Genomic DNA, 288,358 nt, shown 5'->3' on the forward strand with positions numbered 1-288,358 from the left:
GTTAAAGCGATATTTTTGTTAAACACCTTGAATTAAAAGTGAAATTCTACACTTCTATCAGATCCTGATTGCTTCATTTCAAATCTATCGTGATGGGGTGCAGAGGCAAAAATACTGAAATTGTCTCACTGTCCAAATATTTATGAAACTCACAGAGCAGGAGAGCTAAGTGCAAGTGCAACCTATCCTCAGTTATATCATTTACTACAGACTTCCAAACTGCCTCTGGAAGCAACATTAGCATAAGAACTGTGCACCATGAAACGAGTTTCCATGGCCGAGCAGATGCAAACAACCCTAAGATCACTATGCATGTCAGCTTGCGGGGCAACTCCAAATTAATACTTCGGGTTTTGGAATGGGATGTCCAAAAAGCTCATGTAGGTGTGATGGTCAGGTGTTCCCATACTTTTGGCCTAATAATGTATAGCTGTTTTGACAACGGGGCGGCACGGTGGTGTAGTGGTTAGCGCTGTCACCTCACAGCAAGAAGGTCCTGGGTTCGAGCCCAGTGGCCGGTAAGGGCCTTTCTATGTGGAGTTTGCATGTTTCCCCTGTGTCTGTGTGGGTTTCCTCTGGGTGCTCCGGTTTCCCCCACAGTCCAAAGACATGCAGGTTAGGCTAATTGGTGGCTCTACATTGACCGTGGGTATGAATGGTTGTCTATGTGTCAGCCCTGCGATGACCTGGCGACTTGTCCAGGGTGTACCCCACTTCTCGCCCATAGTCAGCTGGGATAGGCTCCAGCTTGCCTGCGACCCTGTAGAACAGGATAAGTGGCTACAGATAATGGATGGATGTCTTGACAACACCATGATATTAAAGATGCAGTAAAATGTATAGATTTATGTCTACACTTTGCATATTGGATTTTCAAATACACAGCAGCTAATATGAAAAAAAAGATTCATATACAGTAATTTAATTGTCAATAATTTTGTACTTTGAGGTAAATCAAGCACTTGGAGTTAAACGGTTCTATCAGCCGTTGTTTTAGCAATCTTTACTTAATGTTATTCATTGTTTACACCTAAATACTGCTTCAAAGTATTAAAAAACGGCTTTTAAGTAACATTTTAAAGAGTACTAAATATTTTTACATACATCTTAAGTCCTCCATCTCCAGCACCTTAAATAGAAACCGTTTTTTCAAACTAGTAACATGTAACAGTGTTGTTTAGCAGGTTTTCATGTCAATATTACAACCAAGTGGATATTCAGGGCACTTGTCAATGTATTTTGTTAACCTCCTTTATGTGGCTGTCATATCAAGTTCAATGTAGTAAAAAAAGTTATTACTTAACAGTTGTTCCATAAAATCGGGTCATACATGAGCGACTAAAGCGGCTATAAATGACGTATGATGAGATTGAGTGGAATAACTGTTTTATTCTATCCACATTCACTGGATTTTGAGAAACAGAGCATTTTTATTTTAATAGTTTTGCAAATTCGATAAATAAAAACTTTATACAAAACGCCCAACAACATCATTTCCGCTGAGAATGTAAACAAACCGGCGAAATGACAGGAGCAATTTGTGGAAAATGCTGTAATAACATCTCATCTCATCTCATTATCTCTAGCCGCTTTATCCTGTTCTACAGGGTCGCAGGCAAGCTGGAGCCTATCCCAGCTGACTACGGGCAAAAGGCGGGGTACACCCTGGACAAGTCGCCAGGTCATCACAGGGCTGACACATAGACACAGACAATCATTCACACTCACATTCACACCTACGGTCAATTTAGAGTCACCAGTTAACCTAACCTGCATGTCTTTGGACTGTGGGGGAAACCGGAGCACCCGGAGGAAACCCACGCAGACACGGGGAGAACATGCAAACTCCACACAGAAAGGCCCTCGCCGGCCATGGGGCTCAAACCCGGACCTTCTTGCTGTGAGGCGACAGCGCTAACCACTACACCACCATGCCGCCGCTGTAATAACAATTCTTGAAAAATAAAAAAAGATACGTTCTTAACATCAAATGCTTTTCTTCCATATTTTGTTGCTTTTTTTGTATTTTGAGGGGTTTTGTTTTCGAGTAGAGTTTTTATTTCGTCTTTGGTTGGTTCAGCAACACACTCCGCCATTTTGTCTTTCTCTGATAGCCTAGTAATAGAGTAGCCAACCAAAGCACGCAATGGCTCATATCCAGTGAATGTGGATAGAATCAAACTGAATAGTCATGACTAATATCCGTTCGGAGAGTGTCGTAACACAACTGAATCCTGACAAAAGTCGATGTAAATTAATAAAATTGATAAAAGTCGCCTTGTATTTGACAGCTGTCACCTACTGGAATAAATTGTCTTTATTATTTAAATAAGTGTCTATCAGTTGTCTTAAAGGGCTTATGTTTCATCCAAGGCAGTGTAAACACAAACAGTCAGTGTCCAGTGGGTTCTGTGACTAAATTTCTTAATGAGAAGATACTGTAGTGCCTCACACATGCCCAAACACACAGCCTTCTGCTTTCTGATCATCACACACACATATATCCACTGTCATCTTTTAGTTCCGCAGGGTTTATTTCAAGGCTGCAGAATTGGCTCGGGATAAAAGATATGCTCCTGCTGCCAAGTTCCAAATCCTCCTACTTAGTCTCTGTTTTTTCTCTCAGTCTCTTGTTTCTCACTGGAATACAGACAAGAAGGAAGAAAAGGAAAGGATCCTCTTTATCTCTTTCTTCCTCTCGCTGAGTCAGTTCAGCATGGGGAGTTAAAGATTACAGCACAGAGCTTCAGAAAGCAGGGCAGGTTAAAGGAAGAGGTGGCATCTTCGGCATTTATGAGACATGCATAAACTAAACGGACAGGCCTGCTTGTTGTGTACGTCAAAATTTGACTGTAGTCATCTACTCGGTGTAAGATATGTCTGTTACTGCTGGTTCCTTTTATAAACAATGGGGGTAACACTTTATAGGTCTTCATAAAAGATTCATAACAGGTATTCCATGATTCGTTTCTATGGTAACAACTCACAATTCACAGGGACTCATATGGCAAATGTTCCTCATCGTCTTGGCCAAATAATAAATCTGGAAGAAACATCTGTCATTTATTCAACAAAGAAAAAGTATAATCATTAATTATTGGTTGAAGCATTCTGTAAGGAGAAAGTTTATTTATTTAACATTTATAGAAGGAGTCTCCAGTAACAGTTCTAGCTGTTAGAATGTAACAGGGACTAAATTGTTTTGTAGCAAATCCAAATTGTACAAATTGTAATCGTTGGTTAATTGCTGTGGTATAAAAGGAATAAAATACTTCAATATATTCGGTCATTGAAAAATCATTGAGTGAATGATTGGGGGAAGCCATGGCCTAATGGTTAGAGAAGCAGCTTTGGGACCAAAAGGTCATTGGTTCGATTCACTAGACCACCTGGACCGGCTGAAATGCCCTTGAGCAAGGCAACTAACCCCCAACTGCTCCCCAGGCCACTGCTCTGGGTATGTTGTACATCACTCTGGATAAGAGCATCTGCTAAATGCCTGGAATGGAATTGAATGTAAATAAATAACCATGTTCGTAACAATGCTTTGCTTTGGTTATCTTCCTATAACAGCATGCCCCATCCTGTTTTATTTCATACATACAGCCCATCTCATCTCACCTCATCTCATCTCATTATCTCTAGCCACTTTATCCTGTTCTACAGGGTCGCAGGCAAGCTGGAGCCTATCCCAGCTGACTACGGGCGAAAGGCAGGGTACACCCTGGACAAGTCGCCAGGTCATCACAGGGCTGACACATAGACACAGACAACCATTCACACTCACATTCACACCTACGGTCAATTTAGAGTCACCAGTTAACCTAACCTGCATGTCTTTGGACTGTGGGGGAAACCGGAGCACCCGGAGGAAACCCACGCGGACACGGGGAGAACATGCAAACTCCGCACAGAAAGGCCCTCGCCGGCCACGGGGCTCGAACCCGGACCTTCTTGCTGTGAGGCGACAGCGCTAACCACTACACCACCGTGCTGCCCGCCATTGATAATTATTATTGAAAAAAAAAATCTGTTACTGTGTGCTGTTTTAGTCATCTACACTAGTTCCTTGAGAAGATCCTTGTAATCTGTGTGTGTTGCAGAGATGGAGATGAAGTCATGTCCAGGTACAGTCCCAGAGTGGTGAATTATGCACTCGGCACAGAGAAACAGCAAAGGCCAGACAGCATTGAGTGGAAAACACCGTCTAGCAGGTCAGTGTTACACAAACACTGAATAACTATTAAACTACTACCAAGAGCTGCAGTCATGTATATTATAACCATGATTACATCACTGATCATGGATTGCTTCGGGACACTGCCTATTTAAGTCAAATATCTGCACTTTGTGAAACCAGACAAAGACCCCGTTTACACGTAGCCGGGTATCTATAAAAACGGATATTTATTTATGCGGTTGCACCCATCATTTACATGTAAACGGAGGTTTCAGTCACTGAAAACGGCTGCTTTCGAAAACTCCGGGCAAAGTGGAGATTTGTGAAAACTCCGTTTTCATGCCTGCGTGTAAATAGTGGAAAACAGAGTTTTCTCCGTGTTATGGGGAAAACGGAGTTTTAGCATTGTGATCTGACGGTCCCTCCTCCTTGGCTTTCAGATCTCTGGTTGGCTTTCTATTTCTTTGACATGTTTTTGACAGCCTTCCCTGGCTGTTTTTGAGCATTGTGTAAACGGAATTATTTTCTAGTTTGGGGAGGAGAGGATACCCGTTTTCATAAATACCCGGCTACGTGTAAACGAAGTAAGAGTTTGTGTCAGAGTAATGTGTTTATTTATATTTGACCATCACAAAGGTCTCCACTAGTGCAGCAAAGCATAAAAAGAGTGTGGAAAGTGTGTCAAAGGTGTGTCACAGCATCTCAGGCACAGATTCATGCTGGGTGAATCCAAATCCGCACAGTCCAATAATGGCACGTCACAAGTTTAATAGGGGGCGGCACGGTGGTGTAGTGGTTAGCGCTGTCGTCTCACAGCAAGAAGGTCCGGGTTCAAGCCCCGTGGCCGACGAGGGCCTTTCTGTGCGGAGTTTGCATGTTCTCCCCGTGTCCGCGTGGGTTTCCTCCGGGTGCTCCGGTTTCCCCCACAGTCCAAAGACATGCAGGTTAGGTTAACTGGTGACTCTAAATTGACCGTAGGTGTGAATGTGAGTGTGAATGGTTGTCTGTGTCTATGTGTCAGCCCTGTGATGACCTGGCGACTTGTCCAGGGTGTACCCCGCCTTTCGCCCGTAGTCAGCTGGGATAGGCTCCAGCTTGCCTGCGACCCTGTAGAACAGGATAAAGCGGCGAGAGATAATGAGATGAGGGGAGATGAGACAAGTTTAATAGGAACTGTAACGGTTTACTCGGTTAGTTAACAATGAAATAACTTTAAAATAATAAATAAAAAATAACTACTAATTAAGCAAGCAGCATGCATAAGAGAGTGTTAGTACAGTACAAAAATGATCTGTCTCTGGCAAAACGATATATTTTTTAGTTTGTTGAACATCACTTTTGATAGCCCTTTGAACTATATTATGTTCAACTACAACCCCAAATCAGAAAAAGTTGGGACGGTATGCTGAAATTGAAATTAATACAGAAAACAATGATTTGTAAATAATCTTTGACCTGTGCCGTCAAAACAATACAACAGCACATTATTTGATGTTTTACCTCATGAATTTGAATTTGAATTTTTGCAACACATGAAAAAACCCCAGCTGGAACAGTAGAGTATTTACAACTTAATAATGTTTTCATTCCTTCTCACAACACTTAAAATATGTTTGGGGACTGAAGACACCAAGTGATGAAGAATGGGACATTATTTTGTCCCATTCTTCCTGCAAACAGGTGTGAAACAGTATGGGGTTGACGTTATGCTTTTTGTTTCAAAATTCTCCACATGTTCTCTATTAGGGACAGAGGGGACAGGCACCCTCTTCTTCCACAGCCATGCCTTTGTAATGTGTGCAGAATGTCTCATCTCATCTCATTATCTCTAGCCGCTTTATCCTGTTCTACAGGGTCGCAGGCAAGCTGGAGCCTATCCCAGCTGACTACGGGCGAAAGGCGGGGTACACCCTGGACAAGTCGTCAGGTCATCACAGAGCTTTACAGAAAATTAAAGACTTTAAACGTGAGTTAATCTTATCCCCAATTTATCCCTGATGAGCAAGCCTGTAGTGATGGTGGCAAGGAAAAACTCTCTCAGACAACATGAGGAAGAATCCTCGAGAGGAACCAGACTCAAAAGGGAACCCATCCTCATTTGGGTGATAACAGGTAGCATGATTATAAATAACTCGCTTCTATAACTGTATCCAATATAGTAACAAAGTACAACTGTGTAACCAGGAAAATCATTATAGTTTTAACATGAAGTCTGTTTGGTGAAGTTATAAACTGTTCATTGATGGAAACTTGAGTGCAAAATTGTTCATGACAACTGCAGTCCTAACATTAACAAGTCAACTGTAGTCGTCAAGCATAAATGTATGACTGTAAGTGTCCAGAGCATCTTCCAAGTGCGACTTTCAACTGTCCATATGAGGCCGTCCTCCACAGGAGCGAGGAGATGAGACTCCAGCCACATGGAGGGCATTAGGATAGATCAGGCGAGTCCATGGAGCAGAAGAGGTCAGCACCACTGGTGTCTCAGGATCGACATGTAACTCAGAGAAGGACAGAGGGGGAAGAGACGGGGGAGAAGACGGGGGAGGGAGAAAGAGAGAAAGAAAACACAGGTTGTTAGGTATGCCCAATGTCACCTAAAAAGTAAGAACAGGATACATTTTGCACTGAGTGCAAACAGAGACTCCAGTAAGACTACAGTGATGCTTGAAAGTTTGTGAACCCTTTAGAATTTTCTATATTTCTGCATAAATATGACCTAAAACATCATCAGATTTTCACACAAGTCCTAAAAGTAGATAAAGAGAACCCAGTTAAACAAATGAGACAAAAATATTATACCTGGTCATTTATTTATTGAGGAAAATGATCCAATATTACATATCTGTGAGTGGCAAAAGTATGTGAACTTTTGCTTCCAGTATCTGGTGTGACCCCCTTGTGCAGCAATAACTGCAATTAAACATTTCCGGTAAATGTTGATCAATCCTGCACACCGGCTTGGAGGAATTTTAGCCCATTCCTCCATACAGAACAGCTTCAACTCTGGGATGTTGGTGGGTTTCCTCACATGAACTGCTCGCTTCAGGTCCTTCCACAACATTTCGGTTGGATTAAGGTCAGGACTTTGACTTGGCCATTCCAAAAGATTAACTTTATTCTTCTTTAACCATTCTTTGGTAGAATGACTTGTGTGCTTAGGGTCGTTGTCTTGCTGCATGACCCACCTTCTCTTAAGACTCAGTTCATGGACAGATGTCCTGACATTTTCCTTTAGAATTTGCTGGTATCATTCAGAATTCATTGTTCCATCAATGATGGCAAGCCGTCCTGGCCCAGATGCAGCAAAACAGGCCCAAACATGATACTACCACCACCATGTTTCACAGATGGGATAAGGCTCTTATGGTGGAATGCAGTGTTTTCCTTTCTCCAAACATAACACTTCTCATTTAAACCAAAAAGTTCTCTTTTGGTCTCATCCAGCCACAAAACATTTTTCCAATAGTCTTCTGGCTTGTCCACGTGAGCTTTAGCAAACTGCAGACGAGCAGCAATGTTCTTTTTGGAGAGCAGTGGCTTTCTCCTTGCAACCCTGCCAAGCACACCATTGTTGTTCAGTGTTCTCCTGATGGTGGACTCATGAACATTAACATTAACCAATGTGAGAGAGGCCTTCAGTTGCTTAGAAGTTACCCTGGGGTCCTTTGTGACCTCGCCGGCTATTACACGCCTTGCTCTTGGAGTGATCTTTGTTGGTCGACCACTCCTGGGGAGGGTAACAATGGTCTTGAATTTCCTCAATTTGTACACAGTTTGTCTGACTGTGGATTGGTGGAGTCCAAACTCTTTAGAGATGGTTTTGTAACCTTTTCTAGCCTGATGAGCATCAACAACGCTTTTTCTGAGGTCCTCAGAAATCTCCTTTGTTTGTGCCTTGATACACTTCCACAAACATGTAATGTGAAGATCAGACTTTGATAGATCCCTGCTCCTTAAATAAAACAGGGCGCCCACTCACACCTGATTGTCATCCCATTGACTGAAAACACCTGACTCTAATTTCACCTTCAAATTAACTGCTAATCCTAGAGGTTCACATACTTTTGCCACTCACAGATATGTAATATTGGATCATTTTTCTCAATAAATAAATGACCAAGTATAATATTTTTGTCTCATTTGTTTAACTGGGTTCTCTTTATCTACTTTTAGGACTTGTGTGAAAATCTGATGATGTTTTAAGTCATATTTATGCAGAAATGTAGAAAATTCTAAAGAGCTCACAAACTTTCAAGCACCACTGTAATTATGACAGCATAACTAAAAGGGGAGAGCCAGAAAGTAACACAGACATGAGGGTGCCCTGGGACATAAAACAGCAGCCACTACACTGTCAAAAAACGTGAGCGAGCGAGCGACCGACCCACCCACCCACTCCATACGTCCCAGTTTACCAAAACACTCTATGCCTTAGGACCCTTTACTTCATAAACACTATTAACAAAAAGCTTGGCTAAAAAGATATGTTTTCAGCCTAGACTTAAACACTGAGTCTGTGTCTGATTCCCGAACACTACTTGGAAGGCTGTTCCATAACTGTGGGGCTTTGTAAGAAAAGGCTCTGCCCCCTGATGTTTCCTTCACTATATGAGGTACCAGCAGATAGCCTGCACCTTTTGATCTAAGTAGGCATGGAAGAACATAAAGCAAAAGCATAAAGGACCAGAAGTTCACTCAGGTACTGTGGTGCAAGACAGTCAGTGCTTCAAAGGTCAATAGTAATATTTTATAATCAATATGAAATTTGATTGGGAGCCAATGCAGCGTGGATAAGACAGGGGTGATGTGGTCATGTCTTCTAGTTCTAGTAAGGACTCTTGCTGCTGCATTTTGAACTAACTGGAGCTTGTTTATGCACTTATTGGAACATCCAGACAGTAAGGCATTACAATAATCCAACCTAGAGGTAACAAAAACATGAACTAGTTTTTCTGCATCATGGAGTGACATTATATTTCTTATCTTAGCAATATTTCTGAGATGAAAGAAAGCTATCCGGATAATGTTATAGATAAGAGTTTCAAATGAAAGACTGGAGTCAATGATCACACCGAGGTCTTTTACTGCTGCACGTGAAGAAAAAGAAAGGCCATTCAGAGTAACTGTGTAATCAGAAAACCTACATCTAGCTGCATGTGGTCCTAGTACAAATACTTCTGTCTTGTCAGAGTTCAGCAGAAGGAAGTTTATAAGCATCCAGTGTCTAATGTCCTTTACACATTCCTCAATTTTATTAAGCTGGTGTCTCTCATCTGGGTTTGCAGAAACATACAACTGTGTGTCATCAGCATAACAGTGTAAACTAATACCATGTTTATGGATAATATCACCCAGAGGTGACATATATAAAGAAAAAAAGCAGTGTGCCTAAGACAGAACCTTGTGGAACACCAAACTTTACCTCAGTATGTCTAGAAAAATCACCATTTACATCAACAAACTGATAGCAGTCGGTTAAATAAGACCTGAGCCAGGAAAGGGCCGTTCCCGTAACTCCCAAAACATTTTCTAGTCTATCCAGGAGAATGGAATGATCAATAGTGTCAAAGGCTGAACTAAGGTCAAGCAACACAAACAGCGAGACACAGCCCTGATCAGATGCCAGCAGTAGGTTGTTTACTACTTTAACCAGTGCTGTCTCTGTGCTATGATGAGGTCTAAATCCTGACTGATACATTTCATGGATGTTATTCCTATGTAGATATGAGCATAACTGCTGTGCCACAGCTTTTTCTAGGATCTTGGAGATAAAGGGGAGGTTTGATATCGGCCCATAATTGGACAGCTGTCAGGGATCGAGCTCAGGTTTTTTAATCAGGGATTTGATAACTGCTAGTTTAAAGGATTTGGGTACATAGCAGAGACTCAGATCGTTTTGCAGGTCAAGGGGCCCACAGGGCCCCTCCTGGGAAAAAACAGGGGCCCATTTCTACAATGGGGGGCCCAGTGATTATCCTTCAGTTGAAGCGAACCTAGTGAGCGAAGCGAGCCCAATGAACAGCTGGGGCAGCCCAGGGGCTGTTTTCTTCTCAATTCTGTGGGGGTTTTTTTTGGTATTAGAAGCCATATGAAGCAATGTACACTACCGTTCAAAAGTTTGGGGTCACCCAGACAATTTTGTGTTTTCCATGAAAAGTAACACTTTTTATTTAAGTTGTAAAATGAATAGAAAATATAGTCAAGACATTTTTCTGGCCATTTTGAGCATTTAATCGACCCCACAAATGTGATGCTCCAGAAACTCAATCTGCTCAAAGGAAGGTCAGTTTTATAGCTTCTCTAAAGAGCTCAACTGTTTTCAGCTGTGCTAACATGATTGTACAAGGGTTTTCTAATCATCCATTAGCCTTCTGAGGCAATGAGCAAACACATTGTACCATTAGAACACTGGAGTGAGAGTTGCTGGAAATGGGCCTCTATACACCTATGGAGATATTGCACCAAAAACCAGACATTTAGTAGAATTTAGCTAGAATAGTCATTTACCACATTAGCAATGTATAGAGTGGATTTCTGATTAGTTTAAAGTGATCTTCATTGAAAAGAACAGTGCTTTTCTTTCAAAAATAAGGAAATTTCAAAGTGACCCCAAACTTTTGAACGGTAGTGTAGATGACAAAAATCAATGCTTCAACCAAATATATTGAGATATTGTTTAATCAGTGGCAATATTTTGGAATTCAACCACAGGCCACTATATATCACATCTACTGTATATTATCTCCTCCTTGTAAATTATAGCACAAGAATGGGTTTGTTTTTTGCATGCTGTGACGGTCTAATTCTGCTTGTCTCTAATCATCTCTACTTCTAATTTCAGAGAATCAGATGGGATGCTGAATCTTCAATCTTGGGTTCAAATTCAGGCTATGAAGTTTGAAAATTAATAATGTCTGACACTAATGATACAACAGTTGTAAATCTAGTATGACTAATTACCTTGGGTATAAGGGGTATCAGTTTTTTCAGGTGAATGTACTCTCTTTCTGCTGAAGAATGACAAAATAGATGTATTTTTCTTTTTTTTCTTATCCATGTTTTCTTGTCTCTTTCGAATATTCGTACATAGACTGTAAGACGCCACCTAGCGAAAGACTTGGATCAGGTTTTACTCGCTTGGGACGCTACAAACGGGGTGGCATAAATCCACGAACGGGTCCGACATATATTCAATATGGCGGCGGTCAAAACAAATTCATCCGATGCTGAAATCTGTTGAATATCCAGATAATTATGTTGGAAGTTGCATATTTGTGCAAGATTTTCAATATTGAGACCATGAAGTCAAGTATACGCCACGAAACGTTCCAAATAGGGTATAAAATGCTCGCGTCCATATTGGCCCCTGCCCCTCTCGACAATGCGTTCATTATTCGAAATAGTGCGTCTTAGATGCGGGCGCGCCAACAATCTGAGTCTCTGACATAGCCAGTTCTAAGGGAAGAATTTATTATTTTCAGAAGCATTGTCTTGTTGAAATATCCCTGGAAAAGATGTCGTGTTGAAGGCAGCATATGCTGCTCCAAAATCTCAATGTACTTTTCTGCATTAATGCTGCCATCACAGAAGTGTAAGTTACCTTTGCCCAGGGCACTGACACAAACTCATACCATGACAGACACTGACTTTTGGAATTGTTCCTGGTAACAGTTTGGATGATCTTTGGTCTGGAGCACATAGTGTCCATTTCTTACAAAAAAGACCTTGAATACTGATTTGTCTGACCATAATACACATTTCCAATGTATGATGGTCCATCCCCAGATGCCTCCAAGCCCAGAGAAGTCGACAGCTCTTCTGGACACAGTTAACAATTTTTGCACAGTAAAGTTTAACTGGCATTTGTGGATGTAACTTTGTATTGTTGTGCTTAACAAAGGTTTCCCAAAGTAATCCCGAGCCCACGTGGTTATATCAGCTATAGATGAATGATGGTTCTTGATGCAGTGCCGTCTGAGGGATCAGAGATCAAAGGTGTTCAGCTTAGGCTTGAGCCCTTGACCTTTATGCACTGAAATTCCTCCAGATTCCTTGAAATCTTTAATGATATTATGTACCGTAGATGATGAAATATCCAAATCCCTTCCTATCTTTTTTGATGAGTGTTGTTTATAAACATTTCAATAATTTTCTCACACATTTTTTGACATCCCTGAAGATCCTCAGCCCATCTTTGTTCCTCAAAGACTAGGCCTTTCTTGGATACTGATTTTGTACAAAATCATGATTTCAGTCACCTGTTGACATCACCTGTTTCAAGTCACATCATTATTTAATTGTTTTACCTCATTACTGGCCATAAATTGGCCCTGTACCAATTTTTTTTTGGAATTTATTGCAGGCCTGAAATGCAGGAATGGATGTATTTTAACACATGAAATGAAGTTGACCAGACAAAACATGAAATATCTTGGGTTCATACTGTCTGCAATGAAATACAAGTCAAAATAAATTTAGAAATCACTGCTCTCTTTTATTTTTATTTACATTTTCCATACTGTCCCAACTTTTTTTCTGATTTGCGGATGTATATGTGTTTTAGTGGCAGCTGAATTATTGCATTTATATTTTAGGTTCAGCAATAAACAGTACTGTATGTGTATTTTATCAGGTCAAGCTCAAGGCTCTCGTCTCACTCCAGCGTCGAAGATGAAATTGAAGCTCTGCGGCACAAACTGAACATCACCCATATAGACGAAGTTGTGTCCCATCTAAAGTGAGTGAAATCGATCAAAATAATTTAACAAATTGCAGAAAGACAGGCATTGTTTTATGCATTTCTTTATTCAGACATTCAACTCCACATTCACAACTCCATACATTTTAAATTCCACTGAAATACTCATTGCCGGCGGCACGGTGGTGTAGTGGTTAGCGCTGTCGCCTCACAGCAAGAAGGTCCTGGGTTTGAGCCCCGGGGCCGGCGAGGGCCTTTCTGTGTGGAGTTTGCATGTTCTCCCCGTGTCCGCGTGGGTTTCCTCCGGGTGCTCCGGTTTCCCCCACAGTCCAAAGACATGCAGGTTAGGTTAACTGCTGACTCTAAATTGACCGTAGGTGTGAGTGTGAGTGTGAATGGTTGTCTGTGTCTATGTGTCAGCCCTGTGATGACCTGGCGACTTGTCCAGGGTGTACCCCGCCTTTCGCCCGTAGTCAGCTGGGATAGGCTCCAGCTTGCCTGCGACCCTGTAGAAGGATAAAGCGGCTAGAGATAATGAGATGAAATACTCATTGCCTCTTTTGAGTGACCAGTGATTAAAAAAGTTGCTATTTGTCAGATAAGCCCATGCTTATCTGCATTTGCTTTTGATTACAAAAAGCATGTTGATTAATCATGAGACTACTTATTCACCGCCTCATTTCACTCCATTATGTAGTTATTATTGCACCCAGTGGTCAAAAATGAGAACTGCAGCAAGTGCAAATAAATAAAAGGATTTTCTCTGCCTCATGGTTGGGGGAGGAACAGGAGATAGGACAGTTAAGAATAAGTATGTCAAATTTGAGTTTAAAATAGTCCTTGGCTACCAAGATCTTGTTTTGTAGCAAATAATCAGAATGAAATCAAATTAATTTCTGCAAACAGAAGCAAAGTGCAAGCACAGACAGTGCATCTCTCATGTACAGAAGCATTTTTATGGCAAGATACACTCACTAGCCACTTCATTAAGTACACCCAACCCCCTGCTGTTTTATGCAGTTATCTAATCAGATAACTTGACAGGAGCACAATACATAAAATCATGCAGATATAAATCAAGAGCTTCAGTTAATGTTCACTTCAACATTAACTGAATGGGAAAAACGGTGATCTCTGTGGTATCAATGTTGGTGCCAGATGGACTGGCTTGAGTATTTCAGAAACTGTTGATCTCCTGGGGTTTTCACACACAGCAGTCTCTAGGGTTTACACAGAATGGTACAAAAAACATTGAGTGAGCAATAGTTCTGTGGCTGAAAACAAATGCCTTGTTGGTAAGAGAGGTCAGAGGAAAATGGCGAGCTCGGTTTGAGCTGCCAGGAAGGATATAGTAACTCATAGCAACTCTTTACAGCCGTGGTGAGCAGAAAAGCATTTCAGCAGAAGACCACATTGGGTTCTACTATTGCCAGACAGGAACAGGAACCTTAGAATCAAGAACAAGTTCCTATTAAAGTGGCCAGTGAGTGTATATTGCAAAATTTGGAAGAGGGAAAGGGGTATTATAGAGGGGATAATGTCTGTATAATTAGAAATGTGTGCACACCACGGTGAACTTTTTTCCCACTCAAAGGCTGAGTAAAATGAAAAAAAAACGTCTCCCATTTCCAATTCCCTTTTTTTTTCAAAGTTAGCTGTTAGAATGTGTGGTGGATGACTTCATGTTGTTGTTTTTCATTTGACTATTTTAGAGTAACTTTTGAATTTCACTCGACGTTAGAATATAGCATAAGTCAAGTGCAAGCCTCATTTCCCTTTCTCTACCCAGAAAGCATGGCAGATGCAAACCTTTACATTTTACACTCGTTCTTTGTAACATCAGTGTAATATGTAATGCATGATTGTATTGCATGTAAAACTTCCATCTGTGGCTCAAAAAAACAAAACAAAACACAAAGCTCGGATTTGGTTTACAGCCACATTGTTGTCCAAGTTCAGGCTCAGAGTGGTTGTGTTATACACTCTAATGGCAGTAAATAGGAGTGATTTATAGCTTGAGGCTTTATGAAAATCCTTAACCATGCATTAACTCGTATGAAATACAGTATGATTAAAAAAAAAAAAAACTTCAGCCAAATTTGTATTTAGGAGCACAGAAATCCCACTTTATTGTGGCCTCCCACTTTATTCTATTTTGATCCAGTGAGGTAAATGTTGTGGAATGAACGTCCCTCCACAGAGATTTCTTCAGCTGCCCTCCCTGTCTATGAACACAGAGCAGACGTGTGTGCAGACATGCTATTTAAAGACTAAGCACTCCCCTCCGTTTCTCCATCTCCTCTGTTTCCCCTTCAGCGGCACTCCCTGTCTAGACTCCTGACCGTCTACACAACCTTCACACCCTTTAAGACATCAGATAGCCCTACTGGACTTTACCTCAGAGAGGTCTTGTTAGCAATTAGTAATAATTAGCAATTATCAGCTTTTTCATCAGAAGTATGGATGGTGTTTGCTTGATATCAGCGGAAAGAACTGTCACGCATATAACTTTAGCAAATGATATCCTGCACTAGGGCAATTCTTGGTAGTGTAGAGTGGAGAGGAAGTGAGCCAGTTCAGTCCACCAGAACAGAAACCCCCTTTGTGAGTAAATGAATAGCAGACCCAGGCATATGTAAGATTCCTGAATCTTAAAAAAAAAGGAAGCAAATTAACAGCCTACAGTGTTTATGTAACAGGGAAAGAGTAACCCATTCTTTCACTTCTTCCTGCTTCTTTTACAAAAGGCTTTGAGTCTTTAGAGTTTGGCTTTGCATTCAGGTGTTCAAATAGTCTAAACTAGACATCAAGTTAATGCATCTTGAAGTAAAGGAATATTGGAATAAAGAATGTACAAGAATGAGACTGGAGCATGAGAAAAAATTGATAAAGCAAACAAGAGGAATGTTAACTATTGGTTTAAACTCAATGGCTCTGAAAATACTTATATTATTTACCAGCTGGGAGGTCCGTATTGTGAAATACCGTGACCGAGGTCTTGAAAGTACTGACTGAGGCCCTCTGGGCCGAGGTCAGTATTCAAGGCCGAGGTTACGGTATTTCATGATACGGACCGACCTTAAGCTGGTAAATAATATATATATTTTTTTTTCTTTACCAAATTCTAACAGAAAATGAGAGCGCCCGAAAGGGAAAACCGAGCTGAGCAGCCATTTTGAATCCTCATTCACGGCTGTAATGCAAATGGCTTCCTCCTCGGTATACAAGTGCACTTCCATGGCAGGGAAACAACTACATTTTGCCGCCTATGTAGTCCCCTATTTATACAAAATTGAGTCATTCAGGATTCAGCCATGTTTTGGCTTGGCATTAGCAACAGTTACAGGTTTTTAGCTTTCTCCTGAAATGTTTTCTTTTATTTCTTCTTCCTCAGGGTAGTAAAACTTGCTTTCTCTGTGAACACTGTCATTATCGCTATCCATGCTGTAAAATTAATGCTATTCTCCTGAGAAATGCGAAAATAAATGTTGACAAAAATTGCCACTATGTTTGTTGTTGTTGTGAACAAGCAAGCCGCCAGAGGTCCATAACTGGGGTCTGTACCGTAGGATACGGACCCGCTCGCCAGCCAATCAAAGTGCAGGATTTGATAGAAACCGGGCCGCAAAAAAAAAAAAGTTATTTACCAGCTGGGAGGTCTGTATTGTGAAATATCGTGACTGAGGTCTTGAAAGTACTGAGCGAGGCCCTCTGGGCCGAAGTCAGTATTCAGTGCCGAGGTCACGGTATTTCACGATACGGACCGACCTTAAGCTGGTAAATAATATATTTATTTTTTTCTTTACCAAATTCTAACAGAAAACGAGAGCGCCTGAAAGGGAAAACTGAGGCGAGGCGAGCCGCCATTTTGAATCCTCATTCACGGCTGTAATGCAAATTGCTTCCTCCTCGGTATACAAGTGCACTTCCATGGCAGGAAAAAAACTACATTTTGCTGCCTATGTAGTCCCCTATTTATACAAATAGGAGTCATTCAGGATTCAGCCATGTTTTTGCTCGGCGTTAGCAAGTTAGAGGTTTTTAGCTTTCTCCTGAAATGTTTTATTTTATTTCTTCTTCCTCAGGGTAGTAAAACTCGCTTTCGCTGTGAACACTGTTGTTATCGCTATCCATGCTGTAAAATTAATGCTATTCTCCTGAGAAATGCTGGCAAAAATGTATCAGATTTTTGATAATATTATAAATAAATCTTATAAAAAAAGTTAAATGTTGACAAAAAATGCTACTATGTTTGTTGTTGTTGTGAATGAGCGAGTCGCCAGAGGTCCGTAACTGGGGTCCGTATCATAGGATACGGCCCTGCTCGCCAGCCAATCAGAGCGCAGGATTTGATGGAAATCGGACCGCGAAAAAAATAATGTATGTTAATCCTTTAATCATGTTCCTGTCACTCTTAACATAAAATAAAGTTTAAATTTTTATCCTTATATAATCCAAGTGAATCCTTGGACATTTTTTGTCATGACTGTGATGCTTCTGTGACTTCTGATTGTTTGCTTGTATTGGTTGACAGATCAGTTCTTATTGAGGAGTGTGAAGTTCTGCAAAATGATATTTGGTTGCTGCAGGTAAGATTCCCCTTTGTTGTATTAATCATATTTTTGTAAATATCCATATTGATGAAACTGGTCTTTGTTAGACCTGGAACTTTATATTAGAAGAAGGTTGGAAGAATGTATCGTGAATTGATGCCACAGTAGCTGAAGATATATGGTTTCGTTAATGTGGATGTCTGAGTAAAGGTCAGCACTCTGTCATTATCAGTTTTGACTGTACAAGCTTGTTGTGTTCATCTAAGATGAGCACCGGCTATTTCCAAAACCACAGAATATGTTTAAATCCAGGTCAGACTGTATTGTTCAGTAGTTCACTCTACCTACAGTGGTGCTTGAAAGTTTGTGAACCTTTTAGAATTTTCTATATTTCTGAATAAATATGACCTAAAACATCATCAGATTTTCACACAAGTCCTAAAAGTAGATAAAGAAAATGTAGATAAACAAATGAGACAAAAATATTATACTTGGTCATTTATTTATTGAGGAATATGATCCAATATTACATATCTGTGAGTGGCAAAAGTATGTGAACCTTTGCTTTCAGTATCTGGTGTGACCCCCTTGTGCAGCAATAACTGCAACTAAATGTTTGCGGTAACTGTTGATCAGTCCTGCACACCGGCTTGGAGGAATTTTAGCCCATTCCTCCGTACAGAACAGCTTCAACTCTGGGATGTTGGTGGGTTTCCTCACATGAACTGCTTGCTTCAGGTCCTTCCACAACATTTCGATTGGATTAAGGTCAGGACTTTGACTTGGCCATTCCAAAACATTAACTTTATTCTCCTTTAACCATTCTTTGGTAGAATGACTTGTGTGCTTAGGGTCGTTGTCTTGCTGCATGACCCACCTTCTCTTGAGATTCAGTTCATGGACAGATGTCCTGACATTTTCCTTTAGAATTCGCTGGTATAATTCAGAATTCATTGTTCCATCAATGATGGCAAGCCGTCCCGGCCCAGATGCAGCAAAACAGGCCCAAACCATGATGCGATCACCACCATGTTTCACAGATGGGATAAGGTTCTTATGCTGGAATGCAGTGTTTTCCTTTCTCCAAACATAATGCTTCTCATTGAAACCAAAAAGTTCTATTTTGGTGTCATCCGTTCACAAAACATTTTTCCAATAGCCTTCACAATGTTCATGTGATCTTTAGCAAACTGCAGACGAGCAGCAATTTCATTTTGGAGAGCAGTGGCTTTCTCCTTGCAACCCTACCATGCACATCATTGCTGTTCAGTGTTCTCCTGGTGGTGGACTCATGAACATTAACATTAGCCAGTGTGAGAGAGGCCTTTAGTTGCTTAGAAGTTACCCTGGGGTCCTTTGTGACCTCGCCGACTATTACACGCCTTGCTCTTGGAGTGATCTTTGTTGGTCGACCACTCCTGGGGAGGGTAACAATGGTCTTGAATTTCCTCCATTTGTTCACAATCTGTCTGACTGTGGATTGGTGGAGTCCAGACTCTTTAGAGATGGTTTTGTAACCTTTTCCAGCCTGATGAACATCAACAACGCTTTTTCTGAGGTCCTCAGAAATCTCCTTTGTTCGTGCCATGATACACTTCCACAAACATGTGTTGTGAAGATCAGACTTTGATAGATCCCTGTTCTTTAAATAAAACAGGGTGCCCACTCACACCTGATTGTCATCCCACTGATTGAAAACACCTGACTCTAATTTCACCTTCAACTTAACTGCTAATCCTAGAGGTTCACATACTTTTGCCACTCACAGATATGTAATATTGGATCATTTTCCTCAATAAATAAGTGACCGAGTATAATATTTTTGTCTCATTTGTTTAACTGGGTTCTCTTTATCTACTTTTAGGACTTGTGTGAAAATCTGATGATGTTTTAGGTCCTATTTATGCAGAAATATAGAAAATTCTAAAGGGTTCACAAACTTTCAAACACCACTGTAAGAACACAGCATCACTGACCATGAAATTTTAATGGACTGTCTTGAGAAGAAGGTCAGGTTTGCCTGGTTTAGCTCTAACTTGACAGACCGTTACCAGTTTGTGAGCATTAAATGAGAGTCTTCAGAGCCTAAAAAGCAGTATGGTGTCCCACAAGGTTCTATTCTAGACTCATTCATCTTTTATATTCACCGATCAGCCATAACATGAAAACCACGGACTGGTGAAGTGAATAAGATTGATTATGTCATTACAATGGCACCTGTCAAGGGGTGGGATATATTAGGCAGCAAGAGACCAGTCAGTTCTTGACGTTGATGTGTTGGAAGCAGGAAAAATGAGCAAGCGTAAGGATCTGAGCGACTTTAACAAGGGCCAAATTGTGATGGCTAGATGACTGGGTCAGAGCATCTCCAAAAAGGCACATCTTGTGGGGTGTTCTTGGTATGCAATGGTTAGTACCTACCAAAGTAGTCTGAAGCGCTGTTGGACAACCGGTGAACCAGTGAAAGGGTCATGGGTGTCGAAGGCTCACTGATTCGCATGGGGCATGAAGGCTAGCCCATATGGTCCAATCCCACAGAAGAGCTACTGTAGCACAAACTGCTGAAAATGTTAATGCTGGCTAAAACAGAAAGGTGTCAGCATTAACTTTTTCAGCAGTTTGTGCTCCAGTTTCTCATTTTGTACTACACAAAATGAGAGACCATGTTAAAGACATAAATGTCCAGTACTGTAAGAAATTCATTTTCCTAAGCTTGAATAAACAGAAATGCTGATGCTGGATATTAATCAAAACTTCATCTCTTGAGTTTGATGGCTGTTCTTTGAAAGCTGTCAGTTTGGAATCCCACAAGTGTCTGTTCTTCTGTCTTTATTATTCATCTTTTATTCAGTGGGTTATCTATCCATCCATCCATCCATCCATCCATCCATCCATCCATCCATTATCTGAAGCCACTTATCCTGTCCTACAGGGTCACAGGCAAGCTGGAGCCTATCCCAGCTAACTATGGGCAAGAGGCGGGGTACACCCTGGACAAGTCGCCAGGTCATCACAGGGCTGACACATAGACACAAACAACCATTCACACTCACATTCACACTTTAACGTCAATTTAGAGCCATGAATTAGCCTAACCTGCATGTCTTTGGACTGTGGGGGAAACCGGAGCACCTGGAGGAAACCCACGTGGACACGGGGAGAACATGCAAACTCCGCACAGAAAGGCCCTCGTCGGCTGCTGGGCTCGAACCCGGACCTTCTTGTTGTGATGCAACAGTGCTAACCACTACACCACCGTGCCGCCGGGTTATGTATTATATGTATTATTATGAATTATAGTAACAAATATATTGTTGGCTTTCACTTTGATGATGATGATGATGATATAAATCAAATCAAATCAAGTTTATTTGTACAGCGCTTTTAACAATAAACATTGTCGCAAAGCAGCTTTACAGAATTTGAACGACTTAAAACATGAGCTAATTTTATCCCTAATCTATCCCCAATGAGCAAGCCTGTGGTGACGGTGGCAAGGAAAAACTCCCTCAGACGACATGAGGAAGAAACCTCGAGAGGAACCAGACTCAAAAGGGAACCCATCCTCATTTGGGCAACAACAGACAGCCTGACTATAATATTAACAGTTTTAACAGGTATAACCCTCAACTGTCCTCATGGGGCCGTCCTTCACAGGAGTGGGGCGATAAAACTCCGACCAGACACAGGGCACCAGGATGGATCAAGCAGGTCCGAGGGGCAGAAGAGGCCAGCATCTCAATCCCAGGATCAACATGTAACTCAGAGGGACAGATGGGGGGGGGAAGAGAGAGAGAGAAAGAAAACACGTTGTTAGGTATGCCCTAAAAATGACAAGTATTAAATCTGTGTGGTAGGCTCGCAGAGACGAGAGTCTTTACATCAGGCATAACACACAATGGCATGTTAATATGGTAAAAAATATATCATGACCTGCTCTGGCTGGATGCTTGATTGGGTGATGGGAGCACACTCCTCAGCAATGATGAGATGCAGATGGGACCCTTAGGCCTGGCCAAGACAATTCAGTTACATTTCACCGGGTCTGGGACATGCGACAGAATGTCTGACGGAATGTCTATACACTTGTGAGTTTGGCCAGATACAACAACACAGCTACACCAACTAAAAGAATATAGAACATGTAATAAAATGAAATGTTGATACTAAAACAGCCCATCAAGCTTGATGGCTACTCTTTAAAAGAAAAAAACTACAAGCAAAAACATTAGAGGTGATATGACATAGCCAAAATAAGACATATTCCAATCCTTCCTAACACACTACTTGTATTTTTAACCCCTATTTCAGCATGTTGCTAGCTGACAGCCCGCTGCCACTTCAGAACGACTGGAACATCATTACCAGGAACATATCTGGGGCTGTTCAGTGAGGCACTGCATGTCTGCCTTAGCCATCATCCATTTACTGAACAAGATCAACATCTTGCTAGTTCAGTGTAACATACAGTAACCGTCTATAACTAGGAGCTGGAGCACTTTGAAGTATAAAAAGTAGCTGGAGGATGGGACAAATAACCAAGAGCTTAAGATCTGAGGAAGCTCTGAAGAAACTTTTTTGAGAGTACAGCAAGAAAGATGAAGGAGCTTAAAATGAAAATGTTTTAACAGAGTCGTATTATCCAACCAGAGCACTGTTGAATTCTCAAATCCTGAAATTCTCAAATGAGAAGGTGTTTACTAAGTAAGGGTTAATATACCTTGACAACATGATGAAGGAATCCTGAATGTTTATTTCACAACAATAACCAGATTGATGTACATTATCCCACTTATTGCACAGCTACTTACAAAAGAAATCAACAATTTGACACAAAATATTGATTTGAAAATGATTTTATTGCTTCTGCTAATGACGTGATCCATAGCAATGGTCTGTTATACAGAAATAACACCTGTAAGTATTTGACAAATCAGTGGAATAATTGTCTATAATAACGGCTCTGAAAATGGTGCCGGTTGAAATTTTTTCTTCTTGTTCTTTAACAAAGAAAATCATATCGCTTTGGGCATGGTAAAGCTTTCTGTCAGGAAATGTTTATTTAACATTTATAGAATCTGCCGGGGGGCGGCACGGTGGTGTAGTGGTTAGCGCTGTCACCTCACAGCAAGGAGGTCCGGGTTCGAGCCCCGTGGCTGGCGAGGGCCTTTCTGTGCGGAGTTTGCATGTTCTCCCCGTGTCCGCGTGGGTTTCCTCTGGGTGCTCCGGTTTCCCCCACAGTCCAAAGACATGCAGGTTAGGTTAACTGGTGACTCTAAATTGACGGTAGGTGTGAATGTGAGTGTGAATGGTTGTCTGTGTCTATGTGTCAGCCCTGTGATGACCTGGCGACTTGTCCAGGGTGTACCCCGCCTTTCGCCCGTAGTCAGCTGGGATAGGCTCCAGCTTGCCTGCGACCCTGTAGAAGGATAAAGCGGCTAGAGATAATGAGATGAAATGAGATGAGAATCTGCCTGGGGGGCGGCACGGTGGTGTAGTGGTTAGCGCTGTCACCTCACAGCAAGAAGGTCCGGGTTCGAGCCCCGTGGCTGGCGAGGGCCTTTCTGTGCGGAGTTTGCATGTTCTCCCCGTGTCCGCGTGGGTTTCCTCTGGGTGCTCCGGTTTCCCCCACAGTCCAAAGACATGCAGGTTAGGTTAACTGGTGACTCTAAATTGACGGTAGGTGTGAATGTGAGTGTGAATGGTTGTCTGTGTCTATGTGTCGGCCCTGTGATGACCTGGCGACTTGTCCAGGGTGTACCCCGCCTTTCGCCCATAGTCAGCTGGGATAGGCTCCAGCTTGCCTGCGACCCTGTAGGACAGGATAAAGCGGCTAGAGATGATGAGATGAGATGAGAATCTGCCGGTGTCTGTGCTTTCAGTAAGTAGGCTTTCTACATGATTAACCTCCAGAGAGAGAAGGAGACTCGTGAGAAAACAACTGGTTATTGCGATAATGCAAGTGATAACAGGAACTAACTTGTCTCATGGACGTTCCATGACATTAAACTTTTCTATCAGGGTTGTGTTGTTAATTAATAAATTAAAAATTGTAGTCATTGGCAAATTTCTGTAGTGTGTGAGAAATAAAGGACTTTGCTACCATATACATATGCTGTAACAGGAAAATACTGCACTTTGGGTGTCATTATTTTCTAACTAAACTCCCTGTAGTGTTTGATTTCTTCTACTTATCACTCAGACGCTGCAAAATATATCTTTTCATGATTTGTGATAATTGTCATTGATGTTAATAGTTAAGTTATAGCGGACCTCCACACATGCAAAGTGCATAGAGCAAAGCTCCATATTTAAGAGAACAGGCATTGAGCTGATTTCTGATGGCTTTTTGAGACCATACAACATCCGTACAAACGATGTATCATCACAGAGAACCTGATCGTAAATGCAAAGCAGTGTATCTCATAAATACTTGACCACCAGACAACAAAATTTGTACCTTTATTTGCAGAAGATAGAGGGGCTTTTATCTGGGTCGGCACGGTGGTGCAGTGGTTAACACTGTTGCGTCACAGCAAGAAGGTCCGGGTTCAAGCCCAGTGGCTGACGGGGGCCTTTCTGTGTGGAGTTTGCATGTTCTCCCCGTGTCCGCGTGGGTTTCCTCCGGGTGCTCCGGTTTCCCCCACAGTCCAAAGACATGCAGGTTAGGTTAACTGGCTACTCTAAATTGTCCATTGGTGTGAATAGTTGATTCCCAAGCCTGGAAATGGGAGAGTTGAGGCAGGAAGTGCATCCAGCATAAAACTATGCTCCAATTAATATGAGATGTGGATCAATAGGATCCACATGGCAGCGACCCCACATACATAAGTAGGACAAGCTGGAAGAAGTGAGATGGGTTTTTATCCAGTGCTTATTTTTAATTTGCTTTTTAAAAAATAACATAAGATTATTTACTAACACGTTTTATGGAAAATATTCACGACACTTTCATATAAAACTAGTTAAAACAGTTTTAATAATCCACTAGCTTGTTGAACAATTGACAGTTTCTGTCATGTAAGGGCAGTAAATGGATGTAAGTGTAGGAAGAGTTTTATTGAAAACACACTAGCAAACAGATCCAAAATGGAGACAAAGGCAGCATCGCAAAACAGGCAGTGGTGAAGTGAGGCACAGACAGGGTATCAGAGGTAATACAATACTCACAGTCCAAAAACACAAACAGGGTCAAAAGGAGAAAAGCGATACAAAATACAAGGCTTTTGCAAAGTCTGTGTGTTACTGAGAGTCCTTATATGTACGCGCTGTGATTGAGCTCCAATCAGGAACAGGTGCATGGTAACTAGTCCTAATGGCACTGTGTGCGGATGTGACAGATGTAACCAGACAACTGTTTGACAAATCAAGTTTGATATTCGATGGTAACTATATAGTAATGATGTAAAGTGAAAGCGCTGGTTCACTGCTGTCCACCAGGCACCCAGCAGAGTCACACCATAATAAATGTCATGGTGTTGTTTCTGGTGCATAGCATACGGTGTCAAAGAAAGGAATAAATAAGTATTCGTAACTGCTGTGTGTATTAGGGTGGTCCCCCAATTTTTTTTTTTTAGGATTTTGTTACGGGGGCGGCACGGTGGTGTAGTGGTTAGCGCTGTCGCCTCACAGCAAGAAGGTCCGGGTTCAAGCCCCGGGGCCGGCGAGGGCCTTTCTGTGTGGAGTTTGCATGTTCTCCCCGTGTCCGCGTGGGTTTCCTCCGGGTGCTCCGGTTTCCCCCACAGTCCAAAGACATGCAGGTTAGGTTAACTGGTGACTCTAAATTGACCGTAGGTGTGAATGTGAGTGTGAATGGTTGTCTGTGTCTATGTGTCAGCCCTGTGATGACCTGGCGACTTGTCCAGGGTGTACCCCGCCTTTCGCCCGTAGTCAGCTGGGATAGGCTCCAGCTTGCCTGCGACCCTGTAGAACAGGATAAAGCGGCTAGAGATGATGAGATGAGATGAGATTTTGTTACGACCACCTTACCTTTTTTTTACATTGCCTAAAAGAAGTTATTGTGCGAAATTTGGTTAAGATTGAACAATGTTTAGAGGTGCCACAAAGCCATTAAAGTTTTCACTCAACACAATATAAAATAATGTGGCTTATTATCTGTTTCATATTAATACAAACAATACAGTAATATAACTTCCTGTGTTCAAAGTAACAATAGCTATTACTTTTCTGTGATTTTCTAAACCCTTCGGTATTCTGGTATCTTGTGGAGATAAAAGAACACACTAAGGACTTCCCTAGCAGAAGGAAGCTTTCTCCCAGACAGTTCCTTGGAAGTGGGACCAATTAACCAAACATAATTGTCCTTTCTGGTTTTGTGCTTTGCACCACCAGTACTACTTGTATTACTGTTGCTAGCCATCTGAAAAACATAGAAAGAAAAACATTCACAACTTCATCAGCATATTACGATCAGTGCTCATTGTTTAAGAACCCCTTAGTGCATGAAAGTTAACCTTCTATCAGTCTATAAACTCTTCCTGCCTCTTCTTTTTCATATAAGTGGCATATTCCCTCTAGAACTGTGACTTTTTGGGGGTTTGAGATCTTCTCTGCAACAGTCTACGCACCAACTAATGTTAATGGCTTAACCCGATTTGCAACCTCGTGTGGCACCTCTAAATATTAACCAATTTTTCTGAAATTTTGCTTGCTGACTTCTTTTAGCCTATGTAAAAAAAAATGGTAGGGTGGTCGGAATGTTTTGGTAAAAAAAAAAAAATTTCCCATACATTTTGGGACCACCCTAATGTGTATCTCATTATTGGTATCAGTGTTACAAGACAATGCGGCAATTTATTAATGCAAAATACACTACACTGCACACTCTGATGGTTCACATGCTCTAATGTTATTATTCTATTCAGGTTGATTTTGTACCCTTGCAAATATTTTGCTCATACACTCATCAGGAGCTCCACTTTTAGGCACTGCTTATATACACTCACACACACATTACCAGTCTTTCTGTTTCTTTCCCTCGCTTCTCAACACACACTTTGTCCACTTTGTGTTGGCACAGCAATGAACGCAGTTCCAGATGTGGCACTTCTTCTTCTTCTTACTGTTCACAAATGGGAAAACCATCTAGCCCACATTTCCAGACATACAGTACATACTGTACTCCCAACATAGCACTCAGTGTCTCCATCCTTACTAATATGTGATATACAGCTTTTAATGAAGTATACTCACTAGTACTGAGCTGTTTGGAAAGTATGTACATTTACTATTTCACTGTCATATCAACACCCAAAGTGCACACTTATTTTATAACATTTTCCTCATTGCCCATCTTGAGGTTGTGTTTCAGGAGGCTTTTCTTCACACTGCGCACACTGACACAGCCATCTGCTTCAGCCACAGTGTGGGGGGAAATTAGCACCCACTTAATACAAACATCATAACAGCTGTGTCCTGCCCACTAGGATACTTAGCTGTTGAATCCATGTCAGAATAATAAGCTCAGAGGGTTTGATGGGCCTCAAAGTGCTCCTTCACTGCCAGCTGCCAGATATCGCATGTGCTAATGAGGGACTACATCCTGTGTCAGCTAAAGCAGTGTTGTAATAGGGCTGCTTGAAGTTCTGTTACAACAGTTAGCACTTTGGACTGACCAACATCTGATTTATAACCAACAACACCTTAGCCGTACGTTTGATTTTGCAATGTGCTGTTTCATCATTTATTGGTTTCTGTAAAATATTAAGAAAGGGTCGTACAGTTTGCTGAGTCTTTCTGTTTCTTTCCCTCCCTCGCATATGTTTCTATGGTAGTGTAGCTTCACCTGTGTGTGTGTGTGTGTGTGTGTGTGTGTGTGTGTGTGTGTGTGTGTGTGTGTGTGTGTGTGTGTTTTAGGAGAGTGTGGAATTGGAATATCTAAAGCAGAGAAGCTACATGGAGCCCACTCTAACAGGTCAGTAGTCAGCTGACACTATAATCACACCTCACTTATCTTATTTTGATTGTATTCAGTCATTCATTTTCAGTAGCCATGTTGTCCTAGTGAGGATCTTGGTGGGTCCATCTCGGGAACGCCGAGTGTGAAGCAAGAATACACACTGGATAGAATGCCAGTCCATAGCATGGCCTCACACACACACACACACACACACACACACACACACACACACACACACACACACACACACACATCTAGGCCAATTTAGAATAGCCCATTCATTTACAGGCATGTTTTTGGGAAGTGGAAGGAAACCAGAGAACCCTGAGGAAACCCACAGTGATACAGAGAGAACATTAAATTGTTTATGCTCATTTGGCTAATGCTTTTATCCAAAGCAACTTACAATCTAGACAGGATATAAGAGATGAAGGTTATGGAGCTTGTATAAGGACTCAGCAATGGTAACTTGATGGTGCAGGGATTTGAACTCACAACTACAATCAGCTACTGATGCCGCTATGTGGACTGGCTATTCTTAATTAGCCCTAGGATGGAAGGAATGAGTGTGCCGGGATAGACTCTGGATCTACTGGGACCCTGATCAGGTTAAAGCGGTTACTCAAAAGGAAGGAATGAACGAATGACATATTTAGCTGCTCATGTTGTCTGTAATTTTGCTTTCACTTAGACTCACAGCAGACATAAAACCACAATAAAAGGACATTGCATGGGAGACGTTGGGTATCTTTAGGAATTTAATAATGATCAGAAGGAGACATTGATTTAGTTTCTTGACAAACTTTACAGTATGCAATAAAACATTGTTTCCCTCCAAAATATTTGTATAGAAAATGAAGGAAAAAAGAAATAAGGACTTCAAACACAGCTCAGATTAAAGTGCTCTGATTTATGTCTTAGTCACCAGCCTTTTATTGAAAAAGATTTTGATTTTTTTTTCCCCTCTCTGGGCTAACACACATGAAATGATCCCGGTAACAGCATACACAGATGAAATAAATATCCAGAGGAGCTGAATATGATTAAGAAGCACTCTGAAGTAAAGAAGTGGCTGGATGAAACTGAACAGTAGCCTTCAAACAAACAGATAGATAGACAGAGAGATAAAAAGGAAGAATAGTTATTCTGGGTTTTTTAAACTGGAGAAATCTAATATATTGAAGAGAACATCTCATTCTCATCTCATTATCTCTAGCCGCTTTATCCTTCTACAGGGTCGCAGGCAAGCTGGAGCCTATCCCAGCTGACTACGGGCGAAAGGCGGGGTACACCCTGGACAAGTCGCCAGGTCATCACAGGGCTGACACATAGACACAGACAACCATTCACACTCACATTCACACCTACGGTCAATTTAGAGTCACCAGTTAACCTAACCTGCATGTCTTTGGACTGTGGGGGAAACCGGAGCACCTGGAGGAAACCCACGCGGACACGGGGAGAACATGCAAACTCCACACAGAAAGGTCCTCGCCGGCCACGGGGCTCGAACCCGGACCTTCTTGCTGTGAGGCGACAGCGCTAACCACTACACCACCGTGCCGCCTGAAGAGAACATGTGTATTATTAATCTGGAAAGTCACCAAGAAAGAACTTGTATATGAACCAGAAGTATCTGTGGTCAATCTGTGGTGTTTTTGCAATTAGGTAGCAATAAAAAAGAAATGCAAAAGTGTCTGGGGGTAACTGGTAACTGGTGTCTGGTAACTGTTAGCAAGTACTACAACTTAAAATACAATTTAAAATAAAACATACAGTGCCTTGAAAAAGTATTCATACCCCTTGAACTTTTTCACATTTTTCCACCTTACAGCCACGAACTTAAAATTTTTTTATTGAGATTTTATGTGATAGACCAATACAAAGTAGCACATAATTGTGAAGTGAAACGAAAATGATAAATGGTCTTCAAATTTTTAAACAAATAAAAATCTGAAAAATGTGGTGTGCATTAGTATTCAGCCCCCTGTACTCTGATACCTCTAAATACAATCCAGTGCAATCAATTGCCTTCAGAAGTCATCTAATTAGTTAATAGAGTCCTACTGTGTGTAATTTACTCTCAGCATAAATACACTTGTTCTGTGAAGGCCTCAGTGGTTTGTTAGAGAACACTGAAGAACAAACAGCATCATGAAGACCAAAGAACTCACCAGACAGGTCAGGGATAAAGTTCTGGAGAAGTTTAAAGCAGGGTTAGGTTATAAAAAATATCCCAAGCTCTGAACATCTCAAGAAGCACTGTTCAATCCATCATTCAAAAATGGAAAAAGTATGGCACAACTGCAAACCTACCAAGACATGGCCGTCCACCTAAACTGACAGCGAGCAAGGAGAGCACTGGTCAGAGAAGCAGCCAAGAGGCCCATGATCACTCTGGAGGAGCTGCAGAAATCCACAGCTCAGGTGGGAGAATCTGTGCACAGGACAACTATAAGTCGTACACTCCACAAATCTGGCCTTTTTGGAAGAGTGGCAAGAAGAAAGCCATTGTTGAAAGACAGGCATAAGAAGCCATGTAGGGGACACAGCAAACATGTGGAAGAAGGTGCTTTGGTCAGATGAGACCAAAGTTGAACTTTTTGGCCTAAATGCAAAGCGCTATGTGCGGTGGAAAACTAACACTGCTCATCACCCTGCACACACCATCCCCACTGTGAAACATGGTGGTGGCAGCATCATGCTATGGGGATGCTTTTCTTCAGCAGGGACAGGGAAGCTAGTCACAGTTGATGGGAAGAGGGATGGAGCTAAATACAGGGCAATCCTGGAAGAAAACCTGTTGGAGGCTGCAAAAGACTTGAGACTGGGAAGGAGATTCACCTTCCAGCAAGACAATGACCCTAAACATACAGCCAGAGCTACAATGGAATGGTTTAGATCAAAGAATATTCATGTGTTAGAATGGTCCAGTCAAAGTCCAGACCTAAATCCCATTGAGCATCTGTGGCAAGACTTGAAAATTGCTGTTCACAGACACTCTCCATCCAATCTGGCTGAGCTTGAGCTATTTTGCAAAGAAGAATGGGCAAAAATTTCAGTATCTAGATGTGCAAAGCTGGTAGAGACATACTGTACCACAAAAGACTTGCAGCTGTAATTGCAGCAAAAGGTGGCTCTACAAAGTATTGACGCAGGGGGGCTGAATACTAATGCACACCACATTTTTCAGATTTTTATTTGTTTAAAATTTTGAAGACCATTTATCATTTTCATTTCACTTCACAATTATGTGCTACTCTGTATTGGTCTATCACATAGAATCTCAATAAAAAACTTTTAAGTTCGTGGTTATAAGGTGGAAAAATGTGAAAAAGTTCAAGGGGTATGAATACTTTTTCAAGGCACTGTATATTGAGAAATGTTGTCCTTAAAGATTCTGTGTTGGGACCCCCAATTGTATTTAATTTAAATAAACCCTTTGTTAAATGAATGTGTAGACTTTAAGAAGGTACAGTGGATATAAAAAGTGTACACGCCGTTAAAATGATAGGTTTTTCTGATGTAAAAAAAATGAGACCATGATAAATAATTTCAAAACTTTTCCCACCTTTAATGTGACCTATTACCTGTACAATTCAATTGAAAAGCAAACAAATCTGTTAGGGGGAAAAACATAAATAAAAAAAAAAAAACGTACAGTAAGCTGGTTGCATAAGTATGCACACCCTTAAACTAATACTTTGTTGAAGCACCTTTTGATTTAATTACAGCATTCAGTCTTTTTGGGTACACACTGCCATCAATTAAAATGACTCTGATTAACCCCAAATAAAGTTCAGACATTTACTCAGTTGCATCCTCCAGCAAAAGCCAGGGTTCACAGAGAGCTAACAAAGCGTCAGAGGGATCTCACTGTTGAAAGGTATCAGCCAGGAGAAGGGTACAAAAATATTTCCACGGCATTAGATATACCATGGAGCACAGTGAAGACAGTCATCAAGAAGTGGAGAAAATATGGGACAACAGTGACATTACTGAGAACTGGACGTCCCTCCAAAATTGATGAAAAGACAAGACGAAAACTGGTCAGGGAGGCTGCCAAGAGGCCGACAGCAACACTGAAGGAGCTGCAGGAATTTCTGGCAAGTACTGGTTGTGTACTACATGTGACAACAATCTCCCGTATTCTCCATATGTCTGGACTATTGGGTAGGGTCAAAGAAAAACATCAAGGCCCAGATAAATTTTGCAAAAAATACATCAACTCTCCCAAAAGCATGTGGGAAAATGTGATATGGTCTGATGAAACCAAGGTTGAACTTTTTGGCCACGATTCCAAAAGGTATGTCTGACGCAAAAACAACACTGTGCATCACCAAAAGAACCCCATCCCCACAGTGAAGCATGGTGGTGGCAGCATCATGTTTTGAGGTTGTTTTTCTTCAGCTGCAACAGGGGCTTTAGTCAAGGTGGAGGGAATTATGACCAGTTCTAAATACCAGTCAATTTTGGCCCAAAACTTTCAGGTGTCTGCTAGAAAGCTGAAGATGAAAAGGAATTTCATCTTTCAGCACAATGACCCCAAAAAAGTTTTAGAACGGCCCAGCCAGAGCCCAGACCTAAATCCAGTTGAAAATCTGTGGGATGACCTGAAGAGGGCTGTGCACAAGAGATGCCCTCGCAATCTGACAGATTTGGAGCGCTTTTGCAAGGAAGAGTGGGCAAATATCGGCAAGTCTAGATGTGGCAGGCTGATCGACTCCGACCCAAAAAGACTGAATGCTGTAATTAAATCAAAAGGTGCTTCAACAAAGTATTAGTTTAAGGGTGTGCATACTTACACAGCCAACTTATTGTATGTTTTTTTTCCCCCCCTAACAGATTTGTTTGTTTTTCACTTGAATTGTACAGGTTATAGGTCACATTTAAAAGTGGGAAAAGTTTTGAAATTATTTATCGTGGTCTCATTTTTTTTTACATCAGAAAAACCTATCATTTTAATGGGGTGTGTACACTTTTTATATCCACTGTAATTAACTAATACAACAAGACTGAACTGTGGTTAACCAGATACGAGAGTACCAGTCAGAAGTTTGGCACACCTAATTCAATGTTTTTTCTTTATTTTTATTAATTAAAGTCACTCCATGTCTTAAAGTAATGATGGATGTCGTTTCTCTTTACTTAGTTGAGCGGTTCTTGACATAATATGGATTACTACAGTTGTGGAATAGGGCTATTTACTGTATTTTTATTATTTACTATTTGATCTCAAACTCATTAAGAAGGCAAGAAATTGCACTAATTATTAACTTTTGACAAGGCACGCCTGTTAATTGAAAAGCATTCCAGGTGACTACCTCATGAAGCTGGTTAAGATAATGCCAATAGTGTGCAAAGTGTCATCAAGGTAAACAGTGGACACTTTGAAAAATCTAAAATATCAAACATTTTGGTTTTTTAACACTTTTTTTTCTCATCTCATCTCATTATTTGTAGCCACTTTATCCTGTTCTACAGGGTCACAGGCAAGCTGGAGCCTATCCCAGCTGACTACGGGCGAAAGGCGGGGTTCACCCTGGACAAGTCGCCAGGTCATCACAGGGCTGACACATAGACACAGACAACCATTCACACTCACGGTCAATTTAGAGCCATGACTTAGCCTAACCTGCATGTCTTTGGACTGTGAGAAACTGGAGAATCCGGTCGAAACCCACGCAGACATGGGGAGAACATGCAAACTCCACACAGAAAGGCCCTTGCCGGCCACTGGGCTCGAACCCGGACCTTCTTGCTGTGAGGCGACAGTGCTAACCAATAATACACCACTGTGCCGCCACTACATAATTCCATATAGTCAAAATACAGGAGAACCTATGAATGAGTAGGTGTGTCCAAACTTTTGCCTGATACTGTATATAAAGAATACGGATGATGGATTTATTCATTAAAATAATCTGCATATGTCACATGTTTCAATGTGACTGGTCAGAAATCAACACTAAATATATTGTGTGAGAACACACTGTACATTTTAAGTACATTTGAAACCAAGTTCTTAACCATATCCAGATGTGCAAGAACAATCCGTTGAACTGGGTTTCACTACCATCTAGTGGTTGAGTGATTAATTTATATCCAGTTTTGCTGTCTCATTCTCTGAATGAGCAGAGCACAGACTTGATTTACACTATACTTGATTTGATTGAGGGGGGGAAAAAAAAGCCTCCCCCAGCACCTCCACTTTACATCCTTTAAAACAGAGACATTTTCCAGGACTGTTTAGCTGCTTCAAACTGATAATTACAGTATAACAATATACAGTATGTTGGCTCTTAATATTTGCTTTGCTATAAGAGCACTAAAATAGACATATGCTTTTTAACTGATGTTTTCATGTGGTTTGAAGTGAGACATACAGTATTTCTGAGTCTTTCATGTTACTTTTCTGAGGCTTATTTCTTCACAGAGTTGAAAAAGGAACGCAGACTTATCCAGCGAGACTTGGAAGCCCTGAATTTGATGAACGAGTCAGCATGCACAGATAAGCTGAATGGTTATCAGATTCCCAGCAGGTCTGATTGAAAATCCTGATTTTTTTTTTCTTTTTCTGACCATTATTTTACTCAAACCACTTTATCCTAATTCTGTCTAGATTTAGATATTGACTGTCAATATTTCCAATAATACTGCATTATTTTTCAGGGAAATGAAGTTGACTGGTTTGGCAAGTGACACCAAGAAGAAGCAGTCAGTCTCACCAGTCTTACCCAGAACAGATTTTCTTCAACCAAAGCCTCCTCCAGGTGTAGCTGTAGCTCCACATGCTAAGAGACCTGCTCTCCTGGGCAAAACCAAGCACAGACTTTCTCTTCAGGCTACACAACTTTCACTGTCGTCCCCAAATCCTCTACAGCGTCAGGAACTGGATTTAGAGAACTCGCAAATCTACCCAGTGCTACAAAATAGCTCTGCTTCTTCAGCCACTGTACAGAGTTCTCCAAGTGAGTCGGAATTTGAATTTGTAGGATCTGCAACCTGTAGACTTAAGGCTGGGGCACCGACTGGGCATTTCGGAGTTGCCCCGACACCACTGATACCCATGCCACCTGCAGAGCAGACAGCCAGCAGCAGGGGGCAGCGGGTGAACAGACACCTGACACTTCATCAGACAGAAAACCTGCTCAGCGCTACCTGAACGCACCAACATCTGGCAGCTGGGTAGATATGTTATTTAGATTTTAACCCCTTCGGACATAACGTGTACAATTGTACACATGACGTTCCATAGCATTTTTCCTTGTATCTGAAGGGGATAAACTACAGAGTAGAGGTTTAATAAAAGACACCACATGTTTACACATTTCTTTCATACATGCAATGAAATTGAACAGCGCAATTATTCCAGAAAAGGCACACAGACAGTTGATCTTTAAAATAAACTTTATTTTACCATTTGAAATTGAACCATTTAAGATACACAGCTGGCGCGACTAAGACAACGTTTGATGCAATTTGGCCCTAAGATTCCAAAGACATGGTTAGATATGTTTGATAGAAAGTTCTGAGCTCATTTTCATTGTGCCCTCACAGGAATTTCACCAGGATGTGACAGTAGTGGACACGGACCTTCTTTTTATTTTTTTCTCCGTAACTTTTGAGCAGTAGAGAGTGGGTAGGGTTGTAATATACAGTACTGTGCAAAAGTCTGAGCAAAGAAGTGCTGTAGAGAAAAGATGCCTTCAAAAATAATGAAATTAAATGTTTCTACATTAAAAAAAATACTATACAAAGAGCTTTAAACAGTAATAAATGAAACAAAGTCAATATTTGGTGTGAGATGACCCTTTGCTTAAAAAAAAAGTGCTATTAGGTATAGTTTGTGCAGTTTTATCAGGGAATGAGCTGTAGGTTTTACTGAGCATCTTCCAGAACCAGCCACAGTTTTTCTGGACACTTTGTCACATACAAACATTTTTCTGTAACAATTAATTTTGTGCTGGGAAACTAATGTATGGAAATCCAAAATGTTTTGTACTGTCTCAATAATGTAGAAGGCTATAAACAAAGTTTGGACTAAAAAAAAAAAAAAGGGATGCCTAAGACTTTTGCATAGTACTGTATGTTGCATTAAATATCATAACAGTCACATTGTAAAGTGCTGGAATAACATGAAAATGCAAGGTGATGCATTCTGTTAAAAAAAAAAAAGGTTTCTTTATAACAGCAAGCAACCAGATTAAAAAAATAAAAATAAAAAATCACAGTTTTAGTTATGTTATACTGTCATTGTCCAAATACGATATAGTGTGCATTAATACTTGACAAACCTACAAAAAAGAATAAAAGGGGGAAAAAAATCTATATTCATAGTGGAAATGAATAACACACAGATGAGCGGCTCAGATATTCAAACCAGGAGTACAACATGTCACAGTATGTTACAATATCTCTATTAGGAGATTTTGCAGTCAACTTTAGGGCTTGCGACATTTCGGTTAAATCAGCAACACAAAACAACTGGATCTGATCTTATGTATTAAAAGGACTGATAATTACACAGCTACAGGTTAGTATGAGTCGATCATCCACTTTTAAACGTCAGTGGACCCTTTGGAAAGTTTACAGAAACATCGCAGTTTCCAGTCTAACTAATAATTCATTTGTCACTAGTTAACATGTTCTAGTACTATACGGTTTGTTGAAGCCAATCTAGTATACACATTTTACTTCAGGTTTAAACATGCCTGATGAATATTGGGAATACACACACACACACACACACACACACACACACACACACACACACACACAAAAATCCATCCTACAAAAAAAAGGTGGATATATACATGTATAGTGGGTGGGGAAAACTCATCAGATGCCACTGTGGCTAAATTATGGCAAAAATTGAGTTTTTTTCTGCCTATAATATACTTTAAAAGAATAGTTATTTCACCAAAACAATGTAGGAAAAATTTTATTTCCATTTTAATCTTGCCTTCCTGTAAATAACACATTGGCTAAGGAGTCAGTTTAATAAACGTGGTGGTAAAAACAGTCAGTCTACCGAAAAATGTTTCAAGTGTGCTTCCTCATACAGTGAAGGTTAGTTACATGCTATAGCACAATGGATCCAAGCCTCATGAGCCTCATTCAGTCTGGAATCAGATATTATCTCTAGCCGCTTTATCCTGTTCTACAGGGTCGCAGGCAAGCTGGAGCCTATCCCAGCTGATTACGAGCGAAAGGCGGGGTACACCCTGGACAAGTCGCCAGGTCATCACAGGGCTGACACATAGACACAGACAACCATTCACACTCACATTCACACCTACGGTCAATTTAGAGTCACCAGTTAACCTAACCTGCATGTCTTTGGACTGTGGGGGAGACCAGAGCACCCGGAGGAAACCCACGCGGACATGGGGAGAACATGCAAACTCCACACAGAAAGGCCCTCGCCGGCCACGGGGCTCGAACCCGGACCTTCTTGCTGTGAGGCGACAGCGCTAACCACTACACCACCGTGCCGCCGGAATCAGATATGGGCTTTCAAATTAGCCTGCACGCAGTCAGAATGAAATCTTTAAATGCAGGGTTACCCCCCATCTTCACTTTTGGGGGGTAACCAGACTTTGAAACCTTTACACAGTATACTACACAACTCTGGAAAAAGTTAAGAGACCACTTCAATTTTTTCTAAAAATCAGCATCTCTATGTATGGCACCCATTTCATTCCAGTGTCTGTGCTAGAATTCCAACACAAGTACCTTTCTTTTTCTCACTCAAAACTTTTCTTTTTAACTCTTTTGGCATGATGAACACAGTTTTTTGCTATCCAAACTGGTCCTATTGCAAGAAGATAGTGATGACCACAGCTGTGGATTTTATACTTTTCTTCATTAAATAAGAGTTGGTTCAGGTGATCACCTAATCAGTTCTGGCTTTACTGGCAGAGGGATACAGTGAGTGTCAGGTTGCTTCCATCCTCAAAATTTCAAAGATAGCAGTTCATAAGAACAAGGTCAAGCAGTAGACACTGGAGACAACAAAGTTACAGACAGGCTGAGGGTGAAAATGACTCTCCATTGACTGGGATGATCATCAGCTCCTCCGAATGTCATTCAACAACCATAGGATGACCTCAAGTGACCTACAGAAAGAATGGCAAATGGCAGCTGGGGTTAAGTGCATGGCAAGGATGGTTCAAAACAGGCTCCTCTGGGTGAGGTTGAAGTCATGCAAAGCTAGGAAAAAAAGCCCTTCATCAATGAGAAGCAAAGAAGAGCCAGGCTGAGGTTTGCTAAAGTCCATAAGGACTGGACCACAGAGGACTGGAGTAAGGTCATCTACTCTGATGAGTCCAATTTTTCAGCTTTTCCCATTACCTGATAGTCTAATGGTTAGAGACCTGGAGAGGCCGACAAGCCACAGTGTCTCGCACCCATTGTGAAATTTAGTGGACGATCAATGATGATCTGTGGATGCTTCAACAAGGCTGGAATGGGACAGATCTTTGTTTGTGAAGGACACATGAATCAAGCCATATACAAGGTTATTCTGGAAGAAAACTTGCTTTCTTCTGCTCTGACCATGTTCCCTAACTCTGAGGATTGGGTTTTCCAGCAGGACAACACTCCATGCCACAGAGCCAGGTCAATCAGTGTGTGGATGGAGGACCACAAGATCAAAATCCCATCATTCAGACCTGAACCACACTGAAAACCATCACAAGCCATCAAACAAAGCTGAGCTGATTGAATTTTTGCACCAGGAGTGGCATAAAGTCACCCAAGAGCAATGTGAAAGACTGGTGGAGAGCATGCTAAGACACATGAAAGCTGTGATTAAATGTCAGGGTTATTCCACTAAATATTGATTTCTGAAGTCATCCCAAGTTCAAACACTAGTATTGTGTTGTTTAAAATTGAATATGATCTTGATTTCTATGCATTACTCAAAGTCTGAAAACATTTCATCTTTATTTTGACAAGTTGTCATTTTCTGCAACTGAATACTCTAAGTGACAATATTTTTATGTGGAATTTGGGGAAAATGTTCAGTAGTTTATGGAATAAAACAAAAATGTACATGTTCCTCAAACACATACCTATAAATAGTAAAACCAGAGAAATGGATAATTTTGCAGTGGTCTCTTAATTTTTTCCAGAGCTGTATATAGGTAGACAGTAGTCTAGTCTACTGTGTGTGTGTATACATGAGCATCAACTTTTTCAGCAGTTTGTGCTACAGTAGCTCTTCTGTGGGATTGGACCATATGAGCTAGCCTTTGTGCCCCATGCGAATCAGTGAGCCTTTGACACCCATGATCCTGTTGCCATTTCACCGGTTGTCCTTCCTTGGATCACTTTTGGTAGGTATTAACCACTACATCCCAGGAACACCCCACAGGATGTGCCATTTTGGAGATGCTCAGACCCAGTCATCTAGCCATCACAATTTGGCCCTTGTCAAAGTCACTTAGAGCCTTACGCTTGCCCATTTTTCCTGCTTCCAACACATCAACTTCAAGAACTGACTATTCTCTTGCTGCCTAATACAGTTGTGTTCAAAATAATAGCAGTGTGTTTAAAAACGTGAGTAAAGCTCAAAATCCTTATAATAGTTTTTATTTCCATGCATTGGGAACACTGCACATTATATTCTACATCAAAACATGAAGAAAAATGTATGAATATTTTAATTACTTTACAGAAAATGAAGAAAAATGAACATTGGGCTGTTCAAAAAATAGCAGTGTCTGCATTTTTCATTACAAACTCCAAATATTTACTGTATAAACTGAAAAAAATCTTAAGGATTTAGCATTCCTGTGAATCACTAAACTAATATTTAGTTGTATAACCACGGTTTCTGAGAACTTTTGGCACCTGTGAACAGATATTCCAGCCCAGGATGATTTGACAACATTCCACAATTCCTCTGCATTTCTTGGTTTTGCCTCAGAAACAGCATTTTTGATGTCACCCCACAAGTTTTCTATCGGATTAAGGTCCGGGGATTGGGCTGGCCACTCCAGAACTTTCATTTTGTTGGTCTTGAACCCTGATGCTGCTCGCTTACTGGTGTGTTTGGGGTCGTTGTCTTGTTGAAACACCCATTTCAAGGGCATTTCCTCTTCAGCATAAGGCAACATGACCTCTTCAAGTATTTTGATATATGCAAACTGATCCATGATCCCTGGTATGCGATAAATGGGCCCAACACCACAGTAAGAGAAACATTCCCATATCATGATGCTTGCACCACCATGCTTCACTGTCTTCAGAGTGTACTGTGGCTTGAATTCAGTGTTTGGGGGTCGTCTGAAAAACTGTCTGCGGCCCTTGGACCCAAAAAGAACAATTGTGGACTTTCATCAGTCCACAAAATGTTTTTCCATTTCTCTTTAGGCCAGTCGATGTGTTCTTTGGTAAATTGTATCCTCTTCAGCACGTCTTTTTTTTAACAGTGGAACTTTGCGGGAGCTTCTTGCCGATAGATTAGCCTCACACAGGCATCTTCTAATTGTCACAGTACTCACAGGTAACTTCAGACCGTCTTTGATCACCCTGGAGCTGATCATTGGCTGAGTCTTTGCCATTCTGGCTATTCTTCGATCCATTCGAATGGTAGTCTTCTGTTTTCTTCCACGTCTCTCTGGCTTTGCTGTCCATTTTAAAGCACTGGAGATCATTTTAGCCGAGCAGCCCATAATTTTCTGCACTTCTTTACAGTATACGTTTTACCTCTCCAATCAACGTTTTAATCAAAGCACGCTGTTCTTCTGAACAATGTCTGGAACGACCCATGTTTCTCAGGTTTTCAGAGAGAAATGGATGTACAACATGTGCCGGCTTCATCCTTAAATTAGGGCCACCTGATTGACATCTGTTTTTTCACAGAATGAATGACCTCACTAATTAAACTCCACACTGCTATTATTTTGAACACATCCCTTTCACTTAATTATTCGATTACACAGACTCAGGAGCATGCATATCATGAATGTTGGGTCTATTGGTTTTCTATGACTCTACTACACCTACTGGTAAATTATTTGCCATGTAGTAATATAATTTCCACCAAAAACAGTGACTGATCTGGTTAGTCGTGTTGGACTGCTATTATTTTGAACACAAGTGTATATCCTACACATTATAGTGGCACCTGTCAAGGGGATAAGCAATGCTATTCACTTCACCTGTCAGTGGTTTTCATGTTATGGCTGATTGGTGTATATACTGTATATAGTAGACAAAATTTCATCAGATGAAGGGTTTTCACAGATGGCCCCACATATTTAGTGTCTCCATGTCCCGTCAATAGACAGCTATTTATTTATTGTAGACTACCATCTTGCCAAACAAGAGCTACATGTTTAAATGTTAAAGTGATGTTAAAATGAAATCTAACAGCAACTACTCTTCTCATCTCATTATCTCTAGCCGCTTTATCCTTCTACAGGGTCGCAGGCAAGCTGGAGCCTATCCCAGCTGACTATGGGCGAAAGGCGGGGTACACCCTGGACAAGTCGCCAGGTCATCACAGGGCTGACACATAGACACAGACAACCATTCACACATTCGGTCAATTTAGAGTCACCAGTTAACCTAACCTGCATGTCTTTGGACTGTGGGGGAAACCGGAGCACCCGGAGGAAACCCACGCGGACACGGGGAGAACATGCAAACTCCACACAGAAAGGCCCTCGCCGGCCACAGGGCTCGAACCCGGACCTTCTTGCTGTGAGGCAACAGCGCTAACCACTACACCACCGTGCCGCCCCAACTACTCTTCTATCAAATGAAATGTTATACCCTTTCAGTTAGACAAGGGTGCATATAGAGTCATATCTTCCTAAAGGACACTACAGCATGCTTTAGGGAATGCACTGTAGTTCAGGTAGAATGTATTACACTGCGGTGGAGGAATAACCAGTGCAATCACTGTAAAAGAGGTGAATATTCTTTCTTAGTTGAGCACTGTGAAAATCATTCCTCTGTGCTTCAAGTTTCATTCCAGAGTGTTAGTTTGGCAATATTTTTGAGAAGGAGCTTGAGATAAAATCAAAACAGTGTCACTGCATATAGATACAAAAAAATACAACTTTAAGACAACATACAGTTTTAGTACTATAAAAATAAAACAAAAGTGACTCTCTTAAAAAGGTAAACTCTTTGTTAAATGACCACATAGCTAGTTACATATGGATTTAAAATGACATCAATACTGATGTTATTCTGTAAGACGTGAAGACTCACTGGTGAAAGATTTTCACTACACAGAAACCCTGGCTAATAAAAAGAAAACTAAACCAAAATGAGCACAACTACAAAATGTCCCCCAATCTGATAACATTTAAAATAATCGTTTAAAAATACACACACACAAGTCCAGTTAATCAATTATTAATTTTGACATCACTGTAAAATAATACAGTACAGGACCATGGTGCAGTTATATTAGACCAAGTCTCGTCATCGCTAGCATAGACAGGAATGAACAGAACTCTACACACTAAAAAAATATTCATTTTAGAAGAAGGGGTTCAGAACATCAAATGCTATTTTAGCACAAAAATGCTAAAACAGACCCAGTTTGTAGGCTACGATTCACCGTCATGCATCAAGACTATGCGTTCATATTACGCAATCTAAAAAATTATTACTGTCATGGGAAATCTTGGACATGCTCATACAGTTACTTTTTCAAATGATGATATTTGTACAGTTTAGTCATTGTCAGCTGCCAGACATCTCTCTTCTCTCGCATGAGAGCTACCAAAATCAGCCTCAGATGCCCTGCTCACAGCTTGTCCGAGTGTCTGACTCCATTTCAGAATCATGAACGTTACAAGCTGACTGGCCCCCACAATTCCATGCACTGGTTTCCAATGGGAAACAGTGACACAAGATTTTCAAAGCAAAATATAATGGTCATGCCATTTAAGTTAGCAGAGTAGTGAGTAAACATAGATGGCCATTCACAATGTCATTTACAGGGCTAGTGACAAGAAAAAAAAAAGTACCTGACTGTTCCTAACATGGAGTTGTTGTGATTTTGAAACTTGACGATGCTACAGACGGTGGCCAAGAGGTCCAGGAGAGCAAAACTGACTGTGCTGTCAGGGTGGGAGGGATAGTATTACTCTCTCCACTGTCAATCAGAGTGACACTAACTTGGATGTGGAAGAGCTAGTACTTCCAACCATAGACATATAAACATAGACGCCGCCTTCTGCGTAGAATCATACGTCATCCTCGCCGCCATATTGGATGTGGCAAAGTGGAGATTCTTCAACCGTCTCTGGTATCGCGTCTAGACAGTAGCTGAGAATAAAGATGCCTCATTCATGTGCTGCGTTTAACTGTACCAACAGGTTTACCATCCAAACGAGATCACATGGGATTACCTTTCACAGGTGAGACTGGAAAAATACTTTTCATTGTATTTGGTCATTATAACGTAATTTTACGAACAGATTTTTCTGACTTTGTGGCTAATATGAAGTCTCGCGCATAATAGCCACTCAGTGAAACCTGTCTCCAAACAACAAAGTATTTCCTTCATAACTACGCTGATTGTTGTTAGTTGCTTAGCTAACTTTTCACATACTATGTAGGTTTCCCAAAAATAAAGAGATGAAAAAGCAGTGGGAGACAGCTGTGCGACGGGAAGGGTTTTCTGCTACAGTGAACACTTCAGAACGGAGGATTTTGACAGAACAGGTCAGACAGTCAGGATCAGAGAGGGAGCTGTTCCTTCAGTCTTCAGTTTCCCAGCTCATCTCCACCGGGTAGGTGTAGAGTTACAAGCAGTGAGAATTAGATAATACAGTGCCACACTATGATGAACGTTTTTGAACGTATGATGAATGTTCTTAACCTTTCTGAATGTGAAGGAATCAGTGATGTATTTTGTTTTGGTATGACGTTAGAACCTGGCCGAACTCAGTTTGGCGGTCATTCAGCTCACTTTATTCAACGAGAGTAGGTCTGTGTGGTGACTCAATAAATAAAACAGTACATTTTTATTTTCATTCACTATTTCCAGTTTTTCCACTATTTCCATCATTTATCATATTCAGTCTTGTAGGTTGGTTATTGTGGCCTCAGGTTTTGGTAGCTTGCTACGGTATGCTGACTGATTAGCTTACCTGAGCTATCTATCGCGTATCTGTCGCTAGTTTGCAGTGTACAGGGTATTTCGCACACTATTTATAACCATCACATTAAAAGTTATATGTGTTGTTTTGATGCCTGTTTGTTTCCCAAATATATACGTGTGTGTCTTAATGGGTGAATAAAAGGCATCGAGTTAAATATTATTGTAGAAAGGGGCTTTATGAAGTTCAGTCCATTTACTTGCATTGGTTTACGGGGAAGATTTGCCACATCCAATATGGCGAACACTCTGACGTATCCCAGCAACGGGGCCACCAGCTCAATGCGGCGTCTATGTTTATATGTCTATGCTTCCAACTTCCAAGCTAGATGTGATGGTAGAGCAGCATGTCTCAGTTACTGGTGTGTGAGAGAGAAAACTGGTGGGAAATGGAAATTTTTTTCCAAGCTGAGAAAAAAATCGGATACAAGAGGACATTAATCTCCTTTGTAAAAAATAAACCTCAGGCATAAGTATTTGTAAGTTTGGATCAAACAGCTGATTTTCTATAAATGGCTTGATTCTTCTTAGGGAAGTAATATTTGCGAATATAGGGCTAGTGCATGTTCTTCTAAACTTTGTCGGACCTTGACATGGCATTTTAATGATTACAAGATGTGGGTTATTGCAGTATTTCACGTTAATGACTGTGGATACAAGCATCACCAAGCTGGCTAATGTGTGCAGCATGCATGATGGTGCTGTGCTCTTTTCACTATAAAGTCAAGTAAATGTAAAATCATTGCACTGACCACGTTTAAGCTTGTGCTTTATGTATTATTTCCTTCAATGACTTGCATCAAGGATTTGCACTGTGCTGTGCCCAACTGAACGTCCGATACCTCTGCCTCCCACCTCTTACTTTTTTTTTTCCTACTGCTGTTTGTTATTGTTGTTGCTGTGTGTACCTTTTTCTACACTTTCTAGGGGAATGTAACTTTCATCAAGAGGTTAATCAACAAAAACGGAAAATTACAAAGACGACTTGAATGACAAATAGGACACAGTGATGCACTGTTAAGAGATTAAAAAGAGAAGAAATACAACCCAGGAGTTTCATCAATTGCATCATGAAATGCACTTACAGTGGTGCTTGAAAGTTTGTGAACCCTTTAGAATTTTCTACATTTCTGCATAAATATGACCTAAAACATCATCAGATTTTCACACAAGTCCTAAAAGTAGATAAACAGAACCCAGTTAAACAAATGAGACAAAAATATTATACTTGGTCATTTATTTATTGAGGAAAATGATCCGATATTACATATCTGTGAGTGGCAAAAGTATGTGAACCTTTGGTTTCAGTATCTGGTGTGACCCCCTTGTGCAGCAATAACTGCAACTAAACGTTTGCGGTAACTGTTGATCAGTCCTGCACACTGGCTTGGAGGAATTTTAGCCCATTCCTCCATACAGAACAGCTTCAACTCTGGGATGTTGGTGGGTTTCCTCACATGAACTGCTCGCTTCAGGTCCTTCCACAACATTTCCATTGGATTAAGGTCAGGATTTTGACTTGGCCATTCCAAAACATTAACTTTATTCTTCTTTAACCATTCTTTGGTAGAACGACTTGTGTGCTTAGGGTCGTTGTCTTGCTGCATGACCCACCTTCTCTTGAGATTCAGTTCATGGACAGATGTCCTGACATTTTCCTTTAGAATTTGCTGGTATAATTCAGAATTCATTGTTCCATCAATGATGGCAAGCCGTCCTGGCCCAGATGCAGCAAAACAGGCCCAAACCATGATATTACCACCACCATGTTTCACAGATGGGATAAGGTTCTTATGCTGGAATGCAGTGTTTTCCTTTCTCCAAACATAACGCTTCTCATTTAAACCAAAAGTTCTATTTTGGTCTCCTCCGTCCACAAAACATTTTTCCAATAGCCCTCTGGCTTGTCCATGTGCTCTTTAGCAAACTGCAGATGAGCAGCAATGTTCTTTTTGGAGAGCAGTGGCTTTCTCCTTGCAACTCTGTCATGCACACCATTGTTGTTCAGTGTTCTCCTGGTGGTGGACTCATGAACATGAACATTAGTCAATGTGAGAGAGGCCTTCAGTTGTTTAGAAGTTACCCCGGGGTCCTTTGTGACCTCACCGACTATTACACGCCTTACTCTTGGAGTGATCTTTGTTGGTCGACCACTCCTGGGGAGGGTTACAATGGACTTGAATTTTCTCCATTTGTACACAATCTGTCTGACTGTGGATTGGTGGAGTCCAAACTCTTTAGAGATGGTTTTGTAACCTTTTCCAGCCTGATGAGCATCAACAATGCTTTTTCTGAGGTCCTCAGAAATCTCCTTTGTTTGTGCCATGATACACTTCCACAAACGTGTTGTGAAGATCAGACTTTGATAGATCCCTGTTCTTTAAATAAAACAGGCTGCCCACTCACACCTGATTGTCATCCCATTGATTGAAAACACCTGACTCTAATTTCACTTTCAAATTAACTGCTAACCCTAGAGGTTCACATACTTTTGCCACTGACAGATATGTAATATCGGATCATTTTCCTCAATAAATAAATGACCAAGTATAATATTTTTGTCTCATTTGTTTAACTGGGTTCTGTTTATCTACTTTTAGGACTTGTGTGAAAATCTGATGATGTTTTAGGTCATATTTATGCAGAAATATAGAAAATTCTAAAGGGTTCACAAACTTTCAAGCACCACTGTATAGCAGCTACATTGCTAGATCACTGCCTTCCTCTGGTGCTGTCTGGCAATATCCCTAACATATTTATACAAGCGTCCAATATCCTGCTAAAACTGAGAATGTGGGTCACTGTGACACTAAAAGACAGGCCTTGGTGACTTTGTGTGAATGGAATGACTGTAAAATGACAATTCCAGCGAACGGCTCAAGACCCAAAACACTGCGTCTCTTTCGGGGGAAAAATTAATGAAACACAAAAATCAATTCACGGATGAGGAATGGTAAACATTAAAACATCATTACATGTGATCCTCTAGCATCTTTACAAAATAAACGTACGATGATTTAGGACCATATTATACAATGAAGAATGTCAGTAAAGCTCTATTCTATGTATTACACACGCTACGCAATTCAGTGAGGTCAGTAATGACATTTCTTTTCCTTAACCAGAAGAAGTTTATCTCCAGCATTAACTCTCTGTCTCCACCTTACTGCATGACAGATTTTAAAACGATACTAAACACAAATATAATATATAAAACACACCACACAGACACACACATATGTATATATATATATATATATATATATATATATATATATATATATATATATATATATGTAGGAGGTTTGTGCATATCATACCTTTTTGTTTGCTTTTACTTTTTTTTTTTTTCCCATTTTTGGAGGCAGCATGCCTCTAGCCCCATGCCAATCCTTGTGTGTGCTCGCACACTACAGTACTAAGTCTCTCAAACGATCTGTTCGCTCACCGTGTATACTTTATGTTCAAAATGGAAGACGAGTCAGAGCCAAAGAGATGTCTCTTAAGTTAAAATGTTAGCATGATCACAAGCTGTTGGAAAAAGTTATTGAAAAAAACAAAAGCAAATAGTGTACAACCCTGAGAATGGGGTTGGGAACTTAATGTGCTTATTGAGGGAGTTTCCTTCAGTAGCTGTTCTAAAAGCTGAAGGCAAAATATCCTTTGTGCTTTGTCTTGTGCATCTCTTTACCCGAATAAAAATTGTAGGTTCGGTTAAAAATGCAGGGGCAGTGGGTTAAGAAAAAAGAAGAAAAAAAAAAAAACAGAAATCCCAAAATGAAAATTTCATGTGGCTGGGATGTGATTATAGATGGTATGTTCACTATAATCAAAGAACATTTGGTCTTCAGCTTTTAACCCGACCACCGCTGTACACACAACAAGCCGAAACCTATAGCTGCAGCAACAGTAGTCACATTTCCAGATAAATTTTACATGGAAGGAGAAAAGAAACCAATATATCCCATGCTGCACTATATATACACATGGTAGGGATGCATAAAAGACTTCCTGTGTATGCACATGAACATATTTTTTGTACTTACAAAAACAGCAGTATTAAATTAAAAAGGAAAAAAGAGGAGTTGGGATGAGAACTGATTCTCTCTAGAGGTTAAGAGTAATAAAGCCCTTACAATATGTAAAGGTTCAGCAGGTGTGGCCTCACGTCTATACACTGGGTGTCGGGTTGAATGTGGAGCCATTGCTGCCCTTTATGGTGAGCCCGATCTCTTCCTTCTTCTCTTTATCCTGATCTTTCTCTTTCTCCTCATCTTTAAGAGAACGCACCTCCACTGATTCGGGTCCGGCCATTGCGTAGCGGCCCTTGCGGTGCTCTTGCAGCGCCGGACCCCAGCTGGAATGTGGCTTCATGGAGTTCTTCAACCGCTGCAGCAAAGTGGAGAGATCGAAAATGGATTAAGAATTCATCGACATGACAGACATATCTTTTCTTCTTCATGGTATACGCTTATCGTGCTTCCAAGGCAGGTAGAATTCTTCAGAGAAAGCTGAGTAAGCCAAAACGATAGAGCAATTTGAAATGAGCAGTATGCTGATGTAGATAACTAATAGAAGACTTGCTCATTTTAAAGGATTTTCTTGATTAACTGCATTCATGCGACTCTTTTATCCAAAGCATATACAGTGGTATGCAAAAGTTTGGGCACCCCTAGTCAAATTTGCTGTTACTGTGAACAGTTAAGCAAGTTGAAGATGAAATGATCTCCAAAAGGCATAAAGTTAAAGATGACTCATTCCCTTTATATTTTAAGCAAAAACAAATTTTTATTTTCATCTTTTACATTTTCAAAATGACAAAAAAGGAAAAGGGCCTGAAGCAAAAGTTTGGGCACCCTGCATGGTTATTAGCTAGTAACACCCCCCCTTTGGCAAGTATCACAGCTTGTAAACACTTTTTGTAGCCAGCTAATAATCTTTCAGTTCTTACCTGGGGGATTTTCACACATTCGTCCTTGCAAAAGGCTTCCAGTTCTACAAGTTTCCTCGGCTGTCTTGCACGCACTGCTCTTTTGAGATCTATCCACAGATTTTCAATGATGTTTAGGTCAGGGGACTGTGAGAGCCATGGCAAAACCTTCAGCTTGTGCCTCTTGAGGTATTCCATTGTAGATTTTGAGGTGTGTTTTGGATCATCGTCCTTATTATAGGACCCATCCTCTTTTTAACTTCAACTTTTTTACAGTTGGTGTGATGTTTGCTTCCAGAATTTGCTGATGTTTATTTGAATCCATGCTTCCCTCGACCAATGAAATGTGCCACTGGCTACAACACAACCCCAAAGCATGATTGATCCACACCCATGCTTCAGAGTTGGAGAGGTGTTCTTTTCCTGGAATTTGGCACCCTTTTTTCTCCAAACATACCGTTGCACATTGTGGCCAAAAAGTTCTATTTTGATTTCATCAGTCCACAGGACTTGTTTCCAAAATGCATCAGGCTTATTTAGATGTTCATTTGCAAACTTCAGATGCTGAATTTTTTTGGCTAGGACGCAGGAACGGTTTTCTTCTGATGACTCTCCCATGAAGGTCATTGTGGCAGCGGGGGCGTGGCCAAGCGCCGGTCTGTGACAGGAGGGCAGAGTCAGGGAAGGTAAGTGGCAGAATCACTACACCTGTTGTCAATTAACCTGTGTTTGTGTGTGTCTTCCCAGTGACCGTGCCCTATTTAAAGAGGGAGAGCAGAGAGCTCATCCCGGAACCAGACGCCGGTTGTGTGTTGGTGTGTGTCTGAGTTCGAATTGGTTCACTGGAAAGTGTGGCAATAAAAATCGTATTTTCGAACCTGATCTCTGTCCTGCCGTCCTCTGTGCTCCACCCCTTCGTTAGAACCGTTACAGTCATATTTGTTCAGGTGTTGCTGCATAGTAGAACAGTGCACCACCACTCCAGGGTCTGCTAAATCTTTCTGAAGGTCTTTTGCAGTCAAACAGGGGTTTTTATTTGCCTTTCTAGCAATCCAACGAGCAGTTCTTTCAGAAAGTTTTCTTCATCTTCCAGACCTCACCTTGATCTCCACTGTTTCTGTTAACTGCCATTTCTTAATAACATTACAATCTGAGGAAACAGCTACCTGAAACACTTTGCTACATTCTTGTAGCCTTCTCCTGTTTTGTGAGCATCATTTTATTATTCAGAATGCGAGGGAGTTGCTTAGAGGAGCCCATGGCTGTTGATTTGAGGGACAAGTTTGAGGAGTCAGAGAATTTATACAGCTTTGAAATCTGCATCATCTGACCTTTCCTAATGAAGTATTTGAACAAGCCACAGCTCAATAAGCTAATTAAGGTCTGGAACCTTGGTAAAAGTTACCTGAGAACTCAAATGTATTGGGATGCCCAAACTTTTGCATGGTGTTCCTTTTCTTTTTTCACTCTCCAATTGTACAAAACAAAAATAAGACACAAATCTTGCAGAAAATGCTGAAAAGAAATGTCATCTTTACCTTTATGCCTTTGGTGGGTTTTACAAAGCTTTTGGTGATCAGTTCATCTTCTGCTCACTTAACTATTCACAGTAACAAACATTTTCAGCAAAGGTGCCCAAACTTTTGCATGCCACTGTAGCTCAGGGTTTTTTTTTCCCAAAACCTTGTTTTTACAGATTTTCTTTTTTTTTACTTCACCGACTTTCTATGCTAGGTTTTGTTGGTAAGTTTAAATGTCATTAACTACATCATGATTTCTCAGAATGTGATGAAATGCATTATGGAGGTTGCATATGAGAATGGCTCAAGACAACAGCTTTTTAACCTTAGAGTCTCAAGTCTATTTGGACAACAAACAGATTGTCTGAATTTCCATACTTTTACAGGTCTGCACAGGAACTCTACACTCACCAGCCACTTTATTAGGAAAACCCATCCACCTGCTGTTTTTTGCAGTTATCTAACCAGCCGATCCCTTGACAGCAGCACAATGCATAAAATCATGCAGATACAAATCAAGAGCTTCAGTTAATGTTCACTTCAAACATCAGAATGGGAAAAATTGTGATCTCTGTGACTTTCACTGTGGCATGGGTGTTGGTGCCAGATGGACTGGTTTGAGTATTTAAGAATCTGCTGATCTCCTGGGGTTTCACATACAACGACCTCTAGAGTTTACACAGAATGGTGCGGAAAAACAAAAAAACATTGAGTGAGCGGCAGTTCTGTGGGTGGAAATGTCTTGTTGATATGAGAGGTCAGAGGAAAATGGCCAGGTTGGTTCGAGCTGCCAGGAAGGATATAGTAACTCATATAAATCACTCTTTACAACCGTGGTGAGTAGAAAAGCATCTCAGCATGCAACAGCAGAAGACCACATTGGGTTCTACTCCTGCCAGCCAAGAACAGGAATCTTAGAATCAAGAACAAGTTCCTATTAAAGTGGCCGGTAAGTGTATATACAGTATGTGAGCAGATGAGGGTTTAGAGCCTTTCTCTCTAGCACTCATAACCTTCTGGTTACTAGCAAAGTCATGATGTTCTAGTGGTGGATTTGTGATGCCTAGGAACACTGGACACCAGTATGGATGGGATTCTACTGGATGGGATTCCAGACCACTGCAGGGCATCATGCCCATATGTTCACTGGCAATTTACCACAGCCAATCTACCTATTGGCTTGTTTTAGGACGCTGGAGGACTTGGAGGAAACCACGGATGCAGGAAGAACGGTTTTAATCAGCAGAAATATGCTACAACCCATAATACCGCTAAAATTGTACCATTCTGCAGGTAGTGATGACCCAAGGTCCTCGTCCTTGCTTAAATGAACACTTCCAGTTCCAACCATAGAATCTAGGGGGGCCCTAGGCAGGGATGCTGGCAAGTTTAACACTGCTCTGGCTGGTAAACTTGCCATCATTTAGTTTTTTTTTTATTTAAATTACAAATTCATTGTAATTTTGTTTTATTTTTATATATAGTAGTTTTGCTAAGTTAAATAGTTGTATATAATCAATTATGTTTGTTAGTTTTGGGGTTTATTTTCGTTTTTGCATGTTTTGCCTGGACTCTTGTGTCATTGCAGTGTGCTGATTGACCTGCGTCTGTGGTGGATGCCAGTGAAGTTTGGCCGAAACAGCCCACTACTAGTTTATAGACATTTCTGCTGGACTAGGAATGAGAGAATATTTAGCAAGCGAACTTTGCCAGCTGTGGGGAAACTATGAGCCTCCCGTAGTGCTCCTGTCCCTACATGACATTCTCCGATGTCCAAAGTACATCCACCGAGGATCTCGTCGCAATAAAATCTACATCAAGAAGGACGGCAAGGCAACTCCCTTTCTCTGGGCTGTAAACCATTGTCTCCCCAAGTCATCCGATTGATGAGTTGATCACAGTGTGCTAACCTCTTTGCCTAGGTCAGATGTGCACACTCCCTTGAACCGACTGAAAGTTGGATTATACAACATTCAATCTCTCAGCAACAAAGCTTCTCTGATCAGTGACTTTATTGTGCACCATAAACTGGACTTGCTATGTCTTATGGAAACTTGGCAGCAAAACAATGATTTTTTGCATCTCAATCAAGCAGTCCCACTGGGATTTGTTTACATCTGTAAATCCCGTTCTTCTGGGAGAGGCGGCGGTCTCGTACTGCTCTATCATGAGAACATCAAGCTGACACCACTTGCTGTGCCAAATCAATCCTCTTTTGAACTGCTGGCTGTCAAACTCTGTGGACCTGCACCCAACCTTTGGTGTGGTAATGTACAGATCACCTAAACCATCAAGTGTGTTTATTTCTGAACTTTCAACTGTTCTTACTGCTTTGAGTGCAGTGTCTTCTAATGTCATCTTGATGGGTGATTTTAATATACACTTGGATAATTCTTCTAATGTATATACAAAAGACTTTATGGACATGCTTGATTGCTTTGGCATCACCCAATATGTTGAATTTCCCACCCACAACAAAGGGCATGTTTTAGATCTAGTCTGTTGCTCTGGTATTACACCTGGCAATTTCAGTACTGCTGAACTACCCATCTTACAGTAGATCACAAAGTTGTGCTATTTGACACCTACTTGCCCATCATAAAATTAAAATTTCAGCACGTCATGTCATATCAAAATATCAAAAAGGAGAAGCCAGAGGAATTCACTTCTATAATTGCCTCCTGTCCTTGCCTTGCTCCTAATGCTTCATTGGTAAATCTAGCAGTCTATTACAACAACTGTATGTCTACTGTGCTTAACAGTCTTGCTCCCTTGAAGACATAGACTGTTTCATTTGTACACTGCACCTTGGTTTACACCTGAACTCCGTCAGATGAAATCCATGAGTTGGCACCTGGAGCAGCTATCAAAAAAGACTGGTCTTGCTGTACATAAAGGGATGTACACTGAACACATTCTTTAGTACAAAAATGCCCTTTCTGGTGCAAAAACATCATACTATGCAAAGATCATCAGTGAAGGAGAAGGAAACACCAGGGCTCTCTTTTCCACTGTTAATGGATTACTTAAACCACCTGATAACATCAGAATCTCTCTGACAAACGCTGTTCTGCCTTCCTGAATTTTTTCAACACTAAAATTGAGGCAATTCACCAACAATTGAGTGTTCATTTACTGAGCTAAAAGAACAATGCTCCATGAATACTCTGGGCCCACCACAGCTCAATGCATTTTGTGAATTCAGTCTCCCAACTGAAAGTTGTATTTCTGGTCTCATCACAAAGTGCAATAACTCTATGTGTCAGCTGGACCCTGCTCCAACAAGTTTGGTTAAGACATGCCTGCCATCTATTGCCCCGATGATAACCTCAATAATCAACACCTCTCTTATCACTGGTATGATCCCCTCTTCATAAAAAAACACTATTATCAGACCAACTCTGAAGAAACCTGGGCTGAATCCTGATGACTATCGACCCATCTCAAATCTGCCATTTATATCTAAAGTTCTTGAGGAAGATAGTGGCATCTCAACTCCAGGACCACTTGAAGGACAATGGCATCTTTGAGCCATTTCAATCTGGTTTTCGTCCTAAACACAGCACAAAAACTGCCTTGGTCAAGATAACCAATGACTTCCTCTGCGCGGCTGATGCTGGATTTCTTTCCATGCTTATCCTCCTGGACCTCAGTGCAGCCTTGGACACCATCTCTTATCGGCTTCTTCTGCAGCGTCTAGCCAACATTGGAGTCCATGGCAGTGTTCATCAGTGGTTCATTTCCTACCTCTCTGACAGGACACAGTTCATACAAATAATGAGCTACAAGTCAGAGAGCTCTCCTGTTACAAAGGGGGTTCCTCAGGGCTCCGTTCTGGGGCCTCTGCTATTTATCATCTACCTCCTTCCACTTGGCAGTATCCTTAGACAACATGGTGTTCAGTTTCACTGCTATGCTGACACCGCCCAGCTTTACATGTCCACCAAACCCACAGCCTCTCTTCCTCCTGCTGCAATCATCATCTGTCTCCATGACATCAATTTGTGGATGACAATGAACTACTTCAAGCTAAATAGCAATAAGACTGAACTGATTTTGAGTTGTTGGCTCAACATCAGCTCTTACAAAAATGGACACATTCACCGTCTCCATAGATGGCTGCACCATACCTTGCTCCACTCAGGTCAAGAGCCTGGGTGTAATATTAGACAGTACGCTGTCCATCAATGTGCACATTAACAGCGTGTCTCGCAGTGCCTTTTTTCATCTATGGAACATCGCAAGACTATGCCCAGCCCTCACTCTGCAGAGTACAGAAGTCCTGCTCAGTGCTTATGTTACATCTTGCATTGGTTACTGCAACTCCATCTTGTCTGGCATTCCAAATAAGCTACTCCGCCGGCTCCAATTAATCCCAAACTCTGCAGCCAGGATTATAACATGCTCAAAATCCACAAGCCATGTAACACCTTTACTCATGCAGCTTCACTGGCTCCTAGTTGCATATCGAGCACAATTTAAAGTCCTGCTCCTAGCTTATAAGGCCCTACATAACCATGCTCCCACTTATCTCAGTGACCTCCTTGAGAATTACACTCCTGCCCGTTCATTGCAATCGTCTTCAGCAGATTTACTAAGAACAGCAAGCACGAACCTCAGCACTGTGAGAGAAACAGCATTCAGTCACATTGCCCCTAAGCTCTGGAATTAACTTTGCCTTTACATCAGACACTGTGAATCCATTGCAGACTTTAAACGCCACCTAAAAATTCATCTCTTTAAGCTGGCATATTCACTGTGATTTGGTTTTACTACAACCCCGATTCCAAAAAAGTTGGGACAAAGTACAAATTGTAAATAAAAATGGAATGCAATGATGTGGAAGTTTCAAAATTCCATATTTTATTCAGAATAGAACGTAGATGACATATCAAATGTTTAAACTGAGAAAATGCATCATTTAAAGAGAAAAATTAGTTGATTTTAAATTTCATGACAACAACACATCTCAAAAAAGTTGGGACAAGGCCATGTTGACCACTGTGAGACATCCCCTTTTCTCTTTACAACAGTCTGTAAACGTCTGGGGACTGAGGAGACAAGTTGCTCAAGTTTAGGGATAGGAACGTTAACCCATTCTTGTCTAATGTAGGATTCTAGTTGCTCAACTGTCTTAGGTCTTTTTTGTCGTATCTTCCGTTTTATGATGCGCCAAATGTTTTCTGTGGGTGAAAGATCTGGACTGCAGGCTGGCCAGTTCAGTACCCGGACCCTTCTTCTACACAGCCATGATGCTGTAATTGATGCAGTATGTGGTTTGGCATTGTCATGTTGGAAAATGCAAGGTCTTCCCTGAAAGAGACGTCATCTGGATGGGAGCATATGTTGCTCTAGAACCTGGATATACCTTTCAGCATTGATGGTGTCTTTCCAGATGTGTAAGCTGCCCATGCCACACGCACTAATGCAACCCCATACCATCAGAGATGCAGGCTTCTGAACTGAGCACTGATAACAGCTTGGGTCGTCCTTCTCCTCTTTAGTCTGAATGACACGGCGTCCCTGATTTCCATAAAGAACTTCAAATTTTGATTCGTCTGACCACAGAACAGTTTTCCACTTTGCCACAGTCCACTTTAAATGAGCCTTGGCCCAGAGAAGACATCTGCGCTTCTGGATCATGTTTAGATATGGCTTCTTCTTTGAACTACAGTATAGAGTTTTAGCTGGCAACGGCGGATGGCACGGTGAATTGTGTTCACAGATAATGTTCTCTGGAAATATTCCTGAGCCCATTTTGTGATTTCCAATACAGAAGCATGCCTGTATGTGATGCAGTGCCATCTAAGGGCCCAAAGATCACGGGCACCCAGTATGGTTTTCCGGCCTTGACCCTTACGCACAGAGATTCTTCCAGATTCTCTGAATCTTTTGATGATATTATGCACTGTAGATGATGATATGTTCAAACTCTTTGCAATTTTACACTGTCAAACTCCTTTCTGATATTGCTCCACTATTTGTCGGCGCAGAATTAGGGGGATTGGTGATCCTCTTCCCATCTTTACTTCTGAGAGCCGCTGCCACTCCAAGATGCTCTTTTTATACCCAGTCATGTTAATGACCTATTGCCAATTGACCTAATGAGTTGCAATTTGGTCCTCCAGCTGTTCCTTTTTTGTACCTTTAACTTTTCCAGCCTCTTATTGCCCCTGTCCCAACTTTTTTGAGATGTGCTGCTGTCATGAAATTTCAAATGAGCCAATATTTGGCATGAAATTTCAAAATGTCTCACTTTCAACATTTGATATGTTGTCTATGTTCTATTCTGAATACAATATCAGTTTTTGAGATTTGTAAATTATTGCATTCCGTTTTTATTTACAATTTGTACTTTGTCCCAACTTTTTTGGAATCGGGGTTGTACTTTGTAAACTTGAGATTTCTGTTTATTTAATAATTTATTGATTGCATTGCATGTTTTTATTTGTGAAGTGACCTTGGGTGTCTTGAAAGGCGCTTTTAAATAAAATTTTTATTATTGTTATTATTATTATTATTATTATTATTATTATTACAACTTCAGTTGAACAAAACATCTCACCTCCAAAATTGTGGTTCCATCAGACATGGCAATCTTGAAAAGAGCGTAGATGGGAATACAGATTACTGAGGACAGGGCCATGCAGAAACCAATGACCAGAGACCAGTCTGGGTACACGTAATCATTGTAAGTGATGGGTTTGTACTGGATCACAGTGAAGATCAGGATGAACTGGACACACAGGGACAGAGGGAGTATTTATGCTGGCTGAGAACTGAGTTTCACTACAAAGCTAATCTGCAATTTTCCTTAATTAGTTGACACAATACACAGACACGTGCACACACACACATATACAGTGGTGCTTGAAAGTTTGTGAACCCTTTAGAATTTTAAATATTAAAAATATCATCAGATTTTCACACAAGTCCTAAAAGTAGATAAAGAGAAACCGGTTAAACCAACGAGACAAAAATATTATACTTGGTCATTTATTTATTGAGGAAAATGATCCAATATTACATATCTGTGAGTGGCAAAAGTATGTGAACCTTTGCTTTCAGTATCTGGTGTGACCCCCTTGTGCAGCAATAACTGCAACTAAACGTTTCCTGTAACTGTTGCTCAGTCCTGCACACCGGCTTGGAGGAATTTTAGCCCATTCCTCCGTACAGAACAGCTTCAACTCTGGGATGTTGGTGGGCTTCCTCACATGAACTGCTCGCTTCAGGTCCTTCCACAACATTTCGACTGGATTAAGGTCAGGACTTTGACTTGGCCATTCCAAAACATTAACTTTATTCTTCTTTAACCATTCTTTGGTAGAACGACTTGTGTGCTTAGGGTCGTTGTCTTGCTGCATGACCCACCTTCTCTTGAGATTCAGTTCATGGACAGATGTCCTGACAGTTTCCTTTAGAATTCGCTGGTATAAGTCAGAATTCATTATTCCATCAATGATGGCAAGCTGTCCTGGCCCAGATGCAGCAAAACAGGCCCAAACCATGATACTACTACCACCACCATGTTTCACAGATGGGTGAAGTTTCTTATGCTGGAATGCAGTGTTTTCCTTTCTCCAAACATAACGCTTCCCATTTAAACCAAAAAGTTGTATTTTGGTCTCATCCATCCACAAAACATTTTTCCTATAGCCTTCTGGCTTGTCCATGTGATCTTTAGCAAACTGCAGACGAGCAGCAACATTCTTTTTGGAGAGCAGTGGCTTTCTCCTTGCAATCCTGCCATGCACACCATTGTTGTTCAGTGTTCTCCTGATGGTGGACTCATGAACATTAACATTAGCTAATGTGAGAGAGGCCTTCAGTTGCTTAGAAGTTACCCTGGGATCCTTTGTGACCTTGCTGACTATTACATGCCTTGCTCTTGGAGTGATCTTTGTTAGTCGACCACTCCTGGGGAGGGTAACAATGGTCTTGAATTTCCTCCTTTTGTACACAATCTGTCTGACTGTGGATTGGTGGAGTCCAAACTCTTTAGAGATGGTTTTGTAACCTTTTCCAGCCTGATGAGCATCAACAATGCTTTTTCTGAGGTCCTCAGAAATGTCCTTTGTTCGTGTCATGATACACTTCCACAAACATGTGTTGTGAAGATCAGACTTTGATAGATCCCTGTTCTTTAAATAAAACAGGGTGCCCACTCACACTTGATTGTCATCCCATTGATTGAAAACACCTGACTCTAATTTCACCTTCAAATTAACTGCTAATCCTAGAGGTTCACATACTTTTGCCACTCACAGATGTGTAATATTGGATCATTTTCCTCAATAAATAAATGACCAAGTGTAATATTTTTGTCTCATTTGTTTAACTGGGTTCTCTTTATCTACTTTTAGGACTTGTGTGAAAATCTGATGATGCTTTAGGTCCTATTTATGCAGAAATATAGAAAATTCTAAAGGGTTCACAAACTTTCAAGCACCACTGTATTTACATATCCAACACTTTCTATTTTCCAATTTACTACACAATCCCATAATGCATGGTGGCTACCAATCTGGCAAACACTCACCGAGATAATAAGCGGAGAGATGAACCTCCAACAGACCCTGAAGAAGACTGGTGGAGGGAAACCCAGCATCATCTCCACATCCTTAAAGTAGTTTCTGTGGCCTGCAAGAGAAAAACACACTGAACACTACAGTCCTATCCACACACCAACAGATAAACAGCAGTAAAGGCAGGATATTGAGGTGACTGACTTACCATAAACATACATAATGCAGATGCACATGATGCAGGAGATGATGACTAGCGAGAAGCTGGCAGCGTAGTTATCCATTAGCAGCAGCCAGTATATTCCCGCCTGCAACCACAAGAGGGCAACATAGCATGAGGCACTGCATTGGTCATTGATTTTTATTCTCAGGCATATGCTCAACTCACCCGTGTGGTCAATGGCACTCCCAAGAGAAAGCCGAGGATGGCCACTCCAAGCGTGATGAAGGTTTTGTTTCGGATGATCCAGTCCGTGCCGATCTCATCCACTATCGCGGTCACCAATGTCTCCAAAAGACAGAACTGTCCAAACACACATATACACACTGAAGTGAGGGAATACTGCACTCTTCAAACATTCCCTGTTGAAGAATGGGCTATAAATTCCATTTTGATGGGAATCTTTGAATTTTCTGACCTGAGGCAGTAAAGACGGGCTGAGTTTACCTGTGTGCCGAGACCCAGCAGGATGAGCATGAAGAAAAAAAGCAGCGACCAGAGTGGCGAGATGGGTAGCAGCGTCAGAGCTTCTGGGTAGGCAACAAAGGCCAGGCCTGGCCCGTGGTCAGCCACCTCGGACACGTCCACGCCCAGGTGCTGTGCCATGAAGCCCAGGATGGAGAAGATGACAAAGCCGGCATACACACTCGTTGCACAGTTTGTCACACTGATAATGATGCTGTCTCTGTTCAGCAAAATCAAAATAAAGTGTCAGAAAACCAACTATGGTTGTCACAGTACTCAATGTTCATGTACACTGAAATTTTAGTGTGAATTCTATCTGAATATTCACACACCAACCCAAGGTAAAGGCATAAAGTGAGTTTTTATTCATTATGTAGCCATTGATGATATTTGATTCAATGTTTTAAAATTGTTATTATTCTTGTTGGTCATGTTTTGATGTTTTCACATACTGTAAATCACATTATGTCAGATTAGGCAGTATAATGCTATAAATTCTTGCCGTGTCTTGGTCGGGAGACTGACAACAGTATAATTTTGATGCCGACCAATGATTCTTCATGTCCTTGTGTGTCATTGGGGAGGAAGGTCAAGAAATTGCCAGTCATGGCTATTGGAGCTGTCAAACTAGCTGAGAAAATACAGAAAATTCTGACATGCTAGAGTTTTCACTGGGGTGTCATGGAGTGTCCCAGATGTCACATCACTGCTTCTTTGATTACGTCACATTACAAAGTCCCATTAGTCATTCCTGACATTCATATTAGGGCCTGACAAGATCGTGTCAGATTCAGGCTGAATTTGTGTAACCTGATCTCGGCATTAATCCTTTGGGGTCTGAGGGTATTTTCTGGCACTCTAATCATTTTGGCATGCTCTGATTTTGTTGTCAATTTCAACAAATCTAAGCAGTAAAGTCATATGACTTTTTTTGTATTCAGCACAAGTTCAGCTCCAATAATATCTATGTAGTATGTATGTCATGATTGTACTTTTTTTAAAAATAACCGATAAATGAAGATGTTGTAAAAAGCAGTTTTAGAAGTATGTTGGAATGTGTGGAAAAAAAACATGACCTTACCCATTGTGATGAACCGTTTTGATCACTTGAGGTGATTCTGTTCAATCTTAGGAATGTAACAAGCACAAAAACTTAAATCTGCTCCACTGATTTGGACAATTAACCTGCTATTAAAAAAAATTATGTCCTATTGTTTTGGGATAAAGGGTTGGCAGTGGGAGGGGTGTTCAATGAGAAGAGTAAAACATTCCATTCCATTCAATGAGAAGAGTGAAAACCCCTCCCAATGCCAACTCTTAATCCCATCAGGTCAAGTGATCAAAACAGTTCAGCACAATGGGTAAGGTAATGTTTTTTCACACAGTTCAAAAACTGCTTTTTAAAACAGCTTCATTTATCTGGCATTTGAGTCTATTCAATCAGTGTAGGAAATGGGTGCCCGCCCCACCACCCGTCGCGGTCAGTTTGCAGCAAGGGCAGAATGAATTTATAAGTTGCCAGCCCCACGGGTGGTCCCCCTTTGAGGGGGTTCATCATTCTCTCGATATTTCATCATATTGAAGGACTTTTCAAGACATTTTCACTAGATTCTGTTGGTTTGTTTACCGACACGGGCGCGGCCATATTGTTTTCGCTTAGAGAAACGAGCGCTCTGATTGGCTGTTGCTTCGGAGGTTCAGCCAATCAGAGAGCTCGATACATACAGCTCAGTGAAATCCACCCCAAGTCTCCCCAAGTCACATCTATGTCTGTGACTTTGAAAACCAGCGAGCCAGCTAGCATACTACAGAGAGTGGGTTAGGGGTTGAAGGGTACATAGTGTGCAGGATAGGGTACAAAGATAGGAGTGCTAACACCACATTATTTTTTGTTAGATAGGAACTCAATCAAACATAGGTCACATATACATTTATATACATGAACACCAGTAATAAATCATAAAACTAAATTGAATATATGAAATTACATGCATGATACAACATTACATGCATTGCCTCTTTTACAATTTTTCGAAAATTATGCGATATTACGGCAGATTATAGTTGAAATTGGGGCAGGCAACTTTTGAGCAGGGCAGGCAACTTTTCAGAGTTGCCTGCCCTGTGGTCTGGCTGATATTTTCCATGAATTTCCTACACTGATTCAATGTGTCTTGAAATTAACTCTTGTACTATTTTACTCGGTTCAGAGCCACAACCAACTCTGTTACACAATTACACTGTAATTCTGCGCCCATTCCAACTCCAAATTTTACTCTCTAAACTCAAAATAGAGCAAAATTAACTATTTTGAGGAAAATGCTTTTAACTCTGGAAAAATCGATCAGTCATTTTTCCTGTATATGTACTACACCACACGCATATCAACCGATATGCTCATAATAAATAGAAGAAATATTTACACTTAGTTGAGCTGATCTTTGGCTGGATCGAGTCAAAGTAAAAAAATATATTATAATAATAATAATAATAATAATAAATGTAAAAAATAAATAAAAATTTTAAAAGGCACTGCTCATCATCAGTGTTGCAGTTCTCAAGATTGAATTGAATCACTGTCCTGAAATGTAATCACTGTCTTGATTTGCTGTCCTGAATCATGAATTGAATCATGAGTTGAATCGCTGTCCTGAATCATCCAAAGTGCATAAAACCACGTGCCATCTCGCAACAAGTTTTACCTCCAAATAGGCTAAACTTTGGCTGACAGATTTTATCTTGTTCATGGTGGGTGTTCCCACAGCAAAAGAGAAGCCAATCAAAAGTGAAAGAGTGAAAGTAATTATCATGCCATTACCGTGTGAATAGTTTTTTTTTATGAATGCGAAAGTGGGCGCTCAGCGCCCCGACTCCGGTGTGACTGAGTAAGGTGACAAGTTTTATGTTTCATCTAATTTAGGTAATTAAAAAAATATAATATTATTTGGCAGTGGGAATATAGGAAAGTGTAAAGTATAAAGTTTGTCAATATGTTTATCATGCTTGTATGATAAAAAACAACCTGCGAATATATTTATATAACCTACTCATTCTAAACCTGCCAAGCTTCACCGGCGAAGCTCTCAACCCCAGAGAGTTAAGCTGCTTTGTAGAATGTTTATTATACAGGACCAGTCAAAAGTTTGTACACACCTACTCATTCATACACTGTAAAACATTTCAAATTGGTTTAACTTGGAAATGCAAGTTCACCTGCTGCCTTGGAAATGCAAGTTAACTCAATTTGGCAATTATCTTTATTTCAACTCAGAAAAAGTCTCAGTTAGTCAAGACAATTAAGTAATTCAAGTCGAACCTTTGAAAACTTGCACAGATTACTTCAAATTAAAACACTTTTCAGAGTTCATTGAGTTAAAGCGAAAAAGTAAGCGGACATAACTAAACAAGGCTGAAATGTTTTACAGTGTAGGTTTTTCTGTATTTTGCCCATTTTCTACCTTGTAGAACAATACTGAAGACATCAAAACTGACATAAAAATATGGAAATATGTGATAAACAAAAAAATGTTATAAAACCCCCCAAAATGTATCATATTTTAGATTCTTCAAAGTACTCTGTGTTTACCTTGTTGACGCATTGCACACTATTGGCATTACCTTAACCAGCTTCATGAGGTAGTCACCTGGAATGCTTTTCAATTAAGAGGTGTGCCTTGTCAAAAGTTAATTAGTGCAATTTCTTGCCTTCTTAATGTGTTTGAGATCAAACACTAAATAATAAAAATACAGTAAATATCCCAATTCCACAACTGTAGTAATCCATACTATGTCAAGAACCACTCAACTAAGCAAGCAACTAAGTAAGTTTGCAGGGGTCAGTTTGGTCAACATTTTCAATTACATTATGAATAATTATTTGTAAAACTTCTTACTGTGCTAAAGTAAAATTTGAAACCAGGTAATATTCAATACTACACAAGACATTTAATTCATCAAATATGTAAAAAGAATCATTTTACTGTGCTGTATTTGAATGGCTATAAAGACCCCCCAATTAGCCAACCCAGCCTGCCATTATACATAAACAAAATGGTATTAAGATGTCATGTAAACTCTTGAAGACAGTCTGAGTGAATAATGGCATGTCCAGTACCTGAAACAGTTGTTGTGAAATTTGTTATAGGAAGCCATGGTGATGAGCCCACCCCAGGCACAGCCCAGGGAGTAGAAAATCTGAGAAGCAGCATCACCCCACACCTACAGGACACAAACTTTATTATCCTAGTTCTGATTAACATGGTTTCAGCACACATCCCACTTCTTATTGGTAACTTCATTCCATGTCAGTGGTGTGCTGACCTTGGCATTCAGGATTTTCTCCCACTGTGGAGTGAGGTAGTATTGGATTCCACTGACAGCACCATCTAACGTGATGCCTCGAATGAAGAGAATGGTTAGCACCACGTAGGGAAAGGTCGCTGTGAAGTACACCACCTGAGAAACATCCAATATAGAAAAAGCATTTTTTTTAATGCATTATTCTGTTCTCTAGATGAACACTGGGAAAGCAGTCAGACCAGATGGTATCCCAACAGAGGCTTGGAGATGTTTGGGTGAGACGGCTGTGGAGTTCCTAACGAGATTGTTTAATAAGATCCTAGAGAATGAGAAAATGCCGAATGAATGGAGAAAGTGTGCTAGCCCCAGTATACAAGAATAAGGGAGATGTACAGAGCTGCAGTAATTACAGAGGGATAAAATTGATGAGCCACACCATGAAGCTATGGGAAAGGGTATTGGAGGTGAGATTGAGAAGAGAGGTAGCAATCTGTGAACAGCAGTACGGGTTTATGCCAAGGAAGAGCACGTCGGATGCAATTTTTGCTTCAAGAATGTTAATGGAGAAGTACAGGGAAGGCCAGAGAAAGCTACATTGTGTGTTTGCAGACCTGGAGAAGGTGTACGATAGAGTGCCGAGAGATGAGTTATGGTATTGTATGAGAAAGGGTGGAGTGAATGAGAAGTATGTCAGAGTGGTGCAAGACATGTACAGTATGAGAACAGTGAAACAGCAGTGAGGTGTGCAGTTGGAATGACTGAATGGTTCAAGGTGAAGGTGGGACTTCGTCAAGGATCTGCTTTGAGTCCTTTCTTGTTTGCCATAGTGATGGATAGCTTGACGGACGAAGTGAGGGAAGAGTCATCATGGAACATGATGTTTGTGGATGATATTGTGAAATGTGGTGAAAGTAGAAAGGAGGTTGACGGGTTTGGAGAGATGGAGGTATGCATTGGAACGAAGAGGAATGAAGGTGAGCTGTAGCAAAACAGAATACATGTGCATCAATGAGAATGGGGATGAGAGTGTAGTGAAGATGCAAGGAGTAGACGTAAAGAAAGTTGGTGAATTCAAGTACCTGGGGTTCACTGTGCAGGAAAATGGGGGCTGCGATAGTGAGGTGAGAGAGAGTGCAGGCAGGGTGGAGCAGTTGGAGAAGGATTTCGGGAGTCATTTGTGATAGGAAAGTCCCAGCAAAAGTGAAAGGTAAGATGTATAAGACAGTAGTGAGACCAGCTATGATGTATGGATTGGAGACAGTTAACGAAGAGATAGGAGGCAAAGTTGGAGGTGGCGGAGTTGAGGATGTTAAGGTTTGTGAGGGAAGTGACAAGGTTGGACAGGATAAGGAACGAGCACATCAGAAGGACAGCACATGTGGAGAGCTTGGGAATTAAGCTAAGAGACATGAGACTGAGATGGTATGGGCGCATCCTCAGAAGAGATGCAGAGCATGTTGGAAGGAGAATGTTGAGGATGGAGCTGCCAGGCACATGAAAACGAGGAAGGCCAAAGAGGAGATACATGGATGTGGTGAGAGAGGACATGAAAGTGGCAGGTGTGGTAGAGAAGGATGCAGAGGACAGGGAGCAATGGAGACGAAAGATCCGCTGTGGTGACCTCTAATTGGGAGCAGCCAAAAGAAGAAGAAAAAATAAGATTCTATTCTCTAGATCAGTTCATCAACTGCTGGACCATTGCCTGGATAAAGACGCAGCAAAGAATTTCAGCAGATGAAACTGAGTACTTGTTAAATACACACACACACACACATACATATATATATATATACACACACACAGTGCTCAGTGTAAATGAGTACACCCCCTTTGAAAAGTAACATTTTAAACAATATCTCAATGAACACAAACAATTTCCAAAATGTCGACAAGACAAAGTTTAAAAGAACATCTGTTTAACTTATAACGTGAAAGTAAGGTTAATAATATAACTTAGATTATACATTTTTGAGTTTTACTCAAATTAGGGTGGTGCAAAAATGAGTACACCCCACAACAAAAACTACTATATCTAGTACTTTGTATGGCCTCAATGATTTTTAATGACAGCACCAAGTCTTCTAGGCATGGAATGAACAAGTTGGCGACATTTTGCAACATCAATCATTTTCCATTCTTCAACAATGACCTCTTTTAGTGACTGGATGCTGGATGGAGAGTGATGCTCAACTTGTCTCTTCAGAATTCAGGTTAATTTTCACATCTTTTTCATTTATTTACCCTCTCTGGTCTCTTATTAGTGAACTGACAATGTTTGTTTAAAGAAAGAAAGAAAGAAAGATAGATAGATAGATAGATAGATAGATAGACAGACAGACAGACAGACAGACAGACAGACAGACAGATAGATAGATAGATAGATAGATAATATGCATTTATACTTCCTGCCTTAAATTCAAGACAGATGCATCTCATCTGTTCAGAGTCCATGCTGCTAGCCAAAACTGGCAACATGATGTAATGCGGCTGTAACAAACCAGACGCTCGCGGATATTGAGTGAACTCAAGGTTTTAATGGGCATAATGGAAAAAGACAATGTACAACAGCCAGGCCAGGTCAATACCGAAAGATCCAAAACAGTAACGAGAGCTAGACAAATCTTGGTCGGAAAACAGGCGAGGATTGAGAAACCGGGAAGCAAGAGAAACGAGCAAACAAACACAAGAGCTAGGCAAGATGGGGCAAAACCGGAAGGCAAAAAGGGTCATACACAGGAATACAATCAGAATAGTAACACTCAGTAGGCTCATGAAATGTGGAGGCAATACTGTGCGAGGAACAAAACAAACAAAGGGGTATAAATACAAACGGAAACAAAAAGGTACAGGTGATGGTAATTAGAACTCGAGGGAGCCACTCCAAGGAAGTGGCTCTGGGTTGGCTGATGGAGTGCACATGATAGTGACTGGTGTGTGAGAGGAATTGTGGGAAGTGGAGTCCTGAGTGTTAGGTGAGCCCGGGAGCGTGACAGTAACACCACCACCCCCCGGAGGCCGAGGGACGAGGGCGACCACGATGACTGCCACCCACGCTGCCGGGAACACTCCTGAGCAAGCCATCAGAACTGCCACAGTGCTGGACAGAGGGTCATTGCCACGGACGACCTCTGGGACCACTGCTGGGCAGACTGCTGGGAGAGCTGGACCCATGGCGCCTGGGACGGCCCCTATGCCGAGGCACGGGCTTCTCTGGATGACGCTGATGGAACTCCTCCACCAACCCCAGATCCAGGATATTTTGTGCGGGAACCCAGCTACGCTCCTCGGGCCCATAGCCCTCGCAGTCCATAAGGTACTGCAGAGTCCCTCCTCTCCTTCTGGAGTGCAGCAACCGGCGGACAGCATACACCAGGGAACCTTCTACGTACACCGGAGGTGGGGGCGCGACATCGGGTGTGCCCTCGTCCAACAGACCTGAGACAACAGGTTTCAAGAGAGATACATGAAATGAGTTAGAAACATGGTAATGCATAGGCAGATCTAATTTGGAAGTAACTTCATTAATTCACTGGAGAATTTTAAAAGGACCTATGTATTTGGGTAATAATTTTCTACCTCCCTCAGGAAACCTGAAGTCCTGAGTCAACAGCCAGGCTCAGTCCCCAGGGAGGTAGATACAGTGGTGCTTGAAAGTTTGTGAACCCTTTAGAATTTTCTATATTTCTGCATAAATAGGACCTAAAACAACAGATTTTCACACAAGTCCTAAAAGTAGATAAAGAGAACTCAGTTAAACAAATGAGACAAAAATATTATACTTGGTCATTTGTTTATTGAGGAACATGATCCAATATTACATATCTGTGAGTGGCAAAAGTATGTGAACCTCTAGGATTAGCAGTTAATTTGAAGGTGAAATTAGAGTCTGTTTTCAATCAATGGGATGACAATGAGGTGTGAGTGGGCACCCTGTTTTATTTAAAGAACAGGGATCTATCAAAGTCTGATCTTCACAATACGTTTGTGGAAGTGTATCATGGCACAAACAAAGGAGATTTCTGAGGACCTCAGATAAAGCGTTGTTGATGCTCATCAGGCTGGAAAAGGTTACAAAACCATCTCTAAAGAGTTTGGACTCCACCAATCCACAGGCAGACAGATTGTGTACAAATGGAGAAAATTCAAGACCATTATTACCCTCCCCAGGAGTGATCAACCAACAAAGATCACTCCAAGAGCAAGGCATGTAATAGTCGGCGAGGTCACAAAGGACCCCAGGGTAACTTCTAAGCAACTGAAGGCCTCCCTCACATTGGCTAATGTTAATGTTCATGAGTCCACCATCAGGAGAACACTGAACAACAATGGTGTGCATGGCAGGATTGCAAGGAGAAAGCCACTGCTCTCCAAAAAGAGCATTGCTGCTCATCTGCAGTTTGCTAAAGATCACGTGGACAAGCCAGAAGGCTACTGGAAAAATGTTTTGTGAATGGATGAGACCAAAATAGAACTTCTTGGTTTAAGTGAGAAGCATCATGTTTGGAGAAATGCTGCATTTGTTCCATATATGCTGCATTCCAGCATAAGAACCTTATCCCATCTGTGAAACATGGTGGTAGTAGTATCATGGCCTGGGTCTGTTTTGCTGCATCTGGGCCAGGACGGCTTGCCATCATTGATGGAACAATGAATTCTGAATTATCCCAGCGAATTCTAAAGGAAAATGTCAGGACATCTGTCCATGAACTGAATCTCAAGAGAAGACGGGTCATGCAGCAAGACAACAACCCTAAGCACACAAGTCGTTCTACCAAAGAATGGTTAAAGGAGAATAAAGTTAATGTTTTGGAATGGCCAAGTCAAAGTCCTGACCTTAATCCAACCGAAATGTTGTGTAAGGACCTGAAGCGAACAGTTCATGTGAGGAAACCCACCAACATCCCAGAGTTGAAGCTGTTCTGTACTGAGGAATGGGCTAAAATTCCTCCAAGCCAGTGTGCAGGACTGATCAACAATTAGTGGAAATGTTTAGTTGCAGTTATTGCTGCACAAGGGGGTCACACCAGATACTGAAAGCAAAGGTTCACATACTTTTGCCACTCACAGATATGTAATATTGGATCATTTTCCTCAACAAATAAATGACCAAGTATAATATTTTTGTCTCATTTGTTTAACTGGGTTCTCTTTATCTACTTTTAGGACTTGTGTGAAAATCTGATGATGTTTTAGGTCATATTTATGCAGAAATATAGAAAATTCTAAAGGGTTCACACACTTCCAAGCACCACTGTAGGTGTGTCACCTCTATGACGATCCGCCAGCCTCTTGTGTTGGTGGAGGACGTTCTCGATTCGCTGGTGGGTCTGTCCCCAGACCTGCTCGCTCCGTTGCATCCAACTGTCAACAGCCGGGTTGTCAGAGGGCATGGCAGACCATGGCATTAAAGGGGGTTGGTAACCCAGCATACACTGAAAAGGTGTGAGACCCGTAGCAGAGCTAATTAATGAGTTTTGGGCCATTTCGGCCCAGGGCAAGTAGTTGGACCAGTCGGCTTGGTTTTCATGACCGTACAGTCTCAAAAACTTTCCCAGTTCTTGGTTGACCCTTTCACATTGACCATTAGACTGGGGATGGTAACCGGAGGTGACACTGACGTTAACTCCCAGTCTCTCAAAGAAAGCTGACCATACATGCGAGGTGAACTGAGGCCCTCGATCAGACACTATATCTTCTGGAATACCAAATGTATGGAACACATAGTTAAAAAGGGTTTCAGCTGTCTGAAAGGTGGTAGGTAGAGTAATGAAGGGAATAAATCTAACTCCTTGTGAGAACCTATCAACAATGGTCAGAATGACCATGTAGTTCTGTGAAGGGGGCAAATCAGTAACAAAGTCTACCGCTAAACGTGACCATGGATGAGAAGGGACAGGCAAGGGCATGAGTTTACCGGCAAGGACAGTTTTGGGTATTTTGCATTTTGAACAGGTGGTGCATGAGGAGACAAACCTATGGATATTTGATAGCATATTTTCCCACCAATATCTGCCAGACAATAACTGGTGTATACGTGTCTCTCCTGGATGGCCAGAAGACAAAGAGGAGTGGGCCCATGTAATTAACTTGTCCCTGCATTGAGTGGGTACATATTTACTTCTGACAGGGCAAGATTCAGGGGCAGGAGTGACAGATAGTTCTTGGTCGATCTCTTCGTCTATTTCCCATCTAATGGGGGCGACCACAACTGATGGGGGTAGTACATTAACTACCTCAGGGGAGGATTTGGGACTGGGATATATACAAGACAGGGCATCTGCTTTAGTATTACAGGAACCAGGACAATAAGAGATGGAAAAATCAAATCGATAAAAGAATAGAGACCACTGAGCCTGACAGGGATTGAGCCGTTTAGCTGACCGTAAATATTCAAGGTTTTGATGATCTGTTAACACGAGGAAGGGATGCGTAGCTCCCTCTAGTCAATGATGCCATTCTTTGAAAGCTAGTTTCATGGCCAGCAATTCTCCATCTCCGATACTGTAATTACGTTCGGCAGGGGTCAGTTTATGGGAGTAGAAGGCTATCAGATGCAATTTGCAGGGGTCACCTACACGCTGGGACAGCACAGCTCCGGTGCCTACCTCAGAGGCATCCATCTCCACCATGAAAGGCTGAGTGGGATCAGGATGCTTCAGAATGGGGGCAGAGGTGAAGGCTACCTTGAGGGATTCAAATGCTTCCTGCGCCCGGGGATTCCATGAGAGTTTTTTTTGGCAGTTCCTTTCAATAAGGTGGTAAAAAGAGCTGCTAGACTACTGAAATTGGGAATGAAACGACAGTAGAAATTAGCAAACTCAAGAAATCGCTGGAGCTCCTTTATGGAAGTAGGGATGGGCCAATTCGTTATGGCTTCTACTTACTTACCGTCTATGACGACACCCTCCAGACTGATGACGTAGCCTAGGAAAGAAGTAGAAGGGAGAGGAAATTTACACTTCTTCCCTTTAACATACAGCTGGTTCTCAAGAAGACGCGTAAGGACAGAACGGACATGACGAATATGAGTTTCGAGATTAGGGGAGTAAATCAAAATGTCGTCGATGTAGGCAATAACATTTGCCAAGCATATCCCTGAGGACGGGGCGGCACGGTGGTGTAGTGGTTAGTGCTGTCGCCTCACCGCAAGAAGGTCCGGGTTCTAGCCCCGTGGCTGGTGAGGGCCCTTCTGTGCGGAGTTTGCATCTTCTCCCCGTGTCCGCGTGGGTTTCCTCCGGGTGCTCCGGTTTCCCCCACAGTCCAAAGACATGCAAGTTAGGTTAACTGGTGACTCTAAATTGACCATAGGTGTGAATGTGAGTGTGAATGGTTGTCTGTGTCTATGTGTCAGCCCTGTGATGACCTAGCGACTTGTCCAGGGTGTACCCCGCCTTTCACCCATAGTCAGCTGGGATAGGCTCCAGCTTGCCTGCGACCCTGTAGAACAGGATAAAGCGGCTAGAGATAATGAGATGAGATGAGATCCCTGAGGACATCATTTACAAACACTTGAAATACAGACGGGACATTACGCAACCCAAAGGGCATTACTAAATACTCAGTGCCCCCTAGTGGTAAGAAATGCTATTTTCCATTCATCACCTTCCTTTATACGGACTAAACTGTATGCACTTCTTAAGTCGAGTTTTGTAAATATAAACGCTCCATGAAACTGTTCTAGCACTACAGGGACTAAAGGCAGCAGGTAAGAATAGGGTTTAGTGATCTGATTTAACCCACGATAGTCAATGCAGGGCCCAAGTCCCCCATCTTTCTTGTTGATGAAAAAGAACCCTGCAGCTGCAGGAGAAGTAGAATGAAACTCTGTTCTAAAGCCTCCTGAATATACTCCTCCATAGCTCTCTCCTCCACCTGAGTGAGTGGATAAATCCTAGCCTTAGGTGGGATAGCATCACCTATTAATTCAATGGAACAGTCATATTCTCTGTGAGGGGGAAGTTTGGTAGCACTTTTCTTACTAAATACTTCTAACAAGTCACTGTATTTGGGGGGCACTGAAACTATGACATTGGCATTGGGGCTTTCTATAGTTGTTGACGATACCAAAACTGTGGGAAGCGCTAGACAATGGTCATACCAGTAACTGGACCATGAGAGTATTTCTTTATCGGACCAGGATATGACGGGGTTATGTTTTCTAAGCCAGGGCAAACCTAAAATAATAGCATACTCACAAGAATTCAATACAAAAAATTACATTCTTCAGAATGTAAAGCACTGACAGTCAGATTAATGGGTTTTGTGACCCGGTTAACAAGTCCTTCTCCCACGGGATCCCCATCGACAGCAGTCAATCTCAGCCACTCTTCCAGTGGCTCCACAGGAATCTGGAGTTGCTCAACCAGCTCGGTGTGGATAAAGTTCCCTTCAGCTCTGGAATCAATTAATGCTGAGAACACAAAGACAGACTGAAGGCAGTTAACTGTCACAGGTAGGAGAAAGGACTTGGAGACCAACCCCTTAGTGGGTGCACTCACCACATTAACGCGTGGAGCCTGCTTTCCCAGGGTCGGTGCCGAAGTACTGCGTTGGCGGATTTGACAGTCACACAGAATGTGACCCGCAGTTCCGCAATAGAGACACAGTCCATCATGGAGACGTCGTTGCTTCTCCTCTGCAGACAAATGGAATGAGTCACACTGCCTGGGTTCTAGGGATTCTGGATCCTCATGAGTCCAGGTCAGAGGTGGATACGGGCAGTGAGGAGTCAGTGCAGCAGCTGGAACCATAGGGGATTTACGAAGACCTCTCTCGTGCTTCAGTTGGTCTAGGTGAATGGCTAATGAAATCAGCTTCTCTAGTGAAAGACAGTCGTCCTTACACGCCATTTCCGCTAGTATGTTGGAATTCAATCCATTGCGAAATGTCACTAGTAAATCCGGCTCATTCCAACCACTCCCAGCTGCAAGAGTGTGAAATTCCAAAGCGTAGTCAGAAACTGAGCGATTGCCCTGACATAAACGGGTGAGTAATTCTCCTTGAGAGCAGCCCTCACTGGCATGATCAAAAACTGTTCTAAATTCTTTAACAAAATTGTCGTAAGTGTCGGACTGGACTATTGGGCCAAACTGCGGTAGCCCAATCTAAGGCCTTGCCCGTAAGGTGAGAAATGATGAAAGAAATACGAGCCTTGTCAGAGCTCGGAGGGGAATTCGCAAAAAATATCAAACATTGTAACAAAAACCCTTTACACTGATTAGGTGAGTCATCAAATTTATCCAGTTTACTGGCAACAAATGAACTGGTATCAGCCATGAGGGGAGCAGCTTGGCTAGTAACCATAGGCGCACCGGAGAAGCTGAGTTGTTGGAGTTGGGTGGTGATTTCTTTCATGCTTTCAACAATCTGCATCAACTGTTTTTGCTGCTCACCTTGCTGCTGCGTAAGATTCTGGATGGACTGAGTCACGGAGTCAAAACGCTGGTGATGTTATCCAAGCATCTGTCCTTGGCTGCTAAGCACTATTTGTAGCTCTGTGTAATCCGCCATCTGCATGATGGCACAGTATTCTGTAACGCGTCTGTAACAAACCAGACGCTCATGGATATTGAATGAACTCAAGGTTTTAATGGGCACAATGGACAAAGACAATGTACAACAGCCAGGCCAAGTCAATACCGAGAAATCCAAAACATTAATGAGGGTTTGAAAAATCGTGGTCAGAAAACAGGCGAGGATCGAGAAACTGGGAAGCAAGAGAAACGAGCAAACAAACACAAGGACTAGGGAAGACGGGAGAAAACCGGAAGGCAAAAAGGGTCATACACAGGAATACAATCAAAAGAGTAATGCTCAGTAGGCTCACGAAATGTGGAGGTAATACTGTGCGAGGAACAAAACAAAGGGGTATAAATACAAACGGAAACAAAAAGGTACAGGTGATGGTAATTAGAACTCGGGGGAGCCACTCCTAGGAAGTGGCTCTAGGCTGGCTGATGGACTGCCATTGTCACATGATAGTGACTGGTGTGTGAGGGGGATTGTGGGAAGTGGAGTCCTGAGTGTTAGGTGAGCCCGGGAGCGTGACACATGAAGAGTCACAGTGAACAAAACCACCACTTCAAATTGTCTATATGAGGCATGTAACAATATATCATTCAATGATAAACTGTGATATAAATTGAGGATTCAAATCCATGAAATCAAGAATGAATTGTGATCATCATCAGGCTGCGTAATCTTAGTTTTTCCTAGCTGTAATTGTGTTGTTTATACAGCAGAGGGGACAACAATGTACAATAGCAGGAATGTATGTGACTTCACCCTAGGTGGAAGTAACACAGCTCTGATGCCGCAAAAACACACAAAAAACAGATCAAAAATGGGAACGAGCTGTTGTGTGATAGACTGAACAAACAGATTTAACAAGAAATCAGAGTTCTCTTTTTACGGTCTACAGAAAGCTAAAGAAAAGTGAAGTAAATGGAGGTAGTGCAAATGTTTATAAAAGTTTATTAAGAAGAGACCTATTTGTTATTAACATTTTCCATTTGTAATAAAAGGAATATTTCAGTTAATAGGTTATTATATTTTACTCCAACATTTACAAATTGGATAACTAATTATTGTTGAATCTTAAGAAAATGAATAAGTTACTGTTTTTTTTTTATTTAACAAAAGGATTTTTAAAGTTGATAAAGAATAAGAAAATAAATGTTGCATTTTTTGGTAATATTTTTTCAAAAATATTGTGAAAAATTGAATCATGAACCCAATATCATGAATCGAATCAAATCATGAATTGGGTGAACCGTTGCATACCCAGCCTGCATAGCTATAAATTCATCATTTATGTTGAAGCATTAAAAGGTATCTGTTGTCACCATTCCATCATGGAAACTGCTAATCCAGACTTTTGTAAGCAAGGAATTTTATGTAGCTGGGCCTTTACGAAGTTTGGTTTAACAATGTTAACAATGCCAGAAGTGCTACATGGAAATATATCATGTATTGTGTTGAGTGTTTCATTTTATATATATATATATATATATATATATATATATATATATATATATATATATATAATTGATGCATAATAAGTCAAAATGAGTCATTTCAAATTTCTACACTGTATGTAATTCATGAACAGATGGAGAACAGTCTGGCTCACCTTGCCAGAGGACTTCACCCCACGGATGAGGCAGAGGAACACCACCACCCAGGAGATAGCCAGGCAGCCCAGGATGGGGAGGCGCACTTCCCCGAAGTTCCCGATGCCATCTGAGATGTTCAGTACATAGTTCCTGAGAGGACAAAACAAATGAGTAATAAGTGAAAAACAAATACATATTTAACACCATTTATCAGAGCAGACACTTAAGATGCCTGGGTAAATGCAGATTAATTAATATCCATCCATTATCCGTAACCACTTATCCTGTACAGGATCACGGGCAAGCTGGAGCCTATCCCAGCTGACTGTGGGCGAGAGGCGGAGTACACCCTGGACAAGTCGCCAGGTCATTGCAGGGCTAACATATAGAGACACACAACCATTCATGCTCACCGTCAATTTAAAGTCACCAATTAGCCTAACCTGCATGTCTTTGGACTGTGGGGGAAACCGGAGCACCTGGAGGAAACCCACGCAGACATGGGGAGAACATGCAAACTCCACACAGAAAGGCCCCCATCACCCACTGGGCTCAAACCCAGAACTTTCTTGCTGTGAGGCAACAGTGCTAACCACTACACCACCGTGCCGCCAATAATTAATACTGCTTATTCCTTTTTAATACAGATGCGAGTGGGGAGTCAAACTCTCGCGGTTACCAGAGGACTAGCCCCCCACTGTAACCCTAGCTAGGTAATAGGCAAGAGGCCGAGGGCTATGGAAACGGGGATCTGCGCCGCCCTATGCGCCACAATGCGTGGGAAGGATTTGATTCCTTTGCTGTAGGTTTGCATTTACTCAGGAAGCACCATGTCACTCTGAACTATGTATTTACTAAGGGCTTCAACTTTGCACACAGATAAAAACAATCCAAAATTTCAAGATGGCTACACAATCCAAACAACCCTGCCCTCACAATGAATGGTCTGAGGAAGAGAATGGCAGCAACAGAAACGCCTTTCATAGTACACTAACAAACATAACCCGAGGTGGTACGTACAAACCGTCTAGAGGATGATTCAGCACAGCGCACACACACATCACTTTCAAAGCTCCTATTCTCCACACACTGACAGTTGATGTACACACACACACAGGCATACACAAAAAACTTGATGCTCTGCTGTTGGCAGCCTCATGTTTAATTCTTCCAGCTGAAGGCAGGCCTGATGACTGAGGAAAAAAAAAAAAAACTTCAACAAGCATATCTGTGAACTCCAAATCCACTTGCAGTGCATTTCCACAGCATAAGAAAATTGCTGAGACAGTAATTTCATACACTAATGAAAAAGACAGTTTATCATAATAATTATATCAGTTCATTCATTTTAAGCATACTGCAAGTTTAACTTTTACAAGCAGGGCTCTTTCTAAACTTTTTGGGGCCTTAAGTGGCATCCCACAGAGATAAAACCGGCCTCACCATCTCTTTACTTGACTGATTTCTATCCACGCTTACATCACTAGAGAAATGATTACAGTAACTCAGTGAGCTCAACTGGTTAAGATTACTTTTATTAGGTCATTTACATATTTTGAAAACTGACATTTTGACTGCTGGTTACAATTTGATTACAAACTGGATTGATTGTGCTTCTGTCCGCTTTATGACACATAGCTATCCAACAACTTTTTTGTGATCAATTTTTACTGACACCATTCATACTGATACAGAGTTACTGTCTGATGGTGTGAAAAATCCCTCTCCAACCCTTCCCCCATCCCTACACACATACTCGCCCACCCACACCCGCCCACGTAATACCATTCTGAACACCCCTTCAACCCTCAGGAGTCTGTATACAATATTAAACATATCACATTTTACTACTGGATCACTGGTTTCTGAGGTCATTAAATTGGAAATCTATGATGCTGTATCTCTCCAAAGGTTGAGAGCTGAAGACTAGTTATCCAACAACATGAAGCCTGACCTACACCATGTGAGGAAATCACGCTGGGCTAACAAGATTGTAGTCATCCTTTAGGCAGACTGACTGTTTTTACTGCTGGCTCCTTATGCAACATGATCTTTGCAGACAGAAAGCCAATGCTAGGCTATAAAGTAGCCTAAATAAAAATATTTCTGCCTTGTTTCAGGAAAACACATTCATGTTTTCTTAAAGTAGAGAGAGTGCGGATATACAGTTAGGTCCATATATATTTGGACACTGACACAAATTTTGTTTTTTTACCTGTTTACTGAAACATATTCAAGTTATAGTTATATAATGGACACGGACATAAAGTCCAGACTTTCAGCTTTCATTTGAGGGTATCCACATTAAAATTGGATGAAGGGTTTAGGAGTTTCAGCTCCTTAACCTGTGCCACCCTGTTTTTAAAGGGACCAAAAGTAATTGGACAATTGACTCAAAGGCTATTTCATGGGCAGGTGTGGGCAATTCCTTCGTTATGTCATTCTCAATTAAGCAGATAAAAGGCCTGGAGTTGATCTGAGGTGTGGTGCTTGCATTTGGAAGATTTTGCTGTGAAGAAAACATGCGGTCAAAGGAGCTCTCCATGCAGGTGAAACAAGCCATCCTTAAGCTGCGAAAACAGAAAAAACCCATCCGAGAAATTGCTACAATATTAGGAGTGGCAAAATCTACAGTTTGATACAGCCTGAGAAAGAAAGAAAGCACTGGTGAACTCATCAATGCAAAAAGACCTGGACGCCCACAGAAGACAACAGTGGTGGATAATCGCAGAATAATTTCCATGGTGAAGAGAAACCCCTTCACAACAGCCAACCAAGTGAACAACACTCTTCAGGAGGTAGGCGTATCAATATCCAAATCTACCATAAAGAGAAGACTGCATGAAAGTAAATACAGAGGGTTCACTGCACGATACAAGCCACTCATAAGCCTCAAGAATAAAAAGGCTAGATTGGACTCTGCTAAAAAAAACATCTAAAAAAGCCAGTACAGTTCTGGAAGAACATTCTTTGGACAGATGAAACCAAGATCAACCTCTACCAGAATGATGGCAAGAAAAAAGTATGGCGAAGGCGTGGTACAGCTCATGATCCAAAGCATACCACATCATCTGTAAAACACAGCAGAGGCAGTGTGATGGCTTGGGCATGCATGGCTGCCAGTGGCACTGGGTCACTAGTGTTTATTGATGATGTGACACAGGACAGAAGCAGCCGGATGAATTCTGAGGTATTCAGAGACATACTGTGTGCTCAAATCCAGCCAAATGCAGCCAAACTGATTGGTCGGCGTTTCATAATACAGATGGACAATGACCCAAAATATAAAGCCAAAGCAACCCAGGAGTTTATAAAAGCAAAGAAGTGGAATATTCTTGAATGGCCAAGTCAGTCACCTGATCTCAACCCAATTGAGCATGCATTTCACTTGTTAAAGACTAAACTTCAGACAGAAAGGCCCACAAACAGACAGCAACTGAAAACCGCTGCAGTAAAGGCCTGGCAGAGCATTAAAAAGGAGGAAACACAGCGTCTGGTGATGTCCATGAGTTCAAGACTTCAGGCAGTCATTGCCAACAAAGGGTTTTCAACCAAGTATTAGAAATGAACATTTTATTTACAATTATTTAATTTGTCCAATTACTTTTGAGCCCCTGAAATGAAGGGATTGTGTTTAAAAAATGCTTTAGTTCCTCACATTTTTATGCAATCATTTTGTTCAACCCACTGAATTAAAGCTGAAAGTCTGAACTTCAACTGCATCTGAATTGTTTTGTTCAAAATTCAATGTGGTAATGTACAGAACCAAAATTAGAAAAATGTTGTCTCTGTCCAAATATTTATGGACCTAACTGTATCATTGGCCAAAAAAACTAATTTTGGTCAAAAGATAATTTTTTAAATCTTATTTCATTGCTTTTGAGAATTCAGCCATGGTGATATCAAATAGGTTTTTCCAGATTGTCTCACAATTGTTTAAAAAAAAAAAAAACCTTCAGAGTTTCCAAGATTAGGCCTAAAGTCATAAATTCATGAGAAAGAACTTGGATATTCTTTGAGATTCTAAAGCCATAAATTTACAAGAAAAAAGTCACAAGTTTACATGAAAAAGAGTTAGAAATTTACAAGAAACAAACAAGAAAGCGTTTTTTGTCAAGGAACCACATCGCTTCACTTTGCAAGGTTGGATCAATGTCATCACACCACAGATGCCATGGTGTCCTATAACAGTGTTACAGGCAATGCTGTCTTTCCTCCTCAATCACGCAATATAAAAGAATAGAGATTTTCATCTACAGTTCCCAGAATGCACTGCAGCCAGGAAGTATGCGATTGTTGTGCTTCCTGGATGCAACAGGAGATGAATGTATTAACAGCACAGGTTTGTTTATCCATGTCCTTTTTTGTCTTAGCTGTTTATAAGTGTATAATTATTGTGCAAAAGTGGTTTACTGTTACTTTCAGTACATGGATTCTTCTCATTTGCCCAAATCATTGTTGTTTTTAAACAGCTGAGCTGAGAGATATAGGAAATACAGTCTTTGTAGTCGATGTGCTTCCTTGACAAAAAGCCCACTATTTTTCTGAGTTGTGTTTCACATAAACTTGTGACTTTTTTCTTGTAATTTTTTCTCTCTGAATATTACCACCCTCCACTGGCACCATTTTTTTTTTTAACCTACAATATGCTGTCAAAGGGCGGCACGGTGGTGTAGTGGTTAGCGCTGTCGCCTCACAGCAAGAAGGTCCGGGTTCGAGCCCTGTGGCCGGCAAGGCCTTTCTGTGTGGAGTTTGCATGTTCTCCCCGTGTCCACGTGGGTTTCCTCCGGGTGCTCCGGTTTCCCCCACAGTCCAAAGACATGCAGGTTAGGTTAACTGGTGACTCTAAATTGACCGTAGGTGTGAATGTGAGTGTGAATGGTTGTCTGTGTCTATGTGTCAGCCCTGTGATGGCCTGGCAACTTGTCCAGGGTGTACCCTGCCTTTCGCCTGTAGTCAGCTGGGATAGGCTCCAGCTTGCCTGCGACCCTGTAGAACAGAATAAAGCGGCTAGAGATGATGAGATGAGATGATGCTGTCAAAGATTTTTCACCCAAAGTATCTACTAATTTATTTCATGCATCATTTTATCAGAAGAGACCTGGTATAAACTGAGAACAGAGAATGGATCAGGTGGATGGTCTCAAGTGAGGCTCAGTGATTATATAAGAACTTATACAAGAAGTTGCAATGAATACACCAAGTAGTGAATTAGCATTTACATCTACTGGCAAATATAGTTGTGGTCAGAAGTTTGCATACAGTGACATGAATATCATCTTGGATATGAATGTCATGGCAATGTTTGGGCTTTCAGTAATTTCTTTGAACTGTTCTTTTTCTGTAGCAGAATGATTGTACAGCATACATCTTTAATTAAAAAAAAAAACACTAGAATTTGGTGCACAGGTTTTAATTTTCTTTGGATTTTCTGAAAACCAACACAGGGTCAAAATTATACATACGGGGTCAGAAATATACATACAGCACACTTAATATTTGGGTAAAATTTCTCTTTGCAAGATTCACCTTGACCAAACATTTTTGTTTACCATGAACAAGCTTCTGGCAGAATTCTAGATACTTCACAACTCTTTATGGTAGAATTGGTAGAGTTCAATTCATTTTTTTTTTCTTGGTATGGACTCGACTTATAAGCACAGTCCATATATTTTCAATAGGGTTGAAGTCGGGACTTGTTTTAAGCTTAATGCTAGCCTGCTTTATCCTCCACAGCCAGCTCTGATGCATGTTTGAGTTCATTGTCCTGTTGTAACTCCCAAGTTGTGTTCAGGTTTTTGATGGTTTATGCTGAAAATTCTGAGGTAATCCTCCTTCTTCATTATTCCATCCACTTTGTGCAATGAACCAGTTCCACTAGCAGCAAAACAGCCCCAGAGCATGATGATCCTACCACCACCACCAGTTGGTACAGTGTCCCTCTGCACATGGTGGTCATTGTGGCCAAACAACTCAATCTTTGTCTCATCTGACCATACAGCTATCCTCCAAAAGGCTTTTTCTTTGTCCGTGTGGTCAGCTTCAAACTTTAGTTAAGCTTGAAGGGGTCAATTTTGCAGCAAGGGTTCATTTCTTGGATAACAGTCCATGGTGATCTGAACTGTAGACACTGATCCATCAGCTTCCAGTTCATGGCAGGGTTGTGCCATGGTGGTTCCCAGGTTGTTCCTGACCATCCAAACCAATTTCCTTTCAGCTGAGGGTGACAGTTTGGGTTTTCTTGAAGCAAAGTGGCTTGGCAAAGTGACTGCCCTGGTGCCCTGTGTCTGGTTGGAGTCTCATCGCATCACTCCTGTGGAGGACGGCTCCATGTGGACAGTTGAAAGTCACACTTGGAGGACGCTCTGGACACTTACAGTAATGCTTTTATGGCTGAGGACTACAGTTGACTTGCTAACTTTAGGACTGCAGTTGTCATGAACAGTTTTGCACTCAAGTTTCCATCGATGAAGAGTTTATAACATCAACGAAACTGACTTCATGTTAAAACTATTAATGTTATAGTCATGTTGTCTGTTGTTGCCCAAATGAGGATGGGTTCCCTTTTGAGTCTGGTTCCTCTCGAGGTTTCTTCCTCATGTCATCTGAGGGAGTTTTTCCTTGCCACCATCGCCACAGGCTTGCGCATTGGGGATAGATTAGGGATAAAATTAGCTCATGTTTTAAGTCGTTCAAATTCTGTAAAGCTGCTTTGCGACAATGTTTATTGTTAAAAGCCCTATACAAATAAACTTGACTTGACTACACCTCACAATAACTTGCATACAATTGTTTGAACTGATCTTGGAATTTGCAGTTGTTTAAAACTCCAAGAGACATTCTGGAGTTGTGTATATCTGCGGTCCTCTTTCTCAGATTTGCACTGTGCTCCTTGGACTTTCCCATTCTATTGTGTGTTGGTCATTCCTTTGAGTGCTGTAAACAAACCCTATTTATGAAGGCACAGAGAAGCTACCAGCTGTAGTCAATCATGATCACTAACAGAAAGTTAAGAGACCTCAGCCTTGGCAAGATAAAAGACATTTTGGACGTTTCAGCACCTCTGAATTAATAATCTAAGTGAGCGTACGTAAATTTTTGACTTTGTATGTATAATTTTGACCCAGTGTTGATTTCAGAAAACCCAAAGAAAATTAAAACTTGTGCACCAAATTCTAGTGTTTTTTTTTATTAAAGATGTATGCTGTACAATCATTCTGCCACAGAAAAAGAACAGTTCAAAGAAATTACTGAAAGCCCAAATATTGCCATGACATTCATATCCAAGATGACATTCATGTCACTGTATGTAAACTTCTGACCACAACTGTAGATGTAGATGTGGCACCGGTGCTTTCACGTTTGTCTGCGTAGTTTATTTGTGTTTGTATCTGTGTTTTTGTCAGTTTGATGGGCTACCTGATTCGGAATAACTTTCATCCTGGGTCTCAGAACTGTGCTAACAACTTGGTGATGGTAAACAGTAGGCTAAATAGCAACATAGCCTACTTTTATAACAATGAAGCAAACTGGTCTGGTTGCATCAACAACATGAGACTATTGGTTTACCTGTTGCTCGCTTATGTGCTGAGCTCACCGGACGTTCTGGGATCTGGTGGTGGATCATTCGCATCTTCCTGGATTATTCTCCCAAATTCTGGAACTATACTGCTTCCTGATACTGGCGGCTTTACATCAATCCACATGGCATTATCGTTTTTTCCTGACTGTTCTATTGAGACCCTGCACAAGTACGAACTTCTTAGTTGGGCAGAAATATGGCAGTTCCAGTCCATCTCCTGCAGGCGCAACCAGAGAGTTGGCACTGCCTGCCCGACAAGATCAGCAGGCTTTTGGATTATTCTACTCTTGTTCCTATCAGGTAACATCCTTCCCAACCCAGGCCCAGAACTGATTGAGCTTTTGAACCCTGACGATTTAAAAAATAGCAGTGGCTTGCATTTTATTCATGTCAACATGCGCAGCCTGATTAATAAAATCGACGCGCTTCGTCTGTGGGCTAAACTGACAGAAAGTGACATATTCGTCTTGTCAGAGATGTGGCTCAAACCATCAATCACAAACAATATGATTCACATCAAAGAGTATAATCTCTTTAGGACGGATCGTATGAATAAAGGAGGGAGAGCAGTCATATATGCCAAGACATCGTTGGACTGTTGTTCCGTCAAAACAATAACAAAGTCAAAGTTCTTTGAACTATGTGCCATTAAATTAAATCTTCTCAATGGTGCTTCTCTGATTGTGGTAGGATGCTACCGCCCACCATCGGCTGCAGCTGGAGCAACTGCCCTGCTGTCTGACTTTCTGCATAAACTGCCCAACGAGTATATTGTCCTAGGAGACCTGAACTGGGACTGGCTATCGACTTCATCAGCGTTAAGTGACTTATGTGATGAGTTACACCTGATGCAGCTAGTACAGTCACCTACACGCCTCAATCCAAAACGAATGGACAAGTCTACATTAATTGACGTCATTCTGACTAATGTTCCACATAAGTACTTGGCTGCTGGAGTTTTTTTGTAATGATGTCAGTAATCACTGTATGATTGCCTGTGTTAGAAATTGTAAATTGAATAAAACCAAGCCACGGTTTATTTTTAAACAAAATTACAAGCATTTTAATGAACAAGCTTTCCTTCATGAAATCTATCAGAGTGATTTAAACTTAGTTTGTGACATGGATGATGTTGAGCTGGCTTGGAATTACAACCCCGATTCCAAAAAAGTTGGGACAAAGTACAAATTGTAAATAAAAACGGAATGCAATAATTTACAAATCTCAAAAATTGATATCGTATTCACAATAGAACATAGACAACATATCAAATGTCGAAAGTGAGACATTTTGAAATTTCATGCCAAATATTGGCTCATTTGAAATTTCATGACAGCAACACATCTCAAAAAAGTTGGGACAGGGGCAATAAGAGGCTGGAAAAGTTAAAGGTACAAAAAAGGAACAGCTGGAGGACCAAATTGCAACTCATTAGGTCAACTGGCAATAGGTCATTAACATGACTGGGTATAAAAAGAGCATCTTGGAGTGGCAGCGGCTCTCAGAAGTAAAGATGGGAAGAGGATCACCAATCCCCCTAATTCTGTGCCAACAAATAGTGGAGCAATATCAGAAAGGAGTTCGACAGTGTAAAATTGCAAAGAGTTTGAACATATCATCATCATCTACAGTGCATAATATCATCAAAAGATTCAGAGAATCTGGAAGAATCTCTGTGCGTAAGGGTCAAGGCCGGAAAACCATACTGGGTGCTCGTGATCTTCGGGCCCTTAGACGGCACTGCATCACATACAGGCATGCTTCTGTACTGGAAATCACAAAATGGGCTCAGGAATATTCCCAGAGAACATTATCTGTGAACGCAATTCACCGTGCCATCCGCCGTTGCCAGCTAAAACTCTATAGTTCAAAGAAGAAGCCGTATCTAAACATGATCCAGAAGCGCAGACGTCTTCTCTGGGCCAAGGCTCATTTAAAATGGACTGTGGCAAAGTGGAAAACTGTTCTGTGGTCAGACAAATCAAAATTTGAAGTTCTTTATGGAAATCAGGGACACCGTGTCATTCGGACTAAAGAGGAGAAGGACGACCCAAGTTGTTATCAGCGCTCAGTTCAGAAGCCTGCATCTCTGATGGTATGGGGTTGCATTAGTGCGTGTGGCATGGGCAGCTTACACATCTGGAAAGACACCATCAATGCTGAAAGGTATATCCAGGTTCTAGAGCAACATATGCTCCCATCCAGACGACGTCTCTTTCAGGGAACACCTTGCATTTTCCAACATGACAATGCCAAACCACATACTGCATCAATTACAGCATCATGGCTGCGTAGAAGAAGGGTCCGGGTACTGAACTGGCCAGCCTGCAGTCCAGATCTTTCACCCATAGAAAACATGTGGCGCATCATAAAATGGAAGATATGACAAAAAAGACCTAAGACAGTTGAGCAACTAGAATCCTACATTAGACAAGAATGGGTTAACATTCCTATCCCTAAACTTGAGCAACTTGTCTCCTCAGTCCCCAGACATTTACAGACTGTTGTAAAGAGAAAAGGGGATGTCTCACAGCGGTAAACATGGCCTTGTCCCAACTTTTTTGAGATGTGGTGTTGTCATGAAATTTAAAATCACCTAATTTTTCTCTTTAAATGATACATTTTCTCAGTTTAAACATTTGATATGTCATCTATGTTCGATTCTGAATAAAATATGGAATTTTGAAACTTCCGCATCATTGCATTCCATTTTTATTTACAATTTGTACTTTGTCCCAACTTTTTTGGAATCGGGGTTGTATTTTAAAAAGACCTTTTTAGCCATAGTTGACAAACATGCCCCTGTTAGAAGATATAGAGTGAGGGGCAGAGATAATCCTTGGTTTAATGACTCTATTGCAACTGCTATTAGAGAATGGAATGAAGCATGGCTATAGCAAAAATAAATAATAATGATAAATGTTGGTTAAATTATAGGGTATTAAGAAACAAATGCACAAGACTAATAAAATATACAAAAAGTGAGCATTATCTGAATTTAATAAATTAAAACCTTAATGACCCCCCAAAATTTTGGAAAATAATTAAATCATCTTCAGGTGATGTGCCATCCACCACTATCCTTGAAGTTATAATAACAAGCCAAGGTGAAGTAAGGGGTAAACAAAATATATTAGCTATTTTCAATAAGCACTTTATTAATGTAGGAATAGCTACTCAGTCAATACTCCCAGCCAACCCCACGGATAGTGCAACCTCCATCATAGACTCGTCTAATGGAAGTTTGAATAAGTTTAATTTTACTTCTATATCTGCATCTGAAGTACGAAAGGCACTGTTAGGCCTGGACTGTAAAAAGTCTGCTGGCCCAGACCAGATTGAGCCATATTTTCTTAAAATTGCTGCAAACTTGATTGCTGGTCCTATCTCTTCCATTTTCAATCTTAGTCTATACAGTGGTTCTATCCCTAAGTCATGGAAATCTGCATTTGTCCTCCCACTATTAAAAAGTGGAGACCCGTCGGTCTTAGATAATTACCAGCCAATCTCCAGACTATCTGTCTTGGCTAAACTGTTTGAGTCTCTTATAAATGAGCAACTGAAACATTTTTTAGCAGATAATTGTATTTTAAGTCCTACTCAGTCTGGTTTCCGACAAGGACACAGTACAATTATGGTTGTAATCTCTGTTATAAATTATATTGTTAATGCTTTGGATAACAAAAAGTCTTGTGCTGCTCTATTCATTGACTTATGTAAAGCATTCAACACTGTTGACCATCATCATCTTCTGCAAAGATTGCAAAGCATAGGTTTTAAATTGCACTGTGTTAAATTGGTTTTCTAATTACCTGAGTGGTAGAACTCAGTGTGTGGTATTAGATAACTGTACCTCATCCTTGCTAGAAGTAAAAATGGGTGTCCCCCAAGGATCAGTTTTGGGTCCTATTTTATTTTCTATTTATATAAATAATTTGGGTATGAATCTCAAACAAACAAAGGTTCATCTTTATGCAGATGATACTATTTTGTACATCTCTGCTACATCATTGAAGGAAGCAATTCATTATCTACAGTCTGCTTTTAGTCAGGTACAAAAATCTTTGGTAGTATTAAAGTTGGTATTAAATGTTAAAAAAACAAAATCAATGGTTTTTACATTTATGTTCATGTTCTCTTATAGATTTCACTATTTTAACACAAGATGGTACTCCAATAGAGAGAGTAACTTCCTACAAATACCTAGGTATTTGGTTGGATGATAAATTGTCTTTTGGGGTCCATATTGAGTCTTTAAAAAAAAAAACTCAGGCCCAAGTTAGGTTTTCTCTTTAGATTAAAGAAGTGCTTTCCTTTTTCAGCAAGGAAAAGGCTGGTGCAGAGCACATTCTTATCAGTGTTGGATTATGGTGACCTAATTTATATGCACTCTACCTCATCTTTATTAAAAAAAACTAGATGTACTATACCATTCAGCCTTGAGTTTCATTACAGGTGCAGTAGCTAGGACTCACCACTGCATTCTGTATGAAACTGTACAATGGTCCTCCCTCTCTCTCAGAAGGAAATTCCATTTATTGATTTTCATTGTTAAAGCATTAATGGTTAAATTACCCTTCTATATTTCAAACTTGCTTACTTACCATAATAGTGTTTATAGGACAAGGTCATCAGAAAAAAATACTACTAATTATTCCATCAGCAAGAACAGAACTTGGTAAAACAGCTCTCTCATCATATGCACCAAATGTCTGGAATGAACTCCAAAACACTTTAAATCTAGAATCACTTCCATCTTTCAATACTTTTAAAAACCTTTTAATGTCAACTCTGACTGAACAGTGTAAGCGTTTTTAACTAGGGGCCCCTTTAAGTTGTGTGTTTGTATTAGCTTGTTATTTGTCATATTAAGTGTAATGTCTTGTTTGTGTTTTAGTATGTATAGTATGGGATTTGTGGTGTAGTATGTAACTTTGTCTTGTTTTTTATGTATTTTGAAACTTTTTGCCACCAGTCTTGGCCAGGACTCCCTGGGAGAAGAGTTCTTGTAACTCAATGGGACTTTTCCTGGTTAAATAAAGGTTAAATAAATAAAAAATAAAGAGAAGGATGTGTTGGTGCAGCCATAGTTGTCCATACAAGAAAATTAAATAATCAAAATACAGTTGTTCTAACATATGATATTCAGTATATTCCCAAGCTAAAACTGAATAGTACGGTAAATCCTGTATGGTTTGAAGAAGACAAACTCATTGGTGCCATGCTAACCTCCAGTATTCCTCACTGGGACTTGTCCTCTTGGTGTGACTGATCACCTCAGTAAAGCCCGACACTGCATTAGCAGTGAAGTTAGTGAAGGAGGCATTTGCCCGCGGTGTGCCCACTACACCACTGCAGTCTGGGGTGTTCCAGGGGTTATTGCAGTATGTCCATGGCAGCAGATTGGTCATGGACATGAAAAAGTAGTAGATTGCAATACAGATCACCACATTGTAATAGATGCCAATGTAAGTAGAGACCACCATCATTCCATAGCCAACACCTAAGAGGGGGGGAAAAAAGTGTGAGGGCAACATATTAATTAATCCGTTAACTATTTACAAATGAAATCTCCTACTGATGCAGGGTGTCTACTTTCAGACTGCAGCATGTAACATTTATTCTAAAATGCTCAATATATCTTCATGCCAGTTTTTCGAAATATAAACAATATCAAAATCCTACTAATGGCAGGTAGGGCAGGGCAGATGAATGATGGAGGTCATGCGACAGGAGCTAAAATCAGCTTTTATTTCAACTTGTTATGGACATGTTAAAGTAACTTGGACATCGTCTAATATAACATGAAGACTTTGCATGTTTTGTTTTCCAATATGATTTATTGTTCATTAGAGAAATTGAGACAAGCACATTAAGCTTCAGAGTAGAAAACAATATTTTTACACATGCTTTATAACAGGTCTTGGTTAAAAGAAACACTGAAATTTAACCCATAAACCATGTAACTTCTCATCAATCATTACCAAGTAACATCTGATTCCATATCTAACCTAAATGGTGCTAATTACAGAGACTCACCTTTGAACATGGGGCTGACCTTCCACACTCCCAGACAGCCCAAAGAGGTGAACTGGCCAAAGGAAAGCTCCAAGAAAAACAGTGGGATGCCACAGAACACCAGCATTATAAAGTATGGGAACATGAAGGCACCTGACAAACACAAAACACATCTGATACTCAGTCCTTTATTTAGGTCAAGATGTTTCTTAGTTAAATAACAAATGAAATACCATCTGAGCAAATTCTTCAGTTATACCAAAACATGGTTACAGTTACACCAGTGTACCACAGGGAAAATAAAATCAAGCATTTTCTTTTTATAATTTCACTTAAGATGAGAAATAAGGATAAAGCTATAATCATGGAAACAGATGAATATATGATCATATAACACATTGCATTTGCACATTTAACAAAAAAAAAACCCTCTTTGTTCAGTGTTTCAGCTATAAGCTGTGGTCAATCAAGTCAATAAGGTGTAAGTTTTTTTTTTTTTTCTTGTTCTTGAACCCATTTGTCAAAACTTGGACAACAGCAAATTAATAACTAATAGATAATAATAAATTAATAATAAACCTAGCCTCAACACCTGCATGTCCCAAGCTCCTGGGTTAGCGATTTGTCTGTTTCGGAGTAGTGTAGGCTTAGAAGCACGGGTGATTGCTCTAAGACAACGAGGGAGGCTCAGCCTCCTCTAAAAATGACGAACATCGTGTAGGATGAATTGCGCTAGGCTTATGTTATAGCCGACCTTATAACATTGCGATTTCAGATCCAGAATCATAAAAATATATGTGCTCAACCCAACTACAGTGCGAAATCATTCCGTTATAACTTTCCCCAGTTCGCCTAATGTGTGCATGAGTTTTTCGCTCTCGTGACAACGTGATGCAGCCCAGCCTCAGTGGACTTCAATGGCATTTAGGAGCTATGCGCTTTTCAATATCAAAATGCAAGACGATTATTGGACAAATACTGCGAAAATGCCCGCCCACGGACTCCCAGCCTCAGTGGACTTCAATGGCATTTGGGAGCTATGCGCTTTTCAATCTCAAAATGCAAGACGGTTATTGGACAAATAAAATACTGCGAAAACGCCCGGCCCACAGACTCCGAGCCTCACAGTGGGAGGGACATGGCAAAGCTTTCCGCGAGGAGACTGGTGATTGGTGAAAGCGGCCGGATATTTTCTCTGATTGACAGCTCGTTTCAAATATAGACAGGCAGCGGTGAATTTCAGTTCAGTCCCATGCGGATTCACAAGTGCTGTGGTGTACTGTAAGAGATCAGCTTACATTTCAATTTCATTCATTACATACGGTTTCTACCAGCTTTTTTAGTTTGTATATATTTTCATTGTAAATAAAGTGTAAATATAGTGTTGTCCAGTTTGCTATCTTAGTTCCAGAAATTTCGTTTATTTGAGTGACTGAACTTGAACTTGAGGGGGCTAGTCAGCTAGCAAGAAAGCTGTGCACGGATGCCAAGCATTGCTGATTTAATTTTGGCGAAGCCATTGCCAGTCTTCCTTTCGAGGAAAAAATTTAAATTAAAGAGCAGGGTAGACCAACGCCTCAAATTGACTTGGTGAAAAAGGTAGGGAATAATACTCGTTCCTTTCAGCTCTCCTGGTACGAGAAAGTGAATTGGCTAACAGCAAGTGACCCACATCAACAACAGTAAATAGGCTACTTTAGTAATATGTCATGGATGGACCAAAAATATAGAATCTATTTAAAATGTTTATGCTGAGTATATTATATTGGAATATATATTTTTCTGGATATGAATTAAACACAGCTACAATTTGGAAAACATTTTTAAACAAAAACACAGCCGAGAACATTTCACACTACAGACCTGGATTAAAAGTGAAGGGTTATCAAAATTGTCAATAAAACATTTCTCAGTCAAAATAAGTAAAATATAGGGAAAGTGTCATTGAATGAAATGTGTGGCACCCAGCTCTATGTTTGGCTCCCCAAGGTCAGTGCTTGTGCCTATTCCAGAACACTCTGCTGTTACTGCTGAGGTTCCTGACAAAGAGCTGCTTTCAATAATGATCAATTTTTAAACAGCATGCCACAATTTTAAAATATAAAATGTTAAAATATACCCCCCCAACACCACCATCATGTATATTGGACAGTAGGCTAATGGGCCAAAAGAACCTGTTATTTCACAGTTTGTGACCCTGCCAACAATCAGCCAGATCAGAGGCAAGAGTATGGGCAAAATTGATGTGTTTTTTCTTTTAAAATCTGGAAATATCGTAACCGACCAGCCTCCCCTGTTTGAAAGACTACCAGCTGCAACCTCTTAGAAGGATATTCATCAAGAAGCAAGCTAAACAAACTAACACCTACAAATACACACAGGCATTTAAGGTCAAATATGAATCTCAAGTTTGATGTGCTGGAATATTTGATGCTTTGTAAAGCCCAGTATTGTTTGAGTTTTGTCTAATTCACTGGACGTAGCAGTCACCGAAGCTCATAAAGGAAGAATCAATGCTACTAAATGCTACTGGGGTCTTGACAGCACCAGAATACACTATTTTAAGTCAACTGGCCAACATCATTCTAGAAGGAATGCCTTTCTGTGGCAATCCTGGGTAACATAACTATTCACAACAATAGTGTGCAAACTCTGTGGCTATAATGCAAGACAATACAAACTTGTATTGAATTACATAATCATTTTAATGAAAAAAAAAATCTGATAAGAATTATTTGGATTATAGGAGAAAAAAAAAATTCACCTCCTCCATTCCTGTAACAAAGGTAAGGGAACCTCCAGACGTTGCCCAGCCCTACTGCGTAGCCCACACTAGTCAGGACAAACTCAATCTGGTTCCCCCAGTTTCCCCGTCGAGAATTTTCATCCTTCTTCACTTGTTCCCCTGGAACCGCTCCATTCTGGACCATAAACATACAGAAACATATGGGGTTAGTGATTCACATAAAGGCGAATACTCAAGGGTGAAGCTTGAATTCATCTTGTATTCAATATAGTGTTTGAACACACATCAAGCTAATTCTTCACACATTTTTATTTGCATATTATCAGCCCTCTTAGCCCCATTAGTACTCAAATCATGAAGGGAGGTCTCTGCAAAACCCTCTAGTCCTCCATAGCATGCAAGAGTCCTGTGAGGTCCCTGTAAATTAACTGCGCAATTAATGTGAACCAAAATCACTGTTGCCTCCACAAGACCACAAAACTACCCTTTGGTCTTATCGGTTCACTGCCTCTATCTGTTCTTGTCAGATGGCCTGTGGTGTGACCTCCAGAGTGACCACTAGAGAGGCCCAGTGAGTGTGTGTTGCCACAGTCGCAGTAGGAGTGGAACTCACAGTTGTTCTGCTTACACAACTGTCCAGGCTTTTCAGGTTCTCACGGACGACTTAAGCAGAACAGTCAACATTAAAAGCAGAAAGATAAATAAAATGAGCAGAACAGAATCATAAAAGCTTCTGAGCACAGAGGACACAATTCAGGGACTCAATAAATTGATAGATAATTATATAAATAACTAGTTCTAAACATTGTGTATGCACATGCAGTCTGTGTTTATTTTCTCTTTTTGTTTGTCGTTCCAAATATTTAGACCACATTGTATTTCTGCATTGCTACAGTTCTGTCCTTTGTTGGCGCTAGATGAACTGGTTTGAGTATTTCAGAAACTGTTGATCTCCTGGAGTTTCACACACAACAGTCTCTAGAGTTTTCCCCAGGCGCTGTTAGCATGGCTGCCCACTGCTCTGGGTACGTGTGTGTGTGCTCATTGCTCACGTGTGTGTGCATATGTGTGTTCACTGCTTCAGATGGGTTAAATGCAGAGAGGAAATTTCACAAGTGTGTGATGAATAAAGTTGTGCTTTCTTTTTTTCTTTTGCTTTACACAGAATAGTGCGAAAAACAAAACAACATTGGGTGAATGACAGTTCTGTGGGTGGAAATGTCTTGCTGATAAGAGAGGTCAGAGGAAAATGGCCAGATTGGTTTGAGCTGCCAGGAAGGATATAGCGACTCATAGCAACTCTTTATAACCATGGTGGCAGAAAAACATCTCAGCATCCAACAGCAGAAGACCACATTGGGTTCCACTCCTGCCAGCCAAGAATAGGAATCTTAGAATCAAGAACATGTTCCTATTAAAGTGGCCAGCAAGTGTATTTCCTAATAACTTGCACACCTACCATTTGCCTGGAGGTTAACTACCTCTTTAAACAACTTTTGAAATAACCCTGGGAGACGTCATACTTTTTTTTTTCTTATGATCAGATCCAGGATAAAAGAGACAAAAAAAGTCCCTTCTACACCAGGATCTGGTCTTCCCAGGCAGTCTCCTGTCCTAATACTAACCAGCTCTTTGAGGCGTATGGGTGCAGCACCGATCTCCGTTTCTATAGCCCTCAGCCTCTCGCCTATACAGCTAGGGTTACAGTAGGGGGCTAGTCCTCTGGCAACCATGAGAGTTTGACTTCCCTACTTGCGTCCATATTGCAGCGTGCCTTGCCAGATGGTAGTAGGTACCATTTTTATGATGGTCTTTTGTATGACCCAATCTCGAGTAGAACTCACGATCTCCCAGTCAAGAGGCAGACACACTAACTGCTAGGCCAACTCGCGGTCAGGATATAAGAGAGTTGTCTATATTTCCTGTTAGATTTGCTAAATTTTGAATTGTTGTCCTTTTGCTGTGTTTGAATTCAATCCCTATTCACTATGTAGTGCAGCCAATTTTGTAGTGTTGTCTAAATTGTCAGTGGATAAATTCTATTACCTAAAGAGTTAATTATTATCACCCATAACACACCTCAAATCCAGTATACAACTGACGCACTGTACTTTCATACCACAATGCACAGAGATTACTTTCAGCTGAAATTTACCTGGGAGGATGAATATGAGAGCAGTCAAATACAATGAATACTATGAATGAGTGGATGTGCCCAAACTTTTGACAGGTACTGTATAACAATTGCTTGTTATACAAGCAATTATACAAGGGGCAGCACGGTGGTGTAGTGGTTAGCACTGTCGCCTCACAGCAAGAAGGTTCTGGGTTTGAGCCCAGCGGGGGCCTTTCTGTGTGGAGTTTGCATGTTCTCCCTGTGTCAGTCCGGGTTTCCTCTGGGTGTTCTGGTTTCCCCCACAGTCCAAAGACATGCAGTTAGGTTAACGTGGGGCGCCCTTGGGCTGAAGTGCCCTTGAGCAAGGTACCTAACCCCTGACTGCTCCCCGTGCGCTCTAGTGTGGCTGCCCACTGCTCTGACTGTGTGTGTCCCCGCGCGTGTGTTCACTGCTTCAGATGGGTTAAATGCAAAGGATAAATTTCACTGTGCTTGAAGTGTGCATGTGACAAATAAAGGTTTCTTTTTCTTCTGATCACCAGAGTTTACAGTATTTGTTCTTTTCTTGTAGTGGATATATTTACCTATATTTGGTTAAACATCAAAGTTTTGAATCTAATCCCAAAGGAGATTAAAATGCACCTGAGCCAAACGGCTGACAGCAGCACAAGCCTGATAAAATGCCTCGAGTATGGAAGCAGCTGCAACACTTCAGAAATGTGGACTGGCTACAGCTCCTTTAAAAGCAAACACCGTTTTTCTAAAATGTGTTTCCAGGTTATTTGTATTGTAGGAAGATGCTATAGTTTATTACCATCATTAATCATAAAATACACCGAAATCGTTGTTATTTTGAGTCATCTGTTCATTTGCACGGCATCATACACTAGACTTCTGTCGCATAGTATCACCTGGTATCAGATGTTGATATCAGAGCATTTTCATACATGAACAAATAAATAAGTACAGTATCAGACCAATACAGATACCAGAAAGCCCAGGTTGACATATCCCTGACTGCCGCCCCTACATAGTGGTCTATACAGAACAATCTATAGTAAATAGTTCATTTATTCATTCATGAATCTTCATTAAGTGCTTTATTCTGGTAGGAGTCATGGTGGATCTGAAGTCTATTCCAGGAATGCTTGGCATGAGACTAATACGCTCTGGATGGGATGCCAGTCCCTCACAATTTATATAGTAATAAATAGTCATCAAATGAGTGAGAGAGCTAACTTAACTTCTTGAAATTCTTTTCATTTGTAAATAAACTACTTGTGTGTCATGATTTGTACAAAACACATGGGTAATTTTGGTAAAAAGCAGTTGGAAAAAAAGCTTAGTAAGAAACCAAGCGACAAGTGGCCAACAATGATGAACAACACCCACTCCTTCAGTTTCATTGTTAATGTCTAAATACACTTGCATGCAAACTTGGCTGGACAGCTGGACACCTGCTCTCCGTGTTGAAAGTGTGTGAGAAAGAGAGAAGGAGACTGAGTTCTGATTGTGTGCTGGAGAAGACATAGCACACCTGCACTGTTTAAAGTATATGACCAGAGAAGAGAACAAGGAGGACGCACACTCGACTGGCTGACTAATGGACAAAGTGCCAGATCATTAAACACTTGAGAAGTCCCCAGAATATTTAAGCTCCTAGGAGTACCTGAAATTCATAATGCTACAGTGGTGCTTGAAAGTGTGTGAACCCTTTAGAATTTTCTATATTTCTGCATAAATATGACCTAAAACATCATCAGAGTTTCACACAAGTCCTAAAAGTAGATAAAGAGAACCCAGTTAAACAAATGAGTCAAAAATATTATACTTGGTCATTTATTTGTTGAGGAAAATGATCCAATATTACATATCTGTGAGTGGCAAAAGTATGTGAACCGTTGCTTTCAGTATCTGGTGTGACCCCCTTGTGCAGCAATAACTGCAACTAAATATTTCTGGTAACTGTTGATCAGTCCTACACACCGGCTTGGAGGAATTTTAGCCCATTCCTCAGGACAGAACAGCTTCAACTCTGGGATGTTGGTGGGTTTCCTCACATGAACTGCTCGCTTCAGGTCCTTCCACAACATTTCGGTTGGATTAAGGTCAGGACTTTGACTTGGCCATTCCAAAACATTAACTTTATTCTTCTTTAACCATTCTTTGGTAGAACGACTTGTGTGCTTAGGATCATTGTCTTGCTGCATGACCCACCTTCTCTTGAGATTCAGTTCATGGACAGATGTCCTGACATTTTCCTTTAGTTCAAAATGCAGCAACAAGAGTCCTTACTAGAACGAGAAGATATGACCACATCACCCCTGTCTTATCCACACTGCATTGGCTCCCAATCAAATTTTGTATTGATTATAAAGTACTACTATTGACCTTTAAAGCACTGAATGGTCTCGCACCACAGTACCTGAGTGAACTTATGGTCCTCTACGACCCGCCATCCCTACTTAGATCAAAAGGTGCAGGCTATCTGCTGGTACCTCGTATAGTGAAGGCTACATCAGGGGGCGAAGCCTTTTCTTACAAAGCCCCACAGTTATGGAACAGCCTTCCAAGTAGTGTCCGGGAATCAGACACAGTCTCAGTGTTTAAGTCTAGGCTGAAAACATAGCTGTTTAGTCAAGCCTTTTGTTAATGGTGTTTATGAGGTAAAGGTGTAGATCTGGAGGGTCCTCGGACATTGAGTGTTTTGGTAAACTGGGATGTATGGATGCTGTCAGTCCCCACTTGCTTGCTCACTCGAGTTTGTTGACGGTGTAGTGGCTGACTGCTTTATGTCCTGGGGCTCCCTCATGCCTGTGTTACCTTCTGGCTCTCCCCTTTTAGTTATGCTGTCATAGTTAGGTGCCGGAGTCCCTGCTTGTACTCAGTGCAATATGTATACTGTTCCTACTTATTCAGGTGACATTGGGCATACCTAACAACCTGTGTTTTCTCTCCCTCTCTCTCCCCCCTCCCCCCAGATGTGTCCCTCTGAGTTACATGTTGGTCCTGGGATCGAGATGCTGACCTCTTCTGCTCCTCGGACCTGCTTGATCCATCCTGGTGCCCTGTGTCTGGTTGGAGTCTCATCGCATCGCTCCTGTGGAGGATGGCCCCATGAGGACAGTTGAAAGTCACACTTGGAGGATGCTCTGGACTCTTACAGTAATACTTTTATGGCTGAGGACTACAATTGACTTGCTAACTTTAGGACTGTAGTTGTCATGAACAGTTTTGCACTCAAGTTTCCATCAATGAAAAATTTATAATATCAACGAAACTGACTTCATGTTAAAAATGTTAATATAATAGTCATGCTGTCTGTTGTTGCCCAAATGAGGATGGGTTCCCTTTCGAGTCTGGTTCCTCTCAAGGTTTCTTCCTCATGTCGTCTGAGGGAGATTTTCCTTGCCACCGTCACCACAGGCTTGCTCATTGGGGATAGATTAGGGATAAAATTAGCTCATGTTTTAAGTCATTCAAATTCTGCAAAGCTGCTTTGTGACAATGTTTATTGTTAAAAGCGCTATACAAATAAACTTGACTTGACTTTAGAATTCACTGGGATAATTCAGAATTCATTGTTCCATCAATGATGGCAAGCCGTCCTGGCCCAGATGCAGCAAAACGGACCCAAACCATGATACTACCACCACCATGTTTCACAGATGGGATAAGGTTCTTATGCTGGAATGCAGTGTTTTCCTTTCTCCAAACATAACGCTTCTCACTTCAACCAAGAAGTTCTATTTTGGTCTCATCTGTCCACAAAACATTTTTCCAATAGCCTTCTGGCTTGTCCACGTGATCTTTAGCAAACTGCAGATGAGCAGCAGTGTTCTTTTTGGAGAGCAGTGGCTTTCTCCTTGCAACCTTGCCATGCACGCCATTGTTGTTCAGTGTTCTCCTGATGGTGGACTCATGAACATTAACATTAGCCAATGTGAGAGAGGCCTTCAGTTGCTTAGAAGTTACCCTGGGGTCCTTTGTGACCTCGCCGACTATTACACGCCTTGCTCTTGGAGTGATCTTTGTTGGTCGATCACTCCTGGGGAGGGTAACAATGGTCTTGAATTTTCTCCATTTGTATACAACCTGTCTGACTGTGGATTGGTGGAGTCCAAACTCTTTAGAGATGGTTTTGTAACCTTTTCCAGCCTGATGAGCATCAACAACGCTTTTTCTGAGGTCCTCAGAAATCTCCTTTGTTCCTGCCATGATACACTTCCACAAACACGTGTTGTGAAGATCAGACTTTGATAGATCCCTGTTCTTTAAATAAAACAGGGTGCCCACTCACACCTGATTGTCATCCCATTGATTGAAAACACCTGACTCTAATTTCACCTTCAAATTAACTGCTAATCCTAGAGGTTCACATACTTTTGCCACTCACAGATATGTAATATTGGATCATTTTCCTCAATAAATAAATGACCAAGTATAATATAATTGTCTCATTTGTTTAACTGGGTTCTCTTTATCTACTTTTAGGACTTGTGTGAAGATCTGATGTTGTTTTAGGTCCTATTTATGCAGAAATATAGAAAATTCTAAAGGGTTCACAAACTTTCAAGCACCACTGTATGTGTCTTCTTAGAAATCCTGCCACATCCGAATTACTACATTCTGAACCAAGCACCAGGGTTTATAGTGTAACACCCCTGCAAAATAGGCTTATTTCTATTACAGTGTTCAGAATGACATAAATGTGTTTGTGTGTTTGAAGAATACTTACCTGTGATTTAATTCTGTGTGTTCTCTATGATACTCTTGCACTGAATTTAATAAGGGCTTTTATTTTGAAACTTATGTCTTGTTTAGAATGTTCGTGAGCTAGATGGGAGGGAGCTGAAGAGTTGTTTTAAAAAAAAAACTGAGGAGAAAAAGAAAAAAGTTTGTTGGAAGGAAAATCAGTTAAGCCATGATAGTAAATGATCTTTATGAAATATCTAATGATTTAGTTGTAATACATTTTTACTTTTTGTTTACATATGGGACTGTTTGAGAACGTATCTCTCAGTAATAACTTTTAAGGAAGGACATCACCAGTTCACGGATTTCAGTTAGCAGTTAGCTATGGACGTTGAGCTTCTCTCTGCTAGCGACACTGCTAGCTATGCTGACCGTAGCGCATGAAGGAGGTTTTTTTTGTGTGGCGTTTGAGTGACTTCACATCGGACTTAATGGAGTGATCCGTGAGGGACAGTGCCTGTGATCGTATCGTTTGGGAGATGTTCAGAGTGCTGCACGATCGTACTGGAGTTTTCACACTGGTCAACGTTGCTGTTTGATATGGAGGTTAGGTATCAACGGCTAGGTGAGTATGTCTGTGAAGATTCTCAGTCATCCAGGTCATAGTAACTGTGGGTGGTAAAAGAGAGCAACTGGACTTGCTTGAAGATTCTTGAAGACGTTTCACCTCTCATCCGAAAGGCTTCTTCAGTTCTGTCTGACTAGTAGGGAGTATCAGGTATTTATCCTCTCATGGATGAAAAGCTCATTTCAACAACACCTTAGATGAGCTTTTCATCCATGAGAGGATAAATACCTGATACTCCCTACTAGTCAGACAGAACTGAAGAAGCCTTTCGGATGAGAGGTGAAACGTCTTCAAGAATCTTCAAGCAAGTCCAGTTGCTCTTTTTTACCACCCATGGCTAGGTGAGTAATGATGAAAGGCCATTCCTGTCTGTGTTCTCATGAGCTCCAATGCGCGCCAACGAAATGGTAGCTACCACAGACTGTGTGTGTTTGAAATCCCGGGTGGTTCCGCTTCTTTTTTTGTTTAGTGGTATGAAATGCCTGATTTCACGAATGTTCTTGGTAGGTTTTGGTAAATAAATACCAATCTTTTCATTTAAAAGATAATTCCTGCCTTTGGGTTTTGGTTTCAGTTGAACAAGATGCCAACGGGTAATTAGTTTAATTGCTGTTTATTTTAGATTACAGTGCCATATAATATTTGCAGTTTAACATAGTGTTACTACGCATTATGTACAATACATTGTAGGCTAATTAGCCTACAAGTTAAAGTTTGAAATCTTTCTTTGAGGGGTATCTCAAAGTGGGGGCTCACACTGATATTAGTTAGCCTAATGCAAGGTAATATTGCATTTCATGGTAGTCATTACTTCCCAGGCCTTTTAAAAGCTCTCTGCAAGGAATCAACCTTAGACATATTCTGCCTGGTGCATTCCCATAAGCGCCTCCCCTGATGGGATGTGTGATACCGTAGGTCATAATACACATAGTTTAATATTCAGCTTTATGGGAGTGTTACACGTGGAGGCTCGTCTGGGATTTTGTTTATATGCTGTAATTTTTCTCCAGTTTAAAGATTTTAGTGTCTGTAAACTAATGGCAGTGATGTGTGTGGCTGTGAATTTAGCTTATATCTGTATTATTGCCAGAAGTGAATAGATTATTGGTATTCATTGCAGTTTAATTTCAACATTGAGGCAGAACAGATAATGAGGTGGTGTGAAGAGATTGGTGTTGACTCTAGAAAGGGTATTGTGCTTAGCAATGTCCCTGTAGATGTTATAGATGAGATTTTGTACAATGTCCTTGATGATCTTTGGTAGGCCCAAAGTTAGAGGTCGGCGTTTAGCAGCCTGTGAGAGAAGCCAGTTAATTCTTGTTGAGATCTCACAGGATATTGATACTGTTAAAATGGCTGAGCAGATAAGTGTTAAAGGTGAAGTAGCTCCTTGGTTGGGTTGGCCAGTGTTGCTGTTGAAGCTTCGCCCATGCAAATGCCCACGGAGAAGGAAGATTTCCAGGCAAAGCTGAAGGCATTCCTGGTCCATGAGGGAAAAACTGTTGCTGACATGCAAGACCTATTCAAGCCGGTTACACCTGCTGCTACACCACTAGACCTGAACACCCAACTGGTCAATGCCATCTCATCTCTTGTTGATAAGTGTCAGGGTGCACCAGTTGAAACTCCAGTCTGCCACAAGCTTTGGGTGTTCTCTGGCCTGAAGCTGACTCCCATTGGAGAAGAGGAATATGATGCATGGGCAGAACAGACGGCTCACATGCTTGATGAGTGGAAGTGTCCAGATTCATTGAAGAAGCAGAGAATAGCTGAATGTCTAATTGTCAGATGCCTGAGAATGAGTAACCCCAATGCTACAGCCAATGATTACTTAGCAGCTCTTGAAACAGCCTTTGGAACTACAGAGAATGCTACAGATCTCATGTTCAAGTTCCGTAACACATTTCAGCTTGAAGGGGAGAGGCTGTCTGCATATCTGCTTAGGCTTGACAAACTGCTTCACACAGTGTTTCGCAAGGGCGGAATCAGTCTGGCGGACATGGACAAGACCTGCACTGAGCAGGTTACAAGAGGTTCCTTGCCTCATGATTTTGTTGCCCTCCTCGTCAAGCTGACATACAAGTTTTGATCTGCACTGACCTTCACTGACCTGCTCTGTGACGTGAGAGAAGAGGAGGCTATGATACAGGAGAGGCCAGCTCCCACTTGTGTTTCTGCAGCTGCCATGGCTACACCTGTTGAATGTACCACCATCTCTGCAGTGTCCCCTTGGCGTGAGCCTAGCCCTGGGTCTGTCTCTATGGAAAAAGGTCCATCCATAGAAAGCCTGACCAAAGAGGTGGAAGAGCTGAAGACTGAGGTAACGTGCCCGTTGTCTTTTGCTGTGTCCTCACCCTCAGCGACTGCACCACAAGGTTTTAACAGGAAGCCAGAGAGAAAGCCGTTTACAAAAGCACAGGCAGAACGTCAGGAGAGGCCATACCGAGGTGATGTCTTTTGCTACAAATGTGACGAAGATGGACATTTCCAGAGAGAGTGCCAAAATTCTGAGAACCTCAGGAAAGTCAACCAGCATCTCATCAAGATGAAGTGGCAGTCGGGAAACTCCTCCGGGCCCCAGTAAAGGAACGGACTGGCGTCCCAACAATGACACGTTCCACAAAGTGTGAACTGCTGAAAGGACACAAAGCTGCACTCCCTGTGGGCCTTATTGGGCCTAGCTCTGTTGCCTCAGTAAGAATTGAAGACATTTATGCAAAAGCTTTACTTGACAGCGGGTCTCAAGTTACCCTTCTTTACTGCTTGTTTTATGACAAGTATCTGAAGCACATGCCATTGACTCCAATTGAATGATTGGAGATATGGGGCCTCAGTGTCAAGGAATATCCCTATGATGGCTACCTGTGCTTGAAACTTGAGTGATGTAGTTGGAGTAGCTGAGACAGTCGAAACACTTGTGCTGGTGTGTCCTGATCCGATGATAAAAGGGGAGGCTTCCATCATAGTGGGGACAAACACTTCTATGGTGCGACAACTATTTGATTCCTGCAAACTCCAAGCAGAGAGAATTTTTTGACCACCATGACTGTGCATCCTGAGATTAAAGAGGCTCATCAGAGATTTCAAGAGTCATCTGACAAGGTTGCAGAGACAGAAAAAGGCACAGTGTGGCTCGCTGGAGCTAAGCCCCAGACTGTACCACTGGGGGAACAATGACAGTCACTGGCATCCCAAAGTTTCCTGGTCCTCTGTCAACACAGACAGTCCTAGTTGAACATTCTGAAGAAGTTTTTTTTTTTTTTTTCCTGGTGAGCTAATGGTGTTGCCCACCCTCAAGAAAGCTGCAGCTGTTCAAAGCCGTCGCATCACAGTTGTGGTGGGAAACATGTCCACACGTGCAGTAACCCTGAAATGCAGAATGCCAATTGCACACCTGTTTGCAGTGGATGTTTTGAATAGAGACTCAGAAAAAGAAAGCTACACAGACCTGGCTGAACTGACACCTTCAGCGTTCAAATTTGGGGACTCCCCACTTCCCTAAAAGTGGAAAGAACGACTGTGCATGAAAATGATGGAAAGAAAAGAGGTCTTCTCCTGTAGTGAGTTTGAGGTTGGCTGCGCAAAGAGCACAGAGCACACCATATGAGTGACTGATGAAAAGCCGTTCAGAGAGCGCTCCAGACGTTTACCTCCAAGTGATGTGGCAGATGTGAGGGACCATCTTAACAAACTTCTCAAAGCTGGTATCATCTCAGAGTCAAGAAGCCCCTATGCCTCACCCATAGTGGTGGTTCACAAGAAAAATGGCGCAATACATGTGTGTGTTGATTACAGGACATTAAACAGAAGAACAGTTCCTGACCAGTACACAGTGCCACGTATTGAAGATGCTCTTACCTGTCTGAGTGGTAGCCAGTGGTTCAGTGTACTGGATCTTAGGAGCGGGTACTATCAAATCCCCCTGGACCAAGCTGACAAAGAAAAGACTGCCTTCATCTGCCCAGCTGGATTCTACCAGTTTGAAAGAATGCCACAGGGGATATCTGGTGCACCAGCTACGTTCCAGCATGCAATGGAGAGAACAGTTGGAGACATGAACCTCTTGGAAGTGCTTGTCTATTTAGATGATCTCATCATATTTGGAAAGAATGCTTGAAGAACATGAGCATCGTTTGCTGAAAGTACTGGACAGGCTGAAAGAGGAAGGACTGAAGCTGTCTTTGGACAAATGTCAGTTTTGTTGTACTTCTGTGAACTACCTGGGACACACTGTGTCAAGAGATGACATCTCTACAGACCCCTCAAAAGTGGAGGCTGTGAAGTCTTGGCCACCGCCAAAGAACATATCTGATCTCCGCTCTTTCTTGGGGTTTAGTGGATATTACAGACGCTTTGTGAAAGACTACTCCTGAGTCAGCTACCCACTCAACCAGTTGTTAAAGGGCTGTATCATGACAGGCAAGTCAGGACACAAGTCTGGAGAAGGCAAAGGTGCTAAACCGCCCAGGGCAAATGAGGAGGTAAAGAAGTTTTTCCATCCCTCTGAACCTTTTGGCCCTAGGTGGGACTCCAAGTGCGAGACAGCTTTTGAGATGCTCAAGCAAAGACTCACAGAAGCACCTATACTGGCCTTCGCTGACCCACAGCTGCCCTACACTCTTCATGTTGATGCCAGCCGAGAGGGGTTGGGTGGTGTGCTCTATCAAGATCAAGGAAGCGGTCTATGTCCCATTGCATTTGTCAGCAGGAGTCTCTCTCCAGCTGAGAAGAATTATCCTACACACAAGCTGGAGTTCTTGGCTCTAAAGTGGGCTGTCACTGAGAAGCTGCATGATTACCTCTATGGGGTGAAGTTTGAAGTGCACACAGATAATAATCCACTAACATACATCCTCACTACAGCCAAATTAGACACAGCGGCACATCGTTGGCTGGCAGTGCTGTCAACATACGACTTCAGCTTAAAGTATCAACCGGGTAATCAGAACATAGATGTGGATGCATTGTCACAGCGTCCGCGTTGTCCTCCTGGTGATAAGTGGGACATTATTTGCACTGCAAGTGTCAAAGCCATGTGTCAGGTGTCCCATTTCTGCAGTCCCAGATACTCACCGTTATCCAGAGCCATTGACCTGCTGGGGGCATCCAAACAAGCCATACCTAGGGCCTATTGCAACGTGTCCAGTGTAAGCACTCATCATCTGCCCAGGCTGAGTTCAGCTGAGATTGCCCAGTCACAATGCACAGACCCATGCATAGGGAAAGTGTTGAAAGTGATTGCCCAAAAAGACCTGAAGAGTGCTGACCAAAAAAGCATAAGGATGTCTCACTGTTACTAAAGGAGTGGGAAAAGCTGCAGTTGAAAGATTCAGTCCTTTACAGAGTCTCTAAGCTACCCAACAAGCCATTATGCCAGCAGCTACTGCTCCCACAGAAGTTCAGAGAGTCCGATACTGTCCCCTGGCACCTGGTGACCGGGTGTTAATACAGAATGTTGGCCTGCAGGGAAAGCATAAGATTGCAAATCGCTGGAGTTCAACGCCGTATATTGTCCTAGGCCAGATGCCCGGACTGCCTGTGTTTAGGCTGAAGCCCGTAGATGCAGTTGGCCCTGAAAAGATTCTTCATCGTAACCTGCTGCTGCCACTTGGACAGGAAGTGAGGCTGAGACCAGAGACTGCCTCAGAGACACTGAAACCCAGGAGAAGAAACAGTAAAAGGCTTAATGCCAGGACCACACCTGCTACTGAGGCTGTAGAAGAGACTCTTTCAGACAGTTATGCTAGGGAATCAGATTCTGCATCAGAAGATGAGGAGCTGGGTATCTACCCCTATCCACACTCCCCATTAGTAGCGGTGCAATATGAGGACATGCGTGAGCAGATTGAACCTTTTGGCCTAGATTTTGACACAGAAGGGCCTGAAGAGACCCATGACTCAGAACTCTCACCTCATGAACCAGACTTACCTGTGAATTCCACTCAGGAACAAGAAAGATCAGAGGACACTGGACAAGAGCGTGAAATGGACAGATTGGATGAGAGACAAGGACATGAGGCTGATAGATCAGAACACAACACCTCGGCATCAGAGATGACGCCACCATCAGTACATCCACAGAGAGTGAGAAGGGCCCCTGAAAGACTGACCTATGACTCACCAGGGCAGCCTACCTTTGCAACCTCACATTCCATTACACCAGTGCAGTTGTGTAACAAATCTGTTGAGATTACCCTGAGGCCTAGTGTTAGATATGTTAGTACCCTATTTAAGTGGGTGGGTTCAGGAAAAAGTGAGCTCCTGGGAGAAGTTTGAGTGTATTTGGGTTACTGTATTAATTTAACAGTTTGCAGGCCTATACAATGTAGCAAATAGTTCTTTCTACATTCGTCATGGGGACATGCCGGTTTTAGTGGGGGGAAGTGTAACACCCCTGCGAAATAGGCTTATTTCTATTACAGTGTTCAGAATGACATAAATGTGTTTGTGTGTTTGAAGAATACTTACCTGTGATTTAATTCTATGTGTTCTCTATGATACTCTTGCACTGAATTTAATAAGGGCTTTTATTTTGAAACTTATGTCTTGTTTAGAATGTTCGCGAGCTAGATGGGAGGGAGCTGAAGAGTTGTTTTAAAAAAACTGAGGAGAAAAAGAAAAAAGTTCGCTGGAAGGAAAATCAGTTAAGCCATGATAGTAAATTATCTTTATGAAATATCTAATGATTTAGTTGTTATACATTTTTACTTTTTGTTTACATATGGGACTGTTTGAGAACGTATCTCTCAGTAATAATGTACGCCCCCCCACACCTGGAGCGCCGTCCTGAGGGGGCAACACTGACAGCGGGAGGCGTGACCGACCTGTCAATATTGGCAGGAAGGTCACGCCTCCATAACATCAGCTGATTATAAAGGCACGTCACACACCAACATCCGGGTGACCCTCTGATGAAGACGGAAGTTACACCGTCGAAACATGTCAGGTAAAGGTAAAAAAGCTTTTACATGTCTGAAACAAAAGAAAAACTAATTATTTTGTTTGATATGGAGTTTAGGTATCAACGGCTAGGTGAGTAATGATGAAAGGCCATTCCTGTCTGTGTTCTCATGAGCTCCAATGCACGCCAACGAAATGGTAGCTACCACAGACTGTGTGTGTTTGAAATCCCGGGTGGTTCCGCTTCTTTTTTTTTTTTGTTTAGTGGTATGAAATGCCTGATTTCATGAATGTTCTTGGTAGATTTTGGTAAATAAATGCCAATCTTTTCATTTAAAAGATAATTCCTGCCTTTGGGTTTTGGTTTCAGTTGAACAAGATGCCAACGGGTAATTAGTTTAATTGCTGTTTATTTTAGATTACAGTGCCATATAATATTTGCAGTTTAACATAGTGTTACTACGCATTATTTACAATACGTTGTAGGCTAATTAGCCTACAAGTTAAAGTTTGAAATCTTTCTTTGAGGGGTATCTCAAAGTGGGGGCTCACACTGATATTAGTTAGCCTAATGCAAGGTAATATTGCATTTCATGGTAGTCATTTACTTCCCAGGCCTTTTAAAAGCTCTCTGTGAGGAATCAACCTAATACCCTGTCCACACTAGGGATTTTGTACCGATATGAAACTACTTTCGTACCGCAGCACCTGTCCACACTAGCAACTATTGAGGTATTTCACCCACGTGACCAAGTCATGTGATGCTGCCACTTTGGACGGCACGGCTCAAATCAGTTTGAATGCGAGGAAGGCGACAAACGAAAAACATAAAAGAAAAAGTCGCGAGATGCAGAAAACACCTTCACTATCCAGCGACGTAGGGCATTTACAGGGCGAGACATTGCCCGTTATAAATTTGCTGTTACCAGGCAATGACCAAGAACTGTATTATTAGGGTCGGTGTAGTTGTAGCAGTGTACTAGCAGCTAGCTGTTAGCACTAGCTAATGTCAACAACAACAGTAGCTAGTATGTTACTGTAGCAATGTTTACGTTCAGTCATTTGGATGACTGTTAAAACCTTTCAGTCTCAAGTTTTTCCTTTACTGGATTTACTAGTTTACTGAGCTAGCGCACTCGGCCAAGCTGGGAGCTAGCGCGCTAGCCTCTGCCGGCGCGCGCTAGCCTCTGCCGGCGGCCGCTAGCCTCTGCCGGCATGCGCTAGCTCAGTAAACTAGTAAATCCAGTAAAGGAAAAACTTGAGACTGAAAGGTTTTAACAGTCATCCAAATGACTGAACGTAAACATTGCTACAGTAACATACCAGCTACTGTTGTTGACATTAGCTAGCTTGACATTCAAAATGGCGGACACCGGGGCGTCACGTGACCCTGTGACGTCAGGTGAAATACCTCAATACCGGTACTGTAGCGGTATAACTGTACCATACATTTGTGGGTTTCGTACCGGTACAGTACCGGTACTGTAGCGCTTCGCTGTAGTGCGGACAGATGAAGCGGCTCTGTATCGATACAAATATAATGCGCAAAGTCACACACCTCAATCGATGTCTTCACTGAATAAAATAGTGAAGAACAGAGATTCGTTTTCTTTGTTTCTTTCTCAACTGCCTCGCGCGTTTTATACGATTTGACTGAATAAATGACCACCAGAAATACAGACTGTACATTGACAACAAAAAGCGCACACACGTTTCATCCGTACGGAAGCCGAGAGAGGCCCTTCATATAATCCTTTTTTTTATTCACCTTGTTATCCCGAGATAACGACATAATTAATTCAGGATCTCGAGAAAACAACACAACTAACTCGAGATCTCGAGAAAACAAAACCGTTATTTCAAGATCTCGAGAAAACAAAACAATTATTTCATGATCTCGAGTAAACAGCTGAGAAATGGTTCATTCAGGTGTGCCAAGAGACTTGTGATATGCTGACTTTGGGGCTATTTCTCATTCTGTATAGATGCAACTCTGGTCATTAGAATGTCTGGAATAATCGATCACCTAATAAGGCAATATTTTGATCAGGGGTTGACACAGGGAGAGATTGCATTAAACCTTTTAATAAGGGATAATTTCAAAATTAGTCCGCGGCACCTCCGCAGAAGACTGGCCCGGCTTCATCTCTACCGACGGAGATACAGTGATCCAGCTGAGATCATGAAATAACGGTTTTGTTTTCTCAAGATCTCGAAATAACAGATGCTATATATTCTCGGAAGGAAGTTACTCGGTAACCACGGAAACATTTTGCGCACGCGCATTTCAACTACCGTGAAAGAAAACTGCAAACATTTCTCGCTAGTGTGGACAGATGCACTAAACTGTACCGGTATACTTTGTATCGATACAGTTATACCACTTTCGTACCAGTATAAGTGTGAACACAGCATTAGACATATCCTGCCTGGTGCATTCCCATAAGCGCCTCCCCTGATGGGATGTGTGATAGGTCATAATGCACATAGTTTAACAGTCAGCTTTATGGGAGTATTACAGTAGTATTTGTTCTTTTCTAGTACTGGATATATGCTGCATTTGAGGTAAAGTTGTGACTTGTAATTCCCTGCCTACAACCAGTAAAAACCACTAAAAACACCTCCTCAACTTGACGTTTTAATGTGTCTTCTCAAATACCAGTTTCTTCCCTGATTACAGAGCAACATCAAATCAACATAGCAGCGCACACTGAACAATGTAAACTCCCCTTTCTCGACTTTTAAATTAGTTTATAAGAGTATTGGCTTTAGATCAGTTAATTTTAACACACTACTTGGTTAAATGTATAACATTTGCCATACTAAATGCTGTTTTAAGAAGGTAATCATCAACATTCAAGGTATCACAAATGTTAGCCAGCTAGCTTGTTGCTAAGCTACTCGGTATTGTCTTCTGTTATTGCGTACTCTAATTTCAGTTCAAATTGTTGCATGAATGTTTGAAGTTCACTAAAATAGTAGAACAGAACCAATACCCACTCAGGTCTGTACACTGTTCCAAATTATTATGCAAATCATATTTTCTCAGATTTTCCTAAATTATCTATATTAATGGCAGTCATCATGATTTTCCAGTCATCAACCATTAGAGTACAATTCAAATGTTTTTGAACGAACCTCCCAATGATGACAGTAAATTTTTAAGAAATAAAAAACACAAATGCACCCAAAATGCATGTTCCAAATTATTACGCACAATTGAGTTTCCAAACATTTTATTGTCATAAAGAACAAAAAATGGTCATGTGTGAAATTAGAAACATTAGCAGGTCATGACTAACTGAAATCAAACACTATTTAAATCAAAACATTATCACAAGTGAAATCACATCTGAACACAGGACCCCTTGTTGAAAAGGACCTTCTCAAGTCTTCCATCCATTGAATTTGTCAGTTTTTGGATAGTATCTGCTGGAACTGCCTTGCATGAGGACAGAATAGCCTCCCAGAGCTGTTGCTGAGACGTGAACTGCCTCCCACCATCATAAACACTTCTCTTGATGATGCTCCAAAGGTTCTCAATAGGGTTGAGGTCAGGGGAGGATGGGGGCCACACCATAAGTTTGTCTCCTTTGATGCCCATTGCAGCCAGAGATGCAGATGTATTCTTTGCAGCATGACATGGTGCATTATCATGCATGAAAACGATCTTGTTTCAAAAAGCACGATTCTTCCTTTTGAACCATGGCAGGAAGTGCTCTTTGAGGAACTCCACATACGTTATGGATGTCATCTTCACACCATCAGGGATCCTAAAAGGGCCGACAATCTCTCTCCCCATGATTCCAGCCCAAAACATCACTCCACCACCTCCTTGTTGGCGCTGTAGCCTTGTTTGCATGAGGTGGCCGTCAACCAACCATCCACCACTCCATCCATCTGGACCATCGAGGGTTGCACGACATTCATCGGTGAACAGAACAGTTTTGAAGTCAGTCTTCATGTATTGCCTGGCCCACTGGAGCCATTTCTGCTTGTGTCCAATGGATAGGGGAGGTCGAAACGATGGCTTACGCACCGCTGCAAACCCCTGGAGGACCCTGCATCATCTTGTTCGGGGCACGTTGGAGGCACCAGCAGCTTCAAAAAGAGCAATTCCAGCGTTATGGACGTGACACTTGAACTCAAAATGGCAACAAATGACCCAGTGCATGTTTTATTGTCTCCCAGTATTTAAACAGGTGTTGCATATTTTAAGGCTGTACCATACTGGAGAAGTGATAGAACAAGAACAATTCCCATAGTACATCTAGGGCATGCCAGAAAATGCCAATAAAAGATGCGTTATGGATGTGACAGAAAAAGTATCACTTTTCTTGGGTGACTGTACATTTTTATCAAACTCTGTGAAATTGTAAACCTAATGTCGAAATGGAGATATCCATTTGATAGAGGGGTCCAAGGTGAATATTAAAAAATCTTTGTTTAAAATATTTTGTATTTCATGCAGAGTTTCGGAAGGAAAAGTCAGCGTTATGGATGTGACGAAATTCCGTTATGGATGTGACGCGTCTGAAATAGACATGGCATATGTTTAGAATCAGCAATTTAACCACCACAACCCTTTGAAAAACTCTCTAAATATCAGCTAAAACTATCAAAGTTCTTAAATAATATTTAGGATGGCTATTGTTTTGTGGATTTTAGCATACATTTCTGTGGCTTGTGGCAATAATATAGAATTGTACATGATCAAAGTTGATTTTAGCTTGGGTTTTACATTATAAGAAAGAAAGACTGACAGTGACATATTAGGTTGGTTACAAATTGGTTCAACTTATTCACATCTGTAAAATACAGGCCTAGGTGATATCTCTGGGAGTGGTTTTGATGTATTACATGTTGCTTTATTTTTGCATGGTGAGGTTGACATTTACATGGAATTGCCCAAAACTTGTCTGCTGCTATGACGGCATTTTTACAGCTGCTCTTTTGATCCAATGTATTTGCCTGTAGGAAAGAGTCCTGGATTTTCCATTATCAGCACGCACACGTGTGTGCTCTGAATCAGCTACATACTTCTTGATAGTGCAATGATCGCGATGAAGTCTCTTGGCAATTTTGATTGTTGCCATGCCTTGACCCAAACATTCAACTATTTGTTGCTTTTCAGCAGCCGACAGGTCCTTTTTCTTGCCCATTTTGGTTGAAAATGGTAGCCTGCTTAATAATGTGGGACAACCTTCTTTAGTAGTTTCCCCTTTAATTGGACTCACCTGCCAAACTAATTAGCACAGGTGTCTTCAATTGGTTTCAGTGATATACAGAGCCCTGGGACGGCATTACAGAAAGTTCCTATCTTAAGTCAAAAGTTAAGATGGGACAGCTGTGAGATAGGATTCTTTTCAGTTTGGTATTACAGAAGCAAATCCTAACTTCATTTAGGATTCTTATCTTATCTCGAGTTAGGATTCCTAAATAACCGATCGAAACATCTATGATCGCCTTTAATGTCTGTTACCTAGCAACGAAAGCTACACTGTGTCTCGTGAAGTAACGTCCAGTGATCTCTGGCTAGCTGCTACAACAGAAACAATACCCTGCTACAAGTGACGACTTGACATGAGACAGCAAGAGACGTAAACAGTATGGACAAACAACGATGGGCTTTAAATTTTAAACCGGATGAAATTGAAACGTTAGTAGCGTTAGTGGAGGGGTCCAAGGATATATTGTTTGGGAGATTTAGTTCTTCGTTAACTAAAGAATCTAAGGAAAGGGAATGGCAGAGGATAGCCAGTGCCGTGTCAGCGGTGTCTGGTGTGCACCGGGACGCCGAGGCAGTTAAAAAAAAAAGTCAGCACCCTAACTAGCCAAACCAAAAAAAAGGCTGTCATGGTTGGGAAGGAGCAAAGGAAAACGGGAGGTGGTTCGGCCTCAGCAACTCCGTTAACGCCCGCGGAGACGCGCGTCTTGGGTCTTGTCAGCCCCGTAAACTATGAACAAATTCCGGTTACGTTGTTGTTGTCGCCTCAAAAGCAAAATACCTGCCATTCTGTCTAATAGTAGACTACTAGCTGATTTATACAGTAAAAATGACAGTTAGGACAGCGGTGGGGATATCCTAAAGTTAGGACGGGTATTTAAGAATTTTTTAGTTTTTTTAGAAGTTAGGATGCTTCTGTAATACACTTTTCTTAACTTGAGATAGGATAGGACAACAGAGTTAGGAACGGCTGTTCTGTAATAGCCTTTTCCTAAATATGATCCTAAAGTGCCGTTGCCACAGGAACTAGACAGATAAGATGAGATTCTCAAGTTAGGAACTTTCTGTAATGCGGCCCCTGATGCACATTACCATTCATGAGTTTAACTGACAAACAAAAAATATCTTACCTTACCACTCAAACACTTGTTGCATAATAATTTGGAACACAGTGTAACTTTCAAAGTGCAGTTAAAGTAACCTTTTATTAGCTTCATGTGCTCTGACAGAGCAAACAAAAGACACGCCTTCACGGAGGCATCCATGTTTTTCTCCCACTTTGCACGTCAAACGTACGAAGGTAGGAAATTACACATTACAGCTTCCCAAATTACTACTTACAAGGCACCACAACCTCAGCTACATTTGGACGTCAAGGTTTTACGTCTAATCCCAAGACAGTTTCAAATGCAGCTGATACAAATAGCTGAGGAGTATACAGACCTCACCTTTCGTCTTAAATAAACAGAAGCAGAACTATTATTGACGAGCATGTTACTTTTAAACGCCTGCATAGAAATACGTGACCTGAATGTATTACATAGTCAGTTCCACTCATATTATTTATTTTTTATAATGCCTACTTGATAAAGTAGTCTGTTTACTCAAGTCACATCAATGTCTATCCTTAGATTCAATATATTTTGTTCAATCACTGGAACCATCATTTTTCATCCAGTCGAGTTGTTTTAAAAATGCACTGAGTTACAGGTAGAGAGACAGAGAATGACGAAGAATGAAAGATCCAAGCTGGGATCATCTGCCCTGCTCCACAAGTATGTGCACATGTACAATGTTTCAGAAGGACCCAGTCTAAACACATGTCCTTTGCAAGCACATACACCAATTAACATACATTATGACCACTGACAGGTGACGTGAATAACACTGATTACAGGTAGATCTGTGGTCCAATCCCACAGAAGAGCTACTGTAGCACAAACTGCTGAAAAAGTTAATGCTGAGACCTTTCTGTTTTAGCCAGCATTAGTTTTTTCAGCAATTTGTGCTACAGCAACTCTTCTGTGGGATTGGACCATATGGGGTCTTTGTTCCCCATGCCAATCGATGAGCCCTTGACACCCATGACCCTGTTACCGGTTCACCGGTTGTCCTTCCTTGGACCACTTTTGGTAGGTACCAAACACTGCATACCAGGAACACCCCACAAGATGTGCCATTTTGGAGGTGCTCAGACCCAGTCATCTAGCCATCACAATTTGGCCCTTGTCAAAGTCACTCAGATCCTTATGCTTGGCCATTTTTCCTGCTTCCAACACATCAACTTCAAGAACTGACTGTTTTCTTGCTGCCTAATATATCCCATCCCTTGACAGGTGCCACTGTAATGAGATAATCAATGTTATTTGCTTCACCTGTCAGTGGTTTTAATGTTATAGCTGATTGATGTATGTATGTATGTATGTATATTTATGTGCATTATTTCTTGAGCAAGTTTGCAGCAGAATGAAGATGGTAGGATGGCACAGAAAAACAAACATAGGAAACTTGGCAAATATAGGAAGAATAAGCGAACTCATGAGACTTTAAACCACTCCCCCCAAAAAAAAAATCTAATATAAGTAGGGAAGGTAGGGACTAATTGGTCATGGCCTAATGGTTAGAGAAACAGCTTTGGGACCAAAAGGTCACTGGTTTGATTCCCAGGACTCGCTGAAGTGCCCTGATCAAGGCATCTAACCCCCAACTGTATAATATGGTTATACATATTTCTCTTGTTAAGTTAAAGTCCTTCCTGTGCCGTGTGGCGCATTCAGCGTCACCGATCTCCGTTTCCGCAGCCCTCTGCCTCTCGCCTATTACACAGCTAGGGTTACAGTGCGGGGCTAGTCCTCTGGTAACCACGAGAGTTTAACTCCCCACTCGCATCTGTATTGCAGCGTGCCTTGCCAGATGGTAGTAGGTACCATTTTTATGATGGTCTTTGGTATGACCCGACCATGAATAGAACTCCCGATCTCCCGATCAAGAGGCAGACACGCTACCACTAGGCCACTAGCCGGTTCCATGTTTCTCTTGTGCAACCCAATTTTAGTACAATATACATTAACACATTCATTATAGTGCAATTTATTTATACATATTCTGTATATGATTTTAACATGGACCTCTTAAATCATAAAAAACATAAAATGACAGAAGAGTTCACTAACTCAGTGTTCAGTATGGGACTGTATCCAACTATTACCAGACCAAGCAGGATCACTTCTCACAGCACCACTTTAATAGATAATATATTTACTAGGGCTGGGTATCACCAGATACCTCACGATACGATACTATGGCGATATTTTGCCCACGATAACGATAATATCACGGTACAGCGATTATCGATATATTGCAAGAAATTTCAACCACATCACAATATCTGTGTCACTGAAGAAAATCAGAATTTATTGACCACTGTAAAATTACATTTCACATACATAACTACACACTCTTGCCAGACATATATTTGTCTCTATTCCACTGCTGGCAAAACCAAGAGTTGCTTCACTACAACATACAGAAAATTCCCATTTCTGTGCTAGTATTATCAACTTTTCTGTAAGCATGGACACATCAGTGCTGCTTAACAAGCAGAATCAAATTGTTTTATGAAAACTTAAAACTTGCACTGCAGACTGCACATATGTTTCAGTGCTAACACTAATATCAATTTGTTCTTTGTAAACTTGAGAACATATACCGGAGAACATTTAACTTGTGCTTATTTTGCAGGAACAACACACTGTCTGAAACGCATTGAAAAGTGCAGTGGTCATCTTAATTGGAGCATCTTAATTTAATTGGAGCGAAACAGGTTTTGCAAAGTGCATTCTCTTTGTCCGGCTCACTGTTTTTTTTTTCTCCTTTCCTTTGGAATCCAAAGTGCCTCCAAACATCTGCCTTAAAGTTCGGCGGCGTCTCTAGGTTTATGTTAACAGCCATGCTTGCCTGTTTTTTGTCCTCACTGCAACCGCCGGGGAAAAAAGAGAAGACGAAGAGTGCCTTGCAGTGAGGTAGCGGCACAGCGACACCTCGCGGAGCGGAGGTGCGGAAGTCATACTGGATTTACAACCCGTCTGAAACATGATTTTATTATTTGAAAAAATATCGATATTCAAATTTTGAGTATCGATATTGAATCGGAAGACAAAGTATCGCGATATATCGCCGTATCGATATTTTTGCACACCCCTAATATTTACTAATATCCTGGAAAATAATATAGAGAGTGGACTACTATTAACAGATATCAGTGACCACCTACCTATTTTTAATGTACAACCCCAATTCCAAAAAAGTTGGGACAAAGTACAAATTGTAAATAAAAACGGAATGCAATGATGTGGAAGTTTCAAAATTCCATATTTTATTCAGAATAGAACATAGATGACATATCAAATGCTTAAACTGAGAAAATGTATCATTTAAAGAGAAAAATTAGGTGATTTTAAATTTCATGACTACAACACATCTCAAAAAAGTTGGGACAAGGCCATGTTTACCGCTGTGAGACATCCCCTTTTCTCTTTACAACAGTCTGTAAACATCTGGGGACTGAGGAGACAAGTTGCTCAAGTTTAGGGATAGGAATGTTAACCCATTCTTGTCTAATGTAGGATTCTAGTTGCTCAACTGTCTTAGGTCTTTTTTTGTCGTATCTTCCGTTTTATGATGCGCCAAATGTTTCTATGGGTGAAAGATCTGCACTGCAGGCTGGCCAGTTCAGTACCCGGACCCTTCTTCTACGCAGCCATGATGCTGTAATTGATGCAGTATGTGGTTTGCATTTTCCAACATGACAATGCCAAGGTCTTCCCTGAAAGAGACGTCGTCTGGATGGGAGCATATGTTGCTCTAGAACCTGGATATACCTTTCAGCATTGATGGTGTCTTTCCAGATGTGTAAGCTGCCCATGCCACACGCACTAATGCAACCCCATACCATCAGAAATGCAGGCTTCTGAACTGAGCGCTGATAACAACTCGGGTCGTCCTTCTCCTCTTTAGTCCGAATGACACGGCGTCCCTGATTTTCCATAAAGAGCTTCAAATTTTGATTCATCTGACCACAGAACAGTTTTCCACTTTGCCACAGTCCATTTTAAATGAGCCTTGGCCCAGAGAAGACGTCTGCGCTTCTGGATCATGTTTAGATACGGCTTCTTCTTTGAACTATAGAGTTTTAGCTGGCAACAGCGGATGGCACGGTGAATTGTGTTCACAGATAATGTTCTTTGGAAATATTCCTGAGCCCATTTTGTGATTTCCAATACAGAAGCATGCCTGTATGTGATGCAGTGCCGTCTAAGGGCCCGAAGATCACGGGCACCCAGTATGGTTTTCCGGCCTTGACCCTTACGCACAGAGATTCTTCCAGATTCTCTGAATCTTTTGATGATATTATGCACTGTAGATGATGATATGTTCAACTCTTTGCAATTTTACACTGTCGAACTCCTTTCTGATATTGCTCCACTATTTGTCGGTGCAGAATTAGGGGGATTGGTGATCCTCTTCCCATCTTTACTTCTGAGAGCCGCTGCCACTCCAAGATGCTCTTTTTATACCCAGTCATGTTAATGACCTATTGCCAACTGACCTAACGAGTTTCAATTTGGTCCTCCAGCTGTTCCTTTTTTTGTACCTTTAACTTTTCCAGCCTCTTATTGCCCCTGTCCCAACTTTTTTGAGATGTGTTGCTGTCATGAAATTTCAAATGAGCCAATATTTGGCATGAAATTTCAAAATGTCTCACTTTCGACATCTGATATGTTGTCTATGTTCTATTGTGAATACAGTATCGGTTTTTGAGATTTGCAGATTATTGCATTCCGTTTTTATTTACAATTTGTACTTTGTCCCAACTTTTTTGGAATCGGGGTTGTATATTACTGTAATTGTAGCAAGAAAAAGGATACTAAAAATTATAAATATATAAGAGTGAAAACTGAAGAAACCATGATTGCACTAAAAATGACTTAATGATACAGGACTGGAATGTAGTTTATAAAGAAAAAGATGTTGATAAAGCATATGAGGAATTTTTAATAATATTCAATGAACTATATAATAAAAATTTTCCTATAAAGAAATACATTAATATACATAAATATACAAATAGTCCGTGGGTCACCAAGGGGCTACAAAATGCCTGCAAAAAGAAAAATATATTATACAGACAATTCTTAAAGCATCGAACTATAGAGGCAGAGGAAAAATATAAAAAATATAAAAATAAATTAACTAATATTATGAGGATATGTAAGAAAGACTATTATAATAAATTAGTGGAGAAAAATAAAAACAATATTAAAGGTATATGGACTGTACTAAATGGTATTGTGAGAAATGGATCCAAAACTACAAATTACCCGGAGTACTACACTGAAAATGATAAGACCATAAATAATATGGAGGATGTGGTGAATGGTTTTAACCAATTCTTTGTAAATGTGGGACCAGATTTAGCGGCAAAAATAAAGGAACCCGAGACAACACAATGTGGGGACATAGAAGATATGGGGGACAGAAATCCAAGTACAATTTTTCTAACTGCAACTGATGAGGAAGAAATTATCCAAATTGTAAGAAAATGTAAAAACAAAACCTCTACAGACTGGAATGATATAGACATGTTAACAGTAAAGACAGTTATTGAGGGAATTGTGAAACCACTCACCCACATCTACAATTTATCTTTTCAATCAGGTACATTTCCAGACAAAATGAAAATTGCAAAAGTGATACCATTGTTTAAAACCGGAGATAGACACCATTTCACAAACTACAGGCCTGTTTCTTTACTCCCCCAATTCTCCAAAATACTCGAAAAACTTTTTTCAGATAGACTGGACAAATTCATTGAAAAACACAACCTCCTTACGGACAGTCAGTATGGATTCAGAACGGACAGATCAACATCGATGGCACTAATGGAACTAATAGAGGAAATCACAAACTGTATAGACAATAAAAAAATAGCAATTGGAGTATTTGTGGACGTAAAAAAAGCATTTGATACCATTGATCATAGTATATTATTAAGTAAACTAGAAAAATGTGGTGTTAGGGGAGTTGGGTGGAGCTGGCTGTTGAGCTATCTAAGAAACAGGCAACAGTTTGTGCAGATAGGTGACCATAAATCTGATTTCATGAACATTACATGCGGGGTACCACAGGGGTCAATATTAGGTCCGAAATTATTCATATTATATATTAATGGCATATGTAGAATTTCGCGAGTACTGAAATTTTTGTTTGCAGATGACACCAATATTTTTTGTTCCGGTGAGAATTTGCAGCAGACTTTAGAGACAATCACAACTGAAATAAATAAACTAAAACTATGGTTTGACAAAAATAAATTATCATTAAATCTAAGCAAAACAAAGATCATGTTTGGGAGACACAAAATAGATTGTAATGTAGAATTGATAATAGACAATACTAAGATAGAAATGGTACAGGAAATTAAATTTCTTGGTGTGATTTTGGATCATAAAGTCTGCTGGAAACCTCATGTAGGATACGTACGAGCAAAACTGGCAAAGTGTTCGGCAATTCTGTGGAAAACAAAACATATTCTTGATTGCAAATCTTTGCATACTCTATATTACTCATTATTTTTGCCATATCTAACTTACTGTGTCGAAGTCTGGGGAAACACCTACAAAACCACTCTGCAGCCGATATGTACAATACAGAAAAGAGCAATAAGGACAATAAACAAAACAGGAAACAGAGATCACACAAACCCACTATTCATAAAATCACACATGTTGAAATTTATGGATCTGGTCAAATTCAGAACAGCACAAATAATGTATAAAGCGAGAAATAATCTATTGCCAAAAAATATACAAGGAATGTTTAGTGAGAGAGAGGGGGGATATAATCTAAGGGGAGACCTAAATTTTAAAAAAACAAAGGTTCGAACAAATATGAAAAGCATGTGCGTATCGAGCTGTGGGGTGACTTTATGGAACAGACTGGAGACAGAAATAAAACAAAGTGCAAATATAAATCTGTTTAAAAAAAGGTACAAAAAATATTTTTAAACAAGTATATAGAAGAGGAAGTATGTTAACGGAGGATGATGAGGGATAAATAGAATAGGGTTGATTGTTATATTAGAACTAACTTAGTATATGGTATATATGGTATATATTTATTTATGGGGATAGTTTATATATTCATATTTACAGGGATGGGTATGTAGTAGATATTTATTTTTGTAATTATATATTTATATAGATATTTATGAAGTGTATATATGGTGTGTGTATATATATATATATATATATATATATATATATATATATATATATATATATATATATATGTGTGTGTGTGTGTGTGTATATATATATATATATATATATATATATATATATATATATATATATAATTTTTTTTGTAATTATATATTTATATAGATATTTGTGAAGTGTATATATGGAATGCAGTATATATTTATTTTTGCAATTATATATTTATATAGATATTCATGAAGTGTATATATGGTATATATTTTTATAGGTGTATTAATGAAGTTTGGATTTCGGGGTAGTTAAAAAGGGGTGGGAAATTAAAAAAGTATTGTACTTCTTCCCACTCCTTTTTCAAACAATGTGCGGTGTATTGTAATGTCTTAGCTCTTTATGTATTTTATTTATTAATTTTTTTGTCACTTTCTTGTTTTCTTTCTTTTGTATGTACAAATAGTTACATGCATTTTTTTATACATGTCCAAAATAAAAAATAAAATAAAATAAAATTCAAAAAAATTATATTCTACATTGTACAGTGCATACTATGTATATTGCAGAGCGATAGTGTATATTCTGCAGAGCACTCCATCATGTTCTTATTTTCTTTTTATTATATTTATTACATTCTATTTTACTCCTTTTTTTTTTTTTTTTTTTTACACCCCCCCCACCATCCTCACGACCTATGGAGCATTGCAATAAGCATTTCACTGCATGTCATACTCTGTATGATTGTGTATGTCTCATCTCATTATCTCTAGCCGCTTTATCTTGTCCTACAGGGTCGCAGGCAAGCTGGAGCCTATCCCAGCTGACTACGGGTGAAAGGCGGGGTACACCCTGGACAAGTCGCCAGGTCATCACAGGGCTGACACATAGACACAGACAACCATTCACACTCACATTCACACCTACGGTCAATTTAGAGTCACCAGTTAACCTAACCTGCATGTCTTTGGACTGTGGGGGAAACCGGAGCACCCGGAGGAAACCCACGCGGACACGGGGAGAACATGCAAACTCCACACAGAAAGGCCCTCGCCGGCCACGGGGCTCAAACCCGGACCTTCTTGCTGTGAGGCGACAACGCTAAGCACAACACCACCATGCCGCCCTGATTGTGTACGTGACAAATAAAACTTGAATTTGAACTGCTCTGGCAAGAGTGGTGGCATACCTTGTGTCTGATTAGCCAAAGAATGACTGATGCTGTGATTATCAGTTCGGTTGGTGCCCGGCCGTAACTAACCGTTCAGTCCTTTGGTGAAACAGGTTAAAGGTCATCGGCCTTCACTCTGCTTCAACTAGGTCTCTCTTAACACAAGTACTGCTTCTAAATACCGAGTAGAGAAAGTTTTTGAAGACAGTGATGATGAGTTTTATATCACAGCCCTGTGCCCTACTGAATTCTCAATTCTGGTGTTGGTTAATTTTTTATAACAAAACAGCTCTGATAAGTGGTATATTATTTAGAGACATTATTGCTCTTGCTCTGTTATTTATTGAAGGGGAAACCAAAAAAAAAAAAATTGGAGGATGACTTTGTATAGGAATTATAAAAAATTACAAATCAGGGATCAACTTGATTTTTGGTACAAAACTATAAACAGAGAGAAATGTAATTAGTTCAATTAAGCTGTTAAATGTGTTTAATTGCATTTTCAATTTGATTATCTCATCTCATTATCTCTAGCCGCTTTATCCTTCTACAGGGTCGCAGGCAAGCTGGAGCCTATCCCAGCTGACTACGGGCGAAAGGCGGGGTACACCCTGGACAAGTCGCCAGGTCATCACAGGGCTGACACATAGACACAGACAACCATTCACACTCACATTCACACCTACGGTCAACTTAGAGTCACCAGTTAACCTAACCTGCATGTCTTTGGACTGTGGGGGAAACCGGAGCACCCGGCGGAAACCCACGCGGACACGGGGAGAACATGCAAACTCCGCACAGAAAGGCCCTCGCCGACCCCGGGGCTCGAACCCAGGACCTTCTTGCTGTGAGGCGACAGCGCTAACCACTACACCACCGTGCCGCCCTAATACACCAATCAATTACATTTAAATTAGCTTAAAATAATGAATTAAAATTAATTTGTCATTCTGTCCAAAAATGTCTAATTATGAACAGGTTACTGTGCAGAATAAAACACTCCTGGATATGCAGTAATCAACTCCTTACTCACCTACCCAACTCTAACTTAAAAGCTGCTGGCATCTTTGAGATTTTGAGAGCCTTTCTGGATGGTTTGTTGAGGTACATCTGTGAAAATTAAACAACTGCCTGACGGTAAACACTGCTTTATTCATGCAAGTATGGTCACCATAAAAAAGAGACACGTAGGTAACCCTACACAACTCAAACACAATAATGTGAACTGATTAAGAGAAAGAAAGAACAATACAAAGAAGGAAGAGCCTTTTGTCACCCTTTGTCAGTGATCAGAGCATCATGTATTCATTAAAATGTTATAAGCAAAAGAGCTTTTTCAAAAGATAGATTACTTTCTATAGTGTATTTTACAGGACCTTTTAATAAGGAGTCGAGACCTTTGATGAAAAGACCCTTGAAGTTCAGACTTCTCTTTAACAGATCACTTAAACCACTGAAAACCAACTTCCAATGAATAGGAAAAGACTGCAAGATACATAATATGAAGTGACTAATAAAGAAAAGTGTGTATTCTTTAATATAATAAGCATTATGGAGACATAAGAGACAAGCTGAAGGACTGCCAGAATGTTTTTCTCAGAGTCAAGGCACCACATTTGGAAACAGCTGAAGCCATCTGTTCAAATACTCCGGTCATACAAGGTTCACCGTTGCTGGAGGGCCAACCTCCTGCCCAACCTTCTGAACCCACATGACCTCTGGAGGTCGCATTTCCAACAGCATGTTTTCCATCTTTCTCTCCTTAGGGAGAAATTCCTTCACAACAGGAGAGTAAAAAGTCCCAGTTCAGAGTGAGTGCGGGTTCAGCGGGTCATTGAGTACAACAAATATCCAAAAAGTGACAGAGTGGTTAACATGGTTCAACTTACAGTACCAATCAAAAGTTTGGACACACCTTAGTTAATTAAAAGACATTTTCTGTCTTAAAGTAATGATGGATGTTGTTTCTCTTTACTTAGTTGAGCAGTTCTTGACATAGCATGGATTACTACAGTTGTGGAATAGGGCTATTTACTGTATTTTTATTATTTACTATTTGATCTCAAACACATTAAGAAGGCAAGAAATTGCACTAAATAACTTTTGAGGAGGCACAACTCAACTCATCTCATTATCTCTAGCCGCTTTATCCTGTTCTACAGGGTCGCAGGCAAGCTGGAGCCTATCCCAGCTGACTACGGGCGAAAGGCGGGGTACACCCTGGACAAGTCACCAGGTCATCACAGGACTGACACAGAGGCACGCCTGTTAATTGAAAAGCATTCCAGGTGACTACCTCATGAAGCTGGTTAAGATAATGCCAATAGTGTACAAAGCATCATCGAGGTGAACAGTGGCTACTTTGAAGAATCTATCAAACATTATTATATATATACACAGAGAGAGAGAGAGAGAGAAGAAGAACTTTATTCATCACACATACACTTGTGAAATTCCTCTCTGCATTTAACCCATCTGAAATTGTGAACACACACATGAGCAATGAGCACACATACATACCCAGAGTGGGCGGCATGGCGGTGTAGTGGTTAGCACTGTCACCTCACAGCAAAAAGGTTCTGGGTTTGAGCTCAGTGGCCGGCGAGGGCCTTTCTGTGTGGAGTCTGCATGTTCTCCCCGTGTCTGCGTGGGTTTCCTCCAGGTGCTCCGGTTTCCCCCACAGTCCAAAGACATGCACGTTAGGTTAACTGGCTCTAAATTGACCGTAGGTGTGAATGTGAATGGTTGTTTGTCTCTGTGTCAGCCCTGTGATAACTTGGCGACTTGTCCAGGGTGTACCCCGCCTCTTGCCCATAGTCAGCTGGGATAGGCTCCAGCTTGCCTGCGACCCTGCAGAACAGGATAAAGCGGCTACAGATAATGGATCGATGGATGGACATACCCAGACCAGTGGGTAGCCATGCTAACAACATATGGGAGGTAGGTGCCTCACTCAAGGGCACCTCAGCCTAAAGGCCTCTGCATGCTCTTGCGACAAGGCTTTCGCAGATAGCTTTTCGCAGACAGTTGTAATTTATCGTTGAGCGGGGAGTAATAGGCGTGCGCGATGTTATTCACCGCCACAACGCAAGGGGGCACGAAGTCGCGGAATCGCTAGGAGTAGTTGGTGGGTGTGGTTAGTGGAGTGTTTATCCTCCGGTTACTTATAATGACTAGAACTGGAGTCGTATAGATGTACGTACTTCCTCGATCAACCGCTCTTCGTGCTGCTCCATCTTCGCTCGTGTTTTTAAAAATGCCGGTCGTGAAAACAAACCAAATCGGGAAAGTAGGGAAGCGGAAGTGAGTGTACAGCAGATGTAGAGTGGACCAATCAGAGCCCTCTTGTCTGCGACGCTGTCTGCGAGGCTGTCTGCGGTGGTCACAATTTTTGGGAGGTGCGCGCAGAGCGTCTGTGAAGGGGGGGGGCTTCACAGACGCCATCTGCGACGCCATCTGCGAGGACTGGGTTGTCAGCATAAATTGGCCTTAAGACTGCCCCATGTTAACCTAACCTGCATGTCTTTGGGGGAAACCAGAGCACCCAGATACATGGGGAGAATGCAAATTACATACAGAAAGGCCCCTCTTGGCCGCTGGGCTTGAACCCAGAACCTTCTTGCTGTGAGGCAACAGTGCTGACCAGTACACCATCATTTACCACATAATTCCATACATGTTATTTCATAATTTTGATGTCTTCAATATTGTTCTACAAATGTAGAAAATAGTCAAAATACAAAAAAAAAAAATCTATGAATGGGTAGGTGTGTCCAAACTTTTGACTGGTACTGCATAATAATAATAATAATAATAATAATAACAACAACAATATTTTCAGAAAGCTGAAAAGCTGAAGGAAGAACTCAGTGCAACAATCTTAAAATCGTCCCCATCACAAAATTGCCTTTTTGTCACATAACTGAAATTTTGAAGCCTAGCTGAAGCAACATGTCTAAAATGATTTCGGTAATGTAAAAACAGGTTAATTATATCCACACTAGCAGGTTACCCGGTGCTGCCCGGGTTTTAAGCTCACCAAGGTCTTCTGGTCGTGGAGGCGGTTTAGTCACCGTTTTCAACAACTCATTTAAATGCAGATTTCTTCCCACCAGTGCCTATTCCACTTTTGAGGTGCAACTCTTACCGATTAATGGCCCTGCCCCTGTCCTATGTGCTCTGGAGTACAGGCCTCCCAAAGCCTCCAGCACTTTCATTCAAGAGTTTTCTGATCTTTTGTCTGTCATGGCCTCTCGTTCTGATAGGTTGTTAATTTTAGGTGACTTTAACATTCATGTGTGTTGTCCAAATAAGCCCATGGTGAGCGAATTTTTAAACCTGGCTGACTCTTTTAATTTAACCCAATTAGTATCTGGCCCTACACATCAGAAAGGCCACACACTTGATCTTGTCCTGTCATCTGGTTTTCCTGTCTCACACTTCGTCATTTCTGACATCACTGTGTCAGATCACTTCATGATACTGTTTAATACCCTGTCCACACTAGGGATTTTGTACCGATACGAAACTACTTTCGTACCGCAACACCTGTCCACACTAGCAACTATACCGGTACTGTAGCGGTATAACTGTATCGGTACGAAACCCACAAATGTATGGGTTTCGTACCGGTACAGTATCGGTACTGTAGCGCTTCGCTGTAGTGTGGACAGATGAAGCGGCTCTGTATCGATACAAATATAATGCTCATGCACAAAGTCACACACCTCAATCGATGTCTTCGCTGCATAAAATAGTGAAGAACGGAGATTCGTTTGTTTTTTTCTCAACTGCCTCACGCGTTTTATACAATTCGACTGAATAAATGACCACCAGAAATACAGACTGTACATTGACAACAAAAAGCACACACACGTTGTTTCATCCGTACGGAAGCCGAGAGAGGCCCTTCATATAATCCTTTTTTTTATTCACCTTGTTATCCCGAGATAACGACATAATTAATTCAGGATCTCGAGAAAACAACACAACTAATTCGAGATCTCGAGAAAACAAAACCGTTATTTCGAGATCTCGAGAAAACAAAACAATTCTTCCGTGATCTCGAGAAAACAAAACCATTATTTCATGATCTCGAGTAAACAGCTGAGAAATGGTTCATTCAGGTGCGCCAAGAGACTTGTGATATGCTGACTTTGGGGCTATTTCTCATTCTGTATAGACGCAACTTTGGTCATTAGAATGTCTGGAATAATCGATCACCTAATAAGGCAATATTTTGATCAGGGGTTGACACAGGGAGAGATTGCATCAAGTCTTTTAATAAGGGATAATTTCAAAATTAATCCACGGCACCTCCGCAGAAGACTGGCCCGGCTTCGTCTCTACCGACGGAGATACAGTGATCCAGCTGAGATCATGAAATAATTGTTTTGTTTTCTCAAGATCTCGAAATAACGGATGCCATATATTCTCGGAAGGAAGTTACTCGGTAACCACGGAAACATTTCGCGCACGCGCATTTCAACTGCCGTGAAAGAAAACCGCAAACATTTCTCGCTAGTGTGGACAGATACACTAAACTGTACCAGTATACTTTGTATCAATACAGTTATACCACTTTCATACCGGTATAAGTGTGAACACAGTAATAGTCTCTCTGGTCCTCCTCCTATCCCTCCTCCCCCATCATCCCCTGCTCCTTTACCCAATCTATAAACTCAGCCACTCCACAGCTTTTCTCCAATTCGTTTTCTGACTGCCACCTACCCCAAATCACTGAAGCCCTAGCCACCTGCAGCGACACCTCCGAGCTTGTCAATCTTTTTAACTCTACTTGCGCCAACATTTTAAATGATGTGGCCCCTCTCAAAAGTTATAAAGTTAGGTCCAATACTACACCCTGGCTTAATGGTTCCACCCGTGCTGCACGATGTGCCTGTAGACGGACTGAATGTAAATGGAAAAAAGACACACTGCAAGTATCATATGAAATCTTGCAAGACAACCTAAAACGCTACCAACTCTCTGTACAGATGGCACGAAAGGACTATTTTAGTAACTTCATAAACAAAGATGCAAGTAGACCCAGAGTGCTGTTCAAGACAATCAACTGTCTCTTAAACCCAGCTGCTCCAGTTACCTCTGCTTCCAATAATGAAACGTGAGGAATTTTTAAAATTCTTTACTGAAAAAATTGACACCATAAGGGCAAACATCCCACAGTCACAGTTTGATTTCACAGATAGCCCCCATCCTGTTAATGTTCTCCAGTATTTTACACCAGTGACATCCTCCCAACTGTCCGAGGTGATCTCACAGATGAAGCCCACTGTCTGTCCCTCAGACATCATTCCTTCGCGCCTTTTTAAAGATGTTTTCCCTTCCATTTGCCCCCTGATTTTAGCCATAGTTAACAGCTCGCTAAATAATGGTGTTGTCCCTTCTTGTTTTAAACATGCCACTGTACAACCACTTTTTCAAAAGCTAAGCTGAGATCCTTGTATCCTAAAGAATTACTGGCCCATATCCAAGCTACCTTTTTTGTCTAAGATCTTGGAAAAGGTGGTTGCTTCTCAGCTTTTATCCTATTTGAACATATCATCTCATCTCATTATCTCTAGCTGCTTTATCCTTCTACAGGGTCGCAGGCAAGCTGGAGTCTATCCCAGCTGACTACGGGTGAAAGGCAGGGTACACCCTGGACAAGTCGCCAGGTCATCACAGGGCTGACACAGACAACCATTCACACTCATATTCACACCTACGGTCAATTTAGAGTCACCAGTTAACCTCACCTGCATGTCTTTGGACTGTGGGGGAAAACGGAGCACCCGGAGGAAACCCACACGGACACGGGGAGAACATGCAAACTCCGCACAGAAAGGCTCTCGCCGGCCACGGGGCTCGAACCCGGACCTTCTTGCTGTGAGGCGACAGTGCTAACCACTACACCACCGTGCCGCCCCCTATTTGAACATGTTTGATATATTTTGACAAATTTCAATCTGGTTTTAGAGCTCTACATAGCACTGAGTCTGCCTTGCTGAAGGTACTCAATGATATCTTGCTGTGTACTGACTCTGGGTCCAGTGCTGTTTTAGTCTTACTTGACCTTAGTGCCGCTTTTGATACAATTGATCATAACATCCTTTTAACTCGCCTGAAGAACTGTGTTAGTCTACAGGGCCCAGTTTTAAATTGGTTTACCTCATACCTGAAGGATCAAACTTTTTTCTGTTCAATTGGGAAACTGCACATCATCCTCCACCCCCATCAAATGTGGTGTCCCCCAAGGTTCAATTCTAGGCCCTCTTCTCTTCTCACTGTACATGCTACCACTTGGCTCAATTCTACAAAAACACAACATTCAATACCATTGCTATGCAGATGACACACAGTTGTACCTGCCTGTGACAACAGACAACACCTCACTAACCAATCTGTTCAACTGCCTGGATGAAATTTTCTTCAATTAAACGACAATAAAACTGAAGTAATGGTATTTGGATCCCCCTGTTCTGTAGCCAGCCTGACAATTGCACTTGGCCCCCTATCTGCGAATGTTCACAGTACAGTGAGAAATCTTGGCATTTCAATGGACAGTTCACTGAGTTTTAACAGTCAAGTCAGCAGTGTGGTTAAGGGAAGCTTTTATCAGCTCCGAACCATAGCCAAACTAAAGCCACTTTTATCTTCTACTGATCTTGAAACTCTCATTCATGCTTTTATTTCATCCCGTTTAGACTATTGCAACTCTTTGTACACAGTTTTAACCCAGTCTAACATCAATATGCTACAAATGGTCCAAAATGCAGCAGCTAGGCTTTTAACTGGTACTTTAAAGAGAGAACATATCTCACCTGTCTTGGCTCATCTCCACTGGCTACCAGTTAGAATCGACTTTAAAATTTTACTTTTTGTTTTTAAAGCTCTCAATGGTCTTGCTCCATCTTATATAACAGAGCTTTTAACCCCCTACTCTCCCCCAAGGTCCCTCAGGTCATCCTCCCAGCAACTCCTCATATGCCCCTTTTCCACCAAAGCAGTTCCAGGGCTGGTTCGGGGCCAGTGCTTAGTTTGGAACCGGGTTTTCTGTTTCCACTGACAAAGAACTGGCTCTGGGCCAGAAAAACCGGTTCCAGGCTAGCACCAACTCTCTGCTGGGCCAGAGGAAAGAACCGCTTACGTCAGCGGGGGGGCGGAGTTGTTAAGACCAACAACAATAACAAGACTGCGAAAGATCACCATTTTTAAGCGACGAGAAGCAGCAGCTGTACAAACGCGAAGTCAGCCATTATTATTATTATTATTGTTGTTGCTGCTGCTGCTTCTTCCGTGTTGTTTTTGCTTCGATATTCGCGCCAAGGTTTATGCAAACGTAGCGACGTAACTGACGTATACAGCAATGTAATGACGTATACAACGACGTAACTGACGTATACAACGACGTAATGACGTGTCTTTGCTTAGCACCGCGAGCTATGGAAAAGCAAACTGGTTCTCAGCTGGCTCGCAAGTTGAACGAGTTGTGAACCAGCACCAGCACTGGCCCCGAACCAGCCCTGGAACTGATTTGGTGGAAAAGGGGTAATAGTCCCCCACTCACACCTCAAAAGCAGAGGTGACTGGGCCTTTTCTGTTTTTGCCCCAAAGCTTTGGAATAGTCTCCCACCCCACATCAAATCCTGCCTAACCACTGCCAGTTTTAAATCTAATTTGAAAACCTATTTTTTTTTTTACCCTTGCTTTTAGTTCAGTCTGACAGTTTTTCTTTTTTATCCTGTTCTTATCTTAATCTTATGGTTTCTATTTATTCAAGTCATATTTGTTGTTTTGATTTATATTTATTTACTTATTTTAGTGTATTTATTGATCATCCTTATCCTTGACTCTTAATATCTTTTTTTTTTTAAACTTGTCTTATATTCCTTGCCCTTCTTATGCTGTAGACTGTGTCCTGCTCTGATTTCTAAATGCCTTTTTACTGCCTTTATCTGTGAAGCACTTTGGGTCAACTGCTGTTTTTAAATGTGCTATATAAATAAACTGACTTGACAAAATTCTAGGTTGCCTGCAGAATTCCATGTCAAATTTGTTGAAGATCCATCGAGAAATAGTGATGTTAATCTAAGACAAACAAAAATCCAAACATCCACCACCCAGGGGCCCACCAGGGCCCAAATATGGAATTTCTGAGTTCTACCAAATTGTGGCCATCTCCTGTACCTACGTGCCAAGTTTAGTGAAGCTCTGTTGAGAGTTTGTGTTGATAAATGTAACATGAAAGGCATTGAGGGAGGGGGTGGGTGGATGTTGTGCCCCCAGAGACCTCCCTGGGGCCCGTACATGAATTGTGTTTATATCTGCAAAATTCCAGGTCATCCCCCAACCTACTTGCCAAATTTGGTGAAAATCCGTCGAGAAATGGCGATGTTAGCTCAAGACAAAGAAACAAATTTTGCCACTTATTATATAGATTAGGTAACAGTCTTTTCTAGACCACCATCTGCTTGAGGCCTCTCAAATTTCCCTAAACATCATTCAGGAGGAAAATAAGAGGGGCTTCATTCTTCTCCAGTGGGATTAGATAAAGCCGTATGGGCGAAGCTCTTAAAGGGTCCAAAATGCAACCTCTGTGAGGTGAAAGTAATTCAGTCAAAGACACGGAGTTTAGGCTTCTCAACCTGAAAGTAGTGGGCCATGCTTCTGCACCCTCATTGGTTCATAACCTCTGAAAATAAAGTACTTGTTTGATCAGTAATTTACAGGGAAAACTAGATTTTTTTTTTTAATGCTTTGCATTGAAGTTAGTTCTAGATAACTCTGTTGCCAAGTAATTTAAAGTTGCAGGTTTAAATATATACAAAAGAGAGTCAAAGTCAAACTTAAAACTAGTACTTAAATGATCCCCTAGACAAAAGAAAGGCACAATTAACAATGCTAAGATTGAAAAATTCATGCATTTCCTGTAATCCCTGTCTAGACCACAGGTATTAAACTCAAATTCTGTTTGACCCACATCAGTAGTTTTGTGAGACCATGACGGATATAATGTAAGACTAAACGCATCTATTCTGTTAATTAAGCACCAATGTCCTAGGCTCTAAAAGTAGACTAGGATGTTTCTAAGGAAAAGAAGGATTAACAGAAGCTATTCAACTGTACACACTATTAGGCCAAGGTGATAGCGATTACTAATAAAGTTAAAGTTTTTTTTTATTTTCCAGTGTATACTTTGTGTGTCACCATCCTCATACTTGAGGGTCAGTGATCCAGGAAGCCGTTCTGCAAATTTCACAACTAGCTTCCATGAATTCTCTTGGGTAATTATCCCACACCAGAGTGATCCAAACCCTTATCTGGTGGCTGGATACATGTTACACACTTATAGCCAATTTAGATTAGCTAACCGAACTAATCTGCATGTTTTTGGACTGCAGGAGGAAATGCACGCAGGCACAAGGAGAACATGCAAACTTCACACAGAAAGAGCCCAGTTGGACATTGGGCTCAAACCCAGGATCTTCTTGCTGTCAGGCAACAGTGCCAACTACTGCACCACCAATGTATACTTTGCAAATACTGAAAACATAGCATTAAGAAAGACATTTAAGATCATCTCAAACAGGGTTATCACTGCTAAGAACATACAGTACCAGTCAACAGTTTGTACACACCTACCCACTCATAGATTTCTCTGTATTTTGAGTATTTTCTACATTGTGGAACAATACTGAAGACATCTACACTATGAAATAACATATGGAATTACATGGTAAACAAAAAAGTGTCATAAAAAAACCCAATATATTTGATATTTTAGATTCTTCAAAGTAGCCAGTGTTTACCTCGATGACGCTTTGCACACTACTGGCATTATCTTAACCAGCTTCATGAGGTAGTCACCTGGAATGCTTTTCAATTAACAGATACTGTATGCTTCATCAAAAGTTAATTAGTGTAATTTCTTGCCTTCTTAATGAGTTTGAGATCAAACAGGTAAATAGTAAATAATAAAAATACAGTAAATAGCCCTATTCCACAACTGTAGTAATCCATATTATGTCAAGAACCGCTCAACTAATTAAAGAGAAACGACATCCGTCATTACTTTAAGACATAATGTGTCTTTTATCTCATCTCATTATCTCTAGCCGCTTTATCCTGTTCTACAGGGTCGCAGGCAAGCTGGAGCCTATCCCAGCTGACTACGGGCGAGAGGCGGGGTACACCCTGGACAAGTCGCCAGGTCATCACAGGGCTGGCACAGAAACACAGACAACCATTCACACTCACATTCACACCTACGCTCAATTTAGAGTCACCAGTTAACCTAACCTGCATGTCTTTGGACTGTGGGGGAAACCGGAGCACCCGGAGGAAACCCACGCGGACACGGGGAGAACATGCAAACTCCGCACAGAAAGGCCCTCGCCGGCCCCGGGCCTCGAACCCGGACCTTCTTGCTGTGAGGCGACAGCTCTAACCACTACACCACCGTGCCGCCCGATTTAGAGTCAGTTATTATACTACACTAAAAGGCCAACACCTGATAATATTTCTGAAGCATTTACAGATGAGAGTCTGACATGCAAAGCAGATAAACGTCAATTTTAACCAGCATTTCAGCCCACGTGCACCGTACAGAGATGGGTATGGAAAACGTGTGGCCACTACACTACAGGTCTGATATGAATTCTAGATAGTAATGCTATGCAGTGATGAAAATGCTGAAGACTAGTTATGACATATTTCAGTTTGAAATTATTCAAACTATTTTTTTTCAATAAAAAAGGTTTTAAAACTTTTTACTGCACAAAATTCTTGGACATACCCAAGCTTTCAACTCCTTCAGGAGCCTTCATCAGGGATGGGAAGTGACATTATTCCCATATGACGTCAAGGTTTTAAAACCTTTTTATGGAATTGATTGCTGTATAGATGAAAATCTTCAACATATTTTTTTCCAAGTTTGCGTGGGCTGTGTTTGGCCCACAAGCCTTGAGTTTGACACTCACCCAAGACTAATACAAGACCAAGACCTATGCAAACAAAGACTAAGACTGTGACTTTTACCACTCAAGACAAGGACAAAAAGTGTACGAGGCCAAGATTGCAAAACAGGCACAAAGCCCTGTATTTTTCTGTGCATTCATCAGAAAACATTATGGTTGCAAATTCAAATTGTATTATGGACAAGGACAGTGATATTAGTGCACTAACCAACTTGTAGCAAAGGCAGAACTAGAGGAGCAGTAAAACATATCCATTTAAAAAGTACTTTAAAAAAGCACTTTTCAAAAAGTCTTTTAAAACTGGGGAAAAGTGGGCAAAAAGGGAAAACCATGGCCTAATGGTTAGAGAAGCAGCTTTGGCACCAAAAGGTCACCGGTTCGACTGCCTGGACCAGCAGGAATGGCTGAAGTGTCCTTGAGCAAGGCACCTAACCCCAGGCTGCTCTGGGTACGTTGCATGTCACTCTGGATAAGAGCGTCTGCTAAATGCCATTAATGTAATGTTAAAAAGTGTACTTTTTTATATATATCGACCAAGGAGGTTGTGTGTTCAGTACTTTTTGGATTGTTTTTCTGTCTGTTTTTTTTTCTTCTAACTCTAAGCAGGATTGCCCACCAACACAATTTCCATCAAACTTGGTGGAAGGGTGTAGTATGGTATTCAAGTTATTTTACACAGAAAAATAATGTGAGGGAAATTGAACACTGTCATATGAGTGCTATAAAAAAAGACTAAAACTGTATGATAAGACCAGATAATGGCAGTTGTACACAAAGGAAGCAAATCCTCTCCTTCCCTCCAAGGTTCCAACCGCAACCACATTCACACTGCATGAAGCAGGATACATGTGTGCAGGAATTGACTACTCAGCCTGGGCAGGAAGGCCTGCCCACAGCTGATGGACAGCTTGGCCCCTCAAGAAAATGAAAAAGCAATCAGAAAAAAAAAAACACAATAAGGAAAAACAAATCAGGAATAGCAAAAGTGATAAAGAAAAGCATTTTTTCTTATTTTATTTTTATTTCTGCATTTATTTTCCAGTTCTTTTATTTATTTTCTTATTCTTTTATTTTGGGGCGGCACGGTGGTGTAGTGGTTAGCGCTGTCGCCTCACAGCAAGAAGGTCCGGGTTCGAGCCCTGTGGCCGGCGAGGGCCTTTCTGTGCAGAGTTTGCATGGTGTCCACGTGGGTTTCCTCCGGGTGCTCCGGTTTCCCCCACAGTCCAAAGACATGCAGGTTAGGTTAACTGGTGACTCTAAATTGACCGTAGGTGTGAATGTGAGTGTGAATGGCTGTCTGTGTCTATGTGTCAGCCCTGTGATGACCTGGCGACTTGTCCAGGGTGTACCCCGCCTTTCGCCCGTAGTCAGCTGGGATAGGCTCCAGCTTGCCTGCGACCCTGTAGAACAGGATAAAGCAGCTACAGATAATGAGATGAGATTCTTTTATTTTTATTTCTGCATTTATTTGCATATTTTTTTAATTAATTTTCTTATTCTTTTGCAGACTTATTCTTTTTGATGGCACTCCTATGACTCCACAGCACAGCATGGGCCAAGGAAGAACCCATTCAATTTTGGAGAGGATCTGAGTCACAGGGCAGATTCATAAATTTAGTTTCACTTTTACAAACGTTGTGAGATATAGTATTTGGCCTTGGCAGAGGTCTGCACTCTCCAATGTGTTCTTCTAGTTTATTTGTGGCTTCATAATCATTGTCTTGACCATATTAAAGACTTGTGCACAAAACAAAATTGAGACAAAATGGCTTTGAGACCATGAAGAGAGCAGAGATTAGGGTACACTAGTCTCAAGACAAAACCTAAATATTACTTCCTCACTAGCTTTTCACATGTACACAAGTAAGCAGGTGGGTGCATTATGAAGGTTTAGGAGAAGGTGTCTTGGATTGTGACGTTAGAAAGTGAGTGAGTGCTTAGTGTGTGTGGTCGAATGTTTCCAAATTGGTCCTGGGCCGAGTCACCAAGTTCATATTGTTGCTCATTCCCAAGTGTACTAAGACATCAGGAACATGAGATACCTGGCTCAGATGTTGCATGGAAAGAGAAAACATGAACTCCCTAAACAAACAAACAAACAAACAAATAAATAAATAAATAAAAACAGCATGAGGACTGATCTGTGGAAATTATAAATCCTGTACAGCTTCTTCAATACACAAATTCATGTTGTTTTTCCCCCTTGTTTTATACACCAATGGAAATTTACAGCTAATCCTCCACTCCTTTACACTTGTAAGCAGTCATGTTGGAGTGGTGAAAGCACTAATCTGAATAACGGATCCCTGTGGTCAGTGGCGGCTCCAGAGATTTTTCCTTAGGGTGGCAAAGGAGGGGCATAGGTTCCAGGAGGGGGGCATAGGTTGTCGATACAGCAAATCGTAGAAATCATTTTCACTTACGCTCAAGAAAGACTCACAATCAAGTCATCTTGTCAAATATGTATTGAGCTATTGTACCATCAAGGAAAACAGATTCAACCATCTAAACCATCTTTTCTGAAAGTATATTCCTAAGCAGGGCGGCACGGTGGTGTTGTGGTTAGCGCTGTCACCTCACAGCAAGAAGGTCTGGGTTCGAGCCCCGTGGCCGGCGAGGGCCTTTCTGTGTGGAGTTTGCATGTTCTCCCCGTGTCCGCGTGGGTTTCCTCCGGGTGCTCCGGTTTCCCCCACAGTCCAAAGACATGCAGGTTAGGTTAACTGGTGGCTCTAAATTGACCGTAGGTGTGAATGTGAGTGTGAATGGTTGTCTGTGTCTATGTGTCAGCCCTGTGATGACCTGGCGACTTGTCCAGGGTGTACCCCGCCTTTCGCCCGTAGTCAGCTGGGATAGGCTCCAGCTTGCCTGCGACCCTGTAGGACAGGATAAAGCAGCTAGAGATAATGAGAGGAGATGAGATATTCCCAAGCAATGAATGGAACTATTCTGCCCTAGCGATGTATCAAAAAATAGACAGATAGCGAACGGTTTAGATTGTGGATCTTTACTGAAGACTTCAATCTTATACAGATGTGTTCATCCTCGATTTCCATAAAACTAAGAGAAACAAATTAAGTATATCACTAAACTGAATAGCACACAGGTGAAAACACGAGCTAGGCTGATAGCGGAGCAAGACTAGTATCTAGTCTAGCAGCTAGTCTAGTTGCTGACCGACCAATATAAAAAATATTGATAATAAAGATAGCTGGGCTAAAAGAATAATTGAGTACCAAAAATGCACTTAACATAGAAAGGACAAGACTGTGTTCTATCAGGTGAAAACAATTTGATCAACCTCTTTGCTCCAGCACGTTGCCTCATCAGAAGTCGAGCATTCAGAAGAATCATAACAGAAGAACGTCTCTCTCTGGGTGAAACCATTTCAAAATTCCGGGGGTGGGGTGGGGTGTGAAATAACGTAAATAACGGTAGGTAGAGATGAGATGAGGGCTTAGTATCTCTGTAGATAGATAATTGAATTTCAAAAATGTGTTTTAATAAATAATTCTTTTTAAAATAGGGGGGCAACTGGGGTGGCAAGACATATTTTTACAGTGGCAACTGCCACCTTTTGGCACCCCTTAAAACCGCGCCTGCATACTGTTCTAAGAGATGGTCTTAAAGCTGATCTTAATGTGATACATTCACATTCTTCAACTAAAAAACTGAGCATTCACATTCTTCAACTAAAATCCCTATCCACTGCATAGGCAGTTTCTCCACAATGCCCAGATCATGCAGTTGACATGCGATCCAGCCAATCGAGTTTTCTGAACATCTGTAAGTAGAATGAGGAACCAGTCACAGCTATGCAGTTTCTCTTCACTGAATATCGAGCACTGGCAGGTTCAGAGTTCAGCACCGGCTTGAACATGTACAAAAGTGCCAGAACCAATTGGTACAGACAGCAAAGTTAAGCTGTAGCTCTCCACTGCAGGTGCTTAACTAGATCATTTAATTAATGTTCAGTGACCATAGCTGTCAAGTGATGCAGGAATGTAGCCTGAGGAGTTCTGAGCCAATGCAAGCTGTTCACCTGTCCCCCACACACACTAAAAATAGTGTGAGTACAACAAGCTGCTCTACATAATTAAATAATTAATCACCATCACTTATAATCAACTTACAAATGAGCAAATATGAAGGTATTCATAAATTAATATATACATTTACAGCAATTTATATATAGACACACACACACACACACACTACCGTTCAAAAGTTTGGGGTCACCCAGACAATTTTGTGTTTTCCATGAAAAGTCACACTTTTATTTCCCACCATAAGTTGTAAAATGAATAGAAAATCTAGTCAAGACATTTTTCTGGCCATTTTGAGCATTTAATCGACCCCACAAATGTGATGCTCCAGAAACTCAATCTGCTCAAAGGAAGGTCAGTTTTATAGCTTCTCTAAAGAGCTCAACTGTTTTCAGCTGTGCTAACATGATTGTACAAGGGTTTTCTAATCCTCCATTAGCCTTCTGAGGCAATGAGCAAACACATTGTACCATTAGAACACTGGAGTGAGAGTTGCTGGAAATGGGCCTCTATACACCTATGGAGATATTGCACCAAAAACCAGACATTTGCAGCTAGAATAGTCATTTAGCACATTAGCAATGTATAGAGTGGATTTCTGATTAGTTTAAAGTGATCTTCATTGAAAAGAACAGTGCTTTTCTTTCAAAAATAAGGACATTTCAAAGTGACCCCAAACTTTTGAACGGTAGTATATATACACACACACACGTTATTTACCAGCTGGGAGGTCCGTATCGTGAAATACTGTGACTGAGGTCTTGAAAGTACTGACCGAGGTTCTCTGGGCCGAGGTCAGTATTCAATGCCGAGGTCACGGTATTTCACTATACAGACCGACCTTAAGCTGGTAAATAATATATTTATTTTTTTCTTTACCAAATTCTAACAGAAAATGAGAGCGCCTGAAAGGGAAAATTGAGGCGAGCCGCCATTTTGAATCCTCATTCATGGCTGTAATGCAAATTGCTTTCTCCTCGCTTCCATGGCAGGAAAAAACTACATTTTGTCGCCTATGTAGTCCCCTATTTATACAAATAGGAGTCATTCAGGATTCAGCCATGTTTTTGCTCGGCGTTAGCAAGTTAGAGGTTTTTAGCTTTCTCCTGAAATGTTTTATTTCTTCTTCCTCAGGGTAGTAAAACTCGCTTTCGCTGTGAACACTGTCGTTATCGCTATCCATGCTGTAAAATTAATGTTATTCTCCTGAGAAATGCGAAAACGGATGTTGACAAAAAATGCTACTATGTTTGTTGTTGTTGTGAACGAGCGAGTCGCCAGAAGTCCATAACCGGGGTCTGTAACTGGGGTCCATACCATAGGATACAGATCCGCTCGCCAGCCAATCAGAGCGCAGGATTTGGACCGCAAAAAGATTTAATTAATTTACAGAATAAAATGTGCAGTGAGTGATATATTGAGGGCACTAGTTTTATACACATCACCATATTTTCCAATAAATAAATAAATCCAGGAACTGAGACAATGTTCATGTAGGTCTGTGTATGTCACATTCATTAATTTTTCATTTTATAATGAAAATATAAACAAGAACAGCAGCTTTTTATTTTTACTTTTGTTTTCCTAACACTCTAAAATAGTAAAAATAAATACAGTCCTGTGCAAAAGTATTAGGCATCCTTTTTTTCCATACAAACTTTGTTATAGATTTCTATTTTATGACTTGTACATTATCAAGTCAGTACAAAAACATTTTAGAGTTTCAAATGTTCGTTTTCCAGCATAAAATTAAATGTTACAGACAAAAAAAGTTTGTATCTGAGCAGCATATTACACAAGAGAGCACTTTTCAGATTAAAAAAAGAAAACATAATGAAGGCTGCTGGGTTTTGGTGCAAAATTAAGAAGCGAGTGTGACAGTCAAAGTGTCCAGAAGAACTGGTTCTGCAAGATGCTCAGTAAAACCTACAGCTCATTTCCTTATCAAACTGCACTAATTGTACCTGAGACTACCATTTTTTTAAGCAAAGGGTCATCTTACACCACATATTGACTTTGTTTCATTTATTATAGCTTACTGCTGTTTATAGGGTTTTTTTTTACCATGTTGAAAAATTTCATTTCATTATTTTTCAAGCCAAACAATAATTAAGATGAAAAAAAACAGAAATCTGGAGTGTGCATAGGCATTCAGTTTATATATATATATATATATATATATATATATATATATATATATATATATATATATCCCTTAAAAGTATTTAAAAAAAACTATTTTTAAATTGTTTCTACACTTTTTGCTACATAAAGCCTAGTAATTAAAATATTCATGAATTCACACCCGGAAGTACAAGCAGGCTATTCTACATACTATTCTCTGGTAAAGATATGTACTCTGGAACCTTATCCTGTTTTCATAAAAGATATGGGGGAGAAAAGGGATGCTCATGGACAGAAATACATTTTTGGTGATTAAAATATTCTTAAATATTCAGATCTCCATCGCCACTCCCCCACCCGCCGACTATGCTCTGCAGATGCCAACCTCCTCACTCCCATCACCACGTCCACGTACCGGACCCTCGGAGACAGAGCCTTCGCCATCGCTGCCCCCACCCTCTGGAACTCCCTCCCCCTGGCCATCCGTAACTCCGATACACTACTTTCCTTCAAGCGCCATCTCAAAACCCACCTGTTCAAGACTGCATATGACACTTGACACGTCACCTTCCTGCAGATCACCTTCCTATTTATCTGTTGTCTGTGTGTGTGTATACAGTGGTGCTTGAAAGTTTGTGAACCCTTTAGAATTTTCTATATTTCTGCATAAATATGACCTAAAACATCAGATTTTCACACAAGTCCTAAAAGTAGATAAAGAGAACCCAGTTAAACAAAGGAGACAAAAATATTATACTTGGTCATTTATTTATTGAGGAAAATGATCCAATATTACATATCTGTGAGTGGCAAAAGTATGTGAACCTCGAGGATTAGCAGTTAATTTGAAGGTGAAATTAGAGTCAGGTGTTTCCAATCAATGGGATGACAATCAGGTGTGAGTGGGCACCCTGTTTTATTTAAAGAACAGGGATCTATCAAAGTCTGATCTTCACAACACATGTGAAGTGTATCATGGAAGTGTATCATGGCATGAACAAAGGAGATTTCTGAGGACCTCAGAAAAGGCATTGCTGTTGCTCATCAGGCTGGAAAAGGTTACAGAACCATCTCTAAAGAGTTTGGACTCCACCAATCCACAGTCAGACAGATTGTGTACAAATGGAGGAAATTCAACACCATTGTCACCCTCCCCAGGAGTGGTCGACCAACAAAGATCACTCCAAGAGCAAGGCGTGTAATAGTCGGCAAGGTCACTAAGGACCCCAGGGTAACTTCTAAGCAACTGAAGGCCTCTCTCACATTGGCTAATGTTAATGTTCATGAGTCTACCATCAGGAGAACACTGAACAACAATGGTGTGCATAGCAGGGTTGCAAGGAGAAAGCCACTGCTCTCCAAAAAGAACACTGCTGCTCGTCTGCAGTTTGCTAAAGATCATGTGGACAAGCCAGAAGGCTATTGGAAAAATGCTTTGTGGACGGATGAGACCAAAATAAAACTTTTTTGGTTTAAATGTGAAGCGTTATGTTTGGAGAAGGAAAAGACTGCATTCCAGCATAAGAACCTTATCCCATCTGTGAAACATGGTGGTGGTAGTATCATGGTTTGGGCCTGTTTTGCTGCACCTGGGCCAGGACGGCTTGCCATCATTGATGGAACAATGAATTCTGAGTTATACCAGCCAATTCTAAAGGAAAATGTCAGGACATCTGTCCATGAACTGAATCTCAAGAGAAGGTGGGTCATGCAGCAAAACAACGACCCTAAGCACGCAAGTCATTCTACCAAAGAATGGTTAAAGAAGAATAAAGTTAATGTTTTGGAATGGCCAAGTCAAAGTCCTGACCTTAATCCAATTGAAATGTTGTGGAAGGACCTGAAGCGAGCAGTTCATGTGAGGAAACCCACCAACATCCCAGAGTTGAAGCTGTTCTGTACGGAGGAATGGGCTAAAATTCCTCCAAGCCGGTGTGCAGGACTGATCAACAGTTACCGGAAATGTTTACTTGCAGTTATTGCTGCACAAGGGGGTCACACCAGATACTGAAAGCAAAGGTTCACATACTTTTGCCACTCACAGATATGGAATATTGGATCATTTTCCTCAATAAATAAATGACCAAGTATAATATTTTTGTCTCATTTGTTTAACTGGGTTCTCTTTATCTACTTTTAGGACTTGTGTGAAAATCTGATGAGGTTTTAGGTCATATTTATGCAGAAATATAGAAAATTCTAAAGGGTTCACAAACTTTCAAGCACCACTGTGTGTGTGTGTGTGTGTGTGTGTGTATTTTTGAACCTCCTGTAAAGCGTCTTTGAGTACCATGAAAAGCGCAATACAAAACAGATGTATTATTATTATTATTATTATTATTTATTAAATTGCAGCACTTGAAAAAATCCTGCTCATTTTTATTTTAGCATAATCATCTTGCTATTTTTAAAAAGCATAGTGAGTGATTCATATTAGCATTACATCTTGAAATGGGGACTAACAGCAATCTTAAATCTCCCCTTCTTGCTTCTCAAACTTTTCTTCTGAACTTACCACATACACGCTTTACAAGTCTGCATTAACACAAACAGCACAAACTTCTCTTTCCGAGAGGAACATTTGGTTGAGAATTTCCCCCGGCATGTCACGAATACTATAAGGCCGCTACTGGACGCTGTTAGCTATAACCTCGAAAGCATTATTACTAGTTTTGCCTAAAAGGTAAGAACTTTAGCTGTAAATAGACTTGAGCATACATTTGTTGACTCATTCTTTGACTTGTTAAGAGTAGTCAAATAAAAATAGGCCTACTGAGTAGGGCTCTACAAGACTAGGGACTGTTTTTAGGTCCATTGAGTACACGAAGGCATATCTTACACAGCATGTAAAGGAAGCTCCAGAAGTCTCATCTCATCTCATTATCTCTAGCCGCTTTATCCTGTTCTACAGAGTCGCAGGCAAGCTGGAGCCTATCTCAGCTGACTACGGGCGAAAGGCGGGGTTCACCCTGGACAAGTCGCCAGGTCATCACAGGGCTGACACATAGACACAGACAACCATTCACACTCACATTCACACCTACGGTCAATTTAGAGTCACCAGTTAACCTAACCTGCATGTCTTTGGACTGTGGGGGAAACCGGAGCACCCGGAGGAAACCCACGCGGACACGGGGAGAACATGCAAACTCCGCACAGAAAGGCCCTCGCCGACCACGGGGCTCAAACCCGGACCTTCTTGCTGTGAGGCGACAGCGCTAACAACTACACCACCGTGCCGCCCAGCTCCAGAAGTATCGAAGCCATATTTTGATTATTCAAAATATAGCAAATACCGATAAGCACAATTATTACATATTCCAGATTATTACATGTCCTCAGAGGTCATCACATTTAGCCACTGCACAGTGGCTGTATCGAAAGAGCATTTCAGAGAGATTGCAAAGATTGGGGCCGGAAAGAATTATAACTGAGTGGTGGGACTGAAGTGTGAAGAAGGCAGACACACCAGCATTCACTTCAGTTATCTTTATCTAGCCTACTCATCTCGCTTTCTCAGAATAGGGAGGAATACATAAGTGATAACAAGTGTGCTGAGAGGTGACAATCACTAGGTCATAGGGGATCAGCGAAGACACACATGGTGTTCTATTTATCACTTAATCTTTAACTGTCCAGTCAGTGAGTCTGTGCACACTGTTGCCTCAGTTTCCTTTCTTCCTTCTAGTTCTTGGCTGACAGGAGTGGAACCTGATGTGGTTTTCTACTGTTGTAGCACATCTGCCTCAAGGTTTGACATGTCATGCGCTTGGAGAGGAGATGCCTTTTCTGCTCACCACAGTTGTAAAGAGTGATCCTGTTAGATCAAACCAGCAAGATGCTCACTTGGTGGGTTTTTTTGGGGTCTTTTTTTCCATTCTGTGTGAACTCCAGAGAGACATTTGTGCTTGAAAGACAAGCTAGCTTGTCTGTCACCAACAACCATGCCATGATCAAAGTCTCAGAGATTTCCCATTCTTGATCTTGACCTGTATCTGGAAGGTTTTAGACCAGGGGTCGGCAACCCTAGGCACGTGTGCCACAACTGGCACGCCGAGGAATTTCCAGTGGCACACTGACGATGATATACAAACCTAATTATTCAACACATTAAAAATGTTCAAACGTCATCTTGAACTGTTACTGGCTGTTGCATGGCGAGCCTGCTCTTTTAGCATGACTACACAACAATATAGCGCCCCCTCCCAGTGTTGCCAGATACTGCTGACGTTTTCCAGCTCAAAATATGTTCAAAACCCGTCAAAATCCACTTAAAGCTGCCCAATCTGGCAACACTGCCCCCTCCCCATATTTCTCACGAGACGGGCCCACTTGATGCAGCAGTTGCGCTAAGATGGCAAAGAAGCCGACAGTTCGGGCTTTCCTCTCCTCGTGGACCAAAGAATATGGGTTCGTTTCTCAGAGGGACCGTGCTGTGTGCACGTTGTGTTTTGAAAGTGTTGTGTGTCGAACACCCAGTGTTAAACGTCATTTCAAGGCAAAGCACGAAAAGACTTTCAAAGATCAGGCAGATAGGGACGAATCAATCTCACGCGCAGTGTGCAGATATGGGAAGCAAGCCCACACTTTAACAGTCTTTGCCTCAGCTAAAAACAATGCCACTGAAGCTAGCTATATAATTTCTCACTGCATAGCTAAACATGGAAAGCCATTCACAGACGGTGAATACATTAAGGAGGCCTTTCTCTCCGGCTCGAATAGTCTTTTTGAGGGGCTGCCAAATAAAGAGACAATAAAATCAAGAATAAAAGACATGCCCGTATCAGCCAGAACTGTTGAGCGACGAATTGGTGAAATGGCAGAAAACGTAAGGGTGCAGCAAACAACTGGCATAAAAGATGCAGCGGTATTTAGCATTGCGCTTGACGAAAGCGTAGATGTGAATGATGTGGCACGTTTGGCAGTGATGGCAAGATATTGTGATGTGACTCTGAGAGAGGAGCTCTGCTGTTTAAAGCCAATGAATCCTGCTGGGCATCTTTACCCGAAAAGTTCAACTGTCTTCGCAATATCGCACTGGCTTTATTGTCAGTGTTCGGAGCAACATATCCATGTGAACAGATATTTTCACACATGAAGAATGCACTTTGCCCCTCCTGAAGTCATCTGACAACGGGCCATTTGGAAGCATGCGTCCAACTCAAAGTGACCAATTACCATCCCCACATCTCGGAGCTAAGGAAGGGGAAGCAGTGCCAGGGATCACATTGACTGATAGGCAAAACATTTATTTTGTAACAAGGCTACTTCAAATTTGCAGTTTATTCTTAAACCACTTTATGTAGGCTACTTGTCAATGTTCTCTGACACTCATTATTTAATTTTTTTTCTGCAGTTTTATTATTCATCAGTTCCATTTCTGTTAGGCTGCTATGTCTTTATTGTGAATAACTTGGGCCTGTTACTTACTGAAAGATTTTGGATGTTATTTTGTGAATTTGTATAAGCTGCTTGCAATGTTGTTATCCAATGGGGGGGGGGGGGGGGGGGGTTCTTAAACCTTGTGTGTGAGGTTAATGGCATAAAACAAGTGCAATGGTGTTTTACATTTGCTCAATGCATTAAATATCCATATCCGTCTAAAATGTGTGGCGTCTAATTACACATAGTTAACAACACCTATTTGAATGGCACACTAACTAACAAGAAAATTTCTAATTGGCACTACATGGCAAAAAGGTTGCCGACCCCTGTTTTAGGCCCTGTCCACACGGCAACGAATTCAGGTGAATCCGATAAAATTGTTTATTGTTTCGGCCTGGCGTCCACACGGCACCGGCGTTTTGGGTGCCCCAAAACGAAATCTTTTGAGAATGGGTTCCAGAGTGGAAAGATCTGGCAACGGCGCCATTGCGAAGTCGTCTGGATGAGTAGAACGGATTTGTTTACGATGACGTCACAACCACATGTGCTTCACGCCGGGTAGAAGTGTAACGAACTCGATGCGAGTTGTCAACAAATCCTATAACTTGGTTCATGAAACGCGCTTGCAAAATATTTTCACTGTGAATATTTATTGTGTAATGGTGCAAAATGAGAGAGAGAGAGAGAGAGAGTTAGAGCAGAGTCAATCCCGCCAGCAAAAATAGGGAAAAAAAGGAGCGAGCTCACCTCTTCAGATGTTGGTTTAAGTCCTACAATACATTCCTCAAAAAGGGCATAGAAGAACAAATTAATCCATCAACGTGTAACATTCAATTTATTCCGGACCATTAAAGACGCTGCCTTCCGCGTAGAATCATACGTCATCCTCGCCGCCATATTGGATGGGGCAAAGCGGAGAATAAAGATGCCTCATTCATGTGCTGTGTTTAACTGTACCAACAGGTTTACCGTCCAAATGAGATCACATGGGATTACCTTTCACAGGTGAGACTGGAAAAATACTTTTCATTGTATTTGGTCATTATAATGTAATTTTACGAACAGATTTTTCTGACTTTGTGGCTAATATGAAGTCTCGCGCATAATAGTTTATGCGCATGTGTCCTTACTTCTTCTATTGTTCTGATGTCTCCGAAGGGACCGTCTTACAGCGCCCCTAGAGGTGTGGCATGTGTATTGCATCGTTTTCAGCAAGCGTTGCGTTGCCATATGTACCTGATATTTTACTGATCCGTTGCCCATGTGGACGCGATATTTTTTTTAATAACATCTCGTTGCCGTTGTCGTGTGGATGTAGCCTTAGACCGTGTGCTGCTGTCACATGACTGGTTGATTGGATAATTTGCATGAATGCAGTTGTAAAGGCTATTAATTTGGCTGATGAGTATAAGCTGATATACAGTACTATGCAAAAGTCTTTGGCACATGTAAAGAAATGCTGTAGACCAAAAATGACTTAAAAATAATGAAATGGGTCAACATTAAAATTTTTTTTTACTGTAAACAGCAGTAAGCCATAATACATGAAACAAAGTCAATATTTGATGTGAGACAACCCTTTGCTTTAAAAAAAAAAAAAAGCAGCCTCCGGTACAATGAGCACAGTTTGATAAGGAAATGATCTGTAGGTTTTACTGAGCATCTTGCAGAACCAGCCATAGTTCTTCTGGAGACTTTGATTGTCGCACTTGCTTCTTCATTTTGCACCAAAACCTAGTAGCCTTCATTATGTTTTCTTTTTAATCTGAAAAGTAGTCTCTTAGGCAGCTGGGCCATAGAAGGTTCACGCTGCACGCTGCATGCTGCACGCTACACGCGTGTAAAGAAAAGTGGACAAATGTAGCATGACTTGCTCTGGGCCATAGAACGGCGTTCACGTTGCACGCTGCACGCTGCACACTTCACGCGTGAAGCGAGAAATGAACATGCACACTTTTTTCTAGGCGTGAAGATGGAAATTCCAGTCAATGCATGCACGACCCCAAGGTCACCGCCGCGCCAGCCAATCAGAACGGGTCTAGGGAGATAAAATGGACGACTACCGAGAAAAGTTGAAGTTTAATGGCCCAGGGTCCGGTTCTTCACGTGAACGTGTAGCGTGTAGCGTGCAGCATGCAGCGTGAACCTTCTATGGCCCAGCTGCCTTATGTACCGTAATATGCTGCTCAGATACAAACTTTTTTTTTTCCCTTTAACATTTCATTTCCTGCTGGAAAACAAACGTTTGGAAATCTAAAGTGTTTTTGTACTGACTCAATAATGTATTAGTCATAAAACAGAAATCTATACCAAAGTTTATATTAAAAAAAAAAAATAGGGTGCTGAAGACTTTCGTACAGTGCTATACCTACAGTAAGAATCAGTCTGTTACAACACAGAAAAGAACACACAGAAATACCTCAGAAAGATGTGGAAAAGAAATAGAAAGAGACCACTTAGCAGAACATGTGCACTCATAAGTGGCAGCTGTATGCCTTGGAGGATAGTTAGTGTGAGACAAGAGGAGGAAGCTGAGTGGCTGCTGCCTCCAAGCAACCATATGTCTGTCCCTATGTCCACTTGCTGCCTCACGATCACTATCTGCCTGCTGCTCCGATGCAATGTCCTTGTGTTGTGAATGGCATAAGCCACCCCATGTTGATCCAAGCCAACCACACTACCACATACATAGAGGGCACATTCAACTTCTTCACTGGGACAAATCCAGGACAAGCCTTACTATTATTTCTACAGTTCGACACAGTAACAGGGATGGCACTAGGATTTTTTGTTCTAGGTCCCACAACTCACATGACTGGCCAAATTGGGGTCCCTGCCATTTTTCGTGGGTCCCAAATAAATATTAAAGAGAGAGAGAGACAAAGAGAGAGACAGAGAGACATACAGTCACAGTGTGCAGCCACGATCTTGCCATTTTTTTCCCTGACAAACCATGGAGTTAAAGGTTTTTAGGTAATTCTCTGTGAGTGTTTAACCTGGAACAGAATGCAGAGGACTTTCAGTGACATTACAGATTTTTGTTTTATCACACAGCATCCACCATATTGCCGGGCAAACAAAGAAACAGCCACAACAGTTAGTAATGAAAATCGAGATGACTGCAGTCAGTACAATCTCTCTGAAGCAGTTAATTTTTTTTTTATATACCAGCAGATCGCATTACATCCAAAAGCTGAAACATGCAGGCCTCACAGAGCCATATAATTTACCCACAAATGTATTTATTTATTATTTATTCTGCACACTCTGTGTGTGTGTGTGTGTGTGTGTGTGTGTGTGTGTGCGCGCACGTGTTCACCGCTTCAGATGGATTAAATGCAGAGGGGGAGTTTTACTGTGCTTGAGTTTACATGTGACAAAAAAAAGGCTTCTTCTTCTTAATTTACCCACAAATGTATTTATTCCACTTGAAAAGTGTTCGGCAAACCAGCTACCGGATTTGGGACACGACGACATCCTAAACTATTTAGTATTTCGGACTTCTAAATACACCGGAGATGCTAAAATCAAAGGTCAACTTGTGTACTAGAGCCCTTACCTACACGACTCTTCAAAGAGAGAACACCATAAGCAATTGAACCTCTTCTAAAAATAATAAATTCTTCCCTTAGAATTGGCTATGTACCCAAATCCTTTAAAGTGCACCTGACAGCAAAATTATGTTCTAAAATAGGTTTCTGTAATAAAACTACAAACACCACTGATCACTTTCATGATAGAACTAACCACCAACAGAACGAAACTCTTTGTGCGCAGCTGCATCAATCTGGCCAAGCACCAAGCCGCTGTCAGTGGCCGCCATATTTGCCGTGACGTCGCATGCAGAACGACTGCTCGGCCTTCTATGCAGCTATGGCCGACGAAACAGAGCAATTTTCTGACCAGTCTTCAGAAACTGAGGCCCTTTTTGAGGACATGTCGGATTACATGAAGACGAAGCAGTGGGTGGCATTTTGCCTTATCGTTTTGAGCCGTATCTGGACGATTTGCCTGCAGAAGGCGAGATTTCCGACTCGGACACATTATACATGTGAATAATACCTCAGACTTCATTCAATCTGTAATTTGTGACAATAGAACAGGATTACTACATATAATAAATATTTAGGAGTATCTTTCATTATATTTTCGTGACCAAAGGCTCTGTATACAGTTCAGTAAAGTTGGAAAGATATTGGCAGATTCGAACTTCCGGGATCAATAACTCTTAAGTGAAACGTTGTTAAAACACAAAACACGCATATTTTCAACCGTAGTAAGATAGACAACGGGCTACAACCTAACTTTCATCAAAACGAGCCATCCTCAGAGCCACACCAACAACATTAGTGTTTACGTGCAGCCGGCTGTGAGAGCAGCGTGCAGGGACCGTCTACAAAGTGCAACACCGAAAAGAGACATTACAAAAAATATTCAATAACTTCACTATGATACAGTGTAGTATCACCAAACTCACTACACACTTCATTGAGCCCCTACAGATTACACTACAACACTTATTTGGACAAATAATGCATTTGTCATAATTTCTGGGAATCTATAAGAATAATCTCTTCCCTCTGTTTGTCCTTCTCTGAGTTACATGTTGATCCTGAGACACCAGTGATGCCTCCCTGATCCTTCCTGATGCCTTATGTCTGGCTGGAGTCTCATCCCATTGTTCCTGTGGAGGATGGCCCCATATGGACAGTCGAAAGTTGCACTTAGAAGATGGCTCTGGACACTTACAGTAATACATTTATGCCTGAGGACTACAGTTGACTTGCTAACTTTAGGACTGCAGCTGTCATGAACAGTTTTGCACTTAAGTTTCCATCAATTAACAGTTTATAATTTCAACAAAACAGACTTCATGTTAAAATTATAATGATTTTCCTGGTTTCACAGTTATACTTTGTGACTATATAAGACACCGTAATAGAAGCGAGTTATTTATCATCACACTATCTTTTATCACCCAAATGAGGATGGGTTCCCTTTTGAGTCTGGCTCCTCTCAAGCTTTCTCAAGGGAGTTTTTCCTTGCCACCGCCGCCACAGGCTTGCTCACTGGGGGTAAATTAGGGGATAAATTAGGGATAAAATTAGCTCATGTTTAAAATATTTAATTTTCTGTAAAGCTGCTTTGTGACCATGTCTGTTGTTAAAACTGCTATACAAATAAACTTGACTTGACTTAAAGGCTTACAAAAATACAGATACCTCGTGATATTTCAAGGCAGGTTTCGTGCCGGAATGTTATGGAAAATTCCCCATAATGAAAAATACCTTATTATGAAAAAGGTACGCTCAAATGTGGACTTCTAATAGTAATAAACAAGCCAGGGCCTAGATCTAGCATATTTTATGCTGTTTAAGCTCATCTACATTATCAGTATACAACAAACATGCTGCTAGTCGAGACAAGCATTAGGTCTAATAAGATATATTGCGTCCAAAGCCCACATCCAGATATACATTTTATCGTTGCACAGAGCTTTCATACTAACTTGATATAAAACGTTCTCCACACACACAGGGGTATTTTGCTAGCAGCCGGTCTTCCTGTGTAACTGCAGCTTGCCATTTTTTTCGTCTTTGTAGGTTCACCAGGAAGTGGTGAAAAATTAAACCAGGCTTATTTCCACATCTGTTATTACATCCAAAAGCACTACAAGTCTCTGGCATTGTTCTTTGAGATGCAACTTCGACAAGTTTATCTGTAGATGTTTACTGAATTGGGTTTATAACTCACTCATGTACACTTGTGCCGGTTGCTGGCAAACACAAAGCTTGGCCGCGTAAACAAATCTGCAGTTACAATGACGTCACGTAAAAGCAACCACAATGTTGTGACCTTTTCATTCTGTTCACTTTTGCTTTGTTTGTTAAACAACATAATCTAACAGATTTGCCAAGGCAATTGGGAAAAATTCTTCAAGTAGGAGCCCTGCGTCCCGGGACACATTAAAATTCTGAATATGCATTTTTTTTTTTTTGGGGGGGGGGGCATTTTTGTGCGTAAAAATGCACAATTTCTGCATAAATGCGATCCCTGAATAACATCCATCACATGTCTGTCACACTGAGCATTTTATGTCATGGTATTATTCTGGTCAGGGATGAGGTGAAGCAAGGTGGAAATGCACCCTGAACTGAATGCCAATCCACTGCACACCTCAACAAAATAAATTCCTTTAATTTGTTCATGTTATGAACACGTGTGGGGCTCTTGTCAGAGCTGGCACAATTATAAATCTCTGCAACTTCTTATTCGTGCAATTATTACTGAAGCATACAGTTTGCCTAAGGAAACCATTTAGTAGTTACACAAGAATGTGATGAAGCTACTCCGTATTATATGTTTGAAGGAGACGGGGATGCCGGTATAGACAACTGAGGCCATGGATACTCATGCCTTAGAGGCAATTAAAGCAATTCAAGAAGCAGGATGAGTGATCAACAAATATTAGCAGCTTTTAATTAACATTTTATACAAATGAAGTCGTGTTTTATTTCATTTCATCCTTGCTACACAAAAGTACACAGCCATGAAGTCCAGTGACATCTATTCTAATTAAATTATATTATCAAACCCGCTAATCTTTACAGATTTTGTGTAGGAGCGCTGCAATTCAATATTGGAGTACACTGGTATGGGTTACAACTCCTTTTCTCCCCAATAAAATGAGAGACGAGTCAATACAAATTTTTATCTGGAACGATTTGCACACGTGTTTTAAACTCTCCAATGTGAACAGACACCACCAGGAAGCCCCGTCCCACCCTTTCTCCCTCCTGTCTCATGTGCTTTCTGTCATGGTAAATTGATAATACAACCCCGATTCCAAAAAAGTTGGGACAAAGTACAAATTGTAAATAAAAATGGAATGCAATAATTTACAAATCTCAAAAACTGATATTGTATTCACAATAGAACATAGACAACATATCAAATGTCGAAAGTGAGACATTTTGAAATTTCATGCCAAATATTGGCTCATTTGAAATTTCATGACAGCAACACATCTCAAAAAAGTTGGGACAGGGGCAATAAGAGGCTGGAAAAGTTAAAGGTACAAAAAAGGAACAGCTGGAGGACCAAACTGCAACTCGTTAGGTCAATTAGCAATAGGTCATTAGCATGACTGGGTATAAAAAGAGCATCTTGGAGTGGCAGCGGCTCTCAGAAGTAAAGATGGGAAGAGGATCACCAATCCCCCTAATTCTGCGCCGACAAATAGTGGAGCAATATCAGAAAGGAGTTCGACAGTGTAAAATTGCAAAGAGTTTGAACATATCATCATCTACAGTGCATAATATCATCAAAAGATTCAGAGAATCTGGAAGAATCTCTGTGCGTAAGGGTCAAGGCCGGAAAACCATACTGGGTGCCCGTGATCTTCGGGCCCTTAGACGGCACTGCATCACATACAGGCATGCTTCTGTATTGGAAATCACAAAATGGGCTCAGGAATATTTCCAGAGAACATTATCTGTGAACACAATTCACCGTGCCATCCGCCATTGCCAGCTAAAACTCTATAGTTCAAAGAAGAAGCCGTATCTAAACACGATCCAGAAGCGCAGACGTCTTCTCTGGGCCAAGGCTCATTTAAAATGGACTGTGGCAAAGTGGAAAACTGTTCTGTGGTCAGACGAATCAAAATTTGAAGTTCTTTACAGAAATCAGGGACGCCGTGTCATTCGGACTAAAGAGGAGAAGGACGACCCAAGTTGTTATCAGTGCTCAGTTCAGAAGCCTGCATCTCTGATGGTATGGGGTTGCATTAGTGCGTGTGACATGGGCAGCTTACACATCTGGAAAGACACCATCAATGCTGAAAGTTATATCCAGGTTCTAGAGCAACATATGCTCCCATCCAGACGACGTCTCTTTCAGGGAACACCTTGCATTTTCCAACATGACAATGCCAAACCACATACTGCATCAATTACAGCATCATGGCTGCTTAGAAGAAGGGTCCGGGTACTGAACTGGCCAGCCTGCAGTCCAGATCTTTCACCCATAGAAAACATTTAGCGCATCATAAAACGGAAGATATGACAAAAAAGACCTAAGACAGTTGAGCAACTAGAATCCTACATTAGACAAGAATGGGTTAACATTCCTATCCCTAAACTTGAGCAACTTGTCTCCTCAGTCCCCAGACGTTTACAGACTGTTGTAAAGAGAAAAGGGGATGTCTCACAGTGGTAAACATGGCCTTGTCCCAACTTTTTTGAGATGTGTTGTTGTCATGAAATTTAAAATCACCTAATTTTTCTCTTTAAATGATACATTTTCTCAGTTTAAACATTTGATATGTCATCTATGTTCTATTCTGAATAAAATATGGAATTTTGAAACTTCCACATCATTGCATTCTGTTTTTATTTACAATTTGTACTTTGTCCCAACTTTTTTGGAATTGGGGTTGTATTTTGAGTTCATGAATGTGAAAATATATCTATCATTTTTTATTCTATCTACAGTCACTGGATCTGAGCAATCGCGTGCTCTGATTGGCTACTCTACTACTAGGATATCAGCTCATATACCGTGAGTAGAGAAAAATAAAATGGCGGAGTGCATCAAGACAAAAATATCACTTTATTAAGTATTTAAAAGAAACAGAGATAGCTAAAGAAAAAAAAGCCAAATCTAAGCCTTTACACATAATATTGATGATTAAATCTGCTTTTTATTCCTGCACTGGTCATCACAGCCATGTGGACATTATATAACCAATTTGGAAGAAAGAATATATAAAAAATGTAGTTATGTTTTTTTCACAGCTGATATTAATAATAATAATAATAATAATAATAATAATAATAATAATAATAAGCAGCCCTCCCCTACTCTCATTAAACTTGAAATGCTCATTTTCTTGTCTTTTTTATTTAGTCTTTTGTTTTTGGACAATTAACTTGTTGGTAATCGAATAAATGGTACATTGCGAGCAGGGAAAATCAATATCGCTCAAGTCTATTGTACACATGCTCATCCAGAAAAGCAGGTAAATTTGACATACTCTTACCTTTCAGTGTCTTAAGCATCTTTAAAAATAGTTAATCAGTTAATCCTTAGGAGAAACAGAACTAACATTTTTTTGATCAGTCATGTTTTTAACTGATCGTTTTGTTCCATTTGCCACTGCTTCACGAGTGAACTCAGTCGAAGAATTGGCAAATACACTGCATATAAATCTGAGAGGCACAGACACATGCTTTTGTGTATATGCAGTTCTGCACATGAGTCATATATAAATCAATCTCGACAGTTAGCCACCTAAATCAGCTTTGAGCATGGAGGCATCCGACAATGATCAAACTCATGAGACTGCACCATGGTGCAGTGCAATGTACATCATGTACAGTGAAACAAAACAACATAGTCATGCCGTTGGAATAATACATGGATAATATATAATTATGCTTTAACATATTTCGAACAGAAAATAAAGTTGAGGGTTGTGATCTATAGCACCTGTCAAAAGTTTGAACACACCGACTCATTCATAGGTTTTTCTGTATTTGGACTATTTTCTACACTATAGAACAATACTATGAAATAACATACGGAACATATATGGAATTACGTGGTAAACAAAAAAGTGTTTTTTAAAAAACAAAATATATTTCATATTTTAGATTCTTCAAAGTAGCCACCGTTTACCTTGATGACGCTTTGCACACTATTGACATTAATTAGTGCAATTTCTTGCCTTCTTAATGCGTTTGAGATCAAACAGCAAATAGTAAATAATAATACAGTAAACAGCCCTATTCCACAATTGTAGTAATCCAAATTATGTCAAGAACCGCTCAACTAAGTAAAGAGAAACAACATCACTTTAAGACATGACGTGTCTTTTAATTAATTAAAATAAAGAAATGGCATTGAATTAGAAAGTGTGTCCAAACTGGTACTCTATATAGAAGAAAAGCAAAGAAGGTTGTTGTCCGTTAATAAATTTTATTTGATTGACAGTGTTGTTAAACCTCCAGGCTCATAACAAGTGGCTCAGTAGGTGAAGTGGCAAATACACCACATGAAAACCTGAGAGGTACAAAGTGGCTTAAGTGTGGTTCTTTTTTCCAAGCAAATCTTCCTCGGCATTGTGTAAGTGATAAGTGCCCTAGCGGGTAAAAGGAAAGCAGAGGAAGAAAGAAGGGCATAAATATGAGTCAGCCTCCCTCCAAAAAAAAGCCTGGACACTTTCCTCCTTTCCTCGGTCATTTGGTCACACAGTTCTCCTGCCCACTTCCTTAGAAACTTTATCACAGCCCTTCTGCTAGTGCGGCCCGAACTTCCCACTGCAATTAGTTATAAAAACTTTTCAGTCAGCCCACACGTGGTTTGTTTTTTAAGGAGCTGCAGCTCCCTTCTCACGTGGTATATGGACTATTGAGTCGTCACAGGCCCCCTGAATGATGGCTGAAAAATAAGGCGGTGCAAACAATGCTTGGCCTTGATTAATTCAATTCTTTCAGGACCCTGCACCGTCGTCCGGGCAGCTTCAGACAATCGCCGCTTTGATGCTTAGGATAACATACTGTTGTGTGCTTACTGAATTTGTCAAAAACATTTCCACCTTAATGGTTTTCTCATCATAGCTAAGGTATCAACCTTTTGCTTAAAAAAAAGCCAAAACTGTTTGTTATTACAGTGGTATGGCAACCACAGGCACAGGAAAAAAATAAAACAACACCACTAACCTGATCGGCCTGACACGCCACGGTGTTGCTGGACTCCGACATGGTTCACAGCACCTGCAGTTTCTCTAGGTTCCGATCTCGAGCTCTTCATTCACCTTTCCATTCGCTTTCACAGAGGGCGCGTGCACGAGAAGGGGGGCGGGGACCCTCCTTTTGGCTAGGCTTGATTAATGCCTGAATTATTTTCACCTCATTTCATTTGAGGGAGTTCTGCTTCCTCTCCGCCTCTCTCAATCATTCGGCGTGGAAGCGTTCTCTCTCTCTCTCTCCCACCCTCCTGCAACCCACACTCCCTCTCTCGCATTCCCTCCCTCATCCATTCCCTTGCTTTACCTCCTTTCCTTCTTTGCAATCCCTTTTCTGCTCTATTATACATTGGAGAAAGACCCCCCCCTTCCCTCGTCTACACTTGTAGGGGGGAGCTGAGCAGATCCACAGCCCTTGCCTCTACTTTTGCCATGAATAGATTCGTTGTCATTCCAAGCACTTTGGGTGCACACTGAGTATCAGGGAACTGCTAGCTTAGCTGCCTGGAGTTTGCTAGATGAAAGGGCAAGAGGACCATGCGCATCCACAGGATTCTGTTTCACAGTTTCTTCTACTTGTTTTCTGAGGAGCTGAACCCAGACCACCAACGCTTCCCATTCATAGATACTTGACTCTCAAATCCTTGTCCCTCAACATTGCCAAGTCTTCACTAACGTCCTGCTAGAGGCCAGGGGAGGGACAGACGCTGTCTTCCTTCTGCGCTGCACCATACTCCCTGTAATTCATTTGCTTTTTCTCTAAAGACCAACAGCTTTCCTACTCTTTGTTGTTATGGGCCACAACCAGTCCATAGATCCATTGCAGGAAGGTGCCGCTTGCCGGAAGAAGGATAACTGCATCACAATGCATGTGAAAAAGACTGTAGAGGAGCAGATCTTTTCAAACAAAAGAAAGCTTTCAATTGATGCTCTTGGCCGTGGCCTCAACTGAGTATCCTGTTAGTGGTGTCAGAAGTTGACAAGCATTTGGCCATCAGCCTAATGGGCATTTAGTGAAAGTAAACAATGGTAGCAGGATACTCAATAAACAGGCCCCAAATTAATATGATGAGAGGGCTGATGGAACAGATTTCAAACAACAATGTTAAAACAAGATCTCAGTGATGCATCAGAGATGTGCATGAAAATCTTAGAACAAACTATGCAATGGTGCTTAGGGAAGATAAATTGTTGATTAGTGCCTTTTCAACACAGAATTATCAAATGATTTCAACAAAGTGGCAATCAAAAATTAGATTAAACAGTTCTGAAACTCTGGGGCAATGCAGCAGAATATTTTAGACTGATGAGCTACATTTCTGAGGGGTGTAATGATACGACATATACAACCCCAATTCCAAAAATGTTGGGATGCTGTGTAAACTGTAAATAAAAACAGAATGTGATAATTTGCAAATCATGGAAACCCTATATTTCATTGAAAATAATCCAAAAGACAGATAAAATGTTGAAACTGAGAAATTTGTTTTTTTTTTTTTAAAAATATATATGCTTATTTTGAATTTGATATCATCAACATGTTTCAAAAAAGTTGGGACAGGGGCATGTTTACCACCGTGTTGCATCACCTTTACTTTTAACACCACTCTGTAAACGTTTGGGAACTGAGGAGACCAGTTGCTGTAGTTTTGAAAGAGAAAGGTTGTCTTGTTCTTTCCTGATATACAATTTCAGTTGCTCAACAGTTTGGGGTCTGATTTGTTGTAATTTGGATTCACCAACTTTCTTTACGTCTACTCCTTGCATCTTCACTACACTCTCATCCCCATTCTCACTGATGCACATGTATTCTGTTTTGCTACTGCTCACCTTCATTCCTCTTCGTTCCACCTCCATCTCTCCAAACCCAGCTCAACCTCCTTTCTACTTTCACCACATATCACAACATCATCCACAAACATCATGTTCCATGGTGACTCTTGCCTCACTTCGTCCATCAAGCTATCCATCACTATGGCAAACAAGAAAGGACTCAAAGCAGATCCTTGATGGAGTCCCACCTTCACCTTGAACCATTCAGTCGTTCAAACTGCACACCTCACTGCTGTTTCACTGTTCTCATACATGTCTTGCACCACTCTAAGGCCAAGTTTACATTAGACCGTATCTGTCTCGTTTTCTTCGTGGATGCACTGTCTGTTTACATTAAACCGCCTGGAAACGCCGGGAAACGGGAATCCGCCAGGGTCCACGTATTCAATCCAGATCGTGTCTGGTCCGGTGCTGTGTAAACATTGAGAATACGCGGATACGCTGTGCTGAGCTCTAGCTGGCGTCGTCATTGGACAACGTCACTGTGACATCCACCTTCCTGATTCGCTGGCGTTGGTCATGTGACGCGACTGCTGAAAAACGGCGCGGACTTCCGCCTTGTATCACCTTTCATTAAAGAGTATAAAAGTATGAAAATACTGCAAATACTGATGCAAATACTGCCCATTGTGTAGTTATGATTGTCTTTAGGCTTGCCATCCTTCCACTTGCAAGTGGTAAGTGACGCGCATGCCCGATATGCACTAGGATCACACACACAGCGGCTCAGTCCCGAATCACTGCTCGTGCACTTCACTCATGTGCTCTGTGAGCTGCGCAGGGCCGGAGTGCGCACCCTCCAGAGGGCACTCGCTGTTCAGGGCGGAGTGATTTGGAGCGCAGGATGCCTGAGGAGCCGAGCGTATCCGTGTATTGGCGTTGCTGTGTGCACGCGAATCGTGTATTGGTGTTGCTGTGTGCACGCTAATCGTTTTAAAAACGTTAATCTGATGATCCGCTGATACAGTCTAATGTAAACCCCACCTAATATACTTCTCATTCACTCCACTCTTTCTCATACAATGTCATAACTCATTTCTCGGCACTCTATCGTATGCCTTCTCCAGGTCTACAAACACACAATGTAGCTTTCTCTGGCCTTCCCTGTACTTCTCCATGAACATTCTTAAAGCAAAAATTGCATCCGACATGCTCTTCCTTGATACTGCTGTTCACAGATTGCTATCTCTCTTCTCAATCTCACCTCTAATACCCTTTCCCATAACTTCATGGTGTGGCTCATCAATTTTATCCCTCTGTAATTACTGCAGCTCTGTACATCTCCCTTATTCTTGTATATTGGGGCTAGCACACTTCATTCATTCGGCATTTTCTCATTCTCTAGGATCTTATTAAACAATCTCGTGAGGAACTCCACAGCCGTCTCACCCAAACATCTCCAAGCCTCAATTGGGATCCCATCTGGTCCGAATGCTTTCCCAGTCTTCATTCTTTTCGTGGCTGCCCTCACCTCATCCTTACTAACCAACTCTGCTTCCTGATTTGCTGTCTCCAATCAATCTGACCTTTTCTCTCTTGGATTCTCCTCATTTAATAAATCCTCAAAGTACTCTTTCCACCTTCTTAATACACTCTCTCTGTTTGTCAGCACATTTCCATTTGCATCGTTCATCACTCTTACCTGCTGCACATCCCTCGCTTCCCTGTTTCTCTGCCTAGCTAGTCTGTACAGGTCTTTCTCTCCTTCTTTGGTCTCCAGTCTTTCGTACAACTCCTGGTATGCATCTGCTTTCGCCTTCGCTACCACTCTTTTTGCCTTCTGTCTCGTCTCTCTGTATAACCATCTGCTTTCCTCATCTCTCTGATCGTCCCAATTCTTCTTTGCTAGCCTCTTCTCTTTTATAATTTCCTGCACTTCTTTGTTCCACCACCATGTCTCCTTGTCTTCCTTCCCCCTTCCCGATGACCACCCTAGCACCTCCCTTGCTGCCTCTCTTACTAGTGTAGCAGTAGTATCCCAGTCTTCTGGCAGACTTCCATTACCACTCAATGCTCGTCTCATTTCTTCCCTAAACTCCTTCTGATGTTCAACCTCTTTTAGTTTCCACCACTTAATCCACTGATCTCATGCAAAACTACACTGTAGAATTTAAAAGTTTCCATGATTGTACTTTAATAAATGTATGTTTTAATCAAATGAAAAAAACCTACGCAGATGGCAATGTTAATATTTGCTTTACCAAAAATGTCAAGACACCACTGTATCATATCGAATTTGCATTTTGTGTATCATTACACCCATTTCACCATATTTACAGTGCAATATACAAGTCTGCGTGTGAAGAATGAATGTAACCAACTAGTGAAGGAGGAATCACTTCCCAGAGCTCTTTTTCATAGTTCAGGATAACATGGTTCCACTGATCTCAAAATTAGAGGCGGAAAGTAATGAAGTGCAAATAGTTTGTTACTATAGGCAGCACGGTGGTGTAGTGGTTAGCACTGTTGCCTCACAGCAAGAAGGTCCTGGGTTCAAGCCAAGCGGCCAATGAGAGCCTTTCTGTGTGGAGTTTGCATGTTCTCTCTGTGTCTGCATGGTGACCTCTGGGTGCTCCGGTTTCCCCCACAGTCCAAAGACATGCAGGTTAGGCTAATTGGTGGCTCTAAATTGACCGTAGGTGTGAATGTGAATGGTTGTTTGTCCCCATGTGTTAGCCTTGTGATGACCTGGCGACTTGTCCAGGGTGTACCCCGCCTCTCACCCATAGTCAGCTGGGATAGGCTCCAGCTTGCCTGCGACCCTGTACAGGATAAGCGGCTACAGATAATGGATGGATGGATAGTTTGTTACTGTACTTAAGTAGAGTTTTCAGGTATCTGAACTATACTTGAGGGGTTTTTTTCTGACAACTTTTTAACTTTTACTCTCTACATTTTAACACAAATATTTCTACTCCTTATATTTTCAAATCAGACTTGTTACTTTAGTTTTTATGCATTTGAGGGGAATTATCGATTATTTTTATTTTGCATCACTGCACATCTTCCCAACATGAAGACCAATTTCGACCTAAATGGATGGGGCACATATCACAATAACATATAAGAAAGATGACACTGATTAAACCAACCCAATCTGCCAATCCTCACTCAAATGGCCCTTTTCCACTACCCTTTTTCAGCTCACTTCAGCTCGCTTCAGCTCACTTCAGCCCGACACGGCTCGCGTTTCGACTACCAAAAACCAGCACGACTCAGCTCGCTTCAGCCCTGCTTAGCCCCTAAAACTCGCACCGTTTTGGAGTGGGGCTGAAGCGAGCCAAAGCGAGCCGAGTGAGGCTGGGGGCGTGAGCAGACACTCCCCTGTGCACTGATTGGTGAGGAGGAGTGTCCTCACATGCCCACACACGCCCCGCGAGCGCGCTGGGATCTGTAAACACCGCAAACCCGGAAGGAGAAGAATTACGAATTACGAGAATTTCTGAAGCCTTATGCGCCTCGCCTCATCTATACGCTCTTGCCAGTATCTGTTGGCGTTGTCAGTGACAACAAGCCACAGCACCAAGACCAGCAACACTAACGACTCCATGTCCTCCATGTTTATTGTTTACTATTCGGGTCGTGAGACTACCGCTTAAAAGCTCACTGATGTCACTGTTTGCGCTGCTTAACGACATCACCTGACGTCCACCCACTTTCGCTAACTCCACCCAATGTGTCCACCCACTTCCAGCCAGCACGGTTCAGCGCGGTTGTAGTCGAAATGCAACTCCAACAGCCCCGCTCAGCCCGACTCAGCACGGCACGGCTCAGCCCGACTCAGCCGCGTTTGTAGTGGAAAAGCGGCAATACTCAGCAAACTGGGGTGAATAGGTTTTCTTTGAATGTTTTTGTGTAAATATACCAAATTGTTCCATTTAAATACCCAACACTTTAGTGATATATGCTCTATAAACTCTTCAAATAAGTTATTAGCAAGTGTATTACAAGCAGCTAGTAAGGAAAGGATAGATACAAGTCATAGCTTTATGCAGCCAATTTGTTGGTTAGCATGCTGTACATAGCTAGCTGTTAGTCAATTGACTACACGTGCAAATGAATTATTTGACACAAAGTACTTGGTAATTAAAATATTTGCAATGGAGCACCTTATACATGATATTGTTTAATAATTATTTTAAGAAAGAGTGGGTTTGTTCCTTCCATGTGCACATGCTGACCCCCCCAGAGCTTTTTTTTTATTTTAATTTTATTTTTATTTTTTTATTTTCATTTTTTCTATTTTTTTTTTCTGTGTTTGTGTAGTTTGATGTTTGTTTGAGTGTTTTGTCCGCCGGTTGTGGTGTAGCTCCGGACCCAGTTTTGGGCGTCGGTTCCCTCCAGGCCTTGGTTCGCCGTGGGCGATGCCTGTGCTCCCAGCTGTGGACTGCAGTGAGTTCGTTGCTCATTTTACATCGTGGTTGTCCAGCGCTCTGCGCTTTAACGCTTGGCGTGATGTTCCGAGTGATGGTGCTTGGTGGTGTTGCGGCGGCTGTGCAGGCAGTTTGGGACACACCAGCGCTCTGCGTGGCGGAGCTTCTCTGCTCGCTTTGTGGATCCACGGCGTGGTGTTGAGTGATGTTGCTGATGGCGTCACGGCGGCAGTGCTGGAGATGTGGGACTTGTTTTCGTGCGCCTTTTGGTGGGACTGTGGCTGCTACACCACGGGAATTACATCCTGACCCCTACTTGGTGGACTTTTTATTTTAGTTAATTATTAATTTTTTTCTCTATTATTTATTTATTTTTTCCTTGTCTATATTGTAAAGCGTCCTTGGGTTTCTTGAAAGGCGCTATATAAATCTAACTTATTATTATTATTATTATTATATTAATATTAAATGATCAGTTAGTCTTGTATAGAAACAGCCACAGGCCTAGACATTAAGCATTTACCACTGGTGGCCCATTGGGCCAGTGGAATTGAAACGTTACTGGCCCAATTGGAAAATGTGGTGGCCCGAATGCGCGCGGTACCCGAACCACAGCTGCCGCAGGCAGCCGCTGCAAGCACAGGTGCTTACACAAAGAGGGGGGGTCCGGGGGCCCTCCCCTGGAAAATTTTGATTTTTCAATTCATATTCGTGCATTCTGGTGCATTTTAAGGTGAAATTAATGAAAATAAGATTATTCATATTTTGCTAACATTATTATATCTTTATTGTTTGTTCACATTGATATTTTATTGTTTGCATTTCTTGTTCTATCAATTTCTTAGTTACATTTAAAAATTTCCTTTGTTCTTATTCTCTGTTCGTTTAACACATGCTGTTGATTACTGTTTTACATTAACAATTGTTTGTATAAGTTTTAGAATAAGCTAAGTTTTGCCTCACCATGCAACTAACTTGTTTATAGAATAAGCTTTGCCTGTAACCCACCCTGTGTGATGTAGACATATTTTCCTTTTTTGTCATGGTTTCAACTTTGGCTCATATATTCTCAACATTGTAGATAGTGAATTCTCACCACTGTAGATATTCTTATATAAATAGAGGTACAATGAACTTTTTATATACACCTTTATATAATAGCCACAAGACACACACAGGCCAGTCCCAAGTCTGGATGAAAGGTGAGGGTGGCATACGGTACTAACCCTTATCATGCTGGATTTAAATGGGCATTTTTATTGCCCATGAAGAAGTTTTATTTCTTAATTAATAAAATATCATGAGAATAATTGACAAACCATACATTTCCTGAAAGGGTGGACTTTGGGGAATAATCTAGTGAGATTTTTGCAAAGCCTTACCTGCTCGGGGGTGATTTATAACCCTAATTACCTGTTAATTAGCTAATTAACAGGTATGCTCAGGTGAGCCAAAAAGGGGTGAAATGTGTTTTTTTAATAAGACAAGATATAAACACCAAATTTTCAGGATATGTCCTTGGGGGAACTAGTAGTAAATTTTTGCAAATTCAGCTCATTTGCATAAACCATTGCCATGGCAACAGCAGATACCCTAGCAACTGGGGGTATACTGGGTTTAGCATGGTCTGGTTGTACCAGAGAGGGTCAGAATAGTTATTATTTTTGTTGTAATGAACTAATTAATATTAGTTAATATTAGTTAACTAATTAATATAACATTAATAGCCTAGTTTGGCTATTTTGATAGATTTCATCATCTGTGGATATTTGAATAATATAATATATGGGATCAGATCTAATTTACCACATTATTTTATCTGTTCTTCTATTTCAGTCATAGCAACCAACATTTATACTTCATTCTTTAATCACTAAAAGTTGATACACATGTAGCCATATTTCTTGGCAGTGTATCCTGAAATTTTGATATTAATATACAAAGTCTGAACAATTTTACACCATCTGAAGCTAAAGTGCGTGTGTTGAAATGCTGTTTTACGATTTGGCGTGTTGTAAACCGAGCGTGACGTTGCGCGCTCTGATTGGCTGCTGAGTTCAAAATGAAGCCGTTCGTTAACACCCAATAGTTAATTTATGCACGATCGTATTTAAACTGTTTACCTGGCCTTTGGCCAGGTTGGGGAGCGTGGAGTTTGAACATATTTCTGTTTGAATTTCACCGTTCTGATGGTCTCCTTGCCGCAACCGTCTTCGTCTACAAGATGCTATTTTCCCGCCAAAATGACGCTTCTGAACAGCGCCAAACATTTCCGAAGATGCACGAAGACGACACGCTCCTGCCGCGGAGCGGAGCGGAGCGTGACGAAAACAAAGATGGCGAACCTTGTGTCGAACAGGTGCATTTTACAAACAATTTCTTCACAATTCTGGGTAAAATATGAGTAATAAAATGTGTTAATTTGTATCGAAAACGTACTGGCCCGCCCGGGCCACTGTTTGGCCAAATTTAGTGGCCCGAACTGGCCCGAAAGATGTAAAAAACACCGCCGGGCCATCGGGCAAGTACTAATGTCGAGCCCTGAGCCAGTAGAACTGTCCTTCAAAGGGCTACTTTTTACTTTGAGTAGGTGCGCATCTCCACGATTTGCAGCTTCCATCTTGGTTCCATTAGCTGCTATTAGTTTGGGGTGTTCTCAGAAAAGTCAGAACTACTGGCTTGCTTTGTGGAATTCCAAGGACTCTGATTGATGACATCACCAGAAAAAAATATAACCATCACCTCAATTTCAAATTGTTTAGCTCCTGTTTCAACCGGCGAGATTGTGAGCTCGCTGGTTTTTGGGTCAAAAAATCATCATTGTTTTTGCTGAAGGTGACTAAACACAGTCTTTAAACTATAATAGATGTTTAGCTGATATACAACCCCGATTCCAAAAAAGTTGGGACAAAGTACAAATTGTAAATAAAAACGGAACGCAATAATTTACAAATCTCAAAAACTGATATTGTATTCACAGTAGAACATAGACAACATATCAAATGTCAAAAGTGAGACATTTTGAAATTTCATGCCAAATATTGGCTCATTTGAAATTTCTTGACAGCAACACATCTCAAAAAAGTTGGGACAGGGGCAATAAGAGGCTGGGAAAGTTAAAGGTACAAAAAAGGAACAGCTGGAGGACCAAATTGCAACTCGTTAGGTCAATTGGCAATAGGTCATTAACATGACTGGGTATAAAAAGAGCATCTTGGAGTGGCAGTGGCTCTCAGAAGTAAAGATGGGAAGAGGATCACCAATCCCCCTAATTCTGTGCCGACAAATAGTGGAGCAATATCAGAAAGGAGTTCGACAGTGTAAAATTGCAAAGAGTTTGAACATATCATCATCATCTACAGTGCATAATATCATCAAAAGATTCAGAGAATCTGGAAGAATCTCTGTGCGTAAGGGTCAAGGCCAGAAAACCATACCGGGTGCCCATGATCTTCGGGCTCTTAGACGGTACTGCATCACATACAGGCATGCTTCTGTATTGGAAATCACAAAATGGGCCCAGTAATATTTCCAGAGAACATTATCTGTGAACACAATTCACCGTGCCATCTGCCGTTGCCAGCTAAAACTCGATAGTTCAAAGAAGAAGCCGCATCTAAACACGATCCAGAAGCGCAGACATCTTCTCTGGGCCAAGGCTCATTTAAAATGGACTGTGGCAAAGTGGAAAACTGTTCTGTGGTCAGACAAATCAAAATTTGATGTTCTTTATGGAAATCAGGGACGCCATGTCATTCAGACTAAAGAGGAGAAGGACGACCCAAGTTGTTATCAGCGCTCAGTTCAGAAGCCTGCATCTCTGATGGTATGGGGTTGCATTAGTGCGTGTGGCATGGGCAGCTTACACATCTGGAAAGACACCATCAATGTTGAAAGGTATATCCAGGTTCTAGAGCAACATATGCTCCCATCCAGACAACGTCTCTTTCAGGGAACACCTTGCATTTTCCAACATGACAATGCCAAACCACATACTGCATCAATTACAGCATCATGGCTGTGTAGAAGAAGGGTCCGGGTACTGAACTGGCCAGCCTGCAGTCCAGATCTTTCACCCATAGAAAACATTTGGCGCATCATAAAACGGAAGATACGACAAAAAAGACCTAAGACAGTTGAGCAACTAGAATCCTACATTAGACAAGAATGGGTTAACATTCCTATCCCTAAACTTGAGCAACTTGTCTCCTCAGTCCCCAGACGTTTACAGACTGTTGTAAAGAGAAAAGGGGATGTCTCAGTGGGAAACATGGCCTTGTCCCAACTTTTTTGAGATGTGTTGTCATGAAATTTAAAATCACCTAATTTTTCCTCTTTAAATGATACATTTTCTCAGTTTAAACATTTGATATGTCATCTATGTTCTATTCTGAATAAAATATGGAATTTTGAAACTTTCACATCATTGCATTCCGTTTTTATTTACAATTTGTACTTTGTCCCAACTTTTTTGGAATCGGGGTTGTACTTAACTACAAGTGAACAAAATTTCAGTGAATTTGAATGAAGACCACATGAGTTTTACTGCCCACAAAATTTGGTTCCATGGCCCAAGAACATAAATAATCATGACAGAGATTACAAGGAAATATGATTCCTGATGTTTTACACTGAAACCTCTCAGGCCCTGGTCACACGACAGCTCATGATGGGTTTGCGACTACTTGTCAATGAAAAATTGATAGCATCGCCATGCAGACACCAATCGTGCGATGCACAGCGAATGTTCTCTGAGCTTCACGAGTTGTTTTTACTGTGTATTCGCCTCGTGAGTGGCCAAAAATGTCACAAAAAATTTTAACGCATGCATTGAAATTTGGTAGTGATATTTTTGTCAGCAAACTAAGTGGTGAACACTCGCAGATGGGTTTGGGAATACTTCCCGAAGCTCGGGGAAGCATCGCCACCAAAATACCTCATTTTCATCGATAACCCATCACAAAGTATCACGAGCTGTAATGTGACGGTAGCCTAAAGAAACATCACTTTCTTACATAAGGGAGTTTATTAGGCAAGTCAGTATCTCAAAAATTAAGCAAGTTATGACAAAAAATAATAATCTTATTTTTTATGCTTCATGCCACAGCTTTTGTTTCCATTTTAGTGGAAAACAACGGACAAATTAATGCTAAAGCATGCAAGTTTCAAATTACCAGTGTTTTGTTATTTCTCAACTTATAAACTTGATCTTGGTATCACTTAAAAGGGTTTTTTCAAGCTTTTTATATCCGTAACATTTGCTTTAGCATTACCATGTTGAAAATTTTGCTTTTACTACTTTGAGTGCATTTCACAGTCTGTAATTTTGTATGTTGACTTACGTAAAGATGTTGAATCAGTACTTCTACTTTTACAGAGTATTTTTTTATACAAGTGTCTGTTCTTCTACTTAAGTAAAGAATGTGTGTACATTTGTGATCTCTACTCAAAATTACAGCACATACTACGTTTCTAGAGAAGCACTACTTCCTACTGTGGCAGTGGTTTGGTCTTATTGCAGTAATGACCCCATGAACAAACTGAAGTTCTTTACAGAGATGGGTTGTTGAGTCACAGGCCCCACCTCAACTGCATCAAATAATTCTGGGTTAAACAGTGACAGCATAAACCAAATCTAATCTAATCTCAAATAATCTAATCTAAACATATAAAGGAATCATACTGCAGGTGCTAATTTGACTTGATTGGTGAGATGCATTAAGTCATTTTTGTGCCAAGTATCAAAATCAACTAGATAGAACTCGACACCAACGGCGTCGATGGGGATGCCTCCGCCTGGTAGACTACACGCCTTATTAAGTTGTGATTTGGGGATGGACATTTGACCTCACAGTAATCTTGACCCGTGACCTTTTAACCCCAAAATCTAATCAGTTAATGTTTGTCCCCAAATGCACAAATGGTGAAAGTTTGGTGAAATTCCTTTCATTTGCCTTGGAGATATTGTGTTCACAAGGTTTTCGGACAGACATTTGACCTCACAGTGACCTTGACCTTAGACTTTTTGATCTCAAAATCTAATCATTTCATCTTTGTCCCAAAGTGCACAAATGATGAAAGTTTGGTGAAAATCCTTTCATTAGTCTTTGAGATATCGCGTTCACAAGGTTTCGGGACGGACGCACGCACACACTGACGGACGGACGCACGGACAACCCAAAAACATAATGCCTCCTGCACCTTAAGGTGGCGGAGGCATAAAAAATGGAAACAGCAAGGATACAGTGGTGCTTGAAAGTTTGTGAACCCTTTAGAATTTTCTATATTTCTGCATAAATATGACCTAAAACATCATCAGATTTTCACACAAGTCCTAAAAGTAGATAAACAGAACCCAGTTAAACAAATGAGACAAAAATATTATACTTGGTCATTTATTTATTGAGGAAAATGATCCGATATTACATATCTGTCAGTGGCAAAAGTATGTGAACCTCTAGGGTTAGCAGTTAATTTGAAAGTGAAATTAGAGTCAGGTGTTTTCAATCAATGGGATGACAATCAGGTGTGAGTGGGCAGCCTGTTTTATTTAAAGAACAGGGATCTATCAAAGTCTGATCTTCACAACACGTTTGTGGAAGTGTATCATGGCACAAACAAAGGAGATTTCTGAGGACCTCAGAAAAAGCATTGTTGATGCTCATCAGGCTGGAAAAGGTTACAAAACCATCTCTAAAGAGTTTGGACTCCACCAATCCACAGTCAGACAGATTGTGTACAAATGGAGAAAATTCAAGTCCATTGTTACCCTCCCCAGGAGTGGTCGACCAACAAAGATCACTCCAAGAGTAAGGCGTGTAATAGTCGGTGAGGTCACAAAGGACCCCGGGGTAACTTCTAAACAACTGAAGGCCTCTCTCACATTGACTAATGTTCATGTTCATGAGTCCACCACCAGGAGAACACTGAACAACAATGGTGTGCATGACAGAGTTGCAAGGAGAAAGCCACTGCTCTCCAAAAAGAACATTGCTGCTCATCTGCAGTTTGCTAAAGAGCACATGGACAAGCCAGAGGGCTATTGGAAAAATGTTTTGTGGACGGAGGAGACCAAAATAGAACTTTTGGTTTAAATGAGAAGCGTTATGTTTGGAGAAAGGAAAACACTGCATTCCAGCATAAGAACCTTATCCCATCTGTGAAACATGGTGGTGGTAATATCATGGTTTGGGCCTGTTTTGCTGCATCTGGGCCAGGACGGCTTGCCATCATTGATGGAACAATGAATTCTGAATTATACCAGCAAATTCTAAAGGAAAATGTCAGGACATCTGTCCATGAACTGAATCTCAAGAGAAGGTGGGTCATGCAGCAAGACAACGACCCTAAGCACACAAGTCGTTCTACCAAAGAATGGTTAAAGAAGAATAAAGTTAATGTTTTGGAATGGCCAAGTCAAAATCCTGACCTTAATCCAATGGAAATGTTGTGGAAGGACCTGAAGCGAGCAGTTCATGTGAGGAAACCCACCAACATCCCAGAGTTGAAGCTGTTCTGTATGGAGGAATGGGCTAAAATTCCTCCAAGCCAGTGTGCAGGACTGATCAACAGTTACCGCAAACGTTTAGTTGCAGTTATTGCTGCACAAGGGGGTCACACCAGATACTGAAAGCAAAGGTTCACATACTTTTGCCACTCACAGATATGTAATATCGGATCATTTTCCTCAATAAATAAATGACCAAGTATAATATTTTTGTCTCATTTGTTTAACTGGGTTCTGTTTATCTACTTTTAGGACTTGTGTGAAAATCTGATGATGTTTTAGGTCATATTTATGCAGAAATGTAGAAAATTCTAAAGGGTTCACAAACTTTCAAGCACCACTGTAAGTCAAACATTTTAAGTACCTGTTCCATTTATTAAAATGTGCTGACTGCAAAATTGAGCTCTTGGCAAAATGTTCCACTTCTATTGCTGTTGGAGTTTCGAGATGCTTCGCTGCTGCACACACCGTGTAGCCTATGTGTGAATGTTTTGCTGAGATAAAAAGTGTCCCGCATTTTACGATTCCAGAGATTGCCAAAGCAAGTGAGCAACAATATCACGTCACCACCATGAGGCGTGTTTGACCTACTTTTCACCAAACAAGTCAGTGTGGGCAAGCATGGTGGATTCTGCTCTCCCACCAGCTAAAAGCCAGCGGAAAAGAAAAGGAAAGCCCGCCTAGTGAGTGCAACTGCAAGACAGAGCAAGGCTAGATGACGTGTCATTTTTCTGGACACATAACTAAATCATTCCAGCTAGCGCTTAGCTATCTTAGCCTTAGAATGCATGGGCTTGACTCCACGGTAGCGAGTATGGAGTTATACACCTAATGTTTTGAGCTTACAGAGGAAGAAATAACACAAACAGTAACAAAGAAAAGAATGTCACGAATGTCAACCACAAATTACATATCTGCAACTCAAAACTTTCCGAGGTCAATGCAGAATCACAATGTTTTCCACGTGTCACCATCTTGTTGTGACGCAGTTCCATAGTTATGCTAATTAGTTAAAGTTCCTTGCGTTCGGCTATTTTCATGGGGTCATACTGTTTACCTCAAGAGGTAGGAAAACGGTCCCAAAACAGAGAAAAGCAACCCTCAGCACATCAAAACGATCACATCTCGTCCACCTGATATTGTTCTTACAAGACAGGAAAATGCCATGCACAATGGATTTTTTTTTTTTTTTAATTTCAGATGACTTTGCAGCCAGCACCTTTAAGATTTTTAATACATTTTGCCAGTTTATTTTTGTTCTGGATTTCCTTTTAGCTTCTGACTTTTTTTTTATTATTATTTTTTACAGGTATAAATGTCTTAGAAGATGACATACAGATGAAGTACCTAGTAGTTAGAGAGAACATGGAGTAACATGTCCTATGACCCCTTAGCCCCACCCATTCAGTTATCCATTACATCTCACTCAACATGGCAGACAATCAGACCGAGCAGGAATATCTATCTCATCTTGAACATGAAGCTTATATAAAGACTCCAAGTTCCTTCTCTGAAATGTAGCACAATTTATTTTCCCTACTTGCAATATGGGTACATCACCAACACTAGCTAACTTGTCAATCTTTGATAACTAACTAACCTGGCTAAATAGTTAAATAACAGGAACTAGAGCCAGATTTAAAAATTAACAATTACTTATTATTAAGCTGATAAACTCAGCCTATCCCAGCTGATCCCTGCTTGAAGGACAACGTCAGGCCTGGAATTTCGTCGTTTTAGGGGCAAGGCCACTTGGCCTTTTGTGCTGTTCATTTTTTAAGGGCATAAAGGCCATAAAATAAAACAGTGATTTTAAGTTCACGTCTATAATGAATTTAATTTAAGGTCTAATGACTTTTCTGAGGAAGTCGAAACTATCAAGCAGGTAAAGAAACATCTCCTACACTATTATGTCTGAAGATAAGAAAATATTGAACACATCTAAACTTATCAATCCATCACTCACTTCAAAAACTGTAAAACTTATTAAACCTATATCCTCCCATAATGTTTGTTCAATTGACACCGAATGTGCAAGAGCATCTTCAGACTGTACTACTACGCGGATTTTTGATTCATCAAAATTGAGCCTGGAGTTCATCAAAATGTTTGACTGTAAATGGAACATATACTGATTAACCCATAAGAGCCCAGACCGATTTCTCAATCAAGGAAAATTATTGAGGAAATAAAATGAACTAAATAGATGACAAAGAAAACATTTCTGACCTTTTATTTTTTAAAATAGCACTTTCATGTCTCAAGATCTGAAATATTAAATTGCAAATTTGCAGAACACTGCAACACTATTACACTGTTAACCCCAAAGTTCATTCTATGCAAACAGTTTGAGTAAATACCACTTTTAAAGATTAGCTTTATTGCAGGGGCGGCACGGTGGTGTAGTGGTTAGCGCTGTCGCCTCACAGCAAGAAGGTCCGGGTTCGAGCCCCGTGGCCGGCGAGGGCCTTTCTGTGCGGAGTTTGCATGTTCTCCCCGTGTCCGCGTGGGTTTCCTCCGGGTGCTCCGGTTTCCCCCACAGTCCAAAGACATGCAGGTTAGGTTAACTGGTGACTCTAAATTGACCGTAGGTGTGAATGTGAGTGTGAATGGTTGTCTGTGTCTATGTGTCAGCCCTGTGATGACCTGGCGACTTGTCCAGGGTGTACCCCGCCTTTCGCCCGTAGTCAGCTGGGATAGGCTCCAGCTTGCCTGCGACCCTGTAGAAGGATAAAGCGGCAAGAGATAATGAGATGAGATGAGTTTTATTGCATTACTGAAACAGTATGAGTATATGAAGAGTATATGAGACAGTCATTGGGTGTATTCATTTTTGTAATTTAAACAAACTTAAACTATCATGTTCTACCTCAGGCCACAGTGCTGCCCTGCTGTGATTGGCTCAAAACTCAAGACAAGTCTGTGCTTGTCCGTTGACGTCTACAGAGGAAGTTGCGCCATTTTCTAATTTACACAGAGCAATTTAAGGTCTTTGCACTTTTGACAGCAAGCTAATTAGCATTTGTTACCGGCTACAGCACTCCGCCCGTTAAAAGTGGGTCAACGTTGTAACGACATAACGTTACTGTACAAGCAATGCTTATTTAACGGTAACAAACTTAAGCCCTATATGTTGAAATTCCTATCTTATTCGTTCGTTAATTTATCACACAGTCTTACCTCAGTCAACAACTTCTTCCCTCCTTCTGTGAAAATTCAACGTCTCAGACGCGGACACAAGTGGGCGGGGGATGCGTTTGATTAAGTCTCCTGGTTGGCTGGTGATAGATTGGTGTCATTATAGCACGTCGGAGCGGTTCATGCCAGGCTCAAGTCCGATCCACCACTGATGAGTTCCCAATAAGAATCCAGAATGTCATCAAAAGACGTATTTTTTTCTCAATAGACGCAGGTGATGTTAAAGCCTATTGGCAGTCATGAGGCAGACTACAAAACTGCAAAGCCGCAGGGCATCAAGGCCACTGTGGCCTTACGGCAGATATTTTTTTCCAAGGGCACAAGGCCAAATTGAGAGGGCACGAGGGCCATGGCCCTCGTGAAATTCCTGCCCTGGACAGCGTGCACAACATGAATCTAGCTAACTCTCCTGTGAAGTTTTTATGATGATCATTAACTTCTGTATAATAAATAGCTGCTGCCTTGCTAACAGCATATGCATTTGTGCCCATATATGTCTCTTCACCCTATCCATATGAGTAGCGGATCAATTAAAACCAGTTATTTAAACTCTATCGAGCCATCAGCTCATAACTCAAGATCTTTATAAGATTAGGCCAAATTAAAAAAAAAAAATAGCGTGTTTCCGGTAACCCAACCGATCGAGAATTTCCGTGTCGAAATTGCCGATCGTAAAGTTTTTATTACAAATTTCCCTTGATATTTTAGTATAAGCGGCGTTAGTTTGTCATAATTCTTTGTTTCAACGCATTCAAGTTGTGAAAGAAACGATAAAAAGTAAAATGTTTCGCCACTTCTATCAGCCCCCCTGCATAAACATGGGCGCAGCCATCTCGCGCAGAACATCATAACTCGAACTCTTGCGATATTCACGTCGATCGCATGAGTAATCTGATAAACTAACATCATGGCGGCCACTGACAGTGGCAGTTCACAAACTTGTCAACGCGTTTTGTGTATTACCATTGGCAGATGTTCACACCCATCATCAGGTCTGAGAAAACTAGCATCGATCGATTTATCAAAAACTTGTATTCAATTATTTAATGCTTTCCACGGACCAATTGACAACATTACATCTAACGTCCGAGTGAAGGCTTCAGCACAGTGTCAATGTGAATCCAGCACATCCGATCGTGATTTTTACGAAATCGATGATCTCGATATGACAGTATTTGATATATTGTGTTTTTCCTGATATCCGATCGATACGGTTTCGGTGTGTAGAACTTGAATCAGTGCCAACCCCTGAGTTTGTAGAGACACAAGAAAACGCATTCGATGTCATGATGCAGGCAGCATGCTCAGAAAAGGGAAAAACAAAAGAATTTCAGAAAAACTTCAAAAGGTAGGTAGACCCACACACCGTCTATTTAGTACACTTATTCTATAAATTCTGAAATTTTACCAGTATTAAAGTTTCATTATATTACGGCCTTTAATATTTTTGTCAGATGGAGAACATTTTATTAATTCTAATATATATATATATATATATATATATATATATATATATATATATATATATATATAGTGTGTGTGTGTCTGTGTGAAATATGTAGCGGTTTTAGATTTCTTTTTTATTTCAATGTTTGTCATTATTTTCATGTGTTTCAACGGTTTTTAGTGTATATATATATATATATATATATATATATATATATATATATATATATATATATATATAAACAAAATAAAAAAAATTTAAGAAAAAAAACCAACTTTTTCCTACCTACCGACCCTATTTTAGTATTTCATGTTACCTGAAACACACTATCTTTTTTTTGGCCTTAGGGTTAGTTACTGAATAATGTGTGTTTAAATCAGGCAGAGAGAAAACAGACTTTTAAAACACAAAAACCCCAGCATACTGTATGTTGGTGGATGGAAAGGCTTTCTGCTAACAGCATAAAACATTCACGAGTTTAACTGATATTTAATTGTAGTCTGCAGAAATGTGTGGATTTATAAGCAACCAGCTCAGATCATCAGCTAATTTTATACATTTGTTACAAAATTAATGTCCAGTAATGCAGTCCATGTCCATATTATGTTGTATATTGTCTCATTATCTCTAGCCGCTTTATCCTGTTCTACAGGGTCGCAGGCAAGCTGGAGCCTATCCCAGCTGACTACGGGCGAAAGGCGGGGTACACCCTGGACAAGTCACCAGGTCATCACAGGGCTGACACATAGACACAGACAACCATTCACACTCACATTCACACCTACGATCAATTTAGAGTCACCAGTTAACCTAACCTGCATGTCTTTGGACTGTGGGGGAAACCGGAGCACCCGGAGGACACGGGGACACGGGGAGAACATGCAAACTCCACACAGAAAGGCCCTCGCCGGCCACGGGGCTCGAACCTGGACCTTCTTGCTGTGAGGCGACAGCGCTAACCACTACACCACCGTGCCGCCCTAATTGTTAACTTTTTTCTGTATAATGATCATCAGTACAGTAATTTTCCTCATCAGTTGCACAATATCAGACAATTACAGGCTGCCCAGACTCAGACTCCATATCTATCTATCTATCTATCTATCTATCTATCTATCTATCTATCTATCTATCTATCTATCTATCTATCTATCTATCTATCTATCTATCTATCTACAGATTTTCAGCAAGTAACAGTAAGAGAGCATCATGGCAAAAAATTTGGTCTGACTGCTACTACTATTTTTTTTCTTTTTTTTACAAAGAGCCCACAGCCCTAGCCACTTATTTTCTATTGGCTCACAAGGCAGAGCCCCATTAATGTAGAGGTCACAGTTCACCTATTCAACAGTGGCTCAAAGCACACTGACAAAACCACTACTGGAAGCAAATGTGTGTCTTTCACCTCCTGCATACTTTCCTATTCAGTGGTTTTCTGATTCCTTTCCTCTGCTATTCAGTGGTTTTAAACCAGGTAAATTTTTTCATGTTTGGTCTGCTTCATCACTGCTTTATCTGAGAAAGCAGAAATGCTTCCAGGTGCTTGTGATGTAAAGGATAAGGACAGAGCTGTAAATGATAGTCAGCCACACTCTTATTAGGATTTTAAAAAATTCTTTAATTGCTACCGAACAGAATGAGGTAGAAACACCTCCATGGCTAATAATAATCTTTTTCCGCCTGCTCCTTTTAGGGGTCACCACAGCGGATTATCACGATCCGCATATTTGATTTGGCATAGGTTTTTACAACGGCTGCCCTTCCTGACACAACCCTCCCCAATCTATCCGGGCTTGGGACTGGCATTAAGCATGCACTGGCTTGTAGAACCTCCATGACTAATAATATATGCACTTAATGTATGAACTAGGTACTGGATCATAAAAAGAGATAAAACTGAAATAATACATTAAAATACAATAAGCATTCGCAAATACAGTGGTGCTTGAAAGTCTGTGAACCCTTTAGAATTTTCTATATTTCTGCATAAATATGACCTAAAACATCATCAGATTTTCACACAAGTCCTAAAAGGAGATAAAGAGAACCCAGTTAAACAAATGATACACAAATTACACTTGGTCATTTATTTATTGAGGAAAATGATCCAATATTACATATCTGTGAGTGGCAAAAGTATGCGAACCTCTAGGATTAGCAGTTAATTTGAAGGTGAAATTAGAGTCAGGTGTTTTCAATCAATGGGATGACAATCAGGTGTGAGTGGGCACCCTGTTTTATTTAAAGAACAGGGATCTATCAAAGTCTGATCTTCACAACACATGTTTGTGGAAATGAATCATGGGACAAACAAAAGAAATTTCTGAGGACCTCAGAAAAATTGTTGTTGATGCTCATCAGACTGGAAAAGGTTACAAACCCATCTGTAAAAAGAGTTTGGACTCCACCAATCCACAGTCAGACAGATTGTGTACAAATGGAGGAAATTCAAGACCATTGTTACCCTCCCCAGGAGTGGTCGACCAACAAAGATCACTCCAAGAGCAAGGCATGTAATAGTCAGCGAGGTCACAAAGGACCCCAGGGTAACTTCTAAGCAACTGAAGGCCTCTCTCACATTAGCTAATGTTAATGTTCATGAGTTCACCATCAGGAGAACACTGAACAACAAATGGTGTGCATGGCAGGGCTGCAAGGAGAAAGCCACTGCTCTCCAAAAAGAACATTGCTGCTTGTCTGCAGTTTGCTAAAATCATGTGGACAAGCCAGAAGGCTATTGGAAACATGTTTTGTGGACGGATGAGACCAAAATGGAACTTTTTGATTTAAATGAGAAGTGCTATGTTTAGAGAAAGGAAAACACTGCATTCCAGCACAAGAACCTTATCCCATCTGTGAAACACAATGGTGGTAGTATCATGGTTTGGGTCCGTTTTGCTGCATCTGGGCCAGGACAGCTTGCCATCATTGATGGAACAATGAATTCTGAATTATACCAGCAAATTCTAAAGGAAAATGTCAGGACATCTGTCCATGAACTGAATCTCAAGAGAAGGTGGGTCATGCAGCAAGACAACAACCCTAAGCACACAAGTCGTTCTACCAAAGAATGGATAAAGAAGAATAAAGTTAATGTTTTGGAATGGCCAAGTCAAAGTCCTGACCTTAATCCAATTGAAATGTTGTGGAAGGACCTGAAGCGAGCAGTTCATGTGAGGAAACCCATCAACATCCCAGAGTTGAAGCTGTTCTGTATGGAGGAATGGGCTAAAATTCCTCCAAGCCGGTGTGCAACAGTTGTCAACAGTTACCGGAAACTTTTAGTAGCAGTTATTGCTGCACAAGGGGGTCACACCCGATACTGAAACCAAAGGTTCACATACTTTTGCCACTCACAGATACTGAATGTAATATTGGATCATTTTCCTCAATAAATAAATGACCAAGTATAATATTTTTGTCTCATTTGTTTAACTGGGTTCTCTTTATCTACTTTTAGGACTTATGTGAAAATCTGATGATGTTTTAGGTGATATAATGCAGAAATATAGAAAATTCTCAAACTCACAAACTTTCACAAACTTTCAAGCACCATGGTAAGTCAGGGCTAAAAGCATGATCCAAAGTGCTATTCTGCTTATAGCACAGCAATTTCCCAATGATTTTTTTCTTATTTATCATTGAATGCCACATCACACTTTTTAACTGTTTGTAGTTACATTTAACCCTCTACTTCATGGTGTTGCCATATGGCAACAATTAATTTATCTAAATTTTCTAACAGACAAAACAAGAAAACCTATGTTTTACTATTTATTTGTGAAAAAGGGGACTTTTCTTTTGCGATGAAACATACAGTACCAGTCAAAAGTTTGGATACACCTGTTCATTCAAAGGTTTTGCTGTATCTTGACTATTTTCTACATTGTATAACAATACTGAAAGCATCAGAAGTCTGAAACATCTGAAACATATATGGAATTATGTGGTAAACAAAAAAAAGTGTTTAAAAAAACAAAATATTTTATATTTTAGATTCTTCAAAGTAGCCAGCATTTACGTTGATAATGCTTTACACAGTATTGGCATTATCTTAACCAGCTTCATGACGTAGTCACCTGGAATATTTTTCAATTAACAGCTGCCTCGTCAAAAGTTAATTAGTGCGATTTCTTGCCTTCTTAATGCATTTGAGATCAAACAGTAAGTAGTAAATAATACAAATACAGTAAATATCCCTATTCCACAACTGTAGTAATCCATATTATGTCAAGAACCATTCAACTAAGTAAAGAGAAATGACATCCATCATTAAGACATGAAGTGTCTTTTAATTAATAAAAATAAAGAAAAAACACTGAATTAGAAGGTGTCCAATTTTTTTTTCACAGATACTGTAAATGTCAGATTACATGACCAGATAATGCTCAACAAAATTAAAGTATTGTTGAGTATTTAATGAAATGTCTTTCAAGAAAAAGTTCACAAACACTATGTGTTAAATAATCATGTAAATTTTTTTTATCACTGAAACAAGTTTAGATGTAATGAGTCTTTTGTAAAATAGCAAAATGTAACTATTGCCAAATGGCAACAACACACAAATATGTAACTGAAGTTTGTCCATTAAACTGACTGGAATATAACGGGGTTATATAAACCTAGGATACTCTCAGAAAATATTGACTTTTTTGAGCTTTTGAGAATATTTTGAAGTTTAACCAAAAAGAAAAAAAAACAAGCCTATTTAGATTTCTTTCAATTACATTCATTATGTCTTATATTAAATATAGTTAGTTTTTTTTTCTTTTTTATCAGACATCAGAAACATCAGCTGATAAAAGATGCGTCACCAATAACATCCGGTGACACTCTGAGGAAGACGACAGTCGTATGTCGAAACATGTCAGGTAAACAAACCTAAAAACTAGATGTCTGATAAAAAAGAAAAAAAAACTAACCTCTTTAGATTTGTTTGTAATTTTAGCCGTTTTGTTGTCTTATAAGACATTGTAAATATGGTCCAGATAATGATAATTGTAACTGGGTTACTGTGTTATTACCACATTATTATTACCGTACAGCCTAAATTACAGTTGGATTTATATAATTTTAGCAGTGTAAATGTGATGTGGAATATCTTCCATACAACTTCAAACACAAATCTTTTATGTTAGTTACAGCTGGAACTACTGGAGTTATCCTATTAAAGAAAATTAATGCACACTTTCTGATTCGAGAATTCAACAGCACTCTGGTATAAACAGCGATACAAGACTGATGCTATGTAACTGTAAGTGCACACTGCACATGGCACTAATATCTCCATCTCCTCACCACATCTTTCATAAATAACCTGTTGAGGTACATGTTTACCTATACAGAGGGTTGCTAATGAACCTTTCAAGCATCGGCATGTTAATTTGCGACGTTCATGTTTTATTGTTATGATAGTTTAGGCCCTGTCCACACGGCAACGGATTCAGGTGACTCCGATACAATTGCTTATCGTTTAGGCCTGGCGTCCACACGGCACCGGCGTTTTGGGTGCCCAAAACGCAATCTTTTTGAGAACGGGTTCCAGAGTGGAAAGATCTGGCAACGTTGCCGTTGTGAAGTCGTCTGGATGAGTAGAACGGATTTGTTTACGATGACGTCACAACCACATGACTGTGAGTGCTTCACGCCGGGTAGAAGTGTAACGAACTCGATGCGAGTTGTCAACAAATCCTATAACTTGGTTCCTGAAACACGCTTACAAAATATTTTCACTGTGAATATTTATTGTGTAATGGTGCAAAGTGAGAGAGAGAGAGAGAGAGAGAGAGAGAGAGACTCTGCCCTTAGGGCACAGTCAATCCCGCCAGCAAAAATAGGGAAAAAAAGGAGCGATCTCACCTCTTCAGATGTTGGTTTAAGTCCTACAATACATTCCTCAAAAAGGGCGTAGAAGAGCAAATTAATCCATCAACGTGTAGCATTCAATTTATTCCGGACCATTAAAGACGCCGCCTTCCGCGTAGAATCATACGTCATCCTTGCCGCCATATTGGATAGGTCAAAGCGGAGAATAAAGATTCATGTGCTGAATTTAACTGTACCAACAGGTTTACCGTCCAAACGAGATCACATGGGATTACCTTTCACAGGTGAGAAACAACAAATTAATCCATCAACGTGTAGCATTCAATTTATTCCGGACCATTAAAGACGCCGCCTTCCGCGTAGAATCATACGTCATCCTCGCCGCCATATTGGATGCGTCAAAGCGGAGAATAAAGATTAGCTGCGTTTAACTGTACCAACAGGTTTGCCGTCCAAACGAGATCACATGGTGATCACCTGGTGATCACCTTTCACAGGTGAGACTGGAAAAATACTTCTCATTGTATTTGGTCATTATAATGTAATTTTACGAACAGATTTTCCTGACTTTGTGGCTAATATGAAGTCTCGCGCATAATAGTTTATGCGCATGCGTCCTTACTTCTTCTATTGTTCTGGTGTCTCCGAAGGGACCGTCTTACAGCGCCCCTAGAGGTGTGGCATGTGTATTGCATCGTTTTCAGCAAGCGTTGCGTTGCCATATGGACCTGATATTTTACTGATCGTTGCCCATTTGGACGTGATATATTTTTAAATAACATCTCGTTGCCGTTGTTGTGTGGATGTAGCCTCAATCTGCTCAAAGGAAGGTCAGTTTTATGGACCCTTTTCACGTGACGTCACGACAAACGCGGCCGCCATTTTGGACGTGTACTACCAGTAGTTTACCACAGCCAACATTGAGGAACGGCAGCAAAGAAAGTGTTTATTTTCAGCAAGACTTCCATCATGCCACTATATTGTTGTGCACCTGGATGTAGTAACCATCAACAAACAAGGCAAGGGTTATCATTTTATCGGATCCCGGTAGATGCTGACCGACGGAGAAGATGGATAGCGGCATACCAACGCTTGTGTAGTGACCACTTTGTTGGAGGTAAGACGAATAAAATTAGCCAGAAAAGGCATTACATTGCTGTTAACATTCTGTGGCGGCGAGTGTGTAACCAAATAGGCTAAAATAACCCATTGTAACCTCTGTTCTTCTGTAGTAGCTATTAGCTAGCGTTGTGTTCCTTTGCTGTTGGTAGACTGTAGGACAGATCAGAGGCAGTGTCCTACAAACAGCGCTTAATTTGAGGGGAGCAAGCCGGAGCGCGCTCCGGAACCTCGGGCGTTGGCTCCGGCAGCTATTTACACTGGATCCGGTGATCCGACACCTCTTTTGACTATGTAACAAAAAAAAAAAAATAATAATAATAATAATTAAATAAAAAAATGCAAGTTTATTTAGTGTTAATGTCTGATTTTGATATCTGTCTTGTTGGTGATTTCTCTCATGAAACGACATCCACAAAATATCTGCAGATGAACTTAATTTGCAGTGTTATTACAAAACATGCCCAGAAGCGCAGCGCAGAGCCCCCCTCCCCTCTCCTCTTTTTTTCCGCTCCGGAGCCGCTCATCCTCTGCGCTCCGGGACCTCCCACTTTACAAATTAAGCACTGCTTACAAATAAGTGTTCAAAATAAGAGGAACATGTATTTGTCTCTTAAATCCAGGCCGTTCCCTGTAATCTGTCACAACGGTTGGAGAAAGTAATGGCAAATAGTGAGTGCACAAACCGTAGAAGGTAAACTGTACACAGCGCCAGGGCAGTGTGATGGTATGTCTGCTTTTAGATTGTGTTAGCTTATCAATGAACACACTCGTCACTCGACGAGTTTCACGTCTTTACGACGGATACTTAAATGTGTGTTAGGTATTATTGTTGCAGTCTAAGCAGTCATTGTAGCAGCTAGATGAGCGAGAACCGAAAGGGTCTGTGCCATAAACCGTTATTTCTGTACGGCATTGCTAATGTGTCGTTACTGTTGTTATTTCTCCCTCTGCTCGCCCTGTAAATGCCCTACGTCGCTGGATAGCGAAGGTATTTTCTGCATCTCGCTCCTTTTTCTTGTATGTTCTCCGTTTGTCGCCTTCCTTGCATTCAAACCAATTCGAGCCGAAGTCCGCTACATGTCCAAAATGGTGGTCGCGTTTACGAAGGTCACGTGACTGAAAAGGGTCTATAGCTTCTCTAAAGAGCTAAACTGTTTTCAGCTGTGCTAACATGATTGTACAAGGGTTTTCTAATCATCCATTAGCCTTCTGAGGCAATGAGCAAACACATTGTACCATTAGAACACTGGAGTGAGAGTTGCTGGAAATGGGCCTCTATACACCTATGGAGATATTGCACCAAAAACCAGACATTTGCAGCTAGAATAGTCATTTACCACATTAGCAATGTATAGAGTGCATTTCTGATTAGTTTAAAGTGATCTTCATTGAAAAGAACAGTGCTTTTCTTTCAAAAATAAGGACATTTCAAAGTGACCCCAAACTTTTGAACGGTAGTGTATGAAGAAGCTTTCACTTATTTTTGAAGATTAACTGAATTAAAAAAGGTCAAAACTGTTTCTTTTCAAATTATTGTTTTGATATTCGGGGGGGGGGGGGGGGGGGGTATTTATTTATTTTAAAGAAAAAAAGCAAGTTTTCATGTTGTTTTTACAACCCAAGCCTTATCAGGCTGCTAGTGCAGATCGAAACTTGCTAATATTACCTTTGATTAGGAAAGAAATGTTGAACAAGTGTGTCGACAGTTTGAACATATAGTGTAGCTCAGCATGTGACATTATTATATAAATTAACAATATCACATAAGGGGGCGGCACGGTGGTGTAGTGGTTAGCGCTGTCGCCTCACAGCAAGAAGGTCCTGGGTTCGAGCCCCGGGGCCGGCGAGGGCCTTTCTGTGTGGAGTTTGCATGTTCTCCCCGTGTCCGCGTGGGTTTCCTCCGGGTGCTCCGGTTTCCCCCACAGTCCAAAGACATGCAGGTTAGGTTAACTGGTGACTCTAAATTGACCGTAGGTGTGAATGTGAGTGTGAATGGTTGTCTGTGTCTATGTGTCAGCCCTGTGATGACCTGGCGACTTGTCCAGGGTGTACCCCGCCTTTCGCCCGTAGTCAGCTGGGATAGGCTCCAGCTTGCCTGCGACCCTGTAGAAGGATAAAGCGGCTAGAGATAATGAGATGAGATGAGAATATCACATAAGCTACCTGTAGGATCAAACAGGACATCAAGACCTATGAGTATTTATTTGAATTCTATGGTTTATTCACATGGATTCTCAGGTAAAGTGAGTCTGCATTGGGTAAAAAAGTCTGCACCAGAAACTGAGTCTGGCATTCAGTCCTCTGTTAATAAATCTTCCAGCTTAATTTAAATTAACAAAACTACTGAGCTCTTTGGTGCATCTGTCCTGTCAGTCTGTTTAGCTCAGAGAGAAGAGATATCACATACTATTTGCAGCTCTGTGGCTTATTAGACAGCATATAACAGCTATCTGGGGTTGTGTAGTGATGTCTGGATACGGTGCAGGGTAGAAAGCATCCTTTGGTTGGTTGTGGATGAAGCAGAATAAATAACGTCTTAATAAAATAAATTAAAACAAATGGTAAGCAAGGAGTTCTACTGTGTTGCCTGGAAACAATATCAAAATAAACTGATGATGTAAATAAAATACTGGCATGGTATCAGGATTTCTGATTTGTTGTAATTTTATTTTCCATTTACAAATGAAAGCCAGTTTTTAGCACCATCCTAAGTGATGTAGTGCTGGGAGGCCAGAAGCGTGTACTCCAGCTCTGGCATATCCTCTCCAGCTATAGTGTTTCAAGCATGGATGTGACTACAGTGAAAGAGTGTTTGTGATTCATTTTGTTCCATGTACTGTACACAGACAGACAGACAGACAGACAGAGTTCCAGGCAGCGTGCTGCATCTGAGCCATGGGCCTGGCAGGGAGAAAGTTTGACACCAGCGGTCATTAGAGTCTCCAAGGGCTGCAGCCAACTCCTATTAGTCAAAATGCAGCACGGCGTCTTGCATCCTGCTGTACAATAGCGCTCTTCTAATGAGGATATGAAGACTGGCTATTTTGACAACTCAGCAGAATGAAACAAGGAAGGAAGAACAAAAAAGGAAAAGCATACCAAGCCTAACCTCAAAGAGGGTTCCTAAAACAAGCATGTGCTGGGGGCAATTAACTCTGATAATTAGATGGTTATATCAGGTACTTAGTGCTCATTAGGGAACACAGATGTCAAACTGCTGACTGAGACCAAATTAGCAGTGAACATTCAACAGGACCTTTATCACTCTCCAAAAGGTCTCTCTAAAAGAGAAAAGCTGCTTTTAGCTCTACAGTAACTTGTCTATTCTGTTTTTGTTGATTTTTAATGCAATGTACATTTTGTAGTGTAGACTCAGGAAATAACGCAGGACTCCAAATTAATATCCTCAGAGGCTACAGTGAGTTGAATACAACCCCGATTCCAAAAAAGTTGGGACAAAATACAAATTGTAAATAAAAACAATGCAATAATTTACAAATCTCAAAAACTGACATTGTAGTCACAATAGAACATAGACAACATATCAAATGTTGAAAGTGAGACATTTTGAAATTTCATGCCGAATATTGGCTCATTTGAAATTTCATGACAGCAACACATCTCAAAAAAGTTGGGACAGGGGCAATAAGAGGCTGGAAAAGTTAAAGGTACAAAAAAGGAACAGCTGGAGGACCAAATTGCAACTCATTAGGTCAACTGGCAATAGGTCATTAACATGACTGGGTATAAAAAGAGCATCTTGGAGTGGCAGCGGCTCTCAGAAGTAAAGATGGGAAGAAGATCACCAATCCCCCTAATTCTGCACCGACAAATAGTGGAGCAATATCAGAAAGGAGTTTGACAGTGTAAAATTGCAAAGAGTTTGAACATATCATCATCTACAGTGCATAATATCATCAAAAGATTCAGAGAATCTGGAAGAATCTCTGTGCGTAAGGGTCAAGGCCGGACAACCATACTGGGTGCCCGTGATCTTCGGGCCCTTAGACGGCACTGCATCACATACAGGCATGCTTCTGTATTGGAAATCACAAAATGGGCTCAGGAATATTTCCAGAGAACATTATCTGTGGACACAATCCACTGTGCCATCCGCCATTGCCAGCTAAAACTCTATAGTTCAAAGAAGAAGCCGTATCTAAACATGAACCAGAAGCGCAGACGTCTTCTCTGGGCCAAGGCTCATTTAAAATGGACTGTGGCAAAGTGGAAAACTGTTCTGTGGTCAGATAAATCAAAATTTGAAGTTCTTTATGGAAATCAGGGACGCCGTGTCATTCAGACTAAAGAGGAGAAGGACGACCCAAGTTGTTATCAGCGCTCAGTTCAGAAGCCTGCATCTCTGATGGTATGGGGTTGCATTAGTGTGTGTGGCATGGGCAGCTTGCACATCTGGAAAGACACCATCAATGCTGAAAGGTATATCCAGGTTCTAGGGCAACATATGCTCCCATCCAGACGACGTCTCTTTCAGGGAAGACCTTGTATTTTCCAACATGACAATGCCAAACCACATACTGCATCAATTACAGCATCATGGCTGCGTAGAAGAAGGGTCCGGGTACTGAACTGGCCAGCCTGCAGTCCAGATCTTTCACCCATAGAAAACATTTGGCGCATCATAAAACGGAAGATACGACAAAAAAGACCCAAGACAGTCGAGCAACTAGAATCCTACATTAGACAAGAATGGGTTAACATTCCTATCCCTAAACTTGAGCAACTTGTCTCCTCAGTCCCCAGACGTTTACAGACTGTTGTAAAGAGAAAAGGGGATGTCTCACAGTGGTAAACATGGCCTTGTCCCAACTTTTTTGAGATGTGGTGTTGTCATGAAATTTAAAATCACCTAATTTTTCTCTTTAAATGATACATTTTCTCAGTTTAAACATTTGATATGTCATCTATGTTCTATTCTGAATAAAATATGGAATTTTGAAACTTCCACCTCATTGCATTCCGTTTTTATTTACAATTTGTACTTTGTCCCAACTTTTTTGGAATCGGGGTTGTAAAATTCACATTTATTTCCTGTAAAAGCTGTAAGAATCTGTAGCGAAACAGCATCTCTAGTTGAGTTGTGCACCTCAAGAAGTAGTTCCACAACTAGGCTTTGATAGATGCATAAATAGTCCTGTACTGCCAACACTTAATGCCCAATATCTAGCATGAGGCACCAGATACACCCTCCAAACCAACAGCAAGTTTATAGCCAGTGAGGCTGAAGGTCCTCAAATGGTAATTTGAGAGCATGGAGCTTATTACAGTAATAAGTATTAAGGATGCTCTAAAACTTACTTTGGCCATCAGGCACAGTCGAAGAATATAGCACAAAATGATCATGAGTAGCAAGTAGAGGTGTAACAATATCCAAGACTGCAATTCAACAGAGGCTTTGTACCATCACATGACCTGCATAGCAACGGTAACTACACTGCCATGACAGGAGGCAGCTTGTAGTGTTTCATTCAGCCAAGTTAGTTGTTATTGATCGGTCTGGGAAGATTTTGCTGCATTTTTGAATGTGCAAATTGTTCTGAACGAAACAAAGACATCAGATTTTTTTTTAATTTACCAAAAGTAATCCATCATCGGGGGAAAAGACTAGAGAGATTTCTAAACACAGAAGGGAAAAATGGCTCGCAAACATACAAAGTGCAGTGACATGAACATGAGCTTGAGCACCTTGCTGCATTTTGTCTCTTACGTTCAGGTTCACTTCACTGTATAAGAATGAGCAGCTTGCTGCAGTTCTGAAATTATTATTATTTTTAGAATTCTTACCTTCATGGAAATGAAGTGAGCATACCATAGGGTTTTTGACCTCTCTGTTCAACACAAAAGTCCCACCGAATGTTTGTGAGCCATTTTTCCCTTCTACATTTAGAAATATCTCTAGTTTTTTCCCCCGATGAATTACTTTTGGTAAATTTAAAAAAGCTGATGTCTTTATTTCATTCAAAACGATTTGCATGTCCAAAAATGCAGCAAAACCTTCCCATACCAATCAGTAACAATTAGCTTATTTAAATGAAGCACTACAAGCTGTCTCCTGTCATGGCAGCATAGTTACTGTTGCTAGGGAGGTCACATGACGGTGCAAAGCCTCTATACAATATGATGCAGGGGTGTCTCGGTACGATACATTTTCAATTCAGCACAAATAAGGATTGCCTGAATATGTGCCTTAGGTTTCTATTTTCGGGCGGCACGGTGGTGTAGTGGTTAGCGCTGTCGCCTCACAAGAAGAAGGTCCGGGTTCGAGCCCCGGGGCCGGCGAGGGCCTTTCTGTGCGGAGTTTGCATGTTCTCCCCGTGTCCGCGTGGGTTTCCTCCGGGTGCTCCGGTTTCCCCCACAGTCCAAAGACATGCAGGTTAGGTTAACTGGTGACTCTAAATTGACCGTAGGTGTGAATGTGAGTGTGAATGGTTGTCTGTGTCTATGTGTCAGCCCTGTGATGACCTGGCGACTTGTCCAGAGTGTACCCCGCCTTTCGCCCGTAGTCAGCTGGGATAGGCTCCAGCTTGCCTGCGACCCTGTAGAAGGATAAAGCGGCTAGATATAATGAGATGAGATGAGATGAGATGAGGTTTCTATTTTCAAGTGAAACTTAATAATGCCACAGTTTAAGTGACCCATTCAGACACATAGCAGCATATAACCAAGCAAAACTGTGCATTAGAAAGTAATACAATTCAACTTGGTCAACAGCTGTCAGGCCAAGAAAGGTTATAGACACTGGTGTGCAGGGTTGCCAGGTCTCAGCAAGATTTCCTCCCAAATGTCAACTCAAAAACTGCACAGAAAGACCCGACACTATCCAAAAGAGTTCGGGAATTAGAAAAATGAGACATTGGAATGGAATTAAACATGGAGTAGACACGTTTCTGATTGGTTGTTTCAAAAGTAGCCAATTTGGCATCAATAGATCACAATCCTGATTAAATGATTCAAGGGGGTCATGTCTGAATCATGGGGTGCTTTTTTCTCATTTAGCTGTTAGCTAAAACCACATGCCACACAGCTCTCTGAAGCTCAAGCATGTTTTTTTTAAATCTCTTCAAAATGGGCGGCACGGTGGTGTAGTGGTTAGCGCTGTCGCCTCACAGCAAGAAGGTCCAGGTTCGAGCCCCGTGGCCGGCAAGGGCCTTTCCGTGTGGAGTTTGCATGTTCTCCCCGTGTCCGCGTGGGTTTCCTCCGGGTGCTCCGGTTTCCCCCACAGTCCAAAGACATGCAGGTTAGGTTAACTGGTGACTCTAAATTGAGCGTAGGTGTGAATGTGAGTGTGAATGGTTGTCTGTGTCTATGTGTCAGTCCTGTGATGACCTGGCGACTTGTCCAGGGTGTACCCCGCCTCTCGCCCGTAGTCAGCTGGGATAGGCTCCAGCTTGCCTGCGACTCTGTAGAACAGGATAAAGCGGCTACAGATAATGAGATGAGATCTCTTCAAAATATGAACTGAGAGAGAAAGAGAGAACTTAATTTTCAAAGAAAGGAAGGTATCAGAAGTGTTAGTAGTTTTTTTTGTATTTTATGACAAATAAGACTTTTTATGAATGCATTCTTTCATATATCATGACAAAACAATATCATACAAATGTACTAATACAATCCTAGTAGTTAGCTAACATTTTTTTATCTCTTCACTGTGTAGATTACGAGTGCATCTCAAAAAATTAGAATATCGTGAAAATGTTCAATATTTTTCCATCAGTTATTTAAGAAAGTGAACATTTAATATATTCTAGATTCATTACATACCAACTAAAATGTTTCAAGCATTTTTCTATTTTAATTTTCATAATTATGGCCTACAGCACAAAAAATGTAAAAATAAAAAATCTCCAGATATGAGAATATTTCATTTCGAGTTTGAGTAAAATGGTATAAATACCATGGATCTTTCAAATCTAGTTCAGTACACGCAACCACAATCATGGGGAAGACTGCTGACTTGACAGTTTCCAGAAGACAATCATCAACACCCTCCACAAGAAGGGTAAGCCACAGAAGGTCACTGGTGAAAAGACTGGCTTGTCCAGAAAAGTCAGTTCAAGAACTTGGGAGAGCTTCACAAAGAGTGGACTGAGGCTGGTGTCAATGCATCAAGAACCACCATGCACAGATGTCTTCAGGAAAAGGGCTACAACTGCTGCATCCCTAATATCAAGCCACTCCTGAACCAGAGACAATGTCAGAAGCATCTTACCTGGGCTAAGGAGAGAAAGAACTGGACTGTTGCTCAGTGGTCCAAAGTCCAAAGTCCTGTTTTCAGATGGAAGTAAATTTTGCATTTCATTTGGAAATCAAGGTCCTAGAGTCTGGAGGAAGAATGGAGAAGCACAGAATCCAAGGTGTTTGAAGTCCAGTGAAGTTTCTGCAGTCTGCGATGATTTAAGGTGCCACGTCATCTGCTGGTGTTGGTCCACTGTGTTTTATCAAGTTCAAAGTCAACCCAGCCATCTACCAGGAGATTTTAGAGCACTTCATGCTTCCATCTGCTGACAAGCTTTATGGAGATGCCGATTTCCTTTTCCAGCAGGACTTAGCACCTGCCCACCATGCCAAAATTACTGCCAAATGGTTGGCTGACCATGATATTACTGTGCTTGACTGGCCAGCCAACTCGCCTGACCTGAACTTCATACAGAATCTATGGGGTATTGTCAAGAGGAAGATGAGAAACACCCGACCCAAAAATACAGACAAGCTGAAGGCCGCTATCAAAGCAACCTGGGCTTTGATATCACCTCGGCAGTGCTACAGGCTGATCACCTCCATACCACGTCACACTGATGTAGTATTTTGTTGTAAAGGAACCCCAGCTAAGTATTGAGTGTATAAATGAACATACTTTTCAGAAGTTTGACATTTCTGTATTGTAAATCCTTTTTTTGATTGATCTTAGGAAATATTCTAATAATTTGAGATACCAGAGTTCTGATTTTCATGAGCTATAAGCCATAATCCTCGAAATTAAAACAAAAAAGGTTTGAAATATTTCACTTTACGTGTAATGAATACAGAAGAATATATGAAAGTTTACCTTTTTGAGTTCAATTACAAATAAATAAACTTTCATGATATTCCATTTTTTTAGATGCACTAATATGCTTCATAATGGCAAAGAGGTAACATCATTATCCATTACTGAAAAAAAAATTAACCTATTCACAACATTAACATTTTCAGAAAGCTCAGAAGAAGCACAAACAAAGATTCATGACAAAGAGGAAACAAAAGATAAGGGACACATAAGAGTGAATTGAGAATCTGTTAGAACTGGAAAAATGTGCCAGAGAGGAAGTGCAGTTTCAAGCATCTCTGCTTAACCAGGTATTTCCTATTCAAGACACGTCTGTGCTATTGACAAGACGAACAAGAGAGCCTCAGTGAGTGTTAAAATACTACTGCTGACTAAAAATGTCACTTTTTTTTTAAACTTACTGCGCCTTTGATGCGCCACCTCTTTCCGCCGCACTCTATCGTTTGCAATCTCAAGTGGCATGTCCGACAGACACATAAAAACTAACGCACACAAAGCAGGGGACCGTGGCATAAAGCAATCCTGCACGATTCTCAGCCCACTGCACAAGACAACAATGAGGCTCAAACACTGACTGGCCTACATAGCATGCTATGTTGGTAACAATCTGGTTGCATGCAGAACTAGAAACCCAAACCCTCAAGCATACCACTAGATCTAATTTAGCTTTTAATGAAGACTTTCTGAAGACTCATTCAAATGCAGGAATGTGTACACTGTACCCCATTATTGAGTTGAATTAATAATTTAAGCATAATAATCAACATTCCCAACAACTCAAGACACAAAGTCCAACATAAGTGTTCAAAACACTGAAATTGTATAAAATAAAATAATCTAACAGTCTTTACTGCTTTACTGTCAGACCCAATTATGTTTCAAGAGGTCTGGAAGGAATGATCCTGAATTAATTCATGTTTAGTTTTAGCAGGACAATGAGCGACAACAATTTCCCATGAAGCAACCTAATAACCTCAATGTTCATATTATATTATATTATACACACACACACACACACACACACACACACACACACACTGCTCGGCGTAAATGAGTGCACCCCCTTTAAAAAGTAACATTTTAAACAATGTCTCAATGAACACAAACAATTTCCAAAATGTTGAAAAGACAAAGTTTAATAGAACATCTGTTTAACTTATAACGTGAAAGTAAGGTTAATAATATAACTTAGATTACACATTTTTTCAGTTTTACTCAAATTAGGGTGGTGCAAAAATGAGTACACCCCACAACAAAAACTACTACATCTAGTACTTTGTATGGCCTCCATGATTTTTAATGACAGCACCAAGTCTTCTAGGCATGGAATGAACAAGTTGGCGACATTTTGCAACATCAATCTTTTTCCATTCTTCAACAATGACCTCTTTTAGTGACTGGATGCTGGATGGAGAGTGATGCTCAACTTGTCTCTTCAGAATTCCCCAAAGAAAATAATTTCTTTCCACCACAAAGGTGAAGGCTACAAGAAGATCAGCAAAGCTTTACTTATCAGTCAGAATACTGCAGCAAAAGTGGTACAAAAATTTAAGAAAGATGGAACTGCAGCCATCTCACAGAGACGTCCAGGTCGTCCACGGAAGTTAACACCTCGACAGGAGCGTCTTCTGATGAGAAGGGTTGAAGAAAAATCGGCATGCAAGTTCACTGCAGTTATCTAAAGAAGTAGAAAGCCAAACTGGGGTGACTATTTCCCGTGACACAATATGGCATACACTGCAGAGGAATGGCATGCATGGATGCTGTCCACAAAAGAAGCTCTCCTAAAGCCCAGGCCCAGGAGTGATGAGACCAAGATAAATGTTTTTGGAACTGATGGCTTCAAAACTGTATGGCGTCGCAAAGGTGAGGAATACAAAGAAAACTGCATGGTGCCTACAGTGAAACATGGTGGTGGCAGTGTCCTTATGTGGAGCTGCATGAGTGCTGTTGGTGTCGGGGAGCTGCATTTCATTGATGGCATCATGAATTCACAGATGTATTGCTCTATGCTGAAAGAGAAGATGCTACCATCACTCCGTGCCCTTGGTCGTCGTGCACTTTTCCAACATGACTAAACACACATCTAAGGCCACTGTTGGATTTCTGAAGAAGAACAGGGTGAAAGTGATTCAGTGGCCAAGTATGTCTCCTGATCTGAACCCAATCGAACACCTATGGGGAATTCTGAAGAGACAAGTTGAGCATCACTCTCCATCCAGCATCCAGTCACTAAAAGAGGTCGTTGTTGAACTTGTTCATTCCACGCCTAGAAGACTTGGTGCTGTCATTAAAAATCATGGAGGCCATAGATGTAGTAGTTTTTGTTGTGGGGTGTACTCATTTTTGCACCACCCTAATTTGAGTAAAACTGAAAAATGCGTAATCTAAGTTATATTATTAACCTTACTTTCACGTTATAAGTTAAACAGATGTTCTATTAAACTTTGTCTTGTCAACATTTTGGAAATTGTGTTCACTGAGACATTGTTTAAAATGTTACTTTTCAAAAGGGGTGTACTCGTTTACGCTGAGCACTATATATATACACACACACACACACATACATACATATACACACACACACACACACACACATATATATATATATATTTTACACACAGTACATGCTATTACTGTGATCAATTTAATTGCCACTCACACTGAATTATGAATCAGTAAGATGCATGGGATGGTGTGTAGGGTTTTTAAAAGTGTTATCCTCCTTTTTAAGTTTTTCCAACAGGTTCCCAAGTATAATAAGGCATAGGTGCTCAAGTTGCTCTCCAGCAGGAGACAAGAGTCTTTAAGGTATTTTAATCCTTCTTGACCTGAGCACACTGATGGCCAACCATGAACCATACCCCTCTCTGGGGCAAAATTTATGAAGCTGTAGAAGAAATCAACATCCTGTGCCATTCCTTTAGCTTGTGCATGTTGCACATATCTAAGCACATGATATGTGACGGGTTCCACAGTGTTCAGGAACACAGGGGAACAATTTACAACGGCTGGGTTAATCTGACATTTCCACGATAATTTTCCCCTCCTGGAAGGGCCCCAGCTGTTAATTCTGTATAAATCGCAAGTAGCTTGCCTCTGGGGAAAATGGAGCTCAGCAGAGAGGCTAGGACACAAACAGAACCACAAAAAAGTTACACATTTTGACAAACATATGGGACCATCAGGAGGGACAAATGGGAAGTTGATAAGACTGTTGCATTATCCTTATGTGGATTAAATAAAGAAACTTGGAAAAGTCACACTTCAAACTTACGGTAACGTGAGGGGCAAAAGTATAAAAGAACAGACAGAAAGAGCATGTGTTACCATGTTTGAAGAGTATGTGAAATGTATATTTGGTAAGCGCAAACAGGTTTCAAAGGGAGGTCAAAGGACAGAGAGGTTAAAAGGGCTTCTGAAGGGTCAAGGCTGTTTTTTGCAATTCAAGCACAAAGAAATGCTCCAGAGAGCAGCCTAAGATACTTTAACATTTGAGTGAAGGAAAAAAAAAATGTGACCAAAAAGAGCAAGAAATTTTATTTTAGAGAAAGAAATGATTGTTCTGAAATTATTTTTTGCTTTTTTTCCAAACCAATAGTGAGAATTTGAAACTGTGTAATAGATCCTTTGACACCATTAGGTTCAAAGTGATGAATAATCGCTAAAAAAAAAAAAAAGGCTGGCTGTGGGGAACGATCCCTGAGAATTGTGAACCCCCCTTTATCCCATGCTTGTATCTCCTATTCAGCAAGGCAACCAGGGGAGCAGGTTGGATTCAAGCACAAAAAATGACCTAAATATAGGGTGAGAAGCTGCTGAAGGTTTGTAATTCAGCTGTTAAAAGAAATAAAAACCCAAAGTGAGATGGAGAAACGTTGTGAAGACTCATGGATAGACCAAAACACAAAATAGCATCCCATTTTTGTAGTTCCTGCTGGCCTTGCTCTTGGTATTTCTGTTTAACTTCAGACCACCTCTATATATAAAAGGAGAAAGGAAACTAAACAGAAAAACAAAATTTTCAGCTTGAGTGGTTTCTTCAAACAGAATCCAAAGCCTGAGGCTCAATGGGGCCTTTTGGCGCAGGGAAGCTGGATTTTTTTTTTAAGGAAACGCAGCAGTGGACGTGTTTAGCATTTGGTGGCCCTTGTCCTCCCATTGTGCCTTCACCACAGTGACTGCCTGACCCAGGCTCAGTGCACTGTACTGCAAAGCAAAACAGACAGTGTATTTGACTTCCCCTTTACTCCACCACATCTGTTCCCTTTTCCTTAAAGGCAGCATGATGCAAAGTCTCACAGAGATCCAAGTGCTAGAAAAACCTAGAGGGCAATTCGCATCTCAATATGTTCCTTACGCAAGTCCAAAGTGTCTAGCAGAGACAGGGTCTTGAGAAGAGCTTGGATAAATATGAAAATAAAAAGATGTACAGAATATGTAGTATTATAAAATAAAGTGCTCTTAATTAATTCGGTATTTGATTAACCCAAACTTAAAATGTCTTTAAAAACATTCATAATGGAATTCAATCTGTTTTGTGAGTGAGACAGGATGCTTCGTGCTAAAATCCCTCAGAAGAAGGAGGAAAGACAGGAGGATCAACCTATACTGCAGCCCTGCTCTGATTTGCTGGAGTTTTTGCAAGTGGGTGACAGTAAAGGATGATATGCAGTTTGAGGAGAGAAACAGTGAGTACGCTGAGCTGATATTTCATTGTCTACACATCAAGAGTGTCTTAAAGCTGAATAGCTCCTGTCCTGAGATAAGAAGGAGGCAAAATCTATTCAAGCCCTTGGCACCAGATTGCATGCCATTGTTCTGCATGACAGTACAAACACCAATCTTCACTTCTATAGATTTGGAGACGTGTCCATTGCTCAGATATTGTAAAGTACGCAAAATGGTCTTGTACTGAAAAGGACAGATACCCCTGACCTTCAATCAGGACACAGCAACAAAAGTGATCTGTCCATCAGAAAAGTAATTTCCTGCTGAATGCAATTCTCTAGCCACTCTGCCCCCAGCATCACAATTCAGTGAGTTTAAAAAAAATAAAAATAAATAAAAAATAAAAAACCTGCGTTCCAAAAGCCCATCTGTCCACAAAGTCACTTATGTCTATAAGTTATACAAGGGCATAGGCAAGTCCTGTGTTTTACAACATTGGCATAGGACCCTGAGCCTTAGTGGCACAGCAGCTAACAGAAGAAACTACAGATGATCACAGTGGCACTGATGCAGGAGATAGATAGATAGATAGATAGATAGATAGATAGATAGATAGATAGATAGATAGATAGATAGATAGATAGATGTGATATGTTCTGTATACTAATACCTATTCATATGATAATGATTTTAAATAAGTACCATTGATTAATAGACTTTAGTGTGTTAGAAGGAACAATCTCCGATTAAACTGAGAAAAGGACCATGAAGTTTGTTCTATGCAAAGGTGCAATTTGACACAAACAAAAACAAAGATCTCATCTCATTATCTCTAGCCGCTTTATCCTTCTACAGGGTCGCAGGCAAGCTGGAGCCTATCCCAGCTGACTACGGGCGAAAGGCGGGGTACACCCTGGACAAGTCGCCAGGTCATCACAGGGCTGACACATAGACACAGACAACCATTCACACTCACATTCACACCTACGCTCAATTTAGAGTCACCAGTTAACCTAACCTGCATGTCTTTGGACTGTGGGGGAAACCGGAGCACCCGGAGGAAACCCACGCGGACACGGGGAGAACATGCAAACTCCGCACAGAAAGGCCCTCGCCGGCCCCGGGGCTCGAACCCAGGACCTTCTTGCTGTGAGGCGACAGCGCTAACCACTACACCACCGTGCCGCCCAAAAACAAAGATCTCATAAAAAATACTTAATCACATGAAAAATTCTAATGCTTAAGCAATAATGAAATCCTGATCTACTGTTAACACTGTGCCAGGTTTACTGTAATCTGAAATGTGTAAATATAATTGATGTTCTGACTCTTTCTTGAATAAACTTCAGTTAACATTCGACCTAACTACCTAAACACAATGCATCTCAGACAGGTCTTTGGCATGTCTGTCTGATCTCCTCACTACAGTGGTGCTTGAAAGTTTGTGAACCCTTTAGAATTTTCTATATTTCTGCATAAATATGACCTAAAACATCAGATTTTCACACAAGTCCTAAAAGTAGATAAAGAGAACCCAGTTAAACAAATGAGATAAAAATAGTATACTTGGTCATTTATTTCATCTCATCTCATTATCTCGAGCCCCTTTATCCTGTTTTACAGGGTCGCAGGCAAGCTGGAGCCTATCCCAGCTGACTACAGGCGAAAGGCAGGGTACACCCTGGACAAGTCGCCAGGTCATCACAGGGCTGGCACATAGACACAGACAACCATTCACACTCACATTCACACCTACGGTCAATTTAGAGTCACCAGTTAACCTAACCTGCATGTCTTTGGACTGTGGGGGAAACCGAAGCACCCGGAGGAAACCCACGCGGACACGGGGAGAACATGCAAACTCCACACAGAAAGGCCCTCGCCGGCCACGGGGCTTGAACCCGGACCTTCTTGCTGTGAGGCGACAGCACTAACCAGTACACCACCGTGCCGCCCCGGTCATTTATTTATTGAGGAAAATGATCCAATATTACATATCTGTGAGTAGCAAAAGTATGTGAACCTTTGTTTCATTATCTGGTGTGACCCCCTTGTGCAGCAATAATTGCAACTAAATGTTTCTGGTAACTGTTGATCAGTCCTGCACACCGGCTTGGAGGAATTTTAGCCCATTCCTCCATACAGAACAGCTTCAATTCTGGGATATTGGTGGGTTTCCTCACGTGAACTGCTCGCTTCAGGTCCTTCCACAACATTTCGGTTGGATTAAGGTCAGGACTTTAATTTGGCCATTCCAAAACATTAACTTTATTCTTCTTTAACCATTCTTTGGTAGAACGACTTGTGTGCTTAGGGTCGTTGACTTGCTGCATGACCCACCTTCTCTTGAGATTCAGTTCATGGACAGATGTCTTGACATTTTCCTTTAGAATTCGCTGGTATAATTCAGAATTCATTGCTCCATCAATGATGGCAAGCCGTCCTGGCCCAGATGCAGCAAAACAGGCCCAAACCATGATACTACCACCACCATGTTTCACAGATGGGATAAGGTTCTTATGCTGGAATGCAGTGTTTTCCTTTCTCCAAACATAACACTTCTCATTTAAACCAAAAAGTTCTATTTTGGTCTCATCCGTCACAAAACATTTTTCCAATAGCCTTCTGGCTTGTCCACGTGATCTTTAGCAAACTGCAGATGAGCAGCAATGTTCTTTTTGGAGAGCAGTGGCTTTCTCCTTGCAACCCTGCCATACACACCATTGTTGTTCAGTGTTCTCCTGATGGTGAACTCATGAACATTAACATTAGCCAATGTGAGAGAGGCCTTCAGTTGCTTAGAAGTTACCCTGGGGTCCTTTGTGACCTCGCTGACTATTACACGCCTTGCTCTTGGAGTGATCTTTGTTGGTCGACCACTCCTGGGGAGGGTAACAATGGTCTTGAATTTCCTCCATTTGTATACAATCTGTCTGACTGTGGATTGGTGGAGTCCAATCTCTTTTTACAGATGGTTTTGTAACCTTTTCCAGCCTGATGAGCATCAACAATGCTTTTTCTGAGGTCCTCAGAAATCTCCTTTGTTCGTGCCATGATACACTTCTACAAACGTGTTGTGAAGATCAGACTTTGATAGATCCCTGTTCTTTAAATAAAACAGGGTGCCCACTCTCACCTCATTGTCATCCCACTGATTGCAAACACCTGACTCTAATTTCACCTTCAAATTAACTGCTAATCCTAGAGGTTCACATATTTTTGCCACTCACAGATATGTAATATCGGATCATTTTCCTCAATAAACAAATGACCAAGTATAATATTTGTGTCTCATTTGTTTAACTGGGTTCTCTTTATCTCCTTTTAGGACGTGTGTGAAAATCTGACGTTGTTTTAGGTCGTATTTATACAGAAATATAGAAAATTCTAAAGGGTTCACAAACTTTCAAGCACCACCGTACATGTAGCACAAGAATTTTAAAGTCTTCACTCCACTCCAGACAACAAAGAAAACCTGTACATAGCCACAAATCACAGCAATAGGTGAGCCCTGAGCTTCATTCACTGAGATTTCTGTGCTTTTTAAAACACTATTACAAATGTCTTCTTAACATGTAACATTTTATCATGAATGAAGTCAGAGTTCAGGTACATGATCTGCTATTACACTAGGTTTCATGTTTTGAGCAAAAACCTGTTCGATGCAATACACTGAGATTTAGCTGCAGATTGTTACATGAGCCATTTTTGCAGCCCGTAGTTGTTTCTAATAAAGACAAATTTTATTTAGCTACGAGTAAGGCTAAACAGAAACCGACTAGTGGCCTAGTGGTAGCCTCTCGATCTGGAGATCGGGAGTTCTATTCACGGTCAGGTCATACCAAAGACCATCATAAAAATGGTACCTACTGCCATCTGGCAAGGCACGCTGCAATACAGATGTGCATGGGGAGTTAAACTCTCATGGTTACCAGAGGACTAGCCCCCCACTGTAACCCTAGCTATGTAATAGGCGAGAGGCCGAGGGCTATGGAAACGGAGATCGGCGCCGCCCGATGCGCCACATACAGGTTGGGCCTGGTTAGTACTTGAGTGGGAGACTGCCTAGGAATACCAGGTACTGTAAGGCGTGGGAAGGACTTTGACTTGAAGGCTAAACAGAAAATATATATTTTTGGATATGCCATAAACTTTTAAGTCCTATGAATCTGGCAAATGAAATAAAGCAAAACTGAACAATGCTGTAATCAGCATGAATTTCCATACTTGGTACAGTGTGCAACTGATCATCTCACCAACCAGGGTGCATTTCATGTTTTGTCCTCATGAGTGATCCATGCAACAGCCTCGGAGATAAATATACACCCTGTGAAATGTGTGCAACACTTATTTGAAATGCATGCAGTACCCTGTGAAATACTGTACATACACACCCAATAAAGTACATGTAACATTCTGAAATACAAATACACCCTATGAAATACATACAAAAACTTCATGAACATTCCATGAATTAAATACTTTTCATATTTAATTCGAAGGTCGATACTGTGATGCACAATTCTAAAAGTGATATTACAAGTAAGTAGTAAACAGAATTTAAACAGCCACTTATGAGAGTCACTCTTTTTTTTCTATTGCTCAAATCTCAGCTGTCGGGTAAAAACGACTAAATATTTTATCGGAAGTGCCTTTCGTCTACACAGGGACGGCGTTTCCGAGGCTGAAAAATGGAAAAAAATTGAAAACGCCTTCCAGAGTGGATAAGTTAAAAACAGCCCCCGTTGCATATCCGTCTAAACTACCCAATACGCGAAACTCTGCTCGGATCTGCTCACGTCGGGTACGCGTTTACGTCATACATATGTCATATACTGTACATGCCAGCCCGGGAAGTAAAAAAGTAAGAGCATGTCTGATTACATCGATCCAACGGACCTTTAAGCTGCTCTGGCAGCTTTAATAAACGTCCAGGAGTCCTTCGAACATCTATACCGAATCTGCACATATACCGTTAATGAACAGAGGCGGGTATAGTATGCTCTTACTTTTTTACTTACTTTCTTACTTACCATAGCCAGAGTAGTCAAAGTTTTCGCAGCGCAGATGTGCAGATCAGACAAGACGGAAGACGCTGCGCATGCGTGCAGACATAGCGGAGGTCTTTCACAGCACCACCGAGCCGCCTGGCATGCACATCCAATTGAATTCCACACATTTATGCGTCACCGTATAGACGCAGATTTCCTCCTTGAAAACGGTCGTGTAGACGCGGAAAAAAGTGAGAACGAAAACGGACTTTTGCGTTTTTGTTTCAGACCGTCCCCGTGTAAAGTGGGCCTCAGACCTTGGTTCCTATAACATACAAGCTGTTCTTTTGCAAGTTTGGAAAGACAATGTAATTACTACAATGTCCCAGTTCAGTTTACTATACCCAAGTGTAATAACATAAAATTTCCTAAAGTGTTACATGCATCAGCAGCACATGATAAAATGCATCCTAGACACTTTTGGTAATCAGCTGCACAGTGTTCCAGGTGTGTAAATAAATAGTAAGTACCACAATGTCCCTGGTCAGTTTCATTTTATTTTCACTAGCCTATTCCATTCACCCAATTGAAATTACAGTACTGTGCAAAAGTCTTAGGGTGTATTCAGACCAGGATAGTTCGATAGTTCACTTGCTTTGGTCCGAACCAAATGTTTTTTTTATTTTTTTCATTTTGGTGCGGTTCGCTTTCACACTGTACATTTTAGTAAGCGGACCAAAATCTGTCAACAAAGCCACGCGCCCTGAGGTCGTTCAGCTATTGGTCAGAGACGACACGCGCACAAAGCGTTAAGTTCAAAAGTAGTCATGGAGGCTTTCCGTGCTGTTATTCTTTTTAATGTCATCAAAGCTATAAGTTTTTTCCAGTTTTTACTGTTTTCACAATTGTGCGATTACTATGCTGTTGTACAAGTAATTTATCAACGACGACGACAAAGGGCAAGGCGGCTACGGAGGATAGCGCTGATGAGCGCACATCATGTTGTGACAGTTCTGGCTCTTCACACAATAGATGAATTTCTTTTTTGTGTCGCTAGTACTCCCACTTTTTGAAAGAATGTCCCTGATTTTAATGTAGGTCTGACGGAGTTTCTTCACTTTTAGCCGACATTGTTCTGGGGAGCGCGTGAACCCCTTCTCCTTCATTTTCTCACTGAATACAGCAAACACGTCGGCATTTTTGTGTGTTCTCTCCAAAAGCTCAGATATATGGACATCTGCCCATATATCCACAAGGGTGTGCGTTTCTTCCTCGGCCCACGTTTGCCCCCTACTCATTTTTTGTACTCGCCTACCACTGGTGACTGAACGACCCTTGACAACCGAAACAGTGTTTGCACTTTGCGGTGGAGTGTCAAGACTCTGTTTCCCATAATGCTCGACAAACGACGGAAGCTCCCGAGGTACAAAAAAGCAAAACTGTCAGATTAGGTCTGGTCTGCTTTCACACCTCCAAAAGATCCGCACCAGGGTTCCTTTGGTCCGGACCGAGTCCGACCTTGCAGCTCGGTCTCGGTCCGCTTGTTTGGTCCGGACCAGAGTTCGGTGGTTTGTATTCAGACCAACCCAAAAGGTCCGGACCAAGGGAAATTTGGTTCGTTTGGTCTGGACCAAACAACGTAGGTGTGAATACGCCCTTAGGCACATGTAAAGAAATGCTGTAAACCAAAAATGACTTAAAAATACTGAAATGAAATGTTTCTATATTTTGAAAAAAATACTATAAACAACAGTAAGCCCTAATACATGAAACAAAGTCAATATTTGGTGTGAGACGACCCTTTGCTTAAAAAAAAAAGTAGTCTGAGGTATAATGAGTGCAGTTTTATAAGGAAATGAGCTGTAGGTTTTACTGAGCATCTTACAGAACCAGCAACAGTTCTTCTGGACACTTTGTCACACTTGCTTCTTAATTTTGCAGCAAAACCCAGAAGCCTTCATTATGTTGTCTTTTTTAATCTGAAAAGTGGTCTCTTATGTAATATGCTGCTCAGATACAAACATTTAATTTTTATGCTGGAAAACGAACATTTGGAACTCTAAAATGTTTTTGTACTGACTCGATAATGTAGAAGAAGTCATAAAACAGAGCTCTATAAAGTCGGTATGAAAAAAAATTAGGATGCCTAAGACTTTTACACAGTACTGTACAGTATATCAGCTTTTCTATAGCATCACATGAATGATAGATAAAAAAGTGACATATTAATGACAATGGCTTGTATGCATGTCAGTAAAAGGAGATAAAGACTAAATATAGTTCATAGCATGTGTAAGATACATTTACACTACCGTTCAAAAGTTTGGGGTCACCCAGACAATTTTGTGTTTTCCATGAAAAGTCACACTTTTATTTCCCACCATAAGTTGTAAAATGAATAGAAAATATAGTCAAGACATTTTTCTGGCCATTTTGAGCATTTAATCGACCCCACAAATGTGATGCTCCAGAAACTCAATCTGCTCAAAGGAAGGTCAGTTTTATAGCTTCTCTAAAGAGCTCAACTGTTTTCAGCTGTGCTAACATGATTGTACAAGGGTTTTCTAATCATCCATTAGCCTTCTGAGGCAATGAGCAAACACATTGTACCATTAGAACACTGGAGTGAGAGTTGCTGGAAATGGGCCTCTATACACCTATGGAGCAGTGGCGGCTGCTGGTTTTTAAAACAGGGGAAGCCCATTTTACGCATTCATCGTAAAACCTGTAGGCCGGATATCAAAGCATAGAAAGGTGTGCCCCATTAGTATAGTGAACTAGACAACCCTACCTAGTGGCAGAAAGTATTTTTGCTTGTACATTTCATGTTATAGTCTGGCTTGCCAGGCTAGTGCCTCATATCCTTAATCAAAAATATCAAACATCCAAAAATCACTGGCTATTCAACGAAGAGCCTTGAACATCATACCCTGATATGCAACACAGAGTCTTTAACACAACACCCAGCTGTGCAACACATCCTTGAACATCTTCTGCAACACAGTCTGGAAATCCATAACCAGGTAGGCTATGCAACACACAGAACCTTGAATATTATACCCAGGTATAACCTATAACACAGAGCCCACCATTCTCTTAACATTACTGAACAATATACACACTTCAGATTCATGAACATGAACACTATTTATACACAAATTCTGCCCTCTGCTCCTTTTCCAGAAAATGGTCTGTGACCCTGTCATACCAGCTGGTTGTGCTTTCCAGAGACTTCACCAATTTCTGTTAGCAGCTAGCACTGCAGATCCCAATAAGGCTCAAGCTAGCCTACAACCAGATTGAACTACAAATGAAATAAACGAGTGAATTCACGAATGATCAAACTGATAGAATGGATGAAAGTTAACGGAGCACAACGAGTAATATTTACATTTATTTACAGAGTGATGTACAGAGACATCAATGAGAAGAAACGTTTATATGAAAAGAAATTCGGACAGCACTTTGGCACACGACTGCACTTTCTCGACATCCGCTCGGGACTGATTGATCATGCTTCCGTGTTCCTCGCCGACGCTGAAGTACAGAGCCCGCCCTCCTCATGTCTTTCAAACACTACCTCCAATAATCCTTCATCAGTCCGGCTTCTTGCCCCTCCCACTGTCTCGTTTAGTCCCAGAGAAGCCCGGCTTCCCTGGAAGTGACGATTTTGTCGATTTTAACCAATAACAACTAGCCGAAATTGGCTGTTCAGAGCCGTCTCATAGACTGCAACGGATACCCGGCTGCCAGCCATAGAGCCCATTGAAATAAAAAAGGTTACAGCCAGTGTTGCCAGATTGGGCGGTTTTAAGTGGATTTTGGCGGGTTTTGAACATATTTTGGCTGGAAAACGTCAGCAGTATCTGGCAACGCTGGTTACAGCCTGGCAGCAAAGGTGATTCTCGTAGCGAACTGCAAGTTCATCAGACATCACTCAAATAAGTTACAGGATAGTTATGAACGTAAATACAACCTTGGGCATATATTATGTTATGCAAGTTATTGTTTTAATGAGAATTCAACGTTGTAGATGCCGCAGTTTGGGGAGAGAATTTTAGGGGAAGCTCGGCTTCCCTTGTTGTCTCTGAGAAATCGCCCCTGCTATGGAGATATTGCACCAAAAACCAGACATTTGCAGCTAGAATAGTCATTTACCACATTAGCAATGTATAGAGTGGATTTCTGATTAGTTTAAAGTGATCTTCATTGAAAAGAACAGTGCTTTTCTTTCAAAAATAAGGACATTTCAAAGTGACCCCAAACTTTTGAACGGTAGTGTATATGCATCACAAATATTCTCCAAGTGCTAACCTTAACTGTAAGATTTATTTTGTCTTGACCAACAATAATTTTTTATTCCTTAAATATATTGAGGAGAGTAGTACAAGAATTTGAACTCAGAACCATCTGATCAGTAGCCCAGTGCCTTAACCACTGAGCTGCCACTTCCTCATAAGCCCACATTATAGTTTCACTTTTTCTTACAACAGAAAAAGCCACGTCATGTAAAAATATACCCTACTCTTTATTCATTAGAAACCTACTCTAATTACATAGAATTTTAAAAAGAATATGTTAACTTTAAGTAAATAAATTTCTGAATTCAGTCATTTTTAACTCTGACCCTGGAAGTGTGTGCATTTTCCATCACTGGTCTTTGCACCTGGTTAAATCATTACCTTTGTATAAAGAAAATGAAAAAAGGAACAGCGAAAACCAAAAGCATTTCTGTACAATGTAATTTGTTTTACTAGTAGTACTGTAGCATGAGTTTGCATAATCCGGTAAACCTGACCGGACAGTGCGAGTGGAAGGAGCTTGTATTTAATTTTGTTCCATTTATATTTAGTCAAATCATAATTAAGAGTTCCTAAAATTTTCCAGACATGTTTACCCTTTTTTCTTTGCTAGGATCACCACAAAAGAATAAGAATAACTGGAGGATGGAGAATGCAGCATTGCAGTCGCTTAGATGGAACAAGAAAGCAGAAGTATTAAGCTGGACATGCAACGTCATCTTGTGTACGGTTACTGAAATTGCGACATAAATCTAATCTCTTAACTACAATTTAGGTGGAATAAGCAAATGCAATTTTGTGTAAGACTGCACATATAGTGCAGAATTTAACTGTTCTGTGTAAGTAAGCTTTTTTAAAGTCACTATTGGGAGTGACTGGCATGAATGAGGACAAGAAGTCAAATATGTAAAGTGAAACTAAAACTGAACTGCTGGTTTAAAATAAGTAATGACAAAAAAAAAAAACCTGAACAGACATTTTCAGTGTCTTTCTGGGACTCGGATCCAAAGAATAATAAACTACAATAAACAAAGCATGAACATGCCCTAATAATATAATAATAATAATCACGGTTTAGGAATTATACATCATACGTACAGTACCAGTCAAAAGTTTGGACACCTAATTCAGTGGTTTTTCTTTATTTTATTAATTAAACAACACATCATGTCTTAAAGTAATGATGGATGTCATTTCTCTTTACTTAGTTGAGCAGTTCTTGGCATAATATGGATTACTACAGTTGTGGAATAGGGCCATTTACTGAATTTTTATTATTTGCTATTTACTGTTTGATCTCAAACTCATTAAGAAGGTAAGAAATTGCACTAATTAAATTCTGACGAGGCACACCTGTTAAGTGAAAAGCATTCTACCGTAGGTGACGACCTCATGAAGCTAGTTAAGATAAATGCCAATAGTGTGTAAAGCGTCATCAAGAATATTTTGGAGAATCTAAAATATGAAGCATTTTGTTTTAGAACACATTTTTGTTTACCACATAATTTGTTACATGTTCAATATATTACACCCCCGATTCCAAAAAAGTTGGGACAAAGTACAAATTGTAAATAAAAACGGAATGCAATGATGTGGAAGTTTCAAAATTCCATGTTTAATTCAGAATAGAATATAGATGACATATCAAATGTTTAAACTGAGAAAATGTATCATTTAAAGAGAAAAATTAGGTGATTATAAAATTTCATGACAACACCACATCTCAAAAAAGTTGGGACAAGGCCATGTTTACCACTGTGAGACATCCCCTTTTCTCTTTACAACAGTCTGTAAACGTCTGGGGACTGAGGAGACAAGTTGCTCAAGTTTAGGGATAGGAATGTTAACCCATTCTTGTCTAATGTAGGATTCTAGTTGCTCAACTGTCTTAGGTCTTTTTTGTCGTATCTTCCATTTTATGATGCGCCAAATGTTTTCTATGGGTGAAAGATCTGGACTGCAGGCTGGCCAGTTCAGTACCCGGACCCTTCTTCTACGCAGCCATGATGCTGTAATTGATGCAGTATGTGGTTTGGCTTTGTCATGTTGGAAAATGCAAGGTCTTCCCTGAAAGAGACGTCGTCTGGATGGGAGCATATGTTGCTCTAGAACCTGGATATACCTTTCAGCATTGATGGTGTCTTTCCAGATGTGTAAGCTGCCCATGCCACATGCACTAATGCAACCCCATACCATCAGAGATGCAGGCTTCTGAACTGAGCGCTGATAACAACTTGGGTCGTCCTTCTCCTCTTTAGTCCAAATGACACGGCGTCCCTGATTTCCATAAAGAACTTCAAATTTTGATTCGTCTGACCACAGAACAGTTTTCCACTTTGCCACAGTCCATTTTAAATGAGCCTTGGCCCAGAGAAGACATCTGCGCTTCTGGATCATGTTTAGATATGGCTTCTTCTTTGAACTATAGTGTTTTAGCTGGCAACGGTGGATGGCACGGTGAATTGTGCTCACAGATAATGTTCTCTGGAAATATTCCTGAGCCCATTTTGTGATTTCCAATACAGAAGCATGCCTGTATGTGATGCAGTGCCGTCTAAGGGCCCGAAGATCACGGGCACCCGGTATAGTTTTCCGGCCTTGACCCTTGCGCACAGAGATTCTTCCAGATTCTCTGAATCTTTTGATGATATTATGCACTGTAGATGATGATATGTTCAAACTCTTTGCAATTTTACACTGTCGAACTCCTTTCTGATATTGCTCCACTATTTGTCGGGCGCAGAATTAGGGGGATTGGTGATCCTCTTCCCATCTTTACTGCTGAGAGCCACTGCCACTCCAAGATGCTCTTTTTATACCCAGTCATGTTAATGACCTATTGCCAATTGACCTAATGAGTTGCAATTTGGTCCTCCAGCTGTTCCTTCTTTGTACCTATAACTTTTCCAGCCTCTTATTGCCCCTGTCCCAACTTTTTTGAGATGTGTTGCTGTCATGAAATTTCAAATGAGCCAGTATTTGGCATGAAATTTCAAAATGTCTCACTTTCGACATCTGATATGTTGTCTATGTTCTATTGTGAATACAATATCAGTTTTTGAGATTTGTAAATTATTGCATTCCGTTTTTATTTACAATTTGTACTTTGTCCCAACTTTTTTGGAATTGGGGTTGTATTTCATAGTTTAGATGTCTTCAGTATTGTTCTACAATGTAGAAAATAGTCAAGATACAGAAAAATCTATGAATGAGTAGGTATTCATCAGGTATCCATGCTTTTCACTGGTACTGTATGGGGGGGGGATGACAACTTCTCTTATATAGAATGAGAAGTTCAAACACAACAATGAAGCCCAGATGTACACAATAGGCAGATTTACACTACTCTAACGGCATCCATACGAACACCTTTTTTATTAGGAAAAAAGAAAGAAAGAAAAGCTAAGTACACAAAGTACACTCATCTACTCAACATTCTGCTGACCTACACTGTTTTGTCATTTCAGTGAGTTCCAAGTTGTTTGCCTAGACTTTTCACTGCATGCCTATTCTCCTGTCCACACCAAACACGATAACTTTTAAGTTGTTCTCACTGATATTTATATGCCTCTATAACATGATTTCCAAATAGACCCTGTGGCGTTATACAAGTGAAAGGAAATTTCCTATTGGCTCAAGCAAATCACTAAGAACAAATGTAAACAGAATAAGACACTGATTGATTGTAATGATGCTCAAAATGCTGAAATACAGCTTCGGAAATAAGCATTTGGATTGGGGATGAGCATGCATTGTACATTTTCAACAGGAGTTTATTTCCCATTTTCAAATACAGTGTTAAATAGCATAAGTGTTAGCTTATTTGTTGAGAGGAAACTGCTAGAACGGATTTCTTCAGAAAAGGGTTTTGATTATTTGCTGTTGTTTATCTTTAGGAAAAGTTGCATTTTTTGTGATGTCATTATAATGAATTGTACAGCATTCCACTAGGAATATAATTATTTCAAATTTTCCTACTCTTATGTCGCATGTGCAGTTCAAGTTTTCAGCAACATGCATAAGTGTTGTTTTATTGTATCTATTTGCCATTAAAAAGTCCTCACCTTATAAGTTGTTGAGAGAACTTATATTAATTCATTCATTCATTTGTAATAGACACAAACGTGCATACAGTCTACACCAGAAGTTAGGACTGCTATAATAACCATGTAAAACAATTCGGTACATATATCAGTATTAAAGAAGCACATGCACTGAATAAAATGACTCACCAAAATGCCTGAAAACTGTTTTTCCTCCATAGTGGCAAAATATGCTGTCCTGTCGCAGAAGGATGAAGGTCCTCTGCTCTCTGGGACTTGTCCTCGTGTTACTGGAAGTGTCTCTCTCCCTCTGTGCTTTCACCCTTTCTCGCACGTTGGCTCTCTCACTCCTCTTGTTCACTTGCTGGGTACTTTGCAGCGCAGGGCTTTATGCTAATTCCACACTAATCCAGGAACTTTTCTATGCTGTGAAAGGGACATGTGACAGAAAGTGGGCGGAAGGGACAGGACAAAATGGGAAGGAAAGAAATACTGTTTACTGCATTTCCCTTTACACACCATTTCATACACGAAGCCCTGCATTTGTCTGAAAAAGTGGAAAAGGTAAACTCAATAATGCTGATGTGTAGTTAAAATGCAAAGCACAGCTTCTTAGACACCAAATGCTTCATCACATTTAGAACATACAAGCATATTCAAAGCGTATGTTTTTCAGAAAGCTTCTCACATCCAAGCTCATAATTTAGCAAATCCATTATCACTCTATAAACAGATGGAGGCCTTTATCACTTATTGCCACTCCTTCAGCTTTCAGTCAGCGCTCGTGAACATGCAGTGACTCAACGGCAAAGAGTGTCGAGTGTTTCCTACTTGGTTTTAATCTCTGGAAATATAATTATCTGCTGGATGTTTTAGGAGCACCTCGGCAATTAAAACAGATAGCTTCTATTACTCAGCTCACTGAAATTGCTAACTTAGGCAAACTGCTGGAACAGAGAGCGTCATGGTCTAGAAGTTTTAAAAACCACAGCAATTTTCCTAGAAATTTGAGATACTGTGTTACTCTGCTATTGTATTTCATGAATCAGACCAATAATCGTACTTTTAAAATTTGTAAATCATGTTAAATCACCTTTTAATTGCCACTGCAGCAAGACAGCGACAAATAAAGGATTTTTTCCCCCCATGTGAGATTGTGGCAATCATTTGGGACAATATGCTAGAATCAGTATAAATACAGTATGTAGGAATTAATTTCAAACCAACCCTACACTGGGCTCGAGCATATATCCAGGCTCAAGTGTGACAATCAGACTTCAACTAAACCATATTCTAGGGGGCGTCGTGGCTAAGGCGCCATACCATAAATCCGGGGACCCGGGTTCGATTCCGACCCGAGGTCATTTCCCGATCCCTCCCCGTCTCTCCCCGTCTGCTCATTTCCTGTCCTGTCTCTACACTGTCCTATCCAATAAAGGTGAAAAAAGCCCAAAAAATATCTTTAAAAAAAAAAACCTAAACCATATTCTTATGATTTCTCACACCAGAAATTTAGGATGCATGCAGGAAAGCAGATGCCGATGTGACATATCAGCCGCTGGACAGCGCCATGTGACTGGAGCATAATTCAGTAAGTCAAAAACTTTTCTGTGAAGAAAAAAATTGGGCCTCCATATCATCAACAGTGATAAATCACTCACACCAGTGTCCCCTGGGAAAACGTAGAACAGAGAGACTTTGCAAAATTAGGTTAAAAACCGAGATGTACCATGGCAGACCACCAACTTTCATAAACATTATGTTTCAAAGAAGTAGGTTGCTCAACTAGCACTGATATGAAACTCTAATGAAGCCAGACCAGCGTCCATTCCACTTCCTCCAACTCCTGTATGTATGCACAGCTCTTTGAACTACTTAGAGGGTGAATTATGTATAGAAAAATACAACACTCACTACTGGAGAGACCATAATGTGTGCACGTAACATCAAATCTATCCAGGCTGTAAAAAAGTGTCCTAATGCCCTGGTCTCCAGGAAGAGGGTAAGAAGAAATTAAGGGAAAACTCTGAAGAAGTGAAAACCAAATAAATAATTATACAACCCCGATTCCAAAAAAGTTAGGACAAAGTACAAATTGTAAATAAAAACGGAATGCAATGATGTGGAAGTTTCAAAATTCCATATTTTATTCAGAATAGAACATAGATGACATATCAAATGTTTAAACTGAGAAAATGTATCATTTAAAGAGAAAAATTAGGTGATTTTAAATTTCATGACAACAACACATCTCAAAAAAGTTGGGACAAGGCCATGTTTACCACTGTGAGACATCCCCTTTTCTCTTTACAACAGTCTGTAAACGTCTGCATGGGTGCAAGTTTTCCGGCATGTGCCGGAAGCTCCGTTTTTTTCAGTTCTGAAAAAGTGATTTTTCCAAATCGTGCAAATCCGTTGAGATTTTCGGGGGGGGGGCCCTCTCACTGTCTCACTCTCAGCGTATTACCGGGTTACCGTGGTACAGTCTCTGCACGAGACAAATCTTTTCATCTCGTCTTTGCCACAAACCTCATTCCATTTATACGCCGTTCACCGACGAGCGGTCCTGACTAGCCCGTTGTTTCACGGTGTTATACATGTGTGATATCATGTTTCACGCACGTATCTTCTTTTATAAATATGTTTTTTTTTTTTTTACATTTGATTACCTTTCAATTATTAAATAAAAGTAAGGTAGGTCTTGAAATAAGTTTGTTAGCTTTATCATCTTTTCTCATGTGGTTGTTAGGTTGAAAACTCATTTGTAGTCAGTAATGGATTATAAAATATAGATATTTTTGTATATGGAAAAAGCTGAATCTTGTTATTTGCTAAAATCCAGGAGTTTCTGAGGACATCAAGACATCTCATCTCTCATCTCATTATCTCTTGCCGCTTTATCCTTCTACAGGGTCGCAGGCAAGCTGGAGCCTATCCCAGCTGACTACGGGCGAAAGGCGGGGTACACCCTGGACAAGTCGCCAGGTCATCACAGGGCTGACACATAGACACAGACAACCATTCACACTCACATTCACACCTACAGTCAATTTAGAGTCACCAGTTAACCTAACCTGCATGTCTTTGGACTGTGGGGGAAACCGGAGCACCCAGAGGAAACCCACGCGGACACGGGGAGAACATGCAAACTCCACACAGAGAGGCCCTCGCCGGCCATGGGGCTCGAACCCAGGACCTTCTTGCTGTGAGGTGACAGCGCTAACCACTACACCACCGTGCCGCCCGACATCAAGACATGTGGCCCCTTATTTTAACTCAAGCTGTGTATATATTGTAAAAAAGGTGTCACAGCAAAAGCATAAAAATGGTTGTTCCAACATTTAAATTAGTAGTTGCTAGATGTTTTGAAATATCAAGCCTTGTACTTGAAATATTGTTATTTCAGATGAACTGATGAAATGTATTAAACATTTGATGTGAATATGCAAATCATATAACTATTAATATTATAAATGTTTGCATAAGAGACAACCATTTTAACTTGCAATTTAAATTTTTTTTCGAGCCTTAAGGGAGGCTCACCCTCCTTTGTAACCCCCCCTGCATGGCTGTGCCAATGCATGTCTGACTTTGTCAGACTTTTCAGGTTTTTGAAAATTTTATGCTTGCGCCCATGCGTCTGGGGACTGAGGATATAAGTTGCTCAAGTTTAGGGATATGAATGTTAACCCATTCTTGTCTAATGTAGGATTCTAGTTGCTCAACTGTCTTTTTTGTCGTATCTTCCATTTTATGATGCGCCAAATGTTTTCTATGGGTGAAAGATCTGGACTGCAGGCTGGCCAGTTCAGTACCCGGACCCTTCTTCTACGCAGCCAGGATGCTGTAATTGATGCAGTATGTGGTTTGGCTTTGTCATGTTGGAAAATGCAAGGTCTTCCCTGAAAGAGACGTCATCTGGATGGAAGCATATGTTGCTCTAGAACCTGGATATACCTTTCAGCATTGATGGTGTCTTTCCAGATGTGTAAGCTGCCCATGCCACACGCACTAATGCAACCCCATACCATCAGAGATGCAGGGTTCTGAACTGAGTGCTGATAACAACTTGGGTTGTCCTTCTCCTCTTTAGTCCGAATGACACCGTTGTTTCACGGTGTTATACATGTGTGATATCATGTTTCACGCACGTATCTTCTTTTATAAATATGTTTGTTTTTTTTTTACATTTGATTACCTTTCAATTATTAAATAAAAGTAAGGTAGGTCTTGAAATAAGTTTGTTAGCTTTATCATCTTTTCTCATGTGGTTGTTAGGTTGAAAACTCATTTGTAGTCAGTAATGGATTATAAAATATAGATATTTTTGTATATGGAAAAAGCTGAATCTTGTTATTTGCTAAAATCCAGGAGTTTCTGAGGACATCAAGACATCTCATCTCTCATCTCATTATCTCTTGCCGCTTTATCCTTCTACAGGGTCGCAGGCAAGCTGGAGCCTATCCCAGCTGACTACGGGCGAAAGGCGGGGTACACCCTGGACAAGTCGCCAGGTCATCACAGGGCTGACACATAGACACAGACAACCATTCACACTCACATTCACACCTACGGTCAATTTAGAGTCACCAGTTAACCTAACCTGCATGTCTTTGGACTGTGGGGGAAACCGGAGCACCCGGAGGAAACCCACGTGGACACGGGGAGAACATGCAAACTCCACACAGAGAGGCCCTCCCCGGCCATGGGGCTCGAACCCAGGACCTTCTTGCTGTGAGGCGACAGCGCTAACCACTACACCACCGTGCCGCCCGACATCAAGACATGTGGCCCCTTATTTTAACTCAAGCTGTGTATATATTGTAAAAAAGGTGTCACAACAAAAGCATAAAAATGGTTGTTCCAACATTTAAATTAGTAGTTGCTAGATGTTTTGAAATATCAAGCCTTGTACTTGAAATATTGTTATTTCAGATGAACTGATGAAATGTATTAAACATTTGATGTGAATATGCAAATCATATAACTATTAATATTATAAATGTTTGCATAAGAGACAACCATTTTAACTTGTAATTTAAATTTTTTTTCGAGCCTTAAGGGAGGCTCACCCTCCTTTGTAACCCCCCCTGCATGGCTGTGCCATGCATGTCTGACTTTGTCAGACTTTTCAGGTTTTTGAAAATTTTATGCTTGCGCCCATGCGTCTGGGGACTGAGGATATAAGTTGCTCAAGTTTAGGGATATGAATGTTAACCCATTCTTGTCTAATGTAGGATTCTAGTTGCTCAACTGTCTTTTTTGTCGTATCTTCCATTTTATGATGCGCCAAATGTTTTCTATGGGTGAAAGATCTGGACTGCAGGCTGGCCAGTTCAGTACCCGGACCCTTCTTCTACGCAGCCAGGATGCTGTAATTGATGCAGTATGTGGTTTGGCTTTGTCATGTTGGAAAATGCAAGGTCTTCCCTGAAAGAGACGTCATCTGGATGGAAGCATATGTTGCTCTAGAACCTGGATATACCTTTCAGCATTGATGGTGTCTTTCCAGATGTGTAAGCTGCCCATGCCACACGCACTAATGCAACCCCATACCATCAGAGATGCAGGGTTCTGAACTGAGTGCTGATAACAACTTGGGTTGTCCTTCTCCTCTTTAGTCCGAATGACACGGCGTCCCTGATTTCTGTAAAGAACTTCAAATTTTGATTCGTCTGACCACAGAACAGTTTTCCACTTTGCCACAGTCCATTTTAAATGAGCCTTGGCCCAGAGAAGACGTCTGCGCTTCTGGATCATGTTTAGATACGGCTTCTTCTTTGAACTATAGCGTTTTAGCTGGCAACGGCGGATGGCACGGTGAATTGTGTTCACAGATAATATTCTCTGGAAATATTCCTGAGCCCATTTTGTGATTTCCAATACAGAAGCATGCCTGTATGTGATGCAGTGCCGTCTAAGGGCCCGAAGATCACGGGCACCCAGTATGGTTTTCCGGCCTTGACCCTTACACACAGAGATTCTTCCAGATTCTCTGAATCTTTTGATGATATTATGCACTGTAGATGATGATATGTTCTAACTCTTTGCAATTTTACACTGTCGAACTCCTTTCTGATATTGCTCCACTATTTGTCAGCGCAGAATTAGGGGGATTGGTGATCCTCTTCCCATCTTTACTTCTGAGAGCCGCTGCCACTCCAAGATTCTCTTTTTATACCCAGTCATGTTAATGACCTATTGCCAATTGACCTAATGAGTTGCAATTTGGTCCTCCAGCTGTTCCTTTTTTGTACCTTTAACTTTTCCAGCCTCTTATTGCCCCTGTCCCAACTTTTTTGAGATGTGTTGCTGTCATGAAATTTCAAATGAGCCAATATTTGGCATGAAATTTCAAAATGTCTCACTTTCGACATTTGATATGCTGTCTATGTTCTATTGTGAATACAATATCAGTTTTTGAGATTTGTAAATTATTGCATTCTGTTTTTATTTACAATTTGTACTTTGTCCCAACTTTTTTGGAATCAGGGTTGTACACGTTTCTTGGGCTGTCTTGCATGCACTGCTCTTTTGAGATCTATCCACAGATTTTCAATGATGTTTAGGTCAGGGGACTGTGAGGGTCAGGGCAAAACCTTCAGCTTGTGCCTCTTGAGGTATTCCATTGTAGATTTTGAGATGTGTTTTGGATCATCGTCTTATTGTAGGACCCATCCTCTTTTTAATTTCAACTTTTTTACAGTTGGTGTGATGTTTGCTTCCAGAATTTGCTGGTATTTATTTGAATCCATGCTTCCCTCGACCAATGAAATGTGCCCTGTGCCACTGGCTGCAACACAACCCCAAAGCATGATCGATCCACACCCATGCTTCAGAGTTGGAGAGGTGTTCTTTTCCTAGAATTTGGCACCCTTTTTTCTCCAAACATACCTTTGCACATTGTGGCCAAAAAGTTCTATTTTGATTTCATCAGGGACTTTTTTCCAAAATGCATCAGGCTTATTTAGATGTTCATTTGCAAACTTCAGATGCTGAATTTTGTGGCTAGGATGCAGTAAAGGTTTTCTTCTGATGACTCTCCCATGAAGGTCATATTTGTTCAGGTGTCGCTGCATAGTAGAACAGTGCACCACCACTCCAGGGTCTGCTAAATCTTTCTGAAGGTCTTTTGCAGTCAAACGGGGTTTTATTTGCCTTTCTAGCAATCCAACAAGCAGTTTTTTCAGAAAGTTTTCTTCATCTTCCAGACCTCACCTTGATCTCCACCGTTTCTGTTAACTGCCATTTCTTAATAACATTACAATCTGAGGAAACAGCTACCTGAAACACTTTGCTTTGTTTTTGTAGCCTTCTCCTGTTTTGTCAGCATCAATTATTTTATTATTCAGAATGCGAGGGAGTTGCTTAGAGGAGCCCATGGCTGTTGATTTTAGGGACAAGTTTGAGGAGTCAGAGAATTTATACAGCTTTGAAATCTGCATCATCTGACCTTTCCTAAAGAAGAATTTGAACAAGCCACAGCTCAATAAGCTAATTAAGGTCTGGAACCTTGGTAAAAGTAACCTGAGAACTCAAATGTATTGGGATGCCCAAACTTTCGCATGGTGTTCCTTTTCTTTTTTCACTCTCCAATTGTACAAAACAAAAATAATACACAAATCTTGCAGAAAACACTGAAAAGAAATGTATCATCTTTACCTTTATGCCTTTTGGTGATCAGTTCATCTTCTGCTCACTTAACTATTCACAGTAACAGACATTTTCAGTAAGGGTGCCCAAACTTTTGCATGCCACTGTATGTATAACAATCAATGTTATTCACTTCATCTGTTAGGAGATTAGATTAGATTAGATTAGATTAGATTAGATTAGATTAGATTAGATTAGATTAGATTAGATTAGATAAAACTGTATTGATCCCTTTGGGAGGGTTCCCTCAGGGAAATTAAGATTCCAGCAGCATCATTACAGATAAACAGAGAAAAGAAATAGAGAAAACTTCTAGATAAATTAAAATAAATTAAGTATTTACATATACAAATATAAAAGAATAAGATATGGGGAAGAGAAGGGCGGAGGGTGGAAAGGGGGGGGAGAAGTGGGGTTAGGGTAAGTGTGTGTTGTGTGTGTGTGTGTGTGGGGGGGGGGGGGGGGGGGGGATTATATTGCACATTGTCCGGTATTGCTTATTGTTAGGCTAGGCTACTGCTCCTTCCCGTCTTCTGTCCTCCTGTTACCCCCTCCTCCCCCCCAGAGAGGAGTTGTACAGTCTGATGGCATGAGGGACGAAGGAGTTTTTGAGTCTGTTCGTCCTGCACTTGGGAAGGAGCATTCTGTCACTGAACAGAATGTGGTTTTAATTTTATGGCTGATCGGTATACAACCCCAATTCCATAAATTTGGGACACTGTGTAAAGTGTAAATAAAAAACAGAATATGACGATTTGCAAATCATGGAAACCCTATATTTCACTGAAAATAGTACAAAGACAATATATCAGATGTTGAAACTAAGAAATTTTTATTGTTTTAAAAAAATATCTGCTCATTTTGAATTAGATGTCAGCAACATGTTTCAAAAAAGTTGGAATGGGGCATGTTTCCCCCTCTGTTGCATCACCTCTACTTTTAACAACACTCTGTAATCATTTGGGAACTGAGGAGACCAATTGCTGTAGTTTTGAAAGAGAAATGTTGTCCCATTCTTGCCTGATATACAATTTCAGTTGTTTAACCGTTTGGGGTCTCCTTTGTCATATTTTGTGCTTCATAAGGCACAAAATGTTTTAAATGGGAGACAAGTCTGGACTGCAGGCAGGCCAGTTTAGCACCCAGACTCTTTTACTGCAGAGCCATGCAGTTTTAATATGTGCAGAAAGCAGTTTGGCATTGTCTTGCTGAAAGAAGGAAGGCCTTCCCTGAAAAAGATTTTGTCTGGATGGCAGCATATTGCTCTGAAATGTGTATACAGTGGTGCTTGAAAGTTTGTGAACCCTATAGAATTTTCTATATTTCTGCATAAATATGACCTAAAACATCATCAGATTTTCCCACAAGTCCTAAAAGTAGATAAAGAGAACCCAGTTAAACAAATGAGACAAAAATATTATACTTTGTCATTTATTTATTGAGGAAAATGATCCAATATTACATATCTGTGAATGGCAAAAGTATGTGAACCTCTAGGACTAGCAGGTAATTTGAAGGTGAAATTAGAGTCAGGTGTTTTCAATCAATGGGATGAAAATCAGGTGTGAGTGGGCACCCTGTTTTATTTAAAGAACAGGGATCTATCAAAGTCTGATCTTCACAACACATGTTTGTGGAAGTGTATCATGGCACGAACAAAGGAGATTTCTGAGGACCTCAGAAAAAGCGTTGTTGATGCTCATCAGGCTGGAAAAGGTTACAAAACCATCTCTAAAGAGTTTGGACTCCACCAATCCACAGTCAGACAGATTGTGTACAAATGAAGGAAATTCAAGACCATTGTTACCCTCCCCAGGAGTGGTCGACCAACAAAGATCACTCCAAGAGCAAGGCGTGTAACAGTCAGCAAGGTCACAAAGGACCCCAGGGTAACTTCTAAGCAACTGAAGGCCTCTCTCACATTGGCTAATGTTAATGTTCATGAGTCCATCATCAGGAGAACACTGAACAACAATGGTGTGCGTGGCAGGGTTACAAGGAGAAAGCCACTGCTCTCCAAAAAGAACATTGCTGCTCGTCTGCAGTTTGCTAAAGATCACGTGGACAAACCAGAAGGCTATTGGAAAAATGTTTTGTGGCTGGATGAGACCAAAATAGAACTTTTTGGTTTAAATGAGAAGCGTTATGTTTGGAGAAAGGAAAACACTACATTCGAGCATAAGAACCTTATCCCATCTGTGAAACATGGTGGTGGTAGTATCATGGTTTGGGCCTGTCTTGCTGCATCTGGGCCAGGACGGCTTGCCATCATTGATGGAACAATGAATTCTGAATTATACCAGCGAATTCTAAAGGAAAATGTCAGGACATCTGTCCATGAACTGAATCTCAAGAGAAGGTGGGTCATGTAGCAAGACAATGACCCTAAGCACACAAGTCGTTCTACCACAGAATGGTTAAAGAAGAATAAAGTTAATGTTTTGGAATGGCCAAGTCAAAGTCCTGACCTTAATCCAATCAAAATGTTATGGAAGGACCTGAAGTGAGCAGTTCATGTGAGGAAACCCATCAACATCCCAGAGTTGAAGCTGTTCTGTACAGAGTAATGGGCTAAAATTCCTCCAAGCCGGTGTGCAGGACTGATCAACAGTTACCGGAAACGTTTAGCTGCAGTTATTGCTGCACAAGGGGGTCACACCAGATACTGAAAGCAAAGGTTCACATACTTTTGCCATTCACAGATATGTAATATTGGATCATTTTCCTCAATAAATAAATGACCAAGTATAATATGTTTGTCTCATTTGTTTAACTGGGTTCTCTTTATCTCCTTTTAGGACTTGTGTGAAAATCTGATGATGTTTTAGGTCATATTTATGCAGAAATATAGAAAATTCTAAAGGGTTCACAAACTTTCAAGCACCACTGTATATCATTCAGCATTAATGATGCCTTCTCAGATATACAAGCTACCCATGTCATGTGCACTAATGCACCCTCATACCTTCACAGATGCTGGCTTTTGAACTGTGCACTGATAACAAGTCGGATGGTCCCTCTCCTCTTTAGCCTGGAGGACGTGGGGTCCATGATTTCTAAAAATAATTTCTACTTTCGATTTGTCAGACCTTGGGACAATTTTCCACTTCACCTCAGTCCAGTTTAAAAGAACTCAGGCCCAAAGAAGGTGGCGGTGTTTCTGGTTTTAACTTGCATTTTTGGATGCAGTAATGAACTTTTTTCACAGACAACGGTTTTCTGAAGTGTTCCTGAGCCCATACAGTGATTTCCACTATAGAGTTGTGTCTGCTTTTAATGCAGTGTCACCTGAGGGCCTGAAGATCACAGACATCCAGTGTCAGTTTTCAGCCTCGCCTCTTGCGCAGAGATTTCTCCAGATTCTCTGAATCTTTTAATGATATTATGTACCACTGATGATATGATGCCCAAATTCTTTGCAGTTTTACATTGAGGAATGTTATTCTTAAAATTGTTGCACTGTTTGCCCATGCAGTCTTTGACAAAGCAGTGAACCCCTCCCCATCTTTACTTCTGAGAGACTCAGCCTCTCTGGGATGCTCTTTTTATACCTGTGGCAGCGGGGGCGTAGTCTAGCATCGGTCTGTGACAAGAGGGCGGAGTCGGGGAAGTTAAGTGGCAGAATCACTACACCTGTTGTTAATTAATGTGTTTGTGTGTCTTCCCAGTGACCGCGCCCTATTTAAGGAGAGACAGCGAGAGCAGAGGGAGCTCTCTCTCCCCAACCAGATGACTTATGTGTGTATGTGTATGCGTGTGGCTGGGAGAGTGTGGTTTTGCGACTGAAAAGTGCAAATAAAAAGAGTTTTTGGAACTCAGTTCTGTCCTGCCGTCCTTCTGTGCTCCACCCACCTACATGGACTGCTACAATACCTAATCATGTTACTGACTTGTTGCCAATTAACCAAATTACTTTTTTTTTTTAGCATTACACAACTTTTTCAGTCTTTTGTTGCCCCTGTCCAAACTTTTTCGAAATGTACTGCTGACACCAAATTCAAAATGAGCATGTATTTTTCAAAAAACAATAAAATTTCTCAGTTTCAACATTTGATATGTTGTCTTTGTACTATTTTCAATAAAATATAGGGTTTCCATGATTTGCAAATCATCATATTCTGTTTTTTTTTTCCGTTTTACACAGTGTCCCAAATTTATGGAATTAGGGTTATATATGTTATTTATAGTTTTGCTATCTTCAGTATTGTTTCACAATGTAGAAAATAGCCAAAATACAGAAAAACCTATGAATGAGTAGGTGTATCCAAACTTTTGACTGGTATTCTTCCCAATTTTGGAAGTTGTTCGGATTGCCGTAAAGCATTATGCAACTCTCAGGGTGCTGTAAAGTGTTACACAGTTCTCGCAAAAGGTCTCAGGGACATCCCACCAAAGTTACATTGTGCTATAACTGGTGAACCAGGTGCAGACTTGGAATGGAAAACAAGCCATTCTCCCTATTACAAGTCAGCGAGCCAATAAAACGATTTTGAAGCTGATATTTTAAGGTAAAAATCCTACCTAAATGTGGTTTTAATCTATTAATGATGACCATATACAGAAAACCAAGACCATTTAATGTAACACTCACTTTCCATGTAACAGGCTATTCTTAAGTTTTAATTCATAAGTGTGAAACAGAAATGAGAATGATTGAAGCGTTTGAATCATTGATCTAATATGTTATGATTTATGCTGGATTCATAACATTTTACTTCATAGAGGCTGCATGCAACAAGAAAGCGGTGAGGATCAGATTGTTTTTTCAGTGCTGGAATCTAGGAAATTACACTTGACAGAACAACACTGATAAACACATTCCTGGTTTGCACTCATCTGAAAAAGGGAATATGGAAAATATGACCTTCTAATCCTGTGGCCCCCAGTGTAATGACAAAGGACAGGCAGATGGTCTGGACAGGAAATTTAGTGTTTGGGTTTTCTGTGACGGTGCCCAGAGACATCAAAAGTTATGAACATTTGAAATCCCACCCAAGCTAATCATGATGAAGTAATTTTTCAATTGTTGACCATCCTTAAGATAATATGAACATACCACTGCTAGCCTGTGTTATGCAACTTGCCAAAATTCAGTGTATTTTCCACCCTGTCTCTCACTCTCCATTTGTCTACCAAGAATTTTTCAGCACTAGGGTTGCAGAAAATCAGTACTTAATTGTGCACATCACTCTGAGCAACCTTTTCAACTTGGGGAAATGCAAATGATTGCACTGAGAGTTATTTGAGGAAACGAGTGGTTTGTTAAAATGATTGCATCATGCACTCGCAACATGAGAATGAACTTGCTGGCTTGCCTTTAAAGCCCTGTATTCCCCTTAAAGCTCTCCAAACATTTTCACCTGTCACAACAGCAACGCGAGACTCACGCAGATTAAGCCTGAGAAAGACTGCAGTGAAAGACTTACTTCTGCAAGGGCAGGAGATCTGGCTCCAAAAGTGTGGTTTATTCCACAACGATGGACCACATCTGGTGAAAAACACATACCATACGAAAGCACAATCTGGGCTCAGATGTGGTGATGAACGAAGCGTGAAATCAGAAGCTCAGCCTGATAGATAACCTTGCTCAAAACACATTAGTATCCTTATTACATCTGCTTATTGGTCTGCTTATAGGATAAGGGAGATAAATAAGACAGCCAATTTAAAATATAACACTTGTCCTGACTTGTTTGAGCATTATTTACTTCTGAATATTCTGTCATTTTTTCTTGAGCTATTTCAGGGACACCCAACTTTAAGTAAAAAATATCACCATGTCATATAAATACTACTATTAATAACACTAGCTTTAACACTTTTTTTTTGGCCACTGTGTAATTTCATGTGTTATTTCAAAATGTTAATGTCACAATTTATTGTTATTCAAAACTTATTAAAAAAAAGAACAAGAAATAAAGAAAAAAAAAACTTCCATGAGCAGATGTGTCCACATTTTTTTTTAATAATAGTCCAAATAAAAAGGCGTTCTGATTTTTTCCAGATGAGTATCTTATGTTTATTTTATAAACAAATTTGATTCAATACAGTAAATGGACATTGGACATCTTTTCCAATCTTCGCCTATGACCTTTTGTGTAACATATACACTTATACTATTTGAAAGGTCAAAGTGCAAAAAATAATCATTATACACTGGAACTCCACTATAAAGAACTCCTTGGGGGATGTCCAAATAGTTTGTTATACTAAAAAGTCTGTAATACTGAAACGGACCCACTTGTCACACCAAACACTCACTCTCGCATAAAACAAAAACAACCGTGTTTCATTTATATTTACGCTTAATTCACTAAAATATTTACGAAGTAATGGCCAGGTCAGACGGCAGAAAGAGGCATGCTGCGACCTGCAATTGGTCAGGTGGCGAGTGGACGCAGGCGTTTTGCGCCAAATCCTTCACTGTAGTCAGACGTTGTAACAGTCGAAATTGTGAAATGTGCCTTTAAAGGGATAGTTCGGGATTTTTGACATGAATCTGTATGGCATCCCCATCAATAGTGTCGTGCAAACACACTGACTTACCCCTGACAGCATCCTGTGAGTCCAGTTTTGGTCCAGACGAAAGTAGTCCGGCAAGTTTGTTGGGGTCACGAAAGTAAAACGTTTTTCGTCTCAAAACAGTATGTGTTCAAAAGAGTGATATATTTGCATCACAAAACCGTTGCCAAATAAAAAGTCAGACCTCGAAATCACTTGGCACTATTTTCTCTCCCTTCTTATCACTGCGTGCTGCCGCCAGGTGACAGCCACGGCTGTTTCATTCATTGTTTTAGTGATGGGAATTTCGGCTCTTTTTCGGGAGCTGGCTCTTTTGGCTCTTCTTACTATAAGGAGCCGGCTCTTTCGGCTCCCAAACGGCTCCTGAGATTTTATTTTTTATTTAATTGCTGCAATTAACTAGTTAATTCATTACATTATTATTTATATTTTATCAATAGGATGCTTTCCATTTTATTTTTTAGTTTTTGTAGCCATTGTAAAGCTTTGTAAAGTATAGCAGTGTAACAATGTTCTAGCTATAGAAATAAAACTTACTTACCAATTAATAAATTATTTTCTCACAAACATAATGCAAAATTGTGTTATATTACCAATATAAAATACACAGAAGACAACTGTTTATCCTTTATGGCTTTATTTCACACTCGACCTTGAACAAAATGCCACAAAATAAATTATGAAGTATAAATCAGGCCTAAGAAACTATGAAGCAAAGTTGGAAATTATTTTAACAAACACAGAACAATGTGCAACAAAATATGTGGCACCTTGAGTGCATGTAAAAAGAGAAAAAAGTGCCGCACTCTGCTCCACCAGTAATGAGAAGCCGCTGGAACAGCAAATATGCTCCTGTTATAATGACTGCTGTCTCGTTGTATACCGCAGATTAATCTGGCCATGCCAAGGCGGTTGCCGACCGAACCTGTCAATTTATGAGCGACAATTTATATCATGAGCTTTAGGAATTCACGGCAAGAAAACAATGATCATGGTTGTCAAATAGACAATCATCCTTCAGCTGAGCTGAACTCTGTCTCTCTCTCTCTCTCTCTCTCTCTCTGAGCACCTAAGGACAAAAAACTAATTCGGCTCCCCAACTCGGCTCCCACCGAAGAGCCGACTCCCGTCGTTCACTTCAAAGAGCCGGCTCTTTGAACCGGATCGTTCGCGACCGACACATCACTACATTGTTTACTGCTAGCAAAGTTAGCGACAACATGTCTGACTATGACGGTGAAATGTGTGCGGAGATTCAGCCACATCTTTGTTGCTACAGCCTGGATAGTCGCAAGTGCGCACCATTTTCACAAATATATTATTGTATAGGTTATAGAAGGTGATAAATTTGTCGCTGTTCTTGCTCTCAAATTAGCTTGTTAGCGCCGCTGATCTGAACTCCTAATCACTGCCAAACAATGGGAAAGGTGTTGATTCCTGCGCAGATGTCAACATGACAGCGCGCAGTGATACCGAGGGAGAGAAAATAGTGCCAAGCGATTTCGAGGTCTGACTTTTTATTTGGCAACGGTTTTGTGATGCAAATATATCACTCTTTTGAACACATACTGTTTTGAGACGAAAAACGTTTTACTTTCGTGACCCCAACAAACTTGCCGGACTACTTTCGTCTGGACCAAAACTGGACAAGAACTGGACTCACAGGATGCTGTCAGGGGTAAGTCAGTGTGTTTGCACGACACTATTGATGGGGATGCCATACAGATTCATGTCAAAAATCCCGAACTATCCTTTTAAGACATGCTGTGTTACCTGGAGAGGTGGTGTCATCAGCTCGCGCTTGTGTTTTCTCTTAGTTGAACCGTGCACCTTGCTGGAAATGGGTATCTGTTAATGAGCTCCTTTTCTTTTCGCTCCTCAAATCAAGATTAACGTTTAGGGAATGTGTGACCTCTATTTTGTTCATGTATGATAAGATAGAGCCGTTCATCTGGACATGGTAAGGTTGAAGTGTACACAGCAAATTTTATAGTGTTAAATCAACTCAGAGAGTCAGTTTTAACACTATGCTGGTGTTTATTTTGTCCCAATCTCTGCAGTGTTAAATTAACACTTCCTAAAGTTACAGTAAATCAACTTTTTACAGTGTCATTTCAACTCTATATCTTAACACTTGTGCTTAACACTGGGAAATTAACTCTGAGAATTTTGCTGTAGTAAGTTAATAAACTATGAGCATTGTGGAAGTCCCAGAGGTTGTGTGAATGTGCATTTTTGCCTTCCTCTCTTCTTCTCCACACACTCCAAACTGCTTCAACCCGCAATTGGTCTCTCAAGCGTTGCACGACCGCCTGCCTCTACATGCGTCAACCTACCATTTGCACCGATTGGAAGCGAATCGCAGCTGAAATGTGAACAGATTGTGATCCACTTGCGTCAACCTGCTTCTACTAAAGACCCTCTGCAACATTCTGCCATTAACTGCATCACTGTGCGTCGACGCAAGACCAGTCTTGCGTCTACCTGCGATTTTGTTATCGCAGGTAGACGCAAGTAGTTGAAGACTAGTTGCAGCCTGCCTTCTGACCTGGGCATAAAGGAAATGAGTCACACTCGCCATCGTTTGTTTGCCGCATCTTCTTTCTTTTCAGCCCCTCATGTTGACTGCAGTTATGGACAGAGTCTCAAACCTCTTTTTCTTTTACTTTAAAAAGTTGAAATTTAATTTATCTGGATACCATATTCTTTACACAAATTTGTTGCTTTCTCACCAAGCTTTAGACGGTCCAGGATATGAAGTTTGTCTTCGACAGTGTCACATCTGCATGCGTGCACAGCAGCATGTCTTGAACTCACATGCACAAGCGCAGCACCTATAGAACTAATTACCATGCACCTGTTCCAGATTAGAGTGCAATCACAGCACACGCTTATAAGGACTCTCGCTACACACATACTTTGCGAAATATACATGCTATTCATAGTGTCTCATGTGGCTAAGCTTTTTGTAGCACTGTGTTGACATTCTGGTTTCTGACTCTGATTTGTATTTTGCCCTTTGTCTCCACCTTTGATATCCTGTCTGTGCTTCACCTGACCATTGCCTGTTTCTCAACTCTGAACTTTGATCACCGAGTCGGATTTGTTTGTTAGCATGTTTTTAAATAAAACTTCCAGCAATTACATCCATCGATCGGACGGAAGAAGAGTATCTTACATTCATGAGTAGCCATGACAACAACGCTTATGGAGTAAAACTGCTTTTATCTCATAAAATAAAGTCCTTTTAAGGGATTTTTTGAAGGCAGTGATCAGCATTGCCAATAATACTTTAGTGAGCGACACATAAGCTAGACTAGTTAAGCCTTTGTTTTATGGTATTAACGTATTGTTAATTTGACTGTGGAATTGATTACTTATTGGTTGTCTCTGGTGGGAAGAGGAGCACATGGCTCAGTGATGTTTTTTTGAAGACCTGGATGCATCGTCATTAAAGTTTGTGTCCCCTGCCTTTGGTTTGTTATGTGCAAAAGTCTGTAATAAAAGAGTTCATTATCGCAGGGTTGCAGTGCATCACTGATGCTAATGTTATAAATGGCTAAAAGTGAAAAAAGTGGGGGGAAAGGGAAATGGGAGGAGGTAAATTATAATACAATGCAAGAGTAAATACCTAATAAGTATTACATTTAATCCTCTGGGTAGGTCATGTATTTTGATTAACATCTTTGTGAGCTTTTAATCATACAAAACACGATAAACATATTGACAGAAACTTTATACTTTACACTTTCCTATGTGACCACTGCCAAATAATATTATACAAGTTACTTAAATTAGATAAAACATAAAACTTGTCACCTTACTCAATCATACCCGAGTTGGCGCACTGAGTGCCCACTTACGCATTTACAAAAGACTATTTCACATGGTAATGGCATGATAACCCCTTTGGACACAAGCAAAAATGCTATGGAACTTCATGTGTATAATTGTACACATTATGTCCAAAGGGGATAATTACTTTCACTCTTTCGGTTTCGATTGGTTTCTCTTTTGCAGTGGGAATGCCCACCGCAAACAGGATAAAATATGTCAGCCATAGTTTAGGCTACCTGTTTGGAGGTAAAACTTGTTGCGAGATGGCACGCCAATTTGATGCTCAGGAGGCATTTTGGATGATTCAGGATAGCGACGAAAATTTCAGCAGTTCATCGGCTCTTGAGGACCGTGACACTGATGATTAGCATTGTCATTTTGAACTTCGACCCGATCCAGCCGAAGATCAACTTGAGCAAGTGTAAATATTTCTTCTATTTCTTATGAGCATATCAGTTGATATGCATGCGGTGTAGTGCATAATCTTTGCATGCTTCTTGAGTAAATAAAATGTGCACCATCACTGAGTAAATAAAATGTGCACTGTTACTTGTTTGGTCTTTTTTATTTTTTATTTTTTTCCTGGCAGTCTAATGATTTTGGCATGCTCTGATGTTGTCAATTGCAACAAATCTAAGCAGCATTTTCAAAGTCATAGGAATTTTTTTGTGTTCAGCACAAGCTCAGCTACAATAATATCTATGTACTATGTAAGTCATGATTGTACTTTTTAAAAAATAAATAAATGAAGATGTTGTAAAAAGCAGTTTTAGAACTTTGTTGGAATGTGTGAAAAAAAAATGTTACCTTAGTCATTGTGATGAACCGTTTTGGGTCACTTGAGGTGTGTGGCAGTGGGGGCGTGGCCAAGCGTCAGTTTGCGAATGGAGGGCAGGGCCGGGAAAGGTGAGTGGCCAAGTCATTACACCTGATGTCGATTAATGTGTGTGTTTGTTGCAGTGATGGTGGAGCATAAAAGAAGGGGGAGAGCAGAGAAGAGGTCTCTCCTGACCAGAACACGTGTGTGTTGTGTGTGTGACTGTGTGAGTGAGCAAAGCTGAAAAGCTAAGAAACTAAGTAAATTAAAGTGCATGTGTGAACATCAACTCTCGCCTGCCATGCTTCTGTGCTCCACCCACATCAAGGATCTATTACAGTGGTACCGAAACCCGGGAGTACAGAAGAGAACCACCACATGGAGTCCTCCCCATTCAAAGAGCTTATCCATGCCCTCGATACCACTCAGCAGAACCAGCATCAAGCACTGATCGCCCTCCGGAAGGAGCAAGAGCAACACTTTGAAGCCTTGATGCTTGCCCAGCAGGAAGATCACCAGGCGTTCCAGCATCTGCTCGCATCGGCAGGGGCTTCGACCATCACCACAGCAGGCACCCTCATGAACATGAGCCCGCAGGACAATCCGGAAGTGTTCCTCACCCTCTTTGAGCAAGCGGCTGAAACATGGGGTGGCCACTCGAGCAGCGCACAGCATGCCTCCTCCCACTTCTGACTGGTGAGGTGCAGCTCGCAGCGCAGCAGCTCCCTGCTGACAGCCAACTCATGTACGCCGACCTGAAGAAAGCCATCCTGCAGCATGTCGGCCGCTCCCCAGAACAAGACCACAAGCACTTCCGGACGCTGGCATTGGAGGAGGTCGGCCGGCCATTCGCATTTGGCCAGCAACTTCGGGATGCCTGCTGGCGGCAGCTGAGGGCATAAAACAGTGATGCTGATGAGATCATTGATCTGGTGGCATTGGAACAATTCATCTCTCAACTTCCGGAAGGAATGGCGGAATAGGTCCAGTGTCATCGTCTGGCGTCACTAGAACGAGCTATCAAGTTGGTGGAAGACCATCTGGAGGCGATTCCGATGGCAGGTGGACGAGGCACCTCTCCTCATTTCCTGACTCTCTCTCCTTTTTCCCCCTCTCTCTCTCTCTCCTCCCCACCCCATTCCCCCACCCCGTTCCCCCACCACGGAGGCGGCGGCCAGCTCCTCCCCAGCCGGCCTGTTGCACCTGTGGTGTCCTCCCATCTCCCTCTTCCGTGTCTGTGTCTTCTCCCCCAAGGTGAGTGACGCCCATAACGCTGGTGCAGAGGGAAAGCCTGGGCCAGTGTGCTGGGGCAGCGGGGAGCCGGAGCATCTCCAGAGTCAGGGCTCTGCAATGGAAGTGGGAGCTGTGATCCAGATCCCTGATGCACCAGGGACCGCCCCCAATCGGGCCAGAACGTATCGCATACCAGTAAGTGTTCAAGGGGATACACATCATGCGTTGGTGGATTCCGGTTGCAATCAGACCTCAATTCACCAAAGCCTGGTACAAGGTGAGGCATTGGGGAGAGCACAAGCGGTGAAGGGGTTGTGTGTGCATGGGGATGTTCACAATTATCCTCTAGTGTCCGTCCATATTCTATTCCAGGGCCAAACGCATAGAATTAAGGTGGCGGTTAAGCCTCGTCTCACCCACTCACTAATTTTGGGAACTGATTGGCCAGGGCTTAAAGAATTGATGGAACACATAGTGAGAGGTGGGTCCTGCATAAATACATCACGAGAGTAATCGATGGTCAAACTCTCCAGCCAAGCACGACACCGGCCTTCCCATATTTCACTATTATTAAGGATAGACTGTACCGAGTGACACAGGACACTCAAACCGGTGAACAGATAACCCAGTTGTTAATCGCAAAGCGCCATAGGGAACTCGTTTTCCATGCAGCTCACTTTAATCCCATGGCCGGACACTTGGGGCAGGATAAAACACTAGCCTGAATAATGGCCCGGTTCTATTGGCCAGGGATTCACGGGGATGTCCGTCGGGGTGTGCGGCGTGCCGCAAATGCCAATTAGTAAATCCTGCGGCCATGCCAAAAGCACCTTTGCGCCCTCTTCCTCTAATTGAGACCCCTTTTGAGAGAATTGGTACAGATCTCGTCGGGCCATTAGATCGGTCAGCACGGTGATATCGCTTTATTTTAGTTCTGGTGGACTATGCAATGGGATATTCGGAAGCGGTGCCTCTCCGCAATATTTCTGCATGCAATATTTTGGAAGCACTATTCTGTATCATCTCCCGGGTCGGGATTCCAAAAGAAATGCTGACGGACCAAGGCACTACATTTGTGTCACGCACACTGTGTGAACTGTATGGGTTATTGGGGATTAAGTCTATCTACACCAGTGTCTATCACTTGACCAAGCTGCGCACACACATACTCGCTGCTATCAGTGCCTGTAGCCACGCTGCTAAGACAAAACCCCGTTCTCCCTCGGACTCCTTTCGTAAGCTCAACGTGACACAGAGAACAGAGAGTGAGAGTGTTTGGAGTGGTAGTTTACGAACGTATAATACCCTAGGCTTGAACACGCACTCCATAACCAAAGAGGATAGAAGCAGCAACTACAGCAACATACCACTTATCCAACAGAAGACATGCATTGCGGAGCAATAGTCAAACATAAACTCATAAGTTACAGTCAATTTCCAGACTAAACTCAGTTTAACAGAGCATGCTCCATGCTCTTTAGTTTTGTAGCGCAGATTACCTGGCTAACTGCAGGAAGCGGTTAGCTGCACAGCTAATGTAGCCATTGCTAGGCTAATGCACCAATTTTAAAACACGGCAAAACGACCAGTTATACACTTACTTGTTCGGTGTTTGTTGCTGATGCAGCAGGGATGCTTGGTACGGACCCAGGCTTCAGTGACAGTTGATGTGCAAAACCTGCCCTGTACTGTCCCAAGTTGTGGAAACATTCCTCAGGAAAATGCTTCCGACAAACATACATCTTAGGTAGACTCGACGGCGTATTATTGAAGTAAATAAAATTAAGCCACTGCGTCTTCAGGGGCCCTCCCGTCGGCAGTAAAAACAGACTCTTTTCTGTGTTGTCACATCCATGTACAGCGCAATTTCCATGTTTCGCTCACTTAGGTGATGCCATGTTGTTGTGTCCTCTATGGTCTCCTCACTACAACTGGGCGGGGCAATCCATACAGTGGGTGGGAATCCAGAGGGGGGGCGTGGGGATCATCTCCCTTGCTGACGTAGTAAAGGGAAGAGCTTATCAACGCGCCGTTTTGACGCGCCATTCTCAAATGTTGGGCATAGTTTGGTTTACACATTATGAAATTTCTAGCCACTGGGGTGACTTAAGAAGGTCAGAGGAACTCATTTTAACATTAAAAAAGAGGATCATCTGATGGTGTATCTGTGCTACAACTTCATCTCTCTCTCTCTCTCTCTCACTCGCTTTCATTTTCTCCTTCTCCCCCTCCCTCTCCTTGCCCCTCCCCTACCCCAGCCCCGTGGAAACCTGCTCCTCACACCCATGTCTATCCCAGTGTTTCTATTCTCCCTTCTCCTTCTATGTTTGTGCCGCTATTAACCCCCCTCTCTCTCTCCACAGATGAACTCATCCATGCCCACCAGAATCGCGAGCAAGCCCGGGCAGGTCTGTAGGTGCGGAGGGAAGGCGGGGAATCTGCGCTTCCACAAGATGGTGGGGCTACTGATTCATGTCCCCAGTGCACCTCAGGCTTCCCCTGATCGAGCAGGGACATACAGGATAGCTGAGAGTATGCAAGGGGGTAAACATCAGGCTTTGGTGGATTCGGGTTGTAATCAGACCTCCATACATCAAAGCCTGACTCGATGTGGGGCACTGGTAAATGCACATGTGGTGAAGGTTAGGTGTGTGCATGGTGATATACACAAATATCTGCTGATGTCCATCACTATCCACTTCCGGGGAGAAAATCATAGTGTAGAGTCCATGGTTAGTCCGAGCCTCACTCACCCACTGATTCTGGGAATCAACTGGCCGGGGTTTAACCCTCTAGGGTCGAGAGCTTCGCTGGCAAAGCTTGACAGGTTTAGAATGATTAGGTCATGTATTTAGATAAATATCTTCACGAGTTTTATTTATCATACAAGCATGATAAACATATTGACAAAGTTTATACTTTACACTTTCCTATGTCCCTACTGACAAATAATATTATAGTTTTTAAATTACCTAAATTAAATGAAATATAAAACTTGTCACCTTAATCAGTCACACCGGAGTCAGAGCGCTGAGCTTCCACTTACTTGCTCATCCATCCATCTAGGGCTGTGCGATATATCGAATATACTCGATATATCGTGAAAACTCTGTGTACGATACATAAAATTATTATATCGTAACTATCGAGTATTTTATGGTCATCTTCCGACTTGTGTTTGTTTAAAACCTTTTCCGGTGGTTTTCTCTCTGTCCCTCAGGCAGTAACATGAGAGGCTGCCTAAGGGTAAAGAAAACAATAACGTCACGCACTCGCCAACCAATCCCGGGCGACATCTCGGTGCTGAAAGGAACTTCCGGGAAGATTTTCTAGTTTCGGTTGTGTTGCCAGATTGGGCAGTTTTAAGTGCATTTTGGCGGGTTTTGAACATATTTTGAGCTGGAAAACGTTAGCAGTATCTGGCAACACTGCCGGCCGGAAGATTTCCTGGTTCCGGTTCACAGCGCTGACTCAGTTCGTGCAATCGCTGGTGTTGCATAGGCTACCGTGTAAGGTTAATTTCAGCGACAAATTACTTCCTAAAAGAACTAGTAAGGGGTCAGTCAACTGGCATTTTTTGGATATCGCGAGGAGGACGTGGAACAGCAAATGGCAGTTTGTAAAGTGTGCAAAAAAAACCCTGTCATCACGAAAGGCAGCAGCACGACAAATATGTTCCATCACCTGAAACTCACCCGGTACAGTATGAAGAGTCTCTTAAACTCCGGACTACTTGCCCACGAGCTAAAACCCCCCACAAGCTAAATAAACAACCATAGCGGCCTCGTTCTCCAAAGCCACCCCATATGAGAAAACGAGTCAGAGATGGAGAGCTATAACGGATGTAATCACTAACTTCATTGCCAAAGACATGATCCCAGTTAGTATAGTGGAAAAACCAGGCTTCCAAAAATTACTAAACACACTCGATCCCAAATATGAGTTGCCTGGTCGCAGACATTTTACAGAGAAGGCAAAAGCGGAATTATACACATCTGAGAGGCAGAGCCAGAAAACATTCAGTTCAAAAGTGTGCAAAGAGAAAAATGATGTTTTGCAGATCTCTCTCTTCTCTCCCTCAATCTCTCTCTCTATTGTGAATGTTCCAGTGGTTCTCAGTAGTCAGGTTAATAGCTTGGAGATCTATTTTTTTAAAATAATTTAATGAATGAGCACTTTTCTTATTTAGGCTAAATGTCTTTCTCAGTGTTGAGCTTGCACTTTATTGGTTTGAGCTCTGAGCAGTTCTGTATTGTATTGCCCCTTTGTTGCAATTTTCAAGATTGTTTTTGCAGTTTGTGCCACATCTTTGTTGAATAAAAACAGTCTTATTTCAACTCAATTGTGATTAATCACTAATATGAACATTTAAAATGTGTTGATGAAAACCACCTGTAAAGTTAACCAAGAATGTTATTTAATCTGCAGGGATCGTAGTGAAAACAGTAAAGAGTAAAAGTTAGATTTCATGGGGTCCTTTAGAGTAGATTTAAATATATCGAGATATATATCGTATATCGTGAAATGGAGAAAATGTATTGGGATATTCATTTTTTCCCATATCGCACAGCCCTACATCCATCCATTATCTGTAACCGCTTATCCTATACGCAGGGTCACGGGCAAGCTAGAGCCTATCCCAGTTGACTATGGGCGAGAGGCGGGGTACACCCTGTACAAGTTGCCAGGTCATCGCAGGGCTGACACAGAGACAAACAACCATTCACACCTACGGTCAATTTAGAGCCACCAATTAGCCTAACCTGCATGTCTTTGGACTGTGGGGGAAACAAACCCACACAGACACAGAGAGAACATGCAAACTCCACACAGAAAGGCCCTCGTCGGCCACTGGGCTTGAGCCCAGGAACAGCACATTTACAGGTTCATGTTAGCGTAACTCTATGTTTACATGCTAACTAAGAGTGTCCAAGTTAACTCACTACGTGTTATCGTTAGCCGTGGACAAGGCTACGACAACTTGGCAGGCAAATCCACAGAAAGTCATTTGACTAACCAGACTGCATAGCTATTGTAAATGTTACTGCTAGCTCTGAAAGTACATAAAACTTCATTGCAAGCTTTCTCTTGGAATAAAATGTTTACATCCCTCAACATGCTTCCGCAGGTAAGACGGCGAGTTTTTGTAGGCTGTGATGTGGTTCATTTTAGGCAAACAAAGTAAACATTTAAAACGAAACTAATCTTTAATCCTTTCAGAAAACTGAAACATGGGTTCTAGCTATAGCCATGAGTGCGTGCATCCTCCAGAAGATCTGCTTCCTTCCATTCTGCCATCAACTGATCGTGTTAAATAATACTGCTGAGAAATCATTGACCTTGATTTTATACAGTCTATGGACGTGACGTGACCCTAGTGATTACTGATAGGCTGTCTCAGTGTCACCTGCAAAAAAACCAATCATGTTTTAGAAAAGAAAAGAAAAAAACATCCACTTTCAAAGCTGCTTCATAGTAATGAGTAACAAGGACCTTGAAAGAAACGTAGTGGAGTAAAAAGTACAATATTTGTCTCAAATGTAGTGAAAAAGTCATAAGTTTCCAAAAAAAAATACTCAAGTAAAGTACAGATACTCAAAGTGTACTTAAGTACAGTACTCAAGTAAATGTACCGTATTTTTCGGACTATAAGTCGCACTTTTTTTCATGGTTCGGCTGGCCATGCGACTTATACTCCGGTGCGACGTATAAGTCGCATGGCCAGCCGCATGCATGGCACATACTTGCATGCAAAGCGCTATGTAGCTTTGCACGCAAGTATGTGCTGTGTACTCTATTAATACCACTGAAAGAAAAAAAATACCGTTACAACTGACAACAGCAAAACAAATTAGCATTACAACAACAACGACTGAACAGAAATATTGATGTTATGGTGTTAATGGTCTGAATAACGTTTAATGTTTTTATCTGATATGACGTTAACTGGCAGGCGCACTTTCTGCCTGTTTTTTTCTCTGAGCGGTTGTTGTTGTTTTTTCACTAGACGGTTGTTTTTACTACCGTACCTGTCTTTGGAGATGATATACCTATAGCCTACTTGGCCTCTGATTTGATTAAATAAAATTCAACAAAAATGAAGAATGACACTCCTCGATGATGACTACAGCTTTAATAACAAAGATGAAAGAGCCATGGGGCGATAATAAGCCCTACCGGTAAAAATATTCTAAAAGCAAACTGATTAATTAGTAATAGGCTACTAATATTAATTATAATAATAATATAGGCTATTAGTAATAACGATAGTAATAGTATTAAAGATAGTAGTAGATATTTAAAATAATCAGACTAGGCTACTTACAGGGCAAAGGGCACGTTATCACTGCTCAGCTGTTCGTTTATTAAATAAATGTTAGGACTAGGACTGTTTTGGCCTCTACAGGCCGCTGTTATTTCCTTTTCGTGTCATGTTTGTTTTGGCCTCTAGAGGCCGCCACTGTTCCTGTGTTTTGTGTTTGTGTTAATTGCCTGTTTAGTCCTGATTATCTTCACCTGTGTTCAATTTAGTTTGTGTATTTATACCCCCTGAGTTCAGTCCTCTTGTCACGGAGTCTTTGTGCTGTTATGTTTATCTCCAGTTTCCTCTGTACTGTGTTCTTTGTTTTGCACTTTGCTTTGCTTTTGGATTTAGTAGTGACTGTGTTTTTGGATCTTCTGAGCTTTTGCATTTTTGCCTTTTCCTTTTTGGACTTTGAACTTTTGGATATTTTATTTTTCCCTTTGTCTTCCCAGTGTTGGATTATACTCTTTGTTTTTGTTTGCCCTGGATTGTATATAGTGTATATAGTATAAATAAACCTTTTGATATTTTTTCTACTTCCGCCTCACGCCTCTGCATTTGAGTCATCCCCCTGGTGGCCTAGTGGGGGGTTTGCTGGATTATCACACCAACGAACCAGGTTCGAATCCCAGCAAAACCCTAACAGAAAGACTCCGTCATGACCGACTCAGCAGAGGCTGCTTCAACTGTTTACCCGGCCAACCTTCACGGAATTATGGCAGCTTTGGAGCGACCATGGACGCTCATGGACGTACACACCAGCCAACGTGAGGCCCTTGCTCGCCACGAGGAACTGCTTCAGCAAATCGGGAAAACCCTGGCACAGCTGACATCTCTGCCTGCATCTCCTGATCCAGCTCCCGCTCCTGTGCCTCCTGCCATGCTGCCTTCTTCACCTCGCGAACCCAGCCTTCCTGCACCACAGAGGTACGACGGCAAGCACAGTGAGTGCCGAGAGTTCCTTACCCAGTGTCAACTCACCTTTGAGCTTCAGCCTACCACCTACACTACGGATCGCCGCAAGATTGCCTTTGTGATCACCTTATTAGCTGGTAAGGCGCGAGCCTGGGCTACTGCTATCTGGCAAAGACAGGGACCTGAGTGCCTTGATTTCCAGCTGTTTTCTGAAGAGATGCTTCGGGTCTTCGATCAGGCGGACATCAGTAGCGACGCAGCCCGAAAGCTCATGTCCATCCGGCAAGGAGGAAGCGTCGCAGATTACGCCATCTCGTTCCGAACGCTCGCAGCAGTAAGTGGATGGAACGAGACTACCCTGGTGTCAGCCTTCCACCATGGTCTGTCTGACCCCATCAAGGATGGTCTGGCCTCTATTGGATGCCCAAGTGACCTCGAAACCCTCATCTCACATGCTATTCGTCTGGACAACAGGATGAGAGAACGCCACCAAGCCTTGAGCCCCCCCAGCCTCCCTACCTCTACCTGGAAACCATCTACCTCCTTCAGTGACTGTCCAGAACCCATGCAAGTGGGTCGTACTCGCCTCTCCGCATCTGAGAGGGAGCGCAGAAGGAGGGACAAGTGCTGCATCTACTATGGCAAGCCTGGTCACTTCCGAGCATCATGTCCCGAACTCTTGGGAAAAGGACCGCCCCATCCAGCCGAGGGAGGGTTGTGACGGGGCCTACCCTCTCTCCCGGACTCCCTGGCCAAGGAATCTACATCCCGGTCTCCATCTCCTGGGGTGAGTCTGTCCACTCTTGTCAAGCTTTGTTAGACTCAGGGGCGGCTGGGAACTTTATGGATATTCACTTCGCCCAAAGCATCAATATTCCGACTGCACCTCTTGAAGTCCCACTGTCTGTGTCTGCCCTCGATGGCCAAGCGTTAGGTGATGGAAGAGTCACCCAAGTTACTTCTCCAGTCTTCCTCCAGTCTCAAGGTCACAAGGAAGAAATATCCCTGCACCTGATTCCTTCACCTGAGTTCCCAGTTATTCTAGGCCTTCCTGGGCTTACTCGCCACAACCCTCGCATAGGCTGGGTAACAAGCCAGGTTGTGGAATGGGGCCCTGCATGCCATGCCTCTTGTCTGCTCTCTAGCTCTCCTGTGTCTCCTGCCGAGCCCCCTGATCTCACCGAGTTATCTCAAGTTCCCACAGAGTACTGGGATCTCAAGGAGGTATTCAGCAAGAGCAGGGCCGCCGTTCTTCCTCCGCACCGGGCCTACGACTGTGCCATCGACTTGCTCCCTGGGACTACCCCTCCTCGTGGCAGACTGTTTTCCCTCTCTCAGCCAGAACGCAAGGCCATGGAGGAATACCTCAAAGACGCCCTGGTCTCTGGGTTCATTCGACCCTCCACCTCACCTGCTGGTGCCGGCTTCTTCTTTGTCAGCAAGAAGGATGGGGGGCTCCGACCATGTATTGACTACAGGGGCCTGAACAAGATCACTGTGCGCAACCGATATCCCCTTCCGCTGATGTCCACTGCTTTCGACTTGCTCCAAGGCGCCACCGTCTTCACCAAGTTGGACCTACGGAACGCATACCACCTCATCCGTATCCGACAGGGAGACGAGTGGAAGACTGCCTTTAACACCCCGTCTGGGCACTACGAATACCAGGTGATGCCCTTCGGACTCACCAACACACCAGCTGTTTTTCAGGCCCTAATCAATGACGTCTTAAGGGACATGATTAACCTGTACGTTTTTGTCTACCTCGACGACATCCTTATCTTTTCCAAGACCATGCAGGAGCACCGCCACCATGTCCGCCAGGTTCTCCAGAGGCTGCTACAGAACAATCTGTTCGCCAAGGCCCAGAAATGCGAATTTCATGTTCCCGAGGTCTCCTTTCTGGGATTTATTGTACGGACAGGCCAACTCCAAATGGACCCTGCCAAGACCCTGGCCGTCCAGGACTGGCCTACTCCCAAGTCCGTTAAGGAGGTTCAGCGGTTCTTAGGATTCGCTAAGTTCTACCGCAAGTTCATCAGGAACTTCAGTTCTGTAGCAGCACCCATGTCAGACCTCACCAAAGGGACAGGTGGATCTTATGGCTGGTCTCCTCAGACGGAAAAGGCGTTCAAAGACCTCAAGGACCGCTTCTGCACGGCACCCATTCTGGTCCTCCCGGACACCTCCCAACCATTCATCGTGGAGGTGGACGCCTCGGACAGTGGTGTTGGCGCGGTGCTCTCTCAACGTTCGGAAGGAAAGCTGCACCCCTGCGCTTACTTCTCCCACCGCCTGAGTCCTGCGGAGTCCCGGTACGATGTGGGGGATCGAGAACTGCTAGCGGTCAAACTGGCCCTTGAGAAGTGGAGGCACTGGCTGGAGGGAGCGCAACATCCATTCCTGGTTTGGACTGACCACAAGAACCTGGAGTACCTCCAGCAAGCCAAGAGACTGAACCCTCGACAGGCTAGGTGGGCCCTGTTTTTCAGTCGGTTTGACTTCACCCTCTCGTACTGCCCCGGCTCCAAGAACACCAAACCTGACGCACTGTCCAGGCTGTTCTCTGCCACTAACAGGGAGAATGAAGTCGGGCCTATTATCCCTGTGTCCCGGATTGTGGCCCCTGTCCGCTGGGGTATTGAGGAGGCTGTCCGACGAGCCCAACGCCAGGACCCCGGTCCTGGGACGGGGCCACCGGGCCTCTTGTATGTCCCACATCAAGCCCGGGCCAAGGTTCTCCAGTGGGGTCACTCTTCCCCTCTCACTGCCCACCCAGGAGCTCGGAGGACCCTGGACTTCCTGAAAAGACGCTTCTGGTGGCCTAACATGGAGATGGAAGTAAGGTCATTTGTCCTGTCCTGTGAGGTTTGCACCAGAACCAAGAACCCACGACAGCGTCCCCAGGGTCTCCTGCATCCTCTGACCATTCCCCGGCGTCCCTGGTCCCACGTGGCAGTCGAGTTCATCACGGGTCTCCCTGAGTCACAAGGTAACATGGTCATTTTGGTCATAGTTGACAGATTCTCCGAGGCCTGCTGCTTCATACCACTGTGCAAACTCCCCTCTGCTCTTGAAACAGCGAAACTTATGTTTAATCATGTCTTCTGAGTCTTTGGTCTCCCACAGGACATCGTCTCAGACCGAGGGCCCCAGTTCTCCTCCCGAGTGTGGCACGGGTTCTGCAAGGTCATCGGGGCCACTGCCAGCCTCTCCTCTGGGTTTCACCCACAGTCCAATGGTCAGACGGAGAGGCTCAACCAGGACCTGGAAACCACCCTGCGAGGCCTGGCTATGGATAACCCGACATCGTGGAGCACCTGGCTGCCATGGGCGGAGTACGCCCACAACACCCTGCAGTCATCGGCCACCAAGCTGTCGCCATTCCAGTGCCAATTCGGGTTCCAGCCACCTCTGTTCCCGGACCAGGAGGAGGATGCGGGGGTGCCCTCGGTCAACCAATATGTGAGACAGTGTCACAAGACCTGGAGCAAGGTCAGGAAGACCCTCATACAGACCTCCAGAACCAACCAGACTCAGGCCAACCGCCATAGAAGACCTGCACACGCTTTCCGCCCTGGGCAGCGGGTTTGGCTGTCCACTAAGGACCTTCCGCTGCGGGTGGAGAACCGCAAGCTTGCTCCTCGCTACATTGGCCCCTTCAAGGTGGTGCGCAGGGTGAACACTGTCTCCTACCGGCTCCAGTTGCCCCGGACTCTGAGGATCAACCCCACTTTCCATGTTTCCCTGTTGTGGCCCGTACTGACGTCTACGTATGCCCCTGCCCCTAGGAACCCCCCACCCCCCCGCATCTTCCAGGGGCAGACGGTGTTCACTGTGCATCGCCTGCTTGACCCCCGCTGGGTCCGCGGCGGGTTGCAATATCTGGTGGACTGGGAGGGCTATGGTCCTGAGGAGCGCTGCTGGGTTCCTGCTCGGGATGTCCTAGATAAAGAACTGTGTCGGGACTTCCATTCGGCCCATCCGGATCGCCCTGGGAACGTCAGGAGACGCTCCTAGAGGGGGGGGTCCTGTTAGGACTAGGACTGTTTTGGCCTCTAGATGCCGCTGTTATTTCCTTTTCGTGTCATGTTTGTTTTGGCCTCTAGAGGGCGCCACTGTTCCTGTGTTTTGTGTTTGTGTTAATTGCCTGTTTAGTCCTGATTATCTTCACCTGTGTTCAATTTAGTTTGTGTATTTATACCCCCTGAGTTCAGTCCTCTTGTCACGGAGTCTTTGTGCTGTTATGTTTATCTCCAGTTTCCTCTGTACTGTGTTCTTTGTTTTGCACTTTGCTTTTCTTTTGGATTTAGTAGTGACTGTGTTTTTGGATCTTCTGAGCTTTTGCATTTTTGCCTTTTCCTTTTTGGACTTTGAACTTTTGGATATTTTATTTTTCCCTTTGTCTTCCCAGTGTTGGATTATACTCTTTGTTTTTTTTTTTTTTGCCCTGGATTGTATATAGTGTATATAGTATAAATAAACCTTTTGATACTTTTTCTACTTCCGCCTCACGCCTCTGCATTTGAGTCATCCCCCTGGTGGCCTAGTGGGGGTTTGCTGGATTATCACACCAACGAACCAGGTTTGAATCCCAGCAAAACCCTAACAATAAACAATGCAGTTGCGCAGTAACCACGCGCCGCTTATCAGATAGAATCACAGATTCTATGGATAGAATAACCCTTCAAAAAAGTGCGACTTGTAGTCCGGTGCGACATATATATGTTTTTTTGGTCTTCATAATGCATTTTTTGGCTGATACGACTTAAACTCCGGAGTGACGTATAGTCCGGAAAATATGGTGCTTCGTTACTGTCCACCTCTGGTGAACAGTATGTAAACAAAGTTCGCTTGTCCCCCAGGTATAGGGTAGCGACGGGTGCTAACATAAATGTGACGTCAGCACAAGGGGTCTTTTAACCCCATCTTCAGTTGTTTTAGCCCAATCATTGAATTGATCCAAGTTTGATCATAATTTTGCCTTCTAAGACACCAATAACAGTAATTTATCAGATTTAGAGTTAAGGATCAAAAATGATATAGCCTGCAGCCATTTTGCTATGATCGCTAACAAGGTTGAATATCTTACATTCTTCAAGTGGTTTTGCCCCATCACTGAATTGAATAAAGTTTGATCGTAATTTAACCTAAGACACTGTGGCAGCGGGGGCGTGGTCAAGCGGCGGTCTGTGAATGGAGGGCGGAGTCAGGGAAGGTAAGTGGCAGAATCACTGCACCTGACGGGAATTAACCTGTGTTTGTGTGTCTTCCCCAGTGACCGCGCCTTATAAGAGGAGAGGGAGAGCAGAGGAAGGGAGCTACTCCCAACCTGGATACTTGTGTGCGTGCATGTGTGTAGTTAAAAGGTGAAAAGCTACAATAAACGAGTTTTTGAGAACTCAGTTCTGGCCTGCCGTGCTTCTGTGCTCCACCCACCTAGAACACTTGCTACAGACACCAATAACAGTTATTTATGATATGAGTGGTTTCAGTTCTGTTGTTTACATGCATGTCAGTTTCATATCAGCAACAAACTCTTGACGTGAAGCGTTTAAGTTCAGCTTTTCATCGTACTTTGGAGGAAGTATATTGCTTGTGTTTGTTTAACATCTGATGTGTGACACGACTGAACATACTAAAGACAAAAGGAATTCAAAATCGCTCCAAATTATTACCGGCAATTATTCACAACAAACGGTAATAAAGATGAGAATTCGACATCATGACGAATTATTACCAGCAAACCAGAATGTGTTTATTAGAATGATCACATCTTTAGAATTTCTTTTGAAAATGCTCTGTTGACCTGCATATATTTAAACATGCAAACCGTTGATTTGATTCAGCTCGCTAGTCAGAGTTTTTTCAACTACTTTAAATTAGTTGAGATAAGTCAAATGAAAAACCCAGTCAAAAACTTCAAGTTGAAACTTTCCTTTAAACAAGAGTGCTCTAATGCCCCTTTTCCACCAAAGCAGTTCCAGGGCTGGTTCGGGGCCAGTGCTTAGTTTGGAACCGGGTTTTCTGTTTCCACTGACAAAGAACTGGCTCTGGGCCAGAAAAACCGGTTCCAGGCTAGCACCAACTATTTGCTGGGCCAGAGGAAAGAACCGCTTACGTCAGCGGGGGGGCGGAGTTGTTAAGACCAACAACAATAACAAGACCGCGAAAGATCGCCATTTTTAAGCGACGAGAAGCAGCAGCTGTACAAACGCGAAGTCATCCATTATTATTATTGATGTTGCTGCTGACATGACATGACATTGCCATATTTGCCAACAACAGCACATACCTACAGTCACTGCTAACAGCTTATCATCAACTCTCAAAGAGGATGGGCCTTTCAATTAACACCGATAAGACTGAATCTATGAGTATTGGTGACCAGTGTGACTTCTTCATTGATGGTTGCAAGATCAAGAGGGTACTCCGTTTTAAATACCTTGGAAGCTACTTAGCAAGTGACTGTAGATTAGATGAGGAACTTGCTGCTAGAATTCAAGCAGCCTCATGTGCCATGGGAAGACTAAGAGATAGGGTATTCGACTGCAGAGACCTCACTGTTGAAACTAAACTCAATGTATACAACCAGTGCATTATGTCACTACTTCTCTATGCTACTGAAACGTGGACCTTATATTATCATCAAATCAAGCTTCTCAGAACGGTCCAACAAAGACACCTTAGATCCATCCTAGGTATAAAATGGAGCGACTACATTACTAATGACGAGGTACTGGCTCGTGCCAAAACTGCTGACATAGAAACTACATTAGTTAAAAACAGACTTCGATGGTTAGGTCATGTAATACGCCTCCCAGATGAAAGACCTGTAAAAATTCTTCTTTTTGGAGAACTTGCCGAGGGAACAAGGAAAGTTGGTCATCCTTTTCTCAGATATAAAGACACATTAAAGTCGATACTCAATCGTGCTGGAGTCCTGGACTCATGGTATAACAAGACGAATGATAGATTAGAGTGGCGCAAGCTTATAGAAGAAATCAGTTTATTTCTGGATCATGATCGTAAAGAAGCTAACATTCAGAAGAGACAAAAACGAAAAACAAGGACTGTTAAATGTACATGAAATATCTTTGTGACGTTATCTTTACCAACTATCGAATTCATATACATAATTTGTAAATACCCGTGTCGGGTGTAAGGCGTATATATGCTGCTGCTTCTTCCGTGTTGTTTTTGCTTCGATATTCGCGCCAAGGTTTATGCAAACGTAGTGACATAATTGACGTATACAACGACGTAATGACGTATACAACGTCGTAACTGACGTATACAGCGACATAATGACGTGGCTTCCCTTAGCACCGCGAGCTATGGAAAAGCAAGCTGGTTCTCAGCTGGCTCGCAAATTGAACAAGTTGTAAACCAGCACCAGCACTGGCCCCGAACCAGCCCTGGAACTGATTTGGTGGAAAAGCGGTATAAGAGCACAATATCCCCCACTGGCAACTATGTCTATGCTGCAAGTGCTTAAAGTGCATATCACGGGTAAATTCAGGAGCAAGATCAATGTAATTCTATTTTATATTAAACTTTGGTCAAATATCTGTCACATTTTGCATTTTGTGCAATTTTTTTTTACCTTGCGCGATCCCAGAAAAATTCAGTTGAAATCAAGCCATCTGAGGCGAATTTATCCGCCTGTGAAAAAACTTGGCATTTGGATTTCCCGGGAAACATTGATTTTCGTGACGTCGTGTGCGGGACGCCTCCCTCTGAATCCTACGGTACGTCAGCGCTGGTTTGTTTATGAGAAAACGACCTGGTGGTTTTCTGCAAATTTCTTCAATGTTATAGTGTAATTATTAAAATGGTTAACAGATGTATCGTAGGAGGGTGTAGCAACACCAATCTTGATAGGATTAGTACTCATCATTTTCCAAAAGACCAAACAATGAGAGAGAAATGGGAGCGCTTGGTCTACACAGGCTGTGCACTGAAACCGTGCAAAGCTCTCGCAGCCTGCTGGCGCTTCTGCAGGTAACGTCACGAATCTGGCTCCAGACTCCCTTGGGATTTTTCCATACACGTTTTGTTATTTTATTTTTCTGCTGTAGACAGATAGCCTTATGCAAAATTACCCTTCTAGATGAGTGTGTAAAGGAACATACTTTCATATATTAAAAAAAAAAATGAAACTGGTCCAGGATATGCACTTTAATACACCCTCATGAAATTGTCAGAGTACAAGTTTGGTAATCAAGGGCCATAACTACGGTAAAACGCGACTGAATTGAACGAAATTGCAATATGCGTATTACTGACATATAACAAAGAATTCTGTCAAGTTTCCTGAAATTCCTCCAAAAATTGTGAGAGGAGTTGATTTCAGAAGGTGAGTACCGTTCCCAGGACAGGCGGACAGACATCGCCACGACATAATCCTCCTTCGGGCCTTTTGGCCAGCGGGGGATGATAAAAATAATAATAAAAAAGCTCTGTTCTCTTTAAATCTAGAATGATCAAACAGAGACACGTTTGATCAACTTTATTCACATTTAAACATGGTGCTAAACCACATGAAGATTGGGCTAAACTACAGGATACCTATAACAGAGATTACAAGGAAATATGATTCCTGAATGTTTCACACTAAAACCTCTAAAAAAAAATATATATATGCCACTTTCTAACATAAAGGAGTTTATTAGGCGAGTAAGTATCTCACAAGTAATAATAATTAAAAAAAAGAAAAAGAAATGCTTATTTTTATGCTTCGGATCACATCTTTTGTTTTAATTTCAATGGAAAACAAAAGGACAAAATACATAATGCAAGTTTCAAACCAGCGTTTTGTTATTAATCAACTTATAAACTTGATCTTGACCTCATTTTAAAAGGGCTTTTCAAGCTCTTTCTATTCTGTGTGTATTAGTTGGTTTTTTCTGCTGTTTTAAAGTTAATTCTTCATTTTTTCCCCTTCACAGACTAGCAGCAAAGCCTGACAGAGCATAATGGGATAAGAATAATATTTATTAGTATTAATATACAGTATTCGTTTTAAATATATTACATTTTCTGCCCTCTTATTGCAGACTCAGAAGCTGCAACTGTTTCGCCACGTGTTTATGAACACCTTTAACACATCACTGTTTAGGTTTGTGTCAAAAGTTTGGCGAATGTCCAAGTCTGAAATTTAAAATAACATAATGTAGATACGAGGGTGTGACTATCCATAATAATAATAATAATAATAATAATAATAATAATAATAATAAATACGCGTTATTTAACACTAAATCAGCCTATATGGTGGATTAATGTCGGTTACAAACAATAAAACCGGCTTTAGCAAACATTTTACTTTAACACAAGCATAGAAACAAGACTTTTAACCTGCCCACTGTTTTTTTTTTTACTTTCACAATTCATGTTTAATTGCTCTTACCATCACTCGGTCCCTTGTATTGTAAATTGGCCAGAAATGAGAATTACATCACACAACATATTTAAAAAAAATATAAATAAAAAAAAGTTGAACAAATCCTTTAGCACTAAAATCTCTTGGGCGCACCTCTATTCTCTAAATAAGCCCCTCCTTTTTTTTTTTTTTTGAAATGGAATATTCAAAGTAACAGAATGGGCTTCGCCCCTCCTCCAGGCCATGTGGATAAACACAAACAGCTGGCGCCTACAACTGAATCAGTCGAATAGAGTAACTTCACGATTCGATCCAACCCATAGATATACATAGAAGACTAGATGCCTCGTCCCAGTTGCCCGTCAACGAAGTCGAACGTCATCTTACCTCAGACAGCTGGCTTACCCATTCCACTGTGTTGGTAGCGATATGTACTTTTCAGATGACCGTAACCTCCTCAAATTTCAATCGATATTCAAACGGTTTGGTTTGTTATTTATATATATATATATATATATATATATATATATATATATATATATATATATATATATATAAACGGAAGTATGTATTTATGATATTAATGATGAATAATCATTTTATGTTTAAAAAAAAATACATGCTGAAATTCCTATGCTGTGAGAAGCCTAACACTGCATACTTATGGATAACTGCGGCCTTAGGACAAATAACCATACAATTTATTTCCAATTTTTAGTGAAAATATTTTTACATGTGATAGGGCCGTAGGGGAAGCTAAAGTTAAATAAACAGCTTACTCACTTCTGAAACTTCAGAAATACTTCATCCACCTCAAAAACCTAATGCACTCACAGCATAGCATAATAACAAATGCAAACTCACAGCATAGCATAATAACAAATGCACTGCCTGAGTAGGTAATAGTATAAAACAGTGACAGCGACTCACGGTAGTTTGTTACCAAAAAAAGCATTTAATTAATCACATGTGGTTATACTTCCAAGGATAAAAAGATATCTTTACATTTACAAAAAGAACATTCAAAGCTGATTATCATGCATGGGCGTCGCCACCATTGAATGTGAAGGGGACATGTCCCCCTCACATTTCATAACTCTTCGTTTGGACCCCCCATTTAACATAAAATATTGGCCCTTTTCCACTACCCTTTTTCAGCTCACTTCAGCTCGCTTCAGCCCGACACGGCTCGCGTTTCGACTACCAAAAACCAGCACGACTCAGCTCATTTCAGCCCTGCTTAGCCCCTAAAACTCGCACCGTTTTGGAGTGGGGCTGAAGCGAGCCAAGCCGTGCCGAGTGGGGCTGGGGGCGTGAGCAGACACTCCCCTGTGCACTGATTGGTGAGGAGGAGTGTCCTCACATGCCCACACACGCCCCGCGAGCGCGCTGGGATCTGTAAACACCGCAAACCCGGAAGAAGGAGAATTACGAATTACGAGAATTTTTGAAGCCTTATGCACCTCGCCTCATCTATACGCTCTTGCCAGTATCTGTCCGCGTTGTCGGTGACAACAAGCCACAGCACCAAGACCAGCAACACTAACGACTCCATGTCCTCCATGTTTATTGTTTACTATTCGGGTCGTGAGACTACCGCTTAAAAGCTCACTGAATCAGTGACATACAGAGCATCGTGGACGAGTTCGCGGAGCGCAAGGCTCGTCGTATGCCCTTCAAATAATGCGCGCAGTAGGCTATTGATGTTTTATTATGAGCCATGTACAGTATGTCGCCTAATGTTTTTTTGTTTCTGAGTTACATGTTCGTTTGAAGGACTTGATGTACTAAATAACATAGTTGCACCCCGTAGTGTTGAAATTGGTAAACACAGTGCATTCAGTGAGGTTTGCACCGCCCTCCTTTTATTTCTGACTCTTCCTGTCACCGTTGCAACCTCTGAGCGCTCATTCGTATGCCCTTCAAATAATGTGCGCAGTATAGGCTATTGATGTTTTATTATGAGCCATGTACAGTATCCTAATGTTTTTTGTTTCTGAGTTACATGTTCGTTTGAAGGACTTGATGTACTAAATAACATAGTTGCACCCGGTAGTGTTGAAATTGGTAAACACCGCAGTTGCGGACATTTTGTAGCCTAAAATGATGTTATGATAAGCTTTAATAAAGGGCCCGGTCATTTGCCCCGCCCCCGGCCCGGCTCTGACTTGTTCCGCCACTGTCACTGATGTCACTGTTTGCGCTGCTTTACGACATCACGTGACGTCCACCCACTTTCGCTAACTCCACCCAATGTGTCCACCCACTTCCAGCCAGCACGGTTCAGCGCGGTTGTAGTCGAAATGCAACTCCAACAGCCCCGCTCAGCTCGACTCGGCACGGCACGGCTCAGCCGCGTTTGTAGTGGAAAAGCGGCATATGAGTTCACCCAGCGCCGTTTCTATTGCTTCGTGAAAGAATCCATTCCACTTGATCGATAAGAGAATACACAGAGCACTGAAAATCCACTCCGGGTTTTCCGGGCGCTCCCTACAACAGCTCACGCCGCGCGAGTGAAGTGAATGAGGGGACATGGTGAATAAAAAAATAACAAAGCGTGGGAACGACTTATAATGCGCGCGCACGAGTTATAACCCGTGCGCACGCTTTGCGTTAAGGCGTGCGCTCGGGTTGTTAAAAGTGAGGGGACGAGTTACAAATCGTTCCCTCGCTTTCATTAGGGCGTGCGCTCGAGTTATAAAGGCGTGCGCACGGGTTATTAAAAAGTGAGGGAACGTCTTAAAACGCGTTCCCTCGGTTTATATCCAAGGCGTAGGAATGATATCCTATGTCGTTCCCTCGACTTATTAAAATATGCCAACAATATCCTTGTTTTCGTTTATCTCGTTGCCTACACACACACACACAGGCTGTAGCTCACCATGGTAGCTCCGGAAATACTAGACACTATTTCATTATATTTTAGTATTGGACTCAGATACACAGAAATCCTCGATGCACTTGCATCCCAACATGGCTTTATTATAAGTCTGAGACACCTCAAGAGAGTTTAGGTCAGAAAAACTACGACGGCGAAGCCCATTCTCTCTCAGAACTCTCTTGAGGTGTCTCAGACTTATAATAAAGCCATGTTGGGATGCAAGTGCATCGAGGATTTCTGTGTATCTGAGTCCAATACTAATGAAATAGCGTCTAGTATATCTCGTGCACACGCCTTATAAGTCGTTCCCACGCTTTGTTATTTTTTTATTCACCATGTCCCCTCTACGGCTCCGTAGGGGGGGAATCTCAGCGCGAGCACAGAAATGTTGGTGCAGCTGCTGGAAAGTGGAGGCGGTGACGTCAGCCCCATTGCAACCTCACAATGTCTAGCTTTTGCTAAAACCTTATTCTTTTGTTATGTGTCCTCAAAATTAACCCTAGGCCACGTTAAATTAATGTTCAACTAAACAATGAAATAAGCTTAGCCTAATGCGGTATTCTTGGTTGATGATGAATTGTTTGCAGTATTTGCTCCCTCCCCAGACACATAAGGACATTCTTTACAAAGAAGCGGAAAGTCAGTCAGAATTTCCCCACAGGACAACATTTCCCCACAATGGAAATGTTAGTTCAGTTAGCTGGTTAGTCAATAGGGTTGCCACCTGTGTCTGACAAAAATCCTGGACATTTCGACCATCCAATCGACCTTTTTGCTTGTAAGCAACGGCGCCCTTCGCACATCTAACCCAAGACAAAAATCGCCCTTCAATGCTGAAATTGTATTGCTCTAATTAGTAAAAATGACGCTTTTGCTAGTTATTTGTTTAGTTAATTGCTTTACATAATATAGCAGGTCTTCATTATTTTGGTTTATTTCCAACAGTTTTTGGTTGTGGACACCTGGGGGCAGTAGTGGGCACAGGTAAAAGGGGAATACATACTGTAATTAAATTCTGTTTGTTTGCTTATGTGGAATAAAAATAAATAATCTAATTTTTCATTGTATCTAAGAATACCTGAATGTAGCAATGTAAGGTGTAGTGTCAAACAGCTTACCTGATTGCTTAGAGTGTGGTGTGTGCTTTGCTTGTGCTTGCCTGTGCCTCTGCTGCTCTTGGCTAAACAAATACATAGGAGGACATGTAACTGATATAACTGGGCACATACAGGAGTATGTACTACACTATTTCATTTAATTCACCAAAACCTTACCTAATCTTCCATTTATATTTGGTGTTTTTCTTTGCTGCTGCTATGAGTCCTGGCTGATTTTCAATGAATGTCTTGAACTCAGTACAGGACAACTGAAAGTTTAGCCTGACTTGAAGCTCAGCCTTCACCATTGCAACAGAGAGTCTGTTTCTTTTATCAGTCCAAGCATCCTCCATTGCCCCTTTTCCACCAAAGCAGTTCCAGGGCTGGTTCAGGGCCAGTGCTTAGTTTGGAACCGGGTTTTCTGTTTCCACTGACAAAGAACTGGCTCTGGGGCCAGAAAAACCGGTTCCAGGCTAGCACCAAATCTCTGCTGGGCCAGAGTAAAGAACCGCTTACGTCAGCAGGGGGGCGGAGTTGTTAAGACCAACAACAATAAAAAAGACCACGAAAGATCGCCATTTTTAGGCGATGAGAAGCAGCAGCTCTACAAACGCAAAGTCATCCATTATTATTATTATTGTTGTTGTTGTTGCTGCTGCTTCTTCTGTGTTGTTTTTGCTTTGATATTCGCGCCAAGGTTTATGCAAATGTAGCGCCGTAACTGACGTATACAGCGACGTAAGTGACGTATACAGCGACGTAATTACGTATTCAGCGACGTAATGACGTGGCTCCGCTTAGCACGGCGAGCTTGGAAAAGCAAACTGGTTCTCAGCTGGCTCGCAAGTTGAAATACACATTTTGCCCATTATGTACAAAAAAACGGGACATTCAGTGTCCCGGATTTTTTTTTTTTTTTCCAGGACAGACCATGAAAATCCGGGACAATCAGGAAAAACCGGGACAGGTGGCAACACTATTAGTCAATGTTAGGAGATGTATCAGCTAGCTTAACGTTAGCTATCATTTAATTCAAACCCAGTAGACCTGCCTTACTGTAATGCCAAGAATGAGGTCAAGTCTGCTCTGATGATATTTATTGATTCCTTGTTTTGTTTGGTCTTTGGCAGTTTTCTGGAAAGTAAGATGGGAAATCAGTGTATGGGGAAGGAATAGTAGAGAGGAAAGCGATGGAGAGAGATGGATGTTATTCCAGGTGGATTGTGAAGGAAAGGGGGATAAAAGTTATGAAGTGGTAGAAATTGTGGTGGCACCAATATAAGAAGGAGTTATATCTATAAATCTATTTGTTATACTAATCTGTAAATGCTACTGTAGTACCATCATTGCATGTAGGTTGACAAAACTGCACTTGTTCATTGTGTGAAGTTATTTTTTGTGTCATTGCTTGACACAGTGTAATTTTGTGTTATGAAGACTGCATGATGCCATGCCATTTTTGTTATGAGTATCGCTAAATCGGAAAAAAGTAAAATGCACCCACTAAAGTCACTCTTGGTGGTGAACAAAATTGCACCTGTTCATTGTGTGAAGTTATTTTTTATGCGTCACAGTTGCTTGACACAGTGTGATTTTGTGTTATGAAGTTTGCATGATGCCATGTCATGCCTGGTCATTGTGTGAAATTATGAATATTCTTATTTTTAAACATACAGTTGAGTGTCACTATTGCTTGGCCCAGTGGCATGTTGTGTTACATCTAAAACTAAATAGAAAACACAAAATAAAAAGTAAAATGCACCCATAAAGTCATTGTTGGTGATAAATTGTGTCACATTCATCTCATTATCTTAGGCGTAGCGGTGGGTTTAAAAACAGGCTGATGAATGTATGGACTAGTTGAATGAGGACTTATTGTTGAGTCTCTAAAATAGTCATTGAATTAAGTGACTTTTGTAGGTAAAATTAGGTGTTTAACAACCTGTTAAAAATACACCAGAATGCAGGAAATGGCCCCTAATTAATTACAAATTTTCTGGCGGAGGACCCCCCGCCAGTGTGTCCCCCCCACATTAAAAATGCTTCTGACGCCCCTGTTATCATGTCAAAGTCAATATATGTTAGCACAGAAGATTGAAATTTCATTTGACTAGGCTCCAATGTGCAGTTAAAATAAAACTAAACATACTGATAAACATCTACAATTAAAACACACACAGACACACACATCATCTTGTCATCAAAGTCAGTACTTTGATTTCCTGTAATTCATAATGTGAGTGCTGCGCTGTGCTTGCGCAGAAGTCTGGCATCTCGTCACAGTCAGTAATTTAATTTCCTCTAGAAATCATAATGTAAGTTGTTTTAAATTAACCAACCCGAAAATGAAAACCATGTGCAAGTGCAACTTCAGTTATTGAAAATATTATCTCATGACCTTCCATGTAAAATTACTTGGTATATCTATGATCCAACCGTTTACGTGAGTCGAACCATCAGAGATTTGATTCACAAATATTGTGTCGACTAGTCTAAAATTTGCGCGTGGCCGTGATACTCGTGCACGCACACGCATTTTGATGTGAATAATATGCGCCGGCTCAAACCATGGCCAGTGTTGCCAGATTGGGCAGTTTTGAATTTTACTTTGCGGGCAAAAAAATGGCTTGGGCTGGTTGACAAAAATTGGGCGGGTTTGACGTTAGTTCGGCGGGTTTTTTATCAGATGTTTATAAATATTTCACACCAACGTTCTGTGTGAGAATTCTGCCAGAGACACTTATATAGCCTTAGAAGGACTTTGATGCAGCACATTCTATGTACTATCTACGTCCACTAGTCTACATCCAATCCAATCCATATTAAACACTCCCATGACCCAATCAGAGATCGTGGGCATCACACGACATACCCCTTTTCCACCAAATCAGTTCCAGGGCTGGTTCGGGGCTGGTGCTGGTGCTGGTTCACAACTCGTTCAACTTGCGAGCCAGCTGAGAACCAGTTTGCTTTTCCATAGCTCGGGGTGCTAAGGGGAGCCACGTCAGTTACGTCGCTGTATACGTCAGTTACGTCACTACGTTTGCATAAACCTTGGCGCGAACATCGAAGCAACAACAACACGGAGGAGAAGAAGCAACAACAACAGTAATAATAATGGATGACTTCGCGTTTGTACAGCTGCTGCTTCTCGTCGCTTAAAAATGGCGACCTTTCGTGGTCTTGCTATTGTTGTTGGTCTTAACAACCCCCCGCTGACATAAGCGGTTCTTTCCTCTGGCCCAGCAGAGAGTTGGTGCTAGCCTGGAACCGGTTTTTCTGGCCCCAGAGCCAGTTCTTTGTCAGTGGAAACAGAAAACCCGGTTCCAAACTAAGCACTGGCCCCGAACCAGCTCTGGAACTGCTTTGGTGGAAAAGGGGCAACAGTGCAGTTATACCCCTCTTCCACCAAATCAGTTCCAGGGCTGGTTCGGGGCCAGTGCTGGTGCTGGTTCACAACTCGTTCAACTTGCGAGTCAGCTGAGAACCAGTTTGCTGTTCCATAGCTCGGGGTGCTAAGGAAAGCCACATCAGTTACGTCGCTGTATACGTCAGTTACGTCGCTGTATACGTCAGTTACGTCGCTGTATACGTCAGTTACGTCGCTGTATACGTCAGTTACGTCACTGCGTTTGCATAAACCTTGGCGCGAACATCGAAGCAACAACAACACAGAGAAGAAGAAGCAACAACAACAACAATAATAATGGATGACTTTGCGTTTGTACAGCTGCTGCTTCTCGTCACTTAAAAATGGCGACCTTTCGCGGGCTTGCTATTGTTGTTGGTCTTAACAACCCCCCCCCCGCTGACATTAGCGGTTCTTTCCTGTGGCCCAGCAGAGAGTTGGTGCTAGCCTGGAACTGTTTTTTTGGCCCCAGAGCCAGTTCTTTGTCAGTGGAAACAGAAAACCCGGTTCCAAACTAAGCGCTCGCCCCGAACCAGCCCTGGAACTGCTTTGGTGGAAAAGGGGCAACAGTGCAGTTAGTGAATGACGACTAGTCAAGATGCCAAAGTGGGCAAAATACAAAAAAAAAAAAGTACAGTATCAGGATAACAGATGAAGAAAATACATGGATGTAGACAAAAATTAATTAAGCAGAATAACTAGGTCTATAAAATTAATAAAACAAACAGGATAAATAAAAAGATAAATAAATAAAAAATAAATAACCTCAGCAATGCAGATGTTAGATATGCATAGTAGCCTAACATAGCCTACATAATATTATGCGTGTGCGTCACCTACTGGTGCATGTAGGATTCAGAACACAGCAGATGATTGCAAAGTTATAATCTGATTCAACCATACGTAGCCTAGTACCAGACAGCAGATTTTTCACCTCCAGCACTGATGGTCTCATGTTGCCATTTAGAAGTTGTTTATAATAATAATAATAATAATAACAACAACAATGTAAAATTTATATAGCACCTTTCAAGAAACCCAAGGACGCTTTACAATAATAGAACAAAGAAAGAAAAAGAAAATAAATAAATAATAAATAAATAAATAAAAAGTAAAAAGTCCACCAAGTAGGTGTCAGGATGTAATTCCCGTGGTGTAGCGGCCACAGTCCCACCAAAAGGTGCACGAAAACAAGTCCCATATCTCCAGCACCGCTGCCGTATCGCCGTCAGCAGCATCGCTCGAACACCACGTCATGGATCCACAAAGCGAGCAGAGAAGCTCCGCCACATAGAGCACTGGTGTGTCCCAAACCGCCTGCACAGCCACCGCGACACCACCAAGCAACATCGCTCGGAACATCACGCCAAGCGTTAAAGCGCAGAGCGCTGGACAACCATGATGTAAATTGAGCAACGAGCTCACTGCAGTCCAGAGCTGGGAGCACAGGCATCGCCCACAGCGAACCAAGGCCTGGAGGGAACCAACGCCCAAAACTAGGTCCGGAGCTACATCACAACCGGTGGAGAAAACACTCAAACAAACATCAAACTACACAAACACACAGAAAAAAAATAGAAAAAGAAATAAAACAAAAAAGCATTGTTGTTCGATTTACAAATAGTATACTGGTCTTTAGCTGCATATTTTTACTTTACAAGATAGGCATCAAGTACATTTTACATTTTGGGCAATTTTAAGTGCATTTTGGCGGGTTTTGAACATATTTTGGGCTGGAAAACATCAGCAGTATCTGGCAACACTGACCATGGCTCAGACAGGTACTTTTATCATTTTGTAGAAGCTCACTTTTATCAACATTTCAAAGAATAATCAAGTATTTTCTTGTTATCTACATGTACTTCTATCACAATTCAGTTAAAGTAATAAAATCAGACAACAGATGTGATGATAGGGAATAGGCTAATAGCCTAAATTTCAACTGATTTATTTCACCTTTGTGAAAACGGCAAGAAAATGCATTGCTTGCATATTAACATCAACATTTTATGCGATGAACTTTTTTTTTAAACAATAGCCTATGCATCGTAACAGGAACGAGTGCATGAGCCTAATTGTTGTCACCTCCGAACCTTTACCCAAAATGCCTCTGTTTAATCTTAACCAGTGTAGGCTATTAACTATTTTGAAAACGTGAACCCTGAGTTGACAACAGCATCAAACAAGTCAAGACAATCTGTGATACAGATTTGAAACAGATGAAATACAACAAAAAATGTTTCAGAAACACAGCCACCCAACCCACCCACCCTAAAGAAGATACCATTTTATTGCATGTATTTACACGATGAGTGAATTTGCTCCAGTAGCGCTTTATTGCCCGAGAGCCTGCTGTGAAACTGTGAGCAAGTATCGTCGAAATTGGTCCTGGTAATGAGCAAGTCTTTGAGAGTAGGCATGGTCATGTGATTCCTCTCGTCAGTCCAGGTGTTCCTCATGAGTGAAAATATTCGCTCAACTGGAGCATTGGTGCCAGGTAGGCACATGGCAAACTGGCAAAGCTGGCTGACATTGCTGTAAGGAATCTCCCTACTCTTGAAGTGCACGAACATCTCCGCCCAGCAGTCAACCATTGGCTTGCCATCAGCACTCCACTGAGCCACCTTCTCAGTGGTATATAGCCGCACAGATGACGTCTCGTCAAACAGCTGGGTCTCGTCAATGTGACATTGATGCAATCTTGATGACACGTACTGGAGGGACACGTACTCATGCCATTGAGGGACAGTGTTGAGGAGAGTCCAGGAGAGGACTTCTATCTCCTTAAACGGAGCTCCCCATTCCTTCAAGTATGAAATACCGTACAACACTCGTAAAAGGCGCAGACGGTGTTGCGAAATTCCGCTGCCTTTCATGGATCATCAAGGGCGCTCAGAAGATTCTTCACCTATAAAAGCAAATAATTTCCCAATTTTCCAAATTATTAACAAATAAATAAGTTTCAAATCACTTTATTGGCTAATGTTTCATGTTTATTTCCACACACTATGTATAACCTAAGCCTAATGTTAGGGCAAAGTAGGAAGAATTATGCTTTATGGAGATGCTGACAAACCTTATGGAGATGCTGATTTCATTCATCCAGCAGGACTTGGCACCTGCCCACACTGCCAAAAGTAGCCTAATACCTGGTTAAATTACAATATTCTAATTTTGTGAGATGCTGAATTTGGGATATTCTTTAGCTGTAAGCCATATCAAAATTAGCACAAATAGGCTCATGGCTAGAAATATTTCACTTACTGTCTAAAAACTTATCTTTTTTTCCTTAGCCTTTACTCCCTGATCATTTTCCTCTTTTATTTTAACTGCTCAGCCTTCAATTTGATTTCATTATTGTATTCTGTACAAAGATGGTATAGTGTAGGCCTATGTTTAAATTATATTTTCCTGCAGGGGGGGGCAGATGTCTTTGGGCTTTCACACTTACCTTGAGACCTGTGAACACAGCCAACTTTCTCTCCTGCAGTTTGCCTTGCAGGTTGCACAGGTGATGGGCCGAGTGCGCGGCTGTGTTTTTCTGCTTGTCCAGTGCCTTGACAGTATCGTTGAACAACGACAGCTGATCGTGCAGAAACCACATCCAGGCCTCATTAAGCGGGTTCTGTAAGAATTCAGCGATCGCCACAGGTGGTCTGTCTTGAGAGGAGAAGTAGGACTTGCAGTGCAGGATAAAGCTTCAGCATTCTTTCGACAGCCGGACCTAGGGACAGCCACCGCGTCTTACTTGTCCCAAAGATCGTTGCGTACTCAAGCTCAACAAAGTCGCAGAGCTCTTTTAATTGCTCAGTTCGGACAGTAAAGATGTGGAAATGTCCAAAAACTTTCACAATAAAGCTCTCGATGTCACAGGGAAGGGTATCTGCAGCAGTTTGGAGAGCATTGTGAGCAATGTGTGCAGCACAGTCCACTCCCACTAACTCATTGGTGGAGGCCTCGTTTAATTTGAAAAAAAAAACATTGTTCACGCCAACCCTAGCTCTCCCACCAAAGTTGGTGTTGTCAGCACAGAACCCAACAACATTGTCAAGCAGGTTAAAAGCAGGCCCTTGGTGCAGTCCATGGACCTGAAACTTTGGTTGTGGTTCACCAAATGATAGGCAAAAGTACCCTCCTCAGCAGCCCGTTTGAGTTCAGCACTGCCAGCGCTAACTTTACTGAAGTAAGTGACCACACTGCTAGCCCCTGCCTCTACCCACTGCTTGTGCTTCGCTGTTTTGAGGTGGTCTTTAACATCAGCCCTACCACCATAAGCAATGGAGAAGGAGCACTTACAGTGTGTGCAGTAAGCTTCATGTTCAGCACCCTGGACTTCTCGGAGAAAGGGGTAAGCAACCTGCAAATCTTTTGAAAATGAACATTTTCTCTTCGGCATTGCCGCGTAGTAGTTGACAGCCGCTAGCGAAAAAACCATTATAACGCGGCCTCTATATTGCAACATTGTACAAATAGATACATTGTAAGGTTGACTGCGCACAAACGCACATTGATGCTGAATTGCTAGAAGCTTTATTGACATCTCGTTGGCTATATATGATCGCTGTAACCGGGACAGTTTATTAGTGTTTGGTGTAAACCGGGACATTTCAGCGTCCCGATGGACCTTTGTCGGGACTGGGGACACGCAATTCAAAATTGGGACTGTCCCAGTCAAACCAGGACGTCTGGTCACATTACATTTACTGTTTCATATTACAATATTGTTATGATACAGGAAGGGACAGAGCAGGCTGTACTTCCTGAGGAGGCTGCGGTCCTTTAACATCTACAGGAAACTCCTGTGAATGTTCTATCAGTCTGTGGTCACCAGTGCCCTGTTTTACACCGTGGTGTGCTGGGGGTGCAGCACATCCAAGGAGGACACATCCAGGCTGGACAAACTGATCAGGCGGGCCGGCTCTGTGGTCGGCATGAAGCTGGACTCTCTGGTTATGGTGGCAGAGAAGAGGACTATGGACAAACTACTGAACATCATGGACGATGCCAGTCACCCTCTGCACACCATCATCAGCAACCAGAGCAGCCTGTTCAGTGACAGAATGCTCCTTCCCAAGTGCAGGATGAACAGACTTAAAAACTCCTTTGTCCCTCACGCCATCAGACTGTATAACTCCTCTCTGGGGGGGAGGAGGGGTAACAGGAGGACAGAGGACGGGAAGGAGCAGTAGCCTAGCCTAACAATAAGCAATACTGGACAATGAGCAATATAATGTGCAATATAAAGTGCAATATCTCTCCTGCTGCCCCTCCCCTCCCTCTCTTCCCCATATCTTATTCTTTTTATATTTGAAAATGTAAATACTTAATTTAATTTATCTAGAAGATTTTTTCTATTCTCTGTTTATCCTGCAATTATGCTGCTGGAATCTTAATTTCCTTGAGGGAACCCTCCCAAAGGGATCAATAAAGTTCTATCTAATCTAATCTAACGTAATCTAATCTATGAAAAGGCTCACCCTTCCCAGAATGCTCTGTGCCAAGTAGTGAGTCACCATGGATATTCAAACAATCCCAAGCCATCGATAATAAACTGTAACATGAAATTGAAGACAGTTTGTCAAAGTAGATATATTTTAAATTCTTTAGACTGATTTGTTCAGTTTTGGGCGGCATGGTGGTGTAGTGGTTAGTGCTGTCACCTCACAGCAAGAAGGTCCTGGGTTCGAGCCCAGCGGCCAGCGAGGGCCTTTCTGCTTGGAGTTTGTATGGTGTCTGCGTGGGTTTCCTCTGGTTCCCCCCACAGTCCAAAGACTTGCAGGTTAGGTGAATTGATGGCTCTAAATTGACCGTAGGTGTGAATTGTTAGGGTATTGCTGGGATTCGAACCTGGTTCGTTGGTGTGATAATCCAGCAAACCCCCACTAGGCCACCAGGGGAATGACTCAAATGCAGAGGCGTGAGGCGGAAGTAGAAAAAGAATCAAAAGGTTTATTTAAACTATATACACTATATACAGGGCAAAACAAAAGACAAAAAAAAAACCAAAGAGTATAATCCAAAAGAAAAGCAAAGTGCAAAAATTCAAAAGCTAAGAAGATCAAAAAACACAGTACAAAGGAAACTGGAGATAAACATAACAGCACAAAGACTCCGTGACAAGAGGACTGAACTCAGGGGTATAAATAGACAAACTAATTAAGGACACAGGTGAAGATAATTAGGCAATTAACACAAACACAAAACACAGGAACAGTGGCGGCCTCTAGAGGCCAAAATAAACATGACATGAAAAGGAAATAACAGCGGCCTCTAGAGGCCAAAACAGTCCTAGTCCTAACAGGACCCCCCCCTCTAGGAGCGTCTCCTGACGTTCCCAGGGCGATCCGGATGGGCCGAATGGAAGTCCCGACATAGTTCTTTATCAAGGACATCCCGAGCAGGAACCCAGCAGCGCTCCTCAGGACCATAGCCCTCCCAGTCCACCAGATATTGCAACCCGCCGCGGACCCGGCGGGAGTCAAGCAGGCGATTCACAGTGAACACAGTCTGCCCCTGGAATATGCGGGGGGGTGGGGGGTTCCTAGGGGCAGGGGCATACGTAGACGTCAGTACGGGCCGTAACAGGGAAACATGGAAAGTGGGGTTGATCCTCAGAGTCCGGGGCAACTGGAGCCGGTAGGAGACAGGGTTCACCCTGCGCACCACCTTGAAGGGGCCAATGTAGCGAGGAGCAAGCTTGCGGTTCTCCACCCGCAGTGGAAGGTCCTTAGTGGACAGCCAAACACGCTGCCCAGGGCGGAAAGCGTGTGCAGGTCTTCTATGGCGGTTGGCCTGAGTCTGGTTGGTTCTGGAGGTCTGTATGAGGGTCTTCCTGACCTTGATCCAGGTCTTGCGACACCGTCTCACATATTGGTTGACCGAGGGCACCCCCGCGTCCTCCTCCTGGTCCGGGAACAGAGGTGGCTGGAACCCGAATTGGCACTGGAATGGCGACAGCTTGGTGGCCGATGACTGCAGGGTGTTGTGGGCGTACTCCGCCCATGGCAGCCAGGTGCTCCACGATGTCGGGTTATCCATAGCCAGGCCTCGCAGGGTGGTTTCCAGGTCCTGGTTGAGCCTCTCCGTCTGACCATTGGACTGTGGGTGAAACCCAGAGGAGAGGCTGGCAGTGGCTCCGATGACCTTGCAGAACCCGTGCCACACTCGGGAGGAGAACTGGGGCCCTCGGTCTGAGACGATGTCCTGTGGAAGACCAAAGACTCGGAAGACATGATTAAACAAAAGTTTCGCAGTTTCAAGAGCAGAGGGGAGTTTGCACAGTGGTATGAAGCGGCAGGCCTTGGAGAATCTGTCAACTAAGACCAAAATGACCGTGTTACCTTGTGACTCAGGGAGACCCGTGATAAAGTCGACTGCCACGTGGGACCAGGGACGCCGGGGAATGGTCAGAGGATGCAGGAGACCCTGGGGACGCTGTCGTGGGTTCTTGGTTCTGGTGCAAACCTCACAGGACAGGACAAATGACCTTACTTCCTTCTCCATGTTAGGCCACCAGAAGCGTCTTTTCAGGAAGTCCAGGGTCCTCCGAGCTCCCGGGTGGGCGGTGAGAGGGGAAGAGTGACCCCACTGGAGAACCTTGGCCCGGGCTTGATGTGGGACGTACAAGAGGCCTGGTGGCCCCGTCCCAGGACCGGGGTCCTGGCGTTGGGCTCGTCGGACAGCCTCCTCAATACCCCAGCGGACAGGGGCCACAATCCGGGACACAGGGATAATAGGCCCGACTTCATTCTCCCTGTTAGTGGCAGAGAACAGTCTGGACAGTGCGTCAGGTTTGGTGTTCTTGGAGCCGGGGCGGTATGAGAGGGTGAAGTCAAACCGACTGAAAAACAGGGCCCACCTAGCCTGTCGAGGGTTCAGTCTCTTGGCTTGCTGGAGGTACTCCAGGTTCTTGTGGTCAGTCCAAACCAGGAATGGATGTTGTGCTCCCTCCAGCCAGTGCCTCCACTCCTCAAGGGCCAGTTTGACCGCTAGCAGTTCTCGATCCCCCACATCGTACCGGGACTCAGCAGGACTCAGGCGGTGGGAGAAGTAAGCGCAGGGGTGCAGCTTTCCTTCCGAACGTTGAGAGAGCACCGCGCCGACACCACTGTCCGAGGCGTCCACCTCCACGATGAATGGTTGGGAGGTGTCCGGGAGAACCAGAATGGGTGCCGTGCAGAAGCGGTCCTTGAGGTCTTTGAACGCCTTTTCTGCCTGAGGAGACCAGCCATAAGATCCACCTGTCCCTTTGGTGAGGTCTGACATGGGTGCTGCCACAGAACTGAAGTTCCTGATGAACTTGCGGTAGAAGTTAGCGAATCCTAAGAACCGCTGAACCTCCTTAACGGACTTGGGAGTAGGCCAATCCCGGACGGCCAGGGTCTTGGCAGGGTCCATTTGGAGTTGGCCTGTCCGTACAATAAATCCCAGAAAGGAGACCTCGGGAACATGAAATTCGCATTTCTGGGCCTTGGCGAACAGATTGTTCTGTAGCAGCCTCTGGAGAACCTGGCGGACATGGTGGCGGTGCTCCTGCACGGTCTTGGAAAAGATAAGGATGTCGTCGAGGTAGACAAAAACGTATAGGTTAATCATGTCCCTTAAGACGTCGTTGATTAGGGCCTGAAAAACAGCTGGTGCGTTGGTGAGTCCGAAGGGCATCACCTGGTATTCGTAGTGCCCAGACGGGGTGTTAAAGGCAGTCTTCCACTCGTCTCCCTGTCGGATACGGATGAGGTGGTATGCGTTCCGTAGGTCCAACTTGGTGAAGACGGTGGCGCCTTGGAGCAGGTCGAAAGCTGTGGACATCAGCGGAAGGGGATATCGGTTGCGCACAGTGATCTTATTCAGGCCCCTGTAATCAATACATGGTCGGAGCCCCCCATCCTTCTTGCCGACAAAGAAGAAGCCGGCTCCAGCAGGTGAAGTGGAGGGTCGAATAAACCCAGAGACCAGGGCATCTTTGAGGTATTCCTCCATGGCCTTGCGTTCTGGCTGAGAGAGTGAAAACAGTCTGCCACGAGGAGGGGTAGTCCCAGGGAGCAAGTCGATGGCACAGTCGTAGGCCCGGTGCGGAGGAAGAACGGCGGCCCTGCTCTTGCTGAATACCTCCTTGAGATCCCAGTACTCTGTGGGAACTTGAGATAACTCGGTGAGATCAGGGGGCTCGGCAGGAGACACAGGAGAGCTAGAGAGCAGACAAGAGGCATGGCATGCAGGGCCCCATTCCACAACCTGGCTTGTTACCCAGTCTATGCGAGGGTTGTGGCGAGTAAGCCAAGGAAGGCCTAGAATAACTGGGAACTCAGGTGAAGGAATCAGGTGCAGGGATATTTCTTCCTTGTGACCTTGAGACTGGAGGAAAACTGGAGAAGTAACTTGGGTGACTCTTCCATCACCTAACGCTTGGCCATCGAGGGCAGACACAGACAGTGGGACTTCAAGAGGTGCAGTCGGAAAATTGATGCTTTGGGCGAAGTGAATATCCATAAAGTTCCCAGCCGCCCCTGAGTCTATCAAAGCTTGACAAGAGTGGACAGACTCACCCCAGGAGATGGAGACCGGGATGTAGATTCCTTGGCCAGGGAGTCCGGGAGAGAGGGTAGGCCCCGTCACAACCCTCCCTCGGCTGGACGGGGCGGTCCTTTTCCCAAGAGTTCGGGACATGATGCTTGGAAGTGACCAGGCTTGCCACAGTAGATGCAGCACTTGTCCCTCCTTCTGCGCTCCCTCTCAGATGCGGAGAGGCGAGTACGACCCACTTGCATGGGTTCTGGACAGTCACTGAAGGAGGTAGACGGTCTCCAGGTAGAGGTAGGGAGGCTGGGGGGGCTCAAGGCTTGGTGGCGTTCTCTCATCCTGTTGTCCAGACGAATAGCATGTGAGATGAGGGTTTCGAGGTCACTTGGGCATCCAATAGAGGCCAGACCGTCCTTGATGGGGTCAGACAGACCATGGTGGAAGGCTGACACCAGGGCAGTCTCGTTCCATCCACTTACTGCTGCGAGTGTTCGGAACGAGATGGCGTAATCTGCGACGCTTCCTCCTTGCCGGATGGACATGAGCTTTCGGGCTGCGTCGGTACTGATGTCTGCCTGATCGAAGACCCGAAGCATCTCTTCAGAAAACAGCTGGAAATCAAAGCACTCAGGTCCCTGTCTTTGCCAGATAGCAGTAGCCCAGGCTCGCGCCTTACCAGCTAATAAGGTGATCACAAAGGCAATCTTGCGGCGATCCGTGGTGTAGGTGGTAGGCTGAAGCTCAAAGGTGAGTTGACACTGGGTAAGGAACTCTCGGCACTCACTGTGCTTGCCGTCATACCTCTGTGGTGCAGGAAGGCTGGGTTCGCGAGGTGAAGAAGGCAGCATTGCAGGAGGCACTGGAGCAGGAGTGGGAGCTGGATCAGGAGCAGGAACTGGATCAGGAGCAGGAGATGCAGGCAGAGATGTCAGCTGTGCCAGGGTTTTCCCAATTTGCTGAAGCAGTTCCTCGTGGCGAGCGAGGGCCTCACGTTGGCTGGTGAGCGTACGTCCATGAGCGTCCATGGTCGCTCCGAAGCGTGTCAAAGCTGCCATAATTCCCTGAAGGTTGGCCGGGTAGACAGTTGAAGCAGCCTCTGCTGAGTCGGTCATGACGGAGTCTTTCTGTTAGGGTATTGCTGGGATTCGAACCTGGTTCGTTGGTGTGATAATCCAGCAAACCCCCACTAGGCCACCAGGGGAATGACTCAAATGCAGAGGCGTGAGGCGGAAGTAGAAAAAGAATCAAAAGGTTTATTTAAACTATATACACTATATACAGGGCAAAACAAAAGACAAAAAAAAAACCAAAGAGTATAATCCAAAAGAAAAGCAAAGTGCAAAAATTCAAAAGCTAAGAAGATCAAAAAACACAGTACAAAGGAAACTGGAGATAAACATAACAGCACAAAGACTCCGTGACAAGAGGACTGAACTCAGGGGTATAAATAGACAAACTAATTAAGGACACAGGTGAAGATAATTAGGCAATTAACACAAACACAAAACACAGGAACAGTGGCGGCCTCTAGAGGCCAAAATAAACATGACATGAAAAGGAAATAACAGCGGCCTCTAGAGGCCAAAACAGTCCTAGTCCTAACATGAATGGTTGTTTGTCTCTGTGTCAGCCCTGCGATAACCTGGTGACTTGTCCAGGGTGTACCCCGCCTCTCGTCCATAGTCAGCTGGGATAGGCTCCAGCTTGCCTGCAACCCTGTAGAATAGGATAAGCGGCTACAGATAATGGATGGATGATTTGTTCAGTTTTCGTATGGCTATTCCATTGTAATGGACCAGAACCAGCCTTGACCGTCTCATGGTCGGTCATGAGGGAAAGAAAATGTTAGGCATATTCTATTCAATATTTCCACGTATGACATGTAGATGAAGAAAAAAGTTTGATGTAGATTTCAAGGGATCACTAACAGTGAATTTGCAGAGGTTTTAATGCACAGAAAGCTAGCACAATCGTGGCCACATGTTTTCAAAACACACACTAGGAAATGGATTCTGGGAAGGGTGAATCAACCCCTTGAATTACACAGAATACTTAACAAAATGATTAAAGTTTTTTTTTATAAATTGAAAGTATAATTAATAAAGAGGTATTAAAGAGGTGTACGCTGAAGTTAGGGGTGAAGCTACACTGTCTGGTATAAAGGACATCCCTAGAATATCTTGCTGCTAGAAAAGGTTATCAAGACAAAGCAGCAGAGCAGGACCATGTTATGTACAAGTTGTGTTTACTACAGTACCAGTCAATTACCTGCTCGCTACTCTACAGTATGTGAAGTTGGCCATATTTATTGTTTATTTACTGTAATGACCCTTCAGAGCTTATAAAGTGTTACTATTAAATGTTAGACAATTATTAGGGGAAATACTGTCCTATCTAGGGTCTGCTGTCCATGTAATTAATTTTCTCTCATGCTCATACTAGCATATGAAAAATTATAAAGTTAACAGTGAGCGTATGAAAAAAAAAGGATCCACACTCCAGCATTAACCTACAGACTATGTAGCTAAAGTATCTCTACAGCACATTCAATGATAGATGGCAAATCTTCTATCAACACAAGAGAGGGGGAAAAATGAAGAAAATAAGGAGATAGCGGGCGGCACGGTGGTGTAGTGGTTAGCGCTGTCGCCTCACAGCAAGAAGGTCCGGGTTCGAGCCCCGTGGCCGGCGAGGGCCTTTCTGTGTGGAGTTTGCATGTTCTCCCCGTGTCCGCATGGGTTTCCTCCGGGTGCTCCGGTTTCCCCCACAGTCCAAAGACATGCAAGTTAGGTTAACTGGTGACTCTAAATTGACCGTAGGTGTGAATGTGAGTGTGAATGGTTGTCTGTGTCTATGTGTCAGCCCTGTGATGACCTGGCGACTTGTCCAGGATGTACCCCGCCTTTCGCCCGTAGTCAGCTGGGATAGGCTCCAGCTTGCCTGCGACCCTGTAGAACAGGATAAAGCGGCTAGAGATAATGAGATGAGATGAGATAAGGAGATAGCCGTGCCAGTCCCAGTACCATAACATTAAGTTTTATGCTCACCGGCTCCTTTAACAGTCAAACCTGGCATTTTCAGAGAAGTTCAGTAGATGACCATAGTAGCATGTAATGTATGAAATGAAGGGAAACTCTCAGTCAGCAGGGATCATGGAAGAAGATCCTCCATGCTGTAACACTTTATCCATGAAGGCAGCAACCTCTTTAGGATGTTTAAAGAATTTCTCCTGCCCATTATATTTAATCCTGAGCACAGCTGGGTACAGCATGGCAAAGGCGATCTCTCTCTCCTTAAGCTGTTGTTTTCCATCCATCCATCTTCTACCACTTATCTGGATCCAGGTCGCGGGGATAGCAGCCTAAGCAGAGCAGCCCAGACTTCCCTCTCCCTGGCCACCTTCACCAGCTCTTCCAGGGGAATACCGAGGCGTTCCCAGGCCAGCCGAGAGATGTAATCTCTCCAGTGTGTCCTGGGTCTGCCCTGGGGTCTCCTCCCAGTGGGGCATGCCCAGAAAACCTCCCTTGCAGAGTATAAAGCTTTTGGGTGTAACTTTTCAGGAAAATTCTAAATTTAGTGTACACATTGGGTTTAAGTTAAGTGAGGCTAATAAATGCCTGTATGTGATTAGAAGTCTCCGTAAAGAGGGTTACACTCAAGAGGAAGTGGGCCATCTTTTTAAGGCCATCGTTATGCCTAAGATTATCTATGGCCTGCCTGTCTACGGAGCTAGTCCATCGGATCTTAATGTACTCCAGCAATTTTTGAGAAGGTGTTTCAAGAGGCGCTACACATCGATACCTTATAACATACATGAATTACTGCAACATCACGATCAGCGCCTCTTTGATAAGTGTAAATACGCATCCTCTTCATGGATTTCTTACACCTTACTCTATATATTCAACACAGCGCCTCCGCAGTAAACATATTGTAAGACCTATCACCAACACAGAACGTTTTAAGAACTGCTATTTTAATAGGCTTATTTTTAGATATAACTTGGGAGTATGATATATGTAAATAGTCACTTGTATATTTCTTGCCTAGCGCAGACGTTTTTTGTCCTATTAATTTTTAACTGTTATTGTAACGCTTGAAATGTATTTTTTATCTTGCGAATAAAGACACAATCAATCAATCAATCAATCTTGGGAGGCGTCCAGGGCGCATCCTAACAACGTGCCCGAACCACCTCAACTGACTCCTTTCGATGTGGAGGAGCAGCGGTTCTACTCTGAGTTTCTCCCAAATGACCAAGCTTTTCACCCTGTCTCTAAGGGAGAGCCCATCCACCCTGCGGAGAAAACTCATTTCTACCGCTTGTATCCGCAATCTCATTCTTTCGGTCACTACCCATAGTTCGTGACCATAGGTGAGAGTGGGAATGTACTGTATAAATGGACCAGGAAATTGAGAGCTTTGCCTTTTGGCTCAGCTCTCTCTTTACCACCACAGACCAGTTTAGCATCCACATCACTGTTGACGGTGCCCTGATCCATCTGTCCAACTCCCACTCCCCCTTACCCTCACTCATGAACAAAACCCCGAGATACTTAAACTCCTCAATTTTAAGTGATTACAACCTAAAGTGGAGCTGTTGTTTTACTAGGTAAAAGTCCTGTCGCTTCTGTACAACAGCTGCAGAAAAATCCTCAAATATCATGATTGGGGCACCATTTTCAACCAGAGACTGAGTTTTCCTTGCCACTTGCATGATCCAGACTTTGTCCTGGAAATTGTGGAGCTTTATGATAACAACCCGGGGCTGCTGTCCGGGAAGGGGATAACATGTGAGGGCACGATGGCAGTGATCCAGTTTAACAGATCCTCCTTTGAAGCTAACCTTCAGTAGCTCTGGCAACCAGGTTTTGAAGAAAGCAACAGGGTTAGCACCTTCGCTGCCTTCAGGAAGCCTGACGACAAGTATGTTGCACTGCCGGCTCCTGTTCTCTAGATCATCGATCTTATTCAGGGCTGCCTCCAGCTTGCTCTCGACTTCAAAGAGCTTAGTGATGTGAATTGCTGTGGTGTCCTTGGAGTTTGAGATGTGGCTTTCAGCTTCTATAATCTGTGTATCCAGTGTGGTGATTTTGGATGAGCAAGCCTCGAGTTTCTTCAAACCTGGGTCAATCTTTTTGTCAAAGGAAGCTTCCACACCTTTGAGCAATTCAGTGGTTATTCTTTCCACCAAGCTGTTGGCGTTGACTTGACCCAGAAGTAGTGGCGGATTGTCCACCATGTTAGCTTGGCTGCTCCAGGGCAACTGAACTTCTCCTGATTTAGTGGATTTTGTGATAAGGTTGAGTTTTCTCTGAGTGCCGGGCATTCTCCTACTTCTAGACTAGGACAACTGTTCACTGTGACCACACTTTCACTGAAAAAAAATGACCAAAAGGATACTGAGCTGCGGGAGCACAGACAATGAGCTGCTACTCAGCCATTTGCATCATGGGATCCCAGCCATCTCCCTCTGTTGTACAGGCAAGATTGACATTCTTGCACCTGTACCAAATTCTCCTGGGTTATGTGATTCAGTGCGTGGAGTTTTGCTCTCAGGTCAATAATGAACTGAATTTTATTTTTGCTTTGAGAAGGTCCTGCCTCACAGTTTTCTCTAATGATGCCTAAGATGCCACAGGGCTTGCACCCATACAGCAATTCAAATGGGGAAAACCCAGTGGAGGCTTGTGGGACCTTGCACACTGCAAACAAAAGAGGGTCTAGCCACCTATTCCAGTTTCTAGCATTCCCATGAATGAACTTACAAATAATGTTTTTAAGTGTTTGGTTAAATCTTTTGACCAACCAATCTGTTTTCACATGATAAACACTGGTACGAATTGATTTAATCCCCAATAATTTGTGCAATTTGCATAGTGTGCGTGACATAAAAGTAGTGCCTTGATCAGTCAGGATTTCTTTCAGAATCCCAACTCAGGAGATAACATGGAAGAGTGCCTCCACAACACTATGTGCAGAGATATTGTGAAAAGCCACTACTTCCGGGTATTGCGTTGAATAATCTACTATGACTAACGCAAAGCAAAACCTGTGTGCGGATTGATCTAATTGCCAAATGAGATCCATGCCAATTCTTTCAAAGGGGATCTCAATTAATGGCAATGGGTGCAATGGCTCTTTTGGTGTGGCCAAACACCAAAACAGCTGGCATTTGTGACAAGCCACATACCACCTACGGACATTGGCATGAATCCCTGGCCAATAGAAATGAGCTATGAGATGATTTCCTGATTTTTCCTGCCCCAAGTGCCCAGCCATAGGATTTTGATGAGCTATATGGAATAAAAATTCCCTACAGCTCTTCGGGACCAACAACTGTGTTGTCTCTTCTTTAGTCTGAGCGTCCTGCATCACTCAATATAGCCTATCCTTAATAATACAAAAATATGGAAAGGACAGTGCAATGTTAGGCTGGTGTTTCTGGCAATCAATTACTTTCACTTGGTCAAAACGTGCCTCAGAGATACGGCACACATCTCTTCCAATGGGATTTCCCAGGGGGGGTGCCCCCCCCCCCCCCCCCCCCCACTCTCTGTGTCATCATGATGCAGAATTGATGTGGAGCTGACATGAACAGCCCTGGGACCACCTCCCCAGCTAACATTGCGGCAGGATTCTCCCGTGATGTACTACAGCAAAACCCACCCACTACCGTTTTATTAATGTTTTAATCCCCAGACAATCTGTTCCTAGCATAAGTGGATGGGTGAGGCTCAGACAAACTGCTGCCTCCATACTCTTCTCCCAGGAAATGAATAGTGATGGGCATTAGCGGATATTTGTGAACATCTCCATGTACACACTTCACCTTCACCAATCATGCATTTCCCAGTGCCCTGCATTGAATCAGGCTTTGATGCATGGAGGTCTGATTACAACCATAATCCACCAAAGCCTGATGTGTACCCCCTTGAATACTCACAGAGACTCAGTATGTTCCTGTTTGATTAGGGGAAGCCCGTGGAGCATCAGGAATACGACCCTGTTGCAGGTCACTTTTACCATGCATTTTCCTTTAACAGGTATCGCTGCTCCTGAGTATCCACTTACTTTCACTTTTGTTGCATGCCATTTAGGTCTGGGTCTAATTTTGTTGAACACAGTCTCTGAGATCACATTTGCCTGGGCATCAGTGTCTAATTTCATTTGCAACGTGTGTATCATTCACTTTCAGTGTCAGCATCCAGTCCTTTTTTTCTGTGTTCTGTTCCGTTAGTGCATCCATATTAGAATTCCTCAGAGTCATTCTCATTCATTGTATGAACTTTGCTCTCATGTGTTTTGATTTCTTACAATGCCATGCATAATGATTCTTTTTGTTACAGTTGTGACATACTTTACCATATGTGGGACATCTTTTAGGAGGATGCTGCGTGCCATGTCGACCACATGTCTTTCCCTGTACTTCTCTGTGCACTTGTTTCATTTCATTGTTCCCATCGGGAGCGGTGTTTTTTCTTTTTCTTAATTTCTGTGTGTGTATTACTGCATCCATGTTGCAGCTTTCACTAAACAGCTCTTTTGCTTGCGTTTTCACCATCTCTGCTGCTTTACACATACTAATCACTTTTTCTAGGTCCAAATCTTGTTCCCTCAATAGCCTTTCTCTTAGACCACTATCTGGAATCCCGCACACAATTGTGTCTTTTATCAATGAGTCAGTCAGCCCTCCAAATTTGCACATCTTCCTTCTGTTCCTCAGCTCAGTCACATATTGATCCACTGTCTCCCCCGATTTCTGTACATGTGAAAAATGAGGAAAATTGTAGTGATTTTAGAGAAGTCATGTTACAGAGACACTGTGTTTCTATGTTTATATAAGATGAATGTTTTTGTGTCCTACTGTTCTGTTCTGCAAGGTTATAGTAAGCATGTGTACATGCAAAGATAGCACAGAAGATGCCCTGTCCGCAAGAGGAGATAAACAGGGAAACATCTGATATGCAAGTCATGCTAAGCTGTATAAAAGAGTGTATAATGATAAGGTGCTACTCTGGGTGAAACACTTAGGGATTCACTGCTAGAAGCCTACTTTTGCAAAAGTATAAAAAAGTCGAGTTTCTGCTTGCTTTTTCCTAACAGTCTCAATGTGTTAATTACTTTTTTCCACCACAATTCCTTGGCATAGTTGGCAGGATATCGTGAGTAGCAGGAATTTTCAGATCCTTTGAGGAGAAAACCTCGCTATGGAGTCTGATGAGCTCCAAGGAAACAGACTGATTGATGGACGACAGGGGATCCCTGGTGCCACTGATATCCAATGAGCTTGTGGTGAGAAAGCTTTTTTCCCCCTATTCTTATAAATTAATGACAAATGATTTGTGTTACAGTGAACTGTAGTAGACGTGTATGCAAATGGGTGGACCCATCGGTGTGCGTATTTTTGAGAGGGTGAATACATACCAGGTTGAGAGAGAAACCCTTTCTGCTCTTTTAAGTAAGGTTTTGGGCGGACTAGAAACCTACCTGTTCTTGATGAACATCAGTAAGCAATTGTAATCCTGACACATTTGGGGTAAACATGAGCATAAAACACTGTCTTTGCAGTTCCTCTGAGACATATAAGTAAGATGGGACAAAAAGGGAACAAAGCAATCAGAAACTGAGAACTCCTGAAACCTCCCCCCCCCTCTCCAAACATTAAATATTTGTTAACTAATTATGGACCGGACTCATGTAAGCAATTTAGGACGTAGATAGAATGATGTGGTTTCCCAGAGGGAGGCAGTTTGTGTGCATCAGATGCAGAATCTCAAGGAAAGGTTGAAGCAAGTAGAGGAGGATAACAAGAAAAGGAAGAAGGAATATAGAATACAGGTTGATTTGGGGTGCATTTAAAATGTGGCAAACGGAAGCTGCGGTAAGGGATAAATGGGTCAATTCACATACATGTCAGGGTCAGTTAGAACAGCAGGGAACTAACCAGAATTCTAGTGCTTCTGTTCCTGCAGCTTCAATGCACCAGCCATCAACTGCTCCGCCACCCCATGTGCCTGGAGCCTCGCAGAGGAATGCTGGTCTCACACAATAAAGAAGGGAACTGAAGGCTCCTCAGTGCATGCTGATTAAGATGGGGAGGTTCGCACAGTACCAACGGTTGTTGTGGCTGGTCCAGATGGCCCAATTATGGTCTTCCATGCCTGGAACCCAAAGGAGATTATGCAGATGGCTGCTGAGATAAAGGATCCCAGACAGCATGGTGGTCCTAAGTGTGCTGAGGAACTTGACAGCTTCTGTAAAACATACCTCCCAACCAGCTATGAACTGTGCCAAGTGTTTGCAAAGAAACTAGGTTTGGACTTTAGCAAGATCCAGGACAAGTTTCCTGAAGAAGAAGAGCATGCAAACCACCCAGATTGGATGCACACCAGAAACTGGGCCTACCGAGAGTTCGTTACTGGATTGCAGGACATTGTCAGAACGAGGTTTCCAGTCCAAATGGACATCACATAAATAACAATCTGTAAGCAGTATGATGATGAGACAGCAACACAATACCTGCAGAGACTGACCATAGTTCATGATACACGTTCGGGGCTCAAAAAGCCAACCAACACGGTGACCAGTGGGGACGTAAAACCTTATGAAGCCCACCTAAAGAACGCTTTCCTCATTGGCCTGAAGCTTGACATAGCTAAGATGGTCAAAGATGGCTGTCACATGGGAGGTGTGCAAACTTGCCGAGGTGGAGAGACATGTAGTAAGTGCAGAGAAGAGGTTGAATGAGAAGATGCAGCAAAAACAGAGAAAAAAAGGATGACCATCTTCACAAGGCCATGCTTGCAATAGTGCAAGTTATGCAAGCAAGTCAGCAGTGTGAAACAGGACGCGGAAGGGCACGTGGAAGAGGTCGTGGGAGAGGAAGAGGTCGACAGCACCAAGGTGGCTGCTTCATCTGTGGCTCACTTGATCACTGGTGTAACCAACGTCCACAATATCAAAGTGGTGATGGTCCCAAGATTACCGAGATGGCGGACTGACTGCCAGTCCCAGTCACTCAAGCTTCTTGCAATGAAGAATCTGCTTTGTGCTAACTGCTTACTACAGCTTGCACAGAGAGTAGGGAAAGTAAACAAGTAAGTATATATGCATTATACACCTCTAACAGTCTCTAATAAGCATTTAGATTTCTTAGTAGATTTGGGAGCGGGACACTGTTATTAGAGCCTCAGAGTTTTTCACACAGCCAAAGATCAGCAGCTGATCACTGTGGGCATCTCAGGACAACAGGTCCTCAAGAAATTTACTGAGCCATTCCTCTGTAGACTGGGTGAGTTTGAGACATTTTAGGTTTAATTTTTGTTGTTCCATTGTTGCCCAGTAAATTTGCAAGGGAGAGACCTGATGCACAGGTTGGGCATAAGTCTCCTAAGTACTCCAGATGGGTTACAGGTGAAATCCCAGATGAGGAGGGCACAATCATGACAATGGTTAAGTTAGACCCAACTCCACCCCTTTATGTGTACGAGTAGAGGCTAGTGCCCTCAGATGTTCTGAATACAAATTGGGAGCTGGTTGAGATGACAAAAACACACACTAGCCCAATTAGTACTGATCATATGCAATCAGAAAACTTGCATTGCACCGCTCACATTAGCCACAGGCACCCAGATGTTAAATTTGAGCAGGACTGGTTTAAGGAAAGTGGGGGACATGAGAAACTGTTATTAAAGAAGTTATTTTGGAATAGTCACAGGTGCGCCGTGATTGTACAACTACCAAGTGATTATCAACTGCCGTTTAATTCACACACAGCTTCGCATGTGTCATTGGCAAAACCTCAAGGAGATGGGCGGAAGGATTTGTGCCCATGGGTGTTGAAGTGTGTAAATGCAAGTGATTGGCAATATACCACTGATCCAAGAGTATTGTACAGTAAAAACATGAATGCATTTCAAACTAATCTGCATTTCATTGTCTTTGTAAAGAGAGACGTAGTGTTAACTGGTGAAGAAACTGTGCCAGGGACGTGGTCAGGATGGCAATTTACTAAACTTACAGTTGACTCCCCGTGTTTAGCAGAGGTCCCTAAATGGCTTTGGGCACATGACGTGGGCTGATAAAGGGTATTGAGCCAGTGGTGATCACCCCAAAATCTGATCTTAGACCCTGTAAGTCCCAGTATCCCCTGAAACCTGAAGCCATAGAGGGCATTAGGCCCATACTCAATTCTCTAAAGGCAGCAGGGGTAATTGTAGATTACCCTGACTCCCCCATGCGCACTCCCATTTTCCCGGTTAAGAAACACACTGAGCCAGGCCAACCCACTGAGTGGAGATTTGTGCAAGACCTGCAGGCAGTAAATGCAGCTGTAAGAGCTTGAGCTCCTAATATTCCTAACCCCATACTATTCTTTCACAAATACCACCAAATAGTCCAAACAGAGGTGAAAGTTCTTGGACACACCGTGTCAGGCTCAGGTAAGTCTCTGGGATCAGAAAGAATCACAGCCATACAAAATATACCAAAACTCTTAACCAAAAAGCAAATGATGTCACTTCTGGGTATGTGCTTGTATTGTCATCCATTTATTCCTAGTTATGCTATTCTTGAGTTTCCCCTCAGTTCACTGATCCATGGCAAGGGCCTACAGCCTCACGACAAGGTGACCTGGACTACTGAGGTGGAAGATGCATTTGTCGAGCTTAAGTTAGCTTTCTAGAGCACTCCCACACTGGGGATCCCAGACCCCACTTGTCCTTTCGTCCAGACAGTCAATGAGAAATCAGGATGTAGGATGTCAGTATTACTACAACAGTATGGAGGTAAGTTACAATCAGTTGCATATTATTCTGCTAAACTTGACCCTGTCGCAGCTGGACTACCGCTGTGTCTCAGAGCTGTTGTCACTGCTGAAAAGGTCGTAGTAGCCTCACAAGACATAGTATGCTATTCAGAGCTAACATTATTGGTTCCACATGCTGTTTCTGCTCTTCTCCTAGAACAAAAAACATCTCATCTGTCAGATACAGTATGTGGCTCAGATACAATGCTGTGTTACTCAAAATGCCTAACATCACAGTGAATGGCATCTAACGGTTCTTTGAGTGTGTGATGTACTCTAGGTTTTCCTGTAGATATTAGGAACCCATGATATTTCCACAACATACCAAAATCGTGTGCTACTCCAAAAGCATACCTACTGTCTGTGCATATGGTCACTGTCTTACCTTCTGTGAATTTACAGGCCTCTGTGAGTGCCACTAGTTCAGCAGCATATGCTGAAAAGTGACTTGGAAGCAACCCTGAAACAAGGGTTTCATGGGCAGAGACCACTGCGAAGCCAACAAAGTTCTTACCTGAGTCTAGATTTTTTGAGGCAGAGTCTCTTAAACTCTGTGACACTGTTATCCATGGAGGATGACGGTGAGCCTCACTGTTGCATGTCCACCATTTCCCAGATTTTTTTCACCTCACTCTGATCTCAGTGAGGCTCCTTTGCAAAACCCAGACTTCAGGCTTTTTGTGGATGGCTCTGCCTCAAAAAATCCAGACTTGGGTAAGAACTTTGTTGGCTGCGCAGTGGTTTCTGCCCATGAAACCCTTGTTTCAGGGTCGCTTTCAAGTCACTTTTTGGCACAGGCTGCTGAAATAGTGGTACTCACAGAGGCCTGTAAATTCGCAGAAGGTAAGATAGTGACCATATGCACAGACAGTAGGTATGCTTTTGGAATAGCACATGATTTTGGTATGTTGTGGAAACATCATGGGTTCCTAATATTTACAGGAAAACCTATAGCACATCATACACTCAAAGAACTGTTAGATGCCATTTTACTCCCTAAGGAGGTTGCCATTTGTAAATGTGATGCTCATATTAACTCTACTGATCCTGTCTCCACAGGTAATGCTGCTGCTAACACAGCCTCCAAAGGTTCCCCATTTGCATTTGCATTAAGCCTAATTGTGTCTCAAAATCCTCTTTCCAGGTTTGCTGTGCTGGAGCAGGTTCAGTCACTAGCCATATCACATGAGATGGCACACTGGAAAAAAGCAGTTGCGTCAAATTTAATGGGGTGTGGTATGGTCCTCATACCAGGCCAGGTCATGTGGCCCTGTCTCCCTAATTATTTCCCCATGTTTGCCAAGTTGATACATGGCCCGGGACCATGTATCAAAATGGGGAATGATGAGCTACGGTATATATGGCTAAGTATTAGTTCACAAAAGGGTTTTCGATTTTCTCCCAAAAATTTTGTGGAAAACGTCCCATCTGCATAGTACACAATATAGGGAAAGGTGAATACCAGATATGCCATTTGATCATTTGCAGATGGATTTCATTGAGCTCTTGCCTGCTGAGGGAAAGTATTGCCTAGTGATTGTTGACATGTTCTCTAAGTGGGTAGAGGCATTTCCAACCTCCAAACAAAATGCAGGTGCAGTAGCAAAGGCCCTGCTGACTGAAATTATTCTATGTTGGGGTGTCCCAAAGAAAATTGGCAATGACAATGGCACCTTATTTGTTAATCAGGCACTGAAACAAGTAAGCGAGGTGATGGGCTTTGACCTAAGACACCACTGTGCCTATCACCCAGCAAGTGTCGGTGCAGGAGAGAGAGAGAATGGCACATTGAAGAACAAATTGGCCAAATGCTGTGAAGATATGGGCCTGAATTGGGTAAAATCCCTCCCTATTGCGCTGTTCCATATGAGAACATGCGTAAGAGCAAAAAATAATCTCAGCCCCTTTGAAATTCTGTTTGGCAGGCCACCCAACACTGGCGTGGGCTCAGGGCCTAAACCACAAGCCATAACTGTGTTGTGTGAAGATTTTATATATATATATATATTTGTCCATCACAAATGATGATAACTGTCATTGTCCCAGAGGGATGTTTCCTTGATGTTTCCTTTGGTGGCTGTGCAAGACAATCTTGGAGCGGCATAGTTTTCCGCAAACATTACAAGAGAAGGCACCATCAGTGGATAGAGTTTGCTGCCATACTTTTTGCAGTGACCTGTTTTCATCTCTCTTGGCATTTCTACTTGTGTTGAAGGTCTTACAACCCTGAGCCAACAGGTTTCTCCATATCCTTCTGTCGACAGCAAGGCATTCAAAGTTGTCAGGGGATACACCAAAACTTTGGAGAGAGACTTTGAGATTGTCTTTATATCTCTTCTTGGGACATCCTCTATTACGGGTGCCTCTGCAGAGTTATCCAAAAAAGACCTTTTTCAGCAAATGTGCATCTGACATTCTGACCACATGTCCTGCCCATTGGAGTTGAGTTTGACGTACAATACCTTCAATACTAGGAATGTGCATGTCTTTGAACTGTGGGGGAAACCCACACAGACACAGGTTTCCCCCACAGTTCAAAGACATCCGTTTAGGTTAATATAATAATAATAATAAATTTTATTTATAAGCACCTTTCAAGGTACCCAAGGACACTGAACAGTAAAAAACAAACAATAAAAAGCAAAACAATAGAATAAGAACAATAAGATCATGAGAAATCAATATAATAACGTTATTAAAAATCAAAGAGAAAAGGCCAAGCTAAAGAGATGTGTTTTTAGCTGTTTTTTGAAAGTGGACAGTGTTGAGCATTGGCGCAACTCTAGTGGCAGGGCATTCCACATCTTAGGGCATTTACACTGAAAGCCCTGTCACCCATAGAGCAGAGCCGAGAGTAAGGGACTGCTAATAGGTGGACATCTGTGGAGCGAAGATTTAGAGGTAGCTGATATGGAGTTAGGAGATTTGATAAATAGGGAGGGGCCAGGTTATGTAGGGATTTGTAGACAAGTAGGATAATTTTGTACTGAATGCGGAATTTGACTGGGAGCCACTGCAGGTTGTAGAGAATAAGAGTAATATGATCCCAGGGCTGACCTGGCGACTTGTCCAGGGTGTACCCCACCTTTCGCCCATAGTCAGCTGGGATAGGCTCCAGCTTGCCTGCGACCCTGTAGAACAGGATAAAGCAGCTAGAGATAATGAGATGAGATGATCCCAGGGCCTGGTGTGAGTGAGTACCCTAGCAGCTGAGTTTTGGACATATTGCAGCCTATTTAGTCGCTTGGCTGGAATGCCATCAAGTAGGGCATTGCAGTAGTCCAATCTTGATGTGATAAAAGCATGTATAAACGTTTCAGCTGCAGATGAAGTTAAAGAGGGACGGAGTTTGGAGAGACTTTTCAGGTGAAAGAAAGCTGTTTTGGTAATATTTTTAATGTGTGAGTCAAAAGAGAGAGTAGAGTCCAGAATAACACCCAGATTTCTTACTTCAACAGTAGTGAAGGTGAAATAACCAAGAATAGATAACTGTGAGTGCTCCAGTTTTTTGGAAATGAGGATGGCTTCTGTTTTGTCTTGATTTAATTTAAGAAAGTTCTGCACCAGAAGGTCCTGGGTTTGAGCCCCGGGGCCGGCGAGGGCCTTTCTGTGTGGAGTTTGCATGTTCTCCCCGTGTCCGCGTGGGTTTCCTCCGGGTGCTCCGGTTTCCCCCACAGTCCAAAGACATGCAGGTTAGGTTAACTGGTGACTCTAAATTGACCGTAGGTGTGAATGTGAGTGTGAATGGTTGTCTGTGTCTATGTGTCAGCCCTGTGATGACCTGGCGACTTGTCCAGGGTGTACCCCGCCTTTCGCCCGTAGTCAGCTGGGATAGGCTCCAGCTTGCCTGCGACCCTGTAGAAGGATAAAGCGGCTAGAGATAATGAGATGAGATGAGATGAGAAGTTCTGCACCATCCAATTGTTAACTGCATTTAGACAGTTGACAAGATTGGACAGAGGGAGTGGGCGAGAGGGTTTGGTTTGAATGTAAATTTGGGTGTCATCTACATAACAGTGAAAGTTGAGCCCATAATGCTGTATTATGTGGCCAAGAGGGAGGATGTATATTACAAATAATAAGGGTCCTAGGACAGAGCCCTGAGGGACACCATGAAGGAGGGGTGATTTAGGGGATCTAAAGTCTCCAATTGACACAAACTGTTCTCTCATGGTAAGATAAGATTTGAACCAGGCTAAAGAAGAACCAGTGATGCCAAGCAGAGTTTCTAAGCGGCTCAATAAAAGATTGTGACATATGGTACAGTGTCAAAAGCTGCTGTAAGGTCGAGGAGAACGAGTATACTGACATGGCCAGTGTCAGCAGCTAACAGCAAATCGTTGACAACCTTGACCAGGGCAGTCTCGGTGCTGTGCATGGCCCTAAACCCAGACTGAAACTTCTCCCAAAGATTATATTGGGTTAAATGCTCTTGGAGCTGATTGGCAACAATACGCTCTAGGACTTTTGCAATGAAGGGAAGACTGGAAATGGGGCGATCATTTTTAAAATCATCAATAGCTGCTCCAGGTTTTTTCAAGACAGGAGTGATAGCTGCTGTTTTGAGAGCCTGAGGGACTAATCCAGTTAAAAGGGACGAGTTTATTATCTTAACCAGCAGGGGGCAGAGAACTGGCAGGCAAATCTTGACCAAAGAGGTGGGCATAGGGTCGAGGAGACAGGTAGTAGGCCTGGATTTAGATACTAAGTCAAGGACATACTGCTCATCAACTAATGAGAAAGCAGAGAAACATCCAGCTGGTGGTGGACAGGGAAAGGGGACATTAGAGGGAGTGATGGGAGTGGATTTGATCTGCTTGTATATAAAGTTAATTTTGTTTTGAAAAAATTCAAGAAATTTACAACAAAGATCAGTGGAAGGAGTAAGAGGAAAGTTTTTAGCAGGCAAGAGAAGTTTGTTTACAGTAGAAAAAAGGGCTCTAGGGTTTCCTTGGCCTCTGGTAATGATGGTGGTGTAATAGCTGGTCTTGGCATCAATTAGAGACTCTTTATAGGCAGAGACATGGTCACTGTATGTCAGCGCATGAACTGTCAGGCCAGTTTTACGACTAAGTCTCTCCAGCTGCCGACCAGCAGCCTTCATTTTACGAAGATCAGGTGTGAACCACGGAGCAGAGTGAGAGAAAGAGACAGTACGCGTCTTCAGGGGGGCAAGGTGATTGAGAGTCAACAAGGTGAGAGTTGTAGAGCATGACTAACTCCTCAGGGGATGAGTTTAATGATTTAGTGGTCAGAATAGGATGTAGTGTGTCAAATAAATCAGCTGTAACAATGTTTTTTGTGTTCCTGTATGTGATGGTGTGAAATACATGCCTGCGATGGAGAGGCTCAGGGACAGCAATATTAAAAAAAAATAGCCATGTGATCAGAAACACAGAAATCTCTGGAGTATAAATTTGATAGTGTGATGCCAGAGGTACAAACAAGATCTAAGATATGGCCCTTTGAGTGGGTGGGAAAATCTACATGTTGGGTGAAATCAAAACAATCAAGGACAGCCACAAAGTTTTTAGCAAAATCACAGTTATCAGAGTCAACATGAATGTTCAAATCACCAAGCACCAGTATCGATGGACATAGAGCACTGACAGATGAAAGCAGCTCAATATGGAGCGGCCTTAGGCTGGGGTGCCCTTGAGCAAGGCACCTACCCCCCCAGTTGCTGTTAGCATAGCTGCCCACTGCTCTGGGTATATATGTATGTATGTATGTATACTGTATGTGTGCACTGCACTCACTGCTCACGTACATGTGAGTGTTCACTGATTCAGAGGGGTTAAATATAGAGAGGAATCTCACAAGTGTACATGTGATTAATAAAAAGTTCTTTCCTTTTAATAACACTTTTTAATCAAATGGGATCTGAGGACAGTAATTGTTGCAGTTTTTCAATTGGAATTTTTGTCCGTTCTTGCTTGACACAAGACTTCAGCTGCTCAACAGTCCATGGTCACGCGTTAGATAAATGATTTGCTTTTCTTTAATGAAATGTATTGTTATTGACTTCGATTGCAGAGTAGTGCCCCTTCAACTATTTTAGCCTTTAGTTTCTCATGTGTGAAGCATCTATGGCCCTTTAAGGGCTCAGGCATGCTGAACCTGAACTGTTGTTGTTGACTGGTGTGATGTCCACCCTGTTTATCCTCTGTCTATAATGTTACCTCTGTGAATTTGTTTTTATATCTGTATTACTGGAGCCTTTCTGTCAGCTCCAACCATTCTGAGTAAACTTTAGAGACTGTTGTGTGTGAAAATCCCAGGAGATCAGCAGTTACAGAAATACTCAAACCAGTCCATCTGACACTATCAGGATCACTGAGATGACATTTTTCATCCATTCTGATGGTTGATGTGAACATCACCTGAAGCTGCTGGCTGTATTTTATGCATTGCACTGCTGACACATGATGGGCTGGTTAGATCACATGATTGAGCAGGTGTGCATGTGTTCCTAATAAAGTGCTCAGTGAATGTATATTGCTTTATAATAAATATATATATATATGAAGCATTCAGAGATTGTGCAATTAATTTTCTTTATTAAGTTTTCAGGCTTCTGGGAATCTTCATTGGTGACTTCGTCCAGAGATCTGTTTTCACTGATGTGTTGTTTGTAGGTCCCCAGTTATTCTGTTTGACACAAATTTATAGAATTAGAAATGTCACCAAAGGAACACATCTAACAGAAAAGAGGACACATCTAAACTAACAAATTCAAGCTTTTTTTTTTTTTTTTTCTGAGAACTGAATTAAGTCCAGAGAACCTGCTTACATTTTGTCATTACAAATAGGACAATACAATCTATGGCTATACAACAATGAAGCAGCAGCACAAGGCTTCAGTTTTTGTTGAGGAAAACTCTTTAAAACTGATTCCCCCCCCCACAAAAATGTCCTTAAAATTGGATATTGACACTCCATGTACCTAAAATAATGCTTAACAGCTCACCAGTTAGTATTCATGCAATTATTTGTTTGACAGCAAAGTGAAATACTACATACATTTGTACTACAAATCGACTAAATTTTAAAGCTGCTCTAAGTATGTTCCTTCTGGTATCTTGAGGAAAGACCATCCCTTTCTCCTGAGGTTTTGGAGAGGTTGATGTGAATTGCTAGGATTTACTGAAATTCATGAAATGAGGAAAAGAGAGAAATCACTCACCTGTGAGCTTCTATTGGCCCAAGAGGTGGAGGTGCTGTGCTGCTTTTTCAGCTTTGGCACAGCTGCCTGTGATGACTCCCATCTTTTCCTATCTTCTTCCACCTCCTTAAGAGACCAGAATCACAAGTTTGTAGTTTTTATCATCATTCCAGAAAAATTATACAAATTATAATATGTTGGGTATTTTGGTCATTTTTGTCTACATTTTCTGAGTCACTTACTAAAAATCGTGCCAGAAGCTGTTTGTTTTTCAGCCGCATCCTCTCAATGGGATCTTGAGCAGCTTTGACTGCACCTTTGACTTCTACTGTTATCTGTAGGGAATCCAAGAGAAAATGCTTTTTTTTTTTACATTTGTATAAATGTATAAAATAACTGTGCAACATATCAAATAATCTAAATTATTGTGGACAAAATTTGTATTCTCAATATCTTGCAAACATAAAAATAATCAGTTTTAGGGATGCTGATGTGAATTGCTAAGATTTCATGAGATTCATGAAATGAGGAAAAGAGAGACATCACTTACCTGGGAGCTCCAAGTAACTCCAGTGGTGGAGGTTCTCTGCTCAGTGTTTTTCTCTGGAACCGCTGCTGGCTTCGCAGCTGGAACCACTGCTGCACCTGGAACCACTGCTGGCTTTGCAGCTGGAACCACTGCTGGCTTCGCAGCTGCTGCAGCTGGCTCTACTGCTGCAGCTGGCTTCACAGCTGGAACTGCTGTTGGCTTTGCAGCTGGAACCGCTGCTGCAGCTGGCTCCGCTGCTGGCTTCACAGCTGGAACTGCTGCTGGCTTCGCAGCTGCTGCAGCTGGCTCTGCTGCTGCAGCTGGCTTTGCTGCTGGAACCGCTGCTGCAGCTGGCTCCACTGCTGCAGCTGGGTTCGCAGCTAGAACCGCTGCTGCAGCTGGCTCCACTGCTGCAGCTGGCTTCGCAGCTGGAACCGCTGCTGCAGCTGGCTCCACTGCTGGAACCGCTGCTGCAGCTGGCTCCACTGCTGGAACCACTGCTGCAGCTGGCTCCACTGCTGGAACCACTGCTGCAGCTGGCTCCATTGCTGGCTTCGCAACTGGAACCGCTGCTGGCTTCGCAGCTGCTGCAGCTGGTTTCGCTGCTGGAACCGCTGCTGCAGCAACCGCTGCTGCAGCTGGCTCCGCTGCTGCAGCTGGCTTCGCTTCTGGAACGGCTGCTGCAGCTGGCTTCTCCTTAGAAGGGCAGAATAAAGTCAGTGTTAGTAAAAAAAAACAACACATCACCTCAACTAGAATTAAAATGTGAAACTCAGAGATAAAGAGGCAATACATGGGTATTATTTAAAGGGTCACCAAAGAGAAAAGAACAATAATTAACATACAGTCAAGAATATTAAACATTTGAGTATGTGTAAAAAGCTTGTATTATTTATGACAATTATCATGAGAGAACATTTTTGTCATGGCTATGACCAAATGTTATGAAAGTGACATTTAAAATCTCTCACAACATTTACACCTTTGATACAACAAAACTAATGATGGTCAACTGTATATATGTATACTAAGTCTTTACTACTTTGACTTCAAACTTAAACCTCTCTAAAAGGACTGTATAACATATCCAAATTATTGTGGGGCAGATTTCAGTTATCAATAACTTAACTCTTTGATGCAAAACATGGGTCAAAAGTGACCCAGCTGAGATTTTATCTTCTATATCTTTGCAATAAATTAATTCCATCATTCAGTATTCAAGGTATTCCTCAATTAACTTGTTTTTGATCATCATGCATCCTTATTTTATTTTTTCCTTTCTTACTTTTTGAATAAAAACCCTTTTTGTATCACTACCCTTCTAATGCACAACATGGGTCAAAAACGACCTGTATTCATTTTCCAGGTTATTTCATGTATGGCTGAGTGTTTCTATGATATACTTTTGAAATAAATTCATTTTGTCATTTACTTTTCCAAATATGCAGTAAATATCTTGTTTTTGTTTAGCACAAATCATCATTTTTATATTTCCTTTCTTAAGTTATAAACAAGCACAGCTTTTGTAATTCTACATCAAGTTTACACACATGGGTCAGAAACGACCCGCATGCATTTACTCCAGCGTTTGGTGGGAACTGTGAATTGTGCTTGTGTCAGACATTTCACAGCTCAGCACAGCGCCCTTTGCCCATCTAATACATGCAAGTAATGTTTTTCAATTGTTCTAACATTACCTTAGAAAAAAATTGATTATGTTTAGGTTACCTTGAGAGTGAGTAGATTACTTGTCAGAAAGTTACAAGTAATTACTATTAGCTACCTAGCTGTTGACATATTCTACTTTAGTTAGCTAATTTTATTGTAGTTGGCTTAGCTAACTACATAGTTAATAAATAAATAACTGCTAAAGTAATTACTTGAAACAAATTATTATTATAGTATTAAGACATTTAATTTTAAATCACACTTGGATGACCCATGTGTAGTAATATAAAAAGTATTTTTGTTCATAAAGTAGGAAAGAAAAAATTAAATTAATGATTTGTGGTAATTAAAAACAAGATATTTAAAGAATACTTGGAATATTCAATCATAAAATAAATTGATTTCAAAAGATAGAGCAAAGAAAAACTCAGTCAGCATGAAATAACCTGGAAAATGAATGCGGGTCATTTTTGACCCATGTTGTGCATTAGAAGGGGTGTGCATACGTTTTGCATCCAAGGGTTAAAACCACACAATGACAGAAAATATAATTATGTTATTAAATGCAAATTTGAAATCAGCATAAAAAGATCACTTCTGAACTCAAACAATCCCATCAGAATAAATAAGGTCTTATACCTGGCCAGGCAGGATGGCATAATCCTGGGGCTCAGCACAGTGAGCAATGTCCTGCTCCTGCTGGCACACATGGGGAGTTGGGACAAGGTCACCCACTACAACCCACGATCCAGAGCAGTACAGATCCCCAATAGGGTAGTCTGGCTGTAGTTGGAGGGGAAGAAACAAACAGGATTTGGGTTAGTCTTAAGAGACTTAACTAGGATAATCAATTCCCATTGCAGATCTCTTTCATGAAGGGGTACAGTATTGTCATGTTGTACAAGAGAAAAGGCCAGATTTATTATAAAGAAAACATTTAAACTATTAATGGTTGAGAGAAAATCAACATTTTGTTTAGGGACAGCTGACTTAATGGTGGCTAATATGGTTAAAAAATATAGTATGACACTTAAAATTATTTTTCACTTCAAAACATGATAATATTTAGTTTGGCTGAGGTTTGCGACATTTGGCATAAATGTACAGCAAGTTAAAAATAATCTTATTTCTGGCATTTCCATTGAGGTACTTCAGTGCAAATACAACACTTACATTAACACATCATTTCTGAACTCAAACAATCGGACAGTTAGAATAAATATGGTCTTATACCTGGCCAGGCAGGATGACATAATCTTGGGGTTCAGCACAGTGAACAAAGTCCTGCTCCTGGAGCTGGGACACATGGGGAGCTGGGACAAGGTCACCAGCTTCAACCCACGGTCCAGAGCAGTATAGATTCCCGATAGAGTAATCTGGCTGTAGTTGGAGGGGAAGAAACAAACAGGATTTGGGTTAGTCTTAAGAGACCTAACTAGGATAATCAATTCCCACTGCAGATCTCTTTAATTAAGGTGTACAGTATTGTAATCAAGTACAAGAGAAAAGGTTTAAACTATTAATGGTTGAGAGAAAACCTACATTTTATTTTGATAGTTGACTTACTACTGGTTAATATAATTAAAAAAAATACATATAGTATCTTGCAAAAGTATTCATCCCCCTTGGAATTTGGAAGGCATTAATCAGAGATGCAACAAAGACACCAAAGATAACACTGAAGGAGCTGCAAAGATCTACAGCAGAGATGGGAGTATCTGTCCATAGGACCACTTTAAGCTGTATGCTCCACAGAGCGGGTTTTATGGAAGAGTGGCCAGAAAAAAGCCATTGCTTCAGAAAACACATTTGAAGTTTGCCCAACAGCATGTGGCAGACTCCTCAAACACAAGGCAGAAGATTCTCTGGTCAGATAAGACTAAAATTGATCTTTTTGGCCATCATGGGAAACGCCATATGTGGCACAAACCCAACAACCTGAGAACACCATTCCTACAGTGAAGCATGGTGGTGGCATGCTGTGGGGATGTTTTACATCTGCAGGGACAGGAAAGCTGGTCAGGACTGAAGGAAAGATGGATGGCACTAAATACAGGGCAATTCTGGAGGAAAACCTGTTTGAGTTGGCCAGAGGTTTGAGCCTGGGACAAAGGTTCATGTTCCAGCAGGACAATGACCCTAAACATATTGCTAAAGTGACACTGGAGTAGTTTAAAGGGAAACATTTAAATGTCTTGGAGTGGTGTAATCAAAGCCTCAATCCAACTGAGAATCTGTGACATAACTTGAAGATTGCTGTACACCAACGCAACCCATCTAACTTGAAGGAGTTGGAGCAGTTTTGCCTTGAGGAATGGGCAAAAATCCCAGTGGCTAGATGTGCTAAGCTAATCGAGACATACCTCAAGATACTTGCAGCTGTAACTGCAGCAAAAGGTTGCTCTACAAAGTACTGAATCGGGGGTGGGGGTTGAATACCTATGTACACTCCAGATTTCTGTTTTTTTTAAATCATAATTGTTTGTGTCACAATAAACCAACGATTTGCATCTTTAAAGTGCTAAGTATGTTGTGTAAATCAAATGGTGCTAACCCTCCAAAAATCCATCTTAATTCCAGCTTGTAATGTGACAAAACAAGACAAACACCAAGGGGGATGAATACTTTTGCAAGACACTGTGGTATGACACATAAAATTATTCTGCACTTCAAAACATGACAATATTTAGTTTGGCTGAGATTGCAACATTTGCCATCAAAAATGTACAGCAAGTTAAAAATAATCTTATTTCTGGCATTTCCATGGAGGTATGACCTACTACAGTGTAAATGCAACATTGACATTAAAACATCATTTCTGAACTCAAACAGTCCTACAGTTAGAATGAATACGGTCTTATACCTGGCCAGGCAGAATGGCATAAGCCTGGATCTCAGCACAATCAGCAAAGTCCTGCTCCTGCTGGTACATGTGGGGAGCTGGGTCAAGGTCACCATCTACAACCCACGGTCCACAGCAGTACAGATCCCCAGTAGGGTAATCTGGCTGTAGTTGGAGTAGAAGAAACAAAGGGGATTGGGATTAGTTTTAAGAGACCTAACTAGGATAATCAATTCCCTCTGCAGATCTCTTTAATGAAGCCATACAGTATTGTAAACAAGTACAAGGGAAATGGGCAGATTTATTATAAAGTTTAAACTATTAATGGTTGAGAGAAAACCTACATTTTATTTCGAGACAGTTGACTTAATGGTGGCTAATATGATAAAAATCTCTTGTGTGACACTTAAAATTATTTTACAGTAAAAAACATGACAATGTTTAGTTTGGCTGAGGTTTGCTACATTTGTCATAAAATGTCTCATCTCATTATCTCTAGCCGCTTTATCCTGTTCTACAGGGTCGCAGGCAAGCTGGAGCCTATCCCAGCTGACTATGGGCGAAAGACGGGGTACACCCTGGACAAGTCGCCAGGTCATCACAGGGCTGACACATAGACATGCGGAGAACATGCAAACTCCACACAGAAAGGCCCTCACCGGCCACGGGGCTCGAACCCGGACCTTCTTGCTGTGAGGTGACAGTGCTAACCACCGTGCCGCCGTCATAAAATGTATAGCAAGTTAAAAGTAATCTTTTCTGGCATTTCCATTGAGGTACTACAGTGTAAACACAATACTGACAGAAAAACATCATTTCTGAACTCAAACAGTCATAATGAATTAGGTTTTATACCTGGCCAGGCAGGATGGTATAATCCTGGGGCTCAGCACAGTGAGCAAAGTCAGGCTCCTCATGGTACACTTGGGGAGCTGGGACAAGGTCACCAGCTCCAACCCACGGTCCAGAGCAGTACAGATCCCAGAAAATAGGGAAAGATGCCTGTGGTGGAAAGAAACAGGGTTTTTGTTAGTGTTTAAACAATTCTAATTTAAATTTAAAGCTCTAACCTCAGTCTAAGCTACAAGAAGGAATGTCTGAATTTTTTTTTTAAGTACAAAAAGTACACAGCTACAGAAAAGCTCATATAACTGAGTTGGCTCCAACGTTCAGTTCAAAAGAGCTGAATCAAAGAACCGATTGACTCATGAAAGACACAGCACAAAGACAGAAATTATATACAGTATTAGTTGGAAAACAGGAATACGACTTGTTGGCTGTTTGTCCCAAATGAGCCATTTTTAACCCTCATTTTAATGAGAAAGGAACATGATATGATATTGGAGTGATTCAGGAATGGAAAAACTGGGGTGCTGAGGGAAAAATCCTTCGCTCAGTATGTTCAGATAGTATTTTTACATGGTACACAGTTCCCACCGACATGATCACCCCTCTAACTCCACAGGCCTAGAGATTTGACTTCGTGTATTATAAGGATGGAGCGTTTCTGTTCAGTCGCCATGACTGAGGCTTTAGTGCCCCCTCTTGGAGAGAATGAAAACTGTTCCAGACACACTGACTATTTCATTAATAACCGAAATCCATAATAAGAAAAATATCTACTGGCATTTATTTTTAAGTTTTCCAAAATACCTTTTTAAAATTGTTAAACAGTCTTATTCATAGTTACCCTGCACAGGATAAGTGGTTACTGCATCTGCTCACAGCTTACCATTTGCTCAAAAGATGGCATTGGTGCAAAGAAGTTGCACAAATCAATGTTCATGGAGTTCAAAAATATGAATAGAGGTGTTAAAAGTAAAAGATGTCAGTTGAAAAGGTGTCAGGTTTGCTCAAGATGGTGGATCGCAGCTGAGTTGGTTTTTTCTCTCCTGAATGTCGTGGAATGTTTTTTTTTTTCAAAATTCAAAATACAATAATCATTCTCTTTTGATCATCTAACCCCGCCCCCTGACACACACACCTCAAGTACATACACACTCAACTGCTCAGAAACCACATTTAACCTGTAAACAACCTGTGAATGCACACAACCTTTAAATCTGACTTTCCGTTGCATTACAGTGCATTATATTCATTATCTCAATGTTTCTAGACAATTAAACTCAAGCAATGAAAATAGCTTAATATTTACACTACCGTTCAAAAGTTTGGGGTCACCCAGACAATTTTGTGTTTTCCATGAAAAGTCACACTTTTATTTACCACCATAAGTTGTAAAATGAATAGAAAATATAGTCAAGACATTTTTCTGGCCATTTTGAGCATTTAATCGACCCCACAAATGTGATGCTCCAGAAACTCAATCTGCTCAAAGGAAGGTCAGTTTTATAGCTTCTCTAAAGAGCTCAACTGTTTTCAGCTGTGCTAACATGATTGTACAAGGGTTTTCTAATCATCCATTAGCCTTCTGAGGCAATGAGCAAACACATTGTACCATTAGAACACTGGAGTGAGAGTTGCTGGAAATGGGCCTCTATACACCTATGGAGATATTGCACCAAAAACCAGACATTTAGTAGAATTTAGCTAGAATAGGCGGAAGTCCCCCCCCCAACTAATCAATTAAAAGAGACCCCTTACCTGATTGGAAGTATCCCCGTACGGGCCACCAAATTGTTAGGTTTTTTTTCCATCTCTGGCCCTCACCATCTCGAGATCAGTCCCCTCGTGTCACCCAGACGTCTGGGGATGAGTCGCAGAAAAAAGAAAGGAACCCCACAATCCAGTTCGCAATCTTTATCCGCAAGTCCCCCCTGAGATGAGAGTATACAGGGGTTTTATACGTGTGTGTGTGTGTGTGTGTGTGTGTGTGTGTGTGTGAGTGAAACCTTGGGTCAATCATGACAATTTTAAACAAAGACTATGTTTAGTCTAACAAAGAAGTGTCTTCTCCACTGGACAAAGGTCAGGTTACACAGGAATAGTTTAAAATCACTGTTATAGTATATGTAATAGTCTAAAATAATAAAGGATCTTAAAAAGCTCTAAAATATTAAAATCATAAAGTTTTAACACCTTGTGCAGCAATAAGGCTAATATAAATCTATAAAACTATAAAACTAACATGAATCACTTAATGCAGCTTTAAATCTAACATTCAATCATTTCAATTTCAAATTCAACACTGAAGAGACTGGTTAAATCTAACAATCCTAAATCACGTGTAGCTATAAAACTAACTTAAATCATGACTTTAAATCTAACTTTTAATCCCAAATACACGTTGGATATGCAGCTGTGGGTGTGTGTGGGTGTGTCTGACATCATTGCAGACCTTGGCGCTGTTCAGACACAATAATCTGATCAATAATACACATTTCACATCAAAATAAGCAGAATGTTCTGATGACACGACAGCAATGTCCAGACAGAATGGAACCTTCAAACAATGTCTAGCTGAGACAGAAGGTCATCCCAAGTGAACAGAATGAATCCCTACAACCCTGTCACAAAATAAATTAATGCCTTCTTGGTCAAGAATAAATACTTACAATTATTTATCCTTACAAAGGAATAAAACCTTACAGTCATTTACCACATTATCAATGTATAGAGTGTATTTCTGATTAGTTTAAAGTGATCTTCACTGAAAAGAACAGTGCTTTTCTTTCAAAAATAAGGAAATTTCAAAGTGACCCCAAACTTTTGAACGGTAGTGTACATGAGAAACATCACTGAAATTTAATCATTTGAAATAGAAGGACTAATAAGAAAATTTCAGGACAGCATAAATGTATCATTTAGTTTCCTTTTTTGTACTTTAAAACCCAGTTAAAACAGTACAATGAGTTGACATGAAAAACTAAAAAAAACAAAAAACAAAAACATATTAGATCAGACTTGATCCAAAAGTAATCTGATTATAGCACATTTTAAAAGTAGTCTACAAAAGTAACTCATTAGATCGCTAAATCAGTGGCATCTGTAATTAGTACAAGATTAGAAATTTCTAAGTAATCTTCCCAACATTGATGTGTGAGCAGTTCTGCAGTCAAAAGAAGACAGCTGAGGAAGTTGTCCTGGCTCTAGAGACTTACAAATCTGAATATGCTGTTTAATATAAAGTGAATGTTTTCAGGCCCAGGCATTATACACAGTGGATCTCATTTTTGGGAGAGCTTTTTTGTGATTCAGTTCTGTTTGAATATTTGTGAAATATTAAATATTGGCCTCACA

At 41.6% G+C, this 288,358-nt stretch overlaps 2 protein-coding genes across 3 annotated transcripts; both read right to left on the minus strand.

Annotated features, from left to right (window-relative positions):
* Window positions 1–21,002: 21,002 nt before the first annotated feature.
* Window positions 21,003–243,375, minus strand: slc6a9 (solute carrier family 6 member 9). Of its 2 annotated transcripts, none has more exons than XM_060931407.1 (15): window positions 243,267–243,375; window positions 206,763–206,999; window positions 90,929–91,085; window positions 88,186–88,317; window positions 87,376–87,649; window positions 74,582–74,714; window positions 63,472–63,606; window positions 63,266–63,369; window positions 59,134–59,371; window positions 58,855–58,989; window positions 58,675–58,774; window positions 58,481–58,581; window positions 56,504–56,674; window positions 47,625–47,877; window positions 21,003–21,445 (listed from the first exon to the last, which is right to left on the minus strand). In XM_060931407.1, the coding sequence occupies exons 2-14, from the start codon at window positions 206,790–206,792 to the stop codon at window positions 47,659–47,661; spliced, it is 1,929 nt and encodes a 642-aa protein (XP_060787390.1). In that variant the 5' UTR covers window positions 206,793–206,999; window positions 243,267–243,375; the 3' UTR covers window positions 21,003–21,445; window positions 47,625–47,658. The 2 variants fall into 2 exon arrangements, with proteins under 2 accessions (XP_060787390.1, XP_060787381.1); XM_060931398.1 differs by lacking the exon at window positions 21,003–21,445 and adding an exon at window positions 34,746–37,474.
* Window positions 243,376–279,636: 36,261 nt separating this feature from the next.
* Window positions 279,637–285,601, minus strand: LOC132884847 (calphotin-like). The gene is made up of 6 exons (XM_060918848.1): window positions 285,578–285,601; window positions 285,014–285,160; window positions 284,180–284,323; window positions 282,550–282,696; window positions 281,956–282,099; window positions 279,637–280,344 (listed from the first exon to the last, which is right to left on the minus strand). Exons 1-6 carry the CDS (start codon window positions 285,599–285,601, stop codon window positions 279,637–279,639), a joined length of 1,314 nt encoding a protein of 437 aa, XP_060774831.1.
* Window positions 285,602–288,358: the final 2,757 nt, after the last annotated feature.

This window comes from Neoarius graeffei, chromosome 1 (assembly GCF_027579695.1).
Source record: "Neoarius graeffei isolate fNeoGra1 chromosome 1, fNeoGra1.pri, whole genome shotgun sequence".
Lineage (NCBI taxonomy): Eukaryota > Metazoa > Chordata > Actinopteri > Siluriformes > Ariidae > Neoarius > Neoarius graeffei.

What these genes read in the sequence shown, in the direction of transcription:
- slc6a9 (XM_060931407.1), bottom strand. Translation starts at nt 206,792, where the DNA reads ATGGAGGAAAAACAGTTTTCAGGCATTTTG. An exon ending in AACAGTTTTCAGGCATTTTG is followed by an intron (nt 91,086 to 206,762) that starts GTGAGTCATTTT and finishes TTTATGGTCCAG; the next exon opens with AATGGAGCGGTTCCAGGGGA. An exon ending in GGTCAGCCCCATGTTCAAAG is followed by an intron (nt 87,650 to 88,185) that starts GTGAGTCTCTGT and finishes CCCCCCTCTTAG; the next exon opens with GTGTTGGCTATGGAATGATG.
- LOC132884847 (XM_060918848.1), bottom strand. Translation starts at nt 285,601, where the DNA reads ATGTCGGTGGGAACTGTGTACCAT. An exon ending in CGGTGGGAACTGTGTACCAT is followed by an intron (nt 285,161 to 285,577) that starts GTAAAAATACTA and finishes TTTCCACCACAG; the next exon opens with GCATCTTTCCCTATTTTCTG. An exon ending in ATGCCATCCTGCCTGGCCAG is followed by an intron (nt 280,345 to 281,955) that starts GTATAAGACCTT and finishes TGCCCTTCTAAG; the next exon opens with GAGAAGCCAGCTGCAGCAGC.